This window comes from Agelaius phoeniceus, chromosome 12 (genome assembly GCF_051311805.1).
Source record: "Agelaius phoeniceus isolate bAgePho1 chromosome 12, bAgePho1.hap1, whole genome shotgun sequence".
Lineage (NCBI taxonomy): Eukaryota > Metazoa > Chordata > Aves > Passeriformes > Icteridae > Agelaius > Agelaius phoeniceus.
In genome coordinates, this window is record NC_135276.1 from 4,284,045 (window position 1) to 4,571,746 (window position 287,702).

Below are 287,702 nucleotides of genomic sequence, written 5' to 3' on the forward strand. Positions count from 1 at the left end.
CTCGGTTAAAGGCAAGGCATTAGCTGGGAAAAGTGGTGATGATTTTGCCCATGTTTGGTCTTAGTTTCCACATAAACTGCAATGTCTTGTTTCCACTGTGATTTCACAGCAGAACAGGCAAAGCATATTAGTTATTTTATAGTAAATGGGATTTCAGTGAAGATAATGCTGCAATTAATGCATGCAGTTAATACCTCCAAGGGGCAGAAGCAGCAATGGAGCACTGCACCTGCAGCAATCAGATCGTGCTTATCAAAGTCCTGACACTGAGTTTCTGTACCATTTTCAGATCATTTTATTGTTCCTCAGTAAATTTCTTGGTAAGAAAGTCTTCTACTCCATCTAGTAAATTTGTAACAGTCTCAAAGCAGAGTTACATCACTGCTGCTACTGTGCCTCTTGCCCTATTTTTGCAATTTGTAACCATTTTTTTCCTCCCCACAAATACTATTTGGAGAAAGAGTGGAAAAAATAATCGACCTATAATCATGTTTCCTCACTCCTCACCTAGTACTTGCTTACAGTAGGCAGATATTTGCTCATTAAGAACTGCAATCTTCAGAAATAAAGGATGATACTAACTCAACTAAATCACTGCACTGGAATTTATTGACATAAAAGCTGTCAAGATAACTGACAAAATCTTCCTGATCAGAATCTAAGTTTAATATTCAAAGCCAACAACAATAGGAACAGAAATGTGTAGCCATCTGTCAGGTTCAGAATTCAAAAACCTACCTTGAGAAGCAGCAGGAGTTGATGCATACTTCTCCCTTCATACAGTAGAATTCTAATGTGCTTTTGCTGGTAAGCCTGGGGGTCTCTCTGGGACAAAAGATGTTTTGTGACCTGCTAGCACCCTATAGCCAAAAAGTCTGTAAAATCAGAGCTAAGAAACATTGTCTCTCCAGAGAGCAGCCAGATTCCTGTCTAGGCTATGGAATGATACATAATCCCAGCAGGAAATGAATTCCCAAACTGGGATTATTTCCTTGTGGCCAAAGACACTGATGTCATTTGATGGGGTTTCTTATATTCACATATAAGAAATGGGGTTTCTTATATTCACATATTTATATTGATGGGGTTTCTTATATTCACCTATTTTTTCATATGATGGAGCAGGAGAAGAAGGAGAGGATTAAGAGAACGAGTGGACTCATACAAACATATGAGAAATATATACATATATATCATATATACGTGTCTGTGGGAAGGGTGATCAGATTCTGGTCCCAGTTCTCATCCCTCTTACCTTTACTATTGTGGGACAAAACACGGGACAACAAGGTCTGCCACGACGTGCCTGTTTCAGCATGGTCATTGTCTACATCACCTGGTGGCTTTATCTGTGAAAATGCACAAAGCCACTTAGCACCTAGTTCTGCAAAGAACCAGGAGGTGATGAGTTCTTCTGGAAAGAACTAGGAGAGATGATGCAGAGATAAGAACCAATTCTTTCAGATTCAACACTTCATGCAGAACCCTTTTGTCAATTGTCAGGGCAATTTAGAGGACACAGAAACCAATGGAGAGAATGGTTTCATTTTACTATGAATAGTAAGGCAGCACAAAAGTAAAATGATACATTTAATAAAAGAATAAGCTTGCAAGTCAGCTTTAACAACAAGCAAAAATAAGCAAGTAATGCTCCTAATCATTACTATACAGGAAAGAGAACAGTGATTGAGAAAGATACATCACCAAATGCCTAAACACCATCATCCAGAGTCTGCAATTGCAATTGCTGGAGAACTCTTCCTGTCAATTGGAAAATCCTACATGGTGCATCCACCCTTAGGTGCGGCTTCCAAATTCGCCCTGAAAGGGAGTCCGGATTTATCACCCAAATCAGCCAGTCCTTTGACCTGTGTATATTTTTAGCACAGAAACACCTGGCTCTGATGGCACACTGGGCCAGAGCCCAGGCCTCGGCTGGGTGGGTTTTCCCTGAAATATCATACAAACAAACCTCTATTAATATCAGTTGGGAAAGTTTCTTAAAATTTTACATTTCTTGCAGATAACTACAGAAGATTATGGGCAAGTTTCCAAAGCAGCCCTTTTGGTGTTCAACAGCTTGCATAAGTGTGTCAGTCATCTATTTGTAGGTAAGTAATACTGATGGTGTTGGTCACACAGTACCCAGGACTGTAAATCAGCCCTGGCTTAGGCCTGCTGCTCAGGCCTCAGCACATACTGATATTCTTTAGATGCAAATTCTTAAGCATTTGATGATTGCTTAAGAGATAGTGCATGTCCAGTGCACCAGGTCACAGAATTGACTCCCTTTAAATATTAAATGTCAAGCAAATGTCTGTATCTATACAACATAATGCATGTTCTGAATGCATTAATCTGCATTTCTAGCCTATATTTCTCAATCTTTACAATGCGGCAACCCAGCCTTCTGACTCAGGCAGTAATCATGAGGAAGTTTGTGGTATGAACCCAACTCTATTTAGGAATCCTAACAGCAATCAAAAAGCTACTGGAGACAAGATGATGAGAAGAGCAGGGACATGGGGTTTTTTTGAGCATAAATCAGGTTTTGGAATGTTCTAAGCTGCAATTTACATTCCAGAGTCAGAGAGCACTCCTACTCAGTCATTACACAGCTGAGCACTTCTGAGACCATACAGTCAATATGTGCCTTTTGCAAAAAACCATGTTCACTATATGCACACAAAACCTACAGTGACTTAGTGAAGAAACACTCCATCAGTCCCAAAGCAGTGCTGATGAAATACCCTTTATTCGAGCCAGGGGAAGGCACAGTCTGGTCGGGCAGTTGTGAGGGTGCTGGGTGACATACCCCAGACACTAACAACAGGGAGGAATCCTGCTAGCTTGGACTCCTGCTTTTACTGTACAAACTTACTAGATGTGCTGGCTTTGCTTTATTCAAAGAATCCACCCGCGACAAAGAAAGGCTGCATTTTATGACCAGCAAATATTAGAGTATCTTTAGTGTGGTATCGTAGAAATCTCTGCAAATTTGTGTTTTACACATAACCATGATAATCATCATTGTTAACTGAGCCTTTGGCCTGACTACAGGCTCTTTATTGGTGTAATAGCTTTATTTGATTTATTAAATTAAAATTTATTATTTATTTATTAATTATTATTTATACATTTATTAAATTAAATTAAATTTTTTGGCGTAATAGTAGCCTTTCAATGGGATCAGTTTTCAATAAAGCCAGTGACAGCAGCAAAGATGGTTACATTAATGTGATGCTCCTCGCTGCGGGCGGCACCTCCGGGGCTGGGAGCGCCCCTCCCGGGGGAACGAGCCGCTCTGAGGGGCGGCCACCCCCGGGGCTGGGAGCGCCCCTCTCGGGGGAACGAGCCGCTCTGAGGGGCATGGGGCTGGGAGCGCCCCTCTCCGAGGAACGAGCCGCTCTGAGGGGCAGCCACCCCTGGGGCTGGGAGCGCCCCTCTCGGGGGAACGAGCCGCTCTGAGGGGCAGCCACCCCTGGGGCTGGGAGCGCCCCTCTAGAGGGAACGAGCCGCTCTGAGGGGCGGCCACCCCCGGGGCTGGGAGCGCCCCTCTAGAGGGAACGAGCCGCTCTGAGGGGCGGCCACCCCTGGGGCTGGGAGCGCCCCTCTCGGGGGAACGAGCCGCTCTGAGGGGCAGCCACCCGCGGGGACCCTCGCCTCCCCGAGGCGGTGGCCGGGGAAAGCTGGTGGCGGCCCCAGGGTGCCGAGAGCGGCCGCTCCGGGTGGCCACCCCCAGGGGCTGTGGCCAGGCTCGGCGACGCGGGAGGCTCCAGGAGGCGAGCCGTGCCTTCGAGGCGGCCAGCCGGACTCCGGCACGCTCCAGCGGAGAACGGCCGGAGGGCCGAGGAGTAGCGAGCCGAGCCGCCACCCTCAGCGGGGCTCCGCTCTCAGTCAGCCACAGCCACCCCCGTCTCCGCACGAGGAGCACCTCAGCCCCCGACCGGAAACCTCTTCTACGGGAAGAGACCCGGGGGGTCGCTGCAAGGAGCTCCACTGGGACACTGGGCGGCGGAGGAGCAGCGCCGTGGGGCGGGGCAGCTCCTCCCCGCCACCACCGGAGGTGGGGCCGGGCGGTGCCGTGGGGCAGCGCTGGCATTTCCGCAGAGCCGTGGTTTCGTGTAGGAGTGCTCGTCTCGTAGCAGCGGCTGGCGGACGGACGGACGGACAGACGGACGGCTGGTCGGCCCGCCCGAAGATGACAGACGCCCTGCTGTCCCGCCAGGCGGCGGAGCCGGCGGGGGACGGCTACTTTCGGAAGGTGGGAGGCTCGCTGGCCAGTCCGGGGTGGGTGGGTTGCGTGCACAGCGGGCTGTGTGCCCGGGGCAGCGCCTCCCGAGGGCGGCTCGGCGCTCCTGGGGTCCCCTGTCCGTGGCTCAGGGTTTGCTTTCTCCCGGGCAGCGCTGTGGGCTCCGTCCTGTGGCTGCCCACGGGCGCGGGGAGCAGCCTGGGGCAAGCGGGACGGGGACCTGGCTCTGAGGGAGCGCGGCCGCTCGGACCCCGGCGGCCCTCCCCTGCTTCTGAGCTGGGCGTCTCCCTGAAGGACAGAGCCCTCGTAGCTTCCCAAAATGAGTCAAATTGCACTTGTCCGCCGTCTTCTTGCTGTCTTTATTTATTTATTTTTCCTCCCGGTCTCTTCCCCGGTCTCGCTGCATCTCCTCGCGCGCTTTCTAGTAAATTGCCGTATGTACCTGTAAGAAAGTTTACTGGAGTAAGGTAACGAAGTTAACAGATTCATTAGGAAGTTCTTAATGAACATCTGCCCTAATTACTCTTCAGACTGACTGGGCGGCTTATGCCATAACCTGCACCTGAGTTCTTTCTGCACAACAGTAATTAGAGTTAAGTATTGCCTGTAATGCAGCCCTGTGGTGTTCTGTGAACTTCACTGGAGGTAAAGGGCAGGCAGTAAGTGCCGTTTTCAGAGAGGTTTGGTTCGCCCTTCCCTCGCTGTTTTTAAGTTCTCAGCACCTGTAAATCCCGTCCATAGGTACATAGGGGTTTTGGTGTAGATTCCGGATCCAGGACCATGAACTGTCCGTCTATGGAGGGGGTAAAAAAAAGCTGCAGGTATCAGGTTGTTGCTGCTCGGCTTTGCGCAGAAATAGCCCCATTGCGGACTTAGCAACCACCTGGATTACCTGACAGGGAGGCACATAGGCTTGGCTTTGTTGCCGTCCTTACAGGCTGTTAGATTTTTTTTTGCCACAGTATTTGTCAAATTCGTGAGCCTTCAGGAACGTAAACAACATTGCCCTTTACCCGAGGAACTGTTTCTAGCTGAAAAGAGCCAAGCTTTACCTGTGCCAACCATGCTGCAAGGAATCACTACCACCTTGAAAATAACTAGAGAGACTGAAACAAAACTTGGACTACACCATGTCTGGCTTCCTCATTTGAGTAATCCTACTGTAATATTTGGCGAGTAAATCACTTTTTTCTTAGTAGTCTTTAGCACTCTTTCCCAGTCATACTTCCCAAGTCTTGAGCAGTCTTTCCCAATGTGGCCAAGTTGTAATTACTTCGTTTTCATAGCTATGTTTTCTACACTGTAGGAATCTCATAGGCTGCCTTGAGGCATGTTAGTGAAAATGTTGATTTCATGAACTAAGTTACTGATAAGGACTTACTGAAGTTTAGTAGCCAAGTTGTGCCTCAGGTCATAAGAGTAGTAGATCTTCTACACTCAGACTTGCTAAAAGAGTTTGTTTTCAATCAAGTTGTTTTATGTTGCAGTTATGGTAACTGAAACAGTATTAGAGCAGTGTAAAGCCTATTGGACAGGAATGAAGTTTTTCTCATATATGAAAATAAGATCAATTTAATACCTAATCAGGAGCATCTCTCCTATTACTTACTGCTTTAAGACATAAGTAATGTAAAAGTGAGAATCTGATAAAATCTAAATGAGCCACATGCTGCAGTGAAGCATTCTTGCCTCTGTTCCCTCAGATCTTGGAAAGGTTCAGCCAGCTCATAAGTGTCTTTAGTAAAGTTATGAACTTCAGATTAAGCTAGATGCTCAAAGCCTTTAGTCCCTAAAGGTAAGAAGGAAAATGGTATACCTTGTTATATGTTAGTTGAACGGTCTCAAAAGTCAGAGCTTTAATTCTGATTTAGCAGTTCTAGGTGCAGGGGGAGGAAAAACAAAACACAAAAAAATGGACCAAAACAATCCCTCTCTGGGACCTTTAACAGGTACAAGCTGGGAACCCGAGGAGATTCTTTAGATGTGGCATCTACAGGTCCCTGTGAACGGCATACTTGGTGATTTCATGTGACTCAGATTAGGGACAGAGCTTTTGTTGGGTGTCCATGGGTCTTCCCCCTTCCCCTCTGAGTTATCTCGGTATTGTTTTCTCCTTCCTTCCTAAATCCCACTATTTGTTTTCCTCAAAAGATCTGAGGGTTGATTTACCACGTTTGTTGGTGCAGAATGACATCACTTTCCAAGGATAGTCCTTGTGTTTTTAGGTCAAAAGGTACTTGCTTAATTGACTTTTTTTATTTTGTAAGCTGTGTAGCAAGGTGAAGACACTTGCTTTGCATCAGTCCTGCTCAAACGTGGCTTCCAAGCACTACTTACACAGTGAGGTTGTCTCCCATACTTTCTAAGACTATTGTGCACAATGAAATTTTATAATTGAGAAAAATTGGGCAATTCATGCCGTATCCAGTTGTTTTAGACTCTTGATTTCTTTTGATGAATGGATTACTATGGGAAGTGTGCTCAAAGTCTCTCTTGTCTTTTATGTATTATGCTTTTTGAAATTTTAAATACAGCATACCAGAAAGCAGCCCTCACTATCCCCAAGATGCAGTATGTTAAATAACTTAATTACTTAATTTTTGTTTAGTGCCTTTTTTTTATTTTTAATGTAGGGAGGGGCCCCCATAAAACTGTGACTGGGGACAGAGATGCACAGTTGTGTTTTCTGCTTTGTCTTCTGTGGCCACACTAAAAAGTGACTCTGCCATGAGTCTGAGCTGTGATAGGTGCCAGGAACTGAAGTCCACTTGCACCCTTGCTCAGATTTACCCTCCCCATTCCCTTCCAGTGATGTCAGAGCTGCTCCATATGGCCCTTTTCCCTTACCCTGTCTTTTTCCACTATCTCATATATTCCTGTAGCAAAGATTTATCATTTATATGTGCAAAATCAAATTTTTCCTTAAACCTGTAAGATGCTTTGAGCTGGTTCAATGCTGGTGTTTCTTGTTTTTTAATTACCTAATTTTAAGGAAATGACCTGTGCAGCCACACAGGGTACCTGTAACTCTATCACTGTTGCTCTTATATTGCCCTTCCCAAACAACCCTCTTGAGCTCTTTGATGAGCTGCAACCAAACTCGTGAGAAGAATTTTACTTCTAAAAGCAAAACAGACAACAACAAAAAAATGTCCTTTGTGGTGTCCTGAAGAGGACATGGCAAAAGGGAAGAAGCACCTTATTTTCCATCAAAAAGAAGATAGAGCTTCTGCCTGGAACTTTAATTTCTGGGATGATAATGTAGCAGGAACTGGTTTTGCTACTGTTGTGTTTATCTTGGCTCGTTTCAGTGTACATTGCCAGGGCACACTGTACCTGTTCTCCGAGGTGGTGTGAGAGCTCTTGGGCCATGAGCCTCGTATCTTGACCTACTCTGTGTGGAGTTTCACATTCCTTCACTGTTACTGACAGCAATCTGGGAATCAGCCATGCATGTCCCACACATCCATCCAAATTCTGCCCCCAGTCTTCCTTGTCTATGAAAATAATGACAAAACTAATGAGAAGAGCAAAGAACCATTTGTTTCAGAAGCATTAAGACAGGAAGCATTTTTCAACAGATCAACAGTAATTACAGAAGGTCATGTGTACTTTGCTTACATTAGATGCTTCTCCCAACCATGGTTCTATTATACACCTGCCATGTGGCTTGTTTACCCTCTCAAATGTCTTCCTGGGTTTTTTTTAGTTATCTTTGAATTCTTATGAGATAATCAGCCTTCTTTTTCAAGCTGTTTCCACTTTTAATTTTTTTTTTTTTTTACAGTACTCCACATAACTTTTTACAGTACACCACTCCAGTAAGCTTTTGCAAAGTAAATATCCCTGAGACACATCAACATAGAGAGCTCAGGATATTTATGATAGAGTGCTCATCCAGTCATGGGATCCAGTGCTTGTGTGATGACCTGTTAGCAGGGCTATGCCTGCCTTATTTCTGTTTGTTTGTTTGTTTGGGAGTGGTTTTTGTTTATCCTGTTTGGTTTTTTGGCGGGTAGGAGTAGAGCAGGGAAGAGATACCTAGCAAGTTCTTTCTACTCTGTTTCTCCCACCTTGACTCACTGCTTTGTAACACCTTACACTGGCCATATGTGGAAAGTTCTCTGAGCAGTCAGAAAGTTGCAGTAAATGGTAAGTAGAAGCCACAGTTAATTTTCCAAGGTTAACATTTCTGCAGCTCTCTAGCTTTGGCTGGCTCTGCATGAACCATCCCAGCTGCAGTTTGGCTGCTGTGGATAGCAGTGCTCCACTGTGCTACACAGAGAACAGCTAGCTTAATAAATCTTTAGATTCTGATCACTTGAACAAAGGTGCATAATTTTTTCTCTTTCTAAGCTTTGCTTTCATCTGTGAGGCTAGATACCTATCACATAGACCCAGCTGATTCAGAATGAATGACTGGATATTAGTGCCCTGTGTCAGGGAAGAAGGCTACAAGCAGAAGCAGGCAGCTCCAGAAGTGAAGCACCAGACTGAAAATGATGATAAGGTATGGTAACTAGCTCATGAATCAGCACTTCCTAATTAACTCCGTGTCCTTCCCCTCTTTTTGAGCTTTTTTCTGCAGGGCTTCCCCCCACCTGTTGTTAATGTATCAGTTTACCAGCCTGCCACACCTGTCCTTCCACTGGGGTGTAGCTCACGGGGTTCTTTTAAAGTCATTAGTAGCCAGGCAACCATCAACGTTAGCATTGACACAGGAATATTTATTTGGCTATTTGTTCTCTTTCCACTTGTCTGGCAGGACAGAAACAACTTAGCAATGATTCATAACCCTTGACATCCAAAGTCCACTCATTATATACAAATTCATAAAACCTAAAACAGAAAGTAGGCCTTCATGTGAAACTAAGAATCACCTGAAACTTGATTAGTCAAGAGACAGACATCTCTGATGAAATATGAATGTTAAATTTTGCTTAGTGAGGGCTGTGACAAGATGCAGTTCATGTAGGAAATACATATTTAGGGTCCAATACAATAATTACTTCTTTAACTTTATATTAATCTTTGGGCCAGGCACTTAGAACTATAAAATACTTCATCCATAGCACAAGGAGACCAGGCTCTGGAAGACCAGATCTTCCCAATCTCTTTAATAAAAGCAAAAAACAACACACTCAGATGAAACTTGTGCTTCTGAAAGATCTGCAGTGTACAACTAAACTTTCAAAACTGAACTAGTGGTAATATTCAAAAAGAACCATTAATTATAGTACTGCAAGAAGGTAAGGAAATGGCAATTTAGCAGGACTTGTAGAAATACTGGTGTGAATATGCTGTTTGCTGTGATTGCTGCCAGAACCAGAGCAGTTGTGTGCACAAGTTCCACCCACATTTGTGATTTAAACATGCATGTTTAGGTACCTGGAGGATATGGCCAGTGGTGTACACTGCTGGCCTGGACAAGCAGCACTGGCTGGAATGGACTGTTTTCCTTTCAGCAAGGAGCCACACCCAGTTTCAACTCTGTGTCACCTTCAGACAGTGTGGCTCATCTTAAAAGTTCAAACCACTACTTTGTAAAGCATATTTATGTTAATTTCGAATACTTACTGCCATTACTCATTGTTTGGCAAACAGTCATGGTTTTTGCATTCATCATGACTGGACTTCAGATGTGAAGCATGTAGAAATGCTGTTTGGGAAAGGGATCTTCTGCACGGAGCAAGACAAAACTAAGCACTTACTTGGACCTGTTTGCTAAATAACTTTTTAGTATACAGAATTTGTGCTTTACACAAGGGGGTATCTTTCCCAGACTGTATTTCTTGAGGGTTTTTTTCAGATATTGGTTATTTGCACTGTTCTCTATGCAGACTTCTACCTTTGTGAGATGAAGCTCTTTTTTGACTGAGAGCTAGGGTAACTGAGAGGCATTTTAAAAACTTTTATTCTAGTTTTAGTCTCATGTGAAGGGTGAGACAGTACAGATGTTACAATTCACACCATCACAATCAGAAGTTAACTATTTCATAATTACAATACATTATAAGCATTTCTTGGCTTATTAATTACTTCTCATGGGTCTTACTATAATGCATTTTTCATGGTTCTATTTCTCTGAAGTATCTAGTCTTATTTGTAAGGTTTTCTTTTGACACTTGTTTCTAGCTCCATTTCTTTCTCAGCCATGTCTGTCCTATTCTGTGGCATTTCTAAGTCAGCATTTCTTAGCTCAAAGTCTGCATACAGATGCAGACTATGTGAGCTTTCTGTCTAGCTTGGAGAATTCTCTATAAATCCATTTCCCACACTACCTATCAGTTTTATGGCAGCTTGATTACAATTAAGAGTTTGAGCCTGCAAATGAACACAAACCAGCTGAATGTCTTCATCCCCTGTGCAGGAGATATAAAGAGCTACATTTTCCAAAAAGTGAAATGTTAATTCCTCCTTCTTGGAGCCATATCCTGAAAACTAGACTCCTCTATCCATAAGAAGCCTCTGATCAAACCTGTCACACTGGAGGTTATCCAGATACCTTGGTCTGCCAGTGCCTTGTCCTGTTCGGCCTAGGGTTGGTTTTCCTTCCTGTGGAGAATTGTGCCTGAGGACCTGAAATGGAGAGAAACATCTCTTAGGCTTTTTCTCTTTGCAGAGAGTTTCAGATCACTGCAGTTTTGTACTCATTGTTCAGTGGGAGCTTGATCAAAAGTTCATTAAAATGAAGAGATCACATCTACAAGCTCCATGGGCTTGGGAATCAGACAGTTGATCTTGCTGAAAAATTTCTGAAGTGAAGCTGTAAAGTATTTGAATGATGTCATCAAACCTGTTTGGCACACAGAAAGGGCCAGGGAGTTCTGGGAGGAAGCTGCAGCTTTACAGAAAAAAATGAAAGGCAAGGATACATTTTAAAAGGATGATTGACCAAAGTGGTCAAGAAACAAGTTGGAAGGAAATACCTGTGCACAAATATGGGGATAACAGGTCTGAGATGAGAATTAAATACTTGAATGCAAGAGGAAATAATTGGTGAGGTTCAAATGAAAAATGGCATGGATAGAATGGAAGGAGATAAAGCTTTGAATAGCAGTAGCAGAAAAGACCATAGAACACAAAATGAAGGAAAAGCAAAGTGGGGAAGAATGGCTACATCCCAGGAAAAGAACCAGACTAAGAGCAGACAGCAGCTTGTGGCTACAAGACCATGTTATACACCAAAGTGTGCATTGCTTGTGTCTTTGTGTATAATTGTGTGCAAAGGAGCAGAAAGTATTTGGTAGTTAAAGGGCTGGTTCTAATGTGAGGTGAATGAGTGAGTTTGCTGCATGTGTGCAGTCCCTCCAGTAAAAAGTTCATCTTCTATGGGTGTTGTGGTTTGACACTGGCCAAACACCCAGACCCATGGAAGTCCCAATTGCTCATCCTCTCTTGTTCTTAGCTGGGGAGGGAGAGGGAGGGAAAAAACAAAAGATAACTAAGGGCTCATGAGTTGAGATGAGGACTGGGAGAAAACACTCTAAGGGCAAAACAGCTTCAAATTTAAAGGTACAAAGTAAATTTATTATTAACAGAGCCAGAGGAGGATAATGACAAGTAAGATAAGCCTTTAAAACACCTATTTTCCTTGCAGCCCTTCCCTGATTCCCACCAACAGTGTAGGGAGACAGGGTGTGAGGCTTTTGGTCAGTTCACACGAGATCTCCTGCTGTTCACTCAGGGACAGGAGTCTTTTTTCTGCTGTGCTATGGGGTCCAGCCCACAGGCAAACAGGCTTCCCAAAACTGTTGTGCTGTGGGTTGCTCATCCACAGGGTGCAGCTCTCTAAAGACAGGCTGGCTGCTCCAGCTTGGGAGCAAGGGCTCTCTATCCCTGGCAGCAGGGCCCTCTCTGTTCTGGTCCCCCACTGGATCACAGCTGTCTGTGGCACCCACAGGCTCCAGTGGATCTCTGCATGCCCTGTGCACTTCATGCATTGCAGGAGGACACTTGGTTTCACCATACTCCTCACCACAGCTGGCAGAGGAATCTCTGCTCTGACACTTCAAACACCTCCTCCCCTCTTTCTTTCCCGCTGACCTTGGTGATCCCATGTTGTTTTCCCTCATTTCCTCCTCTTCTCTGACTAGAAGAAAAACTGCAGGTGTCATTGGCAACAAATTCCACCAATTCAAAGGTTCCTGCAGGATCCCGCTGTTGTTATCTTATTGCAGGGGTTCCATACTGTTGTCTCCTTATCACAAAGGTTCCACACCTTCTTGGTGTTTCTCATGGGCATCTCCTCACAGCACTGACTCTTTCCTCCTCACAAAGCAGCCACTGACTCCAGTTCCCTTCTCACCCACCCACCCCACTCTTTTATAGCATCTTCATCTCATTGCTTACAGCTGGGGCCTGTTAAAGTCAGGCCTGTTCCTAATCTCTGATAATTGGCCCAGCTGCAACTCCTTAGGGGTAAGATGACTTTCTACACTATCTTTATTTTCTCATATTCTATCCCCCTACATCCCACCGTGCTGAGAGGTTGATTTTGTTTGGGTTCCCTGTCAGAATTGCTCACCACGTTTCCCCTGCCAGCCAGGCGGCCACGCTGGCACTGCACAGGCAGTGGGGGATGCTCTGGCATTGGCATTATTTAACCCTCTCCTCAAATGGGGTGCCAGGAGGGGGGGGCAGCACTGCCCCTGCCCTCCCTCCCAGCTGTGGCACAGCTGGCCAGGGTGGCCAGCAGGCAGGGCACGACTTGAGCTGCGCTGAGGTGGTGGCCACAGCACCTCGCCATCCCTGGGAAAAATCACCTGTGCACTGTTTGGGTTTTCTCCTTAAATGTGGCATCCCAGAGGCAGTGCCAGCCTCTCTAACTGAGCCAGCAGTGTGTCCATCTGGCAGACACAGTGGAAACTTCTAGAAGCTTCTCACAGAAGCCACTGCTGTGGCCCTCCCCACTGCTAAACAACTGGGCTGTGACACACGTGTGGAGCTTTCTGTGAGAGCTTCCTCAGTGAAGGGAGCTCATGCTGTGAGTGGTGTTTCAATGCAGAAACATTGCAGTAATTCAGTGTGGTGTGGTTTTTGAAGTTACATGGCAAATGGTGCTTCTGAAGATGTTTGCACACAAGCTTCCTGGCATTTTGCCTGTTTATTATGAGCTTTTCAAACTGGATATGTAGAATTGATATTATTGGGTCATGTGCCTTCTCATTTGAAGCTAGAGTAATCTGGTTTCATCAGCTCATTTCTGTTGTCAAGTCCATTTGCTTTCACTTGATGACAAAAACAAGAACTGAACTTCATGATCAGAATTTCATGTTCTATTTAAATACTCACTTTTGTTTTGTTGGTGTGTCATTGCTTGACCACTCATAATTAGAGCTTGTTCATAGATTTTTAAATGCTCTTATAAGAAAAACAATTTTTTCTAGTCAAAACTAAGAGGGAGAGGTCCAAAATAGTGCATAATTTAGTGGCTGGAGTAGTTAAAAGAAGACTCAGAGAAGTCTGAGCCTCCTTCTTGTGTAGCACACAATACAGCAGGACTTTGATAAGCTTTGTAATGATACCCAGTGAGGCCACTCAGAAGGACATTCTTCATTTAAGGGTAAGCCTAAAACCAGTGATTTTATTTGCTTCAGAATTATTAGTTAAGGCTGCAGGGATGTGCTGGCAGACTCTTGAGTATTAAGATTCAAAGGCATTTGATACTTTAAAAAAAAAGGGGTGGTAGAGGCAAAGAATAAATTGTGGCAGAGAAATTTCTAACATATTTTAAAAATGTGTTAAAATTGTGTTTCATTTAAACAAAAAAGGACAAACATGCAGTCCTATTCATCTGTAGCAGTTTTAGCTCAGAATACAGTGGCTCAGCCCTGCTCAAACACAGGTTGCAGCAGTTTGAGTCTGGTACTTGGGTAAGGTATGCACACACACAGGAACATTCTTGTGAATTCTGGATTTCACACTTTAAGAGCCTAATTTGATAAGAGTCTGACAGTATAATCATTTTGCCCTGTTAAGCTCTATTTTGGTAAGTTTGAGATGTGAAGAGAGGAGCCTGGGGAAGGAGGGGGAGGAATTGTACTGAAGGTCTGAGCCACCAGAAGGAAAGATCAGAGAATCTAAAAGTGAGAGCAGATTTTTGAGCCCAAACTTTGAGCACCACAGTCTATTTTGGACAGAGCTGTATTTCAAGGCTGCTTATATCCCAGTACAGAACTCTGATATTTTACAAGGGTTAAGCAGAAGCTTTGATGGGGGTTGCTGTCTTGCCAGATACTGTTTTCCTAAGATCCTAGAAACTTTAGAACATTCTGTCAAATTTGGTTGCATTTGCAAAATGTCTTGAAAATATTTTTAGTGGAGAAGAGAACTTGTGAACTCACATGTGAACTTAAGGTTTAAAACAGATATTTTCTGTTTGAATTTTGATGTTAAAATGTACTGTGTTCATGGTCTCTTTTGGTTTTAATGACCAAGTTTGAGACAAGAAATACTGTTAATGTCAGGTCGTCATTGCTGTCAAGGTAGCTAATTTGTATTCATACAGAACCTATGCCTTTAACATTGAATTTAAATGAACCTTTAAAGCTCATTTAAATTCAGTGTTAGTTCCTCTGAAGTTTCTTCCAACAGCCACAATAAATTTGTTTTCTTAATTCTAGGGATGTAATCCTCTTGCTGAGACTGGACGAAGCAAACTGCAAAATCAAAGAGCTCTTCTAAACCAACAGATCTTGAGAGCAGTGAGAATGAGAGCTGGTGCTGAAAATCTTTTAAGGTATGTCTCATGGTTTCTTAGTTTTCTTGCCCAAGCCACAATTGTTTAATTTTCTTTTCATTTTGTAAAGTCTCTTAGCTCTTGTATTTTCTCCTGTTTTCCCCAAACATGCTGCATCTCTTACTGTAGAATGATTTGTGAATCTCCCTGAATTCCTTTCAAGCTATAGCTCTACAGAGTCATTATTTGCATTCAAGTGCTCTTTCATACTATGCTGGAGTAAAATGTTAGATTTTCTTAGGTTGCTCTCTTTGTTCTGCTTTACTGCTAGTGATAATGGCCAGTGAACCTTGCTGAATATTGTAATGAGTCCCTTTTGCTTTCAAATCAAATAAAGGTATTGCCACTGTGCTGCTGGCTTTTTCCAAGATCCTTTAGTTCTGTGCTGCAAAGTAGGAAGGACCATCCATTGCCATTTTTTCCTCCCTGTAATGATGTACAGGAGTGGCAGGGTAGCACACATCTAATTTGAGCTGGGTTACCACCAGCTGCCTCCAAATTCTCCTGCAGTTTGAGGTAACTTCATCTATTGCATTTTGTTAGGATGTGTTTCCATATGTGCTGTCCCCATAGGAGCAGCCTTATGTTGACCCTGTGATTATCTCTTTGATAAACAGCCTGTAGATTTCTAATCTCACACAGAAGAACTGAAAATTATCCCAATTGCCTTCTGCAGTGGTTTCCTGTAGTGTCTGTTTCTCTGGTCTTCAAAACCAAAATCTAGTAAATATACTTAAGTCAGAAGGCTTGGATAAATGAAATCTTCAACTTGTCATTAATCAATGGCTTGCCTGTTGTCTGTTACCTGCTTTACTTGCAAGAGATATGACAGGTTGAAAACTGAGGTAATTCTAGCCTCTGTGACTGACTTAAGTGTGCTTTTTTCCTGGTAATTAACTTAAGGAGTGAGACTTAGAATTTTACTGCTTTTTGTGTGGTTAGCAAAATTATTATACCTGCTTTTGAAACAGAATACTTCATTCAGTTAATGTTTCTGTTTGTGAATTCAGGAGTGTTTTGGAAGGGCTAAAGAGATGAGTAATATCTAGTGTGGAAACTGGTAACATTTAACCTACATATCCTAAAGTTTGCTTTCTGCTGCCACTATTAACTGCTGAAATACTGAAGTTGCTATTTACAGGAGTGGGAACTCAATCTACTTAAGAGTAGAGGAACAGATTTATTTTTAAGATTTTAGAAATCTAAAATGCATTGACACCTTTTGAACTATTAAAACTTGCTGGTTCTTTGAAAGAAGCAATTTTATAAGTAACCTGACCACCAGACAGTTCACATGATGAGTTGTATCTACAGTCTCCTAAGGAAAAAACACAAACAAGCTTTATGTTTGCAGATTCTATTTGAATTTCATCAAGTTCTAAAAGAAACAACCCAATTGCTGTCCACAGGAAGCCTCCTGGAGTAGAATTTGAGAAAAAACTGGAAATGCAGGTTTCTTTACTTTCAGCTGAAAGTAAGCACTAGGCTTGAAGCACATGATCCACACAGTGCCAAGACTTTTGTTCTTAGAGTTTCTAAAAGTTACCTTCTCCTTTTTATTGGCTTCTGCTCTGGAAATTAAAATTAAATTCAGTGTAGAGCTATGTGAATCTTGACAATACCACATTGCCCCTGTAGCTGTTTTTCACTGGTTTTTACTCCAAAGTATGTCTATACAGTGTAAAAAACATGAAAAGGCCATCAAATTCAATTGACATGGATGTTCACAGCCCTAGAGCAAATAGAGAAATCAATTTGGATGGAATTTTGGGGTTTCTGAAAAAGATATTAGAATCTCTCCTGTGGAGGATGGTAAGCTAGACCAAGCATGGAGCCTTAATGCATCATAATTCAAGTGCTTGTGGCATCAAAACTTGCCCATTATCTGTGGGTGCTGCCTTTATCAAGGAAGATCCACCCCACAATATGTTTGTCTCCAGTTTGGTTTATCAAGGCAACAGATGTGAACATTGCTTAATTCAAGCAATCCAAAGTATTCTCTAAAGTACAGCATAGGAAAATCACATAACTCATTTTTAATATGAAAAACAACTTAGAATTTTAGTCTTGGAATAATTAGTTCTTCGTCAAGGTGCTCCATAAAACTGGAGAACTGCTCCAAGTGGAGCCTAGATTTATGAGATGGTTGTTCATAAAGATTTATGAAGGAGAATTTTGTCTTGAAATAAAGGTAAATGCAAAATGCTGCAAATTTAAGTTTATTCTTGTCTTCAGATTCAGCCTCTAACATAAGGGTACAGTATCTTAAACATGGATACCTTTTACCTTAACCTCATACCTGTGGATTTATAGAGACAGGTGATTTAAGTATCTTGAAAAGAGCAATATTCTAATGAAATTGTCAGTGTGGAGACTTAGATTAGAGATTGTGATATAAATACACAAATAAGTAATCACAAATCAATGCTCAGGGTGTGTTAAATGCTAACATCCATTGTGCTTGCAGTTCAAAGTGTTGTCATTTAAATACATAAATGGTAAAGGAAACAAGCAAATAAAATCATATTTGCATCCAACAAAATCAAATTATAGAGAAAATTGCCTTGTATTAAAAAGATCTGGTTGAAAGATATTTCTTTCTGTAATAACTTTTGAGGGAAAGTTATTTTCTTTTGTTCATAAGGTCAGAAGTCTCAACAGAGCTTTATTCAGTTTATAAGGTGGGAAAGTCTTGTTGAAGAATGTCTCCTGACTCTCCCACCTCCACCCACCTAGTTCTACATAGGAAAAAATAAAGTCACATAATCTGAAAATAGGACAGTGATTCTGATTAAGATGCTTTAGTTTTTTTGATTAATGTATCTGAAAATAAATGAAAGAATCTGAAACTCTTAATGATACATGGAAAATCTGGATTATAGGACATCTTCTGTGGCTGCATGCTATTATCTGAAACTATCCCAGGCACTCTCTTGACAGAAAAATCTAATAAATTCTGAAACATGAGATCTTGTATCATCTCTTAAGGAGATAAAAAGAAATCTTAAAAATGCTGAGAATGCTTGCATTGGAGGTTGAAGGGGGTCAAGCAAGCTTGTAGAAAACCTTTTCCTGAGCAATAAAAAATTGCTGTGTCTCTGCAGAGCAACCACCAACAACAAAGTACGAGAGCAAGTCCTGCTGGAACTGAGTTTTGTCAATTCAGACCTGCAGATCTTAAAGGAGGAATTGGAAGGACTTAATATCTCAGTAGAAGTTTATCAAAATGCAGAGTAAGTATAAAGCTACCTTATTCAATTATTAACAGATCTTCTGTTTACCCTTGAAAACAGAATTGTTTCTAGGGGAGTGTGAATGTTGGACACTAATCATGTGAAAGAGCAGAGAGCCTGATAGGAGGAGAACATACTTGGTGGTGGATTTGTTGACCAAGGGTTAGTCTGCATATTTGTCCTTCTCTTGGGAAATGTGTGTGCCACTGCTCCTTGGATGTGAAGTTGCTTTGAGGAGAGGAGCATTGTGAGCATTAAAAGCTCTTGGGGCTCTACTGTGAGCAGTTTGCCCTTAGCAGAATTCCCATTGGAGTGGGAGTTTGGCTCAGTGCATTCTGGAGTAACAAACTTGGCCATACAGTAATATCTCTTCTCAAATGTGGTGCATTCAGCAGTGCCCTGGAGCTGGAGGACAGAAACACAGTGCTGATCTGATGTTTAAAGCAGCTTAGGTAGTCTTGGATGTGTCATCTTCAGTGACAGAAAAACATAAATTTCTTGGCTAAAGCAGAGGAATTTTTAGTAGATGAAGCTGGATTTTTTCCAAGATACTTTTCTCCACTTTGAAGAGCACACAAAGTTTTAAATTGCAATGGATTCCTGAAAGCTAAAACTTCAAAGTTAAGGAGTATTCATTGCCTGCATACTGAAATGATTTCTGAATCACTTATATGTCTTGTTCCTCCTAAAACTAAATATTTACTGTTTGATCAACAGCAGCTCAAGGTACAAATACACATACTTCATGTGATGGGGGTATAATTTTGGGTCCCTCTTAGCACTGTTCTCATTAGGTGTTAAACTCCCAGGTGGATTACAAGGAATTCTTAATGTAAAAGGATATAGGGAGGTAACTTCCAACTGAATGCTGACTTGATGCAAAATATCTATGTTGTAGTTTTCTCAAACAGCAACTTGTGCTAAACTTCTTACCCTCCAACTCCCATGGCAAACTTTGACAACTATTTGATGTAAAAATACTTTGGGTTTTTTTGGTTGGTTTTTCTTTGGGTTTTTTTTTTTGAGATTTGGGTTTCTTGTTCAAGATTTTCCTGGTCTTCATAGATGCATGTGAGCACAGAGAGCAGTTACAGCTGTGTAAACGAGAGCAAAGCTCCACAAGAACTATTTCTTTTTCTAGCTAAAGAATATTAAAAAATATTAGGATTCTCACTGAAGGATGAGCAGTAGGCAGGCAGAAGCCTTGAGGCTGGACAGCAGTATGCTTGTTATTCTCTCCTGATCCTACTTTCCCAGTCTATTTTGAATGGTGTTTTGCCTTTCTTAAGCTCTAAATGCTTTTCATGTTTCATCAGCTCAGATATTCCCTGTGAGTGCTGTCCAGCCTTTAACAGTGAGTAGCTATTAATAGTTCTGCCTATTGTGCATGCAGTTGTTAACATAAGGACACACCCATGGTTCACTGGGCTACCCTGCATTGTGTTATAACAATGCAAGGTTGGCCCTCCCAGGGCTTGCACACATTTCAGCTTGATTGAGAAGGGTGATGCTATTTCTTCTCAGTTCTGGAAATCCAGGATCACCTCCCTAACTGTTCAGTCCTCTCATGATTGGCTCCAGGGGTGTGGCACCTTAGCTGTGGAAAAAAGTTCAATTCACTTTCTTTGAATGACCAATGCTGATGCCTACAGGGCATGTGGATGGCACTAGAATGGATTAAATCACTAAGTTAGGATTTCCTTTCCATGTGTCTCACTTCCTTTTGAGGAAAAACTCTTGATATAATCTGTGGGAAAAGTGTTGAGGTTTCTTCTAAAAGCCTCATCAGAAATCAGATCATTTGCACCCCTTGAAATGGTGTTTTGGCTCTGCATCCTGGAAGTCCTTTCCAAGCTAGCAGAGCCACTTTCTGCATCATGCAGGACTCTTGCTCTGCTTAGGAAGCTGCATTTCTACTGCCACTCTCTCAAGATGGAATTTTCACCAATAAGAAAGTTGGTTTTGCTGACAAGACCATAAATGAACGTGGGATTTTGTAGTTGGTAATGGAATGCTCGAAACAATGGTTAGACAGGCAAAAAGCTGTTTGAAAAGTGAAAATATTAGATGAACTTTTTAATTGCTTGATAATAATCTGTTCAATCTACACAACCAAATACGTATCTGGAAGCTATTCTGACCTTTTTTCAAGTCAGCTCTCATCCTTATTGCCCTGTGATATTCTAGAGGTTAACACCTAGCATTGTCTAGAAATGAAGCAGTTCTTGGACTTGCTGCTCCTAGCCCTTTCTCTGTGACAGCTGGTGCACTTTGGCCCTGCCACATAAATGCCCACTACATACAAAACCATTGGTAACATATAAAATACAGATTATTAGAACTGCTGATGCTTACCATGGCTCTTACTGTGGCACATCTCCTTGCTGCTGTGGAGCTAAATTGCAGTAAGGCAGCCTTTGAGAGTCTCCTTTCCTTTGCCTGGAGGAAAAATAGGCTTAAATAATAGGAAAAAAACAAAGTGCAGGCAAGTAGCTTTCTTCAGTCCCTTCTTGAGAAGTAGAGGCCATTAGGCAGGTTTGCTTCTGCAGAGAGGAGCTGCATACTTTTCTCTTTACTCCATCAATGTATGAACTTTCTGTCATCAAATAAAACAAAAGTACTTATAACAGAAGCAGAAAAAAAAGTTGTGAATCTTTTTGCTTTTTTTCCATAGAGAGACTTTCAGTATTCCCTTGGTACCTCTTGGCCTGAAGGAAACTAAGGAGGTAGACTTTACACTCCCCCTCAAGGTAAGTTTTACATACAGTTTCAGAATGAATAGTTAACAGTAATAACTTCCATTTCAGATTTGTTTAAAGAAACAGAAGTAATTTAGGTACAAATTATTTTTTGTTGTGCCCTAAGATCAAGATCACGCTATGTTAAAAATTAACTACCACTGATTTGCATCATTGCTCCTACCTAATTAGGACAAGAGGTCCAAAAATGTTATAAGAAATTCCATTTTGAAGACAGAGCTAAACCAAAGAATAAAAATTCCTTCCATGGTTTTGTTTCTAATAATAGTATTGATTACTGCTGTAAGTGTGAGAGGAAGTAGTAATGAAGGTTTTACTCAGCATAATGTAGTGATGCACCAGCTTACACTAAGATAGCTCACTTGTGAACAGTGTTGCAGCATTGTTTGTTGTCTGATGTACTTTGCTGACTGTTTGAACCATCCTCTGTATTTTCTGTACTTCTGTGTATTGTGCAATACAGATTTTAATCTCACAGTAAACCATCCTGTATCACTGTAGCATTTGTGTCTATTTTTACTTCTGTGGGTTAAATTCCATGGTCAGATCATGCTACTGCTCCATGTCATTGCAGCTTTGTTATTTTTTAAGTGGAATTGCCCTAGTGGAGCTCACAAAAAGTTGGCAGTCTCTTTCTGTTAACAAGTTTTTATGGTCACTTGATCCCCTTGTCATTTTAGATAGCAGAGTTTGTTTGTCCCTTTCAAAACCACTAAGTGTTGTTGCTTTAAAACCAATTGGAGCTTATGTAGCAGATATTTGGTTCCTTTACACCACAGTGAAATTGGTCTGATACCAAATCCTAATCCTGCTGTTTTACTGAAGTCTCATTGTTACATGTTTGCTGAAAGGAAGTAGACACTGTTCAAATCACAACTGAATCAATTTCCTACTGTTTGGAAGTGCAGAAAAAATAGTTTAGGCTAATTTTAGATATTCCAGTTTTTTATCTTTTTTTTTTTCTCTTTTTAGGACTTTATTCTGGAACATTATAGCCAAGACAGTTCAGAGTATGAAGATGAAATAGCAGATCTCATGGATCTGAGACAAGTAAGTTCAAGTATGGTATACTAGGAAGTCTTTTAACAGTGGTAAATAATATTTGTATAGAATCAAAATGCAACATTTTACTTATAGCTTACTGTACAACAGTTCACTTCATTTCTGAGACAAGGTGCATGAATGTCCATTGTCCAAGAGCTTTACAGTCTGAGTAAAGAAAAAAGTGAAGAAACAGATGCAGTTATGCAAAATGATTGAGCTATTGATGTAAGTTTATAAATTTTGTTAATCCAAGATTATTTTTTTATTTCAAAGTATTTTAAATTTAGCAGGGAGAGTGTTAAAGTGGATTAACCTGGCAAAATACTGTAGTAGAATGGTGGGTATTTTTGACTATTGTTTGTTTCCTGTGCTATGCTAGAAACATAAGCCTTCTCTAGCTTTCATAAAATACCTACAATCTTTATTTAATTAACTTTGAGACTTGCCAAACAGATTCTGTTTGCTTTTTTAAAGGTTGTGTGCTACTTGTGTGCAGCTGAAAAACTTTTGGCATGAACCCATATGGCTTGAAGCTTCCTGTTCTCAGATTCCACACATTTCTATGATATGCAGAGGTCCAAAGGAAGCAGAGCTTTATCCTTGGGGTTTCAGTATTCACCCTGGAGCTCAATTTTATTCTGTTGTCTTTCAAGGCCTGCCGCACTCCTAGCAGAGATGAAGCTGGCATTGAGATGTTGATAAGCTATTTTCTGCAACTTGGTTATGTAGAAAACAGATTTTTCCCACCCACCAGGCACATTGGAGTTTTATTTACATGGTAAGTGTGTAGTTCATGTTTCTCTTCAGTCTTTTTTTCCCCCAGAACATTGGTTAATCATTAACTGTCTTTAATCTGAAGTATGTCAGTCTGTATCACCTCTTGAATCCCTGCAGTGTGTGCTGTCAATTTTTTTCTTTTATTTTCTTTTTTTTTAAGTTAGGACTAAACCTGCATACAGTACACTTTTTGCATGCTTAGAGTGAAACCATTGGCTAGGTTATGATTTGGGCTACAGGTTTGCACAAGGGAGAAAGAGAGGAAATAATCTTCATTTTGGATAGCTACAGATGATTCTGAATTCTGAACCTAGGTGTACAAAATGAGGACAAAGAATGGGGTTACACCTTAATTCCTCTCCTTCAATTTGTTAAGAAGACCACTAGGGCCAGAAAAGAGAAAAGAACAACATATTTTTTTATAAGGGAGTATTCACTATATCTGTGAGCAAAATTTGACTCTGAATTCAAATTTTTTATGATGAAAAAAGATGACTACCATGTGGCCAAGAGAAACTGTTAAATTTCTAGTGAGACCTGCAAATAGAAACTTTAAACACAAGCAGTAGAGGATCTGACCATGCCAGTTGATCTTTGGCAGCACCTGTAGGAGAGGGTAGCAGCACATATGGACACTGCTCAGTCTGCTCTCCACCTCTGTGATGTTTTTTGGGCATTTCTGAGTTAAATGCAATGAGCTTATGGAGGCACTGCTGTAAAACCTGCTCAAACAAAGCTGTTCCCTGCCTTGGTTAATTATGTGGATTGTCCTTGTAGAACATAATGGTGTTTCTGTTCCCCTTCATTTTCACTGTAGCAGAACAGTTAATAATTCCACTGCTCATTCAGAAATACAGAATTCAAGTGCTTGTTTTTTTCCAATGGACTCTGCTTATCTTAACACTTCTAATATTTGTTTCCCAAGGTATGATTCCTTCACAGGTGTCCCAGTGTGTCAGCAAAATCTGCTGCTTGAAAAAGCCAGTGTTTTATTCAACATTGGGGCTCTCTACACCCAGATTGGAACAAGGTGCAATCGTCAGACCCAGGCTGGACTTGAAAATGCTGTTGATGCTTTTCAGAAAGCTGCAGGTACACATCTTAAAATAATGGAAAGGTCTTCATGCAAATGTCCCCAGTCTCATTCTGATGTCATACAGATTTCTGTGTTTCCTGCTGGCCTGATTACACTGAAAAGGAGGAATAGGGACAATCAGGAAGCCCAGTGAAGAGCTCAGATGAAGCTTTAAAACCTGGAAGTGCAGTCTGAACATGCAGATAAGATAGTGAGTGCAGTGGTTAATGATTCCTGAGCTGCAGTTCAGAGGTCAGAGTTACTGCAGCAGCATTAACTGCTTCATTCCTTGTTTCACTGACACTCTTACCTCAGTGGTAAGATCTGTACAAGAGACAATTGACAGCTTTGATAAAAACCCTTAAGCCTAGTTATCCATATGAGGGTCTTAAAAATGAATCTTACTTTTTCCTCTGGTGAAAGTTGCAATTCATTGGAAGTTGATTACCTGTTTTCCATAGATTCCAAAGGCAATCAGGTTCAAAATAATCAATCTGTCCCAAGCCAGGAGAATAGAAATTCCAGTAAAGGGAATCCTTTCCCTTGAACTAACATATTACAGAGTCTTTTGTTTTCTTTAGGGGCCTTTAAATAAATTTTCTGATTTGCTTTGTAAGTATCATCTGTGCTACACATAATATTTAAAGACATGTGCTATGTAATTAATAAGTTCTGTAGGATTTATTTCTGCACTGATATCTGTGACTATTGGTTTGCACTGTATGCCTTAGTTTGCACTTAGCCTTATCAACTAAAAGCTGTGGAGCACAGAGTTGAATTTTCATAAATCCCCTCCTTTGAATACACAGCTATCAAAAAAAAATATTATTTATTCGTGCATATTTAAAATAAATAAATAAATAAATTATTTTTCAACTTTTGTGTTTCATCTAAAAGAAATTTCAACACTTGGGAAATTTCTCCATTTTACTGCTGCTCCTTCATTTTGTAAATAATAAAAAAAATCACTGCTTTTCACTTCAACATATTTGCAGAACAGAATTAATGCAAAACTGGAAAGGTGTTATTTGCTACCACAGTTACCTTTGCAGGGCCCCAAAGCAGCATGCTCAGAGGCATTTATTTCATTGTACCTGTGCATGGTGCTGTGACACTTCATTGGCAGGGCATGATACAGAGTCTGTATTAACTGTTTCCCAGTGCTGAATGGAAGATGTTGCACAGAATTTATCCTCAGCATCAGCAGAATTATGTTGAGAATAAAAAATATCATGTTTTTTCCTCCTATACTTTCAGTTCCTTTCAGTAGGGCACTCCATCAGTACTTGGGATATGCCTGGTAAATTTGGGATTAATTTTCTTAGTGCAAAAAGGTAGAGATGGCCACGTTTTAAATTTGTTTAATGGCATATTAAAAATTCAGATATGAGTGTAAGATGGAAAATCAAAAATCACAGATACTGTTTAGTGGGAAAATACAGCACAACATAGCCAGAACTGAGTGTGGTGGCAGGAACTAAGATTTCAGAAAGTGGAATGTTTAAAAGGCAGAGGCCACACTGTTACACCTCTGCAGGTCTGTCAGCTTTAGCAAGCCAGGAGAACTCACTAAACCAGTTTGATGAGATGCCTGCTGAGGGTTCTGCTTCCATCCATGAAACTGTTACTCACTGTTGCACTACAGTTAGTGTTTGTTTCAGATTTGATAAGTGATAGAAATTACTGATGTTTTGGTGGAACCAAATGTCTAGAGAATAATCTTATTTTTACCCTATTAAATATATTTATATATCTATAAATGAAAATTCTAAGTTACAGGCACAGATTGGAGCTTTCATTGGGACACACAAGTCCAATTAGCAGCATCTGAAAAGAAGATTAATATTTCATTAATATGTTTATGTCATTTCCTTCTATCCTGAGGTTCTACTACTGTCATCTCCTTAGAGCTGTGCAGATTTTTCTCTTTTTTGTCCCCTGTATAAGCCACAGCCTGCCACTCCCATGTATAAATCACATTCAGTTCAGCACAGTCTTATGGTCAATCACAAGAACTTTTCCAAGCAAATCTGAAGGCAGTGCCCTCAAAATTTGCAGTTTCTGTAGCTGCTCAGAAGTGTAATTTTGACAGCTGTTCTTGGGAATGGTTGATGGCAATGCAAAGCAAAGCCTGTAGGTCAGTCTCAACTTCTTATGTGCCAAGAATTCCTTCAGATTGCTGTAGTGCAGTACTAGAAAATATCCTTTAAATCCTAAGTTTTGTGGTACATATTAGAATTCAGTTCCCTTGTTTATCTTTGCTATGCTGACAAAACCATTTTGTAATTGCAGGAGTTCTAAGCTACTTAAAGGAGACCTTTACTCACACCCCAAGTTATGACATGAGCCCAGCTATGCTGAATGTTCTGGTAAAAATGATGCTTGCACAAGCTCAGGAGTGTGTTTTTGAGCAGATTGGCCTTTCTGGAATACGTAATGAGTTTTTCACACTAGTAAAAATGACACAGGAAGTTGCCAAGGTAAAATATGGGACTTGAAATCTAGTCTTTAAAATCAGTGTTTACAGTGCTGTGTTATTGCCTACAGCTTTTAGTAATATTAACTATTATTATTTAATATGATATCATATATATACTGTTATTATTGTGTTTATTATTATTATTATTATTATTATTTTTAGTCTACTGTTATATATAATATATATTATATAATAATATATAATATATTATATATATTATATAGTATATACACACTGTTATATATTATATATTATATATTATATTATATAGTATAATGTTGTATATAATATTAATATTTATTAAATTTATATGTTAACAACCATTACTGGAAACCAAGAATAACATAGGGCAGCTCACAAACTACAGTTAAAAGCATAACCTTTCAGAAGTTTAAAATGTGAACAAAATTTAAATATTATTCTAGAGTTGTTACAATTTATTTAATTCATCATTCATGGAGATTTACAGAAATAGGCAGTGACCTTGCTGAAGGTTTTTAACAAGCTGTTTATGTTGGTCTTTCAAACAGTACAGATTTTATCCACAGAACTACATACAAAAGGTCACAGGGTGTTTGTTTGTGTGGTTCCCTGTTAAGTATTGAACACAACCTTGTTTGCCAGCTGCTGAAGGGCATGCAAACCTAAAAATCGTTTGGATTTCTCCAGAAGAATAGCTGAATTGCTGAATTGTAAGTGAGGGAGGGACCCTGACAAACAAAGTCAGATTGGTACCTGCAGAGCTGTCTTGGGCCTTGGCAGAAAATGGTGAGATGGGCTTGTCCCAGGAGGTGGTGTTAGAACTTACTGAGGTATGCACTAAAAATGTGTGCCATGAGGATATTCCTGTGCTTTTATTTCAGAGTAGCAGATACAAAAGGGGTTCCATCCAAGAAAAAAGGCAAAGCCTTTCATCCCAACCCTACAAAGCCTCTGGGATTTATCTGTAGGATTGATCAGCTGCAGGGGAAAGATTTTTGATTCTTTTGATCCATTAAAGCAGCATTCACTGCTTGAAAAACTATTTTATTTCCTCTGTATAAAGGATTATATCCCAGTTTTAACTAGCCCACACAAACTTAAGGCTATGTTTGACTCCACAGTTTGAAAGTGTAGCACAAACCTACTGTTTCAATATGCTTCACTCTTTTTTTCAACTGAATTAATGAGATATATTTGTAAATTAGGACCTGTTTATTATATGGTGTTTTTATTTAACTATGAAGCCATGTAGTATGACTGACTTAGTCCATCTGTTCTTGTACAAAATTGATTTACCTTTCTTGTGAGGAAAAAAATCAGAGAAAACATTTCAAATTTTCCTCCAAACTTAATTCCAACCCATCCTAACCATATTTTCCCCTTCTTTGATGTGACTGTATATTAAATTATCTTAAGCCTGAATATGATACCTCTTGACTTCCTAATGCCTCATATTATTAAGTTCTAATACTTTAATTCTTTGCTTTATTTTAGGTGGGAGAGGTTTATATGCTGGTTAACACTGCAATGAATCAGGAACCAGTGAAAGAGAATATTCCCTATTCCTGGTCTAAGCTGGCACAAATAAAGTCAGACCATTACAAAGCTCTGGCACATTACTTCACTGCCACCATTCTGTGTGACCATGAATGTAAGAATCATACTTCTTTATATCTTCATATAAATAAAAACAATAAACACACCAACAGTTATAATTTGGTCTGTGAATAAGTCTTGGAGCCAAGAACTTTGGTGCTTTAATATTAATTTATGTTAAATTGTGGTCATTTTCCCCACTCAAATATGAGGCCATGCTCTTTTTGTCTTTTGAGAAAAATGTGAACATTCAGTAAACTAACTTTGACAGAAACAAAGGAGAAGTTATATATCCATTATATGCTACTAAATAGTTCAGATTTTATCAATATGTTTTGGCATGTAAGTATTACTTGCATATAGTAGATTATAAAAACCTGAAATTCTTATTTATATATTTATATGTCGCTATAGGACACAAAAGAACACACGCTCACACCGTTCTCAAGGTGAAAGAGAAAAAAGGGTCATTTATTTTCTGACTCTAACATTTATAGTTTTCCAAAAGTGACAGTGGATTAGAGGGTGACAGTGGCACCTCTCCAGTGCCACTGGTTAAACCAACAGTCCATCAACTCTCTCTTCCTCCATAAAGGAATGTAAAACAATGAGTTATTTACAGAAAGTGTGTGAGAAAATTCACTACAAGAATGTCAATATCAGAAGGCTTAGAAAATCTTAAAAACCCAGGGTGACATTTATATACTCGTCTAGAAGTATTTTACTGCATTGGGAGAGAATGTAGTAATAATTCTCAATAATAATTCACAACAATACACCTAAAGGAAGAGGAGACCAAGAGAAGTGTATGATTAATGTTTTTTATCCATGATTACAGTGCAGCCTGGTGATGATGAAGACCAGCAGGAGAAAGCCTTGTCCCAGCTGTATGACCACATGCCTGAAGGGCTGATGGTTCTTGCTGTTTTGAAGGACAAAGTCCAGAGAAAACAATTGGGTAAGTGCCACTTGCACACAGCTCTTGGCTACAATTTGAGAATGCCCTGGTGTTCCTTGGCTGTGGATGACCAGCAGTGGTTTTTAACCCTTGCAGGGAAAGCACATTTACGCAAAGCCATTGTTCACCACGAAGAAGCTCTCAGAGTCTGCGGGCTCTGCAAAAAGCTTCGCAACATTGAGGTTCTCCAGGAGGTTCTGACAGCTGCACATAAACGTTCCCTTCTCAAGTATGCTCAGCAGGAGACAGAAGATGATTTCCTCAGTCTCATTCAGGCTCCAGATATAGTGCGTAAGTGTGCAGAGCCAGACATAAAGGATATCTAAACATGGGCAAATATGCTTGCATGGGGAGAGGCCTCTCATTTAAATATATCAATATATATATAAATTAAAGGCCTATTCCCTTGAATAGTATAATATATTAATTATATATATATATATGTATGTGTTCCATACAGAACAGAAATAATGTAGAATATATACTGCACGTTTGTAAAGTTCCTGTCGTAGTTGAGATGAACACAATCCAAAGCAACACTCCATTTTCAGAAGGCCTCAAACCTGTTTTTATTCTAGCATGCATGCTTTTTATACATTCTTACAAACTCATAACTTTACACTTTACTCATTGGTCAGGAGAGACCAACAAAGTGCTCATTGGAATAGGCAGTTGCAGGTTTCTCTTATTTATCCTTCTTTCTTTCTTGATTTCTGTGTCAATGACCTTGGTAGGAAATTCTTTCAAGGGTAAACATGGATCCTCTTATCACACTTCTCTCTGGCTCACAGAAGTCCCTGTAATATCTCTTCCACAAGTTCTGATGCCTTACATGTTTCCTCAGTCACAGATCAATATATTTTGATCAGTATATGATTTTGTTAGAACTGTTTTACAGCATTTCTGTCTCTAGCCACGTTGTTTTTTGGGGTAGATCACAATGGTGGTTAGTTGGAATCCAGCTTTTTTGGTGACTCTCTTGTGAGCTAGAAAAAATGAGGAAACTTGAAAAGTTGAAATTACTTGGGGGAAAACTACAGTAACTGTTTCTTGAGCCCAGCTCTTGTACTAGACTGGGTTGTTACCTCAATTTGACTATTTGTTTTTTTCTACTTTAGTCCAGCTCATACAACTCTTTCTTCTTTGGATGCAGTAGGAAACTATGAGTGCTGGTTTTATAAACTTCTCAAAGAAAAATAAATTAAAGATGGGAATGCCTAATTTTGTTCAGATGGATTTTTAAAAGTTTTTCATATTGATACTGTGAGCTCTGAAGATATTTTTAAGGCAGTTCTGATATCTAACAAACTTCCACAAAGATTAATTTTCCCACAGCCCAGTAAGAACTTAGGACAAATTCCTATTTAGCTTGCAATGCAATAAAAACAAATTTTGATGTCTTTTAACTAATACTTACAAGAAAATTAATTTTGTTTTCTTTTTATTTCAGCTAAAACAGAACATAAAATAGAAACAATTGCTCCTCAGTTTTCCAAGGTGAAAGTGAAAGATTTCTTTCACAAGCTGGTATGTAACTACTGATGCTGACCAACCTCTGCCATTTGGATAGCAACTATAAATTCACTCTAACCTGAGGGAACAGACATAAGTATTTTAGCCTGAAAAAATGATCCTGTAGTAATTGAGTTTTTTTCAGAAGCTGTTGGAGAAATCACTCCTAGCTTTAGAGGTATAAGTCAACTTGAGAAGCAAAGAATAGAAGTGCCATTTCTGTGTGCCTTGCACATCATTGGGTCTTGAAAACCTTCTAAAAGTCCCATGAAGCCTCAACAGATAATTGCACACAACTTAAGGGGAGGGAGAGATACCTAGCATGTGGGACAGGCATGCAGAATGTGTCACTTGCATGTGACACAGCCAGTCTTTGAGGTGCCTCTGTGTGTGTCAGTGAGCAAAAGGAACTGGGAATATGGTTAGGATCAGAATATGCAATGTTTCATGAGTCAGTTTATCTCCTCTGAAGTGGAGTAGTACAGGACCTTACAGCCTATGCAGCCAGAAGATTCTGCACACCTTAACAGAGATCCTGAACAACTTGGCAGTTGCCTTTATCCCACTGTGTTTGAAGCACCAACTGAACAGCCAAGGAATCCCTTTGCATTTCCAGGGAATTAGCTGGGGGCTAACCTGAGTAAAACCTACAATACCTGAGTTTACAGCATTATGACTTACAAAGCCAGAAATGCTGCCTTCCAAGTGAAGTGAAGCACAGTGTCCCTGCTGTTGTGCTCCCTGCAGGGCCCACTGACAGTGTTCTCAGCCAAGCAGAGATGGACAGCCCCACGGACCATTTCCCTTCACCATGAAGCAGGAGAGCTTGGATTCAGTCTGAAAGGAGGTTCACCTGTACAGGTTTATTGTCTTGATCCAGTCTGTCCTGCAGCAGTAAGTATATTGGTGTGAGATGAACAACTTCTCTGCAGATTAGCATGAAAATGTACCTTTAGCTAGTTCATCCTCATGGATTTATTGAGTCCTTTACATTAGGATAGGAAATTCTTATAATCTGAATGCATTTTAAGTGCTATATATGTTGCAGATTGTTAAAGTACCCATATCCCCAACATCACATGAAACTAGAGTTGATTTCTTTCTCTGTTCATTCTTAAAGTTCAAAAATAATAAAATAATAAAAGCAAATGTTACTTCCTGTCTTATTCAGGAAGTTAGAAGGGATAAATACTTTAAAAGGTAGCAACAAGAACAAGGATCAGGAAGGGAATGCAGGGTGTAGTGTTTGCCTAAGGAAAGAAGGACAAGAATATTTTATTGGCTTGTAATGTTGTTCTTTCAGGGAAAATCCAAAGGGATAAAGCAGCATGCAGTGAAAAGCAGTTTACTTATAGAAAAGGCAGAAGTAACCACAGACATACAAATAAAAATAATGAGGGAAAAGTACACACTGCAGAAAATGACAACAGCATAGCAAAACCCAGGGTTCATTTACTGAAGGAGAAAAGTGAAAAGAACATAAAACCAGCCAACATTTGAGTATAGCAGAATCACATCAATGGTAACTCCAGAGGTAGTTTGTGTACTTGAGAAAGTTGCACATGTGTGGCTAGAGAATGGGTTTGTAGCACCTGAGAGTGAACTGCCTTTGGGGCAGATACTCTGATTACAAAAACATTTTACATGTCTGTAATTCTGGATAATAACCTGTGCCCAATTTTTTGACAGTCAGCAGGCCTAAAAGAAGGTGACTACATTGTATCAGTTGGTGGTGTGGATTGCAAGTGGCTTGGTGTCAGTGAAGTGCTGGAAAAATTGCAAAGTGTGGGAAAGCAGCCCGTGGAGATGGAGGTTATCAGTTGCCAGGATACAGCAGCATCTTTGGTATGGAAAGAGGCAAATTTGGCAGATTTGATGTGCTGGAGTTGTGTCACTTGTCCCTTCCTGGTTACTGCTTACTTTCCTGTAGTCAGATATCCCACTCAGCCTGGCAATATACAAAGCCTTCAGATGTGTGTTCAGTTTTAAACCATCTGTTTCAAGCATTGTGAGCTAGCAAGCTAAAGCAGCCTGTCTGCATAAGAATGGTTGGGTGGGGGGATTTTTTGTAGTGCAGCTCCTTAGATTAATTGCATGAAAAATTTCATGACCTAGTTTATTTCCCCTAACTTGTTCCAGAGGATGAAGGCATTACCCTCATCAGCAGTGGAAAAACCACAATGGAACAATAATGGAATGAAATAGAACATCCAAGACCACATGTTTATTTTCTATGCACTGTCATTCTAAATGATCTGTGACTTATGTATTAGATAATGGATTATTGTAGGTATTTTTCTTATTTTGGTGAACTTCTAACTGTCCAGTCAGTTACAAAGCTACTATAGAAGCTTCAGACCAAGGGAAAGTCATCACAAGATGAAAAAGTATTAAGCTCTAAATAACTTATTAGTTGTGTGAAAGAAGCTGTAGTTCAGCTAAATCCACTGCTTCATGCCTCTAACATTCCCTGGCAAGATTAGACACTCAAGTAATGTTGCCTGAGAAGCTATTAAGGTGCCCCTGCTGCTGTTAGGTTTTCTTGTTTGGTTAAAATTGGTTTTCCTTGTTGAAAATAAGGAATTATGCATCTGCCATTCCAAGTTGCAACTCAAAGGCTGGAATATAATCAAATATTTTTATATAATCAATATAATTTGCTCCAGGGCAAAGCTAAGAGGAGACAGAGAAGGTTGTCCCTTTCAGGTATCCCAGGAGAATGTCACACAGGAGCTGCTGTAGTTGTGATCAGTATAGAACCTGTCCAAAGACAGCAAAATTCCTTCACATGTGTGCAGGAATTACACACTTGAGCTTTGTAGGGAGGCTAGTGTGTATATTAAATAGTTCTGCCAGAAGCCAGTAAATGCTAACAACCCAAGAAAAGATTCACAAGTTCCTTTATGTGTTGCAGAGTGTACCTTGGAGTCTACATGTGCAAAATGCCAGGGTGACAGCACTCTGAAGGGCCTTGGGCTCAGTTAGCAATGGCATCAGCACAGAAAGCTTGCTGCAGTCTGCCCTTCTCAGTTCTCACTGTTTGCACAGTAGCCTTTTGTTATTCTCAAAATTCTGACCCATTTTGGATGACTGATTCTTACCATGCTTCTCTTTTTCCCACAGCATAGCAAGAGTGCAACTTACTCCATGGGAATGCAGAAGACATACTCCTTAATCTGTTTAGCCATGGATGAGGATAAAATTGATCAGACCAAGAAAGCCCCACTGAAACTCCCTTTTCTAAGCTGGGGAACTAAAAACAGACAGAAAGCTGCAAGTACACTCTGCCTTCCTTCAGCTGTGGCTGGAAGTTCTCAGATGAAAAAGAAACTTTCTCCCTTCACACTCTTCAATACAGAAAGTTCATTGTACTGAATCTTTCAGAAGCATCTGTTAACGTGACTTTTGTTTAAAATGTAAAAATATTGATCAATTTTATCTTCACATACGTATGTGTAAACTCAGACAAATCCTGGTGACTTCATTTGCTGTACATTGAGCCACTTGTGGTCAGAAGCTGGCAGAAACTAAAACTGAAGTATTTGAAGGTTAGAATGAAGTCCTTTGGGAGGTATGCAATAACAAGATGTAGATTCTAGAATTGCTGACATGAGGACTGGACTCCTTTGGGAGTTCCAAATACAGTTACGACTGATTTTTCATAAAAATAGTCATAACTATGCTAGATGGGAGTTATTTATTACAAACTTGATGCTGAATGCAAAATAATAGGGGACAAATTCAAGAATGATTTTGCTCTTAAAGTTTAGCATCAATAATAAACACTACTTTAACACTATTTTAACACTGCTTTGAAGAATTATCTTAAAAAAGCACAGGAGAGAAGGAATGTGATTATTCAGAGAAACAAGTCTTGTGCCAAGGAGCAGTGTCATAGAGTTGGGTTTATATGCAGAGGTGCTTCCTCACAGTCCTAGGTGTAGCCTACTGAACAGGTCATTTAGTTCTGGAAGAGAATGACAAAGCTGAAAATTTAAAAGGTCTTTTGAACTCCAAAAGGCTTTTACTCTCTTCTTTTTCTGATTTAGGTAACATTATAAATGCCTGTTGATTCAGTTGTTAAAAACAGGCTTTATTCCAAATGTTATTTAACCTACTTACCTTAAGACTTGTATCTCATTTGTCTTGATAAGATGGATAGCTGTGAAACAAATCTCAAAATGGACATATTATAATATATTGATGCTCTAAAATATGATAAAAGAAGTACTTGTGCTAAGTGGCAGGATATTTATTTACTATCACATCAAGCAAAAAAAATCTTCTGCCCTTGGAAAAATTAATGAGCAAGCTGTATCTAGAGTAAGGAGGGGGACAAAAAATAACTATTATTTCCTTAAATTAATTGAAAATTGCTAACACTGTAGTGTTAGTTAACTTTGCCATCTACAGAGTAGATAGATATTTAAAATTTACACAAAAATCTGCATCTTGCTGTAAACTTTAAAGTTGTCATTTATTTTTAATTTCTTATGTAGTAGGTGTAAATATCTTGATGACCCTTATTTAAGAATAAAAATCAGATGCTGCCATTTACTAGTAGCTTTTCAATTCTGCTGCAGCTTGGATGATAAAACATAATTTACAAGTTTTTGCTGTTTACTGTTGCCATACCTCTTGTGTGTTTCTCTAATGTTGCTTACAGAGATCTAAGAAAGTTTTAAGAAAAGTTTCTGTCTTGTGCAATATCAACCAAGAGTTTAAAACCAACTTCCTTACCAAGAGTGTAACCATATTTCTAGGTTCCCTGTAAAGGTTACATAAAAAAATAAGTTGTAAATTCCTTGTTTTTTGCCTATCCTCAGCAATTACTCTTCAGGTGTGTTGGTAGTAGTGCTTGCTTTAGACACACAAGCAGCAGGCAGACCCTGATCTGCACAGCCCTGCCTCCCACTCTTCCATACAGATGAGATTGCTGAAACTGCTGTCCAAGTACCCAAACCTTTAGCAAAGTCACAGCAATCATCCTTGCAGCTCTTCATTTCTCCTAAAGCACTGTCATAGTCTTGCTGAAATCCTTTCCCTCTTGAATAATTGTCTTTCTCATCCCATCATCACACTCACTTGTCCTTGAGGAAAGCTTGGCTTTGAAAATTTCAAACAAACCCCTCAATTCAAGTATAAATGTGGACCTCTCAGGTGCCAGACAAATACTCTTGGTGGTCTATCAGCTATCTGAAAACTCATTCTACACTGAGTGGTAGCCAGCAGCTACCTCAGCTAGCAGTGAAAGGAGTGTGTGCCTTGCTCAGGCCACAGGAATTCTTGTCCCAAGTGTCTACCCACAAGGATGTATAGGCTGCTGTAAAGCCTTAAAAAGAAGGGTTACCAGTGGATTAGTAGCACAGCCTGTAACTCCATTAATATTAATTATTACTCCTTCAGCTGAACTGTATTTAATGCACTGAGCAGATGGCCATTTGCCATAGGGAAAAGGTGTTTGTCTTGGAACATAACAGCCACATGCCTTTAGATGTGAAATCCAGCCTGAACAGCAAAGTGACAAAACCTTAGAGGAATAAAATCTGAGCAAACCCATGGAAAAAAGAAGCTTTAAGTACTCTCTAGTTGCCTGGAAAAAAAGTATCTTTTCCTGGACTTTAGGAAATTCTGATGTTTATTATTCACTAAATGAAATAATTATGTCTAAGTTACAGAATCCATACAAATAGCAGGTTCACCTGATCTCCATGCTAACCATGTATGTATAAGAGTGGGCTTTCAGAGGTGCCAAGGCTCCCACAGCAGGGAGTGGAAAATCCTCCTCAGCTGCCTTCCTGCTGTGGTCCAAACTCCCAAGTGCTATGAGGGATGCTTTTCTCACACCTCCTCAAGGGAAAAGGCAACTTTACCCTTAGAAAAGAGGATAAGAATAGAACTTAAAATAAAATGCAAGATGTAAACCAATATGCTTTACAAATAGATTTTCAAAATAGTAGTACTGGAAGAGTAGTATGAATTAGGAATTTTGTTCAAAGCTTCCCATATTATTTTCTTTGAAGTGTATATAATACTATGATTGATAGTATAATTAACATATTAGAAGTTATAACTTATCAAAATATTTTGCAATTTATTATTAGTATGCCAACCTATATTCAGAAGGACAACATGAATTAACCAGTATTTTGGACATCAGACACATAGGAATAAATTTGTTAATGCCCCATGAACTGGAGGGATGACCACAGAAATAAGTTAGTGTGAGGTCAAACCTGTATTCAAGTAGGACTTTCCAAAGGAGTTCCAAAATGTTATGAATCCAAGATGTTACTATAAAGCAATATATGCTAACTTTTAAAAGACATGCAACATATTTCCAGTTACTGAGAAGTTAATATGCCCATATTCATATGGTGGTTTTCTTCTGGAAGACCAAAGTAAGCAAACATAGTGCTCTTCCATTTCTTACCACTGATGCTGAAAAAGCTTTCTTGGTTTTTATTTGTTCCAGATAGATACAAAATACAAATTTCTTTTCAAGGCAATTTGCACAGCTTAATCTATATGAACAGAGCAGATGTAAAAAAGAAGCATCAGAGTCCAGTTGCTGCTAGCTAGCCATGATTACAGAAATCCGCATAACATGTGATTATTAAAATGAAAATGTTGGGATTTTTCTTCTGAATTGCAAGTTTTGTTTGCAAACCACCACCGCACGTGCACGTCAGGAGTGTAAAAAAGTATAAATCTGTTGTGCTGCTGTCGGTCCAACCGCTGGCTCCAGCTGCGGGGTGCCGGCGTTGCAGAGGCGGTGGATGCTCCCGAAGCGCTGCAGCAGGAGCAGAGCTTTGGTTCTCCCGACGCCGGGGATGCGCTGCAGCGCCTGCAGCACCGCGGGCTCTGCCGGCCGGGCGCGCTGCCTGCCCGCGAACGGGTTGGAGCCACGATCCCGGCTCTGCTCCCGCACCTGCGGCCAGAGAGAGCTGTCAGCGACACCCAGCGCTCCTGCACCGCCCGCGGGCAGCGCTTGCTCGGCTTCATCGCTCAGCATGCCCTGCAATCGCCAGGAAATGGTAAAGACAGGCTCCCGCCTTAGGGGTGCTCCCTTGCGGGATGCGGTGCCACAAAACCTTACCAGGAAACCTGTCACGGACATGCTTCAGGAAAAATCCTGGCCTTAGGGCTTTTTCTCCTGAGAAGCTGAGAGGCCTCAGAAATGAAAGGTAACCAATGGTTATCTGCTGCTGTGGAATGCAACAGGTGCATCTGGGATTGGTCTCATGTGGTTGTTTTTAATTAATGGCCAATCACAGTCAGCTGGCTCAGACTCTCTGGTCAGTCACAAGATTTTATTATCATTCCATTCCTTGCTAGCCTTCTGATGAAATCCTTTCTTCTATTCTAGTTTTAATATAACATTTTCTTTCAATATATAATAAAATAATAAATCAGCCTTATGAAACATGAAGTCAAGATTCTCATCTCTTCTCTCATCCTGGGACCCCTGTGAACACCACCACAGAAACCAACAAGCCCTTAATAGCAACAACAAATGAAAACAATTGTTTTTGTCACCTTTTGGATGCAGTCAGAGAAAGGGTAACAAGAAACAATTTTAAAACAGTTTCTCCAGCCTTAGAGAAAGCCAAGTCTCAAGTTGATTTTGACAGTGACATTTTCCTAATGCTACCTAGTGGCACCTCATACAAGATTACATTTAAAAAATCCAGGATCATATTCTTCAATCTCTTTTCTTTGTTCCCAAATGAGCCTTCTTTCCACTGAACTCTACTACTGTACCACTGGTGCAGAAGATTTATTCCTTACATTCAAATGATGTTGTGCTCCTATGTATTCTCTATTCCTTACATTCAAATGATGTGCTCCTTTAAGATCCTGTGTATTTTCTCTGAAATGATCATTGGGGAGATCTACCTGCTTTGCTATACATCTCATATTTTAATATAACTCAGAAACTTACCTGCTTTGCCATACATCTCATATTTTAATATAACTCAGAAACTTACCTGCTTTGCCATACATCTCATATTTTAATATAACACAGAAACTTACCTGCTTTGCCATACATCTCATATTTTAATATAACACAGAAACTTACTAGTTGAATAATAAGCTGAGAAGCTTCTCCTTGATTTGCCACAGGAAGCAACACCATGCCAAGTTCAAGTACCACAAGTTTTTGTACTCCTAGGAAGTACTGATCACTGATTGGGGTTTTCTCTACAATTACAATTCCCCTCAGACTGCTGGCCTGTATTGAAAGGAAAAAGATATTAGGAAAAACCTTGTTAATGACAAGTTAATGCAATGTAGCAGAGAGAAATTCTTTCAAGTATGAGCTGCCTAATAGCAAATCAGAGGAAGAATCTAAGTTGCAGCAACAGGACAGAGATTTAATACAGCTGCAGAATTTTTCTGTTCCCATGTGAAAATTATCCCAAAAGGTCATCTCCAATGGAATTAAAAAAAAAAAAAACAAAAACCACAAGTAGAATGTTTTCAGAAGCATGGAATAAACAATTATCAAGTGAAAACTTTTCTCTTTATATAGCACTTACATTTCTAAACTTAACCAATCTTCGTTTGAATTCATCCCCTGCAACCATATCTGCTTCAGAAATAAGTAAAATGCAAGTTCTGTTTGGAAGATGAAAGTCCACCAGTCCCAAGGCATCTTCAAAGATGAGTCTAACTTTCCCTTAGGGTGAGATTGTTAGAAGAAAAAATACAGTAGTTAAAAATATACTAACAATTATTTCACAGCACACCCTTCCTAAAGTGTCAAATATTCTAGGGACTTGATAATGAACTTTATAGAAAACCTTTTTTCCCTTTAAGTAAATCTATTACAAGCAGTCCAAACTATCTTTAGTAATGCAAATTAATAGCAGTTCCAATCTACAGATTTAGAAGTACTAAAGCTGCCCAGTAAACTCTGGACTTTAATAAAAATACCACATGCTTTTCTGGAGGGAGCATCATAATTTAGTTTGTTGTGCCAGCAAGACAGTAGCATTGTAAATTCAAGGGAGCTCAGTGGAGATGCAAATCTGCAAAGCCCCACAAGAGCAGATCCTGCTGCTTCCCTGCAGTGCTCTGAAAACTGAGCTGATCACACATGACAAACAACCGGGATCTTTCAGCCTGCTAACATAGCCTGTACCACAAATACGGGACCAGTCAGGCACAGAGTACAGCACATTCCAGCTGTTCTCAACTTTACTGGGCAATAGAGGGGAATGTTTTCCCTGACTTGCTTTTCCTCTTCCAGTTTGTGCTTACCTTGTAGCCTTTGGGCCAGCTCTGAGCCTCTCCACTTCTCATTTCCAATCACATGCCCTAAAGGGACAACTATAGATCCTGCTGTCAGAGGAGAGTTTGCTTTTGCTGTCATCAGCCCTCCTTTAAAATCCTCCTTCAGTAGCAGTTACACCCTAGAAAGAAACGTGGAAAAACAGCAACACAATTTACAAACCTGTAGCAAGCTTATAAATTTTAATCATAAACTCAGGATGCAATATTCTGGAAGAGACACTACCTCCTTCCTCAAGCTTCCTTACAGCTAAGGTGAAAATCGGCCAGCAGCTCTGTTCACTTAATACATGCTGTTAACTTGCAAATTCCACTTTCAACTTTACCGCTCAGCCTGAATTAAAACACACAGACGGTGAAAAAAACCACATTGCCTTTTCCATACCTTCACTCAACTTGCTGGGAGGAAATCTTCCTGAATTACAAAGCCGACTCCAGAGGTCCCTCCATCCCTCAGCTGGTGGAAGCCTCCAGACCAATTATTAACACGTGGGAGAGATCATGTCCAGGTTTGCCAGTTTTACGCGGTGTTCTGACTTTAACGAGCCTTGGAGGCTAAGGCATGATCTAAAGGACAAGCACCACAGGCAGGCTGGTACCACACCGACACACATGCCACGGCGGAGATCGCAGGGGCGCCGCCCGGCCCGGAGCAGCCGCCCGGCCCGGAGGAGCCGCCCGCAGCAGCCAAGGGCCCGCCGGGCAGCGGTACCGGGAAGCGGCAGCGGGAGCTCCACAGGCCGCGGGCGGAGGAGGAGCGCAGGGCGGGCCGCACCCGGAGCTGTTGCTACGGCCGAGCGAGGGTGAGTAAAGCCCGTGCTGACTGGAGGAGCTGGGGCCCGCAGCAAATCCGCCGTGGCTTTGTTTCCAGGCGGGTCGCGAAGGCGAAGCGTCCGACGCGGCGGGGAGGCGGCCGTGAGGCGGTGGTTGGAGCCGTCCCGTCCTGATGGCGTTCCTGTTCAGGAGAGGCCGCAGGGGCCCCTTCGTGAGTATCGCTGTGCCCGGCATGGGGCTCCTTTACCGTGAGCAGGGACAGCAGCAGGACAGGGGGTCTGTGCGCGGCTGGGGCGAGGGGTGGTTTCTGCTGCTGATGCCGGTGATCGCTGACCAGTTTAAAATGAAAATCGGGGAGAAAAATGAAGCCCAAACCAAGACAAAATGGTGTCTGGGGGCTGATGCGTTCCTTTCCCTCAGTCCCGGGCCTGCCTGGCTTTTCAGGAACGCCGAGCTTCCTTTTCCCTTTCCCTTTCCCCTTCCCCTCCCCTCTGGCCGGGCTGGCAGCGCAGCTCGCTCGCTCCCCGCTCTCCCCGAAGCGCCGTTCGGTAAAGTGAGCTGATAAAAGTTCTGATGGACGGCCCAAAGCAGCCACAGGCTGTGCGGGTGTCAGCAGTTGTGCGGGTGTTCTCTTCCAACACACTTGAACTAAATGAATTTTTGTTTATTGCTACAGTGAAAGTATTGATCTTCTGTTGTTGTCATCCTTTTCCTGTGGGATGACTTTTACTTCAGATGTGTTTTAGTAGGGTCAGTCACAGTCGTTTACAGTCAACAGCCTGTAGTAGACGAATGGTGCATGCCAGACAGACGTGCAGAATTAGTGTGTTTGCATGACCGAGTGAAAAGGCAGCCTTTTAATGCACCATTTAATTATTCGATGTGGCTTCATGTAAAACCAGACATATTTCCCAGTCTGCATCTTCATTCTCCTGTTGCAGAAGTGAATTAAAGAATAACTGGGGGGGAAAAGATCTGTAGCAGAAATAGCAGGAACTTAGCCTGTTTCACTCCATAGAAAAGTAACATCTGCCCAAAGGTGATGGACTCTATTATGGCATAGTATTCTCTGATGCCTAGAGACAGAACAAGAGGTAATGAGCACAAACTCAAGCGCAGACAATTCACCTTAAACATAATAATAAAATACTGTGAGGTGGCTCAGCACTGGTCCAGGCTGGAGATACACAAGACACGACTGGACAGGACACCAAGCAGCCCTCACCCAGCTTTGAGCAGGAGCTCAATTGAGCTGGACAGTGGCCAGAGCTCCCTTCCAACCTCAGTCAGGTTCCTGGTTGAGGAATACAATGCAGTTTCCTTCACAGTACTTTTGTAGGAACTCTGGTCCCAGTTTTTCTGAGCTGGGATTTATTATTATACCATAAAAAAAAAAAAATGTACTTGCTGATGAAAAAAAAAATATTGGTTTTTGGTTTTTATATAATTAAGCTTGAACCTTTGACTGCAAGACTTAGTGGTAGGGTTTTTTTTTCATCTCACACTGCTGTGACTGAGGATTAACAAACTCTAGAAGAAAGGGACTCATATTGTTACACTGAAGCAGCATTCAGATATTTTGAAAAACTGGACTAGAAAATAACTTTTTTCTTGTATACCCGTAGGAAAAAGATGAGTAAGTTAAAATTCTTGTTTTCCAAACTGTGATATAGTGGATAGGAAATGTACATTCATGGATCTCATGTAAATTACATTTCTGACCTTCAAGAGCAGCTGTTGATAAATGTTAAATGAACTTGCCAGCTTTAGGTGGTGTTCTGACTTTAAGGGGAATGAAATGCCATTTCAAGTCTTCTGTTTACATTAATTGCATGTAATTGTTCTTCCTTTTTATATTATTTTGCATTGTTAATTTCTGTGCACATTCAGTTCTGTGTTTTTTCTCATTGTAATCCTTAAAATCATTGTCAACTAATTTTATTTTACATCATTTAGAAACACATAGCTCATGGCCTGGTCCCTGCTGCTACCATAGCTCCTAAACCTGCAGTTCCCCGCACCCCTCCCCCTCGTAGTCCAAACCCTTCTCCAGAAAGGCCCAGGTATGTGTTGCTTTTTGGGTTTTTTTTTTAAATTTTTCTCTTTTTTAAAAATATTTTTTGTTGTTTCATCAGGTATTGTAGCATACTAGAAAAATCTGATTAGAATTGCATGTCTTTACAGTGTTTTCAAAACTTTTCATAAAAATAATATATTTTTAAGGGGGGGGAGTTTCTCACTCTGAAGTTTTTTTCCCCCACTCCTAAGCATGGTAAATATTCAGTAACTGTTGTGAACTGCTGTGAGTCAATTAAAGACAAATGGACTATTTAAAGTTAGTGGAATTTTTAATTTGGCTGCTACAGTAGAGTGTAGGACTGCAGCAGCACGAGTGCTGTGAGTCAGGAGATGTTAGCTCATTAGAAAAACATAAATTAAACCTTGCTACCATACCAGGGACTTAAAAAACTGGCATGTAACACCACTCTGGATTGGAAAAATGCAAATTATTTTTCTTTTAAGTTGTAGTTTCTTACAATTTTTATTCTGTGTTTTTTCTACTTTCTGGTAGTTTTCCATGGCCTTTCTAGTGTCTGTAACATTCCTACTTAATTCTAATTTATTTCTTCTTCCTTTTTGGCCTCAAGTTCTTGTCATTCATTTTACAGTTCTCAGCTTTTCACTGCTTTAATCTTAGTTACTACTTATTTTTCCTTTTCATCATACCCTTCTCTGTACTCCACAGCATCACACAAATAGGCACTTCTGTTTGCTTGTCCTGGTTTGCAGTGTGCCAACATTTATTAACAACTTCAGAGTCATCAGTAAAAGGTTTAGAGTAGGGAATAATGGAGACAAAATAGCAGGACATGGAAGACCTTTTCAACACAACACAAGGTAGTATTGTTATGGCTGAGGTGAATGCTAAATACTGGAAATTATTGATGTGAATTTTGGGAAAGTAACTCGGTATATTCCATGATTTTCATGCATGGGATTTGGGAAAACCGGTAGATATTGTGCCTTACTCTTGGATAGCTGCATTGTTTTGTGCTTTACTTTGGGAGGTATAGTTTATAGTTTATAACCAATCCCACAGCATTCACTGGTATTTATGCTTGTTAACTGTGGACATTTGGCTTTGATTAAACAGAGAAGCATTACTGTTTTGTGCTTTACTTTGGGAGGTGTAGTTTATAGTTTATAACCAATCCCACAGCATTCACTGGTATTTATGCTTGTTAACTGTGGACATTTGGCTTTGATTAAACAGAGAAGCATTACTGTTTTGTGCTTTACTTTGGGAGGTTAGAGTTTATAACCAATCCCACAGCATTCACTGGTATTTATGTTTGTTAACTGTGACCATTTTGCTTTGATTAAACAGAGAAGCATTACTGTTTTATGCTTTACTTTGGGAGGTGTAGTTTATAGGTTATAACCAATCCCACAGCATTCACTGGTATTTATGCTTGTTAACTGTGAACGTTTTGCTTTGATTAAACAGTGAAGACATTTTGCAAAGGAAAAGTTATAAAACATGGAGCCCAGAGCAAGCAGCAGTGTTGCTTCATTGCTTTATTCTGTTTCCTCCCAGGTCTGCTCTAGCAGCAGCAATCCTTGCAACGACACTAACGGGGCGCACTGTTGCTATTCCTCAGCCTCGGCAGAGATCCCTTTCTGAAGGTGATTCCACCTACTTGGAACAAGAATGTTTGGAGCCATATGCAACAGTCACAGAGCTTGGAATAGGGTAGTGTATGCTTTCTGGTTTGATACCTGAAATTGTGATGATAAATACCTTGGAATCTCTCAGTGATCAATTTTACCAAAGAGTGACAGCAAACTCCTGATGTTACAGCTACTTACATTTTTCTTACCATACCATAAATTCAGTCTGAAGTGTCTAACAATCCTTATTCTGTTTCTTGTAAAGTGGTGTCACAAATACAATCTTCAGAGAGGCAGATTTTGATTGTACAACAATCATAACTAAAATCACATACTGTTTCTGTCAAATGATGATCAATTTTACAGAATGTGGTAAACTGAGGAATCACTTGAATTACATGTAAGGTATTTTCTTTGTGCTAAAATGATTATTTCATACTGTCTTTTTGGTAGAATTAGGAACCTTCTATCTCTAATCTGGAATTTTAAGATAGAGAGGAAAAGGTAGTACCACTGTTAATTATCTATTTTAGAGTTTGTTTGTTGGTTGGTTTTTGTTTTTTTTTTTTGTTTGTTTTGTTTGGGTTTTTTTGTTTTGTTTGTTGGTTGGTTTCTTTGGTTTCTTTTTGTTTCTTTCCTTGTTGTTTGGGTTGTTTTTTTTTGGTTGGTTGGTTGTTTTGTTGTTGTTTTTTTTTAATTATTGTTATTTTTGCTTTGGCACTGTGACTGAGCTTGCCAGCTTAGCCTCTTTTGCTGCTCTGCTCTTGGGAAGCCCAGAGCCAGTGTGTGCCCACCAGGAGCTCTGCACAGCCCAAGCCAGGCACCAGCCAGTGCCAGTGAGCAGTCCTGGGGAGTTTCTCAGTTGTGTTTGGGAGCTGGGGCTGCTGCCCAGCACCCTCCACAGTGCCCTGGCTGCTGCTCCGGGGTTTTCCCTACACTGGAGCTGTTTTGCCCCTCCCTTCCAGGAGGTGAAAAGTTCAGCTACAGCTGCAGAGTCTCTGCTGCCTCTTGCTTGCTGTCCTGGGGGAGCTCGCCCTGCTGTTCGGGCTTGCTGCTCTCAGGTGTCCTGCTGCAGCCCCTTTCGCTATCCAGAGGGGCACCAGGACCAGGTGCCACTCTGAGTTTGTAATGGAGGCACCTTCTCCATCCCTGTGTGCCAGCTGTGCCCGCCATTGTCTGTGTGAGAGAGAGACACAGCCAGTGCCTTCTCCATCGCTGTGTGCCGGCTGTGCCCACCATTGTGTGAGAGAGAGACACAGCCAGTGCCTTCTCCATCCCTGTGTGCCAGCTGTGCCCGCCATTGTGTGAGAGAGACACAGCCAGTGCCTTCTCCATCCCTGTGTGCCTGCCATTGTCTGTGTGACAGGGCCAGTGCCTTCTCCATCCCTGTGTGCCAGCTGTGCCCGCCATTCTGTGACACAGCCAATGCCTTCTCCACCCCTGTCTGCCAGCTGTGCCCACCATTGTGTGAGAGAGAGACACAGCCAGCCCCTTCTCCATCCCTGTGTATCAGCTGTGCCCGCCATTGTGTGACACAGCCAATGCCTTCTCCATCCCTGTGTGCCGGCTGTGCCCGCCATTGTCTGTGTGAGAGAGAGACACAGCCAGTGCCTTTTCCGTCCCTGTGTGCCAGCTGTGCCTGCCATTGTGTGAGAGAGACACAGCCAGTGCCTTCTCCATCCCTGTATGCCGGCTGTGCCCACCATTGTCTGTGTGACGTGGCCAGTGCCTTCTCCATCCGTGTGCCTGTGCCCACCACTGTGTGTGTGACACAGCCAGTGCCTTCTCCATTCCTGTGTGCCGGCTGTGCCCACCATTGTGCCGGCTGTGCCCGCCATTGTGTCACACATCCAGCCCCTTCTCCATCGCTGTGTGCCGGCTGTGCCCACCATTGTGCCGGCTGTGCCCGCCATTGTGTGACACAGCCAGCCCCTTCTCCATCACTGTGTTCCGGCTGTGCCCGCCATTGTGTGACACATCCAGCCCCTTCTCCATCGCTGTGTGCCGGCTGTGCCCGCCATTGTGCCGGCTGTGCCTGCCATTGTGTGACACAGCCAGCCCCTTCTCCATCACTGTGTTCCGGCTGTGCCCGCCATTGTGTGACACATCCAGCCCCTTCTCCATCGCTGTGTGCTGGCTGTGCCTGCCATTGTGCCGGCTGTGCCCGCCATTGTGTGACAAAGCCAGCCTCTTCTCCATCGCTGTTTGCCGGCTGTGCCCGCCAGTGTCCGGGTCAGAGGCACTAATGGCCAGACTCGCGCCACAGCGCCCCCTGCAGCCTCGGAAGAATCATTGCACCCGCGCGGCCGGCCGGGAGCCAGCAGCACCCCTGCTGGCTGCAGTTGTAACTGCACCGAGGGGGCACTGCTGGCAGCCAAGGCTGACATGGTGCTTCTGGGGGGGCTAGGGCTCCACAATTTCAATATTTACCATTTATTTCTTTTTTTTTCTGGTTCTTTGCTTTGCAGGCACCCTTATTTTTTTTTGTTAGTAACCAGTTTTTTTTCACTTTCACCCCTTGGTATCCATTTCTCTCATTGGCAGAAGAAAAAGGAATTATTGAAGCTCTTTCTCTTTAGAGGAAATTATCATTCCAGGGTGTTTTCTCCTGAAATTTGTCTTGAAAGCAAGACAACTACATACCTTGTTTCAGCTTTTGTTCTTTGTTCAGCTAACAAGGAATGAAAGGAAGCTTAGATGTCTCTGTGTCTCTTTGGAGCTGTGTACATTGTAAGACCGATGGTTCTACTTTACTAGAGTTGGGTTATTTTGAAGAGAAGGCAGTGCTGAAACAGGCATTAAATTGCTTTTTGCAGATCTAACTGGAACCTTGATGGTTGTGACAGATCTCCTCTACAGTCCCTGGAAATAACAGGCAATTATGGTGAAGATGAGGACATGGACACATATCTTTCAGATGCTGATAAAGAGGCAGAGTCCAGCTGCCAGAGTAATGAGAAAAGGGAAGGAAGCTTTAGCACCAATGCTATTTATGCTGTTCCCTGCAAACCTAAAACGGTAAGATTTTAAAATGCATTAGTTCCTTTACCATGTTTTAATATATGAATGCATGTTAATATTTCAGATGCTTTGTATTCTCTTCTTACTCTTCAGACATATATTCAATATTTATTTCACATCCTAATTTTTGTGATTCATTTACTCTCACATGAATTAGGTAGGGTTGTTGGTTGTCACAGAGTCTCTCTCTGGTTAGTAGGAGCACACTGGTATTGTATATAATTATCATGCATAATTACATTGTATATAATAATTATGCATAGTCTTGTAAAATGTCCAATAATTTATATTGAGCTTATACTTACATAGTAGATGATTTGTTAAAAGCACTAGTAAATTTACTATTAAATGGTGAAAGCTTAGTTAATGGTTCAGTATTGTGCTAATGAGGACAGACTTATATAGAAATGGGAGGATTCAGAATCTAACAAAATAAATAATCTTTTCTTGAAGACAAGGGAATTTTTGTATGTTATAATATTTGATTGTCTTAATCAGCAATGAACTTAATACTCCTAAGGCACATTTAAGGTTAAATAAAAAATGAGACAAAAATTTAACAAACAGGAAGAAGTACCTGAGTAAGAAAAAGGCAAATAAAGATCTCTTAAAAAATGCCTCTTCAAAAAACCCAGCACCAGTAAAGTATGACCATCAGTCTTAGAATATACTCCACAATTCCCAAAATGTGGAAGAATCCATAAAATACCCCAAGGTGCAGAGACAGTTGCTGGTAAGAGGAGGGAAGGGTGTCACTGTCACATTTTCTGAAAAATCCCTTTGCCAGGATTTCTTCTCCTGGGAAGCTGAGAAGCCTCAGTGAAAAATAAAAAACATAATTATCTAATTTGCTTCTCCTGTGTTTTGCTGCTTTAGAATGCAGTTTAGACATTATTTACCAACTGGTCATTGTTTGATTGGTTTCATGTGAATTGTTTTGACTTAATGACCAATCACAGTCCAGCTGTGTCAGAGCTCTGGAGAGAGTCATGAGCTTTTCATTGGTGTCTTGTTAAGCCTTTTGTCTGTATCCTTTCTCTATTTAGTATAATTTTAGTATAGTATTCTTTAATATAATATAGTATCATAAAATAATAAATTAGCCTTCTAAAAACATAGAGTCAAATTCATCATTTCCTCCCTATGACAAGAAAGTACCACAGAAGGGGAAGAAAAAAAAAGGGGAGGGGAGTGAGCAGAATATGTGGAACAGTGGTGTGTGATCAGTGGGCAAACCAGCAAAGATAATGTTAATTGTGGTTCATTGATGGTTCATTCATCCCTCACAGAGGGATACAGTAGATAAATGGTTGATAATCAAGATCACATACCCCACAGCAAACAAGGATACAGAGGATAATTTCATGGACTCTTGTAACCAAGGAAGGTGACAGAGAGTACTTGAACTAATCACTTCATACTTGCTAACCTCCTGCTGATCATTGTAAGGTTTGGATTTTATTTGCATAGAGCCCTAAACTACAGCAACACAAAAAAAAAACCACAAAAACCCCCCAAGAAAACAAGAGAAGAAACAAATTTTGTAATTTACTATCTTAAAATATTAGTGAACAATTCTGAATGTGAGTGGGATGTTACTAATATATATACTACTAATACACTAAATGTGTCCTGCAGGTATCAAGGTGCATGGGCTGTTTTAACAGTGACCTCATGATTTAGAGAGGTTTGTCTTCTTTTTACATAGGAAGAGTTTCCACCATCTCCTGTTCCTAATGCTGACAAGAAGGAGGTTTCTTCCCATGAAACTCAGTGTCAGGTGGTGGTGGATAAGTCAAGTGTACAAATAGAAGGTAAGTAAACTTACTTTAAGTCAAAATGCCTTGCCTTTTACTACCATTGGGGAAAAAAAAAAATACTATATTATAATATTATACTCCTTTTTTAAAAGGGCAGTTAAAGAAATGCTACTGAATACTTACCAGTTTCTAATACAGGAAACTAAAAACCTGCATAAAGAGGAAAGATTGGTTTATACTCACTGTGGAATGAACTGACAGCCACTGTAAAATGAGGAGGTGGGGAGGAAGATTTTGTGAACTCTTGCCTTGTAAAGTGCAGTCATTCTCTACTATGTTTTTGTTGATTTTTTGTGCCAGAAGCAGTCAGGTTTGTAATCTGGAACTTTTTAGAGTGTCACTGTGTTAAAAAAAAAAAAAGAAAAAAAATAGAATCTGTAGAAACTAGCAATGTTAAAAAAAAAGCTAGAGATACAGGAAAACATTTTTAATCAGTTATTTTACTTGTCTGAAAAACAGTAGTCAAAACTTCTTGAGTTTTCAAACAATCAAATGGCATGATAGTAGTGTTGTTTATACCTTTTACAAAAGTTGCATCATTATTGGTGTCAGGATGTTTCTTCAAAATAGAGAAATAAACATGATAATCAATGTCAGAATATCAACCTAAGCACTGAATTGTTAAGATTGACAAATAGTTTTTTTCAGTATGTAATTTCATTAGATTAGGGACATTTCTGTTGTTACTGGATCTGTCCTTAGGCTATATTCTTATAACAATAGAATATTTTGGAGAAAAATTATAACAATAGAGCAAGACCAGTCTACTGGTATAGTAGTTTTCTTGTCTGTTAGCATAATTATCTTGTCTGTTATTTTTAAATCAGGAAAAGGGAAATAAGAATTAGTTTTGGAACTGAAAAATGCAGTTTCTACAGAGGATAGTTGTAACAATGATGAATGAAAAACACAGATTCCCCATAGCAGCTGCAAAGGAAGATTATTTCTTGCAAAAAACTTTTTTATGCTGCATTTAGAGAGTAAACTCTTCCCTGTTTCCATTCCCATGGAACAGAAAAAACATGCAGTGGCTGCCTGCCCCTGCAGGTGCTGCTGTTCTCATGTTCCTTTACCCCATCCCTTTTTGATCACCTTTTTAAGGCTTCTGCAGGTTCTGCTGTTCACATTTCCTTTACCCCATCCCCTTTTTGATCACCTTTTTAAGGCTTCTGCAGGTGCTGCTGTTCTCATGTTCCTTTTCCCCATCCCCTTTTTGATCTCAGTGTCCATGTGCCCTGACCAGTCAGAACCCCAAACATGAGCTGAGCACACCCTGCTTGTTTGGCTTGTTTTCTGTTTACACAACTTGGTTTTTAGGTTCTCTAACTTGGTTTTTGCTATCCCTTTAGCTGAGGCTTTCCCAGAGTGCTTTCCCATGAGCTGAAGTGACAGAAATGAACAGAAGTGTGTCCTGTCAGGCCCTTATTCCATAAGATTTTTTTGGATCTCCCACAGATGGTAGCACTCTGTAGCTAGTGGATAGGAAAGAGGAAACACAACTGTCTCTGAATTTTATTTGTGTTGGATCCAACATGAATAAAATTCAAAGACACAATTTCATTATTTCAGTGGCCTCTGTTTATTTCTCTTTTATAGAGAACAATATTGAGAAAGAATGGTTGCTTTGATAAAACCATTTGGGAAGAGAAGGCATTAAACTGAAAATGTAGGATATATAAACTGTTTCCAGTCCCTCTTGTCCATAGTAACTGCTGCAGGCCTTGCAGGCTGTCAGAATTGCACTTGTTTGGTTCAGAGATGCAGTAGGATTCCAGTCCAGTAACATCAGTGACAATATTTCATTTGTTCTTCAGTTAAATTCTACACTTATCACAGAAGCCAACTTCATTTCTTCCATACTTGCACCTATCCAGTGTGAGGTAAAGTGGGGTCTCACCTCAGTGTCCTGCTCTACTATGAAACAGTGGAAAATTAATTCTCTAATCTGGGGTTTGGGAAGGACTTTCTTACGTTTATTTGCATTAATTATATGTGTGCATACATATCCCTATGAACCCTTAGAGCTTATGGACTTAAAATAATTTTTGTTCTAATTGACTGAAAGATCTGTTTTTCTTTAACAGAAGACCAAAATCTGGGCTTGAATTTAAAGGTAAGACTTTTATAAAGGCTGATTTATGATGCATTTTGGAAAATAGCCTGTCATAAAAAGCTGATAGGTTTGCAGTCACTTAAAAGAAAACTAATATATTGCCACTGTGGAATCTTTTTCTTTTGGAATACAAGAATGGCTAATCCTTCATTTTGAAAAAATGCTACTGTATAGGTAAATGGGCCACAGAAAAGTTGTTGTTTGTTTTTTTTTTAATAGTATATTGTCTGTTACTCCTCATGTGAAGGAAAGAAACTTGGAATGAGAGCCAACATGCTATACCAAGAGATAGCTCATACTGTTAATTTTCAATATCTGAGCCTGACTTTACTGCATTTTTGTATGGTTTTCTATTTGAGCTGATCTGACTGCTTTCATAAGCTTGAAAAAGAATACTCAAAATTTAGTTTCTCAGATCAACTTGCCAGTAGATTGTTTATGAAAATGGTCAGTTCTTCCATTGTTATCAGAACTTTTTTACAAGTTCTTAACCACATATCTTTTCCTTTGAAATTGTTCATTAGTTGTGTCTCATTAGTCATTGGTGTCACTCAGTGTCACCAATGTTAAATTAATGACAGCATATCCTTAAAAAATTTCACTGCTGTTCCATAGAAACATGGAGAAAGTCTCTACATCACCTTCACCTCAAGTAAATACATTAGCATAAATGACACTGTCATTCTTTCCCTTTTGAAAATGTACAAATATTTTCAATTTTTTTTCCAGCAAAGCAAGAACAAAGTTCTTCAACTCTGAAAAACACTTTACATTTTAATTTATTTGCTGATACCCAGTTAGGGACTGACATAATTGACTACTCTAAAGTCTTACTCTGTACAAACTAACAAGTGGGAAGAATACCCTTCCTGTTTCATCAGGAACCTTTGGGTTTGTGACTTTTATGTCAACTGTAAAAAAATTGCTTTGAGAACTGTACATTTCTGACTACTAAAGATAATAGTGAGTTGCAGGTGTCCACAAGTGACTGATGGCAGTGATAATTGATAAAATGATGTCTAGATGAGTAGATGATCAGTTGTGTATTATCAGCAGTGAATCCAACATTCAATTTTGTTGATATAAAAGAAACTCCTTCAAACATTTTATTTAAGTTCTTCAGCAGTGATGCTGTTAAAGCAGATTATCTCATTTTTTATTTCTTTGCTAGGAGGAAAAATTAGTAGCTGTAAATCTGATACAGGACAAACCTCCACCATCCCCAGGTACTTTGGATTTTTCAATCACTTTGCTAGATGTTTTCACTTTATTAATATGCATGTTTATGTGAAAATCAGTTTTACTGATGCAACAACATATCCAGAGTTTTGCAGATCATCTAAAAGTTTACTTTTCTAAGAATTGGTCAGTAACTTTTATTCACTAACGCTGAACTGTTCAGTGGGAAGGAATGTAAAGCTTTCATTGTATGGGTGATTAAAATGTGCAGGAATCCAGAATACTGACCAGTCCCTGCAGGGCACAAACTTTGATTATTGCAGTGGGCATTTCACTTTCACCTCTGCAGTCACTGACACTTGGAAGAGAGAGAGATCTGCTGACACTTTTACATTGAAAGAAGGAATGGTTTTAGTGTCTGAGAGAAAAGATGGGAACTGGCAGCCACTTCACAGCTCTCTTTCCAAATCCACTGGTTTTTGTTCTTCCTGCTCTTATCTTGAGCCATGAGCTGATTTAAATCTTATAAAGGATCACTCATGTATAATGTTAATATTAGAAAAAATAGATTTTAATTTGCTGAAACTCCTATTCCAGTCTGGATACTGATTTAGATCTTAAAGTATCACACAATATAATGTTAATTTTAGAAAAAATGGATTTTAATTTGCTGAAGCTCCTATTCCAGTCTGGATACTGATTTAGATCTTAAAGTATCACACAATATAATGTTAATTTTAGAAAAAATGGATTTTAATTTGCTGAAACTCCTATTCCAGTCTGGCCAGTATTTAAATACCTCGCTCTGTGGCATTCCAGATGTGTCTGTTCGGGCAAGGCAAGTATGGGAAAATATAAGCAAGGAAAAATTCAGAGAACTAAAACAAGAAAATTGGTCTCTGAGCAAGGCATACCAAGCTGTGGTCCAGCAATTTGAGGGAACAAAACAGCTCATGAAAGAACAGGAATTAAAGCTGAAGATACTAGAAGAAGAAAACAAAAGACTAAAAGAAGCTGCAGAGAACTCACATAGAGAAGGTGGGAGAAACATATAAGCTATTCTGTACTTATCTTGTTTCACTATTTCTAATTTCTTACAACCTTTTCCTCTAGCAGTAGGTTTCAAGTCATTGATTTAGGCAAGTATGCATGGAGAAGTAGTTTCCAAACAGTATTTTCTGCATTTGTAGAAATTTTATCAAGGAATAAGTACATGATAAGAAAAAAAATTACTTGTTGTTTGAAATATAATGAATTTTTGTTAGTAGTTTTTCATGGGATTTTTCCATTTTTCTTTGAGAGAAGTTCTTGGTTATTATTCTAGCTTATTTAACTGTTTTTCATTACAATTAACAAATTGTTGTGAACATTTCTTGAATTTTAATGGCACTTTCTTGTTGGATATTTGTTTTAATAGGGGAGCTAACAGAATTACTTTCTCTCAGACAACAAGCACAAGAGCTGGTAGATGAAAATGATGCTTTGAAAAGAGTGGTCCATCGTTTAAATGTAGAATTAAGTCGCTATCAAACTAAATTCAGGTCATTGTCCCAAGAAGAGGTGAGAATCTTGGTTATCAAGGCAGTTTCTACTGAAATGTCCCATTGTCTGTTATTTAATCTTTTGAGTTTTTTGACTGTTTCTAAACCAGATTTGTCATAAAGTCTACAAATTGCTCTTTTTCTGAAATTTAAAATAATTCAAAATAAGCCTTTATCATTAAGTCTAATATTAAGAATTCAGTATTATTTTGTATCAGTAAGATCCTGAACTTCCAGTTTTATTGGGTGTGTGTTAACATATGCAACACATGTAATGAAAACATAATCTTGTTTGGGGTGATAATTGTGACTGCAGTGGACAGCAACTGGTGCTTAAAAATCATAATGTCAATATCTTTTTAAATATCTGTTCTAGAAGGCAAAGCTGAAAAGCTTACCCATGGAAGGGCCACAACCACCATGGCTGGTAAGTCAAATAATATTTGCACTTAACTGTTCATTCCTCTCTAAGTAAAGAAGGAGAATTTCTTTACTGGAATCAAAGAATTCAGATATTACTTTGCTGAACTATCACATACTAATAGAATATTATAAACATTTCTTTTGATGTATGGCAGAACTTTGTAATGAATGTGTGCAGTTCCAGCTGAATGTACAGTAAGTTACAAACTGCACATAGTCACCAACTTTGAACTATTGAAAAGTATTGTTATACTGAGAATCATAAATGCCATCTTCACTTAGAATTGGCTAGCATGTAGTTTGCTTCAAGGTCTATTTCTTAATTGGTAATCTTAATTGTTAGTCTTAATTGGTAATCTTTTGCTGTTACTTTTTTTGTGATTATACTAAAAGAAAACAGAATATTTCTGATTGTAGTAATGGCCATGGATCCAGTAGTAGCCTATGAATTTCTGACAAGGAGAAGGAAATAGTCTGTGAAAGGGAATGCATTTGTAATATGTAAAAACATTTCTCCTTGAAATACTCAACAGATCTTCTATTTTCCTTCCTCACTGTTACTGAGAACTGTACAGAATGGGAAAGTTCTCCTGCTTTCTCTTTTTAGCCAAAATAGCCAATAATCACATATGAATGTATTTAGTCTTAAAGATGCAGATTTGAGAGTGTAAAAGTTCCCTTCCCACTTACTAATGAATAATAATTTTTTTTAGCAGTAGCATTCACTATAGTGTTTGAGTCTTGTTTTGTGTTCACTTGCATCCATATTCTGCTGTGTTATATAGAGTGATAAGTTAAAGCTGCTTTTTAGAAGAAAGATGCAAGTAAAGCATGAGGTCTTTTCCTTTCCAAAGCTTGCTCCTGCCACAGCAGGGTGAGGTGTTTCTGCAGCATCATTCTGCATGTGATGCTCTGTGTGCTTGCATAAGTTCTGCAAGTCATATATGAAACCCCTTTAACAGCTTTCAAAATTAATAATCTAGAGCCAAAGTAAAAAATACAGGTGACATGATAGCTTGTAATTAATATACATGTATTTATTTTTTCTTTTAAGTTGGATATGAAGTATTTGTCACCTCTTCTGTTGGCGTATGAAGATCGAATAAGAGAAAAGGAAGATTTTATTCTTGAACATGAGGCAAGTTGCCATTTAGAAAAAAATATCCACTAAAGCAGAAATAAATGACTGAATTTTTAAAAGGGATTTACCTGTGATGTTCTCTGCCTAAAATTTAAAGCTAGTTTGTTTTACTTTTCCATGCATGGTATTGTGCTGTCTCATCCTACTTGGTTTGCTTGTTTTTGTCAGCCTGTTCACTTTTAGGAGCATGCACTACACTGACATAGATAAGATGTGCTCTAAAAATGGAGCAAACCATTAACTAGTCAGTGGTAGAAAGAATTTAGTCCTAAATTCATAGTGGGAACTCAGTGCTCTTGCAGCTGCTTGTGGGTTTTGTGGTAGAAGAATACTTACTTCTAGGTATTAAAAGATTGGGTACTCTTTTTGCTTTTTAGAAATATTTTTTGTCACTGAATCTTTGAAAAAAATAGCTATTTGTTTCAGAGTACAGCTTTCCTAGGTTTTGAAAGTAAATGTATTTCCTTCCAAAAATTGAGCCATGGAATAAGCAGAAAACAGCAGGGGTTTTTTATATTACTGTAAATTCACTGTGTTGTCTTACCATGTTCAAATCCATGTCACTCCTACTGAAAATGGATAGTATCAGCCAGTAATTTCCAGAATTCAGCTTTTTAAACCTATCTTCTGAGGGTCTGCAACTTGCAAAAATGTGGCACAATATCAGTATTACTGTTAATCAAATATTACTAGATTAATGAAACAATTTAGAAATCAATATGCACACCTGAATTAGAGATGAGTGAGTAGTGAGATAATATTCTATTATGACAAGAACTAGAAGTTATCTAAACATGTGTACTTAAAAATTTTTTCTTGATGTAAAAATTAAAGAAAATAATTTCTTTAAATTATTTCTAAAAAAATAAAATATAAAGAACTTTATATGAAATCCTTTGTCTTCCAGGAGGATATGAAGAATTTTAAAGCACGAGTTGAAGAGTTGGTGAAGGAGAATGAAGATTTGCATGGGCAATTAAATAACTTCATTACTCCTACAGAATGGCAAGTTATATTCCTAGAAATTAATTTCAAAATTTAAAATTATTTTGCTTATTTAATGCAAACTTTTAAAATTAAGGAAATGAAAGGATCTTAAAATTACAGATCTTAAGGAAATTTTTTTTGTCTGTAAGCACTGTTTTTCTGAAGAATTAATAGCATTATGAGTGTCATGCTGGAACAATGCTGATCTGTAGTGCCTAGAAGAATTTTGGAGTAAAGATTAAAAATGAATGTGGAGTTTTGCACTGGAAGCCCATGTAATTCTGTCCTAGATATTGCAGGTTACATACTTTACAGTGTGCCAATGACATCAGTTTTTCACTAATACAAAAGAGCATTGGAATGTGGCATTAGAAGAATTTGATATTTTTGAGAAGTGAGATAATGCAAATGAAATTAAGTGAGACAGTGCATAATGAAGTTAAGTAGTTGTTGGAGGTTGGGATTTTTCCTTTTTTATTAATTTTTTGTCTCCCATTTGTTGCCCAAGAGATGGGAATGACTGATACTTAAAAGATGTGGCTGGGAGGAGGAGGAGGAGGAGGAAGAGTGCAGCTGACTGCAGTCTCTTAGCTGTGGGGCTTTCCCTTGGGAAGTGCAGAGATCCCTGGAGATTTTGGCTGGGATTCAGCTCCTCAGTCTCTTGGGATTGGGATGGGAGTGCCCAGGGGTGCTTTTGGTGCCAGACCTGCTGCCCAGAGCATTTGCTGCCACTGCAGAGTTTTCATCCTGCCCTGAGTGCACTGTGGGTGAGCTTCTGCTCACAAGGAGCTTGGAACAGGTTGGGAGCAGCATCCACTATGAGTAAACATAAAAGTTCTTCCTGCACCCATGGCACAGGTAGTGGTTGCATGCAGGGGCTCAGATGACAGCATGAGGAGGATTTTGGAAGAGCCAGCATGCAGCATAATCTTACATCTTTCTGCAGACCCACCCAGTGGCAGATACCTACTTTCAATGAGACAGAAATGCAGGTGTTAGTATCTGCATAGGTTTGGTTTCCTCAGGTCCTACCATTGCTTTCAATAAAGAGGTTCAAATATGATTTTGTAAGTTTACCCTGTTGACAATCAATCAGTGTTTGTTCTTTGGACATAACATCTGAGTTCTATTTTATTTATATTTATCATTGCAGGCAGCTGCTGCAAACTCAGGCCAAGCTGGTCTTGGAAGAAAATGCAGTGTTGATGGAGCAACTCAAAATTCAACAAGCTAAAGCAAAAGATAGTCACAGACAGCATGTTCAGGAAGGTAAAAGTGCTTGAGTTGCTATTCATCTGAACTGTACTAAAGATGATACTGCAGGTTTTGATTTTTGTAGGGTTTTTGTTTGTTTTCTGTTGTCATTTTTTGTTTTGGCGAGCTTGGCAGTGTTTTGGTTTTGGTTGGCTGGGGGTTTTTTTGCAACTTTAAAAAGCATCCTTGAATGTAGGTAATGTTAATAGGAGATCAAGCTCTGGATGTCAACTGATACTTTAAAAATGTCATTATCACCTATTGACACTATAAAAAATACTCCATTTTGACTTCTTCTGAAAAAGTGAGAACTGTTAAACAGCAACACAGTCATTTGTATAATTGAAGAGCACTTCAAACTGAATCAGAATTTTTCATAGTAAAATGACATTTCAGTGAGCTTATAGCCTTGAAAAGAAGTACTCTTGAAGTTTCTGCACTATTCCAAAACAAGTTGCTTGAGACAGCAAAAAGACAAGTCCAAGCTGTTAAAACACAAACTGACAAATGGTCTGTTACATAATGTTGTAAACAGCTAGGAATGAATGTAGTAATGGTTTTGTTGAAGTTTCACCCAGTGCTTGAATTAGTTCTGCTCTACACAATTGACTTTTTTCCCCTCCTTCCAAAAGCTTCCAAGTTGACCAAACAAATAGTAATCTTAGAAGGTAAGAACAAGAGTCAAGAGGAAGAAATAACAGAGTACCAGAAGCAGCTAGAAGCTTTGTGTTCTACATGTGAAGAGCTGAAAGCCAAAGTGGACAGCAGAATAACAGCAGAGGAGCACTTGGCAGTGGTGAATGATTTAAAAAGGTATGGGTTTATAAATGGTGCACATAGGGAGAAACATTGGTGCAAGGCATGCACATGACACACAGCACTCTGCAGGGAGGAAACTTGTGCTGGTAATCCAGGAAGGTAACCACCAAAGCACAAAGAAAGGGAAAGAAGTGTTTAGAAAATACTTAGTTTATACAGACATTTAAAATTGCAAAATCCCAGTTCTAGAAACATGGGTAGAAGTGTTTTTACCATAGAGTACCTACTGCTAATTGCACCATTTTAAATAGTAGAAGAGGAGGCATTAAAAATACCATTTTTGTGAAATCTATTTGCTTCTATCACTACTATATAAAAAACATTTTCATGCCTGTGTTCCCATCTTTGGAACATGTCTAAAGAATCCTGAAATTCTGAGCCAAAACTTCTAAGTTTCTTTAATTGTTACAATATGGAAATTACATGAAACATCACAACTCAAAAGTGCTGCTGTGCAGGATAATCTGCAGAGTAATGTTTCTGTGAAGATATTCCATAGATTTGAATGCTCTCAAGCCTTTGCATAGTGCTGGTTACTGTTTCAGTGCCATCCTGAGAAGTCCTCACACCTTGTATTTTGGTGTTGATAGTAATTTATTTGAAAAAAAAAAAAAGAAACACAAAGGGATTACATCTGGACAGCATATTTTTATAATTGAAATGAAGTGCAGTCAGAAGGAATTACTTGAATAATTTGACATGAGATTGTAACACCTCTCTGTTGTCACCAGAGAACACTGAGCATTCTCAGTGGATCTTACTTCATAACTTCAACATGGGTATCTTCCTGCAACTTAGCATTTGAGTGATGCAGATCTGTACATGATACCTGTTCTACACTGTTGGGTTTTGCAGCTGTTTACAGCAGGAGCAGGAGAAAAAGCTCTCTGAGGTGGAAGCTGTAATGGGAAAGATAGCATCACTGCAAACTGAAAACAAGAAACTGCTCTTGGAGAAAAACAACTTCATGGCTGACAAGAAGATCCTGGAAACTGAGATGCAGTTGACTCAAAAGACAAACAGGTCTTATCACAGTCTCATTTTCTTGTACAGAAATACTTTCATTTCTAAAAACAGAAATATCTGTAAAAATATTGTCTGACTTCCCATAATGTGTATTTTCTACCTACTGCAAAAAAAAACCTGTTACCTAAGCATGTTTGTCATGTCTAGAGGCCTGGTTGTCAAGTTTTACCAACCTTTCATGCTCACTTTTCTGTGTCTGTGTGCAAATTAAGAATATATCTTTAATTTAGTAATTAGTAGCTAGCTATAGCAATTAATCATTAGGTGTACTTATCTGACAATAAGATGAGTTGACATACCCTATTTGCAGTTAGATAAGGATAAGACTTACACTATTTGAAGATCTTCTTATGCACCTGGTAGCTTAGAGAGGAGTTCACAGTATTTTAAAAAGACAGTATTATTGTTCTATATCTTCAGAAATATGAGCTTGTAGCCATTGCACAAACTGTTCTTTTGAACCACTGTTATTGTTGTAATTCAGATAACATATTGTAAAGAAAAAGCAGCCCCAGAAATTTTAACATGGTACTATTGGCACTGCAAATATTCTGAGCCAGTGCATTTTTAGCACTGTGTATGAGACTTGTACATGTTGATTTGCACATGTGTGATACAATTTTTTTAAGGCCATTACTAATTCCCAAACCAAAGATTTTCCCTTTTCTTTTACAGACGATTGAAGAAGAAAATTGGTGTTTTGCAACTGCAGCTGGAGGAAGCAATGGAAAAAGAAGTTGCAGCCCATCACTATCTAGCAAACCTTATTGGGCTGGTGGAGAAGACAGCTAAGGAACGTGATCATCTTGTATTTTTGGTAATTACCTTTAAGTAATTCATGTGATTTAATTGATATTTCACACAGTTATCATGCTACTGGCACAAGTTATTAATAATCTGAATTTTCAAAGAATACAGCTGTAATTCCAGTTCAAGGATTTAGCTCTATTTAAGTAGACTTTAGAAAATAGGATAGGAGCAGTGAAAGATTTTTTTTTCTAGAGGAGCAATTAAAAGCATCTACCCTTATTTCTGGAGGTAATATAATTAAACCTCAAATCACATGAGCATTAGGGTCTGAAATGGCACTTGCCAAGTTTAAAAGATTTTCTTAACCTAGTTTTAGAAATTGATGTTGAGCTACATGTATTAAAAATAGCACACAAGCATAACATTTTAATATTTGTTTTGAGTCTTAAGGGTGGACTGTTACCCTTGGAGTGAGCTGTATGGACTGTCTGCTGTGGGTGCATATCCATATTACTGCTCCTTGTTGGTTAGCAGTCATTTGGACAGGCTGATGGAGAGTTTTGGAACAGCTTCTGCTTAGTGGAACTGCCTGGCATGGAGGTTTCTGGGCTTTTTGTAAACCCATTTTGTTTCTTTTTCAGGATACTGGGCACAATTTCAATTTTTTATATTCATAGTTTTGTCTTCAAATTGAATCTGAAATAATTTCACAAAACTTTGTAAAAATAAAGCTTCTTTTACTTGTTCAGGTAGTAGACAAAGGTTGTCATTAGCATTGGATAAAAAGATAATTTTTGGATTATCAATTGGATAAATTGGATAAATTAACAGCAGTTAATTCCTAATTCTAGGAGAGGAATTATGGTGACACAGCTCTAATCTTTTTCCCCACTACAAACTGAACTTCAGGATTGTGAAACTCGGCACAATAAATATATCCTAGAAACTGGGGGAACTGAGTTCTTAGATCTCAATCTCTGGGATATCTGCCTTTAAATATTAATCATACCATATTAAAAATATCCTTGCCTGAACCCCTGCCAAATTCAAGGGCTTGTTTGAGAACAGACTGCTAGATGTGACCTAAAGGATGAGTCTTATGCATAAAAATGGGATCCCTACTAATGCATGCTTAGATTTGTAGGAAAACCCACAGAATTGGTTGGGTTTACAGTTTGTTTCATTTCAGAATAATACTGCTTCATAATATTCACAGTCAGTTGACAGATTATTATTGAACTGTTCTGAGAATAATTTCCAGGACTCTTTATCCATGTTGGTTCTTCAGACAGAGTTCAAAATGGAATTGCTGTGTCTCCCTCATGTATGCATTTTGTCTGCCCTGACAAACAAACACAGTGGTTACATGTAGCTTTGTTTACTGCATGGTTGCAGGCCAGATGTTTGGAAAATGAGAATCAGGGTGTTCTCAAGAAAATTATAGAAGGCAGCCTGCGCTTAGGAAGACTGGAAGAAAAAGTTAAGGTAAGCAGTGTTTCTAAGCTAAATAGCTATTTTGAAATGTTTGGGGTTTTTTAATGAGAAAAGTAGTTTTATGAAAGACTTATGTATGGATTATCTTTAAAAGTTTTGAAAAAACAAAATAAATCATCATTGTAATTTTCACTAGTGCCTTCTTCCACTGTATTTGTGCATTGCATGTCTGCCAGATATTGTTTACAGCATTACTTGGAGAATTATGACTAGTTGTAATAATATTTAGAGATTATTTGTATTTCATTTTTTGCTCCATATTGTAACCCAAGTGTTCTGTCTTCTACTTCTTTGAGGCTGTACCACTCCTTCAACTTGAAATCCATTAACATTTTCATTCTTCCAAATCTAATTGTATCTCAGGTGTACACTTATCATCAAGTACTTTCTTGTGACCATAGCGTAGAAGGCTGAGAAACTCAGAGGATTTCAAACATCCAGCCTAGTTAGGGAATACATTATAAGTTCTCTTTACAACCCTCTAAACAAAAAGCACAGTATGTAATTGCAGTATAACAGTGAATAAGTTTGAAACATTCGGTGCTACCATGATTATTTTTACTGTAATTTTAAGAAAGGAGAAAGATACCTGGTATATTGGTTTCTGTATCTAGGAAGTAATGTATATATTACTTTCAAAAGCTGTTTTGTATTAAGTCAGGTTTGTTCAGTTTATCCTGAGGCAGAGTCTCCATATTCTACTTTGCCAGTCAAGACCTCCACTGCTATTCCTGCATCAAATGACACAAATGTGCACCACCACTGTGTCAATGGAGACCATCTCCACCTGCACTTTCATTGTAAGGATTGACACAGCTTAGAAATTAACCACAAAGAAAATAAATGAAATTGTAAGTGTAAAGAGAGAGCAATAAGCTGAAAAATAGCTTGGATTTGTAAGGAACCCTTCATAAAATACCTGAATGCATGAAACACTACTGTGAAAGATTTACCTAATTATATTAAGACAGCCATAAAATATTTTTAGCTTTTTTCACCATCATTTATGTCTAGCTCCCCTACTAAGATAGTGGCTTGTATTCTTGTTAAATGTGGATCTTCTGCAATGTAATAGATCTGTGACTACTGTAAGGGATAGAGAAGAGGTTGGCATAAAATTAAGAACATTTACATGTAGTGAATTTAAAGTGCAAAACCAATACTGGCAAAAGGACAGGCAAGGACATACTTCATTGGATGCAGGGGGAAATATATTGACTTAAGGAGAAGGTAGAGATACTTCATGCCATATTTTTCTCAGTTTTCAGCAGTAGGACAGATTGCTCTCAGGACAGCTGGCCTCCTGAGCTGGGAGAAGGGAGAAGGGAGCCCCCCTGCAGGACAGCCCCCTGTAACCCAGGAGGAAGCAGCCAGGGCTGTGCTAAACCATTTAGATACTTACAAGTCTATGGTCCCAGAGGGGATCCATCCCAGGGGGATGAGGGAGCTGGCATAAATGAGCTCCCCAGGCTGCTCTCCATCATTTATTATCACTCCTGGCTCAGCAGGGAGGTCCCAGAGCACTGGAGGGTGCCAGTGTGAGCCCATCCCCAGGAAGGGCTGGAAGGAGGAGCTGGGGAACTCCAGGCCTGTCAGCCTGACCTGGGTGCCCGGCAAGGTTATGGAACAGATCACCTTGAGTGCCATCACAGGGCACCCACAGGATGGCCCAGGGATCAGAGCCAGCCAGCGTGGGCTTAGGAGGGGCAGCACCTGCCTGGCCAACTTGATCTCCTTCTGTGACCAGCTGACCCACCTGTGGATGTGGGATGTGCTGTTCACAGGGGTCTCAGGACAAGGGAAGAGACAAGAGTGTTGACTCTGTTTCAGAAGGCTGGTTTATTTTTTTATGATATATTATATTAAAGAAAATGATATATTAAAACTATACTAAAAGAATAGAAGAAAGGATTTCATCAGAAGGCTAGCAAGGAATGGAAAAGAATGGAATGAGAATAAAATCTTGTGACTGACCAGAGAGTGAGACAGCTGGACTGTGATTGGCCATTAATTAGAAACAACCACATGAGACCAATCCCAGACCCACCTGTTGCATTCCACAGCAACAGATAACCATTGGTTACATTTTGTCCTTGAGGCCTCTCAGCTTCTCAGGAGAAAAAATCCTAAGAAAAAAGATTTTTCATAAAAGATGTCTGTGACAGTGGGGAAGGCTGTGGATGTGTCTGCCTGGACTTCAGCAAGGCCTTTGGCACTGTCTCCCAGAGCTCACTCCTGGAAAAGCTGCAGCCCAGGACTGGGACAGTGTCAGCACCCAGGACACCCCTCTGGCTGTCCTGAGCAGCCCAGACCCTGCCAGGGGGCTCAGAGACCCTGGCACAGAGCCCAAAATGCCCCTGTGGGTTTGATTGTGACCTGTGGAGCAAATTACCAACCTTGGATGAAGATCAGCAAGCCATGACAAATTAAGTAGAATGATAGTGAATTTATCACAAACTGAAATAGTAGATTCTGGGGTTTTTAGAATGGGGATTCAGGGGGGCAAGATGGAGGAATCTGGGTGTGTCCAGCCTTTCTCCTTCTTCTTCTTCTTGGCCTCCATCTTCTGCTGTGCTGGTGGCACTCACAGATTGGTTTAGAGTAGAAGCTCACTGTCTAACACAGGTGCTGGGTATTGGGAAGGAATTGTGAACATTGTACAGGTAGTTTTTAGTATAAAGACAGAACCCTGCCCTGGGGGCAGGCAGAGTGCCTGGAACTGTCCTGCTGGATGGACCTGGCAGGGCAGGAGAAAGAATTTTATAGATAAGGAACAATGAACAACCTTGAGACTGAGAAATGAAGAGCCCTGACTGCTTCTTCAAGCGCTGGGGCTGGGAAAAGAGACTTTCCAACTTTTCTTGGGGTCACAGTGAGCAGCCAGAGATCCCAACAGGACAGGAGCACTCTCTGTGCTGAGCTCAGAAGTGGCTGGATGGCCCAGAGAGTGGTGGGGATGGTGCTGCATCCAGCTGGGGCCAGGCACCAGGGGTGTCCCTCAGGCTCTGTGCTGGGGCACTGATCACTCCTGTTCAGTATCTTCCATGATGATCTGAATGAGGGGATTGAGTCCACCATCAGTAAATTTGCAGATGACACCAAGCTGGGAGCATGTTTTGGTCTGCTGGAGGGTAGGAGGGCGCTGCAGAGGGACCTGGACAGGCTGGATAGATGGGCCAAGTCCAACAAGGCGAGGTTTAACCAAGTCCAAGTGCCCAGTCCTGCATTTTGGCCACAAAACCCCCTACAGGGTGGGGACAGGGTGGCTGGGCAGTGCCCAGGCACAAAGGGACCTGGGGGTTTTGGTCAGCAGCAAGTGACCATGAGCCAGCAGAGTGCCCTGGGGGCCAAGCAGGCCAATGGCTCCTGGCCTGGCTCAGGAATGGTGTGGCCAGCAGGGGCAGGGAGATCATCCTTCCCCTGCACTGGCACTGGTGGGGTCACACCTCGAGTGCTGTGTCCAGTCTGGCCCCAGTTTGGGAAGGATGTTGGGATGTTTGAGTGCCCCCAGAGGAGGCAACAGGGCTGGAGAGGGGCTGGGAACACAAACCCTGTGAGGAAGCCCTGAGGGAGCTGGGGGTGCTCAGCCTGGAGAAAAGGAGGCTCAGGGGTGACACTGTCACTGCACAGCTCCTGAAAGGGGCCTGTGCTCAGCTGGGGGTCAGTCTTTCCTCCCAGGCATTTAGTGACAGGACAGGAGGACACAGCCTTAGGCTGTGCCAGGGGAAGTTTAGGGTGGACATCAGGAAATATTCTTCACAGAAATGGTGATTGGGCATTGGAATGGCTGCCCAGGGAGGAGGTGGAGTCTCTGTCCCTGGAGCTGTTCAGGGTGGCTGGATGTGGTGCTCAGTGCCATGGTTTAGTTGATGAGGAGGTCATGGGTTGGACTTGATGATCACAAAGGTCTTTTCCAACCTAATTCATTCTGTGATTCTGTGAACTGAGAGATACTGACTCAGTGCCATGGTCAGCATTACCTGAGCTAGTACTTTGCCTGGGGTCAGCATGATAACCTGAGCTAGTACTTTGCCTGGGGTTTCTCTTTGTAGTTCATAATTGTAATTACCAAGCAGTTTGATGATCCGTGGCAAGAATTTGAGGAAACCAATTTTTCTGGTATTAAAACTATTTCTTTACAGTCAGAATTCTGCAGTGTCTTCTCTTTTAATATGAGCTTGGACATCATGTTTGTCTCATCAGGGAGTCCTTCAACTTCATGCAAAAGGGACAGCTAACACAGCAAAATCTGTCTTTTTATGAAGTATTTTAGTCAAACATCTAGTACAAATTCTGTGAAAACAATCCAGGGTTTTGGACTTAAAACTGTGAATAGTAAATCTCTGATAACAGAATTTGCACTCCAGTTCATCATTACACACCTTTTCCTTTCCTTTATACTGCAAATGTAATTAATCTTTAAATTATGCACACACTGTTGAAAAAAAGAATTTAGATTACAACAAGTTCATTCATTCTGAATCTCTATTTGATAATAATTTTGTTAGTCATGAGGTTTTAGTAAAAACAGAAACAACCTTTGTATTGAAGACATCTACCATCTCCTGCTGTAACTGCCCTCATTTTCATGCAAGTTTGCTAATTTGGCCTTAATTTTTTTCCTGTCCTCTTGCTCCCTATTACATTTAGAGTACAAAATTGTGATTGTTGAAGAGAAAGCAATAAAGATTTGTTCCTAGCACTTCCTGATCACTGAGGAGCTGTGTATTTCAGAACTGCATGTACTCATTGCAGAACTTGCTGTTTTGTATAAGCAGTTGCTCATGCCAGCACATTTGAAGGAGACAATGTTCCTGTCACCAGTGTTCCTTTGCCATGTTCCTATCAACATTAATCTGGACTTAGGGAAAGGTGCTTGGTGTCTGAAATCAGGATACCATGGGTTGATGTAAGCCTTGCTGCATACATGGCCTTTCTATTCAGAGTATTCATTCTGCTTTGTTAGACACTAGATTTTTCCAGTATGAGACCCTTGAAAATTCATGGAACATTGCTGGTTTTTTAAATGCAGCCACTTAAGAAACTGCTTCCATTGTTTTGTCAGACCTAAAGATGGATTATTTTTTCCCCAAATATTTTAATTATCAGGGCAGGAATTCACCCCTATTTTTGTCCCAAGTTACCAGTCAGGAAACACAAGGGCCCAGGTAGTACAGCATATAATATTGCAACACCTGTTTTCCCTTCATTCCCTTCATTCATATGTTCAAAGTCTTTCACACTTTGTGATGTTAGCTGATGTATAGAAAGAATCTCTAAATTATTCTGGTATATATCACTATTTTGTATAGTTGGCATAGAAAACAGAAAGTATAACCAAAATTGAAAGGAAATGCATTCATCTTATTGGTAAAGGAACCACTGGATTCTGTTTCACACTCATAAGTTGATCTGTATGCACAGGAGAGAGAAATGTACCCAAATTTGTGCTGGCTTTTGTCTGAAGCTGTTTCAGTTTTCTCACACTTCTCCACTCAGCTGTGAACTCAGGAGATGACCTGCACACACTGCCACTCACACAAAAGTGCTGCCAAAAATCAGGGAGATATTAACATCCCCAGGAAGGCTGGTTATGTGTCTCAGGCATTCTGAGCCTGCTGAATAGAACCTATCTTTCCATGACTGCAACAAAACCATCTATTTCCAAGATCTCTGTGACAAACCCAGGAGCCAAGGGCCTCCTAGGAGAGCCAGAATGACAGCATAATGTATACCCTGACCCAAAAATATCATGTATGCAGAGTTCCTCTTCATCATCTGCAGTCTGTTTTACTGTCTCTTTACCACCTAGGAGTGAGTTATATCCTCCTCAGCACCAGCACTTGCATCCATGATCATTCCTCATCCTGCTTGCTATGTACAGGGGCTGCCATGACCATCTCTAGAGGAAAATACTATGACTTCCAGCTATGTGTTACCATCCTCTGCCTGAAAATTCATCTCCACCAGTCTGTTTGCTGCTACCTGCTTCACTTCAGAGAACAGTAATGGGTTATCTTGAACAATTCAAAGGTGTGAGGGATCTGTAAGAGCCAGCAGTGCCTGTGTCAGTATGCCCAGAACCATCCCAACCTGCCCAGGCTGCATTTTACAGACTTATCATCGATCAGAACAGAGTATCACTCACACCTAGTCTCATGACTATAATCATAAGAAGGTGCACTTTTCCTGCTGATTTTGCAACCATTCTGCACACAGGACTCAGCTGCAGTTGGCAAAGGCAGAGCAGGAGGAGCTGTGGGCTGGGGAGGAGCAGAGTGCAGCTTAAAACACAGACCTCAGCTTAAAGCACACAACACCCAGTACTGGATGGTCAGTGAGCACATGATGGAAAGAAGGGTTTCACCAGTGCTACAATTCACCAGCCTTCCTTCCCCCTGATAAAGTAGAAATTTGCTCTTGTTCTTTGAAATTATTACATTAATCTAATCTATAGAGGGCATTTCAGTCACACCTGGCTGGACCTGGTACGTGCTGGGGCTTTTACTGACAGAGGGGAAGGTTCAGCTGTTTCCCTAAACTCTGCACATCCTCTAGGCTGGCTCTGAGCAAGCTTCTGTTCAGAAAGAACTTGTTTACTTGTAGCCTTCCATAACTCTGCATTTGTAATTACTATTTGTAATAATATTATTTGTAATAATAATTACTCTGCATTTTGAAGGCTTCTCTGGGAATCTAAAAAGTTGAGTGAAGTTACTGGTTAACTTGCAGGCTTCTTTTTCTTCTATTAGAAGTGTCAGGGAAAAGTTAGGATAAAAACCCTATGTAAGTCAACCTTAAAGATTGAATTACTAATACCTGTTGTTACACTATTACCTCTAGAAAATTAAACTTCACAATGACACATTTTGCAAGTGCTAAAAAGGAAACAGTTTGTGGGAAGGATTATATAGCCTTATATACAGCATGTCTAAAAATGCCTTTTTTTAATTCCTCCAAAAGGCAAACACAGATCTTTCTCCCCTAATTCAGATGAAGATAAAACATTAGTGATTAGCACCTGAAATAAAACTTTATATTAGCAAGACATAAATAGCAGTATTTTCAAAGCTTCACTAAATTAGTTTACAGTTTTATTAAAGGAGGTGTTTCCATCCCAAAACTCTGTTCTGTAGCCTGTAGGAAACACCACAGTCTGCAGAGAAAAAGAACAGTTTTAACATTCTATTTGTAATCATGAGAAAATTAGTTAATATTGGATTTTGGTATTGTCAAGAGCAGCAGCATCTAGAAATGTGTAACAATACACAAACCAGTTTTCTTGTGTGCTTATGCAATTCAATGGGGATGTTATTTCAGAAAGCAAAGTTACTAATTTCCTACTTTTGAGATGAGACCAGTCATTAGTTATCATTTAGTTATTATAGCCATTGATCAAAAAATCCCTTGTGCTTCACTGAACAAGAGGACTCTTACATGAAGCAGCAAGCAAAGGTATCCTTTTCTTCCTCTTAGTATTAAGATTGAACAACTAACAAAACAGAAACACTTTTTCATGGTATGTACTGACAAGTATGACTGGTAAGCAACCTGTGCTGTAAAGTGTAGCTTTGTACCTTGGAAAACAAACCTTTTGTTGCAGATAATAAAACAAACATACAGCATGGTATTCTTTGTACACAGTAGTTTTATATGCAGAACAAAATTAAGTGTAATACCTTCAAATTAACAAATAGGTTAAAAAAATCCCATAATGCAACCTACCTGGCATAATTGAGCAAGGCAGCATTGATGTACAGATTCAACTGAAAATCAGTATCTCTAAGCCTTTCATTGTTGCTAATGACTTGTCCTTATTGCTCCTATAATCCCACTTTTTTCTATTAACTTTAACCATTACAGATATATAAAAAGAAAGCAGCTGGGAAGCTTGGAGATATCAACCTCAAGATGAGTGAGCAGGAGAAGGAATTTGAAAGGAAAACTGCTCAGTATGAGCAAGAAAAGAAGCACCTGCAGCGTCTGCTGCAAGACAAACAGGAAACCCTCAGGGAGGTGCTGGAGCAAAACAGGTGAGGGGGACACAGGCAGGTGAAGGGACAAGGGAAAGTGTGGTGGTGTTTGAGGATCCCCAGGGAAGAGATGAGAATCTTGACTCCATCTTTCAGAAGGATTATATTATATTATATTATATTATATTATATTATATTATATTATATTATATTATATTATATTATATTATATTATATTATATTATATTATATTATATTATATTATATTATATTATATTATATTATATTATATTATATTATATTATACTATACTGTATTATACTACATTATACTATATATTTTATTATAGTATACTATATAATATTTTATTATATTACACTATATAATATTTTATTATATTATAGTACATTATATTTTATTTTATTACATTATGAGAACGATATACTAAAACTATACTAAAGAATAGAGAAAGGATTTCATCAGAAGGCTAGAAAAGAATGAATAATAAAATCCTGTGACTGCTCACAGCCTCGACACAGCTGGCTGTCATTGGCCATTAATTAAAAACAATTCACATGCAACCAATCAAAGAAGTATCTGTTGGTAAAGCATCTCCAGACCACATTCCTCAGCCATCAGATAGTTACTGTTTCCATTTCGTTTCTGAGGCTTCTCAGGAGAAAAATCCTAGTGAAAGGATTTTCATCAAACATGTCAGTGACAGGAAAGCACCTGCACACAGCCCCCAGCACTTGCTGTCCAGCAGAGCTGGAAACAAACCATCTCCTGTGGTTTGAAAATGAGAATGCTGAAACCCTGCTCATGATTGCCAGCTCTCCAAAGAAAGGTCTTTGGAAGGAGGAATTGATTCTGTATGGCTGCTGCTGTTTTTGAAACTTCTTAAGAAGGATATCAGTCTGAGAAGGATATCAATCTGTGTGAATCTTTGATCATTTGAAAGGATTCTGTAAATGAAAATACATGTTGATTTATTTTAATAGCACTTTCTGCTAAAGGCTGAACACTTTCCCATTCATACCTCTCAGTTTTCAGAATAGTAGGAAATGAAAGGAAATTGAGTACACCAAAGATCTGTTTTCTTTTGATTCTGTCTTACTGATCTGTTAACAAGTGACCTGGATTGGCTATGTGCAAAATAAAGAGAAGAAAATGTAAGAGATTTGTAGAAGATTATGACTGCAGTGTTAAGATATCCTTTAATACAGAGTACTGTAAAGGTATTTTTCCCTCTGATAGTGGAAAGCTTCATAGCACATTTACATTATCAGCATAAAAGAAAAACAGTTTCAGTTTACAACTGAAGAAAAGTAATAAGCAGTCATTTCTCAAGTCATCACTGCCACTGGGAAATAATAGATTTAAATGGATTTTAACAGACAATAGAAAAACAGGGCTTGGTATCATCTACCTTATATCAGTGCAGTCCCTGTCAGTTACTTTATACAGTGCAATTAAACAGGTGTAAGTAGCAGAGTTGTACAGTGAACATTCTATTCATCTCTGAAATTTGCATTAAAAACCAGATTGAACTGATTCACATTTCTCTGAAAATACTTGCTTAGGATTTTAAACTAATTAAATGGCTTTCATATCTCTGGGCTCATGTTACAATTTTTTACTGTAGAGAACACCAATTATATAAAGAGGGGCTTTTTCCAAAGTAGGATAGAGCATAATTTGAAATCCCACAATATGGATAATTCAAAATTCACCCTTCTAGCCCCAAAGTAGGCAAATTGGATGATGCAACACAGATGTATAAAATAATTAATTACACTTTCCATACAGTATTCTAAATCACTTTTACCTTTTCAGTCCAAATTAATTCCTTTTTTCTTCAGTAAACACACACAATTAATACTTGCAGCTTCCTTTTAAGAAACAAGATCTGCACCTGGAACTACATCACTGTAGTCCATTTAACTGGATGGTGATGAAGAAAAGTGGTTTATGGAAACAAACCCAAGATGAACCCCATCAAGATATGTCTTTCATTTCTTCATAGTCTCCAACATTACTGAATGGTGTAATGAGTGACTGCTTTTTTCTGGTGGTAGTTAAATCTTAAAAATAATTATAAGAATATAATATAATGAACACAAGTCTAAAAGTAAAAAAGAATTTTTACTGTCATCTTCCAAGTAGTATTTTAGTTAACCTCATGATTTCCTATTTTCCTTTGATTACTATATCAAAATGTAAATTAAAAAAAATATTACTGAGAAGTCAGCTGAATTCTACAAGAATTATTATTTCTATAAGAAATAATAAGTTTTTATGCTTATGAAACAAAATCAATAAAACCAACTAACACCATGGCTGATACAATCCATATGAACTAATTTCTTCATATTCCATTATTCTTCTCAAGTACTGCAATATAAAGTAGTTTCCCAAGGTAATCCAAATGTGTATCTACTCTTTTATGCCTACCAGCCAGAAATTAAACATGTATTTTGGCCTGCTTTTTCTATTTCTGATTTTACAAGGTTTATTATTTTCTTTCTCCCTTCACACAGTCACAGGAGTAAGGAAAGGAAAATTTTTTTGTAGTTCAGATGCTGCTCATCATCTGTAGTTTAGCAACTACTAAGGAGGTACCCTCCTCCTTAGTGCTAGGAGGGTACCAAACATTTGTATTTATTGTGACTAGCTGTGTTTACAGGGTAGATGTTTAGTCCAGAATACTTTCTAGCTGATAATGTTTCTGTGCAAAATGCCTACAATAGACATTAAGATAAGTGCATACAATCAATATTTATTCTCTAATTTCAATGTTAGGTAATGAAAATCAGAGTAGCATGCTACATTTTAAGCAGAAAAGCCAGTTTACTTTAAAATCTAGCTGAAAGTATGATGAATCACTGTAAGCAGGTGAAGACAGAAAACTATTTAATATCATTTATTTAGCTCATGCATTTAGTTTAATAATATGGAGTCAGGAAACTGAGGCAAGTCTGACTTAGCTACCACCATGAAATTGTTTATCATAAAAGCATACTGTACCTGTTGTTGCTGGTAAGTTCTCTTGAAAAGCCAAGTGAAATCCCACTGCAGATCCCTGTGCTGTCAGTGAGAGCTGCACAGGCATGAGCAGAGCCTGAGCAGGAGCACAGCACAGCTGGGGTGGCAGCTCAGTGCCCAGCCCCTGTGTGCCCACAGGCAGAGCAGCTCCAGTGCTGGGCAGGATGGAACAGGAAAGCCTCCTAAATATGATTGCCTGGCAAGAGATTTTGAGAATATGGAAAGTATAAATGAGATTGAAATAAAGCAAGCTTTGAGATCCCTCAGTTACTGAACAACTGAAAAACAATGGCATGGCCACTGAAGGTGATCCCCTTTTGATGGAACAACACCCTCTGCTTGCAGACAGCTCCAAGGGTCAGAGCAGACCCTACAGTTTGGCAGAAGGGGCCCAAAGAGGAGTTTTTAGGGTTTAAAATGTAACACAGTGTGGTAATGTAATGATTCTTATAGGCTGTATGGAAATGCTATAGGGTTTGTATCTTGTACTAGATTGGTTAGTGAGAATCAGAATATTCAGCACAGAAGAAGATTTATTGTATTGTAACAGGAACCTCGCTCTCTTATCCTCTTTTACCCTTTACCTCTTTTACTCTCTCATCCTCTTTACTCTCCTCTTGTCTTCTCTCTCTTTCCCACCCTCTTTATTCTCTGTGTTTGGCAGCTCCCAGCAGGGCCCTGCACCCAGGCCCTTTGCAATAAACCCCAGGTTCCAGACCTGGCTCCAGAGATCTCTGCTCTCCTTCCATCCCCACTGTCCTCCCCCCATCACTCCTACACTGCAGTCACAGCATGCTCACAAGTAGACAAAGAAATGTATTCATGTGCTGCTCCTCTCCTTCTGTTCTTAACAAGTGTACTCCAAACTAGCATGGGCTTTCATCAAATACAACAGAGATGACTTGCCTTGGAAATTTTCTCCCCTCCTGCATTCTTTAAGCTCATAACAAAAATCAGAAGTTCCACTACTTACCCATTGCATCCAAGGGATGAGAATTTTTCTACTTGGTTTTCAGAAGAAACACATATAGATATAGTTGTACTTTTGATAAATAAAAGCTTTTAAAGATAAGCAGATTTCCCTTCCTGGAAGCTGCTCTTTAGAACCTTATCAGTAATTACAGCCTTTGTTAGACAAGATTGCAAATTCCCAGCATCCTTTAATGAGAAAGCAATAGCATTTTGTTTTTCAGCCAGCTGATAATGAAATCTTTATTAGTCACTGAGTAACCTTAAGAGATATCAATATCACAACCTTTCCTTAAATAAGAGGCTTGAGATATAAACAAAGTTCATGATATGATCCTAGGGTGAAAAACAAGTTCCTAGATATTTCCTGTCTTATTTGACAGGTCATTGACCTTTATGAGTTTTCTAGGTCAGAGTTTATTTCATAAAACGGACTTTGCAGAGAAACAGTACCACAAGGTGGTCCCAGCAGCTGTGCTTTGGCTGCAGAATGTAAGTTTGAAAAGTGCATTCAACTGTCCTTGGAAGAGGGTGAACAGCAAAAAAGCTTTGCAGTTGTGCATAGGCAAGGGGGAGGAGCTGTCTTATCTCTGAGGTGACATATGAAATTATAACCATAATAAAAACCTTGGTGATAAGGAATGTATAAATAAACTGTTACAGGATAGATGCCAATGAATTCCTGAGCCAGCTCAAATAAGATTCTGAGGTTTAAAGCTGGATGAATTTAGTTCAATGAGGGCATGTCTTTTTTAAAGAAGAATCTTTCAGAACCTACATCTAGTAATTTTTTCATCCTCATAAATATGAGTGGAGCACTGGAATTTTGCTTACTCTCAGCAAGTTGTAAAATCCTACATTTTGGCTAGGTTAGGTGTTGAATTAAAATTTTATTTTTACTTATTTAATTAAGACTAGCCTACATTATTAAGAAATGAATTTCATGCCTTTTGTCTAAAGGCATCTGGAAACAGCACATGTATCTAAACGGAGCACATATCTAATTTTAAATGCCAAGTGGCAAAGACTTGTGTTTCAAAAGGCAAACCAGCTGTGGAGGCAAGGAAATTTTGGTGTTGAGAAGGATGTGCAGAGCATCAGCAGCTGTAGTAACCAAGCTGCTCTGTAATCCAAATTCCTTGAGGGAAGGGAGGTTGTGACTAGCAAGAAGACACCCTCTGCCCAACCAATTCTGCTGAATGCATTTTTAAATTTCAATCAGGTCAAAATTTTCAAACAAAATCCCCTTGTGTAACTACACTTGAGATGCTACTGCTTCTTCTCAGATGCTGAGCTGGGAAGCAGCTGAGCTGTGAAGCTGTTCCAGACTGCAAGTTGTGTAGGTGTGCTCTGTCTGCTCATTCCAAAGCCAGGTAGCACTCTCTGCCTCTGCATCTCTCAGCTCTGCTTAAAAATTAGTCCTCCAAGAGTAATTCAGAGTCACAGAACCACTGGGTTGGAAGAGACCTTCAAGATCAGGAGTCCAACCCAGCTCCAGCACCTCAACCCTGGCACCCAGTGCCACATCCAGGCTTTGTTAAACACACCCAGGCATGGGGACTCCACCACCTCCCTGGGCAGAACATTCCAGAGCTTTATCACCCTGTCTGTAAAAAACTTTTTCCTTATATCCAACCTGTATTGTCCTTGACACAGCTTGAGCCTGTGTCTTCTGGTTCTGTATTAAAGTATGTGTGCTCATTTCCATGCATCAGCTGTGCTTTTCACATCAACTGATGTTCATTTCCAGATTATTTTGTATTTTGACATCCACCAGGAATCAAAGGCAACCCAAGCTCTTGGGCTTTGGCTGCTTTCTAAGTTGACAGCACTTTTGTTGGGCTCCCACAAAGATGCATGAGCTGAGCACAGAGTCTGACACTGATGAGAGCCCTGGGGCTCAGAGGGGTGGCACAGTGCTCTGGGCAGTGACAAGGGGCACTGCTGTGTGGGGAGCAGAGCTGTGCTCACCAGGGAGCCTCAGTCAGTGCAGGAGGGATGGTCACAATATTTGGGTCTCACATGCACTGCTCTGTGTGCAGACTTCACTCAGCTTCTTACACAATGGGTGCTTTTCTGGTCATATCCTATTTAGCATTACATTTAATGAGCTTTTTCAAAAGCAAAAATGGAATGAATTTCAATCAGGCAATTTCAAGCATCTAAATACAGGCTATTTCTAATTTGCTTATCCACATACTGTACTTCTGTACTGCTGAAACATTGTTAAACTTAGCATTTCTCTTCATTTTCTTCCTAGGAAAACAGAAGGGGAACTTGAAATCATGTGGGAATCCACAGCCAAAGAAAACAAGAGAATGAGAGAACTCTTACAGAAATCCCTGAGGAAGAACACGTGGAGTGCTGTCACAGCTCATGACCCACACTCTCAGAAGGACCTGGTTTATGGACATGATTTTAGCTATTGTGATGTGAAAACTTCATCCCCTACTGAAAATGAAATTCAGCAAGAATGTCAGTGATAAGAATCTTATCTCATCCAAGAAAGAAAACTTAGTGCCTGAAATTGTCTTTGCAGCAGCACAAGGTGTAATGGAATGTTTGCTGTCTTCAATATTAGTGTATTTTTAAGGTCATGAAAATGACAACAGCATATTCTCTACTTGTATTGTGAATAATGTAAATCTAGCCTAAAATATTACTTTGCTATTTGAAGAAAAGGCTCTTCATTTTTAAGACAAAATGTTTTGCAACTTCAAGTTAACATGTGAAGACAAGTAACTGGTTATCAGGATAAGCAGCTGGTGTTCAGCACAGACACACAATGCCACAAACCAAGTGAGCAGCAGGACAGTGCTGGTTAAAATTAAAGTGACAAGTTTCAGTGAATTCTCCCTAAAATGCCAGATGGAGTATGATCCAAGCTGAAAAGAAAGTGTGGCTTGTACTTTCTCTCCTGAGGAAGCATCTTGGCTTTCTAAGATGCAAGGATGTCCTTACACTAGATGGTGTGCCAAAAATCTTCTTGTCTCAAGGACAGAGGGAAATCTGACTGCAGAGCAGACAAGACTGAACCATCCTCATGACAGCTGCTGGTGCCTGAATGCACAAGTGCCCAGTGTGTAGATTTACAGGATCTGGGATTTACAGGTGCTGGGAAGCTCCTGCCATGGGTTTGCCAAGGGGACAAGCTGCAGCACAGGATGCAGCTCTCCTGCAGATTGTTTTGTTCATCCTGCTTCAGACTCAGTGGCTTCAAAAGCCACCCAGAGTATTTTCTGAAGCAGTGCTTATTGTATATCCTTTGGATTATTGACCTATCCTTTGGATTATTGACCTGTATTTGTATTAGGTTTCAGATTTGTTGATTTTTCACAATATTGCACATCAACTTTGTAGTAGTAAGTATTACTGTGATATGACTTTATTTTGGATTTACATATAACTTGCTGGATCAGCTTTTTGGTTTTGCTTCATTTTCATTACAAAACACAAATAGTACCAGAAAGCTGTAACAAACAGGTAACTATCATAGTTGTGTAGTATTAGAAGTAAGAATTTCATTATTTCTAATACTGCATGACATATTTCATTATTTAATTAATTCTAATTATTTCATTATTGGCTTTGATCAAAGTTAACAAAAAGAGCAGAAAACCAAGTTAAAATACCAAAAGAAATGCATAATGTTTGTGTCTAGAAAGGTTTCTGCAGCATTTTCCTTCAGGCTGGGGAGGAATGGCTTTATTCAGGAGAGGGTGGGGACAGCACTTCTGTCACACCACGGGGCTCAGGGACAGGCAGATGTGCAGCTTTCAAAGGCAGGTCCTGCAGTACAGTGCAAAGCTAAAAAATCTGCAGACTGTCAGGGCACTGGCACAACCTCAGTGCACTCAGATTACATTTCCCTGATTTTGGGAAGCCACCAAAGCAGCTGAGTAATATATATGCAAGCAGGATTCTAGGATGTACTTTAATTCCTTCCCTTTAACAGGAATAACACAAATGCAACAGCCCTATCGGTTCATCAAGATACAACATGTCAGAGTCTTTAGGACAGTGATTAACAGAACTGTTCTCAACAGCACACTATCTTTTGGTCTCTGCCCAGAGACTTAGCAGGAGCTACACCTTTGAATCCTTTCACTCTCCTCGCTTTTTCACCTTGATTATTCCAAGACTCCATGCCTCAACATAACAACCAGAAACTCTTCTTAAGCACAGTCTGGAATAACTTCATTAATATGTGAAATTGTCATGGGGGTGGTCTATCACTAAACCAGTCCTGTCCCCTATGTTCCTTGAATTTGAAAAAAACCCTAATTTGAAATGTCAGGTCTGAAATCCCTCTGCAGGTAAGTCAGACAGGCATCCACACTCCTCTGGTTTCCACACAAGCTCCAATCTGCAGGTGTGCAGACTCTGGAGGAACAGGGAACATGGCCATACCCTCAGCTTTTCACCTTTTTAAAGGCAGCTTTGGAAAATGAAGCCTTTCATGCCATATTTTTTAATACAACCATCTCTTAATATGCAAATATAATCTCAGAACTGATTTAATATTTACAATACTATCCTCACCTGGTTTTAATTGCCCTACTGAGTATGTTTTAAGAGCCTGTAAAAATTGTATTGGTAATTCCTTAGAAACAGAAGCAAGATTTCCAAAACTCTCAATGTTAGCCTGTTTTCCACTGAAGTGACCTGGGAATGTCTTAGAACTGTGCTTTTGCCACAGCTGCTGCCCATTTTCACAGCTCTGGTTTTAGAGTAGGTTTAATGCATGGTTCAAAGGGCAGCACCCTGACATTGACACTCCTAAGGCCTTGTTCAGAATTGCTACACTTACTTTGCCGTTTGCATATCATTAAAATACGACTTTTAAATGAACTAACATTGTTAAACTTTAAATGAACTAACATTTAATCAGATCCCTGGGTGATTCTCCATCCTCAGTTTTCACAGGAAGAAAACTGAGTAAAAGTTATGTCTCATGGATGAAAAAGTCCTGTGGCTCAGGAACACCTTTTTGGCATAACAAAAATCCTGTTACAGGCTTTTTTAAATACATATGAACCCACTTGACATACTTGCAGAGTAAGATACTGGAATTGTTTCAGATCAGCAAAAGTAAACCCATTTGCAAATGTGCCAAGTGTTGTGCAAATAGAATTATGATTAGACAGGTGCTTCCCTCCAGTTCCTTCCAAGTTGATTCTCTCTTTTATTAACAGCTGAAAGAAATTTGACTGTTTTAGTCTGGTACAGTAACTCTACCCATGCCAGTTTATCCTTTTTCTGTTACCCACCTGACAACAGAAACTTGCTATTTTCCCCTGAAAACGCTGACAGAGCATCCTGACTGTTACATTGCTCCTGCCTTCCAGTACAGAACCTTCCAGATCTTCCAGTTGGTAAATTGAAGCCATGAAGTGCTTTCAGCTTCCTTTCACAAGACAACATAAAAACATTCTTCCATTCCTACCAAGAAAAGGAGAAAATTCAGGATGTGTGGAACTGTAGTCACAGTCAAGTTTCATTGGTGAATTTACAGAGCACATCCTGTCCATCATAACTGAACATAGTTTTGCCATATTTTGGAATAAATAAAGTGATTATATATTCAAAAAGCAATCATTGCTATCACCTTTTAGAACCAAAACCAAAGGAGAATTCGGAGTGAAAGGAATGAGGAACTTTACAAACAAATTGTGGATCTGCTGGTAAATAGAGCTAGATACTGAGAGATAACAGAAACAATGGGAAGGATTCCACTGACTGATGAATGGAATGAGAGAGATTTATCTTTACAAACTGTAGGTCTGCTGATAAATAAAACTGGATACTGAGAGATGAAAGGAACAACGGGAAGAACCGTAAATTCCATGAGGAATCTCACTAATTCACACAAGGAAAAGAGAAAGGTGGGGGGTGATACCTTAGAAGGGAGTCTTAGTGTCAGGTGTTTGGGGAAGTCTGCACCTCCCAAGTACCTCAGCCAATGGGGAAAGAGGGAAATGTGGCCAGGAAATTGGGATAAAAGGGAGGCTCTGTCCTCCTAAAATCTGAGAGACCCCAGGGGAATTCCCCATGGCCTCTCCCTTTTTTGGAAGAAAGTAAAAGGACTCCTCTGCCTCTTTTTGGCCATAAACCTCTGGTGTTTGTGGATTAATTTTCCTGCTGGGAGTAAATCTCGGTAGTTCCAATGCATTTGCCAGCTACAGCTGAAACAGTGGCGTTACTTTTTACTCCACAGTGAGAACAGAGCACCTCTCCCTCTGTTTGGGGTGTGACACTCAGCAGTACATGAAGGTAAGTCTGTACCAGCGTTATGTGACCTGACAGAGCTCTGATGTGTACTTAGCTTAATTCCCACTTTCTAGAAAAATTCCCCTGACCATTATAAGTCATTTAAACCCAGGTCCTTTTCCTTCTCTCCCCTTTCCTTTCCTTTCCTTTCCTTTCCTTTCCTTTCCTTTCCTTTCCTTTCCTTTCCTTTCCTTTCCTTTCCTTTCCTTTCCTTTCCTTTCCTTTCCTTTCCTTTCCTTTCCTTTCCTTTCCTTTCCTTTCCTTTCCTTTCCTTTCCTTTCCTTTCCTTTCCTTTCCTTTCCTTTCCTTTCCTTTCCTTTCCTTTCCTTTCCTTTCCTTTCCTTTCCTTTCCTTTCCTTTCCTTTCCTTTCCTCCCCTCCCCTTTCCTCCCCTCCCCTTTCCTCCCCTTTCTTTCCCCTTTCCTTTCCCCTTTCCTTTCCCCTTCTCTTTTCCCCTTCTCTTTTCCCCTTCTCTTTTCCCCTTCTCTTTTCCCCTTCTCTTTTCCCCTTCTCTTTTCCCCTTCTCTTTTCCCCTTCTCTTTTCCCCTTCTCTTTTCCCCTTCTCTTTTCCCCTTCTCTTTTCCCCTTCTCTTTTCCTTTCCTTTTTTTCCCAGAAAGATGCTGTTTTTCAGCCCAGGAGATTGACTTTCACCAGTTCAGACAAAAGAACCCTAAAGACATTTTCACCATGAAAAATTCCTGCCACTATCCTGGCACATGGCATCAGGAGTTCTGAGAGCTTTTCCCTTGGGACTAAAGTCCCTCCTTGGGCAGGCATGGAAGGAGAATTTAGGAGAATTCTGAGCACAGATCCTTCTCTGCAAATCTAGTGCAAATAAAAACTCCATGGTGCCAATCAGCTTGGATCTAGAAAAGCAGAAGCACTTTGAAAGCTTCTTTATGTTTAAAAATGTGCTTTCTCAAGGAGTGAGCTCTCTAGATTTTTTTAGTCCTGAGTTATTTTCTTCTGTACTAAACTTATTCAACATACCCATATAAGCACATATTCAGATATGAAATACAGAAAGAAATATATTTTAGCTATTAGGATTGTTTTATACCCGAAATACTTGGTTTCAGTAAATACAAAATTAAAATGAGACTTCAAAAGTAGCACAGAACACCATAACCTCAGTGAGTGCTTCAGTACTCGGTGTTTCTTTCCTCAGCCAGAGATGGGCACAGGGCAGATTTGTCTTCCATAACCTGTTAATGGTAACCCCTCCTCGGTGCAAGGCCAGTGGAATGCAGCCTGAGTTTTGGACTCAAAAAGGAGATCAAAGTCAGGCTTTGTTTTTAAAATTAAAAAAACACAGTCTCCTTCAGAGCTGGATGTTTATCAGAAAAATCATTGATCCTGATCAGAGTTTGAAGCACTTTTAACAACTAGTGTGACTAGTGTCACATACTAAAGCTGATTTTCTCCAGAGGCCATCAAAATTCCTTTAGAACATCCTTGGGAAGAGATTTCTTGATTTTTTGGTGACTTTTTGGATAGAATTTACTCAGCATTTACAAGTTTATTGAGAATCTCTAAATAACTGCTTAAAAAATACAAAATAAATCTCTCATTGGACTAAAGACTGCACTATTCAGGCAGGTCTAGTACAAAACCTTTAGGAGACCTGAATGTCTTTTCAAAAGCCTTATTTGTCACAGAAGAAAAACCAATTCCACTGGAACCAAGAGCTAAGTAGGGAAAAATACAGATATTTAAACCCCAAATATTCTGCTAAGAGCTGTAGTCTATTAGGTAGTTAAGAACTACAGTCACCTAATATTTCCTGCTGCCCTCCACAAGATGCAAAGTTCTTGCAAACCAGTAGCATGACCCAGCATCACCACAGCTATTAAATCATATCATTTCTTTATATTCCACTTGCAGCACACCTGCAGTTATTTAGAAAAATAAAGTTATTTAGGAAAATAAAGTTATTTAAAGAATGACAGTACTGAGATCAAATCTTAGAACACATCTGACCTTTAATATGGTCAGATAAATGCAGGGAAACACAGTGCTCCTCTCATTAAAATTCAATAACCTGGAAGCAGGAAGGGTGGAATGGAAAGTATTCACCCTGAGATACTGCTAAGCTACAATTAAAAACTGCAAGTTAGGATGATCCTTATCATTTCCTTTAGCATTGATCAAAGCAGAACATGCATTACTGCAAGCAATAAATTCCAACCCTAACAAACATTAACCTTCATTTTTAGTAAGTAAGGATAATAAAAGGTGTATTTATATACTGTACCCTTGCTATTTCCCGAATTAAAGTTGAAAATTTCTTTTTACGATTTAATTGGTAAATAGCACTTTGAAAAGGTTCAAACTACAGTGGTTAAATGGGATCAGCCCTCAAAGTGTTTGCCTCAAAATGCCTTGGAATTTGAACTCATTCATGTCTTCATCTATTTGTGTGCCTATGTGAGAGGGAAGGATTCTTTTCCCACGGCTGTAAAATGTCATTTCTCTTGTCTATGAAGAAAATAACATTAGAATCCTTGAAATCAATGTTTATTTTTTTCCTTTGGTAGCTGCGTAAAAGCAGGATTGCTGGTAAAATGAAAATCTTTTAATAGGTTTACAGCATCCCAGGGAGAGCAATCCCTAAAACAAAACCAGACAATAAATGAAGATACTTTTATATTTTTATAAAGAAGCACAGACTAGTGGAGGTCAAATCACTGCAGACTTAAGACACCTTTTAAACAGGTGGGAGCTCTGCAGACAGACACTGCAGGTGGACTAAAGAAACCATTTGCTCAGGCAAAAACTCAAACTACATCTTTTCAATGCTGCTTTTATGGGATCTGAAGAAACAAAATGGAAAACAGATCTGAAGGAGAAAGAAAAGGCAACTGACACATGCATCTGCACAAATTAATCAAAGATTGCACTAAATCTAAGAAAAATTCCTCAGCAAAACTTGACTGAACATTAAAGATTACATTCCCCATTGTCTTTTCATCAAAATTAAAGGGTTTTTGGGGTTTTTGTTGGTCTGTAAATTCAGGGTAGAGGTGATGTGAAAGATGTGCCTGCTTCATTTCAAGGGACATTGTTAGCCCCATAATATGACCTCCCCTTCTTTTGTTTTCTTTTCACATCAGCCATTTCAATAGTCTATGTGGCATTTCAGGAATAACACAGGTATGAAAAGATTATAAACCTTCATTTCAAAATTATCAGAATAGGGAACATGGAGGTGCATTACATAATATCTGATCCCAAATGAAACTGGGAAATGTGAAATTGTGAAATTGAAGGATATGAAAACATTGGTTAATTTAATAATATATCACAATTACCATGAAAAATATTTAAAAAGTCCTTCTAAAACTTTCAGAAAAAGGAATAAATTGTTCATATTTGCCTTTCATATGGTTGTAGCATGACTATAATTTTAACATGTTTTATTCTCTTTATCTGTAGGCAAAGAAAAAAACTCCCAAGTTGTGTCTGGCCATTCTTACTGTGCTAATTTTTCAAGAAGTTATTTAAGATGGAAGAGCTTCTCTTGTGTCTTAACCCCATTTCTGTGAGAATTAAACAACAAAAACAAAGAGAGGAAAAAGCCAATGACGAAGAAGGTACAGTTTTGGTTTTGTTTTCTGTACCAACATTACTCTGAAACCTCAGCCTTGGAGAAAAACATTCCCAGTGCAGTCTGGCCCAGAAAAAATGGCAAATATAAACTAACAATAATATTAAAACCCAATAATACCAATATTAAAAACCAATAATACTAAAAACAATAAAAATAAAACCCAGAAAAAATGGCAAATATAAACTAACAAATATTTCACATGCTCTGAAGAGTCCATTTTTAGTCACAGATTTACATCATCATTGCAGAGGGAATTCCTGGTGATCAGTCCTGCATGCTTAAGGAGTTTGTTAAAACGGGAGGAAGACAATTGTCAAAACGTGCTTAGGGTGGGTTTGTTGATACTCGGACCCAACAATTTGGTCCTAATTCCCAGCCCTGAAGTGCACGTTTATGAGCCATTATCTCAACAAGGCAACAAATGTTAAATGTTAACATCAGGAGCCAGTGCCCGAGCATGTTTTAGCTTTTCCCAGTGGGTATTTATTGACAAACTCATTTACAGGGGGTGCTCACTGACTGGAGTGTCACACAGCAAAGGAATTGTACAACTGCACTGCTAAAAACAATCAAGTGATTAACATGATTAAAGGTCTTTTTGCAGGTGTTTTAGGGATGACTAGCTCAAATGAAAGCAGTTACCTTACTGCAGAATTCGGGATAATAATACTTTTTTTTTTTCCTGGATATATAACCGCATAGAAACAGAATGACATTTTTGACTGAAGCAAGATCTTTAAATATTTACAAAAATGGAAAATACTTGTAGCTGCAAGCAAAGGGAACACCAGCTGCCCACTCAGCTGCCTCAAGTTAATGAGAAACAAAGGAAATATTTTTGCTTGTGCTTCTGTACCTTCTCAGGATACAAACATCAATTATTTTAACAGGCTTCAAATAACATCTGAGCATATGGTTTTAATGCACACCCATAATGTGACAATTACTTCAAGGTTATCTTGCCGAAGCATTTCTAAATTAGCAACTACTTGCTGTAAAGATCATCAGAACAGACTCTCCACATTATGGTTCACTCTCACTATGTGATACACTGCTTAGCACTGGACAAACATTCCCACAAATGGAACAAAGCTGGATTTTCTTGGTTTTAAAGATAAACGAACTGGACTATCAGTTTACCTGTGGTTCCTAACTCAAAACTTCTTGGCAGAGAATGGGTTTAATGATTACCTTTTATAACCTCTGTACTTAGGCTGCTGCTCCTTCTTCATATTCTGGTTTCAGACATGGACACGCCTTGCTTCTAACAGGAGAAACACACTTGGCAAGGATTCCTGCACCTGATTAACTGCAAACAAATTGAAATAAATAAGGTAAGTGAAAGCAAGAATTGCTAAAGGTAATGATTGAAGCAGTCTAAATACAGGACTTTAAAAGAGAGATGTTGGGCACAAAGCTGCAGTGAAGTTCAGCCACCCAAGCCCTGCATTCTTCATGTGTGCAGCTTTCCTTCATAGGTTCAATCTTAAAAGTTAGATTCATTATGATTATCTTAAAAAAATCTATAATTCAGAAGATAAATTTGATGTCTTTGTAGCCTAAATGTCTCTGAAGACCAACAATACTGAGATAGGTGTTCTGTCAATTTAAAATGCTGCAGTTTTTGTAGACAGTTACAAATTAATTTACAAAAAAACCCCAACTTATATTTCCTAAACAAGATGCCTTCCAGAGTTACCATCTGTATGAAAGCAGAAGGATCTTCAGCATTCAAAGTGAAGTAAATACAGTTGTAGAGTCTTAGGAGAAAAGAGATTTTTGACTGGATCTCCTTTAGAGACTCAGGACCTAACCCGATCAATTTCCTTCACTGTCTCAGATTGTATTTTAGACCAGTACTAGGGGAAACAAGCAAAATCCTCACTGAAAAAAACCCGTAAGTCTAAATTTAAATTTGAAAACAAACTCTTTACATTCCAGTTCTAAAAAGGACAAAACATTGAGTGGAAGACATTCACCCTGAATCAACAGAGAGAAGATTGGTGACTCTTTCTGAGGCAAAGAGCTGCTAAACAGATAATTCTGGGAGCTGCTAAACAGATAATTCTGGGAGCCCACACTCTGTTTAGCAGATGCTTCCATCTCCAAGGAACTGAGGCAAAGTCTGATTGAATGAAGAATGGAAAGAAGGTCTCCTAGATAAGAAGAAAACCAGTTTTTGGGAGGAAGATAAAATCTGTCTGGACCTTTGGAGTAGTTCAAAGGAAGGACTGGCTATAAAAGCTGGATCGTTGCAGTGAGGACATCCTGCAAACTGAATGTGAGAAGGCACAGACATCCCCTGCCAGGTGGGTGAAAGGAAAATCCACAGCCAGGCAGAGAGCAGGTGAAGCTGACATCCCTTCTCCTCTCCGAGCAGGTAGTTCCATGGAAATCCTTTTCCTGGCAGTGACTGTGTGCATGTGTTTGTTTTCTGGCGATATTTACCTGCACTAATCTGTACCCACGTGCATCAGCTAAAGTCAAGCAATATTCACATGCTAGAGTAAGATTTTGTTGTTATTTCCTTAGAAAATTCAAGAAGGAAAAAACAAATGGGTGGAGAAAGCTTGAAGAGAAGAAAAGGAGAGGACAAAGGAAGAGAGGACAGAGAATCCATTGAGAGTCATGAGCCCCAAACGATGAACCTACAGAAGCAGGCAAAGCTTTTTCTTTTCCCCTTGGGTCTGTGTGTCAGGGGCTGGCAGAGGGAGGCACACGGGGATAATCTGGGCATGTGCATCACAAAAACACCACAATGTGTCCCAATTTAGCAAAAATATCCCAAGACCTCAGCTATGTGGTTGGCTTGCACTTTCAGAAGCAGCCAGTTACTGAAGTTAAATAGCTCTGGTATAAACAGACTAAAGCCCCGAGAATATGTCATTGAAGTTATCAGATATAAAAATAATTCAAAGACTTGCTCTAAGTTGATCAACTGAGGCATTTCATAAACGTTTTTTTCTGCATGTAATTTTCAGAAGTCATAGTGGGTTGTCCAGCTCATTGTTTCTGAAAGTTTGTTATTGTTCATAGCCAGAAAATAGGCACTGGTACTTGAAGACAAGTGGAAATCTCTCTCCTCCAGAAAATTACAGATGGTTTAGAAAACAGTTGTGTCACTTCCTCTCAGGAGGGAGTGGCATTTCTCTTAATTTAAGTAGCCTGGAGAAAGATTATTTATGTGGTTTGAGTTTGGTGCCAAGACTGGAAAAATGCTGATGTTATTAGAGAAGCCATAGTTATCAGAAAAATACCAAGCAGCCCATGCCTCAGTTTCAGTGGTTTCATGCAATATTGTAGGTCACTCTGGATCTGGGAGAACAGGATCTTATCACCCAGTGGTATCAACACCATTCCTGGGTTCAAATATTTAAAGCAAGGACAGGAAAACAGCTGCTCAACAACAACAGCAACAAAAAAGGATTCCATCCATGAATTTCTGAATCTTAGAAAATTCAGAATTCATCAAGTGCTGGCAAAAGAATGTCATGGCTTAATCAGAGAGGCAAGGGCAGGTTCACCCATTCAAGGTTATATGTGAGACTCACATAATCCAAAAGACAGTTTAATAAAGGAAATAGGCAGGCAAAACACAAACAGATGTACTTTTGAAAACAGCAGGAGTACACCAGAGGGCACATACAGATCCTGATAAGAAGAGTGAAACTTTTCAAAATTGTTTAATATATTTCCTTATAGAACTTGCATATTGAAAGCCAATAAAAATCAGTCAGTAATGACAATTACTGTAGTTCTATGATATTGAGAAGAAATTGGTGAATTACTAGAAGTTGCTTACAAAACCATCTCATTTTACTTCAAGGTGGGCCTCATTAGTGGAATCTGTATGATTGTTGGTACCATTATTGGCTCAGGTATCTTCGTTTCTCCAAAATCCGTTCTTGCCAATGTGGAAGCTGTGGGTCCTTGTTTAACCATCTGGGCAGCCTGTGGAATTCTGGCAACATTAGGTAAAAACTCAACATAGAATCTGAATCTTTGCCTTAAATCCTGATATCTGCTGTTTCTGCATACTCTCATTTCACAAATTAGGTTATAGCACCTAGACCAAAATTAACTAAATCCTGCTCTATATATGCAGTACTCAACCACAAATTAAAAATGGGGTGTTTATAGAAAACAAATTAAGCTTCAAAATTGTAAATCATACTCTATTTTGAAAGGAAGTTTTAGTTTTTCCTGCTTCACCCACTGACTGTAATAAAGAAACAGTCTTCTACTTAAATAGCTGCCAATGTGTGAAATTTACGGGTAGTGAGTGAGCCAGGTACTTTCTGCTGGCTTTCTACTTCTGTAATTATAATTCTATTATCTGAAAATTTAGCTCTAAGCACCTCCAAATATTTCAAGAAGTAAAACAAAGAAATTTTTGAGCATTGTATGGGGGGGGCAGCATAGAAGAAAAACCTTAATTCAAGATGCCACATACAGCAATAGAACAGGAAGTATCTCTGTACTTTAATGCTGAGCTTAGCAGACATTTTAGTTCAAAATGGTGCAGAAAGTCTGTTTTATCAAGCTTCCAATAGATATGTCAGCCAGTGCAGTTCTCACTTAAGTGCTTAAGTATTCATTTCTTAAACAAAAATCAAATGAAATCAAAATGTTTGTTTGTTGTGGTGAAGTCTTACAAATCAATGGTAATAATTTTTGGACTGCATCTGAATAACTTCAGGGTATTTCTTTCAATTGCTCACAAGTAATTAAAATTTTATTTTGCATATACAGTGAAATATTCAGAAACACGAAGAGAGTAATGGTCCACTGTACAGATCAACTCCCTTCACTTTTCTACCTATTAAAAAGTGATCATCTGTTCAAGCAGTGCCAGGTTCAAAAGTGCATGAACTAAACCTGCTTTTTTTGTTCAATTCAGGTGCACTTTGTTTTGCTGAGCTTGGTACAATGATCACAAAGTCTGGGGGAGAATACCCTTACCTCATGGAGGCATTTGGGCCAATTCCAGCCTTTCTGTTTTCTTGGACAAGCTTGCTGGTCACAAAACCCAGCTCCTTTGCAATCATCTGCCTCAGCTTTGCAGAATATGCATCAGCTCCCTTTTATCCGGGCTGTGATCCACCCCAGGCTGTCATCAAGTGTCTGGCAGCAGCTGCTATTGGTAAGAAGCACAATTTTAAATAGCCCAGATCCAAAATTGCATCGTGACCTGTGTCTGGCCCCATCCACAAGTGCATTTTCCTTATGTTCCTCTTCTCAGAGACACCAGAAATCTTTAAGGCACAGTCCAGTGAGTCCTTCTCACAATAATTAATTAAACAGCATAAAAAGGATGGATTTAAATTTTTTTTAAGGTTTTTAGGTTTTTCCCTAGTTTGAGGGTTTTTTTATTCTTCCTTAAGATAGATACATCTGTATAATGAATGCCTATATCTAGCAGAAAAGGAAGAAAAAATAACTGTGAAAATAGTATTTCTTTATTTATCAGAATGCTGTGCAATTTCAAAATGTTTTTATTAAAGGTACTATAAAAGTCTAATTCATAAATCTATTTTTCCTCACTATTATAATAAGTTATCCAAACACACTAAGTAAAAACTGTATATAATATAAACAAAAAGTGTGATAGAAAAGCAGAACAATAAATAAAGGGAGAGGCAACTTTTCTTTAAATTCTGACAAACAGCGCAAAAATTTATAATTTGATTTCTTTTAGTGGTAATTACAATTGTGAATTCATTGAGTGTGAAGCTGGGAAGTTACCTCCAGAATTTTCTCACAGCTGCTAAAATGATCATTGTCACAATCATTATTGTAAGTGGAATTGTTCTCCTTGCACAAGGTAATAAAATATATGTTATTTGAAAAAAATTATTTTAGCTTTTGCTATGATGATTAAAAATTCCCCACTGAGAGAAGTGACACAGAAATAAGGGACAGCCCTGAATCTCTTCATTCTGGGTTTTAGTTCTAAATCTCTTGGAAATAATGGCATTTTATTTCACAGAAGGGGGATGGGTGCAAAATGCACCCTTCTACAGATCAGTTAATACAAACTACAAATCTACAGATCTACAAATACAAACTACAGATCAATTAATACAAAAGGGTACTAATTAATTTTATAAGTGAAAAGTTAATACAAACTACAAATCTACAAATACAAACTACAGATCAATTAATACAAAAGGGTATTCATTAATTTTGTAAGTGTAAAAATACAAATTACAGATCTACAAACTACAGATCTAGAAATACAAACTACAGATCAATTAATACAAAAGGGTACTAATTAATTTTATAAGTGAAAAGTTAATACAAACTACAAATCTACAAATACAAACTACAGATCAATTAATACAAAAGGGTATTCATTAATTTTGTAAGTGTAAAAATACAAATTACAGATCTACAAACTACAGATCTAGAAATACAAACTACACATCAATTAATACAAAAGGGTCTTCCTTAATTTTATAAGTGAAAAGTTTGGGACCTATATTGGAATGTTTTTTCATCTGGTGGGGGGATTACAAGAGTTAAATTCAACACTGATCAGTAATCTTCCTCTTATTTGCAGGAAAAACAGATAACTTTAAAGATTCTTTCAAGGGCAGTAAAATTTCTGTTAGCTCTATCAGTCTGGCATTTTATAATGGACTCTGGGCATATGATGGATGGTAAGAAATCTTTATTAACCTTCACAGTTACAGTTTAACAGCCTTTAACTGGGTTCCTCTCTCCCTGTAGAGCCCTCTGAAGACATTAACAACTGACTTCTTATTAAGAATGTCTGGGTGAATTCTGGAAAATAGAACACTAGTTTGGGTGAAAAAACCCCAGAACTCCACCCTCTTTTAGTGTCTGTTTGTCAGGGAAAGAGAATATCTTAGCTCCCCAAAGGACTATTCCTGCTGTGGTGCTGAAGGTGCTCAGATCCTGCAGCAATGAGGGGAATTTAACACATTTAATTCCATTGTGTTAGACAAAACAGCTTTCCCTGCAGGCTGTCCCAACAAACTCCATTCCTTGTGAAATATAGTATTTAGTTGTGTTTGATTAGTCCAGGAGAACATAAAAAGGAACTTTGTGTCAGAAATTATAAAGTTCAACTTGCAGGTTTTTTCTCAGGAAATGTCAGTTGGCACAGAGCTCTGTTGGCACAAATCCATTGTTATTCTTAAATGTACAAACTGCAAAAGTCTGTATATAGGTCAGTACTTTAGAGCAAATAAGGATATAATCTTGATCTACCACACAGCAATTCCCATTTGAAAGCTTTTGAAACTGAATTGATTTTAAAAAGATTATTTTTTTAGGTTCTGTTTCCAAGCTTGAGTGCCTCAACTCGGGCATGGGTCTGCTAATTCAGGCATTCATATGGACTTTTTAAGAGGGTAAAGAAGCTGATCCCTAAATAATTATTTGTGTATGTAACCACCAGGCACTAACATTTGAAAATTTGCCTTTGAACTGTAAATACTAACTCTTCAGATTTTCAGAGTGGATGAATATAAAAACCTTGTTTCAATTAGGTTGAATATAAAAACCTTGTTTCAATTGGTCCACACACTCAAACAGAAATGGGTATTTGGACATTATAATTCAGATAGGTATAATCCTTGAAAAGGTTTTCCTGCCTGTTTTCCAAAGGCAGGATGATTTACAGAACCACTCTGAAACAGCAGCAGATTTGCTTTTCTCTTTGCCCCCAGCACTTGTGCTTTTCTTTGACAAGACTCAGATACTGCAAAACTTGAAGTTGAAAGGCAAATTTGGAAATCCAAGATGTCTGCCAAAGTTTTGTTTGATTATTCTGGGATATTTTAACCAAGATTTAGTGTCAGAGGTACTAGAGATAATGCAGATAGAGATGGTGAATCAAGAGGCTGACTTTTGGATAAGAAGCTCACATTGGTTTTGTCCTGCAGTTTTCCCACTTAAAAAATTGATTTTACATTTTTTTTCCTTTTTAAAACTGAAAAGATTAAAACCAATAACAGAAGAAACAACCTCACCTCCTAGGTGAGTATTTAAACCCCTGACTGCTGAAATACTCTATGAATGTTTTTCCTTCCAGGAATCAACTCAATTACATCACAGAGGAACTTAAAAATCCTTACAGGTAAAACTGTGGAGGAAAGCAGTGTTTTTACTGGCAAGAAATCAAACCCTATGTATTTTTCTATAAGCAAGCATATATTTTGGTTTGTTTTTTAAAAGCACTAATATTCTATCATTCAAGGTTTGAGCACTAACAGACAAAGCTAATGAGCTAATTATTATTACAGGCTTTGTATCTTTGCAAAATTGTTTACAATCCTGATTTCCATAGCTCTACAGTTAAAAAAAACCCAAAAAGTAAATAGGAAAAGTAAGAATCCAGAGTTTACTATGACAACTGTAGCAGTGATCCAGCAATGCTGATGGGGTTTTACTTTTCCATTCTTTAGAAATCTGCCACTGTCTATAATTATTGGAATCCCCCTGGTCACAGTTTGTTACGTTCTGATAAATGTTTCCTATTTCACTGTGATGACTTCAACAGAGCTCTTGCAGTCCCAGGCTGTTGCTGTGGTAAGTTATTTAATTTTGTACTAAGACATCTGCATTGAAGTCATGTGAGCCATTAAATTCCATTAATTTTTTGTAAGATAAAATTAATTTCAGTCCAAGCTGTTAGTGCCACCTTTCCCCCCATTATTTACTATCATTCCTTAATCTAAAATTTCAGTAATGCCAAATTGACAGAGTAGTTGTGTCATCTCCAAATGGGAATAAAAGAGAACAAAGTCTTCTGCAAACATTTTGTAAACATGGCAGGTCAGAGGGAGACTGCTTTCCTTTGGCATCAAAGAGATGGAAAGGGAAATAACACCTGACAGCTGCTTTGGCATTTTCAGCGTTCCCAGTATTTCTGAGAAAGCAGCACATGCCAAAGGACAGTAGGTCTGAGTTTGTTATGGAGATAACAGCAAATTGTCCATCAGTCACTTCCACCTTATTCTTTTGGGGCTTTTTTCCTTAACAAATTTGAAAGATAGGATTTTTACATTTTTGCAAGACGCTCTTACAGGTAAAAGTAGAAATTACAGAAGTTTCTGAAGCCATAAAAAATACATCTGCCCCTTCAGTACCACTCAGTCAATTTTCTATGTCTCTGAAACAACTGAGGCCCTGCAACAATTTTCCTAATGCTGGATTTTGGGGAAAACAAACAGTATGTGACAAGCATTTAAATATATACATATATATTAAAAAATACATATATTTATATTCTATATTTTATATTTATATATATATATATATTTATTATATATATTTATTATATATATTTATTATATATATATATATAATTTGTACATATAATATATATTTTTATTTATATTATATATTTTAAAAGTCTATATTCCATATATATAAATTCTATTTTATATATAGATATAAAATAAAACAATAAAACAATATCATAATAATATAGAAATATTATTTAATAATATAATAGTAATTAATAAAACAAAATAATTAAAATATGTATTTTATATATATATATATATATATATATATATATATAAATAGTCTAGCCCAGTGAAGAAGAACAGTAATGCTGAAATGCTTAAAAAATTTTAAAGAATAAAAATAAAAACAAAATAAATTTTAAAAAAATTAAAAGAAAAGCTTTTAAATTTAGCTCTTCTGTGCATTTCAGGAGCTTGTCTGCACCAAAAGGTACAGCAAAGAATGTATGAAGTTAAATCTTGTATAAAAACCAGTCCCCTTCAATCCACCTTTACACCCACACTCTGAACAGTCACAGCAAGCAGCACTGAAGTGATCAATCAATGAATTTACAGAACCTCAGCCCTGGCTCTGAGCAGAGGCAGCAGAGCCCAGGAGTGCCCTGTGCAGGGAGCTCTCCACAGCTGTCAGCAGCCTCTGAGCGCCCACTCCTGCACCAAGGAACATCTCTGATGGCAGACTCGTGCAAAACCAAAGCTCTTTATGCTTGACTTACTTAAAAAAACCAAAAACATAAAAAAAACGAACTAAAAACTGAACCTACCTGTCAAAAACATTGAAATTCAAATTGATTTGGACAAGGCACCTATCTGAGATCTACAGCAAGAACTAACAAACCATGCCACAGGTGAAAACTCAAATGTGGTGAAAGACCAGGGGATTTTGTCCTTGTTTGTCCCCATCTGAGGCTGTCATTGCTGATGTTCCTCCTCCTAGAGAGGCTGGAAGCAGCTTTTTGTGTGCAGCTTTTTGTGTGCAGCTTTTTGTGCACAGCTTTTTGTGTGCACAGCTTTTTGTGTGCAGCTTTTTGTGCGCAGCTTTTTGTGCGCAGCTTTTTGTGCGCAGCTTTTTGTGCGCAGCTTTTTGTGCACAGCTTTTTGTGCACAGCTTTTTGTGTGCAGCTTTTTGTGTGCACAGAGCTCTGCAGCAATTCCATCTTCCTCCTCCTGTCTTTGCAGACACATCCCAAAGCAGGGGTCTTGACAGAATTGAATTTCTGTGCAGTTTTTACATCTGCCTTCCAATGTCTCCTACAGATGTTGCATCTTAAACATCATGACAAGAACACTCCACTCCATTTTATAGTGGCCAGTGAATGAATCCAAGTCTTTATTTGGCAGAGCATTCTTTAATAACTACACAAAATACACAACATGGTTTTGTTGGGTAACACAGCTCAGATACCCATTTACTTTACTTAAAAAGAGACTCTAACATTACTGAATATACTAAATGGCAATTAAAATGATAAAAGTGATTAATTTTAATCCCATTTCCCAGACATTTGGAGATAGAGTCCTTTATCCAGCCTCTTGGATAGTTCCTCTCTTTGTGGTATTTTCCACCCTTGGATCTGCCAATGGCACCTGTTTCACTGCAGGCAGGTAAGTCCCCATTCTAAATATCTTCATGGAAGGTTTTGAAGGATGGAAAAATTTGTATCAATGTAACTACAGACATAAGAACATTGTTCTGCTACACATTACACAAAATGTATTTTGAAATTGCCTGTAAATCTAGCTATATTGTTTAATTTTCAAGAGGAAACAGTGGCTAGGTTTGAAAAATTAGAAAACATGGTCTCTTCTTAATTCAATGAAGGTATAGCACTATAGCACAAAAGGGTTTTTTTATCTCTCATAAATGTTAAAGCTGAGAATTGAACAGTTAAAAGTTACCAGTACAAACATCACTACACCAGCAAGGGTAGCTGACAAGCTATTCCTTTCTATCAGTTGTTCAGCACTTCCATTTACTATTTAAAATATTTTAGGATTTCAAAAGCATCTGAACACAATGTGGTTTTAAAGACCATTTTTGACAAAAGCTTGCCAATATACCTTTTTGCTATGAAACACATGAAAAAGGAAATATGTAATTAAAAGAAACACAGTTGGTAACATTTCCCAAACTAATTTTCAATAATGATTCTGAAATTAGTTTCAAGTGCACTATTTTAATACTGTTCAGAATTTGTTTTAGCTCACTGCTTTATATATATATTTTATTATATATATATATATTTAATATATTTATATTATATAAAATAATATATTATATATATTATAATTATATATTTTATATATATATATATTTTTTTTTTTTTTTTAAATACTGGTTATTTAACTTCCCTTATTTTGAACTGCTACAACCTTTAAATCCCAATGCCTATCAAAGAAAATGCTGATGGAATTGGCTGGATGCCCACTTTAGTGACACTCTCAGAGTCCAGGAGCCACACTAACGTCCCTGCCTTGTTCTTGTTTTCTCAGACTTGTGTACGTGGCAGGCCGAGAGGGGCACGTGCTGAAGATTCTGTCTTACATCAGTGTCAAGCACTTAACACCAGCACCTGCCATCATATTTTATGTAAGGATATATTTAAATACAGAAAAATAATCATCACCTCTCAGCAAAAATTCTCCAGTAATTCATACCTTCACAGCTTCTTACCAGCAGTTTTGATACTTATCATTAACTATCTAGACAAGAAAATTGCTAAATGCATTTTGGAAAAAGGACTACAAAAAACCCCCAGCTTCTCTAATTTGAATATATTTGTTCCAGAACTGGACTTTAAAAATCAAAATGGTGAAGAATCGATTACATGAGAACAAAAACTTAAATGAATGTTTAATATTAGAGACACCTTTCACAGGATGCTTGCAAGCAAGCTATCATTACTCTGTTTCCTCCATGTAGAAGATTTAATTCACAGTAAAAAAGTCCAGTTAATAAATACATTTAAGAATAAATCTAGAACATCTTGTTATTTTTATTTTACCCATTTATCTTCAAGGCAAAACAAGATATATTCAATCCTGTCAGGAAAATTAATCCACAAACACCTGAGGTTTATGTAAAAGGAGGCAGAGGAGTCTCGTAACTTTATTTGAATAGAGGGAGAGGCCATGGGGCATTCCCCTGGGGTCTCTCCAATTATTGGAGGACACAGCCTCCCTTTAATCCCAATTTCCAGCCACATTTCCCTCTCTTTTCCCATTGGCTGAGGTCCTTGGGAGGTGCAGACTTCCCACATCACCTCATACAGACCTCATTTCTAATGTGTGACCCCTGCTTTATCTTTCTCCTCATGTCTCTGTTCTTCTTCTCTAAATCCAGAGATGTAGCACAGTCTTGAGTGAGTAACAGTCTGTGTGTGTGTCAATTAGTGGAATTCCTATGGAATTTATGGTTCTGCCCATTGCTTCTTTCACCTCTCCCTATCTGGCCTTATCTACCCTCCTGCCCACAGTTTGTTTGTAAAGACACCTCCTCCTCAGTAGTACTAAAAACCTAAAAATATATTTTGTATCTTCAAGATAGCTAGTCAACAATAAAACAGATTAATGCATAAAAATGATAAGCATTTTGACTTAAAATCTTTTAAAAGATTGCACACAAAAATAACCACATGTTGGCAGGAAGCAGTCACAATCTTTAAAGGGGCTGCAATGCACTTAAACCCAAATATTTAAGCAAAAGCATTCACAGTTCATACTCTGGAACATCACACATGCAGCTGTATTGAAACAGAAGTAAATTCAGCCTTCTTCTATTATTGACTACTCTAATTTTTGTTTTCATTTCTAGGGGGCCATTGCTATTATTTATATTATTCCTGGTGACATTGATTCCCTCATCAATTACTTTAGTTTTGCAGTCTGGATATTTTATGGTTTAACTGTACTTGCACTGATTGTTATGAGGTTTACAAGGAAGGAACTCAAGAGACCGATCAGGGTAAGTTCTGGGTGGCTTTTCCTCCATTCCATAGATGCTGTAGCAGGAATTCACACTCAGTATCTGGATGTTTAAGCAGCCCCCTTGGACACTATCGTTGTTTTTTACTCCCCTTACCTGAAATCCAACCCTTTAACAGCAGATCTGCACCAGCACTCATAAGCTCAAAGCTCATAAGGGCTGGGAAAAGATTAGAGACTGCTGATTTTCACTTGCACAGACCACAGGGCAAAAGCCAGATTTTCAGAGATGGGTAATTGCAGTCAGCACACTGCCACTGAAAGAATATCCAAAGTAAGACCCCAGGCCATTGCATGTAAGTCAGTTCCACATTTAATAAAATGCAAACCTGGACACTGCAATTTGAAATAAGAGATCTTAGTGGATAATTTGGCAGAAGTGTTTTCCCTGCCCATAGTTCTGCTACTCCTTCAGTTGCCCCATGTGATTCCAGAAAAAGTAAAAAAATGCAATATTGCAAATAAGGCAATAAAAATATTCTTTCCTACAGGCAAATTCTGTAAAAACAGCCAAAGAATGAGGAAGTGATTTTATTCTTTGTATCTTGCAGGTACCCATCATCATTCCTGTCATAGTGACACTGGTGTCAGTTGTGCTGGTATTGGCACCCATCATCAGTGCACCTGAACTGCCCTATTTGTACTGTACTTTATTTATACTTAGTGGACTTATAGTTTATGCACTTTTTGTTCATTTAAAATTCAGCTGGGCACAAAAAATATCAAGTAAGTAAACCCAACACTTGCTAAACTTGAGGTTAATTAGTATAATAAAGTTCACTATCTGGTCAATCCCTTCTAAAGTGTAAAAAATACCATTTGCTTTTGTAAAATTTTAGAAGTTTAATAGTAATGGAAATAGTAAAAATTAGGACAATAAGAGACAAAAAAAAGCAAAGAATTCTGGACATCTGGGTGCTCTGCACTCTGCCAAAAGGCAGACCTTGCTAACAAAGAATTACCTCTTCAAAGCAATAGTCTGTTGATATTCATAGATCTCACACATGATTCAAACATTCCTTTCAAACCAGGGCGTTTCTGCTTCATTTCAGCTTCCTCCCCTCATCTTGTAAATCAACCCCCTTGGTTCCTCCAAGTCTGAATCCTTATAAGGAGGCAATAATTTGTCTCTTGGGATCTCTGGGTCTGTTGCTGTTATCTCTAGCCAGAGAGGATAATGTGAAGAATTTATTGATTGTCTTTTCCATTCTTTGTGCTAGTTAGAAAAAGTATCTTACATCACATAGTTTCTATTTTAATATTATGCTATAGCCTAAAACCTGTATTTACCACACTACTTAAAAGAGATTAATACAGCATAATTTTCTAACATAACACATAGAGTATTCATTTTAATATTTGTGAAGAGCCAATCATATAATATGCATTTTTCACATAAAGCATGTGAGCAGAACGTGGAGGGAAGGAATTTCCCTAGCATGCAGTGGGCTTTACTCCTTCCTGTTGAAAAGAAATAACACCTGACTTGAGGAAAAATTGAGCTTAATTCACAAAAAACCACACAGCACTATAGTAGCACAAGGAAACAGAACTAATTCATCTGTAAAGTTAGTTTTTCAGTTATCTGTAATTCAAAACATTGCTTTAGCCATTAACTGAAGTTTACCAGACATTCTTATGCCACCAAACACTGGGCTTTTACCTCTGATTATTCATTTTACTATCTTTGCTAAAGAAAATGTTAACAGCATTAAGGTAAAAAAATAATCCCAGGGCTGAGTACAGTGAAAGCTGCAAGAACTCAGAGTGATCATTTATGAGCTGATTGCATAATCCCTGGAGAAATCTGATATTATCTCAGGTGAAACAGGATACACGGGTATTTCTAGGAGGGTAATTGGAATTAGCTGCATACAACAGCATCAGTTGCATTCTTCAGACATTAAAAAACCCATCACCTGTCTCCCTTGTCCCTAGGATGATTAATTATCATGTAATAATTTTAATTAGATAATTTGGAAGCATTATACTCCAATGGAAGTCTGGAAATGAGGAATGCTGTAGTTTGGATCTTAAGGCTGTTTATTCCCCACCCTTTATTTTTCATTTTGAAATAGGAATTCAGATAAAAAAAAAAAAAAACAACTACACAGAGGGATAGTTTTCTCACTTAGAGTTTGAATTGAAAGTTCTCTTATAAAGCCTCTAACAATAAATCTTTTCCTCAGAGCCCATGACTATGCACCTGCAGATGCTTTTGGAAGTTGTTCCAGAAGAGGACGTTACTGAATGAAGTCTTTTATACCCACCAGGTTGTTTTTAAGTGCTGTACTGGTTGAAATATATTCAATTTAGTTTGGCACACATATATACTTGCTAAATTGTTATGCTGGTACTGGTGTATTAGTTTTGCAACACTTCAGTACTTCAAAGCATCAAATGTAGATAACTAAAAGATTTCCAAGCCAGACTACAGTGTCCAGCAAAGTCTGGTTTCATTGTTTGTTAATAAATCATGGTGTCTTGTTTTCTGAATTACAATTTTTAGCAAAGGTGTGTTTTAATGTCTTTACAAGCAATTCCAGGGGTGTTAATGTGATAGATGAGCAATGTGATGATTGACTCTCACCATTAACAGACAAACATCATGTTTATAGGCTAAGAAAAGTTTTATAGGTTTGTAGTTCTGTTGTACCCCCTCACGTGGCTACCAAGGGACATCTGGGAGGGCTGCTGGTCACTGTGGTGACATCTGAGCTCCAGTCAGCATTTGGGAAGAGATCTCCTCCACTGGACAGTGAAGAAGGGGTCCATGGACAGAACTTTGGGAGGGGTTTAAGGGTTAAAAGGCCAAATCTCCATTGTGTGGGTGAGCACAGGGTGGGGAAATCCTCTGCTCCTGGTGCTGTAACTTTTTTCTCTATTCAGTGTTCTGTTGTATTTTTGATAAGGTTTAATAAACCTTTTTAAATTATGAAAATTGAGTAACCATTTCTCACATTAACATCTCTGAAATGGGTCAATGTCTCTGCCAACTTCAAGCCCCAGGTTTGTTACAGAGCCCAGCCAGTTTGACTCCTGAAACAGCACAAGGCTGAGTGTCTGCAATTTGGGGGGAAACGCCAGGTTCTAGGGGATATGGGGTAGGTGGTTTGGGAAGGCTGTACCTCACTGGTACCTCAGCCAATGGGGGAAGGAAGAAGGCAGCATGTGGCTGGGAATTTGGGAGAAAAGGAGGCTGCACCTGTGGGAACCCAGGAAATTCCTCTGGCTGCCCTGGAGGACTCGAGCCCCTGCCCAGGGGCTCAGAGACCCTGGCACAGAGCCCCAGACCCCTGTGCCTTCGATTGAGCCCTTGGAAAAAACAATTACCAACCTTAGATGAAGAATTACAAGCCACAACAGTTTAAGTAGAATGATAGTGAACTTATCACAGGGTGAAAAATAGATTTTTGGGGTTTTTAGAATGGGGATTCAGGGGGCAAGATGGAGGGATCTGGGCATGTCCAGCCTTTCTCCTTCTTGGCCTCCATCTTCTGCTGTGCTGGTGGCACTCACAGATTGGTTTAGAGTAGAAGCTCACTGTCTAACACAGGTGCTGGGTATTGGGAAGGAATTGTAACCATTGTACAGGTAGTTTTTAGTATAAAGACATAACCCTGCCCTGGGGGCAGGCAGAGTGCCTGGAACTGTCCTGCTGGATGGGCCTGGCAGGGCAGGAGAAAGAATTTTATAGATAAGGAACAATAAACAACCTTGAGACCGAGAAATGAAGAGCCCTGACTGCTTCATCGAATGCCAGGCTGGGAAAAGAGACTTTCTGACATATCTTGGGGTCACTGTGAGCAGCCAGAGGCCTGAGAGCACCCTCTGAAACCCTGAGGGAGAGAGAAACCCCCACAGGCTCTCTCTCCCCACAGGTCCCCAGGGGACCTGCTCCCATTATCCCAATACAGGTGCAGGACTCCTCTGTCTCCTTTATTGTGACAAACAACTGCTCACATTGAAAACTTAAAAAGGTTTATTAAACCTTTACAAAAATACAACAAAGGACTAGGGAAGGAAAAAGCTGCAGTGCTGGGAACTGCCCTCATGGACACCACATAGCCGGTTCATCTTCAAGATGGATGCTCAGTCTTTTATAGCCCAGGGGTTGCATCAGCCAGGCCTGGCCCCTCCCAAGTCTGTCACTCAGCTCTTCTGTGCCATTTATTGGTGCAAACTGCTTTCTTGTCACTGCATTGGAGCTCAGGAGTTGCCATGCCCACCCCCTGGGCACCAATCTGCAAATGTGTCCCTTGCATGGGGCAGCTGGGAATGGAAGAACTTTTTACTGGGGCAGGGCATTTTCCACACTTGGCTTGCATTAACTTGCATGCCCACACTGCTCTTGTCTCATTGTCAGGCCTTGCATTGCCAGGCTTTATCTCCTTTGCATTTCCTTGCCATTCCTGACTACCCATATCCTTTGCCTTCCTGACTCATCCATGTCCTTTGTACCCCTTGCATTGCCCTGCTCCCCCGTTGCCCAGCTTGAATTCCCTGCCCATTTTTACTGCTCTTCCCTTGCCTGTAGTTCTCCTCCCCTCGGACTCTCACTGCCTTGCTGGCCTCTCCCCTGCCTTGCCTGGCACAGCCATCACTTGCTGTGCCCTGACCTTGCTCCCCTCCCTTGCCTTGCTCAGCCCTCTCCACCTTGAATTCCAAATCCCTTTTTTTCCCTGCATTTCTTGGCCTTGCCTTACCCTGTTCCTCCCAGGACTCTGAACCTCTCCAGGTACCCCCAGTGTTTCAGAAGCTCATGTGGGGCTGTCCAGGGGAGGTTTGTCCTGGCAGCTTGGAGTGCTCTGGAAGCCTGGTGGGAAATGTGTGTTAGGAGTTTTGGAGAGTCCTTTAAGGGTTTGTGAGAGCAGAACAGGGAATAGACAAAGCAGCTCCAATAGGTTGAAGACTGGCTGCTGATATTTACAGAAGACTTGACCACCAGTGAACCTGTTATTGTGGCAATAATGAGTAGTGATAATTGTGCCTTTTTATCTCCCAAGGCCATTTGCAAGTGTGGAACAGGCAACTTCCAGGGATGATGCAACTCCTTAACACCACAAGGTCCTTACTGACTATGGGAGCTGTTGTTTTCAAGCATTTTCAATTTTTCCTCCATCTAATTTTGCAAAATGGAGGCAGATCAGAGATTGGTGAGGGCTCAGATGCTGAAATCCTGTGTTTGGACAGGGGGAGTGAGCTCCTCACAGGCATGATGGGCATCTAAACCTCAGGAACATCAATCTACCAGCACTATCCATGTCCAGAATCATGAATCATAAACTCAAGGGATGGTTTGGGTTGAAAAGGATCTTAACACTCATCCAGTCCCACCCCAGCCATGGCAGGGACACCTTCCACTGTCCCAGGCTGCTCCAGCCCCAGTGTCCAGCCTGGCCTTGGGCACTGCCAGGGATGCAGGGGCAGCCCCAGCTGCTCTGGGCACCCTGTGCCAGGGCCTGCCCACCCTGCCAGGGAACAATTCCTTCCTAAAACTTCATCCAAATCAACTCCCTGTCAGTGTGACTCCATTTCCCCTTGTCCTGTCCCTCCATCCCTTGTAAATAGTGTCTCTCTCTCTTTCCTGTCAGCTCCTTCAGGCATTGGAAGAAAAGAAGGATTACCAGCTCTATTCTTTCACTGAGTTACTAAATTTGATAAAGAATTTTGATTAGAGAGCATTTCTTAAAAAAAAAGAAAAAGAAAATCTAAATATAGACCGCCCCCATTTTTTAATGTAATGTGTGTTTGTGTGGATTAAAAAAAAAAATTGTTCTGCTTTTGACGCAATTGAAAAGCTTCAAAATGTAGCAGCATACAGGAATAAACTCTCAGAAATATATTTTTAAATGTGACAGGTATTAAATACATAGTCCAGATTCTTTGGAGAAACACCTATTTGCCATCAGTTTGCCATACTGGGACAGGTTTAGCATCACTTAATATTAGGATTTTTATTCAAGTGCTTCAGTTCATACAGACCTGTGAGAAATATGAATGTTCAAAATATTTCAGCTTGGAGCCTTCATGGACTTACAGAACTTGGATAGAGGGAAAGAAGAGAAATGTTATTCACAGCATTTAATGTAACAGAAATTCTACTGTATCAATGACCAGCTGAAAAAATGAAATGTTTTAAATAAGGTCAGCAAGGTTTGATTTCAAATTTATGCTTTATATTTTATAATCCTATTATATTTCTGTAAACAAGAGGATGGCAAAGCAACCAACTTCTGTCCCAGCTCTGCTCTGAGCTAAATTAAATTTCCAAATAAGCACCAGATGCAAAGAGCACAGTTTCCTAAAGGCCTGAACTTCCAGGAACTCATTCTGCTATTGCCATCTTGTGGATGACCTGCAGCATGATGCTGCTCATTTGGCATCTCTCCCATCCTGCTTTGGTGAGGAATTTTTCCTGATATTCCACATTGCCATGGCAATCCATTACCTGAAAATTACAAAGTTCTTTATCTCAAAATAATTGAATTTATTAATTTCAATTAGTCCATTAAAGAAAATTAAACTTGTCTCCATAAATTGTCAGTTACTTTGTCCAAGTAAGATATTGAGCAGTGGTAGTATGTGAACTGAACTTTAAAAAATATCAGCTGTGCCATAAAAATGGTTTTAATTACCTTTGTATGGTTCCCTTTTTGTTGGAGGATTGCATTGTGCTAGAGAAGAATGGGCCATTGCTTAAGGCACAAGGCTTATGTGAATCACAAGAGTATTCAAAGTCACAAAGCCTGGAAGATAAAAGTTTTAAATATTAATGTATGACAGATGGTGCAAAACTCAGAGATCCTGGTGCTCAATGGGAGGAGCTATATTGTATATATATATATATATATATAAACTTTGCAGCAAAATTGTGGACTTGGCACCTCCCCACCATGGGGAAAAGAACTGTGTGTGCACTGTTTGGATTTTCTCCTTAAATGTGGCATCCCAAGGCATTGCCAGCCTCTCTAACCAGCCAGCAGCGTGTCCACCTTCAGAGCCATCAGGGATTGGCTCTCCTGGACACTCTGGAAGCTTCCAGCAGCTTCTCAGAGCAGCCACTTCTGTGGCCCCCTCCACTGCCAAAAACGAGGCTGTGCCAAACCAGCCCAAAGCCTGAGAGTTTTGTACCACAGCAGAATTCTGAAGGATGTTGTGTACTTTGTCCAGGTGGACCCCATTGGTACAAAATTAAAGGGGATATTAAAAGAGAGCAGCTTTTATAAATGGTAAAGCCATGACCTGAGCAGAAATAAGCCACTAAAAAGATTCAAAAGACAAAAGATTTGACTTTAGATAAAGCTCAAGGAGTAATGTAGAAAAGACATAAAGACAAGACATAACATAGAAAAGACATAAGAAAATAGAAAAGAAGTAAGAAAGACAGCCCTTTTTCAGGCATCATACTATGTATTTTGTCAGCCATTTTCTGAGTAGAGGAAAAGACTCTGTCATTAAAAATAAATTACAAAAGTAGTTTTTTCCATATGGTTTTCCCTACCCAGTAATATCTGAATTTCCCACTGTGAGTACATGATTAGTCAGGGCCTATTTACACAAACTCTGTGAGCTTGCAGAACACTGTTCAGGGAAAGGAGGGCTGAGAGAAAATCCTTTTAAATCAACACACATTGTGGAGTTCCTCAACACTGCTGTCAGAATTAGAGTACTCAGAATTTTGCTAAGTGGAAGAAGCCTCCCAAAAGTTCTTCTGCACTTGGACAGAGGAGCAAACCTGACAGCATCACTTCTAAATGATGGTCATATAAAGGTCCATGTTATTTAGAATACTCTGTGCCTCTGTCCCAGTCAAATTTTATACCTCACACCCATGGATTTGAAAGATTCCTGATGGAGAGAAAAACAGATCTGAGGGTGGGAGCTGAGAGTTCTAAGCTTCACACAGTGAAGATCCTGGAGCTCAAGGTTTAGGAATACAGGTGGGAACCACACTGGAACCTGCCAGCTTCAGTGGTCAATTCATGGCCATCTCCAGGGTCACCACATTTTGTCACCTGGTGCCAAGAAACATCTCCCTTGGGGCCTGGGGCTCTTGCTAGCCCACTGACAATTATAATTGTAATTATAATTATAATATATGTTATAATTATAGTTATAATTAATGTTCACAAAGCTTCACTTGCTCTCCAGACCTGCTGTTACCTCTCCCTGACTCAGTGCAACATGCCTAGACACAAGTTAGGGAGTGTAAAACAGTTCTGGGAGAGAAGATTTTTCTTTTCTAAACTGGTACCATGGGTTAAAACAAATATTTAAATTTTGTCTGAAAATATTTGGTATTCATCACATAAAGATATTTAGAGGCTTCTGAGGTAACACAGGCAAGCTGTCTGGTGCTTAGAACTGACATGAATGTTCAAGTTCACAATATTTTGCATGATGTATTTTATTCATGTCAAAAATCATCTTCTGAAAATAAATTATTAAAGGAGGAGGTTGTAGACACTTTCAAAGTTGTTTTGCACCTCCATCTGCAAGAAGCTGTTACAGTTCATTAGGATTATGGTTTGCTAGGAGAAAGGAACACAGATCCATCCCTGGCAGTGCCCCAGGCCAGGCTGGGCCCTGGGGCTGGAGCAGCCTGGGACAGTGGGAGGTGGCCCTGCCATGGCTGGGGTGGCACTGGGTGGGATTTAAGGTCCCTTCCAACCCAAACCATTTTGGGATTCTGGGATCTTTCTTTGCAACAGATCTTGAAATATGACAAGCAACGTTTTGGTGCTTTTTTGTAATCTATATTTTTAATTTCACTCTGGTTAACCTGAGCCCTGTGCTGTTTCCCTCCCTTTGGGGTGATGGCTTTTCTGCCTGAGGCCCCATTGTCCAGGTAAACCTGTGCAGGGAGTGGGCAGAAACCCCTGACAAACCTTTTGGACTTACTGCAACTGCTTAATGCCCAGGGAGGGACACAGAAAAAATGCTTATGCACACAGATGTACAATTTATATTGTCCAGCTCACCATTCCATAATTAAGACGTAAAAAATATAAAAACATATTTATTTTCTTTAATGTATTTCTCTGGCTGTATGATTCATTGCCCAGACATTAATTACTTGTTTGAATCCTATTTTCCACTCCCTGTCTCCTCAGCCCCAGTATCTCTAGCACACTATTTTTGTATTTCTTTAGGGATTTAGATCCTATCAAGTGATAGCCACGTGCATTTAACAGGAACACCAATGATTTCAGCTGCAGGACTCTTTGCATAAATGAACTGCAAACTGAGTTTTAGAACCCTGAACAAGATGTCTGAAGTAATTTTGAATAGCTCCCACTTCCATTGCTTAGAAGATCTGAGGAGCTGTTTATTTTCTGAGGGCATTTTGAAGTTCTGATACTTCAGGAAATCAGAATACAAACAGTTTCCATATAAACCCTGAATTTCATTAGAGATTATTAGAAAAATTGAAAGGCCTTGCAATAGAGAAGTAATTGACCTGTTCTATTCAAATGAAGAACACTTCTGTACAGTTTAATAAAAAGCATCTGTCATAAAGATTATGTCCTACACATTGGGGGAATTCTGTCACCACAGACAACGCAGATTAATTGTAATAAACAGAAATTGCCACTAAAGCTCTCAGCTTATGCCATCTAATATTGGGTGAATAAATTTCATTTGCTAATATTATGAAACAGTAAGAGTATAATAAATCAAGCACCTAGGTCCTTTGAGAATTTTTGCATAATTTACCAAAACAAATTGATTTTAGCAGTAAAGCTACTAATTTACATGGGGAAGAATGGTTTTCCTAGCGTGATGAATTTAATTTCTATTTCCCTGTTTGCATGAATTCACTCAAGCAATTCATCACTGCTAGAATTAAACGACAGCCATGTTTTAGTTGGGCAGGCACATAACCTACACCTGGATGACAATGAAGTGTCTTTCAAAGGTAGCATGTGAAATTTAGTGAAAATCATTGGAAAGGCCACGCTACCTGTCAAAAATAAAACAATAAGATGCTGCACAGAAATAGAAAGTATTTGGAGAATTTTATCCATAGATTGGTTGTCAACTTTTCATTTCTGAGGTCTAATCTTTCTGATAATTGATAAGCTTTTGTTCTACAATGGGGTATTTTTAATAAGGAATAAAGGTGTACAAGAGAGTTTGTAAAATGAGTAGGTTTAAATTAGGACAGAATGAACTTTCTCTTCTGATTTTTGAAATGAGTCATCCATCCAAACACTTACAACATGCACAACATGGGAATAAGTTATATTTTGCAGTCAGTTCAAGTTGGTTCATCTTGGGACTGAGAAGTGAAATAATACAACTGGCAACCCAAGTGTGGAAGGAATGAATTTGCAGCTTTATGTCCACAGTCCAGCACAAAATAATCCAGTGGCTGCTGGAAACCCAGAGTGGGTGAGTTTGTAGGTATGGAAAGCAGAGCAAGGCTGTGTTTCCATGCCTGCTCTATTTGAACAGTGCAGCTCCCAGGCAGGAGGCTCCTGTTGGTCAGGACTGAGTCAGATTTGTGCAAGGATTCCATCCTTCCAACAGGGCAGGGCAGGGCAGGGCAGGGCAAAAACTGCCCAGAGTTGTTCCTTGCTCAGTCAAGAAAGCCTTGAAATACTGACATGCCTTATTTTTCAGATATCAAAGCAAACTGCAAGCTGCAGGAATCCAGGACAGAAAGCACAGTAGCTAAAATTGGCCCTTTCCCCCATCACAGGCAGCATCAGATCCAGTGCTCAGCAACAAACACAGGCAGAGGAAACTAAACAGTAAAGGATGTTCCCCTTTCTGCCTGGTGAGCTGAAGGCAGCTGGTTATATTTTAAGGCATAGTAGTAGAGATTGGATTGTGCCTGTAGATATTTCAGGAATAACATAATACAAAAGGAAAAGATCCAGATTCTTACAGGAATGGACACAGTGATCAGACTGGCTACTTTCCAGCTTTTCCCCTCCCTCCATCCTTAGGATGAGAAGCAGAACCCTTCATTGTCATGATCCAGATGTGGTTTATCAGGCCTCTGACCTCTCTATTTATTATTATATTATTTTTATATATATCATAATATAATAACATGATGCCCATGTTCAATTACAATGATGCAAAGCTTGTTCACTAGGTAATGACACAATGTGTTTGAAAAGCTGTCACTTACTATATTTAGCACACATACAATATGGAAATTAATTTCACAGAAAGTAACTTGCTCCTCTGAAGGAGAAGGGCACTGCAGGTATTTATAGATTATTTGATTAGTTCCTTTCAGCAGCATCAAATAGGATGATGCTGGAGCAGTCTGTATTTACTTAATACTGAACCTATAAAGAACCCATCATTTACATATTCTCCTCAAAAGCACCAGCTGCACATTCTTAAATAAAGTCATAAATGGCACTGACAAGACTTCATCCTTTAAATGAAAAAAAAGACACTCTGTGGTACAGACTGTGCCTGTACTTCACTCTCCAGACTTTATATGCTCAAAACTCTATAAATGTTCTCAACTGGAATAAGAAGAAGGCAAGTTGAAACTTCACTTGAAAATGAAATTGTTTGCTTGTGGAGTCTATGTACATTCAACAACATTTTCTTTCCATATGTTATGGATAATTATTCCAAATATAAGAGTTAATATGTAAAAGAAAACATTAAAGACAGAGTAATTTTTACCTCCAACCATCACTTCTCCTTCACCCTTGCAAGATTCACACCTGTGCACTGCAGGCATTGCTTGTAATTTAATGCTTAATGGGAAATTGTCCTTTGTGTAAGTTTTAGTAGTGCCAACAGCAAGCTGGAGGGGTTCCCTTCTTTTTTTGAGTGTGTCCCTGTTTCCCATGTAACTGGATGGGAATTCTTTCTGGGGTCAGCATTTTGTTCTTTGCTTGTGGCAACAGAGTCCTGGAGCTCCTGGATGCTTTTATAGCACACAAAAAATGATTCTTATTTAGACACATTGTGAAGTCTGCTGAGAATATTCGTCATATTTCTCAAACAACTCATTCCAACTCCTTTCCTTCTTTATATTTTTATTTCCTTGGTTTTTCTGATAACCAGTTAGAGATGTTACTGTGTCACTGTCAGATTTTCCCCCTCCCCTTTTCTTTTTCCTTTTTTATTTTTTCTTTTTCTTTTTATTTTATTTTTATTTTTTCTTTTCATTCTAACTTGTAAGATTATGTCCTGCTTGCTCTATGGAACCTTCCAACATACAGAATGTTTCTGCTACACTTCCATGGCTATTTCAAATATCCCAAGCCCTTCTACAAAAGGAGGCAGTAATGTCCTGAACACAGTGTAATGCTTCCATTGTACATTAGACTAGTTCCTGTATTTTCTTAATAAAAATATAAAAATAAAAAAGAGAGGTAGAGGGAAGGGACAGGAGCAAGGATGGAGAAATGATTTTGTTAAGGAAGCTCAACAAAACCTCAAGAGCTTTCTAGAATGAATCCTTTTAAACCCAGCCTTTTATGTCCTTGATAATGCAGGGTGCATCTTCCCTTTAATAATTCCTCCCATGAGGTGATTTGCAATTACATCATCTGTGCCATGGAGCCCTATAGCAAGCAAAACACCCCAAAACAGAAGTTCTTTATCAAGAAATTGAGCTTTCCTTTGACTAGAAAAGCAAGTCTGTAGCCATCAGTCTAACACATCAAGTCTTGCAAAGACTCAGCAGAACAGGGCCACAAAACTCTAAACTTTCTGTACAGTGTCTTGTTTGACAGCTCCATGGACTTAGAAAGCTTTGGGGATGTGGGTTGTATTTTTTAAATTTAATTTTAAATGTTCACTGCAGAAGAAAGGTGGACCTGTGAGAATAAATAATTTCCTGCACAGCAGTTCCTACCCCATCATGGTATATCAAGCACACATTGCCAATAAAGACTGCTTGAATCATACACAAAAACGTTGGAAAATGCTCAAGACTGAAGTAAAATTTTCTAAATCACGAACTGTTAACACTCATGCTCTCTGCTACACGTTGAATGCCTGCTAAATGGGTGCTTTATTGCCACAGCTTTCATCACCAGCTCCTGCAGTAATCCTTCTGTTCAATGATCCTGATTTAAACATCGTTACAGTTAACAACTCCTGATATTTGACTTTCAGCGTTTTGGCATTCAGAAATCCTTAAATGAAACAGTTCCATCTTCTAAGTGACAATAATAGTTCTCATTATACCAACCTGCAGGATTTCCATTCTGCTACATTTTGATATATTATAGCACTGCTTGTCTATGATCATTAGCATTGTATTAAAAATATACTTAATCTTTGTCATAAAGCTCATCAAATATTGATTTTTTTGTTTGGAAATAGAACTTTCTTCTTGGGAATGACTCTTCCTCTACCCATGCTGAACATGGGCTCGAGTTTAGCTTCAATCCAAGGATCTGACTGAATTGTGGTGCTATTGCAAGTGTGTACAACAATGCATTAAAACTGCAAGTTGGTAGACTAATTCATTGATATTACTCATTAATCTCTGTATTATTAGATAAAAAATAATTAAAACAGAAAAGACTTGGGTAAAGTGGTGGTCTTGAAGCCTGTCAAAGCATCTACAATTTTCCATTTTCATGATTTTATAGTGAAAAGGGGAGGAGAGGAAAAATTCAAAACAATTTTCTACTCAGTTACCAGGAAAGGAGACCACATGCTGTTTTCTGTGTAATTGCAGCATCTGTTTGTCTGTCCAGCAGTTCAGCTGAATTTGACAAATGGGCAATGGTCTCACAGAAAATAATCTACCATGAATGCTGTGAAAACATGGAGCTACACTGTTCCCAACAGATACTGTTCCATTTGTTCTTTTCTACCTCTTGCTGATTAATAGATAGGGAATAGAAATGAATAAGAGTACTAAGAAACAGCTGGAGAGGAAAATAAAGAGCAGAATTCTGAAGATGAAAATTAACAAGGGGATGGAAGAAGCAGAGAGAAAGAATCAACAGCTTTTTCTTTTAATGGGTGACTATTTGCATCACAGAATCACTAGTTTGGAAGAGACCTTCAAGATCATCAGGTCTATCAAACCATGGTGAGGAAATTTTCCAAGCACAGCCATAGGATAAATGATAACAGAAGTACAGAATGTCTTTGACACAAATTCTTCCTTTTTGTAGAAAAACCAAAAAGAGTGCCCAGGCCTTGGCAGGGGCTGCCCAGGGAGCTTGGCAGTGCCCATCCCTGCAGGTGTCCCAGCAAGGGCTGGAGGTGGCACTCAGGGCTCTGGGCTGGGGACAAGGTGGGCATCGGGCACAGCTGGGGCTCCATGGGCTGGGAGGGATTTTCCAGCCCCAGTGATCCTGGGATTCTGTGATAGCAGAGACTTCAGTGACCATGAGAAACTGATAAGGCCTTGGGAATTCCATGGACCGAATTCCATGGACTGAATCCCATGGACTGAGTTCCATGGACTGAGTTCCATGCCCAGCTGCTATAGAGTAGGAAGGGCTCTCTAGGTGTGCATGTTTTGGGTTTCTCTAACACATCCAATCTGTGGGCCCCTGCACTGGGGCTGTCCCAGACCCTTGTGGTCTGTCCCAATTCTCATGGATCTCATTTATTTGCTTAAAAGGATCTTGGCAAAGCTTTTGTGCTGGCAGTTAAGCTCTAGAAGAGCCTCAAAGTGAGGAATATCATTAAATCCTTCTAGCTTCAAGTTTCTGGAGAGCTCTGTTCCCACTCCCTGTAACTCAGTGTAGCCAAGACTTCATTTAGAAGTTTTACAGACCTCGTGTGTGCCTCCAATTGGTCAGTAGCTTTTTTGCCAATTACTCTGTTGGTTAGAGAAAGGTATTTACTTGTCTATCAAATCTCTTTATTCTTAAATTGTTGACCTATTTTCTTCACTGATTCTCATGGGATAGATCTAATGTTTATGCAGGTGTGGTTGTTATGTTAACAAACCATTCACACCAGGATTATATTCACATGGGAACTTGCAAAGTGCTAGCTGCACTTAGAAGAAGTGACAGGCCAGCCATGGATCTAACAGAGCAGGCCTGATTTTATGAGGCCTTTCTTTAATAATTTTTCTCCTTGACTGCAACACAGTGAATCAAAATGTTGGGAAAATTAATCCACAAACACCAGAGGTTTATGTTCAAAAAGGAGACAGAGGAGTCCTTTTTCTTTATTTGAATAGAGGGAGAGGCCATGGGGCATTCCCCTGGGGTCTCTCCAGTTTCTGGAGAACGCAGCCTCCCTTTTTATCCCAATTCCCAGCCACATTTCCCTTCTCTCTTTCCCCCTTGGCTGAGGTACTTGAGAGGTTCAGACTTCCTGATACACCTATACCTAAGATTTCCCTCTAAGGTAGAACCCTCCCTTTTAATTTTTAATTCTTACAGAATTTAGGGGTTTTCCCTCCCTATTGTTTCTTTCATCTTTCAATGTCTAATTTCATTTATCAGCAAACCTAAAGTTAATTTGTAAAAGCAAATATCATTTTCCACTCATCAATCAGTGGAATCCTTCCCATTGTTTCTTCTATCTCCCAGTGCTGGTTTTATCTCCCAGCAGACCCACAGCTTCTTTGTAAAGACAAATCCACTATTCCTTTCAAAATCAATTACCATGATAGCACAATCTGGCAAGTATGTGATCACAGCTAGAAATCCCCATTCCTTGGCACAACTGGCATGTGTGCAGTGAGTTGGGAGCCAGAGAGCTGCAAAAATGGGTGCTGGTGGGGATGCTCCTCTTGATAACCTCAGCAGCAAAGTGGCACAAGTTGGAGCAGTGATTTTCACTTTAGAACACCTTTGCCTTTGGGAGTGCACCTCACAGAGGCTGCTCCTCTGGAGTTGGAAATCCCATTCTGGATGGGAAAGCATCCAGAAGGTCGAGGAAGAGCATCAGGCCGAGCCCTGCAGGGCTCCCTTGCATCTGGCAAGGAGCAAGTGCTGAAAGGCTCCTGCCCCCCTCCTCCTGTGTCACTTGAGCTCCTTGCATGCCCCAGCAGCTTCCTGGTGCCTCTGGCTGCAGATCCAGCTGAGATCCACTCGTGTCCAGAGATAAAATCCTCACGTAGCTCCACAGGGGCTTTGTTGCTTTGTCCCTGTGAGTTCTGCAGTGCCAAAGTCTGTAAACCTGCAGGTTTCTGGCCAAAGCTGCTCATATTACATTAGACCTGCTTCTATTTTATACTGCACTGACAATATGTAGATACTGTATTAGCAGTCAGTTTAGTCATAATGAGCCACATAATCAGTGCCATACATCTCACACCTGACCAAGAGTGTTCTCTCTGAGCCTGCCACAATCCCCAGTGTTATCTGGGCCAAAGTACACCAAGGTGACGTGGTTGCTATCAGACTGTCATCCATGACCATCCTAAGGGCGTCCCTGGCTTCATGATGGGGGTTTAGAGCATTAGCTCTCCAATTCCAGTGGCAAGGGACATGGTGGGACTTCAAGCAGTGGTTAAGGGTGGCTCTAAAAGCTCCAGGTGCTTCCCACAGGTGGAAAGGATCCAGTTCTCTGTCCTGAAAAGCTTCATCTGGGAGAAGAGGAAGACTTTGCAGGATCTCATGGAGTTTGCACCATGCCTGGGCAGAGCCCAGCCTTCACAGATCTCTTCCCATAAGTCATTCCTTTCCCTGCCTTATTGGTAAACAAGGTGTGCCAATGCCAATCCTCGAGGTTCTTATGGCTCAGTAGGTTCTTCAAAGAGCTTCCCAGTTTCCCTTGGTCTTCTCAAGGTTTGTCTTCTGAAGAATATTTGGATGATTCAGTTTCTTTATCCTCAGCTGAAACCTCAAGGTTGGCAGTATCACTGGAGAAGAAACCACATCATTCCCATCATACAGGTACAGAAATTGCCTTTTTTTTTTAAATAGTATTTTTTTCCTCTTAACCTCTGTATTCCAGAAGAGGAGAGAAATGCCTTGTGGAATCATACACCAATAAAAAATGAGGGCTATCATGAATAAGGCCATTTGGAGATCACAAAGTTCACCAGTTCAGTTGCCCTTCTTGCCATTTACACAGCAAATGAAGAAGAGTTTGCTGGTGCTTGGTCCTTCACTGACTCTGGATATTCTGCTCACTTTCTAGGTATAAACACTTGAATGCAAATATTTCTCCCAGTTACAAAAGAGAACACACCACGAGCTCTCCAAATTCAGCAAGTGGCCCAGAAATCTTGTAATCTGATTATGGCAGTACCTATCTGAGAGCTCCAAGTATGGAGGATGGGCTGGCCACAAGCAAAGGCAACTTTGGGAGGGAGCACAGCTGCTACTCCTCCAGTTTCCCAAGTGGGAATAACCCTCCCACCTCTTCCACCAGAGCCAGAATGCTGCTGGGGGAGCCCTCAGCTGAAGGGGCCCTGGGGAGATGTTGGACACTAGCCTGTTGTTCAGCTCTGACAATCAGTGACTCCATCACCACAGATGGTGACAGATGATTCATCCTTTTCCTTTTCTTCTTCCTCTGGGTTTTTTTCTTCTTCTTGCACTATTTCCTCCTCTTCTGAAGGAAAAAATTATCCATAAATAGAAGACATGACCCATTGCCAATCCCATTGAAGCTGAGAGGTCCCACTTCCCCAACACTGGCCTGTCCCAGAATAATGGATGCTGCTGCTCCTCTCTGAATCCTCATGTTCATTCTCTCTCACAGGGGATCATGTCACCCCCTGCAATGCCACACACATCCAACCCTGCCAAAAGCCCTGCCAGCCTCTCTCACACCTTTCCCAAGCTTTTCTGCCTGGCCATCATCTTTACAGGCCTACAACAATGTGCTGGCAAGATCCTGGGAAAAGGATCCTGGGAAAAAGCCTAAATGGGCTCAACTGCTCAAAACTCAGGAAGCAACCACGGAGGCCAAAGTGTTGGTCTGGCAGCCCTGCAAGTTCCAGGCTTGAGGAGATGGGTGTGAGCTGCCTGATGTGTGATGGCAGGGGAGAACCAGGGGATCTTCCTGGGAGCCAACAGACAGTGCTCACCTTTCAGCATCCTGGGGCGGTACTTGGTAACCCCAGGGAAGGTCCCCTTTCCCTTCAGGATGATTTCTGCTGGTTCCAGGTGAGCCACATGGACCTGGAAAGTCTTGTGGAAGACTCCCAGCTTTCCTGGCAGATAATAGACTTTGAACACTTGCTTCAGGCCAGGTGGAAGGAAACCCTGCAGGGACAGGAGAGGAGGAAGGGACTGCATCAAAGCTTTGATGGGGGATGGCTCAGGGGACAGACAGGCTGAGAAGACAGGTTCTCATCCAGAAGAAACCATCAGACCACATCACTTTCCACCTTCCTTGTGCCCAAAAGCTCACACCTCCAACCCTGGGGTGCAGTGTGTGCTCCTGAGCTCTCGCAGGGCTGGGGCGTTTTCCCCCCACTTTTTTCCCTCTTTTCCCCCTTTTTTCCTTTAATTCTCTCCTGGGCTGCCTGGCACAGGGCAGAGCCAATGTCTTGTGCTACTCACTGCATTGGGCACGACCACAGGCTCTCCAGGCAGAGGCTCTGCTGCAGTGCCAGTGGTGGAGCTTGGCACCACGTAGGTGAATTCCATAACCCCGGTGTTCTGCAGGGTCACCTGTGCTTTGAGGACTTTGTTAAACACCTGGAGAGAGGACAGAGGAGGGAGAAGTTACAGACACAGGCCTGATGCTGGCAACCTCCTTCCTCTTTCATGGCATTGACAGCACACAGCCACAATGCAACCACACAACTACAGAGAGATGGTAAAACCATGTAAAGGCCAGCAATAAATGAACCAGGGGACCAGGTCCTCTGCTCTCTGAGGGGTCACCAACAGCCAGGAGAAACAGAGGATGTGCCACACTGAGATGTGTGAGACGAAGCCAAAAGCTTATGAAGTTAAAGAATGGAAGCTGTTGGTTCTGCATGTTGCTGTTTGTGGTTTGGATTTGTTCAGGTTGGTTTGTTGGGTGTTGCTGTGAGCTGGCAGAGGGACAGGGTTGAAGACCTGACCAAAAGGAAGGAGGATGAGAGGGGAGGGGACAGAAAGGTTGGCATCAGAGAGAATGGAAGTTCCTGAGTACCCCTCCGAGGGGAAAGGGGCCAGGGACTGTCCCAAAGGGGATACAAAGATTGCCTTTTTGTTGGAGGGTGTGTTTGCTCCTCTCTGGGGCAGGGAGACACACGTCCAGCTCAGCTGAATGGTTACTAATGAACAGTTTTTTGCTTTGACAACTTTGTCCCCATTGAATCGTATCTAAAACTCAGTGCATTTCTGAGAGGCATTCCAGAAGAAAAGGCACCTGCATGCAAATATTGGCAAGAAACAGACAGGTGACAAGAGAGGCACACAGGACAACACAGGCAGTGCCAGGAACTGGAAGTATCTGTGGACGTTAAAGTGAAAAGAAGTAAAGTGGGGATTATTCTGGGACATTGTTTTCAGCTACTGAAGTGACTGAAAGCCCAACTTCCTCCCTGGATGATTTTGTGGATCAAGCAAGAGCATTTGACAAGAGCATCCCTTGGAGCTCAAGCTTTAGGAGCAGATCAGTGGAGGGATATCTCAGGGACAGGCCCCTCTGGACATCTTCACTGGGAGCCTTGTGCTGCCAGGAGGCAGTGCCAGGTGCCTTGGAGAGGAGGGTGTCCTGTCCCTCAGCCAGGGGAAGGGAGGGGAGGGTGGGGATGGCCATTTCAAACCAGCTGGGCTGCTGGACGTGTCTCTCAAAGGTTGCATCCCAAGGCCCAGAGCCAGCAGAGGAGCTGAGAGGGGCAGAGAGCCTGGGATGGAGGTGGCCATGATGCCAGACAAGGAGCTGTGGCAGGAGCAGCCCGCGGTACCTGCAGCCCCCAGTCGATCTCCTCCACGTCCAGTTGGTAGCTGGGGCACGAGGCCTCCCCGGCCAGCACCACCTCGTAGGTGGGGCCTCCCTGCACGTGGCACAGCGCCCTGACACTGGCCACGATGTTGGCGTGCCCAAAGAAGGTGAAGGTGACCTGCTCGCTCTCGCCTGGCTGCAGCTCACCCCACAGGGGCCGGACATCAAACACCTGGAGGGAGAGGAGGGGACATCGAGATGCTGAGAGTGGAGATGGATGCAGAAGAGCAGCTGTGTCCTGAAATAGAGTCACAGCTGGAGGGGCCTATTCCCCAAACACAGCCAGAATCATCCTAATCTTATCCTGTGTCCGTGCCACTGACCAGTGGAGGGACCATGGGGAAAATCTTCTCCCATAATCACTTTTCCATGAGTATACACTACGTTAAAGTCAACTGGAATGTCTCCTGGCAGCAAGAAATTCTCTCTGCTGCAGAACTTGTCTTTAGAAACACTTCTCACTGTCTTCAGAAAAACAGGAGACTTGGAGGTGGGAGCCCTTGGAGCTGGGGGAAGGCTCATCTGACTTCTGAGGCCTTTTTCCCTCTCTCTCACTCACATGCTGTTCCTTCAAGCTGCTACAGCCAGAGTTCCTACAAAAATGTCCTGAAAACCACCTGATGAGGTAAATGGGAGCAATGCCCTCCACAGGTGCTGCACAGGCAGCATCCTGGGGCAGCCCTACAAAACATCCCACATGGGCTCTCCAGTGACCGCTCGCTTCAGCAGAGCTTTGAGATGGACTGGGAGGGATGTGAGGCCCCTCTGTGAGCAGTGCTGAGGGCCACCAGTGGCACTGGGGCTACAGAACCACTTCCCACACTGGAAACATGGACGTGAGACAAATTCCCACTTACCTCCTGCATTCCCAACTTGGGGTGCTCCATCTCTGAGAACCAACTCAGTCCCCTCATCCTCACCGGCCTCTGAGACGCCCCAGGAGTGGATGCCAGCCCCTGTTAAAAAGCACCACGGGCTGCAGTGAGCTGGCTGCTCTGAGCAAGATCACTCTGCTGCAGGCTGCACCTCCTCACCCACCAGGAGCAGCTGAAAAGGGGCCTGGGCACAAATCAAGGGTGAAAATGTCCAGGCCATCAGTTGAGTGTGGGTCCAAGCCCACCCACAGATGAGACCTGGGCTCCATCTGCACCTCCTACATCAAACTTGCCTGGGAACTGGGTGCCCCCAGCACTCAGGCAGGGAGGGTTGGAACTACATAATCTCTGAAAGTCCCTTCCAAGCCAAACCATTCCAGGATTCCAGGATGGCCACTTGGATTTCCCTGGTTTACGTGTGTGCATACATGGCAACAACCAGGAAATAAAGATGATTTTGTGCTTCTATTTGAAACCATTCAGCCACACTGTTCATATAGGGCTTTGTTTCTCCTGATTCAGAAAAACTGTGCAGTGTAGAAACAACTGGTATTTGTGTGTGAGCAGATACAACCCTTCTCCTTAAACCTAATGCCAACACTGGGCTTTTGAGAAACTCTTCTGCTTCCTTACATCTTTTTTTTAAACTGCATAATAGTAAGTGACTTTTTACTGCCCCATAATAAGTGACTTTGCAAAGTCTTGCTTTATAAAAGACACCTCTGGAGCTGTCACTGCAATACCAGCTTCTGGGTGAAGGCAGAGATGTGAGTGCTCTAGCTGGGTTTGGAAGGGGCTCCGTGGAGATCAGGAATCCTCTTCATGGATTGACACACATGGGAAGCTGGAAGCCTTCTCATCATGATGCAGATAAAGACCTCATTTTACATTGTAAAGAAAATAAGCCAAAAAATCCCAAACTCAGCACAGGTCTGTAGGATCTGAACGAGCTTCACTGAGCAAAACTTTCCGATTTGTACCTCCCAGACACCCCATGTCCAACTGCCACTTTCAGGGCACAGGACAGAAGGACAGCAAAAAGGGAGGTTGGCACGAGTATGATTTTTTGGTGGCAAGTTGGGGAGGCAAAGCAAGTGGTAGGTGCACAAGAAAATCCACCTCTGTTTCCAGGGAATGCTCTGCATCTGCTGGCTCCTGGTCAGAGTCCTCCTGAGCAGAATCCTCCTGAGAAGAGTCCTCTTGAGCAGGATCCTCCTGGGCAGGATCTTCCTGGGCAGGATCCTCCTCATCAGAATCCTCCAGGGCAGGATCCTCCAGGGCAGGATCCTGCGTTGTTTCCGGGGTTTCAGCCAGCTCTTCCACACTTTCAGTCCTGGAGTATCTCCATGGAAACACTCCCTTCTTCTTTGGTGACTGTGGCTTGAATTGAGGTGGTGAAGGCATGAACCTGGAAAATAACATAACTGTGATGGTGAACCTGCAGTGGGAGAGAGAGGTGCCTGCAAGAGCAGCTCCTCACTGCACTGCAGCCCCTGGCTGGGTGCCGGGGTGCTGAGCTCAGTAACAGCCACTCCAGAACCAGGCTGGAGCAGCTCCATGCTGGGAGCAGCACGGGGATGATGATGCTCATACCTTATGGTGTGCACCTTTCTGTCTGTCAGGAATGACCAGTGGTAGTTGACAGGTAGTGGGCTGCAGTTGGTCATCCCCATATGCAACACTTGTTCAGTGTCATTTATGATGCAGCCAAAGTCCACGGCCTTGGTCGGGAGGTGGAGATTTGGGAAGTAGACTTCCCCCCGAACACGGACCTTCTCCACATGAGGATGCTCCATGAAGCTCACCTTGAGAACCTTCTTTACCACCCAGCTGATCTTACTTTTCTTATAAGCTGGGTTAAACCGGATGTAGAGATGAAGTTCCTTCCCCACATCCACTCTCAAAGGCTGCAAGGAGATGAGCAGTAATTAATCACCTGTGGGATGATGTCCCAAGGTCTGGCAGCATGAAACAGTAAATGCTCCAAGTGACCCCAGCACGGGCTTCTCAGTTCATGGTTCATCTCTCTCCAGCAGGGCTCTGGCTGCAGGCACCACAGTCCAGTCCAGGATCCCTCAGGCTCCCGTTTCTGTGCTCAGCCCCAGTACAAGGGGGTGGCTGCTGGAGAGCTGGCATGGCTTTCCAGGAGACACCTTCCCTGCATGGCTTGCCTCCATCTGCTTTCCTGCTCCCCTCTCCTCATGTTTTAGAGCCAGCATGGATGTTACCAATTCAGATAAGATTTTGATTCCTTCAGCAGCTCTGCTGATTCAGCTCAGGCCAATCCACTGCTGACACTACAGTATAAACTTCTCAACTTGAGGACCTCCCAACAGAAGTGCACCACCACATCCCTCCTCCTCAAACCCCACTGAAGAAGCCCACAGAGGCTCACCTTGGCATTTGCAGGGAGGGGCTTCTGGTTCTCATTGCAGACCAGGAAGGGCTGCTCCAAGTGCAGCACAATGCTGAATGGCAGGGAGCTGGTGTTTTTTAATGTCAACAGCTGGTACTGCAGTGTCAGGGCATCACTGGGTTTCTACCGAAACAGGAGACAAGGGCAAACGACCTCAAGTGCCATAGACCTCCTTCCCCTTCCAATGCATGTCACATTTTTCAGCCCCAGAAGTGCATCTATTTCTATTTACTTCCAGCCAGTTTAAGAGTTACACCTTTAAATGCCAGGATGCAATCTGGTGACTTTACCTTTTCCACACGGAAAGCGATGGCTCTGGGGGACATTTGCACTCCAGGGCAAATGAAGTTGCAGATGACATCCACTTGCAGGATCTGTTTCTTTGTTATCTCTTTCCCCACCACAGCGTGACACAGCAGCCGCTCCTTCACCTCCTGCACACAAGAGTCCCTTGTCTCCCAGTGTGTGCTGGCAGGCCCAACACCCCACACTGCCTTGCCACCCACCCATGGGCCCCATTCCTGTCACTTGTTATTAGGGACTGTAGTTAGTCTCTGCTCTCCTCAGTAGCTCTCTTTTCTTTCTGTGCTGCCACCTATTTACTCTAACTATCTGTGCCCAGGGGTCCTGGAGCCAGGGAATGCATACCAGACTTAGCTGGCAGCTTCTCTGCAGAGTTTCATTGCCCTGGAAAGAAAGGTCCAGGTAGGAGAACACTCCCAGACTCTGCTAAAATCTCCCCCTCTGAGTTGCTCTCCAGGGGTGCTGCAAAACCTGGCTGCCCCTGGGACACCAGGGCTGGCTGAGACACTGGGGCAAGCAGTGATAGAAAAGTTGACCAAAGTCCAATTGTCAATTCTGATGATCCCTGGGAACAGTTTCCTGCCTGGACGGACATTGCACTGATCATTAGAGCTGGCACACTGTGTTTTCCCCTCCAGGACTCATAGCTAGAGCAGCCCTGTGCCCAAGTTTGTCTTCAGAGGAAAAGCAATGCTGCTCCCAGACACTCCTGCCATTCCCAGGGCTTTTCTTTTACTCCCTGGGTAAAGGGCTTTTCCCTCAGAAAAAGCACTTGACAGTAGTTTAATTTGCTTCCTGCCTGGGCTTCTAGTCTAAGTTCAACTTCTTTTCTCTGCTCTTCCTTTCTCCCTCAGCACATGACACAGGTAAGCCCTGTTTGGCCAAAGGAGCAGTACTTCCTTCAGCCTGTATTTTGGGATCAGCAAGTTGGGTTTATGGTAGTTAGGGAAACACAAAAGAGCCGTAGCAACTGCTGGTGGCCAGCAAGGAAAGCAACTGGCCTTGAAACAGCTTCTTGAAGTCACTTGCTCCTTTTGCCAGGCCACTGTCAAGGGGCTGCAGAAGAAGCTGCAGGGGGGGATCTGGTGGGGAAGGCTCAGCCCTGGGCAGGGGCCTCACCTGGACAGTGCTGGAGCAGCCTTCCAGCACCATGTCCACAGTCTGGCCCGGCCTCAGGTCCACCTGCACTGGCCGCACCTTGAACACGGGGCTGCCAGGCCTGGGGATGGGGGCAGCCCCTCGGCCCTTGGTGGCAGCGGGGGCAGGGGCCCGGGAGCCGCGGCGGAAGGTGCGGAACCCTTCTGTGCTCCAGTACAGCCGCTGCGTGCGGCGGCCTCTGTTGGTCAGCTGGAAGTGGTAAAAGCAGGGACTGAAGCTACAAGAGAAGAGAGATGGAAAATGTCATGGCAGCTGTTATCTCCCTGGCATCACTCAGCTTCAGCTTCACCCTGATGGCATTCCCTGACTGCAATAAAACCTCCACCCAAAAGGCTGCCCAGGCTCAAAGCTTCAGCCCTGCCAGGTCTTCCAGCTTTTCCATTTCTGTGGCTTTTCAGGATATCTAGCAACTCTTGGATGACATATTTCTAAATGAATTCCTGTGGCTTCATGGAAACAGAGCTAGGACCTTGAGTACTGAAGAAGATCTAGCCTGAAGGGCTATGGAAAAATTGTTCCTTGCTGAACACACAGGAGATGTGGAAGTTTCTAGAGTCTCCTACCTGAAGCAGGACTTCAAGTCGAGCTTTGGAACGAGAGGTTTGTCTGTGACAACTGTGGTGCCAATGCCCACAGCCTGGAGAGAGATGATGGTCACAGGGTTGTTCTGAATGAACACCTTCACCTTCTCCTGGAATTTCACTGTGTCATTCAGGTTTGCTATGACAGCCACAGACACCTCAGAATTAGGGGGGACCACTCCTTTGCTGGGCTCAACCCTCCAGCAGGAACGTTTCCCAGCCTGTAGGACAAGACAAACACAAAGTTAGATGGAAGCCATGGACCCCGCTCTGCTGTGAGGTGCAGGAAACAGGAAGGCTAAAGAGATGAGTATAAAAACCATAAAGGTTTAATTTCCCTAAATGTAAGCTATGGTGTCCAGCACAGCAACTCCCCAAGAGCTTATACAACCTGTATTTTACCTTCCTTTAACACACTCAGGTCATTAGCCCTGTTTTGCTCAACCCAAGGGATGCTCCTCCTCAGGAGAAGGTAATTCCCCCTGCTGGCTCTCTTTGGAGTGCTTGCCAAGGGAAGCTGTTCACTCCCTGCTGGCTTCCTGGCAGCAGAGCTGCGTGTGCACAAAGGCTCACAGCCAGAGGAAGGCAGGACTGCTCAAATCCCAGCCCAGCAGCCGCACAGCTGGAGGACACTGCTGAGAGCCTGCAGAATAACTCTGCAAAGCCAGCTGAGCAAAATCCCAAATCTCCTTTCCCAAGGGGCCATCAGTGCTTCTCAACACCCCCTAAAGGACTGAAGCCCTCACTCCCCACCAATCATCAGCTGTAGAGAGGTGCCCCAGTGCCCTCTGCCTAAAGAAAAGTCACCTCCAAATGCTTATAGCAGAGCAGGAAAGCAGGAAGCAGAAAGAAAACTGGACAACATGTGCTCTGTGGGCATGGCCCACTCTTCCCAAGAACTCTTGTCATCTGCTTTCTCATGGACTTCACAGACTGGCCAAGAGAGCTGGAGGCTGCCCAAAGGAGGGAGGAAAGGCCTTGCACCAGCACAGCTGTGCAGACACTGCTCTGCAGGTCTGGCCCTGGCAGGAGCACATGAAACCCAACCTTTACACACCATGAGCACCCAGCCAAGGTGCATTGCTCCCTGCAGAGGCTGAAAGCAGAACTCCATTGTGGAGTCAGGGAAAGCTGCCCTGCCAATCCTCCACTTTTGGATAACGTTTATCTCCCAAACAGCTGGAAAAGCAGCAAGAGGAAAATTCACACCCCTCCTCCAGGCCCAAGAGGCTGAGCCTGGACTCTCACACAACACCTGATGATTTATCCACAAACACAAACAAGTCCACAGTGTCAGGGCTGGCTTTAACCAGATCCAGAAGTTGAACCCACCCAATATACAGAAGATCAAATGTCTTTTCAAAGCTTTTTTCAAGCCTTTCACAGATGCCCCTCCAGCAGGGAGCACATCCCACTCAGACCCAAGCCACGTACCCTTCCTGGCTGCTCCTCCTGCCAGAGGAGCAGCTGCAGCTCCAGCCCTGTGGCCTGTCCCCCTCTGTAACCTCCAGGCATGCAACAACCTTCCTCTGCAGGTGATCTCCAGAGCCATTCTGCAATGCTACAGAGACCACAGGCTCTGGGGCTGCACAACCCTCACAGCTGCATTTGCTTGCAACAGCACTACTGGTCTGACCCACAGGAGTTGTGAAACTTGCCTCCCCATGAGCAGCTTGAGAGCAGATCTCACACCCTGGTTTCTGCCATTAACACAAGTTTGGCACAAAGCAAATGCAGATGGAATGGAGTCCATGGGGAAATCCATGCCCTCTTAGGAGCAAAGGGCCACAGGTTTCTCTTGTTCTGAAAGCTCCAAAAACATGACTTGCACAGTTAAGTATCTTCCACAAAATAGAGAGAACTTGAAAACATGATCCAGACTCATTTCTGCTCCAGCCTCTCTGCAAACTATTTCACAGAGGCGTGCCTGAGATCCTGGCTCCTCTTGCTTGCACTTGGATGGAATATCTTGCTTCCACTCACACAGAACAATACAGAAATGTTGCATCCAAAAAACAAGTCAAGGGCTGCTAGTAACCAGCACTTTTCCCTAGAAAACAGCCCCACAGACACTTACCATCTCCACCTGGAAGGTTGCAGGAATCTCACACTGATTGGCAAGGTGGAGAGTTTTGGAACGATCTTCTAGGACTGGGATAGAGCCGAAGTTTATCTCCCTGGGATGGACATAGACAACGGGGCCCTGGCAAACGCACTCCAGACGGATCTCCTGTTCCAGGAAGAAGGTAGGAAAGGTCAAAAAAAAGACACAACAAAGGCAGTTTTAAAAGCACAGCCAGCTCTAAGAGCATTCCTAGACTGGGGATAATGATGGCCCTTTGAAGCTGTCGGTGGTGCAGACTGAAACAGAAGGCCTGGAGTAAGTGTGGGGTCTGCAGTGATCCCACCTGAAAGCCACAAGCTCCCATTATCAGAGGACAAAGCCCTGCTGTTTGCCATGCTTGCTTCTTCACACCTCTTCCACATGGCTCTTGTCTTTACCTGCTGCCTGCTTCATTCACTGCTCCACCTTGGCCCAAAGCACCCTCCCACCTTTCACTGCTGCACAGCCATCCTTGAACACCGAGTTCTTTACAATTCAAAAAGCTACACTGGTGAAAGCAGCATGAGTCAGAAGCAAGGCAGGCTCTTCAGAGTCAAGATGAGGCAAGTTAGCTGCCTTCAATTTGTGCTTATGTGTAATCTTCATATATAGGAGTAAGGGGCATTAATTAGCAATTGCATCATTCAAGCAATATTTCTTCCTTAAAAAAAAGGCTGAACTGACTTAATAGTCTGAAACTCAAAAGGATTGTTCTTGCAGAGCTGGCACAGATGGTGGGAGAAGGAACATGGATCCCTTTGCTAAACTACCTGCTCACACCAGTGGAAACCAGGACAATTTATTCAATCTTGTTGGATTTCACTGGTCCTAAATACCCCAACTCTTACACAGGACTTGAATGCATAAAACTCACAACACCAATAAGATTCACTGGAGGGCTTGGAGTATGACTTAACCACAGAAGAAACCAGCCTCTAATATGTAAAACCTTTTGCAATGTCTGACTTGAGGGAATGGCATTGACAACTGCCAGAATTACCTTAGTCAGAAGGAGCAGCATCCAGAAATGCACATCCCTTCGGGACATACATGACTGTGCAAAGAAGAGCCAGAAACTATGTACCAGGGCTGGTACCTCAAGAATAAGGAATAAAGCCCTGCATGATGAGGGATCTTTTATTCCTCTGGGAGAAGGCAGGCCCAGAGGGCTGCAGCCTGGCTGATGCTGCTGCCCAAGGCTCCCTGGAGGAAGCTGCAGGGAGGAGCTGTGCCTCACCAGCTGGCTTCACTTCTAGGTGACAGTGGGACAGAAGCAGCAGAGGCAGGGCAGAGCCCTTTGGAGAGGAGCAGAATAGCACCTGGAGGATGCCTGACCTGGCTTCAGTTAGGGTGTGACAATGGGACAGATCCTCACTGAGGAAAAGGCTTATAAAAACACACAAACCCTTCATCTACAGGATTCTTAAAAGGGACAAGAACAGCCCTGCTCAGCAGTGTCACGGGCAGTGTGACACACAGGAAGGAGAATAAGAGCAGACAGCAGCTTTGTCCTCAGTGTTACTGCTACACACACCCCCCACATCCTGCAGCACTGCTGCCTTTGGTGGGGTGCTCATGGCACAAACCAGACTATGGAGGGATGAGGAGCACCGTGCCTGGCAGGCTGGGCCTGTATTTTGTAGCCACTCTTGCTGTTATGACATATGCCTCTTTAGGAGCTCTTTTAGAATCTTCTTTACAATCCTTGGAATCTTCTTCAGAATCTTCAGAGTCCTCTTTTAGGAGGCTTTAGTTCAGGAATTGCTTGCCTTATCCATTTCCAAACTTGGTGGAAAAAACAAGCAAAGCCTGTGCTGCAGATGCAAGTTGTGTGGATATTCATATGGTTTTGGCTGGGCTTTTGTTGAGGAGATATGCTGGGTATTTCTCAGACCTGAGGGACCTGGCTTTCAGAGAAGCCTCCGTCCAGCTCTGCACAAAACATTCCTTCAGTGTTTGCCTTAGCAAATGGTGCTGTAGCAGGATTCAGGGATGTCCCTGTGTGATGCTGAACAGTTGTAATGAAGCAGCACTTGTGTTCATCTGATAACACGGCAGAGAATGAGACCCAGGGACTGATCTGGGTTTCAGCCTGGGGGTGTTATCCCATCTCCCAGATTTGTAACTCTATGCTGGGTCAGGCACTGAGATTGCCACCTGTGAGACTCCCACTCTTCCTCTTTCCTAGGCATGAGCTGCTGCTTGTGCCCCCAGTCCCTTCTGTCCTTGTCCACCAGCCATAAATCACAAGTTCCTGGAAGAATCCCTGTGCAGTTTCCACCCCACTGGGATGAGCTGCTCAAGGCACACGTGTCCCCTTGCTCTCACCAGTGGGGATTCGCTCCCAAACACGGCCAGCTTAGCAGTGATCTTGCACTGTCCCAGCAACTGGGCCTCGAGTTCAATTGGGATCTCCACCGAGCTGTGAGCCTCGATAATGCCAGAGGGTGTAGGGCTGAAGTACCACAGAGCAGCCTCCTTCTTGTGTTCCTGGCAGGGACAGAATCAAAGGCATCTTCAGGACTGAGGAAACTTTAAACTCCTTAACCTCTACCACAAGAGCAACTCCCACATGCTTTTAAAAATTCTCAGGAGGAAGCAGGCAAAAAACAAGATGCAAGGTGTAGGTGCTGAGCATCACCAGGGGGTCCAAAAGTTGCTGCATCAGAAACACCCACCTGGGTGCTGACAGCCTCCTTGCATCAGATTTTCACTACCCTCTAAGCTCTCCCACTTGAAAGCAAGTCAAGGACTAGACTCTAAACATCTTCCTCAAGATGTTAAACTGCTTCCTAAAGTTTGTATTTAGGTTCTTGTTCTCAGAAAACCTTTAGCTTTGAATAGAAACCAGCAAGGTCTTATCCAAACCCATTTATTCCCCTAATAAGCCCCTCAGTAACATTTGAGGGGAGGAGATGGATGCAAGGCCAAACCTGAGTGAGAACACAGTAGGAGGCAGGAAAGTCGCTGTCATTCACCAGGGTCACCTTCTCATCATAACGGACCTTCAAGCAGCAGTGCCCCAGTTCCAGGACAGGGTTGAGCACTTGCAATGAAGGAACGATGCACCTGGGCAAAGAGATGACCCCAGGGCAATTAGAGACACTGGGAGCATGGAGAACTTTTGTCCTCCAGGAGCATGCAATGGAGCAGAAGATATTTGCAAATCTAACAGAGTAGAGTAGTAGAGTAGTCCTACAGCAGTCCAGAGCTGTCTTAGCAGTTTTTCCCCTTCTCTGCCCAAGGACACTTGCAAGGACTCCTGTAACAGTCCCAGTGGTCCATGAGCTCTGGGGGAGCCTTTCCAGTGAGGACCAGTGCCCACTGCAGCAGTGGCTCTCAATTGTCAGCGTCCGGCCGGCTCCAGCACTGCCAGCAGCACGGGGGGCCCTTCTCCCGAGAGCTGCCTTCGGGACAGCGCCTGAGGCAGTGCCCGGCTTGCGGCTGCAGGCACACCTTGGGCAGGACAAAGTCTGGTAAAGGCCGCAACCAGCGGAAAGAAGAGGGCGGACTCCAACTGTGGCGTAATCCGGGCTTTAATGAAACCCGGAGGGACCGACAGGAGAAGACGGGGGGAGGGGGGGGGGACAGCAATTTTTAAGGGGTAGGGAGAACAAGGGAGGTGCCGGGCATTGGGCCAATGGGGGTGCAGTGGGGAGTGGGGTCCAAGGGATTGACACGTGGGCAGCACCAACGGGAAACATTCTGGGGAGGGGCCCCGGCTCCTCAGCCAACCATCGAACTCCCCTGCTGGAACATTCTAGCAGTAAGGGTGGGCAGTGAGAGTGATTGGCGGGGCACCGGGGAGGGGTCAGAAGACAAGATCCAAGGGTTTCCAGGGAAACCAGGGCGGAGTTTAGGGGATACATTGTTGGCTGGGGTGGAGCCAGGGAGACAGACAGCTCCAAAGGCGGGAAGGGAGAACTGGGGCAGAACCATTTTCAGACAGAAGGGGATTGGAACAAACCAACCTAATAACTTAACAAAACACACTGCAACAGCCCACCAAGGCTCAAGGAACACAAGACTCCAGTGTATCAGTGAAAATGACTCCCTTTTCTCCTCCAGCACTGTTGTCCTGCCTAAAAACTGAATCATCTCTTCCAGCAGTGGAGGGCACAAGGCCCACAGTGCAGGTGATCAACTTCTCCCAGTTCTTAGAGCTCCCTCAATTCTTTCCCCCATGGGTCTCTACACTGAGTGTCCCCATTTGTGCTTGCTTTACAGAACAGCAGCCCAGGCACTGCCTGGATGGCTCTGCCTGGGAGAGGGTACAGCACCAGGAACTGCATCCCTCTTGGCATTAAACTGACACCCACAGCAGCACAGCAGGATGGAATTCTGCTGCAGCAAGAACAACTTTGGGTCTCAACTCTGAGATCATGACTCAAAAGAGCCAGAGGGAAGCAGTGAAAGCTGAGCTGACCTGCCACATCAAGGACTACAGTCCTCTTTGTAAGATCTTTTGCTCTCCCCACTCCTGCCTGGAGCCTCTTCCCCACTGCACATGCAGTGCTGAAGTGAACCAGACCCCAGCTCTCAGCAGGCTGCTCACTGTGTTCCAAACCACTGCTGCAGGGTGGTCACAAGCAGCACAAGTTCACCACTTGCAGGAAGGACAGGCAAGCCTTTGGAAATTTGTTCCAGCTCAAGCACCAAACCCTAGGCCAACAGTTAATAATGTTATTCCTGCTCCCTTTAGAAAAAGGCCTGGGGCCATGGCTGGCTGTGAGCAGGGGGGTATCTCACTATGGGCTGCTTTCCTGGCACTGTTCTCATGTCTAGATGGGCAGATCCAGCTCATGAAGCAACACTTCTCCTTTGGAGCTGCAGCCAGGCAGTGTGCTGGTGCTGGATGCACGAGCAAAGACAAGCAGGTGCAGGAAAGGTGTTGGTACCTGGCTGTGAGGGGCAGTGCAAACGCCTTCTTGCCGACATCTTCCGCGTCCAGCACCAGCTCCACCTTGTACTCCCCAACAGTGTTGGGACACAGGGTGACCTGGCAGAAAAGAAAAGAAGTGCAACAAATATTTGCTAACTCCCAAAATCTCATCACCCATGTGTGCTGGAACTCTTGCTCCATGGTAGACAAAGGGAGGATTTTGCTTTAATTTTCCTGCTGGTCCATAAGTAGAGCAACAGGCTTTGAGAGTAAAAAAAGCCCTCTGGCAATATCAGATTTGCTAAAGGGGCTAATTTTTCACTTGACTACAATGACAAAAATGCAGAAGAAGTCTGTTGTCTTGAATGGAACGAGTCCAGCCTTACAGCAGGAAGCTGAGGGCAGTGTGGCCCAGCACATGCTGGGCAGTTCATGGCTGCAGAGTATTTTCTGTCCCCACTGAAGATTCCTGCAGTGACTACAACTCATCTGCTGCCCAGGAGATGAGAAACAAGACCAGGAAGGAAAGAAAACTGCTTCCTCCAATGATATCTCTCTCTTTAACAGCAACTTTCTGTTTTCATCCTTCCTCTGCCCACTTTCAATCAAAGAAATCGCTCTCAAAACCACAAGAATGGCTTCAGGACTTGACCATATGGTATTGATCTCAGTGTAGGATTTTGGAAACAAACCAGTGCTCCTTGAGGAACATCCCGGGTAAGCCAGCTAGCAGAGGCCTCCCAGCAGTGCAGATCTCTCACTCCCAGGATGCTCAAAGCTGGCACCAGAGCTAAAGCCCTCCCACACTGCAGTGAAGCTTCAGCCCCAGCAGCTGGGCTCTTCCCATACCTTGATATCCTGGGATCCCAGGGCACGGACGGTCCCGCTGCAGGGACTTATGGTAAATTCCCTTGGCTTCCTCACAACTTGAGCTGGCCTCCTCCAAGCCTGGCTGCTGGGTTTGACTATCTGAGTAGAGCTGTCAATACTGGGCAGTCCCACGCCATCCCCAGGAACGTAGAGGAAGAAGCCCATGGGTGTTAGGGAGGTGTTAAACAGGCAACACTTCAAGGTGCGAGGAAAACCTAAGAAAATGACACAAATACCCATTTAGGCATCAATATCTCATGACTGCTGGTGTGAATATCCTGCTGGTAGGATAAAACTGGGCTTGGATTTTACTGCTTTGTGATCTGAACTACAGCTCATTGCAGTGGATCTATGGCTTGGCTGGCCAGCTATGTGTGGAGCAGACATCTCCCAGCCTGCTCACCAAGAGTCATTTAAACCCAGATGGGGAGGAAAAACCAACTGCAGGCACAGCCCAGGGCTTCTCCATGCCCGTCAACAGTGACTGCAGCAGGGAGGCAAGAGAGGCACAAAAAGGATGTCACAATCTCAAATGCCACTGAGGGAAGCACATGCAGACAACATTCAGCAGCACAGTTAAAAGAAACAAAGATAAAACAGCTGCCCCCAGCTGAAGAAACCTTAGGAATGAAATCAGATTAAGCAGGATGAATCTGCTATTACAGAACCATATTCCTGCCTGGTGCCTTTCTTTATTGTGCCACTAACTAAAAGGGAAACCAGAAGTGGCCAAACAGTGATGCTGACTTTTTATTCCTTTGGTCCTGTTTGATCTCATGATGGCAAAAGGGTACCTGAGGCACCAGCAGCCCTGGAATGAACACCCTGAAGAGGCTGTGGTGGAGGAACACGAGTGATGAATGCTCTTATGTTCAAGTGCTCCATTTCAGCACCACACCAAGCTCTGACACTGTGGTGCCAGCCCAGGGCACACTCACCAAAGGCAACGTCACCGAAGTGCAGGGCAGGCACATCAAAATGGAAAGTGGGTCCCATCACAGAGCCCCTGCAGGGACAAAGGCAGGGAGGCAGTGCCTCTGTTAAAGGGAATCACAAAGGGTTTGGGTGTCCTTAGGCAGAGGATGGACAAAGGCAGGGAGGCAGTGCCTCTGTTAAAGGGAATCACAAAGGGTTTGGGTGTCCTTAGGCAGAGGATGGACCATGGCAGGGAGGCAGTGCCTCTGTTAAAGGGTTTGGGTGTCTGTAGGGAGAGGGTGGATAAAAGCTGCTGTCAGAGCCACCCTGGGTTTCAAATCACCCCAGCACCCTGTGCTCAGCACAGCACCCATGTGGGCAGGAGGCAGCCAAAGCAAAATGCTCAGCAGCTGACAGATGCCCAAGTCCTTGGCACAGTTCCTGCTGCACAGTTCCTGACTCCCACATCAGCCCTTTGCTGGCTGTGCAAAGGAGGCACCAGAGCACTCTGTGCACAGGAGCTGGGAGCTCAGCTTGTCCCCCACAGCATGGCCATGAGAGGGGAGCTGAGGCTGCTGCTGCCCATCTGGCATGGATTATTAATGGAAGTTTTTAAAAACACTGCTGCTGCTGCAGAATCCTCCAGGCTGGCCCATCTGCAAAGCCCTGGGGGCCTTGCTGGGTGTTCAGGTGGGACATCCCAGAGCAGCTGCTGCCCAGAGCTGCTCCATCCCACTGCCTGCAACAGCCTAAGCAGGAGACATCCCTGCAGGGAGTAGCCACTCCTGCTCCTGGGTACCCACACAGGGCAGCAGGCACCCCCAGACTAAAGTGATGCTAGAGCCAAGATTAAGACGTCAGGCAACACCTTTTTTCTCTGTTCCACCACAAAATGAGGCAGATGGAAGATGATTACCCAGAGACAGCTACAGATGTGCCCAGCAAGCTCCCAAAGCCCTCCTCACCTGACAGTGAAGGTCACAGGCTTAGGGGATTCGGTCACATGGAAGTGGAATTCTTCCTCAAACTCCCCCCGGATGGTGGGACAGAAGGAGACCCGGATGACCTGGAGCTTCTCTGGTGCCACGATGCCCTCCTGGGGCAGGAAGGTGAAGCAGGAGCCCATGGCTGTGGTTGGAGGGATGAGCTTGAAGGGAGCCTCAATAGGCCCATTGTTGATCAGGTATGCCTGCAGCAGCAGAAAAGCAAAGTGGAACTACATGAGGAATGTTCCTTTCTTACAGAAGTCTGAGTCACTTTCAAATTAAACTATTAACTGCTGTAAAAGACAGAGGATGCCCTGTGCTGCTGCATGGCAGAAGCAAAAAAATACAACTTTGAAATACAGCTTTGTATAGCTTTGGGTTTTTCATGCAAAGCAGTGATAACTTCACATAACCAGAGTCACTCTGGGGTTTTCCCACTGGCAGAGACAGTCCACTTTGACCTGCAGCCCAGAGGGGCTGCTCAGCATCACCCAGTTCATTCACAGCTGGCCCTAAGAGCAGCACTGGGCATCACAGCATTACCAGTGTCATCACCACAGTGATTTCAAATGTGCCCAACCCCACCATGGGCAGGGCATGTTCAGCTTCCATTGCAGCCTAACCTGTTTACAGCAGGAGTGGGAGAAACCAGGAGCAAAGATGTAGAAAGTTCCTTTGCTTCTTTCCCAGAAACACTTGGCTCTTTCTAGAGCCAGAGGTACATCATGGCTGAAGTGTGGTGAGGGACTGGTCAGCAAGGGAAAGCACTGCCAAGGGCTTTGAGCAGCGCTGAGCCAGGAGGGTGGATGGTTTTCCTTTGACTCCCATGAATATGTAGGAGGGACATGACTGAAAACTGTTTGCAGTGGACTTGAAATCAAATGCAGCCAGTTTGTTCCAGCTGCTTTTGGACAGCCTGAACACAAAGGTGATTTGTGTCTGGGACTGGAACAAAAGCCTCTGAACGTGCAGCTTTTGGACCCAGTGTTGGTTTCATGTGTCAAGCAGTTTTGCAGGAAGCCTCCCAGCTGATCTCCAAAGAAGACTGCCCAAAAGCAGGGACTGGGGTCTCATGAACAACAGACCCCATCCAAAAGATCCAGATTCCAAGAAATCCCCCAAATTTAACTAGTATCCCAACTACCCAAGTTGCCAGGAATTCCACAGGTCCACAAGGCTCACTGCTACCCTAGGAGCCACCAGGACCCACCCCAACCCTGCTGCTTACCTCATATCTGTGGGTTACTCTGACAGAAACCTCCCTGATGTTCATTTCCTCAAAGTGGAAATGGACCTGGGGCCCAAGGCCTTCCCCTGTGAGGAGCAGGGGCAGCCTGTTCTCACGGCCTGGGGAGAGATTTCTATTTCAGTACAGTAATTCCTTCTGCTATCCTGCATTTGCCAGGCTGCCTTAGTGCTAGTCCCTGACTCTGTGCTGCATGGGACCGGCTCCTGATGTCCCAGGAGCAGATATGGACCCTTCTCTTCCCTCAGGAGATGCAGTACATCCATAGAGACCATCCTTTCTTCTATCCCTATGTTGAGCATGGAACTTTAGGAAATGCCAGAAATTTTGTTTTTCCTCCTTCTGGGTGCACCTCCCTTGGGTGTTTTTCCCAAGGGAGGAGGAGCAGACTAAATACAGGCAGCATTCAGAACAGCTGAGAGGGGAAAAAATCAAAATAGAGGAGATGCCCTGGAAGCTGCAGGGACAGTGGGCATGTGCCAGCACTGCCCTGCCGAGCACAGACCCTCCCCAGCAATGGCACAGGGGCCCAGTGATCTGGGGGAGTGTTTGCAGCTGGCCTTCGTTGCAGTGAGAGGGGCAGGGGAAGGAGCCGTACCCGAGATGTCGCAGTAAACTGTTCGCTCGTACACCTGGGCTGCCTGGGGCGTGAAGAACACGCTGATTTCAGCAGAGCAGTTCGGCCTGATCTCACCCTCCTAAAGCAGAAGGAGACACCCAAACATTCATCTTCAGACATCACATTTCTTGTTTTCAACCACAGTCCTGTAAGCTGTTATTTAGAGCATCAGTGACAAGCAAGGAGTGAGTAACACTCATAAGAACACTGACAACAGAGTTTGGAAGCTTTAGTCAGGCTCCTGCTGCCTGCCAGGAGCCCACAGGGCAGAAATGCTTTTTGCAACCAGCTCTCTGACCTCACCAGAATCCCCATGACTTCTCTCTTGGCACACAAAGCCAGCTGAGGCAGGGATCAGTCAAGTGACCCTACTCAGGGATGAGGAGAAGAGGAAGAAGAGAAGCAGGAAGGCAGGCTCTCAGCCATCATTTACCTTCGGCTGAAGGGAGAAAATGCCGTCTAACAGCATGAGATCCCCTCTGATCTTTGCTATCTCACTCTGGAAGGTGTGGTTGAGAAGAGCAAGGAGTTCTTGGCAAGTGATGTCCACTTCACGCTCCTTCAGAAAACCATACAACTTCTGCCTTTGCTGCTGATATATCCTGTGATACTGCCTGCAGGCATAGGAAAGACAAACCCAGCAGGTTGTTTAATGAGCCTTGTCTTTGCAGAGAGAAGTGGAAGTGCAGGAGCAGCTCCCCAGCAAAGGGCTGACCCTGAGCCATGGGGTCCCAAATGGATCAGAGGATCACTTGTTCACTCCACACTTGCAAGCTCAGGAGAGCTTTCCAAAGCCAGCAGCACTCAAGAGAACCTTCTGGCTCAAAGCCTCTGCCCCAGCTGAGGGAGAATCCAGCAGCCACCTCAGGCAGCTTTTCCTGACACACAAGTGCTTGGGGGAGGCAGGTAGCGATGGGCTGGTTTACTTACCCAAAGCCATTCAAAAGCACCAGTAGCTCCTGAAGCCATATGTTAGTTCTACCCTTGGGCAAGGCATGGCACTGAAATGGATCTTTCCAACCTACCTCAGCCTCAGCTGATCCTCCTGTTCCTGAGTAGCAACAGCCTTCCACTGGAAGCGGGCTGTGATATCACTGTGGTTGTGGATGAGCACAGTTGCGCTGTTTGACATGCTGATGTACGTCTTCTCCAGGGTCACAGTGTTCCTGTCCAGCCCGATTGGGGCCTCCACAGCTCTTCCATGAAGGCTTGTGTGGGTGTCTTCACCTGGAACAAAGCAAAGGGCAGTCTTTGCTCACTCACTGGCTGATGGAAGCACAAGGAACAGAGCAAACCACAGGCAGCAGAAGAAAGTGTCACAGCTTTTAGCTGAACGAGCAGTTCCATGGCTCAGTCCATGTATCACAAGCTGAGAGCTGCATGTGCACAGCATGACAATGTCCTGACAACCTGCCAGCATTTCACCCTCTAGACCAAACCCCTACCAAAGGCTCCCTCATTTCCAGAGCTTTCAAAGCTTCATTATTCCCAGCCAGCTCCTGGGATTCATCTGGGCTCAGACTTCAAGCTCACTGTTCCTGTTGCAGGTGAGCTTTTCCCAGGTGAGATGCAAACAACAAATACCTGACATGCTCTCTAGAAATGGCATTTACATGGAGCTCTACAAGGATCAAGATGACAAACTACACGACTACAAACCAGATGACTAGAAAATGAACCTCCTGAAAACTATCATCATCTCCCTCTTGAAAGCCACGGCCACAGCAGCCTTTCTGCTTAGAACAGGCTCTGCTCTGAGGGATGCACAGAGTGCCCTGCGCAGTGCCCAGCACTCACCTGTGTCGTAGTGCACAACAAGGGACCCGGAATGGTCACCAGTCTTCAGTGGCTGAAATTCCACTGCCACCTGCACAGCGTCACCAACATCCAGAGCTCCCGTGGTCGGAATGACAGAGAAAGGGCTGCAACACAGAGATGGTAGGACTCTTGGTGGAGATTTGGGGATGTTAACCCTTTTGCAGTCCAGTTCTGCTCACTTGTGCAAGCAAAGAGCAAACCAACCACAGTCAGCAGAAGACAGAAGAGACAGGGTCAGAACCAGCTGCTGACTCTAGTGTGAGGAGATCCAGCCCTCACAAGATCCTGTGGGATGAAATGACCTCATCTCCCCCATACTCTGTATCCAGCTCTCTGCAATGAGGCTCAAGGGTCCTTTGCATCTTGCTTACCTTCATCAGGCATCAGCTCCCCTTACTGACAGAGCTGACCAGTGAGCAAAGCTGGCAATTTTATGACCAAGTCTCTCAAAGCACCATTCACCTGCACTTTTGGTAAATGCTGTGTGCAAGGAGGCTGCAATCTGTTTCAAGTCCCATGGTACCATTATCTGCTACAGCCAAACATTCTTTTGTCCACTGGTGCCTTAACTGCCATTATTAAATGATTTTATTTTGGCAGAATCAATCTCATTAAAAATTGCCTCCCACACCAAGGAAGACAGAAAAATTATGGCTAATTGAATTGCCTCATGTGTCCACTAACACTTATTGCAGGAAGAAACCCAAATATCATCTAATCTTAACATACATTACTTTTAAGTGATGGTGTAACACCTGGCATCAAACAGCATTAACTATTCTAATAAATTCAGTCTGTTAGGTTACAGCAGCTCCATCTCTGTGCTGAAAAATTCTGTCCAGAGTCAGCAGCTCACAAGCTCCATCTTTCCCTCTGTCACTGCACCCCAGCTCTATTTCATCTGCTTCAATATTTAATTCCTGAAGTTCAGAAACTCTTTAAATCCCTATCAAGCAGGATCCAACATGCTCTGTAGCACTCAATAGAACTGCTGGCAAGCACGTTGTAAAAGGATACCAGACTTTATTGGGTATTTATTTTGGTGGTGACAAAACAAGATCTGGAAATCCCAGAGGAAAACCGTGCATGGATTTACAAGTTCCTGCCTACATATTTGCACTGTCAAATACGCAGCAGCCTGTTTGAGCAGCATCTGAGGAGCCTGGACTGGAGCTGCCAATAGCTTTGGCAGGCTTTGGTGGAAGCTCCTCTCGGACCCTCACGTTTCACAGCAGAAAAGTCAATTTGCCTTTTGACCTCTGTTTTGCCAGGGAAAAAAAAAATCAAAGCCACTCAGTTGCCTGAGGTTAGACAGCAGGTCTGTGCTGCATTCCTGAGCTCAGCTCCTACACCAAGACCTCTGGAATCACATAACTTTCAACACACCACCAGACAAGTGAACTGGTTTCCTTGCAGATATGGTGTCAAAAATGCATTACCCTCTCCAACCAACAGCAGAAACAGTGATTGTCTTCTGAGACTGACAGGAACAGCACAGGCTGTCCACAGCACAGCTCACATGAGGCATCTGATGCAGGGACCACTGGAGAGCCACGTGCCTGGGGCCTCCCAGAGAATGGGTCTGTTTGGCTGGCAGTGGTGAGTAAGCATTTCAGAAGCTGCTTGTGCTCAGCAAGCCAGCTACCAACATGTTCCAGCACCCTCCAGGAAATCTGGGACAGAGAAAGCTCAAAGGCTGCATCCTGCTAAGGACACTGAAAGCAAGAGCAGATGCCATCCATCCTGCTCACTTCCAGCCAGGGCTGCAGGGCAGCAGCTCTGATGCTCTGGTTCCTTTGCTGCTCTTTCCCAACTCTGCTCTCACCCAAAGGTGATATCCTTTGCACAGGGACAGATGAGCTGCCTCACCTCTGGGTGCTCAGCTGGTAATAAGCTCTCCGGTTACCAACATTGTGAACCAGCAGAGTCTTCTGGATGCTGTGCTTGACCGGACACTCGGAGAAGTCCAGCTGGTCAGGAAAGTCCAGGATGGCTCGGGGACCAATGGCCCGGATTGGCACAATGAACTCTTCCCTTTCAGTGGTGCAGGTGAGCTCATAGGAATAATCCTGTGGGAAAAGAAACTGTCTCAGCACAGAGCCTTTATCCCCATCTTAAGCACAGGCAAAGAGTATCTCCCAGTTCTAGATCCTCTGATACCAGAACAGGTCCTCAAAACCCAGGCCAGATGTCCTGAATCCAGCCTTGCAGGTCCACTTTCCACTGCAGACACCAACCTCTTGGGCCCTCCAGACTCACCTTTTTCTGCCCAGGGGTGAAGAGGATGCGGACAGTCATGTAGAGGCCCGGTGGCACCTTGCGGCACGCGTCATTGGGGCCCACCAGCTGGAAATAAGGTGAGATCTTCATGGTGACCTTCACCAAGTGAGGAACCTGCAGGAGAGACATGGAATGATGGTTTTTCCACTTGTGGAGACAAGTGGACATGCCCTGGTGCCATCCTTAACCACTCTTCTGTGCTCTCCTCTTCCAGCACAGCGTTAAACCTCCACGTCCCGGCACTCACCTTGTCCCTGTTCCTCAGAATCAGCGGCACTTCACAGACCTCATTGGGGCTGTAGTTCTGGAACACCACCTCTGGTGGGCAAGGCTGAATTGAGCTCTGCTCTGGGTCAGCTGCTGAGAACTGCAAGGAGAGGCCAGAGAGAGCAGAGACAGGTTCAGCTGCTGGGAGGAAGATTCTGCTCCGATCCCCAGTGAAGTAGAGACTCTGGGTGAGCACATCTGCCCAGCCCACACTGCGCAAACAGTGGCTCTCCCACCTCTGCCCTGGGCTGATGAAAAGCTCCTGGAGCAGGCTGAGCAGGCTCAAGCCAAGCTGCTCTTTTGGCATCCTCCTCAATTCTCACATCAAACAGCAAGGGCAGGGAAAGGCTACCTTGTGATGGGAGGTCCCAGGCTTGTCTTGAGGCTGGACAGCCTGAGGCAGCCTCAGCTTCTTAGCTCTGGCCAGCCTCTGCTTGGTGCTCAGAGACATCTCCTTCTGGAACGCAGAGGGAGTCAGCTGAAAGGCAAAAATCCAGCAAGAGTCTCAGAAATGCCCTTGCTCATGAAGGCTTTTCTTCTTCACTTATTACTGATGAATAATTTGTGATCACAGCCATTAGGACAGTTCTGGAAACCCTGGAAGTTGCCTGCTGAAATACTTAGCACCAATAAATTAATAATACAGAGTGCAATACACATACTCCAGCCACATGGCTCTGTCCCATGAGTCTCTCTGTGGTTTGATGGGACATGTTTGGGGATTTCTGCTCTTTGGGCATTTGTTTCCTCTTACATTTCACTGGATTGAGGCAGTGACCTTTCCAGAGAGTGGGGAGGAGCTCTCAGAACTGCCTGAACTCCACCCCTGCACAACACTCAAAACTCACAGGCAGGAGATAGCACTGCTGGCTGAGTCCAAGGGAAGCAAGGAAGACAAGCTGTACCAAGAGTGAGGTGCACAGGAATGTGTCCAAGTTTTAGCTCTCTCTGTTACTTAGCATTGATTTTCTCTGTCTGGGCTGACAGAGCCCTCGAGAGAAGAAAACAGAGGGATGTCCTTGGCAGAGCCTCAGCAGTGGGGCATCTTCAGTCAAGTGAGCTGCAGACAGCAAGGGACCTTTGTGGCCCTGGCTCCAGTGCTGCCTGCAGGGCTGCATCTGTGCCCACCCAAAGCAGCTGTTAGGAGAAAATGCAGACAGGCTCTGTGTCTAGGGGGCTGCAAGAGATTTCCCCCTTGGAGGCGGACAGACCCCAAAGCCCAGGAAAATTTTGCCTGTCTGAGCAAAAAAGTCCTAAACGGGCTGAGTTATGGGAGAAATCTCAGCATATAATAGCAGTTAACACAGACAGTTTTTCCCTGCCACTTTTGTTATTTTGTTGGGCTGGGAGCAGCCGGAGGGTCCGGCTCCCTACAGAACCACTTCTTCCCTGTCTGTCTACGCTGCTGTCGCCGCTTCCCCGCTCGCCACGGCAACCCAGTGCTCCGCTGTTCCGCCGAGGGAGCAGCCGCCGTGCCCCGACCGGGACAAACCGCGGCTGCTGAGCCCGGCCCGGCCGCAGTCCGCGGGACCCCGCTGCCGGCCCATGGAGCCCGGCCCGGTGCCGGCCGATCCAGCTCCGGCCCCGCTGCCGGCCCATGGAGCCCGGCCCGGTGCCGGCCGATGGAGCCCGGCCCCGCTGCCGGCCCATGGAGCCCGGCCCGGTGCCGGCCGATGGAGCCCGGCCCCGCTGCCGGCCCATGGAGCCCGGCCCCGCTGCCGGCCCATGGAGCCCGACCCCGCTGCCGGCCGATCCAGCCCGGCCCCGCTGCCGGCCCATGGAGCCCGGCCCCGCTGCCGGCCCATGGAGCCCTTCCCGCTGCGGCGGGCACGCACGCTGGTGCGGTTGGCAGCACTTGCTCCATCTGCTGAGCAGGAGCCGACACAGCGCCTCAGGGCTCTAGCGGTGACGCTCTGTCCCTGTTCTGTGTTACTCCCTCTGTTTCTCATTTTCTCTCTTTTCTGTCCCCCCTCTGGTCGGGACCATGCCATTTCTTTATCAACAAACAGTTTTCAGATACACTACTTGCTGGGTTTGTGCCTTATTTTCCTCTGAGAAATCTATCAAAAAGAATTCTCCTCTGCTCCCCTTCCAGCAGGACAGGACAGTGACCCACGCACCTGTGCCTCCCGCCGGTGTCTGCCTCTGACAGCAGAGCCACCCACCAGCCAAGGCTGTGGGGGAGTCTGTCAGGAGAGCACTTGTTTGACCTTCTCTGGCCCCAGCAGAAATTGCTTACAGCCCTGTCTCTCTCATGGCTGGGTTTGGGGTTTTCCCCTCTGACTTTTTTCCCCCTTCCCCACCTCCCCCCCTTTTTTCCCCTTTAACACTCTCCTGAGCCACCTGACACAGGGCTGGGCTCAGTCACTTGTGCTACTTAGAGTGGTGGGGTTGACCAGAAACACACCAGGCAGACACTTGTCTGCAGGGCTAGGCTTTAGCACCCACTTGAATTCAATCTTGCCACCGTTCACCAGGGTGACATCGCTGTGATGAATTTCATTAAATATCTGGAGAGAAGGCACAGGAGAGGGAAGTTACAGACCCAGGCCTGCTGCTGGGAATCTCCTTCCTCCCTCCTGGGCTTGAAAGCAGACACATCATGGGAGCAGGGACCAGGGAGGAGATAGGGGCACTTGGGAACCTGGGGAACCCCCAGGCACAGGGCACCTGCACAGCACCAGGGAGCTCTGGCAGCACACAGAGCTGTGGTAACAACCATGTGAGGGCCAGCAATAAATGAACCAGGGCACACAGGCCCTCTGCCCTCTGAGGGGTCACCCACAGCCAGGAGAAACAGAGACAGCACTGAGGCATTCCAGGAGAAAAGGCACCTGCATGCAAGTATTGGCAAGCAACATAGATGCAACAAGGGAGTCACCCAGGGCAACACAGACAGGGCCAGCAGCTGGAAATATCTGTGGGCTTTTGACTGGAAAAGAGTGAAGTGGGGATTATTCTGGGACAGTCTCTCCAACGGTAGTGACTGGAAGCCCAACTTCTTCCCTTGATTATTGTGTGGATTAAGCAAGAGCTTTAGACAAGAGCATCTCCTTGGAGGTCAGGCTTTAGGTGTGGATCAGCAGAGAGATGTCTCAGGGACACACCCCTCAGAGCACCCCCACTGGGACCCTGCCTGCCCCAGGAGGCAGTGTTAGGTACCCTGAAAAAGAGGCATTCCCAGCATTGTGGAGAGGGTTGGAGATGGCCATTTTAGAGCAGCTTGGATGCCAGATGTGTCCCTCAAAGGTTGGGCTTCCAAGCCCCAGAGCCAACAAAGGGGCTGGGAAGGGAAGGGAGCCCTGGAGCGAGGTGGGCAGGAACCTGCTGGCCGTGGTGCCAAGGCAAGGAGCTGTGCCAGGGATGTGTGTGGTACCTGTAAGCCACAGTTGATCTCCTGGGGCCTCACGAGGTAGCTGAAATGTGAGATCTCCCCGGTCACCAGCACCTCGTAGGTGGGGCCTCCCTCCACGTGGCACAGCGCCGTGACATCGGAGATGGTGTTGAGGTGGCCAGAGAAGGTGAAGGAGACCTGCTGGCTCTCACCTGGCTGCAGCACACCTGACATTGGCAGGATACTGAAAGCCTGGATGGAAGACAGGAGAGATTGAGCTGTTGAGCATGGCAATGGATGCAGAAGAGCATCTTGGAGCAAAGTGCAGCTGTACCTGGAGGGGCCTATTCCCCAAACACTGCCAGAATCACCCTCATCTCATCCTGCATCCATGCCACTGACCAGTGCAGGGACCATGGGGAAAATCTTCTCCCACACTCACAGATCAATGCATTAATTAGTACATTACGTGAAAGTGAACTGGGATGTCTCCTGGCAGTAGAAATTCTCTCTGATGCACAACTTGCCTTTAAAAAGCATTTCTTACTGCTTTTAGAAAAGGAGGAGGCTCAGAGTGAGAGCTCTCGGAGCTGAGCGAAGGACTCCAGCCCAGCTCATCTGACTCCTGAGGCTCTTCCCCTCTCTCTGATTTAAATGCTGCTTTCTCAAGGTGCTACAGCAAAAGCTCCTGCAAAAGTTTCCTATGGACCACCTGAGGAGTTCCAGGGGGAGCAGTGCCCTCCATAGGTGCTGCAAAGTGTCCTTGGGCAGCCCTACAACGTGTCCTGCATGGCCTCTCCAACTACCAGTTGCTTCAGCAGCACTTTGTGATGGGCCTGCAGGGATGGGAGGCCCCTCTGTGGCCAATGCTGAGGCCCACCAGTGGCACTGGCAGCTCCAGCCCTGCTTGCCACACTGACAATGTGCAAGTGAGACAGATTCCCTCCTACCTTCTCTGCTTCGAGGGAAGTCTGCGGTTCGTCCACGGAGCTGCTGATTCCCTCAAACCCTACTTGGAGGCGGGGGAATTCAGGAAGTTGATCTGATTGCACCTGAAAAAGAAGCCATTTTCTATGCTGGGAGGAAGAGACAGCCACTTTGCAAAGTCTCTGTTTGTAAGACAGCTCCAGGGCCAGCAGTGCAATAGCAGCTCTGGGTGAAAGCAGAGCCCTGCAAACAGGGAGTCTGGCTGCCTTGGGAAGAGGCTCCATGGAGATCAGGACTCATCCCAGCTTGCTCTGGGAAGGAAGCTGGAGGCCTTACCATGATGATGCAGATAAAAGCCTCATCTTTCATTGTGAAGGCAAAAAATCCCACACTCAACACAGGTCTGTAGGACCTGAGTGAGCTTCTCCAAGGAAAACTCTCCTATTTCTCCCTCCCACACAGCCCATGTCCAGCCACTGGCCCTGCTGCCCAGCCCACAGGACAGCAGGGCAGCAAAAAGGGAGGTCAGCACGAGCATGACTTGGTGGTGGCAGGCTGGGGAGGCAACACAAGCAGTAGATGTACAAGAAAATCTACCTTGTCTCTTAAAGACTGGGTAGAATCATCCACTTCTTTCAGCATTCTGGCTGCCGGCTCCTGTCTCATCTTGAAGTGTCTCCATCGAGATGCTGGGGACTTCAAACTGGTATTCTTCCCTTTTGGTGGTTGGGGTTTGAATTTAGGTGGGCAAAGCTCATCTCTGGAAAATAAGATAACTATTGTGAAAAATGCCAATCACTTGTTTTCAAAATTTTAAAAGTTTAATAGTAATAAAATGGTTATAAAAATAGTAATACAATTAGAGTAAAAATAATTTGGACAATTTGAATTAGGACAACAAATGGGACAACAAATACAAAGAGTTATGGACGTCTGGGTACCTTTTTCTGGGCAGCACGAGCCCAAAAAAGGACCCCCACTAACAAAGGATTAACCCTTAAGAACAATAGCCCGTTGCATATTCATACACTTCATACATGATGCATAAATTCCATTCAAACACAGGATTCTGTCTGGTCTTCATCTACTTCTTCCTTCTAATCCTAACAGTGCCTTCGAGGCGGGAAGAAGTTCATTTCTTCTGATAAGAGAGCAATAAATTCTTTTCTCTGAAAGATTTAGCTGTCCTGTGGCTGCTATCTGGTTCGAGTGCCTCATTCCTTTCTAAAAAAAACCCCACTGACATAGTTCTTATTGTAACTACAAAAGTTACCTTTTAATTACAAGAGTACAAGGACTAGGAGCCCTTCATCAAGGTGGACATGGTCTCAGGTCACAGAGGTCTGAGAAAGCAGCTTTCACCCCAGCTTTCCTTCCCAGGGGAAACCACTGTGGGGGCTGTGCAGCACCAAAGTGGTGGAAAACCTATTCCCTGAGCATCCAGCCTGAGCACGGCTGCTCAGTGCCATTTGTCAGATGCCAGGCAAACAGCTTTGCTCTTGGCCAAGTACAAACAGGACACAGCAAGAAGAGCTTCAAGGGGAGGGCAAAGGTGCACATACCTAAACCTGGTCACCTCGCTGTCGGAACGGAATGACCAGCGGTACTGGACGGGCAGTGGGCTGCAGTTGGTCATCTCCAGGGAACGCACTTCTTCCGTGTCAGGCCTGATGAAGCCAAACTCCACAGAGCTGGGCTCCATTTTGAGATTTGGGAAGTGAACTTCTCCCTCAAGGCTGATACGCTCCACAAAAGGATGGCCCCTGACCATGTCTATCTTCAGAACCTTCTGTTTTCTCCAGCTCTTAAAATCCAGTTCATAAGCTGGGTCAAACGCGACATAGAGATGAAGTTCCTTCCCCACATCCACTCTCAAAGGCTGCAAGGAGATGAGCAGTAATTAATCACCTGTGGGATGATGTCCCAAGGTCTGACAGCATGAAACAGTAAATGCTCCAAGTGACCCCAGCACGGGCTTCTCAGTTCATGGTTCATCTCTCTCCAGCAGGGCTCTGGCTGCAGGCACCACAGTCCAGTCCAGGATCCCTCAGGCTCCCGTTTCTGTGCTCAGCCCCAGTACAAGGGGGTGGCTGCTGGAGAGCTGGCATGGCTTTCCAGGAGACACCTTCCCTGCATGGCTTGCCCAGACCCAGCTGCCTGCTCCCTTCTCCCTGTGCCTTAAAGCCAGGATGGATCTTCTCAATTCAGATAAGATTTTGATTCCTTCAGCAGCTCTGCTGATGCAGCTCAGGCCAACCCACTGCTGATGCTACAGAATAAACTTCTTGACTCAAGGAGCTCCCAACAGAAAGGCACCACCACATCCCTCCTCTTCAGACCCCACTGGAGGAGGCCAGGGCTGCTCACCTGGCCACCTGGGAGGGGCTGCAGCTTCTTATCACAGACCAGGAATGGCTGCTCCAAGTCCAGCATGAGGTCCAGTGGCAGCAGGCAGGTGTTTTTTAAAGACAAAGGCTGGTACTGCAGTGTCAGGACATCGCTGGGGCTCTATGGAAACAGGAGACAAGGAAAAACAGCCTCAACTAGAAACAGACCTCCTTCTGCTTCTGCTGCAGCTCACATTTTTCAGCCTCACGAGTGCATACATTTCTATTTACTCTTTCTATTTGTTTCTACCCTTCCAGGAGGTATTTCTTGACAGCAGATGCTTTTCATGTTTAGAAACCACAGCATCCTCTGGAGGACAGGGAAAACTCCCAAGTACAGATGAGGGAATAGGCCCCTGAGAGGAGGTGGCTGCTTGAACAAGATCTAAAGCAGAAAGTGAATCCAGGCCATTTGTCTCCAGTTTTGTCTCTCTATTGGGCAGAACAGCACTAGAGGATCTTCACTCACATACAGTCATTTCTCACAACCTTCCTGGCTCTAGCAGCCTCAAAAAGCACTTTGTCTGCACCACGGGTCCTGCAGCCCCTGCTACAGGGACAAGGTGTCTGTGGTCTCAAAGCTCTGATCAGCCTGGGCTCTTCCTTCCTGTCTGAGCATTGTGCTGGGCTTCCTGCATGGTTTAGAGAACCCAGAGACTTTGGGAAACGACTTCTGCATGTACTGATACCAAACAGGTGCTGTGCTATAGTATGCAATAAATCAGTTTGGGTGTGTGGCATCGAGCAGAACCCAGGCAGAATCAGGGAGAGCTGAAAAGCTTCTCAATTACATCTGAACTGCCTGTTCCAGGGGGGATTCTGTACTTCACTGGAAGCCTGGGAACCAGAGGAGAGGCCTGAAACTACAGAAACCAAATCATTAACCATCTTCTCTTTTTCAGACAACTTGCAGGAGGCAGAAAGATGATGCTGGAGTTGGGATCCAGAGACTAAAGGGCACCTGCTCTGCCTCAGTGTTATCATCACTGCAGTTGCAGGATGCCTGGGGGTCCTTTGAAGCAGAGGAGGCTTAGGGAAATGCACAGAGCTGATCCATATAGCTGTACCATCAAGCATCCATGCCAACAGCACAGAAGGCAGAGAGGCACAGGAGATGTTGGGTTTTTCCTTGTCAGCCTGAGGAATTCGCAGGAATCTCCAGTTTTCCCAGCTTCCCTGCAGCATCAGTGTACAGACATCACCGTGCCTTGGAGGGTCCTCAAAAGCCTCCCTTTACAGTGAGCACAGAAACTGGCATTTCTCTGGGGTGGCCACCATCTCCTTGGCACTGCAGCTGGAACTGCACTTTTACTTTGGGGAAGTCAAATACCTGTCTCATCTCTAAAAGCATCTTCACTCACTTTACAAAGTGCCTCAGGAAGGGTAAAGAGGGGCTTTAACACAAGCACACACCCCCCTCAGCCATGCTGTTAAAATGCCAGCATGCAATCCAGACTTACCTTCTCCACATAGAAAGAGAATTGTCTGGCTGATACTTCTATAGAGGGGTGAATGAACTCACAGGTAATGATTGTTTCTATTATCCTCTCCATCTTGGGGGATGTCCCAATGATGGCTTCACAGAACACATAATCCTGCACCTCCTGCAAGCAAGAGTCACTTGTCACCAGTGCGTAGTGGCAGGGCACCCTGCAAATGCCCTGCATTGGCTCTGCACCCACCACGGGCCCTATTCCTGCCACAGTTACAGTCCCTGCCCCCTTTTCTTCCTGTGCTCAATTGTCTGTAACACTGCACCCCAAAAGCACAAAAGGCACTTGTGAGAAACCCCCTCCCTTGACATGGCTTTTGTTTTACTCCGTGCTCACCCCAGATAAACCACTCGGCACTTGTTTAGTTCACTTTCTTTTTGGACTCCTAGTCTAAGTGTAACTTATTTCTCTGCCCTTCTTTGCTGACTCAGCATGCAACACTGCTTGCCCCAAAAGAGCAATATTTCCATCCACCCCTGCTTTGGGATCAGCACTGGGTTTTGGTAGCTGTGGAATCACAATAAAGTCTCAGCTGGTCTGATGGTGGCCAGCAAGGAAAGCAACTGGTGCTGCCACAGAAACGAGTAGCCTTAAATCAGTTTTGTGAAGGCCCCTGCTCATTTCCCCAGGCAAATGTCAAGGGCCTGTGGAACAAGCCCAGAGGAGGGGATCTCACCTGTGGGATGTGGGAGAAGCCTTGCAGCACCATGTCCTCAGACTGGCCTGGCTGCAGGTCCATTGACAGTGGCTCCAGCCCAAATACGGGGCTGGCATATTTGGGGTGCTGGGAATCATCCTTGGCCCTGGGGCTACAGAGGGTTGAGACACTCTGGCCCCCCTCCTCAGGTGGGCTGTAGCATTCCACACTCCAGAAGAGCTGATGGTAACGGCGGCCCTTGTTTGTTACTTTGAACTGATGGATACAGGGCACGAGGCTGGAATAGAAGGCAGGATGGAAAAGAGTATGAGAGTAGCTATTTCCCTGGTCATCAGATTGCTCCCAGTGAGCAACTTGAGGTGTTAATTGCTTAGAGACTGTCTTCATTTCCAGCTCTTAATGTGGACCAGAAGTGGTGTCTGATAAGGTGCCCTTTTGATGTCATTATTGCAAAGAGAAATATGTTTATAATGGTAATGTAACATTTTCCAGGTGAGGCTAACAGGACGTGGTGTTTTCCCCCAAAATGTTTGTTCTGGGGTGATTCATACTGTTGCTGCATTTTGTATTAATCTGTGCCCAAAGCTGAAACTGAATCTTTGAGATGCTGCCCTTGGGGACCTTGTGTGTGGGGGTAGGATTGCAGGCATTCCTAAAAGCCGGCTCAGAGGCAGTTTCTGGATGATCCCAGCAAGCTGGTAAAAATCATCTGCCTGCTCCACGAGAGGAAACCAGGGGAGCAGAACCTCTCTCATTCGTATCAGCCTTGGCTCTGCACTGGTAGCCATTTGTAGAAATTTCATTTTGCAATTAGAAACTGTTTGGAAGTGAACTTTGCAAACTCTGCTGGCAACTCTGCCTCTGGAACTGCTCTGTGGGCTCCTGCCTTCCTGGTGGGGGTTGTCACCCTCCTGTCTCTTTGTTCCCAGGGCCCCTGCTTGCCTGGGAGGTGCCATTGGGAAAGGGCAAGGGCAAGAGAAAGGATCTTCCCTTGGTGCCTCAGCCACATGGAGGGACTGCCTCATCTGGGCACCATTTCAGGAACCTTTAGTTCTGGGGCAGCCTGTGAGATCATTACTCCATCAAGTGAGGACATCAATGTATTAGAACTACAGACAGTTTGTGGCAATTTAGCAACTGGTTTCCCTTTCAGTGGCTTTTGAGGGTGTCTAACAACTCTCAAGTGCCCATCACATGTTTGTAAAGGAATCTCTGCCTTTAGGGAAGGAGTCAGGGCTTTGAACACTGAAGAAGATCTTGCCTGAAGGACTACAGAAAAACTGCTCCTTGTTGAGACAGGAGGAGAGGTGGGAGTGGAGAGATCTCCTACCTGAATTGGTATCCCAAGTTGAGCTCTGGGGCAAATGGTTTGTCTATGACAATTGTGGTGCCAATGCCAAAAGCCTGGAGAAAGACACTGCTCCAAAGGCTGTTCCCAATGAACAGCTGGACAGTGTCATCAAAACCCACAGTGTCATCCAGGGTTGCTGTGACAGTCACAGGAACCTCACCCCTAGCAGGGATCACTCCATCACTGGGTTCAATAACAAAGCAGTTGGATTTGGAAGCCTGTAAGACAAGCATAATATGCATTTAGGATGGAAACCACACACCCTGGTGTCTTGTGGGATATAAGAAAAGGAAAGACTAAAGAGGGGAGGATAAAAATCCTGAAGGCTTAATCTCCCTAAAGTTAAGCTACAGTACTGGGCAACAGCAGAGCTCATACAACCTGTATTTTCCCCTCCTTTAAGGGACTCACCCAATTAACCCCGTTTTGCCCAACCCAAGGGATGCTTATCCTCAGGAGAGTGTTCCTTCCCCAGTCTTTCTCTGCACTGTGGGCCAAGGAAAGCTGCTTTCTCTCTCCTGGCCTCTCACGAAGGCTCAAGGCCAGAGGAAGGCAGGACTGCTCAAATCCCACTGCAGAAACCCCATGGCTGGAGGACACTGCTGAGAGCCTGAAGAATGTCTCTGCAAAACCAGGTAAGCAAAACCCCAACACCAAACTATTCTTTCCCAAGGGGCCATCAGTGCTTCTCAACACCCCCTAAAGGACTGAAGCCCTCACTCTCCACCAATCATCAGCTGTAGAGAGGTGCCCCAGTGCCCTCTGCCTAAAGAAAAGTCACCTCCAAATGCTTATAGCAGAGCAGGAAAGCAGGAAGCAGAAAGAAAACTGGACAACATGTGCTCTGTGGGCATGGCCCACTCTTCCCAAGAACTCTTGTCATCTGCTTTCTCATGGACTTCACAGACTGGCCAAGAGAGCTGGAGGCTGCCCAAAGGAGGGAGGAAAGGCCTTGCACCAGCACAGCTGTGCAGACACAGCTCTGCAGGTCTGGCCCTGGCAGGAGCACATGAAACCCAACCTTTACACACCATGAGCACCCAGCCAAGGGGCATTGCTCCCTGCAGAGGCTGAAAGCAGAACTCCATTGTGGAGTCAGGGAAAGCTGCCCTGGAAAAAACCCTCGCTTTAGAATAACATTTATCTCCCAAACAGCTGGAAAAGCAGCAAGAGGAAAAGTCACACCCCCTCCTCCTTGGCCCAGGAGGCTGTGGCTGGACTCTCCCACATGGCCTGATGCTTTATCCACCGACAGACAAGTCCATGGTATCAGGTTTTAACCAGCTCCACAAGTTCAACACAGCCAGCATGAAGTAGAAGAAACCTCAAGCCCCTCACAGATCTCCCCCTCCAGCAGACATCCCAGCCAGCCCCAGGCCCAGCCTACAAGCCCTTCCTGGCTGCACCAGCCCTGCTCCCCCTGCCAGGGGAGCAGCCCCAGCTCCTTCTGCCCTATGCAGCCCCCACATATTAAACAGCCTTTCTCTGCAGCTGCTCCCCAAAGATGCTCTTCAATAGCACAGAGATCACAGGCTGGGGGGTGCACAACCCCCACCCTTGTCTTTGTGTGCACTGCCCAGCTGGCTTGACCCCCAGGAGGTGTGAAAATTGCCTCCCCACCAGCAGTCTGAGGACACACCTCACACCCTGCTCTCTACTATTAACAGCAGTTTGGCACAAAGCAAATGTAGATGGGACAGGGAAACCACAGTGAAATCCATGCTCTGGGGAGCAAAGGACCACAGGTTTCTCTTGATCGCGGAGCTCCAAAATGTGACACACACAGCTAAAGACAAAAGATAAAATTAAGGGAGAACTTGTCAACACAATCCAGATTAATTGCTGCTCCAACATCTCTGCACCTGACCTCACTGAGGGGTGCCCCAGCTAAAACCACTCCAGAGCCAGGTTCCTCTTGCCTCGCTCAGAGGGAATATTGGAGTATCTTGCCTCCTCTCACACAGGGCAATATGGAAATCTTGCTTTTAAAAGCCAAGTCATGGCTGCTACTGACCAGTCCATTTCCCTGGAAAACAGCCCCACAGATACTTACCATTTCTATGCTGAAGTCTACAGGGACAAGACATTCACTGAAGAGGGTAAAGCTTTGTGAAGCAGGCTGTAGAGCTGGGATGCTGCCAAACTCTAACACATTTGGACTTGGGTAGATTTCTGTCAGCCATCCAGAGCTCTGTAATTCTACTCCCTGTTCCAGGAAGCAGGCAAGAAAGATTAAAAACCACTCAAAACAAACCACAACAGGGAAACCTAAAAAAGCTTAAACAGCTCAACCCTGCTCAATTATTGCTTTAGGGACAGCTACCACACTCCAGCTGAAATGCTGGGCTTTTGGGAAAAAAGGAAAAGAAAATTACATGTTCACCTCATAATTTAAAAGGATTAAGGTAAGAGAACCTTTCAAACTACACATTATTGGCCCAAAGGTAAAAGCTTTGCAAGAAATCTCTAGTTAAGACCAGGCTGACAGTTAAACAACTGGTTATTCTGGCAGGGAGAAACCCTCCTTTTTAAGGTAAGCAGCCTGATAGTTGAAAGCAACTGTTTTGTCAAACTTCAAGCTCCCTGGCACAGCCTGCATTGCCTGTCCTTCCTGTTCACTGATTTACATGCAGTGCCACAATGGCCCAGGTTCAGATGTTTGGTGCCATCCAGGGAATTTGGCATCATCATTTCCTTATGTTTTAATCTAAGTTTAAATCCTTACAACCACTCTTCAAATGCCAGCTTTCCTTTCTTTTACACAAAGCTCAAGGTTCCCAGAAGTCTTCTGACATCTTTTGTGCTCAGAGAGATGACAAGACATTTGAAAACAGGTGTTTCCAAAGTTAACAGCATTTTAAAGCTTAATTAACTAAAACTCCCCTCAATTCCAGCTTAGATGAACTACCTTCTGCGTCAGACACTGAGATCCCCACCTATGAGGCATGGGCTGCTTGTGCCACCCATCCCTGCTGTCCTTCTCCCCAGCAGCCTGTGCCTGTTTTCCCTGGAAGAATCCCTGTCCCTGTGCACCCTGCCAGGAGCAGTTGCACACAGGCTCACATCTCCCCTTGCACTCACCCGTGGGTTTCTCTCATCCCCGAACACGCCGACGAGAGCCTTGGTGAGATGCTCGCCCAGCGTCTGCACTTCGATGATAACTGGGATCTCTGCAGTGCCGTAAGGCTGCACAATCCCACAGGGCTTGGGGCTGGAGTAGAGCACGGGAGAGTCGTCCTTGCGTTGCTGGAAGGGACAGAATGAAATGCAACTTCAGAGGGACCTCTGAAGAAACTTTAGACTCCTTAACATCCACTGCAACAGCAACTTACACACACGTTTAAAACTCCCCAGCACAAAGGTAAAGGCACAAACAAGCTGCAAGAATTGTAGGCTTAGCACTCCCAGGGGATCCTGCAAGGAGGCTGCCAGCACAGGCACTGGTGTCTGTGGATGCAGCAGCTTTTCACAACCCTCTAAAACCTCCCACAAGAAAACACCCTGAAGACAAGACTAGAACATAAACTGTTTCCTCAGGAGGTTAAACTGCATCCTAAAGTTTACATTCAGGTAGGATCCTTTTCTCAGCAGATCTTTAAGACTGAATAGAAACCAGCAAGGTCTTATCCAAACCCTTTTTTCCACTAATAGTCTCCCCAATAATATTTGACAGGAGGAGGTGGACGTGATGCCAAACCTGGGGAATAAGCCCATAGCAGCCAGGAAGGTTGCTGAGGTTCCTGATGACGAGCTTCCTCTCGTACGGCACTTTCAGGTGGCACTCGTGGTACAGAAGGATTTGGGGGTACACATGCAGCTCTGGAACAAGACATCTGGGCAAAGAGATGACCCCAAGGGAGTCAGAGATACTGAGAGAATGGAGAACATTTACCCCCAAAGATTGTGAAATGGAGCAGAACACGTTGGTCACTGTCAAATGGGCATTGAACAGCCCTACAGGGATAAATTGCCTTCTACCTCTTCCCACTCCAACATGTCTTATCAAGGAGGGGCAAACCCTGAGAGGCAGCACCCAGAGGCTGCCAAGTACCCCAGGCAGAGCACTTTGTGCCACAGCTGCCTCAGCCCCTCCTTTACCCTAGAAGGCTTGACAGGACTCCTGGAACAGTCCCAGTGACCCACGAGCTCTGGGGGAGCCATCCCAACAAGGATCAGGGCTCACTAAGGCTCAAGGAACACACAACCCTAGTGTCTCATAAAAATGACTCCCTTCTCTCCCATGGTGCTGTGGCCCTGCCTGAGAACTCAGCTGCTGGCCCCAGCCTTGGAGGGCACGAGACAGCAGCTGCCCCACAGAGTGGCTGATCAGCCACCCCCTCCCAGGCCCTGCAGCTCCCTGGCTCCTTCACTGCACAGCTCCAGGCCCTGCCTGGCCCCAGCTCCATTTGCTTGACAAAATGGCAGCCCAGGCACTGCCTGCATGGCTCTGCCTGCGACAGGGAACAGCCCCAGGGAGCTGCATCCCTCTGGCATCACACTGACACCCACAGCAGCACAGCAGGGTGGAATTCTGCTGCAGCAAGAACAACTTTTGGTTTAAGTCTGAGAACATTAAAGCTCAAAATGGGAAACACGGGGAAGGAGAAAAACTGGAGCTGACCTGCCACATCAAGGCTGCTTTCCCCTCATAAGACCTTGCCCTCCCCACTCTTGCTGGGAGCCACTTTCCCCTGTCATGTGCCCTCATGGACAGAACCAGACCCTGACTCTCAGCAGGCTGCCTGGTGTGTCCCAAACCAATGCAGGGTGGTCACAACCAGCACAACTCCATCTCTTGCAGGAAGAAGGAGAGGAGGCCCTCGGGAAATTTGTTCCACCTCAAGCACCAAAACCCAGGCCAATCAATGATACCATTCCTGGTCCCTTTAGAAAAGGGCCCAGGACCGTGCTGGGCTGTGAGCAGGGGCTTTTCACCACAGGCTGCTGTCCAAGCACTGCTGTTCTCATGTCCAGCTGGCACAACATGAGGCCATTCAGCAGCTCTTCTCCTTGGCAGCTGCAGCCAGCAAAGCCTGTGCAAGGCAGTCCCTGGGGGAGGCCAGGAAGGGCTGGTACCTGGCCTTGATGACCACTGATGCCACTTCCTTAGCAATACCCTCCAGGTCCACCAGCAATCTCCGTTCGAATCTCATCACGGTGTTGGAACACAGGGTCACCTGGTAGAAAAAAGAACAGTAAATTCTTCCTTACAAAAGCTCATTACCCACATGTGACATCCTCCAGTTCTTGAGGAAGGATTTGGCTTTAATTCTTCTGCTGGTCCATGTGTAGAGCACAGTCTCAGAGTAACAAAAGCCTTCTGGCAATACAAGATTTGTTGAACACACCTTGCTATCACAGCATAGGTCAGCTTCATTAAAACATTAGACTAAAGCTCTACACACCACTGTATTCAAATTAAGGGGCCAATTTCTCATCTGACTACAATGACATAAATGCAGAGGAAATCTGACTTGAACACAATGAGTTCAGCTTTACAGCAGGAGGCTGAGGGCAAAGTGTGGCCCAGCAGGTGCTGGGCAGTTCATGGCTGCCATGGTACCCAGAGCCTGGGCTGGCTCTTAGAACTCCGGCACCACGCCAGGAGTGGGGAACTGCCCCAGGGTGGGCATTTACCAGAGGCAGAGCCCTCAGAGCCACTTGCTGTACAGCGCAAGAGACAAGCCACCACAGGGACCAGGCAGAGGAGAAAGGAGGAGGCTCTCTGTCTTGAAGTTCCACAAGGAAGGGTTTATTCCAAATAAAGGAATCAGAGGCACAAGAGCCCTGGACACTCCTGTGCAAAGGCTTTTGTAAAAATACAAATCAGGGGGTGGATACAAACAGCAAATCAATAGGGAATCCTCAGGGGAGGAGTGAGGGGATTACATCAAGTGTCTGGGACCACTGGGGGTAGGAGGGTAAAGAGGATGGGTCACATGGCCAATGGGGTCTCCAAGAATAGGGGAATTCCAAAGGGGTATTGCAATCAGGGATTGGCCCGAGGTTAAAGTGGCAAAGAAGGTTTGGGAACAAAAGGGGCTGGGTTGCCTAGACAGGCAGGGAAAAGAGCTGGAACAAGGGGCAGGGAATGGCATGAGGGACAGCATTGAGGGAGGGTAAAACACAGGGGTGAGCCAACTCAGAGAGAACATGGGTGTACAACAGAACAAGGAATCGATAAAATCAATTTGAACCGCAACACATGGCTGCAGAGGTTTTTGTCTCCACTGGAGATCCCTGCAGTGAACACAAATTTTTCTGCTCCTCAGGAGAGGGAAAATGAGACCAAGAAGAAAAGCTAACTGCTTTATACAATGACATCTCTCTGACAGCCACCTTCTGCCTTCATCCTTGCTCTGCCCACTTGCAATCAAAGAAATCGCTCTCAAAAACACAAGAATGGCTTCAGGACTTGACCATATGGTATTGATCTCAGTGTAGGATTTTGGAAACAAACCAGTGCTCCTTGAGGAACATCCCGGGTAAGCCAGCTAGCAGAGGCCTCCCAGCAGTGCAGATCTCTCACTCCCAGGATGCTCAAAGCTGGCACCAGAGCTAAAGCCCTCCCACACTGCAGTGAAGCTTCAGCCCTGGTGCTGAAGCATCTACGGCTGGATCCTTCCCATACCTCAATGTCCTGGTGTCCCTGGGGGAGGATGGTTCCTTGGCTGGGATTCATTGTGAACTCCCTTGGCTCCACACAGAAATGAATTCCCTCCTTCCAGGATGGGTCACCTTCTTTGCGTATTTGATCAAAGCTGCTCACAGCCGGCTGCGTGCCATCGTCCGACATGCGGAGCTTGAATGTCACGGGCACCATGGAGCAGTTGGTGAGGCGACATCTCTGGGTATAGGGAAAGCCTAGGAAAGAACACAAATATCCATTCAGGCACCCATTATGGCATGATCCTGGTGGGAATATCCTGCCAGGATAAAAGTGAGATTGGAGTTTAGCTCTTTATTTTCTGAACTACAGCTCACCGAGAAGCTGCATGAGGAATTAATCGTCACTGAGTTCCCTTTGACACTGATTCCAGACTGCAGCCTTGAAAATGCCCACTCCTAGCCCTGCTGAACACTGCAAGCTTCTCTCTTTGGGATGGGGAGGAGCTCCCTCCCCTGCCCCAAACCATCACCAGTTATCTCTCAGTGATGAGTGTGCACCCAGACCCAGCATTTACTCTGAGAATTCAAGCTGTCAAATTCCCTGGTAAGTCTGCCAACATTCCCACTGTTTTCACGATACATAAACAGTGAGTTGTCATTGAGAAGAAGCTACAGCAAAAGAAAGTGAGGATGGAATCAGGAACTAGAATGTGATGCACCTTAATGCAGTTTCTCTCTGCAGGATCCTTAAAGCATCTCTTGGTTTGGGCCAAACAGACTGAGCACATGACAGCTCAGAGTCCACTCAACTGGGGGCAAACCCCAGCCTTGGCTTGAGATTAGCATTTAGGAACCATGTCCCACCTCACCCAACAAACAGGGACATCACAGCCATGCTGCTCACTGTGATTGTGCCTGCAAGGGGATCCCCACTTTGGCTCTGAGATTTGCTTTCCATCCTGCAAAGCCAGAGATACCGCCACACATGGTGGGGATCTGTCTTTTAAAGCAGGACAGAGACACTAGAAAATACTGCCTTTCTATTCCTTGGTTCTATTTGATCTCACAATGGCAAAATGCCCCCTGAGGCAGCAGCAGCAGCAGCAGCCCTGCAGTTCACAGCCTGAAGAGGCTGCTGGGGCAGACCAGGAGTGAGGGATGCTTTTCTGTTGGAAGGCACAGATCCCTGACGCTGTGTCCCAGCCCAGGCAACACTCACCAAAGGAGATGTCCCCGAAGTCGAGCTCAGGGAGGTCGAAGTGTAAATTCGGTCCAGTGACGCTGCCCCTGGAGGCCGAGGACAGAGCAGGAAAGGGCTCGGTTAAAGGCATTGCAAAGGTCCGGCTGTCGTGGCTCGGGGCACAAAACCTGGGCTCAGGGCACCCTGGGTTTCCAACCAACACAGCACCGTGTGCTCAGCACAGGGCCCTGTGCACAGGAGGCAGCTCAAGCCAAGTGGCCAGCAGCCAACAGCCACTGATGGGCAGGCAGGAGAAGCCCCTGGGATGCTGGGGGTCCCATGAAGGACCCTGAACACACACCCAGACATGGCTCCGTGTCTCAGTTTCCCCAGCTGCAATGGGATGGACATCAAGGTGTCCCCACAAACTTCTGTAACCAGCCTTTCCAGCCACAGGTTCCCTGCTTTGCTCCTTCTTAGCTGGAACTGCTGTTCCCATGGAGGAGCTTTCTCAGGAGAGTTTGACCCACACAATCATTACAGACACAGTTCTGAGACATGAATCCAGGGGAGCCCCAAACATCCTCTGAAAAGAGCAGCAACAGTTCTACCCAGGGGACGGGTGAATCCTAGAGGAAAGGACTGGTGAAATGTTCCCTCTTGATTTCCAAACTAAAAAAGCAGCACTTTTCCTCCAAAAACAAAGCCAGCATAATTGTTTCTCCACTATGGGCAGACCTACTCACCACTTTTCTTTTGCCAAATAATAACTTCCTTGTTCCTTTTTATCCATCTCCCTTATCTTATTGGTACAATCAAGTGCAGATTGCTTTCATTTCTTTACTGCCTTGAGCCAGTGCCCCCCAACAGCAGGAGCCCAGCTCCAAAGCTGCAGAGCAGCCAGCATCAGCTCTCCTGCTTCCACTCCATTATCCCAGCAGCACATGGCTCAGGCTGGCAGGGACAAGGCCTCACACTGCTGTGGTGCTGAGGACTGAGCTCTGCCTCCCCTGTGATCAGCCCTTCTCCCTTTGGCTGGGCCAGGATTGTCTCCTGCCATGGCACCAGCCCATGGGATGGTGCCCCAGTCCTTGGCACAGTTCCTGCTGCACAGTTCCCTGACTCCCACATCAGCCCTTTGCTGGCTGTGCAAAGGAGGCACCAGAGCACTCTGTGCACAGGAGCTGGGAGCACAGCTTGTCCCCCACAGCATGGCCATGAGAGGGGAGCTGAGGCTGCTGCTGCCCATCTGGCATGGATTATTAATGAAAGTTTTTAAAAACACTGCTGCTGGGGCAGAATCCCCCAGGCTGGCCCATTTGCAAAGCCCTGGGGGCCTTGCTGGGTGTTCAGGTGGGACATCCCAGAGCAGCTGCTGCCCAGAGCTGCTCCATCCCACTGCCTGCCATGGCCCAAGGCAGAGGGAGATCCCTGCAGGGAGGAGTCATTGCAGCTCCTGGGTACCACACAGGGCAGGAGGCATCCTGACACTAAGGCAATGCCAGGATCACAGCAGAGATTAAGACCTCAGGCATCACCTTTTTTCTCTGCTCAACCCCAAAATGAGGTAGGTGGGGGATGTCCCAGAGACAGCTACAGATGTGCCCACCAAGCTCCCAGAGTCCTTACCTGATGGTCAGGATCACAGGTGTAGGAGATCCAGCCACACTGAACTGGAATTTTTTCTCAAAGCTCCCCAGCACGGTGGTATGGAAGGAGATCTGAACAGTCTGGGTCCCACCTGGTGCAATCATGCCCCGCTCGGGCTCAGCCGTGAGGCAGAAGTCCACATTTGTGGTTGAAGGGATATAGGTGAAGGGAGCATCAAGAGCTCCTTTGTTGATCAGTTTCACCTGCAGAAGCAAGAAAGCAAAATGGAAATACAGGTGGAACCTTCCCTACTTGTGAGTTATTGTCTAATGATGCAATGAACACCCAGCAAAGGCAGAAGATGCTTTGTGCTGCTGAATGGCAGAAGTCAAAAGATACAACAGGACAAGTTCTGCCTTTGGGTTTTCATGCAGAGCAGTGGCAACTCCACAGACCTGCAGTCACCCTGGGCTTATCCCATGGACACAGAGCAGTGCACCTCTGCTCAGCATCACCAAGCTCATGGGGAGCTGGCCCTGAGAGCCCTGAGTGGGGTGATTGCAGCTGTGGAGTGAATCACCCCAGAGCTGCTGCTGCCCCAGTGAGCACAGCTCCAACAGCACCATCTACTCATTCACCTTTCCCATACCATGGAAACAATTCATTGAGAATGAGGCATCAGCATCAAAATGTACAGACAGCACCATCTTTTGGTAAGAAAACTCAGCGTGTCTTTCCCTTCCCCAGCCGCGCTTTTGAAAGTGTCTGGCATGATGTAGTGCCTCATTTTCTACCTCTTTCAGTTGCTCCCTCATGAATTTTTTGCAAACTTGACACTATTGGGGGGGAGGCAAATAGGTAGAAAAATCCTTTGCTTTATTCCCAGGAACACTTTTCTCCTTCCAGAGCCAGAGATGCACCAAGGCTGAAGTGTGGTGAGGGACTGGTCAGCAAGGGAGAGAACTCCCAAGCCCTTTGCAATGGCCAGCACTGAGCCAGGAGGCTGGATGGATTTCCTGTGACTTCAGCAATAAGCAGGGACACTTGACTGGAAGCTGTTTGCAGTGGGCTGAAGCTCAAAGGCAGCCAGTTTGTTGCAGCTGCTTCTGCAGAGCCCAGTCCAAAGGTGCCTTGTGTCTGGCACTGCCACAAAAGCCTCTGAACATGCAGCTTTTTGACTCAGTGTTGGTTTCATGTGGCAAGGGCTTGTTTTGCAGGAAGCCTCCCAGCTGATCCCTAAGGAAGGCTGCCCAAAAGCAGGGACTGGGGCTTCAGGAACAACAGACACACGTTTCTGACCCCCCAGGTTTGAGCAGTACATCAAATATTCCCTGCTCACAGCTGCCCAGGTTGGCAGCAATTCCACAGCTCCACCAGGCTTGCTGCTGCCTCAGGAGCCATCAGGATCCATCCCAAGCCCTGCTGCTCACCTTAGAGACATAGGGGGTGTAGGCAAAAATCTTCCCAAGGTTCAGTGTAGGAGAGCTGAGTTCAACCAGGGGTCCTTGGCCTTTCCCTCTGAGGCACAGGGGCAGCCTGCTCTCACGGCCTGGGGAGAGATGTCCATTGCAGTACAATCATTCCCTCTGTCACACTGGATTTTCCAGGCTGCCTCAGTGCTAGTCCCTGACTCTGAGCTGGATGTACTCATGCTTGGAGCTACCTGGTCTAGGGGGAGGTGTCCCTGCCCATGGCAGGGGCCTTGGCACTAGATGATTTTTAAGGTCCACCCCACCCTCATCATACTGTGATTCTGTGGTTTCCTTCCCATGCACCTAGAGGAGCTTTGAAATCCATTCAGTGCAGGCACAAAGCTCATGATGAGTTTGGCAATTACCAAACTACCTGGGCCAGGAGCACAGGCCTTTGTTGCCCAAGTGCTCCCCTTCTGACACTCAGCACTGTGTTCTGTTTCCACAGAGTGAGAGCTGCAAGGGGACAACTCCCACACAGGCAGAGAAGCAGCTGCTGGCCAAGGGTGCTCCTTCTACAAACACCCTGTGCTCAGTGGGGCTCAGCCACCTCTGCTCTGCTGCTGTCTGGGCACTGGGAGGTGATCCAGGGCCAGGGAGCACATTTCTAACTCAGCTCCTTCCACCTGATGATGGATCCATGGCAAATGGACCCATCCTGGAGGCCAGGGGCCTGCAGGGGCTTAGTGCTTGTTCACTAAAGCTGTTCTGCTCTGGAGCTCTCTGGCCTTTGAGGAAATGCTGGCAAAGCCGTGGCATGAAAACCTCTCCCTGCACTGCCTGGGCTGTTCTGGGATCAGTAAGGCAGACCCAGCATTCTGAGCCCTGGCCTTGCACAGGAGACTTCCTGGAGGCTGCAGGGCCAGGGGGGATGTGCCAGCACTGCCCTGCTGACCAGGGACTCTTCCCAGCACTTCCATGGGAGCCCAGTGGGCTCAGGCTTGCACCATGGCTTCACTGAGGGGGACAGGAGCAGGGCAAAGGAGCTGCACCTGAGACATGGCAGTAAGCCACACTTTGATACTCCAGTGCTGCCAGGGGTTTGAAGGTCACCGTGATTTCAGCCGAACAATTTGGCCTAATTTCTCCCTCCTACAACAGAAAGAGACAGCAAAGCATTGCTCTTCAAACTCCACATTTCTTGTTTCCAGCCACAGGCCTGTAAGCCTTGATTGAGCATCAATGATGAGTGAACAACACAAGCAGCCAAGGAAAGCCTCCAAACCCAGCTCAACACAGCGCTGGAAGCTCTCAATGCTCAGCTGATCAGCTGCCACTCTCCACAATATTCCTGCTGCTCTGACACAAGCTCTTGGTCCCATCATGCTGCTGTCAGCTCCATGGGATGTAAGTGCCACTGTGCACTGGTGGCTCTTGGCCTTAGATGGGCCATAGGAGTAACCAAGAAGAGAACATGATCCCCTTCCTTGAACTACAGATATTAGTTAAGCTGTTTTGAAAGAAAGCAGAGGTTGGGATTATTCTGGGCTTTACTGCAAGATGAGAAGGGATTTTGCTCCGTGCAGACACCAGCATTCATCATCTCTCCCAATGCCAGTACTCAGAATCAGGGCTCTGGCTGATGGGAGCACGTGGCAGTTTGCTTGCATCACCAGAAAAGGAAAAGGTTTTCTGTCCCTGTGTGCAGGAGAACTCCAAAGGCCCATTTCAGCCTTGCACCCTTGTGTCCAGGCTCACACAAGGATGACACTGGAAGGGACACTCAGCAATAGTGCAAGGCATGGTTACAGGAGGGGATTGGCATTTCTGTCATTAACCTTGGGCTGAATTTGGCCTCCTTTTGCCAGGGAACCATTGCAAGCTTCAGGTCAGTGTGTGAGCTGGCAGTGCTCCAACAGCCTCTGCTGAGCCCCACGTGTGGGGGGAGCCCCTGCCTACAGGAACTGCTCCCTGTGACACTGCAAGGACACGCACACAGGGCCTTGAGCTCCAGCCTGGCAGCAGAGCTGGGCTGTGTCAGGCTCCCAGCCCTGCCTTGAGCCTGCAGGGCACAAATGCTTTGAGCAGGGAGCTCTGCAGCCGCTCCAGAAACTCCACATCCTCCCTGCCAGCACATGGGGCCAGCTGAGGATCTGCCCAGTGACTGCAGCCAGGGGAAGGGTGCTTGGGAGGAGGAAGAGGAAGAGGAAGAAAATGAGGTTCTCGGGTGTCACTTACCAATGGCTCAATGAAAAAAATGTCACTGGAGAAGAGCAGGGGGTCATCTTGCACCTTTGCCTTCTTCTCCTGGACCCTGCTTCTCAGGAGGGCAGTGTGATCTTCAGAAAAGCCCTGCACCTTCTCTACTTCTTTCTCCTCCGTGAATTTTTCCAGCCTCGCCTCACTCGGTGGGTGCAGCAAAGGACGCTGCCTGCAGCCCCAGGGAGAGACAAGGCCAGCTGATCATTTAATAAGCCACAGATTTGCAGAGAGAAGTGGGAGTGCAGGAGAGCAAAGCACTTGGGGAGGAGCAGCAGCAGCTCCCCAGCAAAGGCTGAGCCAAGCCACGAGGGTCCCACATGGATCAGAGGATAACTTGTTGTTCACTGGCACAGCAGGGAGTTTCACCCCACACTTGCAAGCTCAGGAGAGGTTTCCAAAGCCAACATCCCTCCAGAGAAACCTCCTGGCTCAAAGCCTCTGCCAAAACTGAGGGAGAATCCACCGACCACCTCAGCTGGCTTTTCCTCCCACTGAGCTGCTTGGGGGATGCAGGTAAAGGTCACAGAGCACCCACTGCAGCACTTCCCTGGGAAGGGGAGATGTTGCCAGGTCATAGGAAGAAGATTAGAGAGACAAGAGCCCAATTAGAACCTGAGGAAATCAGTCATTGCAACCAACCTTTCCTTCCCAAAATGCCATTCCTGGTTGGAGTATAAATGGAACTGGAATGCTGAGTGCTGAGCTCCTGAAGCCCAGGGACACACACCCCAGTGCCAGGCATGGGTTACTTGGCCTAAACCATTCAAAAGCACCAACACCCCCCTGAGGCCATAGGTTAGTTTCAGTCTTGGGCCATATATCTCACTGAAATGCATCTTCCAAACCAACCTCCTCTTCTCTTTATTCTCTTCTTCCTCAGAAGGCAAAGCCTTCCACTGGAAGTGGGCTGTGATGTTACTCCTGTTATCGATGAACACGGTTGTCTGGTATGCCATGGTGATGAAGGTCTTGCCAGCCTCGATGGAATTTGTGCTCAACGCAACATCAACATCTACAGCTTCTCCATGGAGCTTTGTGTGGATACTCTCTTCACCTGGAACAAAGCAAAGGGGAGTCTTTGCTCAGCTCACTGGCTGATGGAAGCACAAGGAACAGAACAAATCCCAGGGCACAAAAGAAGGTGTCACAGTTTTTATCTGAATGAGCAGTTCTGTGGATCAGTCCATTTGTCACATCCTGACAGCTCTGTGTGTAGAGTGGTGAGGATGTCCTGGGCAGCTCCTTAAACCCCTTAGTTCTGAGTGTGTTTGTAGAGCTTTGGCCCCAAGGTGACAGGATGGACAGTGGGATTGGTCAGTGTGCTCTGGTGACCCACTCAGATCACTGGGATTTCTGCATCCAAGTCCTTCAGGTGACAGGGCTGAGGAGCCCTGTTCAGCCCTGCCTGGCCCAGGGTCTCCCCGGGCATCCCAGGAGACTCCTGTCTCTCCTGATCCCTTGGATCCCTTGGATCCCTTGTTGCTGACCAGCAAATATGCCTGGGGGCAGGTGGGCAGCAAAAGGAGGCCCAGAGGAACAAGTGAAGTGACAGCGCTCAGCAGGAGGGGACACAGGTGAGGAAACACAACCAGCCTGGCTCTGCAATATGACAAACCACTCTCAAATGAACACCATGAAAATCATCATCATCTCCCTGTCCAAACCCACAGCCACATCAGTCTTGAAATATTTTCTATTGTTCTGATCTCAAAAACCAAGCTGGCGCATTGCACATTAAATAAAAAAGGGACAATAGAAAGATTAATAAGTACAGAGCAGCTTCTACATTAAGACTGAATGGGATTCCTCAGTCTAGAAATCAAATGGGAGATAGATGTGAGAGGTTTGTAACAACATGAACAGCCTGGGAAATGGGCACAGGGAAAAATTGGTCTTGATTTGTCACCAAACAGGAACTTGAGGGCCTGAAAATGTTATTAGACAGAAACTACATATATGTGTAAGGGCCACATAGAAAAAGGATGTGTGAGAAGCCAGTGGAGAAGCAGCATATGGGACAGAGGTGTGCAAGAAATCCATTGCATTGGAGAGAGTCTGATGGAGACCTCACATCCAGCATGGCCCAGGAATCAAATAAAACTTCACCCAGGCATAGCCACATGGTAGTGGAGAATCAGGGATCCTCCTTCCTCCACTCAGCAACTCCCAGCAAAACAGGAGTCAAAAATCTTCACCCTTTAGACGGGATCCACTTTCTCAAGCCCCTGAACACCAAGGAGTTTTCAGTTTTCTTTGGGGTAAAGCTGAACAGGGAGGTACCTCTAGAGGGAATGCAGGGGGAGGGACAACAGGGAGCCATGTGGAGAACTGTCCTGTGCCCTGCAGGGCCCAGCACTCACCTGTGTTGCAGCTCAGGAGGCTGCAATGGTCACCGTTGGTCAGCGGGTGAAATGTCACTGTCACCTGCATGGTGTCCCCAGCACCCAGAGTTCCTGCAGTCGGCACCACGGAGAAAGGACTGCAACACAAAGAGAGGGATCAGGGCTGGGGGGACACCTGGCCAGGAGATTCCTGCTGCACTGCAGCTCCCTGCAGCTCCCTTGGGCAAGCAGGGAGCAAACCAAGCACAGGCAGCAGAGGACAGAACAGACAGGCTCAGAAACAGCCACTGAGCCACTGCTGAGGAGATCCAGCCCTCACAAGATCCTGGGGGTAAAATGACCTCAGCTCCCCCATACTCTGCATCCAGCTCTCTGCAATGAGGCTCAAGGGTCCCACTGCCAGCAATCCCATCAGAGAATGGTTTGTGAAGAGCACAGAGAGGGTTCAGAGCTATCTGCATGCAGAACTTGACACTGACTGCCTCAGGAATTTCTCTTTTCCTGCTGCCTATAAGCCTCATCTCAGGAGATGCAGATGTTAGGGCACTACCCGTCCTGGGATATTACAGCCTAGGAATCAGACAGGGAGAAGGAACTTTTCCTTGAAGACCAAGGAATAGTTACAGTTGAATTTGCAGTGTGATTCTTTGGTTTCTTCTGCCTTGAAAATATCCTGATTTAGCCTAAAAAGGGCACATTTTATCAACATTTCAATGAAAGCTGCTCTAAGAAAAGGAGCAGTCAAAACTCTGAAAGAGTGCAAATGCAGATTAGAGCAATAGAGTGACATGGAAACCCAAAAGGAGGGTGCTGTTTACAGTCTGAAGGAGCCCATGCCAGCTAAATGAAGCACCATGAGCAGGAGCACATCAAGGAAGCAGAACAGGAGGTTTCTGTGTGTTTACCAGCAATGCAGTCTGGGACTGTGGCTTGTCATCCAGGCTGGTAACTGTTGCTTGGCCCAGCAGAGAAACTCTGTGCGAGGTGTTGGAAATGTTAATGCAAATGTGTTGGTGCACTTTGGATTTAACAGGAGCCATCAGGATTGGTCACCAGGTAAAGAGCTCTTGCCTGACAAGCACAAGACTCTGTGCTTTGATGCTCAGGGACAGCTCAGGGGAAATGTGCTTTGTGCTCTTCTCCAGCCCCACTGAGGAAACAAAAGTTCCTGGCCTGGGTGCTTTGCTGCTGGTCAATCTGTCATTTAAAAGTCTGTTCTGGGGAGTTTGGTGATGATTACATCACACACAGAAATAAAGAGAACATCTGGCAAGCTGAGCTTGATTGATGTCACTTGCTTCAGGTTCAGCTCATTCAGGACCTCTTGCTGCAATGATGGGCTGAGCTGTTCCCATTCCCACTGGTGAGACCATCACTGGCTGATGGAGAAGCCTTGGGCCAGCAATGGTTATGTGCTGGACCTGAGACTTTGGAGGGAGGGGAGGAAAGACAAGGCCTCAGCAGCCCCAGAGCCAGATCAGTGCACGTGCTCCTGCATCTGCCCCGGGGCTGATGCCAGCACTGCTGCAGGTCCCTGCTGGGGCTCGGGGGGATCAGTGCCTGCTGGGGGCAAGGCACAGGATTTTCTTCTTATTCTTTTGCCAGAAATTCCACCAGAACAGAGAAGCTGCCATTTAAGGGAATCCCTGGCCAGCTTCAGCACTACCTTCCATTCCATTCCATTCCATTCCATTCCATTCCATTCCATTCCATTCCATTCCCTTCCCACTGCTGCCCCATGTTACATGTTCCTGCCCTCAGATGGCAGGATGGGAATAACACTCCTCGGGGTGACTTCAGGGGTGACTTCTTTCTCTCTTGCCTGAGAAAGAAGGTATCTTCCTCTTTTCAAATTATCAGAAGAAGAGGATCCAGCCAAGTCCAGGACTCAGTTTCCGGACTGAAAAACTCAGTGCAAATCAGCCCCTGCATCTCCTACATCCCTGGGCTGTACCCACTAGACTCCTCTGTTCCTGCTGTAGCAGTCATCTCTCTACTCCTCTGCATTTCAGCCAACATCACTAAGCTGTTCCCTGAGCCCACAGATAGAAGAGCTGTGAAGGAGACATCCCTGACACTGTAATAACCAAATGAAAACCACTGCCAGGAGATGGGGCAGGCAGGCTAAATTTTGGCCTTTTATCTGTTAATTGTGAGCTGTTCCTTAAGACAGTTCTCATCCTGTTAGAGCTGCCCTTTCAATGAATCACCATTGCACCCAACAGGCAGAAAAGAGAAGCTATGGAGGGGGTTTTAATAGGTTGTTTTCTTCTGCTTTTTAACTAGGTCCATTTGTTTGTTTGTTTTCTTGTATGGCATCTAAAGACAGGTCCAGATCTCCCAATGGCACCTTGCAATCCCCAGACACTGGTCTTGCTTTGAGCAGTGTGTCTGCTCAGATGATTTCCAGCAGAAATTATTCTGTACTTTTATCTTCTAAATCAGCCCAAGTGCTTTTCACATATTCCCTAAATATCTCCTATTTCCTATACACCTGTGCATATACCTATGGGCATGTGGTACATTGAGAGGCATTAGAGGAGCTCGACCTTCATGAAAGCTCCCAGTGAAGAGTTCATGATCTTTTGGAAAACATTTAACACAAACCAAAAAGAAAAAACAGCAGAAACACAGGAACTTCAGAGTATTCAAAAAGAAATCTCAATGAAAGGGGGCACAGCCTTATTCAGAGATTTAAATCATCTGTTTGAAATCTTAAACTGGCTTTCAAAGGTTCATCATGGAACAGAAAAGGCAGCTGATGCTCTGAGGTGACAAGGGAAATCAGAGCAGCTTTAGTAACAGGAACTGCACCAGCTGCCCACAGCACAGCTCATGTTGGGCATCTGATGCAGGGACCACTGGAGAGCCACGTGCCTGGGGCCTCCCAGAGAATGGGTCTGTTTGGCTGGCAGTGGTGAGTAAGCATTTCAGAAGCTGCTTGTGCTCAGCAAGCCAGCTACCAACGTGTTCCAGCACCCTCCAGGAAATCTGGGACAGAGAAAGCTCAAAGGCTGCATCCTGCTAAGAACACCGAAAGCAAGAGCAGATGCCATCCATCCTGCTCACTTCCAGCCAGGGCTGCAGGGCAGCAGCTCTGATGCTCTGGTTCCTTTGCTGCTCTTTCCCAACTCTGCTCTCACCCAAAGGTGATATCCTTTGCACAGGGACAGATGAGCTGCCTCACCTCTGGGTGCTCAGCTGGTAATGAGCTGTCCGGTTACCGACATTGCGAACCAGCAGAGTCTTCTGGGTGCTGTGCTTGACCGGACACTCGGAGAAGTCCACCTGGGCAGGGAAGTCCAGGATGGCTCGGGGACCAATGGCCCGGATTGGCACAACGATCTTCTCCTTTGCCGTGATACAGGTGAGCTCATGGGAATAATCCTGCAGGAAAAGAAACTGGCTCAGCACAGGGCATTTAGTGCCATCCCTGTGGCAGAAGAAAAACCATTTCCTGTAACTCATCCATGGCATCAATTTACCGGGCATCAATTTACCTATTCCACCCTAAAATGAACACTGAGTTTTTCTAATATGTCACATTTTAAAGGCACCAGTGCCCTTTGCAAAAGCTATCCCAGTGGCATTAAGCTCTTGTGTCACTTGGGTCATACGGAGAACTGCCCTAGGCCACCATAATTTTCACTCACAAATTTTAATGATATTAAATAATTCCTAAGCTCCTTCTAAGGAACATGGAGCTAGGGAACACAGCACATTCCTCTTTAGGTTTCTATATTCCCACTGTCTGAGAATAGGACAAAGTGTTAAACTGACTCTAAGCAGCAAGAGGAAGATGAGAAAACAGCTGCACCCAAAGAGATCCTGCACCTCTGGCCTGGTGCAGAAACATCAGTTGGCTCAGAACTCCCCTCTAACTTTGCCTCTCCAACCAAGTCAGGAGAAGAACAGTGCTAAGAGGTTGCAGGATGCTGTTGGAAAGGGCCTCTCTTTGTTTGCCTGCAAGGCTTCCTCCCTTCCATGCCATGTCCTAAACCCTTCTGTATGAACAAGTCTCCAGATGCCAGCAGTGAGATCAGACTTGCCAGGGCCTCAGCACTGCTGTTCAAACCTCCATGCAGAAGCACCTTTGGCACGGAATGGGTGCCAGCTGACAGAGCAAGCACAGTGACAGGCATGAAGACAGAGCCCCAGCAGTGCCACTGCCACAGGCTCTGGGCCCACAGCTCTGCCTGCAGCTTGTACCTGCCCTACACGAGCTCCTTCAGGCAGGTGTCCAAGTCCCCTGCAGCTCAGCAACCTCCTGCTGACCAAGGGCACCCAGAGCCCAGTGTGCCTGTGCCAGGCTGGGCTCACGGGCACAGCACATCCTCTGCCCTGCCCCTGCAGCTGTGCCATGGTCACCTGTGCTCTGGGACAGCACAGCTGCAAGGCTGCAGAACAGAGGGGGTGAAAAAGCACCGTCTTTGCTCCAGCCCAGGGGCAGGCAGGGAAGCTGTTGGCAGTCAGGAAGGAGGAAAGCTCTCTGACCTCTTTGTCCCTCGAGTGTTTTCCATAATAATGAAACCCCTTCCACTGGACCTAGAGATGGCTGAACAACTGTCAACATCTCTTTGTCATTTTCATCCTGTTCCCTGTGCATCTTCCCTTGGGAATGCTCAGGGATGTGCAGGGAGGGGAAGCAGAGCCTGTCAGGCCTGGCTGCAGTGCCTGCCAGCAGTGCCAAGGTGTGACTGGCTGCTGCAGGCTGCCTGCCCAGGGCCTGGAGCCCAGCTCACAGCATGCAATGGGCTGGAGCAGAGTGCAGGGAAAACAATGGCTGTGGAGATCATTGTGTGCTTTGGCTCCTCCAGCCTCACCTTGTTCTCGTCGGGGCTGAAGCGGATGCGCACAGGGGCAGAGGCGCCTGGTGGCACGATGTGGTACACATCACTGGGGCAGGCCAGCTGGAAGTAAGGTGAGCTCTCCATGCAGACCTTCACCATCCGAGCAATCTGCAGCAAAGACATCAAATGATGATTTTGCCACTTGTGGAAACAGGACCAGAGGAGACCTGTCCGTGCCCTGCTGACATCCCTCCCTGGCCCCTTTTCCAAAGCACTTTCAGCTGTGCAGGCACAGGCACATCATTCACAAGGCTGAGCTTGAATCCCTCCTGTCTGGCTCCAGCATTGTGGCCAGGGCCAGTAGGGCAGTGCCTGGTGGGAAGGAAGGGCCGAGCAGGTCAGCACCAGCAGGATGGAGACAGAGCACCTGAACCAAGTCATCTGCATATTCAACAAGGCCAAAAAACCTGCTGGCTTCTGCCTGCACACAGCCATGAAGTTGTCATGTTCCAGGGGCGAATGTGCTACCTGAAAGCAAAGCATCAAATTGTCCTGGGGGAAGGAAAAAATTCCCTTCTAGCAGATGAGGTTTGGGTAGGGACGTTGTGGAGATAGAGTCATGCAGGCAGAGCAGCAAGAGAGGAGACCAAACCACTGTGGCCTTCCTGGGAATAAAAGTAAACCTGAAAAGCAAAAGAAGGAACACAGCAAGACAATCCCTAAAACAAGGAGATGGCAAAGAGAATTTAAACGGGCAGTAAAGCAGCAAGGAGGAATCATAAAACCATGAGAGCATTCAGCTTGCCAAAAGTGATGGAAACACAGACAGGCTGTGCCTATTGACTCTGGGCTTCAAAGGCATTTTCTGCCTGGAGAAACATGACCAGCACTGAGTGACAGTGTGGTTCCAGTATGCAAAGCCAATCTTGGCTCTCCAGGGCTTCTTGCTGCCTGTGCAGGCAAGCTGGGCTGCTGGGCATTCCTGCCTGCAGCCAGCAGGCCAGGTGCTGCCCTCTGGGATTCACAGACACAGCACACATGCATTTTCTAGCACACAGATATCATCAACCCCTGAGCACCAAAATGCTCTCAGAAAGTCTAAACCAGATGATTTGGACTCCCTCCTGTCTCTTCCCACCAGCCCACTCTTGGCACAAGGCTCATTTGAGAAATGTTTCCCTGACTGAAATTCCAATGGTCTCTGTTTTCCTCTTTACACTGGAACACAACTGGTGACATTTTTCAACTTTTTCCCTCTCAACTCTCTTGGGAAACTGCAAAACAATCACAAGTGAAGGTGAAAACCTCCAGGAGAGTTGGATGTGCTGTGGTTCTCCAAAGGGAAAGCAGAGCACCGTGTTGCTTTTGGAAAAGCTGAGCAGAGCTGAATGAAACTTAGCAGGAGCCTGAAGTGGCACCTAAAGGCCTCCCACTGCTTCTGCTCCATCACTCTGATTGCAGGGCTCTTTCAGAACACATTTCCTGCAGTGCCAATGCCATTAATGAGAAGTGATTCCAGCATAAAGTGGAGAAGACTCAGCCCCTGAGCTGACTGTGAGCTGCACAAAGGGAGCCAAACAGTCTGACAGAGGCAGAGATTCCTACCAGGAGCCAAGATTAACCAAGGAAACCCAGGATGTGGTATAGCTCAAGGCAAAGCATGAGAGCAGGTAAGAACTGTACAGGCTCAACATTCCTACCAATCCAGAGCTTTCAAGAGCAGGGAACTCCTTTGGCATAGATACCATTAATGCATGGCCAAAATTAGGAGACAGTTCCCAGCACAGGAAGATTTCCACAACTTGCAGAACAAAGGTGCTGAGACATTTTCTTCTGGATGTGCTGCAGCAGATAACTTGCTTTGCTGTACACTGGGGGAATGACAGCACTCTCCTCTTCCAGCACAGTGTTAAAGCTCCAGGTGCCAGCACTTACCTTGTCCTTATTCATGATAGACAGCACCATTTCAGAGACCTCACGAGCAGCGATGTTCTGAAATACCAGCTCTCGTGGGGAAACCTCAAACACGCTCCGTTTCGGGGGAGCTGGTGACAGCTGGAGAGGCGAGAGAGCAGGGAGAGGTTCAGCTGCTGGGAGGAAAGTTCATGAAGGATCCCTTACACTGATCCCCAGTGAAGCACAGACTCTGGGTGAGCATGTGTGCCCAGGACACACTGGGCAAACTCTGGCTCACCCACCTCTGCTCTGAGCTGATCAAGAACTGCTTGATCAGCTTAGAGCAGGCTCAAGCCAAGTTGCTCTTTTTATTTCTCCAGCTTTCCTTCTCCAGAATGCCAGGCAGCACGTTCCTTAAGCACAGCCCTGTGCCCACTGGAGCACTGACTGAGCACTCATGGAGTAAGTAAGACCCACAAATTTACATCAGATTCAATTTTGGGATGTCCTTTACTCTGAGACAGGGAAACTGAGGCCCACACAACTGCAAATACCTGTTTTGAACTAGAACTTAAGCATCAGTAAGAAGAGAACAGTACTAGAGGAGGTGTGAGAGATGAGGTGATATTTGGCTGAAGCCAAAAGGTTTTTAAGTGAAAGAATGGAATTTGTTGGTACTATGTGTTGTTTGTAGTTTGGATTTGTTCAGGTTGGTGTGTTGGGTGTTGCTGTGAGTTGGCAGCACCAACTGGCTGAAGACCTGACCAAAAAGAAGGAGGATGAGAGGAGAGGGGACAGAAAAGTTGGTGGTCAGAGAGAATGGAAGTTCTTGAGTACCCCTCCGGGGGAAAGGGGCCAGGGACTGTCCCAGCTGGGTACAAAGGGGATACAAAGATTGCTTTTTTCTTGGAGGGTGTGTTTGCTCCTTTTCGGGGGCAGGGAGACACACGCCTCTGTGTGTGGTTGCTAATAAACAGTTTTCTTTTGCTTTGATGATTTTGTCCCCTTTCATTGCATTTAAAAGTTACTGCCTTTCTAACAGAGGTAAAGGCAAAAATAAAGTCAGGAAGTCAGGTAAAGGCAAAAATGAAGTCAGGAAAAAGACAAGTGAATGAGGATATAAGACAAGTGAATGACAATGCTGAATGAGGATAAGGTTCAATTATTTTCTCAGCGACTTGGGTAAGAGTAGAGTTGGTATCTCCTTTTTCCATTAGCTTTAAATGGGTGCTTTCTTGTAATTATTGCCATCTTATTTAATACCATTGTAGAGGCATGTCTGGAAAGACACAACAACAGCAAATGCTTCTGGACCAGAGACATTGCTTTAAGAAGGCTCTGCCCTGCTTTGTCTGCCTTCTCCAGTCACACTGTTGTTACACCAGAGACACAAGCAGGTCTTGTGTGTGACTCCATGAGGAGACACAGTCTGCTGAAGGGAGTGGCTGCAGCACACTGTGCCTTAGTTGTGCCTTTCCCTGAGGTGTTCCCAAGGCCCCTCTCCAGGGCAATCCTTAACCTGGATTGTGTTCCGTGTCGCTTGCTGCCAATTTCCTGCTCAACAGCCCACCTCGGTCACCTACCCCTTTGGACTGTGCTTTCTACTGAGCCAGTCCTGCCAGAAAAGCAGCTTTAAACACAACTCTAAGTAGGCACTGATCCAGATAAAGCACATCCATTCCCTTCTGCCCAGGGCCAGTCCCCTGTACATCTGGCAGCCTGCAAAATCTAACACCCCGTCAGGGTCCCAACACATTGTTCCAGCCCAAAGCAGTAATGCAATTTGTTTTGCTAAATCTGAAGTAATTCCTGCAGGTCCTCGGCCTCAAAGGCCAACGCTGCCACTGTGGAGGAAATGCTGTGACCCCAAGCATTTGATGGTGACCACACCAAAGCAAGAGGTGGCTCCTTCAGCAGGAGAATGGCAAATGGCAATTTTGTGCCTTTGCGTCCTCAGCCTTCCCCCCCTGGTTTTAGCAATGGCAGCTACACTCCAGCACAGCCCAGCAGCTTCAGCAGAGGTCATTTGTGTTGGCTTAGTGCAGATCAGGACTCCCAGTCCACCACTCCCAGCAGTTTGCAATGACAACAGGACCTGGACACTGAGGTCTTTTGCTGGAGGCAAGCCTGTCACAAGCACTCACCCTCTTCAAACTTCATGTTAAACAGAAAGGAAAAGAGCGGGAAAAGGCTACCTTTTGACGAGTCTCACTCATGTCGACACATGGGCCAATTCTGGGCAGAAAACTCCTCCCAGTGCTGGCCTCCTGCTTTGAGTTGACAAATTTCTCCCTCTGGAACTTAGAGGGAAGCAGCTGAAAGGCAAAAAAAAAAAAAAACAAACCAAAAAACAAACAAAAAAAACCAACCAAACCAAAAAAAAACAAAAACAGCAAGAATGTCAGAGATGTGCTTGCTCAGAAAGGCTTTCCTTGAACAAGTGGCACTGATGAATAATTTGTGATCACAGCCACTAGGACAGTTCTGGAAACCCTGGAAGTTGCCTGCTGAAATACTTAGCACCAATAAATTAATAATACAGAGTGCAATACACATACTCCAGCCACATGGCTCTGTCCCATGAGTCTCTCTGTGGTTTGATGGGACATGTTTGGGGATTTCTGCTCTTTGGGCATTTGTTTCCTCTTACATTTCACTGGATTGAGGCAGTGACCTTTCCAGAGAGTGGGGAGGAGCTCTCAGAACTGCCTGAACTCCACCCCTGCACAACACTCAAAACTCACAGGCAGGAGATAGCACTGCTGGCTGAGTCCAAGGGAAGCAAGGAAGACAAGCTGTACCAAGAGTGAGGTGCACAGGAATGTGTCCAAGTTTTAGCTCTCTCTGTTACTTAGCATTGGTTTTCTCTGTCTGGGCTGACAGAGCCCTCGAGAGAAGAAAACAGAGGGATGTCCTTGGCAGAGCCTCAGCAGTGGGGCATCTTCAGTCAAGTGAGCTGCAGACAGCAAGGGACCTTTGTGGCCCTGGCTCCAGTGCTGCCTGCAGGGCTGCATCTGTGCCCACCCAGGAGCTGGGAGAGAACAGCTGCTTTGGAAGCTCTTCCAGCTGGGACCAGCCGTGGCTCTCAAGGCTTGGGGCAGAGTTTGAGCTTTCCCCCTCACATGCCCAGGTGCCCAAGGGCAGCTTGGTCAGAGCAGCACAGGTGAGTGCCCAGCCTGACAGAAGGAATTGCTGTGGCAAAGGGGAAGGAAAGAAGCCCATGCTGAGGGCTTCAGCTGTACATTGGTTTCACTTGGCTCTGCTGGCACAGCCAGGCAAGGCGCTGGGCTGTCCCTGACACATCCCACAGTGTTCCCTACTGCACCAGGACAGCCCCAGCAACAGGAGCATGGCACAGAGGGCTGGGGAGGGGCTCTGCAGCTTCAGAGCACTGCTGGACAACAGGGGCAGGGAGAGCAGGGACACCAGGGCAGTTTCCAGCCTTAACACAGCCCCAGGGGCTACTCACATTATTAGGCTTAAGTCCTTCCCTATGCAAAAGTCGAGGTGTTGGTGTCCTTCCTGGGAATCCAGATGCCATTGTGAAGTGATGATGTCACAGATGAGTGACAGTGCCTCAACAGAACTGGAAGGAGCAACAATGGAACTCTGAAAATCCAGAACCCAGTTCATGGCAGACTCAAGGGATATACTGGTGCTAAAGATTTTCTATGATTTGAAAGTAGCTATGTGCTTGTTTGGCATAAGCAGCTAGTATTGTTAGGCCTCTAGTTGGACTTTATTTGAACTACATGGTTACCTTGTGCAAGTCAAAGATGGATCATACTGAAACCTGGAGCTAAAATGCTCAACATTAGAAATACTTAGAACAATCAAAGCTGTAGCTTAAATATTACTTAAAAACAGCTTGAGTGGACCTCCTTTTCTTTAGGCTAAACAACCCCTGCTCTCTCAGCTGCTCCTCACAGGACTTGAGAGAGACTGGAGTGTTATGGCTTATGGCTTAAATATTGCTATAAAGGACTTTTTGCCCATTGTGACAAAATTGAATAAAGAAGCTGAGACCCCCCAAGCCCACCCTTCCCTGAAAATGCCTCCTGACTGGAACTTGGCACTGTGAGTTAAGCTGCCTAAGGGAACTTGAGACAAGATAAAGCTGACACTATTGTCCCATTAGCTCAGGTCTGGGGAGAAGTGAACAAGGCTGAGGGAGAAAAATACATCCCCACTAAAGCCAGACCCAGCAGCTGTGCTGAAAATCAGCTCTGTCTGCCTTCAGGCTGGGGAAGTCATAGCCACAGACTCGTCTGCTGAGGCCAGGTTTGCACTCAAACCTCCCATCAACAGAGGGGGGAGGAGGAAATTCTGGGCGTGTGGCACAACCTCTGCTAAGGGGCAGTGGACACCCATCCTCCCTCAGACAAACTGGCTCAGCTCTAAAAGCCCCCAGCCCCAGAAGGCCACATCCAGGGGACCTTCCCATGAGGGGCAGCTGAGGGGGTGTCATAACCCATCAAAGACCTCCAAAGTGCCCCCAGAGCCATTCCTGAGGCCTTGCACCAGACAACTGCAGGGCATGCAAAGTTACACAACAGATCTGAAAAGCCACAACCCAATTCAGGGCAGACTCAAAGGATATCCTAGTGCTAAAGATTTTATATTATTTGAGAGTAGCAAGAGACAGAGCCAAACTTGCCCCACCCCAGGGAGCTACCTGGGCAGTGCCACCTTGCCCAAATCTGCATTAATCCATTGGAGTCTTCCATTTTGTGAGGCCTCACCACAGAGAAGACCAGAAGAGGATTGAATGGGATGGGATCCATGGAATGGTGATATTTTCTACTAAATCTGTCTCTGTCGCTCTCTTTCTTCCCTCCTTCCCAGCTCCCTCCCTCCCCTCCTCCTTTTGCTATTTCTTTCTCCCTCTCACTTCCTCACATTTACTGTTCCATAAAATCCAAACTATTGACTTTGGCACATGGTCATGTTTTGCACCTTAATTGAGGGCCATCTCCTTAATAATTTTAATAACCAGATCATAACAACCCCCTGAAACTTGAACAGAACTCATTCACCTATAAGTAGTTTAAATAAATACTATAGGAAAAAAAGGATAGACTAGTATATTTAGGAAATGTTACATTTCCTCAGTGAGAAAAAAGCACCATCAGCAGACCATATATGGTTCATCCCCTCAGCTGTACATGCTACCAAACTGAAGACTGGCATTATCCCATCCTGTATTTCCCTCTGGCATTCTCTTTCAGAGCAGAGATGTGACAAAACCAGAAAGTACAACCTGAGTCAATCTTTACCTTCAAACGAAATTCAGGACTCTCTGGCAGAAACCAATGTTCTGCAAGTTTAGGAATCCCTCGCAGTTTTGCGAGTTCTCGCTCACAGAAAGCACCGTTCTGCGAACAACTCCCCGGCAATGGCCGAGTGCCGCCGCCCGAAGGCACCGAGTGCGAATGAGCAGCAGCGCCGGCTGCGGGCGCTGAGGCCACGGCGCCGTCACAGACGCTGAGGGCCCGGGCGCGGTTACCGGGCAACCGCGGCACCGAGCCTGGGGCCGGCCCGGCCCGGGCCGCGCTGCTTTGCAGAGGACATTGGCACTTTTGCTGCTGACTTGACTTTAGTGCTTTCTGAAGGGTCTTTCTGTATTTATGAAAGTTTAAAATGTGGTGATAAAGGCACCTACGGCACTGCTCTTTGTATAGCACTAGGATGCTATCCTGGCTGGAGCCCCAGCAGGGGCTGAGGGAGCTGGGCAGGGGCTGAGCCTGGAGCAAAGGAGGCTCAGGGGGGCCCTTGTGGCTCTGCACAACTCCCTGCCAGGAGGGGACAGCCGGGGGGTCGGGCTGTGCTCCCAGGGACAGGGACAGGAGCAGAGGGAACGGCCTCAGGCTGGGCTCAGGCTGGGCACCAGCAGGAATTTCCCCATGGAAAGGCTGCTCAGGCCTTGGCAGGGGCTGCCCAGGGAGCTTGGCAGTGCCCATCCCTGCAGGTGTCCCAGCAAGGGCTGGAGGTGGCACTCAGGGCTCTGGGCTGGGGACAAGGTGGGCATCGGGCACAGCTGGGGCTCCATGGGCTGGGAGGGATTTTCCAGCCCCAGTGATCCTGGGATTCTGTGCTATACAACTTGGACAAAAAGGTTTCCCACCTCTGACGGGTTTCATAATGAGAAAGGAAATTTTTCAGAGTACCTGGACCTTCATAGTCATGAAAAATGATCCTTGTGCTAAAATTTTGCTCTGCCTTTAGCAAATAGAAAAAAGCTTATTACGGAACTGCTTTCCCTAAAAACAGGGTAGGAAAAAATTAACATCTGAAAACAGTTAAATATACATATTTGTCCTTCATTGAGGAGCAAATAACAGACTGCTTAGCTTTAAACATATGGCCTTGAGTTCTCCTGACTTTGTGGGAATGAAAGCCTTTAATCAGATTCACATGGATGGAAGTATCTGAGTATAGAAATGAATACAAGATCAATGTTAGCAATGAAGTCACACTTCCTGGAGTGTCTCATGCATTTGTTGACCAAAGAAGAGATTAATTGTTTCACTTGTAGAAATTTCACTGGTGCCTGAATTTCTGAAAGGTAAATATTTAAGCAAGAAAAAAAACCATGGGCAATAAAAATCGGATACTTGTAAAGCCATTGGTAAAAGCCTCATCAATATTCAGGTGAAAATAAGAGTACTTTCCTAAAAAGCAAAAAAAAACCCCTCGTACATCACTCACAGTTTGACAAGAAAAAGCAGTTCTTACTTCAGAAATTTTCCCAATCTGAAATGAAAATGTTTCAAAAAAAAGAAAGAAAATTAGAAAATGGAGCAAGAAACCCTTATGGATTGGTTGTATTAGGAAAATGCTGATAGGCAATACATCATGTTTGACCCTGATAACCTCTGATCAAAATTTAAATGGCTCTCTGTATAAATCATTATATTGTAATTATTTTCTCAAAAGACTCATGATTATTTAAAAAGTACAGGATTCATCACTAAGTGATATTCCCAGAATGAAAATACTATTATCAGAATAATAATAATCTTCCTAGAAATATCAGTACAATAGAGAGTTTGTACCAAATCAAAATAATTTAAAAATTAATACAACTGGTGCTGAAATTTTTACGTGCACAGCATGGAAGAACACTGAGCTACGTAAATGGCTACATCTAAGAATTTTTGTAAGAAAAGTATCTGATTGGTACTCTTCACTTTAATATTATCAAGACCATCTTGATAACTCTTTTTTTGGACTGTGCTGGTTTTAGCTACAATGCAAAGAACAGAAATTTGACAAATCTATTTTAAAGGGTCAGGAGTGCCAGGACAAGGGGGAATGCCTTCAAATTGACAGAAGGCAGGTTCAGATCAGATATTGGGCAGGAATTGTTCCCTGGCAGGGTGGGCAGGCCCTGGCACAGGGTGCCCAGAGCAGCTGGGGCTGCCCCTGCATCCCTGGCAGTGCCCAAGGCCAGGCTGGACACTGGAGCAGCCTGGGACAGTGGAAGGTGTCCCTGCCATGGCAGGGGTGGCACTGGGTGGGTTTTTTCCAACCCAAACTCCTCTCCCCTCTCCCCTCCCCTCCTCTCCCCTCCAAGTATTTTAATTCTTATCATTCTACAAAGCACAAGACCAGCACAATTACAACAGTTTAATGTACAGCAGACCTGGAATAAAGTCTGCTTCAGGAATTTCTTATGATTCACCTAGTTGGGATTTAGAGTGCTTAATCCCATTTCTACTACCCTGATAGTCCTATCACAGCTATGCTTTCCATTTTCTTTGCTTCCCAGGAATGCAAAGCATTCTCAGTAGCTGTTTTATAGAAACTCTTGCTGCTCCACTGTCTCTCAACAAGTATTTTTGACAAAACCCTATTGTGTACAAGAAAAGCATTTACCTCCAGATGATCAAACCCAGGGGAAGACATGAGGTAATCTCTCCAGAATATTTGCCTTCCTCTGTTCAGTCTTTCTGTGAGGTGTTATTTTTCATAATATTCTTATGTCCAGGCTATGGGAATTTGTACTTTGGCTCATTTCTGAAAACAGAAGCTGCCTGAGGGCTTGAGGGAGCCTGAGCCATGCTAAGGTGAATAACCATTTGACCTCTGATTTATGCTGTGAATAACAGGAACATTTTTCCAGGTAATCCATTAGTCTTATTTTCATATTATGCTTCCAGAAATCTTTGCAATAGCTTTTATAAAGATGAACATTATGCAGCCTCTGTTGAGAAAATAATAGGAGGTTTGCACACCATGGCCAGTGGAAACAGCATCAACCCACATATCAGCTCAGCAATGTTTTTACTGAAATTGTCTGCAGCTGGGTGATTGGAGTGCAATTTATTTTCACAAGCCATCACTTCAGGCACTTTCAGATGGCTTTTTATGCACATTAGTGACATTGCCCTGCGTTAATTGCAGGTGTTATATTTATTTCTTTTATTTCTGTGCTGCTGTTCACAGGTTGGAGGGCACAGCACAAGATCACACCCTGGATAAGGCTGGGAGGGACCTCTGGAGATTCTCTAATCCTCCCTCCTGCCCAGACCAGGGTCAGGCAGAGCAGGTTGCTCACAGCTGCCTTCAACTCAGGTTTTTGGTGTCTCCAAGGCTGGAGAACTCAAAATCCCTTTGGACAACCTGTTCCAGGTTTGGCTGTCTTCACAGTGAAAGGGTTTTTTCTTATGTTTAAATGGAATTTCCTGCATTTCAGACTGCTGTGATTACCTCCTCTCCCTTCACTCCATACCACTGAGAAGGGTTTGGCTCCATCTTCCTTCCTACCCCTGGCAGGCATTTACACATTCCTGCAATGTTCACAATGGTCATCAGCAAAGGATAAACTGGAAGGAAAAAAATAACTGGAAAATTTCAGTTGTTTTAGCCTCTTCCTGCTTCACTGATTTCTTTTACTTCTTATGGAACAATTTTACATAGCAGTACTGCCTGCAGACCTGAAACAGGCTGGAGTCTCCTCTGGGCTGGAGGAGAATAACAACTGCTCCTCTCCTATTCTGAGGAATAAACAGAATTGTAGCACAGACTGAATTAAGCTCTGAGAATAAAGGCAGAGTTCCACTCCTTATGCCTTTATGGCAATGAGAAGTTCCTATGCTCCTTCTCACCAGGGTGACAGAATATACAAATAAGAAGAGCCTCAATTTCCCCTCTGCACAAGGAGGACTTTGACAACAAAATAACACCTTCTTCCATGAATTTTCAAATTTTCTATCAGAATAATATATTTAAATTCAATTTATAAATGAGTTAAAATAGCAAAAAGGCAAAGAAAGGTTTGGTACCAGGAAATAAGGAATAGAGAAGGAACTTCAGGTATTTTAGCAGCTTGCTCACTGTCCTCCACCCCCACAGTGTGGTGAGGGAGAAAATAGGAAGAACTAGAGTGGGAAGACTTGTGGGTCAAAATAAAGACAAGGAAATCACTTATCAAGTACTGCTGAGAGGAAACCAAACTCTCACCCTGAAGCTTCTCTTTTCCAGGCTGAGCAATGCCAGCTGTGCCAGCCTTTGCTCCCAGCAGAGCTGCTCCATCCCTCTGCTCATCCTGGAGCCTCCTCTGGGCTCTCTGAGCAGCTCCAAATCTTATGCAAGGACAGGAAGGATCTTGGTGGATAAAACCAGGAATATTCATTCACCTCTTGTTACAGGGGCCAAGCCTGGCCAAGCTGTGTGATTTACAGAACCCTGAGCTACTTAACAGAATGATTTTCCTTTACTCCCCTGCCAAGTCTCTGCCTGTACTACCTACTTCAGTTGTTTTGCACAAGTGCAGCAGCTCAGGGTCGTTAGAGGAAGCAGGGCAAGACCAGTAATGACCTCACAGCTGGATTGTACAGGCTGCAAGGAGAGCAGAGAGTTTGTATCTGAAACCCTGAACATTTCACATAATGACTTAAAGTTCTAGTGCAAGTCTGCATTTTGAAAGACTGAAAAAAAATCCCTGCTTTGGCACATGACACTAAAACTTTGAATTTCAGCATTTCTTCAAAGGCATTCACACATACAACAGGAGATAATTCTGTGCATATTTAGTGAGCATTTATAGCAAGAGTCATCACTTCTGTTCTCTGCATCATCACAATATCCATTACAATGAATTTTAGTCTAGACAGTTTTTTTTCCTCATGATTAAAAATGTTTATTCATAAAATAATTTAGTTTCACATTTGGGAACTTTGTATAATTCATTTGCATTAAATAACAGTTTTAGTGGCTTTAAAAAGAAACTACTTATTTTCTGTATACACATCTCTTATAAAAGGACTTGAATATTAAGGTAGCTATCATTTATAGCTGCTACCACCTTGGATTTCAGTGCAATTTATCAGGCTTTGTGAAAGCATTTCTGAAATACCTTGATTAAATAAACATTCCATTGCTAGATTAATCAGAGCTTTCATAATATTTCCACAGAATATTTATTTGAATTAGGTTTTAACTAAGGTACCTTCATGAACAAGGACTGCAATAGGCATTTAATAAAGCCACCAAATACTTGACTGCTTTTTCTCTGTGCTTAGACATCATTGCAGCTGCTGCTGACTAGATTAGAAATGGTGTTAAGGAAGATTCAGATTAATGAAACAACATGTAAAGTCATGGGAGAATATATAAATAGACAAACCACACAGTTATCACATAACCTGCCCATTAACACAGATTTATTGTGTCTTTACACAACTGAGTGCAAGTGTGCTTTACTCTGAAGGCTTGGACCAAAGATTCTTGACTTCAACAGAAAACTCCTGTGACTTCAAAGAGCTTTGCAGCAGAGTTTTTATCAACTGTGAAACAAACCTCTCTTACAAAAAGATGTTCAGCATCAGACCTTCTAATTTAAACTCCAACTATTATCCTTCAAAACTGGGTTTATGCTAAAGCAGATCTGATAATTAACTCAATTTGACATCTGACTCTTTCCAGAGTTCTAATGGTCTCTGCCTGTTCAGAACAAGGCTTGAGTGCAGAGATCCAGACACAACCCTTCAACACTGCTGGCAGCTAGGGACACCAGGAATGGAGTCACAGCCAATGGGAAGGAACACACCCTGTTGGAAGAAATAAACATCCTCCAGAATAAGCGTACTTTGGAAAAATTTAAATATACACTGACAAAGGAAAACTCCTGGTTTGAAGCAGTCTATAGCTTAATTCTTTGTGCCAATTTCCATCTAAGAAAGCTTCTCACCCCAATTAAGGTTCTTTTTTAGACCCGAGACAATGGTTTTGTTAATCCGTAGCAACAGGACATGTTTATTATGGGACTAAATCACACAGACTCCATTTTCTTCAAAAAGCCCATTCTTTATTCACGTAACTCCTTTTTATACAACTTTACAGACCTCGTGTGTGACTCCAATTGGTAGGAACTTTCTTGCCAATTACTTTATTGGTTCCTAACAAGCTGTTATCTTGTATTAATTGGTCACTCAAACCCCCGTGGTGTAATGCAGGGAAAGTTGTGAGAGATAGGCTTCATTTTTTTATCTAGTGGTGTAAAAAGAGCTGATACAGGTGCTGGTTGTTTTTCACCCAGGAATAGATTGTTGTGTTAACCAACTGCTCCCACCAGGATTGCTTTCACATGGGAACCTGCAAAGGGCTAGCTTGCCTTAGAAAGAAGTGACAGCTAGCCAGAGCAGGCCTGATCTTATGGGGCCTTTCCTTATCATTTTTCTACTTTACTGCAACAGTTCATAGCCCTGTTTAAACCAGAATACCACTCAGATTTGTCATGTGTCCTCTGCTGTCTCAGTGATCCAGGGCAATATGAAATGTGGCTTGCAAATAAATTCTGACAGCCAGTGCTGTACCAGTGATTCTGACCATCAGCCCCACATTTCCCCCAAGCTCTGAGGTACAGCCAGCACTGGGAACCCATTTTTACTGACCCAAAGCCTTTTCTCACTCCATCTAACTCTTACACATGTTCACATCACAGAACTCTGCAGTTCTCATTTATTCAAGTGCTTCTTTTCTTAGGAAAAAATGCCCTGCATGCCATGTAATTGCACTGCTCAGTGTGGCTGAGGAACTGGATTTGGGCTATGAATAGGATACAGTCATCCTGAGTATTTTCCCAGTTAATGATCTGTGCTAAAACAAACCTGCAACTTCATCCATTAGCACTGTTTTCTACAGAAGAAGGGAAATGCAATCAAAACAGAAAAGGAAAAAATGAGTTTTGGCTGCAGGGCATCATTGTTTTTGCTTGGAATCAAAATCAGGAAACACTCAACATTCTAGGACTGTAAATCACCTTAAATGCTAAGCAACATCATAGACTTGGGTGTCAATCTTGCTTCATATGTTGATTCCAAAGGCCTTATTTCAGCAGTTCACCTTTGAGTGCCTTAGGTGAAGTGTTCTCAAGGTGAAAGCATTTACCTTTGACCAGATGGAAATACTCACCCATTGCTGTCAGATTTCTCTCATCTTCAACACCACTGTGAGAAGATGGAAAGAGACTGTTCTCCATTCAAACTCTCCTATCCACTTCCCTTTGGCTTTCTTATTTAACTTTGAGGGAGAAAATTGCTTAGCTCATTTTTTAGTAATTAATTTTTAGTAATTAATTATATACAAGTATTGCCTTTTTCTCCTCCTCTCCCCCGCTCAAAAAGAAATTAGTGCTGGAAATTACTGTGTGCTGTATTTTTTCCAGTGTACTCACTGTAAATCTTAAATTCATTGTTCCCTTCTCCAAGCAGTGGCAAATTGTGACATTTCTCTATTACTTCCCATCACTTTTAGCTACAGATGAACATCTCAGGAGCTTGAAACTGATGGTGAAAGGATCACATCGACAGCCAACCTCTTCCTCTTCCTCACCACAGCCAAGGACAAAGCTCAGGGACCAAAAGAAGCAGAAATCTTCCCTCAGTGGAGGTCTGGCAGCTTCAGACTTTCAAGAAGCTCCAAGTCTGCTTGCCTGGAGTTGCTTCAGAGCCCAGGAATTGTCAGGTGTGCAGGAGAAATGAATGTGCAGGATTTCAGGAACTGCTCTGCAGTGGGCAGTGTGAAGGGCTGGCAAATGCTTTTACAAAGGCATTTTGTATTGAGGCTACAGTTTCTCTCTGACATATTAATCCACACACCAGCAAGTGAGAAATGAGACCTCAATTCCAGCTTGGATCATCTGGCCTGAGCTTCCACATGGATAAGAAGTGCTGTGATAGTTCTCTATAGCAGCTTAATTTCAAAATCACTGAAGCCTGAAAGCCTCAAATGAGTTTTCCCTTTCTGAAACAGAAAATAAAACTTCAAGATCCAACTGTTGAAAAGCTTCCCTTAATCTCCTGGGAATCACAGTGCAGTTTTATACAGTAATAACAGCCATCATCCCCATAAATCTTAATTAGAATAAAGCCTTAGCCATATAATATGGAATATGTTTTATGCACAACCTTTCTTACTGTTAATCTTAAAAAAAACGATATTAAAAAATTATTCCATACAGAGTAGTAAATGTCTTAAAGCACATACCTTACATACATTACATTGATAGTAAATATTGAATTTGAGGGGTGGAGGACAAAAATTTGAAGCAGCCCTCCCCTTGATGATTTCAAAGACAAATCATACAAGTCATAAGTAGAAACTGGAAGGTTCCAACACTATCCAACAGCAAAAAAAGTGATTGGCAAGGTCAGACTGCTTCTAGAAACAGCATTTAAACACTGCCTTTACTGAAACTTGAAGAAATTGCTACGACAAGGGACAACAGAGTATTTAGAAATCAAAAAACACTTAAGTAGAAAAAAGCTTTCCTCACGGGGAGCATGAAAACAAAATTGATTCTGCAATTGACCTGAGATATTTAAATTGACAGAATTAAACCTAGTGTGTCCTCAGGAAAATCATGTAGTATAGTTTTCCAATATTAGTGTATTGTCCAATTATCCTTCTAAAGATGCATAAATCACCATTTTACCTAAATGCTTTCAAAAAATCCGGTTATCAAAGCCCCATTTATTTTAATTGCTCAACTATCCTCATTCCAACTGGTTGTTTAGGAAAGAGTGTAATAAAAAATAATAAATAGTTGAAACATTCGCTCTCAACAATTTACATTGAGGTGTGGTTTTATTGTCACAGCTCTTGATGGATTTCTTTTCCACATTTCAGAGTCAAATCAAAATCCAAATAATATTAGCACATCCTGCAGCAAGGGATTTCAGTGCTTAACAAAGTAAATGTTAAATTTTATTATATTTTAAATTAATTTATGGTACCGATGAGGAATGTTCAGGTCTGTCCCCTGAGTCTTTCTGCATTCAGTCAGTACTTGAAAAAAGAAAATTAATACCTTTTTTTTTTTTTTTAATTAAGGTTACCCTACTTTGCATGTGTTTAAAACTCTGTTACTGCTGTGCACGAGTAGGTTCAAGAGTAGACAAAATACAACATTCTTGACTTTAACAAAGGACAACACCTGAACAAGGTGAAAGGGCTGATTTTCAGACAGATTTATGCTTTGGCCTTTAGTTTTGAGCAATTGCTCTGTTATGCCCTGACTTGCCTGAAGATGGTACTGGCATCCCACAGACCTTCCTGCAGCTCCAAAGCAGCACAGCCCAACTGCAGCACCTCATCTTGCCATCCTCAGAGCAGAGCTGAAACCAGCTCAGGCAGCTGCTCTGAATATTTTAATCCTGTTTCTTCTCTAATTTACAGTAATTTAAATCTAAAATAATAAGTTCTTCATGGTGCATTATTGTGCAAATAGCATTTAATGAACCTATTTTTCTGCAGCTCTAAGTTAGCTTTCCAGAGTGAGCATTGCTACAGGTGGGAAAATAATGGGTGTTTCAGTTCTAGATCCAAACCTTCAAAAAATGAGGAGTGGCTTGGGGGATTTCTAACAGAACTTGAGGATGGAAAAGGAGAGAGAAGATGGTGAGGGGAAAACCATCCCTGCCTTGGGGCAACCTGCAATGCATGATTTACCACAAAATAAACTATTTAATGCAAAAAGACTGCACAAAACCGCTGAAAAATGCTGTTTTGAGGAAGAAATTAAGACATACTTAAATTGAAAGGGTTATTTTTTTCTCACTGTATTTCACTTTGAGACAGATGATGAAACACTAACAACTTGCTTATTTCTGGAGAGGTTTACTAATTTTTTAATAAAAAACCAAAATACTTCTTATTTAGGAGCAGGAAAACTGAGAGGAGTGATGAAGACCACTGGAAATATATATATAATATATATATATATATATGATGCAAGTTATATATAAGTTATGGATAAAAGACATAACTTAGAGTCAGCTGATGTCACTGAGCTTAAATGGCTTTGAATTTGCATTTTTTGACTTTCATATTTTCAGTCTTTATATGACCTTGATAATTTTAACCTTTATTTCTTTATATAATTGATATGCCAACAAAATATGAGCTTGTTTTAAAGCAAAAGAAATCCACAAAAAGAAAAAAAAAACCCTGAATGTCTTAATCTTCTAATAATGAAATGTAAAGGATTTTTGTTTAAACTAAAAGAAAGAAAAAAATTTGTATGTGCCAGGCAGCATCCTGGAGTCTAAAGGGAAATCTCTTTTTAATGCTGCTTGGAGACAAATGATACAAGGCCTTGAGTGACAGACTGTGTTCACCTTGTGCTGAAAACTGGGAGTGTGAGGCAATGTTTTAAAGTATTCAAATGAGTGAGCAGATTTGTTTGAATCAAGATGATTTTTATGCTGTGAAATGACTCAGTTTTGGTATCAAAGATGATTCTTTTCGTACATGATGCTGAATAGAAAAACAAAACAAACCAACAATCCAACGTATCAGGGGATGGGGCAGAGAAGGCAAAATTTTTCCACATTTTAGAAGTTTATATTCTGGTGACAATGAAAATTCACCTTGGAAAGAACAACTGGATTAGAACAGAGGGCAGACTTGACTAACCTAATCCAAAACACCTAGGGAAAAAACCCCCAAAAAACTGAAGCTGATTCTATGGATTCCTGTCTTCACTGACTTTAGAGAATTCACTGGACTCTGAACAGCTCATTTGCATATAATGGCCAGGTTTTTCTAATAAAAAGCCAAAAATACACCATAAATTTTCACAAGTATTCATAGACATATGGAACATTTCCTTTCAAAGACTGGACCCAGGGAATGGCTGCCAGTGCCAGAGGGCAGGGCTGGTGGGATCTTGGCAATGAGGAATTGTTCCCTGGCAGGGTGGGCAGGCCCTGGCACAGGGTGCCCAGAGCAGCTGGGGCTGCCCCTGCATCCCTGGCAGTGCCCAAGGCCAGGCTGGACACTGGGGCTGGAGCACCTGGGACAGTGGGAGGTGTCCCTGCCATGGCTGGGGTGGCTCTGGATGGATTTTTAGGTCCCTTTCAACCCAACCCAGTCTGGGATTCCATGACTGTCTGGAGTCCTGAGAGAGCAGTTGTAGAGTCTAAATGTGGATCTTCCAAACTAGGAGTGAAGCATAACCTGTAAGCCTTTAAGGGCTGATGTTTGAGTACCATCACCCATAAACACATATAAAACCTTCCACTTCTGAGGAAACCCCACAGACCCAAAATGAAACCCATAAAATTAATTGGGCTCCCCAAGAAACTTGGAGGAAGGGTCAAAATTCTATTATTTCTGCCAGGTCAGTAGTGAGACACACCATCACAAAAACCAGCCAGAAAACAGACCTTGACCTTTCCCCTCATCCAGCTCTCTGCATCAACTTCCACTTCAGCTCTGTTTTCATAAAGATTAAACAAAAGAACTGGATGGCAACTGCATCTGCTGCCTAACTTGGGGCCAACACAAGTGTGAGATTACCCTTTAGCTACTGAATAATCCTTCCCTATATCATACCAAAGATCTGAAGGATTTCATGCTTCTGTGGTGATAAACTTCTGGAGTTTTGTCCATATTCTTTATTTTCCAGTTCTTCAGCGTTGCTGAAGGAAGCAAATATTTTCTATTTGAAGGAAGGACAATGCCAAAATGGCAACATAATGGTTTCACTTGTAGTTATATAAGTTTGGAGTACCCAAGTGGGGTCCTGAATATTAAAGGTTTTTTGAAAAAAATTTTTTGAGCAATTATTAATTGCCCTGATTTAATGATCTTCCTAATGATCTTTTATGTCCTATTGGAAAAATCATTTTACCACAAGGATCTTCCATCTTTCCTTCATTTTATGTGATCTGAAATCTGTTCTTCAGCAGAGAACACATTATCTCTCTCACTTGCCTATTTCCTTCTTATTTGTGAACTTATGTCTTTTGATGATATTTTTATTTGCTTGCATCTCCTTTGAAATTTGAGTTCTTGGTCACTGAGATTGTTGTGATGTAGCTTCAGCTCAGCTTCACTTCATATTTTTCTGAAAGGCAGGTAACAGTGTGAACCACAAAGATTATTTGCTGTTCTTTGCAGCATGTGCCCAAAAAGTTTTCTCAAAATACTTCATTGTTTAAAAGGTGATTTGAGAGCTTTTGTTATTGCTGCATGCATTTCCCTTAATAGGGATTTCATCTTTCCAGACCATGTGTGCTTTAAATGGATTCATTCAGGAAGCATTTCTCTGAGTTATTGATGGCTCTAAATTAACACTGTAATAAATTAGAAATAGCTCTGACCTCCTGTGCTTCTGTGATTTGTCTGGAGGCTCTCCACAGGGGACAGCAGAGAAAGGAGAGCTCTACAAGCATGCGCATCCCATCCCATCCCATCCCATCCCATCCCATCCCATCCCATCCCATCCCATCCCATCCCATCCCTATTGTAAATGCAGGTCCACCTGCATTACAAAGGCAGGGATGATGCATCTGACTCCATGTTCTCAGAAGGCTAATTTATTACTTTATTGTACTATATTATATTGAAGTATACTAAAAAAATACTAAAGAATACAGAGAGGATACTTACAGAATGCTAAAAAGATAATAATGAAAACTCCTGACTCTTTCCAGAGTCCCAACACAGCTTGGCCCTGATTGGCCAAAGAGTGAAAACAACTCCCAGCAGAATGCAATGGAACAATCACCTGTGGGTGAACAATCTCCAAACACATTCCACATGAGCACAACACAGGAGAAGCAAATGAGATAAGAATTGCTTTCCTTTTTTCTGAGGCCTCTCTTCCTGCCTTTCAGCTTCCCAGGACAAAAACCCTGGGTGAAGGAATTTTTTCAGAGAATGTGAATGCCACCTTTCCCTTCCCTTCCCAACATTTCATTTGTTGGATTCCTTCTGGCACAGGGGCCATTGGGAGTCGCTCCCTCCACAGCTGTTACACACAACCACACCACTACATAGCTGTCCTCTTTAGGATTTTGGTGCCAGGAAGAAATCATGACTTTGCAGGGAAAAAGCCCAATGCAATGCTCAGGTGAATGGATGCAGCAGGACATTTACACTTAATACAATTAATTACATTGCAAAGTCAGAGCACTGACTGAGGCTGAGAGCCAGAACAAGGAGATTCTGAGACCTGCTGTCAAGGAACTGCCAGAGAAGAACACAGATAATTGACATAATTCCTGCTTTCTGACTACAGAAAATGGCATAATGCTCTTATTAAGCTCAGACTTTTACCTATTCCTTATTTCTTCAGTGAAAGAAGGTGATAAATTCCTTCTTCAGTAAATCAGGTGAGTCCATGTGCTCTGAGCAAGGCACAGCAGACTTGTGCAGGACCCTCAAGGTTGGAAAATCCCTCCCAGCCCATGGAGCCCCAGCTGTGCCCGATGCCCACCTTGTGCCCAGCCCAGAGCCCTGAGTGCCACCTCCAGCCCTTGCTGGGACACCTGCAGGGATGGATGGGCACTGCCAAGCTCCCTGGGCAGCCCCTGCCAAGGCCTGAGCACCTTTTCAGAGAAAAAAGAAAGTATAAAGCCTCTCACTACAAAGAATGTACATCTTCCCAGCTCTCAAATTTCTCAAATCTATCTTGTCTTGACTGATTTCAGTCCTATGCCCTAACATTCATTTCCATACCCTGCAATTCCATAGGTGCTCAGTAATTCCCAGTTTCTAACTTCATTATGGGCATCTCATGGCATTGAAAGGTTTTGTGTGCACATTTCTTGCTGTGCTGGAAGTGCAGCACAATTTGCACCTGCTTGACTGAGCAAAGAAGTCTACTCTCTGTTCTCCTACCTGGAAACCAGAGCCAACCACTTGGACGTGCAAGATGAATCTAAATGAAAGTTTTGGAGTTTCATATCTCTCTAGAAATCCATCCTAAAAATTCTTTTGCTCATGGAAGCCTGACTGTAAATGGCTTCCACTTCTTATGGCTTTAATTCCTGATTTCAGCCAAGTCAACAGGAGCATTTCTCAGTGATTTTTATTTTAACTGTGTGTAAATTCTAATGGCTGGTTAATTGGCAGCCAGGTTTGTATTTCAGTTCTTATTGACATACTGAAAATATCCAAGACTGCAGGATTCCTTTCCATGGGTTTTTAAGGCAATGTAGTTCATTTACATGGTTTAAGTAAAATTCTAAAAATTCTGCAATTACCAAAAATTGTTTAAAAGAAAGCTATAGCCCACATTTCCTTCACCTTATTACTAAAAATAACAGTAATGTTTTCACTTACAGCAGTGCAGAATTTTTGTAGCTTTAATTTTTAAGCTCATTCAGCTCTCACTCTTTACCTTTGTATGTGTTGCATAGTAATATTATTATTCTTGGCTCTGCTTATAGCTTCATGAAAACTATACAACCTCCTTTAGTATTCTTTAGTCCTTAACAAGCAAGACTGGGAATTGAGGAGTAATCACTAATGCTTATCTGCCTTTCCTATTTAAAAACAATAATGATGTTCACTCATCCTGAACAAGGACTTTAATTAATCATTGTAGTAATGCAGACTGAAGTCCCAGTGTTACTATCACTGACACAAAACAGTAATATTAAGTCCTGCTTAAATGCTTTTATTCTGCAAAATAAATCTTTGCATCAAGAACCCAAAAATTTAGTAAAATTAAAATATAGCCCCATTATTCTAGTTCTTACAAAATTTTCAAGCAGGTGTATTATTTCTAGGCAGGCATTGCTTTTGTCCTGTGAGAGCTGACAATTACACTGTTTACAGGATATGTTTTCTGGCAGTGAATAAATAAATACATTTTCATATATTTTCTGTCTATATATTTTCCCTTACATATATAATTAAATCTTATATTAAGAGACAAATTTCTCCTTCTATAAGTACTTTCACTCAATTTTGCAAGATATATCTAAATTCCACAAGGTGTAGCTTAACCTCCAGGTTTGTTTCTTTGGGTTTAAGATTACCCTGTTGCAATGGGCATGGGAAGAACCCAACTTTGTGCATCACCTGCCAGACTGGCACCCTGATTGACTGAAATACATCTTCACCTTCTCTTTAGACATGGCTACTATTAGCTAATAGCCTAATTAGATTAAAAGCTACCCAGTGCATCTTTTCCATGTGAATAATTCAAATGCAATAACTAATTAAACTCTTAAGGGAAGCACACAGCTATTTATGCTGCTGCCTTGGAGCTCCCATCACAGCGGCCTCACACACACACATCTCCCTGTTCATCACATTCCAGAACATTCCCCAGGCTGAGGATGCTGCTCAAGGAAGTGCTGTGCAGCTGAATTCTCTGGAGAGCAGGAACCAGTCGTGCAGGGACTTCCCAAACTCCAGTTTCTAAGGAAGACAGGGAAAACCAAAAGGAAATGCATTTCTGCAGCAGCCTGAAATGCAAAGGGCCACATTTCATATGCACCCTGCCCTGTACAGTGCCATCCTCTGAAGGCAATGAATTACAGAGTGTAACTGGGGTGTTTGGACATCTCTTTAGCTGGATTGTAATGTATTTATTTTTACAGGATGTAAAAATAAATACATTACACATGTATTTATTTTTACGGGATTTTTACACTTTGTTTTGCCCTCAAGCCTTGCCACAGCTGCTCAAGGAAAACTTTCCATCCTAGATTTTCCACAATTCTGGTCCTGCCAATAGAAGAGTGAGTCAGCAATGCACAGAGATGACAGTGTTAAAATGAAAATGAGAAATAAAAGAAAAATGAAATGAAATGAAATAATGAAATGAAATGAAATGAAATGAAATGAAATGAAATGAAATGAAATGAGAAGAAAAAAGAGGAGAGGAGAGGAGAGGAGAGGAGAGGAGAGGAGAGGAGAGGAGAGGAGAGGAGAGGAGAGGAGAGGAGAGGAGAGGAGAGGAGAGGAGAGGAGAGGAGAGGAGAGGAAAAGGAAAGGAAAGGAGAAAGGAAAGGAAAGGAAAGGAAAGGAAAGGAAAGGAAAGGAAAGGAAAGGAAAGGAAAGGAAAGGAAAGGAAAGGAAAGGAAAGGAAAGGAAAGGAAAGGAAAGGAAAGGAAAGGAAAGGAAAGGAAAAAGAAAAGAGAAAAGAAAAGAAAAAGAAAAGAGAAAAGAAAAGAAAAAGAAAAGAGAAAAGAAAAGAAAAAGAAGAAATGAGAAGAGAGAAAAGAAAAGAAAAGAAAAGAAAAGAAAAGAAAAGAAAAGAAAAGAAAAGAAAAGAAAAGAAAAGAAAAGAAAAGAAAAGAAAAGAAAAGAAAAGAAAAAAGAAAAGAAAAAAGAAAAAGAGAAAAGTTCTTCTGTTTCCATTGGGTGACACAGCATTCCAGAGGCAGGGACTGTGCTTTGCATTCCAGGCAGTTGTGGACAAATCTCCTGACCTCTGAGCTTTCACTACCAAACTAGCAAAGGTGGATGCTGACTTTTCCCCACCTAGATCTTCAGGTCACAAACACAGGTATCAATCAGTGCCTGTTAGTCACCTTGGTAATGTAGAAATCAAAGCACTAAGTATTTGTCTAGCTGGGTAGAAACCTGGTATCAAGCTCTCAGCATGAAAATTGAATCTGATTTTTAATGAGGAGATTTGGATAGGTGGTCTGGTTTTGAACTTAAAAACACTGAGAAACACTTTCCAAGTGTATTTTTGTCCTTTTAATTAGAGCCTTTTCTCATTTTTCCAATCCCTTTCAACAAGCCTCTAATATTTTTTCAGCCTTGCTTTTGAGGGGCAGGCACAAAGTGAGGCAGATATACTGAACAAGGGGATATCAAAGGCTGAATTTCCCCTGTTGCTTTAACCACATGAAAGCTCTCCAAATGTATTCCCTTGCTCCTCTTAGTGGTTTGTATAATGAGATCAGTGGAAGTGAACACTAGCATCTCCCTGTTCCATTTGCAGCTGCTGGGAGCTGAAGGATAGCTGTGCTATGGTAATGATTCTATTTGAAAAGGGAATATTTGCTACTGCATTCTTTCTTACAGGGTGAGGGTTTTTTTTTTTAATTTTTTTTTTTAATTTTAATGTTCTGACTGTGTTCTCAGTTTTGGGGAGGAATGGGAGGAAACAGAAGAACACTAGAAAGGAATGATCCCTGCCTCGAAAATTTAAAATCTGATGAGAAAGAACGAGGGCAGCACTAACTGGTGGTGTCAGAGGACAGAGAAAAATTTATGATAGGGTAAGGAGGAAGGAAAGTCTGTGGTTGCTTATCAAATCAACTTTATCTGGAGCTCTGATGTCCAAAATAACTTGTGCCGGTCTTCAGAACTGGAACCAGTAAGAATCAGAGAATCCCTGTCTGGTTTGGGTTGAAATGCACCTAAAGCTCATCCCATTCCACCCCCATTCACACTGTCCCAGGTTGCTCCAAACCCTGTCCAACCTGGCCTTGGAGACTTGCAGGGATCCAGGGGCAAGTCCTGTCCTTGTCTCAAATCCTTGTCTCAAATATTCCTGCCATGCTCAATGCCCTCCCTGCAGCCTGCTGTATAAAGCATCTCTTCACATGATAACCTCCCATACATGTAAAATGATGGAACTGTTTCAGATATGTTTCACAGCTGAAGCCATGCTAGCAATAAAACAGTGCAGAAAAAAGCTCCCAAACCTGACAGAAAATTGGATTTCTTTGTTGGATGCTGCACACATCCTGCTGTGGTGCCACTCTGGGCTATAGAAGCTGCTGCTTATTCACAAGTATGAAATGCTTATGGCAAGAATGCACCAGCACTCCCAGACAAGATGCAAAGATTTCCTCACAAGAGCTGTTTTATGATATATGGATTTTCATGGAAAAGACAAAATACACGCTTTGATAAGTTCTGGCTGAGAAGCAATACAATTATCTTTTATTTTTGTACAGATATTCTTCTCCAGACAAAGTAGCCAGGAGGTGTGTCCTTTTAACATACCATTTTCTCTAACAATACCCAGTTTTGAGAAGTTTACTCCCACTCCTGGGAAGTGCAGTTGTTAGCATTTCTTCAGGGATCAGGATGGCCTAATCCTAGTTCTGAAGGAAAGCATCATTAGAGCTCTTTGAATGATTTATTTTCTGATTCAGGTACTGAACCAGGCAATAAAAACTGAGAAAAACTATGCAGATCAAATGAAAACTAAAACTTGCTACTTTTTCTCCATCAATTCTAGAACTTCAGAAGTTTAATTGATTTTGCTTTGCAACTTGAAATGACCCCATTTTGTTTCAGGGATCTCTTTGAAAAGCAAAGGAAAACAAAGAGGTAAAATTCTTAAATTGTGGGTGGATGAAATTCTGGTTGTATTTTATTGTTGGCCCAAAAGTTAGTCTAAGGCAGAGTTAGAGAGGAGATTGAATCTAAATCATCATCTTTAGGGAACTGTCAGCCTGGTTGAATTTGTCTCTGCTTTACCAATTAATTATTTTTTTCTCTGAACACAGTTTTGCTGAAGTCTGCATGTAGTTGGCACTGACTGAATTCAGAGAGAAAAATATCCAGAATAAAACTACAAAAGGTCTCGTAGGAAATCTGTAAAGAAGATTTGCACTGACCAGGCAAATGCAAGAACAGGTAGCAGTCACTAACAGCTGAGCTTTGCCATCCAAACACATACAAATGTCAAATAATCAAGAGATCTATCTCATTTGGGAGCCTCAGTGAGTTTACTTTTCAAAACCTGACTGCCATCATCTCACAACCTACTGAGAGTGATGCAGGAATTCCACCTTGTGGCATTCCATGACCAGGAAAAGCCTCAGAAATCTCTCTTAGCAGCATTTTACTCTTTCAGGTCTGAGAATTCAGACATTTAGGAATATTGTTAATTCTTCTCTCTAATTACAGCATGAGCTAAGTGACATCTGAGTGCTTAACATACGAGAACAGGCCATGGGCAAAGAGCTGGGAATGGGGAATTTGAGGAAATAAATGTTTTGGGGTGCTTGTGTTCATTAAACCAGGATCAAGCAAACAGACATTAGGAAATGCATTCACCTCTCACCTTCCATGGGATCAGAGACAGTTTGGGTTGGAGGGATCATCCCATCCCACCCCAGCCATGGCAGGGACCCCTTCCACTGTCCCAGGCTGCTCCAGCCCCAGTGTCCAGCCTGGCCTTGGGCACTGCCAGGGATGCAGGGGCAGCCCCAGCTGCTCTGGGCACCCTGTGCCAGGGCCTGCCCACCCTCACAGGGAACAATTCCTCATTGCCAATGTGAGAAATGGTCACTCACTTTTCATAATTTTGAAAGGTTTATTAAACCTGATCAAAAATACAACAGAACACTGAATGGAGAAAAAGGTTCTGGCTCTGGGACCAGAGGATTTCCCCACCCTGTGCTCACCCACACAATGGAGATTTGGCCTTTTAACCCTTTAACCCCTCCCAAAGCTCTGTCCATGGACCCCTTCTTCACTGTCCAGTGGAGGAGATCTCTTCCCAAATCCTGGCTGGAGCTCAGATGTCACCACAGTGACCAGCAGCCCTCCCAGATGTCCCTTGGTAGCCACGTGAGGGGGTACAACAGAACTACAAACCTATAAAACTTTTCTTAGCCTATAAACATGGTGTTTGTCTGTTAATTGTGAGAGTCAATCATCACATTGCTCATCTATCACACCAAGATCCCAGCCAGCCCTGCCCTCTGGCACTGGCAGCCATTCCCTGGCTCCTGTCCCTCCAGCCCTTGGCCATTGTCTCTCTCCATCTTTCCTGCAGCTCCTTCAGGCCCTGCAAGGCCACCCTGAGCTCAGCCCAAGCTTCTCCTGTGCAGGTGAGCAATGCCAGCTGTGCCAGCCTTTCCTCCCAGCAGAGCTGCTCCATCCCTCTGCCCATCCTGGAGCCTCCTCTGGGCTCTCTGAGCAGCTCCAGGTCCCTCCTGTGCTGGCCCAGGGCTGGGACAGAACTTTGGTCACAAAAACTCCCAAATTTAGGCAAGGTGATGATGTGAGTTTTTTCTAGTGTTTGTTGATTAGCTGTTGGCACCTGTGAATGTGCCAGCACTTGTTAGCTCATTTGAATGTAGAATAGAAAAAAACCCTTTTCCCTTGTTTTTGGTAAATGTTTGATGCAGTATGTCATTTAACATAGTCACAATCAAAAAAATTGGATCAAACACCAAAATAGTTGCTTTGTTTGCCCATCAGAGAACAATGCCTGTTGTCAGCATTTGAATTATTATAGAGCCATTTGACAGGTGTACAAAAAAGACTGTGCATTTTTGACTTGCCTTGTATTGCATCAGCAAATAGAATTACTTAATAGGACTACTATTGTGTTATATTGTACATTTCTATTTCAGTTACAGCCTTTGTACATTGCCTCTCTTTGTACTTTACACATGTAACTACATTATTAAAATGAAAAATAAAACATTGAAATGCAAGCTGCTTCATTAAAAAATATTTCTGTGGTATATTTCAAAAATATTTTGAAACTTGAACAATTATAGTAAAAGAAAAGTCTGCATGGTAAAATTTATTTTTAATTGTTGCAAAGAATCCAAGCCTCATAGATTGGTTTGACTTGGAGGGGACCTTAAAGCTCATCTTGTTCCATCCCCTGTCACAGGCAGGGACCCTTTCCACTGTCCCAGGGTGCTCCAGACCCTGTCCAACCTGTCCTTGGACACTGCCAGGATCCAGGGGCAGCCACAGCTTTTATAAACACTAAACCTTTTATTTATGCTATGCACTTAAAAAGGATTGATCAATCAGATTTGTCATTTGAAAGATCATTATTTCTATTGGTGAGGCCCAAAAGAAATCAGAGCAAAAATAGGATGTTGCTCATGGGGAGTAGTGAAAACTGAGCCTGCTTGACAGTGAATGGGCACAGGTTGGGGATGTTCCTCTCAGGATGTCTGATCAGAGCTGTGTATTTTAGCTGAAAGCTGATAATAGCTACCATTTGAATTTTTGGCAAATAATTTGTTGCAGCTGTAGTTGTTCACACCCACCATTAACAGCCAGGGCATATATGGAAAAAATTCCTGTCCTTTGTAGGGTATTTCATAGCTCTTCTGCTATAAAACTTACTACTCTGGGCTATGAAAAATGTCCCAAAGTATTTCCAAAGTATTTCCAACCCTTCAAGAAAACAAAAGTCCAATGTACCTATTGGAATTCTTCACAGTGGTTAGAAGCAACCATCACTTCTGTTTACAGCATAGGACTATAAATTATATTGAAATATCATTCAGTTTGAGTCATTCTCCAACAGTGCAAAGAGATGGATGGTCTCCAGGGTAAGGTTGTCACAAAAAGGAAAATCAAACCAGCCAAATAATACAATAGGTCTGTGTATCAAGCCAGCTCAACCAAGCACTGATAAGAACTGTGGCAGGCTTTGAGGAGCTGGCTGACAAATTTCATTTGTCTGAGTTCAGATCCTGCCCCAGTGTCATGTGTCATATCCTCCCACCATCCCTTTGGTGATCTACCAGCACCCCTCCAGGTGCTGTCAGGGGATTAGAAGGAGTCTGCCAGTTAAAATGCTCAAATGGATAATTCAAGAGTACAAGTAAAGAGCCCATTTCATTTATTTTTGTGTTTTTAATGCACCACAGAACTGACACATCTTTTGCATTTGGCTGTGTGATTACACATATTAAACTTTAGGACACAAATGTGTAGTGCAGTGTTGAAATGGAAAATTTGACATAAAGAGTAAAGAGAATGGAAAATGAAGATGATTAGGCCCTTTGACAATATCAAGAGTTATCTTTAAATCTGTGACTACTGATGCAACATCTGGAGCCATGTATCAGATATTACCAGTGTCCCTACAATGTGAACACCAAGGCCTGTCCACCTGCACAAAACAGGGCTTGCCCTGTGTTTGCTGCAGTGTTTCCTCAGGGATTTTAACTTTTACTTTTTGCATTCACTTCACCAAGGTAACAGAGTCACAAAATCACTGGGGCTGGAAAATCCCTCCCAGCCCATGGAGTCCCAGCTGTGCCCGATGCCCACCTTGTCCCCAGCCCAGAGCCCTGAGTGCCACCTCCAGCCCTTGCTGGGACACCTGCAGGGATGGGCACTGCCAAGCTCCCTGGGCAGCCCCTGCCAAGGCCTGAGCAGCCTTTCCATGGGGAAATTCCTGCTGGTGCCCAGCCTGAGCGCAGCCTGAGGCCGTTCCCTCTGCTCCTGTCCCTGTCCCTGGGAGCACAGCCCGACCCCCCGGCTGTCCCCTCCTGGCAGGGAGTTGTGCAGAGCCACAAGGGCCCCCCTGAGCCTCCTTTGCTCCAGGCTCAGCCCCTGCCCAGCTCCCTCAGGCCCTGCTGGGGCTCCAGCCCCTTCCCCAGCTCCGTTCCCTGCCCTGGACACGCTCCAGCCCCTGCAGGGCTCTGGTGGCCATGACAGGCCCAGCAGTGGCCACAGCTCATAAAGAGTTAAATTTTACAGTCCTGTCTCATGCACATTCCTGAGTTAGTTCTGAATGAGTTCTGAGAAATAATTCAGATTACTAAAGTGCATATCCAGAGACACTTTGGTGCATAAATACCCAGCTGCTGATTCACCCACCCTGCATCTGCTGTGCCCACTCTGGATGTCCTGCTCCCACTGCTGCAGCAGCAGGTACCTGTGCTCAGGGATGGGAGCTGCACCACACCGTGCACAAACACAGCTCAAACAGCTGTGCTCAGCTTTGGGAAGCAGCTCTGGTGAGTTTAAACACTTCAAACAACCCTAGATATACATTTCCCACTGCTGCAGCTCAGCAGGAGCAGGGGCTGGAGCACCATGAGCAGCAGCTGTCTGCACAAACACACAAACACTCCCAAAATCCACTGCTCACCACTCCATGTCCTTCCAGGGATGAGAACAGTGTGAACAAATCCTCCTCTCAGGAACCTCAGGGCTTCAGGTTTTGAGCTTCCAGCTCCAGCAGCCACAAATTCCCATCTCATTTTACACAGATCTCTCCCCCACATTTGCCTATACAAAAGATATGTAAAACAATAAAAAACCCAATTAAAAATAAATAATCAAAATAGCACATTTTCTGAGTAAAATTTAGCATCACACCTTTGATGTGAAATCTGTTATAATTTGAAAGCCTAATCTAAAGCTGGCAACTGTTTCAGAAAGCATTCTTCATGAGTATACTGGATAAGCATAAGTTTTAATTGCAAATTCTTTGCTTACAGGAGATACCTTTGGACATTATCAACACCCTGAACAGGAATGGAAAAGGATAAACTACAGTTTAAAACTTAATGGCACTTTTATTTATTGAAGGTTTTGCATAGCATTTGTGGTCTGGTTCCACGGGTTCCTGCAATCAAAGGAATAAAATTTAAGTCCAACATTATTCATAAAAAAATATTTACATATACATCTCTCAGCAAATGTCACTTTATACCTGTTGAAATGACAGGAATATTCATTCCCATAGCAGTTCTAAGCTCTTTCATAGACAGATCTCCTGCAGGAGGTGGACAAAGGGCAAACATCCAAAAATTCCTGAGGTGCCAAGTGCACCTGAGCTGTGCATCACAACAGAGACACAGCAGCCTAACTGTGGAAGAAAAAAGAATTCTACAATTCCAGTTCACATCCACTCAAGACATACATCTACATTTTCATTTTTATTAAAGCTTCTACTTTTTCCTTTTTATTCCTTTTAAAATCTTCACCTTTCTATTTGGGAGCAAAAATAATAGTGTATGTGAATGAAAATGTCTGGAAGGAAAGAAAACAGTAACTGCAGCTGCCTTTAATCAGCAGCACTCAGGAATAAAAGAGCTGCCAGGAAGCTGTTTCAGTGCACTGGAGTTCCCAGTCCAGCATGATGCCAGTTTGCCTCTGGCAGTGCTGTTTGGACACACTGGTAATGTCTGCAACTTGTTAGCAAGGGTTGTATTAAATCATCTTGTCACCAATTCCAGCTTTTATCAAGTTAACTTCAACAAATCCACCACTTAAAATAGAAAATATATTTTTTTCCATCGAGTAAGTCCAGATACGACATTTTTGAAATCTCATTTTCCTGTCTATATTTAGCACCAGACTTGTGTTGTGGAAGTCAGAAGAAAAGATAAGCACTTTTTTTTTTAATTAAAAAAAACCTATAAAACAGGAAAATGAAATGATTTTCCACTTCTAAACTTTTCAAGCACTTTCAAATAATGTTGATCTTACCCAAAATGAGAAAGAAAATCTGGTGGGTGGGTGGTAGAAGGTTTAACATCAAAAGGAAGCTCTCTGCAAGAAACAACATTTGAAAAGAATTTACACTTGGTACTGTCAGTCATATTTTTAATACTTTAGGGTTGCAAAATCAAATAAAATAAATCAATTAAGTTTAATACAAAGGATGTGTATGAAGGATGACACAAAACCCCCACGTGGCAGCAGTAGATGGATTGATGACACAGCTGTCAGGGTGACTCTAACCTGGAAAAACTGGAATTACCACAGAGGAGGGGCCCTTGGGAAGTTGACTTCCCAAGGCAGCACAAACCAGCACAAGCTCCTGAATGAACACATATCCACGTGTCCTACAGTTTGTGAACTCTGGGACAAGAGCAAACCACAATATTTGCTTTTATCTAAGCCCTTTTATTACCCAAAAGTGCAGTAAAAATGCCCAGAAGTGTTTCAGCAGTTTCTAATTAAAATATTTGAGAACTATCCTGACATAAGCCTCTGCCTTCCCTTCATTAAAATAAACATCATTTCAGTAATCACAGTAGATTAAATCATGTGTCTAAGATGGTTTTTTCACTCCTAAATTTAAATTTAAGCTGCTAACAAATAACCTGATAAGGAACTAAAACTGACAATTTTTTTTTTCCAACCATTGTTCACTTCCTTAAACTAAATTATGCGATTATTGGCCAGTTTGGCAGAAATTGATTGTGGTTCATCTCTCAGGGATATCAGTCTCTTGGGCAGAACAACCCCAAAGTGGGAAGGGATGAGTGGATGCACTCATATTCCAGCAAAATTTATGGAGAGAGGGAGCTGCTGAACTCAAGGTATTTGGGTCAAGCTTGAGCTTCTTAAACTTTCAGAAAACTGGGAAAGTTTCTGTAGCTCTCAGAGGACTGGGCCTTCCTGTGTTCTTCTGGGTGAATAAACGACACAATTGTTTTGAATGAGCTATTTTGAGTCACTTGAATTAGCAGGAGCTCCCCAAGGGAATTTTCCTACTCGTGGTGAATTCAGCTGGGAGTGCTCTGTAAGCACAGTTTTAAAAGAGGAGATTGTGAGGACAGGATTTAGCCTGAGAATGATTAATCCCAGTGTTGTATGCCTGTGACTTGGGAGGGAGGCAGCAAATGTTCCTGTACTGAAGTGTTTGAAAAAAACCTGCAAAATGCTTCTCCAGTAATTGTGTTCCTCTTCCATGAGGAGCATTTGTTAAAGCTTTACAATTCAGAATGGGATTTTGCACTCTCCTGAATGATCAGCTTTGCCAGCCAGACTCCTCTAATCAGAACCTTAATTCTGAAGAAAACTCACCTCCACTGGCCACCAAATACCCAACTAAACCTGTTGGTGTTTGAATTCTTCCTCTTTGCTTTCAAAAATAAAGAAGTATCTCCTTGGATGAATACAAGGGCACTGCAAAAACTAAGATTAGTATTCATGTGACACTAAGAAGTCACCAACCTGCCCTGGATAAGAGATGTCTAGAATATGATCCTTCTTCTTTTTAATCAACAAAATATTTTTATTCATGGAAAAAGATGAAAAGATTGAATGTTTTGCTTGGATTGTGAAATTTGAAGGAATGACAAGTCTCTTAATACCAGCCTATGAAATACCAGATTGCATCTAGAAAGGTTTGAAGAGTTTATTAATCTACAACAAAGGACAGAGGAAAAACTCAGAAGCACTCAGTATATTTTGTAACAAAAAAAATCATTACTAATGCAACATACAGCTGCTCAAAACAGCAAATAGGATTTTCCCTGTGAACTTCCATTGGTGTTGGGGCAGTCTGCAGTTCCTTTGATCACAAAAAAAAGTTGAACAACATTAAAAGAAGTAATATCATAATATCTTATGCTAAATTCAACATTTTAACTTGCTAAGCACTATTTATTCTATCTGGTTAATTTTGAGGAGTTTGGAGCTAGAAATGCCTTTTCTCCTGCCCTCTGCCAATACATTGAAAAATTTTGAAAACAGTCCTGAGAGTTTTTATTAACAAAGGAATGTCAAAAGCATGTCAGGAAAATCTCCTAGGAAAGTTTAGTAAATGTTTCTCCATTTTTAATAATATATATTGATTATTTAACAGCACAGCTTCCAGATGCTGAAATGGCAAAAACATTGTTGGCAGCAAATCAGCACAGTTGGAACTGTCTACACTCAGTATAAGAAATTAAAGTTAAGTGCAGTAATCTTGGGAATTATTTTACTTCTCTAAGTAAAATGCCTTAGCCTACATTATTTTACTTTAAATTATTTCATGGTCACCAAATTCACTTTGTGCTGATGCTGTGCTTCAGCCAAGGATTGTTTCTAAACAAATCTGAAGTTCAAAAAACTATTTAAAAAGTCAAGCTAGGTGGAATCTGGGCTCTTCCCAGGGAACAAGAGGCAGGACAAAAGGAAACAGGCTCAGGCTATGCCAGGGGAAGTTCAGGTTGGACATGAAGAATTTCTCCATGGGAAAGGTTGTTATTGAAATGCTTCTCATCAATATTTGTTCCAAAAAGAAAGGGGTGGAAGGAAAAATTGTGACATGGTGTTGGCTCTTGGTTTGTATTTATTGATTTAAAAATCCATTTAACCTTAAGTTGTTCAGTGCCTCATTATGCCCAAGTAACATGACCTAACCAGTGCTGAGCAGATTGTGAGCAGGAGCCTGATTGATTTCAAATCCCAGTCATTTAACTCCAAGCCAGAAGGAGCACTGGACTGCAAAGCAGAGAAAGGCTCCAATCACAAGTGTTGATATGAATCTGGCCACGTGGGGAGAGCCAGCCAAGGGCACAAGAAGAAAAAAGAACAACAAAGTGAACAGAGGTGTGAGCAGACAGGAGCTGTTCATTATGGTTATACAGTAGTTGAAACAAAGCATGTTTCAACAAAAGTCAAAGTGTCTTTAAAATAAAACAAGGTGTGGAAACTGAATTTAAAGCTCTAATGTGCATCTTCATCTGTTCTGTGAGTTTTAGAGACTCCTCAAAGTGTTTGCAGTCTGCCCAAAGGCTGAAAAAGTTCTTGAATCTGACATTTTGAAAAGGTAAATCTTCTGCAAAATAGATTGGAACAAGCCTCCACATAAACAACCTGAATACCTTTCAAGTGAAAGTCATACCTCTAATCTCTTCTCAGCATTCACAGGAACTGCCTGTTACTCTGCAAATAATTTTATCCAATGGTCAGGCAAGTGGAAGCAATTATCCTTTCAGTCTTAGGTACAGCACACATGCATGTATATTCATTTTCTGATGAGGTGAGAATGGACTTTAACCTGAAAAGAAGATCACTGAGAAAGTCTCTAGGCTCATTTTAATTAATCCTGAAAATATAATGGGAAGAACAAAATAGCAAAGGGAAGAGTAATATAACAACAATGAGAAACTCATAATATTCAAAATAATTCCTGTAATATTCTTTTACCATAGATATATAGCACAGACTGGAAATGAGGAATACTTCAGCACATAAAAACTCCACAGAATAGCATCTCCACAGAGAGACAAGAAGTAATCATTCACAAACAAATGCTAAAAGTTATTAGGCATCAGACTGAAGCAGACAGATATACAGGGTGAGGATTTCCAGCATGGATCATGGTAAAGCAGGCTGGGGAAACTCACAATTGACACCTCTGGACATAACTTCAGAATTACACATAATAATGCCAATTAATAATGCTAATAATGATGCACTCAGCTTGCACATAAAAGAGACCTGCAAACCCTACATCTGACTGAAAACAACCCTGGCAAAGCCCAGCTGAGTAGTTTCATACAATTTTTTGCTAATCTGCTGTGATGAGAACCTGTGTCTTACCCAGTAAAACAGATTAATACAATGTTTTCTGATTTTGAGAGACTTTCATTACATCTGCTTCCTTTTGATCTTTTTTTAGAGCCTAACACTAATGATGAGAATTTGATTTCCTGTGTTTATAATAAAGCTGGCATTAGCTATATGTTCTTAATTAAAGCTTTAAGATGTATTAGACAAGGACATGACTAGATTTAAAAGTACTAAAGTATTCTTTGAAAAAGTTTTCAGCATTTTGCACTTTGGTTCCAGTGCATGATCACAGAGATTTCACAGACAATGGAGCCAGAGCTGAAGACATCACAAATAGGAGCAGCATTCCCAAAGCCCACAGAGGAGTAGGAAGAATGGATCATTTCTCAAAAACTGAGGTGCAGCAGAGAATGAAGTTCAGTTTTAAAATCTCCTGCCCCCAGTCCACATGGGTTTTCACCCCTTCATCTGATCTCTGTGTTCAGCAGCAGGACTGGGCACTGGGGTGTTGACAATTCCATTTACTGAATTAAAAGTGCCATTATTTCACCTTTCCATCTCAAGTCAGCTGATTCATGAATAGAACAAAAGCATCAGGCCTTAGTTGATACTGGAAACTGAGGTAATTATTCATTTGTCTGTTATTATTAACTAAAGCTGTGAAAGCTGTATAATAAAGGATTTAAAAGATGCAAATTAACCTTGATATCCACTCCTTCACTTGTCTGAATTTATTTGCAGACAACACAGAGCTGAGGGGGCAGTGGGACCTGGCCAAGCTCCAGAAGTGGGAATTCCCTGGGAATCTGCTGAGGTCTGACAAGGCCAAGTGCTGGGGCTGCAGCTGGGCCAGGGGAATTAGTAATAAATAAAGTAATAAATTAAAAGACTAATTTATTACTTTATTATACTATATTATATTAAAGAATACTATACTATACTAAAGACTACAGAAAGGATCCTTACAGAATGCTAAAAAGACAATAATGAAAACTCCTGACTCTTTCCAGAGTCCTGACACAGCTTGGCCCTGATTGCCCAAAGAGTGAAAACAACTCCCAGCAGAATGCAATGGAACAATCACCTGTGGGTAAACAATCTCCAAACACATTCCACATGAGCACAACACAGGAGAAGCAAATGAGATAAGATTGGTTTCCTTTTCTCTGAGGCCTCTCAGCTTCCCCGGAGAAAAACCCTGGGTGAAGGGATTTTTTCAGAGAAGGTGAATGCCACAGCTGCAGGAAAGGTGGAGAGAGACAATTGCCAAGGGCTGGAGGGACAGGACCAGGGAATGGCTGCCAGTGCCAGAGGGCAGGGCTGGCTGGGATCTTGGCAATGAGGAATTGTTCCCTGGCAGGGTGGGCAGGCCCTGGGTTGTGTCACATTGCAACAGAGTCCATCATGTCCAGGGAGAGTGCAGCTGCTGGGGCTGGGCATGGGAACAAAATGAGTCTTCATTTTATAAAGCTCAAGAATCCATTTATCACCTCTGAGGATGAGGAGAGGGATGAAGACAAAAGACTGGGTAAAAGCAGGGTCGTGGGGCTTTTATTGGGTATCACAGGGTGGAGTTTAGGGTTTGGGTCAAGGGAGGAGTTATTAGCAACGCAAGGAGGGTAAAATCAAATTTGTGCCTCTTTGGAATGGGAGCACTGCACAGCCCTGGCACAGGGTGCCCAGAGCAGCTGGGGCTGCCCCTGCATCCCTGGCAGTGCCCAAGGCCAGGCTGGACACTGGGGCTGGAGCAGCCTGGGACAGTGGAAGGTGTCCCTGCCATGGCAGGGGTGGGATGGGATGAGCTTCAAGGTCTCTTCCAGCACAAGCCACTTTATGATTCTAAGATTTCCTTTTTGAAATTATTTTCGTTTATCATGTACTTGCCTTGATCCGTGGTTAAGCTGCCAATAAAAATTGACATTTGGTGGAGAAAAGGAAACAAGTCCTCTAGGTAAATTAACAAGTTGTTATATCACTTCTTGCATCTTGAATTACTTTTTAATCCTCTCTCCTAAGCTGGCAGAAAATGCTTTAACAGCTCATTAGCTCAGTGTTCTGAGGACTAAACTGCCTTCCTATCCCTTAAATTTGTCAGCACCTTCTGCATCAGAAGACAATAAAAAGGAGGCCATAAATATATCACATAAATGAAAGTTTATATCTGAGAAGAGTAGCTATGATTATTAAACTTATGATTATCAAGCAAAATTCAGGAAATCCTCTCCCTTTGCCTGGCTGCATTCTATTTGTCTCTGGAATAACTTGTGTGACTCCCACGTTCATTATTTGCACTTTGTTACCGTGAGCAGCATTAATGGATCCTCCAGGGAAATGTGATAAATAGCATAACACACACCACTCTAAAATAAATGTTGGTGAACACAACATACTGTTTTAAGCTACTAGCAACCAAAATATAATTACTTTGTTTTTTGCAACTCCTAAGAAGAGCCCCCTTGGTTGCTATTACACACAATTAGGTATTTATGGGTAATTTGGGATTTATGAGCTTTAGTGCATGGAATCAGCACCCTCCATATGCTTCTTCCATATCTCTAAATTACTGTAGGTTGCTATGGTATTTTTTTCCTTTTACATCATCACATTTTGCACCAGAGTCCAGATTTCTCCCAGTGAAGCAAGGCAGCTGGTTATCCCTCTTCAGTTTTGGTGGGCAAGGGATATGGATTTGCTTCACTTTCCGAGCTGTGCTCAGACACAAAACACAGGAAGCCACTCAAGAGGTAAATGTGAAATATGACTTTTGAATATTGCTATACCAGCTCCTTTTTTCCCACGTTTTCAATCATGCCAATTGCTTTAAATACCTCTTCATGGAATAAATTAGGGAGAAATGATTTTGTAGAAGTAATGAGGTCACCAAAAGGGTTGAAAAAACTGTGATCCCCTACTCTTGGGTCGAGTGAAATTGATGAGATGATATACACAAAGCAGATTTTTAATACTATGTAAATCACCCATAAATATGACAGATAAACAGGGGGTTTGGGTTTTCCAATTTTCAGGCAAGAGGTTTCAAATGAATTTAATTTTGTAAGAGGTGTCCAAAGGGAAGATTGCCTTCACTTGAAATATGTGTTATGAACTGGAACCCACCTTGATTTCCAGACAAATACAAATCCTTGTTCTGATCATTTTACTGTCTTTTAAAGATAGTAAAACTTCATTTGTTCTTAATAACTGTGTCTGCAGAGTTCCACTGCCTCTGACAGAGCCATCCCAACTTTCCACCAGCACAAATGAGAGGACAAGGCAGCTCAGGGATTTTTACCACATCTTGAAGGTCTTAAACAGTCAACTGCAAACTGGCTCCACCCAGTAACCCCACAGTCAGGAGGGAAACAGGTAATTTTCATTTTATTTAGACATGGGAGCAGTCACACTTGCTGCTCTGTTTTTATGAGGATTTCATGTCTGTGCTCAGATGGGCTATTTCTCTTTCATGACACAGATATCAAGAATAATTATTTCATGAAGACCTAAAAGACAGGAATATCCTAAAATAAGGCAATGCTTTCCAGAAAATGTATTTATTGATTCAAGCACGAAATTTATCTTCTTTTAAATCTGTGCCAAAACCTAGAACCAAACACAGAATTTGATTTGTAATAAAGAGTAACATACACATCCAGCTGCAAAGAAGTTCTGTCTCAGCCTGTCCTTGGAAATACACTCACAATTTTAAAAAAATTAATTGTTTTATACAAGGACAATGAGAAATTAAGCCTGCATGGTATCTGAAGACTTCTGATTTCAAATGTCTGGATTTAACTTAATGAATCTTTTTCATTTTCAAGCCCTTTGCATCTTTGTGTTTTCATTATTTTTGGTCTCTTTGATGCCAGAAAACTGAATTTTCAGAGTAAATTATCTGTTAGTCTTCTACATACAACAGCTATGTGAGATCTGAACTGCAAGAATAGTTATGCAGAACTTATAAATAATGCTAGACTACAGAGTTCAGAGTATAATGCTATTAAAATATAGTTTTTTGGGTTTATGGCAATCTAGAATTGTGTTCTTAGTGATTACTTGAGGGTAAAATCAATTTGCATTAGAAATGCCTATTTGTAATTGAATACTTTGCATTAAGAAGGTCTGAATTAAAGCTACCAAAGTCCTGATTTCATTTTTCCATGTGCTTGGTGACCTTCTCTGGGATTGAATGTGGACATATCATGGCAGAAGGTGAACATCTCTATCAAGGTTGTAAACTCTGACTTTTCCCCTTGGGTTTCTATCTGAGGGGAACTGACAGACTGGAAAAGCCATGGGGCACAAAATTAATTCTACAACCACTTGAAACCTGCAAAATTTATACTCTGGGACTGGATAAGAAAACAGAAAAAGTTGCCTTTTATTTTATTTTAAATCAAGGTCCTTTGGCAATGCAAGTTGCAGTGATATGTAAAGATCTGATCCTTCTCAGCCCTAAATCTATACTGCACTTAATTAAACAATTAAACAGCACTAAGTTCATTTACAGTAATATTCTCCTACCCAGTTGTACTGCACCAAAATCCCACATTTTAATGTGAAGTTGCAATCTCAGGGCTCACCTTCCCAGACAGAATCCTTGCTTCCTGAAGTGCTAAGGAATTGTAAATAATGCAAAAACTCAAAGCATTTGGGAACAGCAGGAAAAGTTCAGCTTAGCTTGGGTTTGCAAGCTGCTGGATGTAATGAAAAAGACTTGAGCAGTCCCACTTGGTAAACCCTGCCTGCACAGAAAGATTGGTTTTGTCAATGGGATTAATTAGAGACTTGGAGTTGTAAATAGGAACTTGTTAATACCTAAAACACAGCACAATAAAAAAATAGGTAAGGAAAAATAATGCAACATTGTTTCCTTGAAAGAACATATGTAAACACTGATTTAGTAAACTGTTTCATATTTTTATTTCTTCTTTCTTTGCAGGAGTAACAATCAAAACACCGTCTACAGCAGCCAGGCACAGAGGTATGGGGAGAAGGAAGCTTTAAGTTCAGGATGGCCCCTCCCTGTGAGACCTATCCATTTCACCTTCTCTGCAAGAGGAAAAAGTGATTTCTAAATGCATCAATAATCTCAGTCCCCTATTTTGGTCCTTTGTTACCCCAGAATCCCTTATCTCCAGGGCAGGCTGTGATATGATCTGTCTCACTGCAGGACAGAAAAGAAGAGGCCTGTCAGGATGACATGCATTTAAAGCAGGAGCTCACTTTAAATAAAAGACTTTCCAACAATTGAAAGTATTTTCTCCTTTTGGTCTGTTGTTTGATATTGCTTTACTTGACAATACATTTGGATGGAGGGCAAAAAGCAGGAAAAAGCCTTTCAAATGCCCATGCTCAGGCTGAGTCATATGGAACAGAGCTGAGCCCCCTGTGCTTGGGATTCTGCCCAACCACTACCACATTCCAGTTAAAATCCACATTTATTTGGCTTTATGTATAAGCCAGTATAATAGAATTGAGTTCAACAATAAACACAAACTCTACTTCCATGGTACAAAATATTTACAGTAATAAACTGAATACTGATGCAACCCCTTGTAATCCCTCAGGTTTCAGCACATGTTAAAGATTAAGTACTGAGCAACATATTTATCCCACTATGAAATACTTATCTTCTCCCCTCCTTTAAAGGATAAATAATCTATTTTCCCTGCAGCAAAAATATTTTGCTTTGAAAATACTTGTTTTCCTTAATGTGATTTTAATACTTAATTAAAAATTATGGGCTTCTTCGATTAGAATACATGTTAGAACTAAAATAAAGTAAGAACATAAGTAAAAAAAAAAAATAAAAGTAGAAATAAAAATTAGTCTCACCCAAAAAAAAGGAATTTTAGTTGCAATATTAACTGGAGCCAAATTATATGGTATTTCAAGGACACTACTGAGTTAACTCAGATATAACCCAATGGCAGAATTTTGTTGTAGATGTCATACAAAAGTAATTAGAGTTTGAGATTTCTAAAAACATTCAGTCTTGGTTTAGCTCTGGCTTAATGCTCAAGAATTTAATGATAAACCATTCATAAGCTTTAGTGGAATCAGAATTAAGTTTCCACCACATTTACCAGGTATAATTATTTGTTCTCCCTCCCCAAAATCCTATCCTCCTACAAATCTGTTCTCATCAGAGACAAATATTTTGGGCACTATATTTGTAATATTAGAACATCAAAATTCAGGTATTCATAGCAATATGAACTTTAGCACAAGCCAAGGTGTTGGGCAGGTAAATTTGTGCCCAGACCATTGCAGAAAATAATGCAGTACATGAAGTAATTTTCAATAATTTGTCATGTTGTAAATTGTGAGAAGTTCACATGAAATCCTCTTCACCTTTGGCCTTTCTCTTAAAATGCTTTCCATACACTGAGTTTCCAGCACCGTTCAATTCCTGACACACACACAGAGTCCATTGATATATTTGAATCACTCAAGATAGGAAACATAAATTGCAGGTGGAATTTTAGCAACTCTAGGAAAATATGATCGATAATTATAGGAAAACAAGAGGAGTTGATATAATTGAGGCCACAGCAGAGTGAGAAGCAGGTGTCATTCTATTGTTTTTTGTCTTTCATTTTAAGTATTTGGAGCTTTGGTTTTTTTAAATTTCTCTGACAACACAGCTATAATTATTACAAACTTGCAGTAACTAATTATGTCTTCTGATGCTGAGGAAATGACTTCTGGACACCTGTAACACACAGCTCTGCTTCTCTGATAACAGAAATGATCTGCAGTGTTCTGTTGTTAATCATCTCACTCATTTAAAAGTAAAAAGATTGATATTTTCTAAATCTCATCTTTTCAAGATTAAACCTTTCTAAAGTGGTTTGAGAGCAAATTATGGAGTCAACTTTACTTTTAATTCTCTTTAGAAAGTAAATTTACATTTGCTATAAAAGTAAATCTTGTATTTGACCAGTATTCCTCCATGGGGTATTTAATGGTCCTGTAAAGATTTACTTGACCTTTATTGCTCAGAGGTGGTTGGCTGGTGAAAAAACCTAGAAATAACAAAGCCTGGAACACCAAAGACTCAGCACACAGCTCTTCATGGGGAAGCTGCCATTAAATGGAGACATGCCCACAAGCCAGGATGCACATGTGTGAGCTACCTGACTGCTGCCTGGCTGGGTGGGAGCAGTGTGCTGGGCACAGCCCAGCCTTGCAGATGTGCAGGAGGCACATGAGCACTTCTGGGAAGGTAAATCCAGCTCCTCCTGCCAAATGATGTTCAGCATTGGAAACCCAGTAGGTGTTACAGAAGTGAACTGTGAAAGACCCTGTTGGCATGAGATGGTACAGGGAGATGAACATGATGCCACAGGTTTAGCTTTTCTATTTTTCACATTCTGTGCTGCTTTAGTGTGTGGGTCTGGGTTCACATCAGGGGATGGTGAGCTCTGTGCACAGAGCAGGGAGACAAAACAATTCCTGCTCCAGCTGGGCACCAAGGACAAATGATCCAAATCTCAGCCCCAAGAGCACAAACCCCGTGGGCTGGAGAGAGAAAAACAAGGATGGGACTGCAGGGGCTAAAGCTGGAATGGGACAATGAACTGCAAGATGCAAATGGAGCAGAACTGATCCAAAGGGAGAGACCCCATGACCAGTTGTGCTTTTTGGGACCATTTTGGTTCATCTTGGGTGCAGCCCTGGCTGGGCTCTGGTGCTGCCCAAGGTGCATCCATTGAGGAGATCCTTTTAATAAATCCCTGCTTTATTCTGGAACTCTCCCCAGCCTCTGTTCTAGGGCAGCCTGCACAAGGCATCAAACAGAGCAGTGGGGTGTAGGGAATGGTTTAGGACTGGCACTGGGAACTCATAGGAATGTGCCTCCTGTTGACAGAGGGACAAAACCATCCTTTGTCCCCTCAAAAAAAGGGAAGAAGCCCAGAAGTTTCTCTCCTCAATTTGGTGGAAAAGACACCTCATAGGACCTTGGGGACTTCATCTCAAACTTAAGAATGGCCAATTGAACCAGAGCCAAAAAGCTCTGCTGGGGCAATTTACTAGAAAAAGAAGAGAACAAAAAAATCAATCACTTTTGTGAGGTGTTTTACTAGGGGCAGGAGGGCCTCTTGCACCTGCCTCAGTTTTTCTCTGTAAAGAGTTTTGTTATTTTGCCTTTTAATAAACCCTTTTTGTTTCCAGCACTGCAGCAGAAGCCATCCTGCTGATTTTATGCCTCCAAAGGTAGCTGAGCTATCTTGGGTGAGAAATAGACCTCCAAGAGCTTGTGAAACCCAGCTGGAAGAGGCTCCTATTTCTGGAACTCACCAGTGCCTTGAACTCCCCACTCACTTGAGCAGCTCCCATGTGAGTGCCTTGCCCTGAGTGACCCTGTGTCACACAAAGGTGGCACACTGTTGGCACAGTGCTGCAGTACCAGAAACACAATAAAGCCTCTATCTTCACCTCCCTTCATACTGAGCTCAACAATCTAAAGTTTGTTTAAAGTTTTTTTTTTTTTTTTTATTTTACAGCATGATCATCTCAAAGACCAGAAGCATTGATATCCCAGAGATGTGTGATGCTGCTCAGTGTGATTCATTCTACACTCTCAGATGAAAAAAAACTTTATGGGTTAATGGTATTAATTCAGTTTATGGCTTCCAGAATGCTGCTGCTTTATAGTCTGTTTATGTCTTCTGAGAAAATACATAAGTAGTACAGTTAAAAAAAGTTAATCTCAATAGAGTCTTCTCCAAATGCATTCCTTTGGTGCCTGTGATTTACTCTGCAATCTGCTTCTCCTCGAGGGCACTGCTACTTCTTTGTTTAGTTTTGTTATGTGCTACACCATTATTTTACAGAACATTAAATATCACCAAGAAAATATTAGGCCAGTGTAAATATAGTCTTTGAAATGTGTCTTGTTATTCCTAATAGGGCACCTTGTGAATTTTCACCTGGGCTACACATCTATTTCACTTCAGCAGATGTTGCTGATACTCCTAAGGGTATTCTAACTTTCATAGCTTTATTTTCTCTCTGAGTAACCAGATGCCAGACCACAGAAACCCCAAATCCTGCTGAAATGTATATCTACTCCAGTGATCAGAATACAAATTAGATATCTAATCTACCCCAGCAGGGCATAATTACAAATTGAAGACTGCAGGCAAAGCCCTAGCTAGTGCTTACTTTGCATTTCTCCCAAATATACAACACATTTAAAGAAGAATGATTCTGAAGTCTGTTGTCATATATATTACAACAGTTCTGTTATCATCATATGTTGTCTTATATATCAAGAGTTCTTTTATAAGTATAGAGTTCTGCTATCATTATGGTGCAAGGATTCCATAGTACCTGTTTCATACCTCCTCGATGTTTCTTGCAGGCAGCTCCTCTAAGCACTGACTGTTCTTGGTCCTTGCAGTAACAATCTGACTCCTCCTCCTATCAATCCACTCTTTTATGCCACTAGTTCTTATTGTCTACAGGTGTTGCCTATTATCATCTGGCCTGCCCCTAATCTTTAGTAATAGGGTCCAGCTGCAACTCATTGGGGGCTAAGATTACATTCTACATTTCCCATACTGTGTCCCCTTACAGAGTCTACACTCTGCTTGGCTCTGTCAAGGAATTGCTGAGTGACTTTTTCTTTATTTTCACTACCTGGCCAATGGCTTTAATGGAGAGCTAGAACAAGTCTAGCAAACACAACTGGGGTGATCAGAAGCACACAAGAGGTTCACTATGATGGGAAATTAAATAGGTTACACAACTTCCCTTCCTAAAGAAAAGCCTGGGAAATGAATATATGTAGAGGAATAGAATATAAGTAAATAAAGGTAGTATAGAAAGTAATCTTACCCCCTAAAGAGTTGCAGCTGGGTTAATTATTAAAGATTAGGAGCAGGCCTGATTTTAACAGGCCACACCTGTAGCCAATAAGAAGAGTGTTATAAAAGAGTGGAGTGGTTGCTTGTGGGGGAACTGGAGTCAGTTGGCTGCTGTGAGGATAAGGAAGAGTCAGTGTCTAGAGGAGATGCCTGTGAGAAACATCAAGGAGGTATGGAACTCTAGCAATATGGAACCCTTGCAATGTAATGACAATAGAGCTCTTGCACTGTAATGACAATGAATATAAAGGAGATCTGAAATTTGCTAGGCATGCAAAGAGTAAATGGATGTGTGTTCTTCCTCAAAACACAGTAGTCTGGGTTTATTCAGGGCAACCATCAGCTTTAAACCAAAGAACTCATGCAGCCAATGTGTGTGCTACGTGAAGGTGTGGAGATAAAAGGCTGTACAGCTTTGAAGAGGGATTACAGAAGCTCAGGGGACAGAGATTTAGTATTAACTATCAAACACTGATGTCTGTGTGCAAAATCTTGTACAAGACATCCTCACTTTCTGGAAGCTGGGAAAACAAGACCCTAGCTATGATGTGTTCCTTTCCTAAACCTTCAGTCCTCCCTTCTCTTGGAATGAGATGTCAGAATAAGCTAAATGTGGCCTTGTGTGGCCAGAACATAATCAGCAAAACATTTATCACACAATCACAGCATGGGTTGGGCTGAGAGGGACCTTAAATCCTATCCAGTCCCATTCCCTACCATGGGCAGAGCCACCTTCCACTGTCCCAGGGTGCTCCAGCCTGGCCTTGGGCACTGCCAGGGATGGGACATTCAAAACTTCTGTGGACAGCCTGATCACATCAGCTCATGAAATTTCGCATTTTCATGAAGCAGGGGACCTTCTGATACTAGTTTAAAAAAAAACAAAACTACAGAAATGTAAGAGAAGGAAAGACTGGGATAAAAAATTAAATAAATATTTGGACTGGTTTATTTCTTCTTTGTTCAAAATTAGTAAGTATAATGCTTGATCAAGTTCACTTTTGATCTGGATAAGCACAGATGATCTTACTTTTTTAGAGGAAAAGGTACTCTGTACCTGGGGATGTCAACAGAAGGCAAAAGATATGCTTAAATAATGCAGGGATTTTGCCACAAAGTCTGCAGCCACAGATTTCCACCTGGGGAATGACCAAACACTGTGTGAAATCACTGCATCACAGCCAATTCCTGCAGTCAAGAGAGTAACAACGTGCTTGACTGAGTTTCAAACTGAAATCACACAAAATTAGAGGTAAAAAGGGAAAATTACATAAAACAGAGCAATTACTCACTTGTGTCAAAGTTAGGCAATATTTTATGAAGTATCATTGAATGGAAATGATTTTTTCCAGTTGTTTTAGTATTTTCTGATTTGTTTGAGATTCTACAGGTGTGATTTTACATGCGATTTTATTTTAAAAAAATAAAATAGTGCCTGGAAAAAATCTCATCCATTGTGAACAACTGCAAGTATAAATGAAAAGGTTTGTACTTTTTTGTGTAATCTGGTTTTTAAAATATGTCTTGGTCATATTTAATTAAATTAAATGCTCAAACATCTGTATTATAGTGTCAGAGTTATTCCAACTTCTCCTGAAGAGTTGAAGGTTTATAATACCTTTCAATCAGTTTGGGAAAGAAAAATACCTTTTAGCTGGTGGTGATATTGAGCTGGAATTTGAGCATTTTGTTTATCAGTAAAATTATCCAATCTAAAAGAAAATATAAAGGATAGATAATATATTCTGTCAAGTTGTGGGTTGGGGAATAAGTTAAAAACCAAAATACCAGCCAGGACAAAGACCATAGAGAGCCCCTGACCTATATATTAGCACTCTTAAATGATAAAACACTACAAATGCTAATATTTCATTAAATAGAAGCAGTAATTCCCATGGTGTTAGCACCTTAAAAGCAGAATCATAGGGAACAAAGAAACACACCAGGGGATGGAAAAATCCAACCGAACTTGAATTTAACTTGTCCAGAATCTAAATTGCCCAGAAATTTAGTACTACTTGAATGATAGTACTCTTAGCGATATCCTGAATAGATTTGTGTCTTTAGCATGTCACAATGTCCAAAATCAGTATCATTACAGCAAAGAGACTGGCAGTTAAAGGGATTTTAACAGTATCATGGAGAAAATTCTAGTATTGAAAATAGATTATCACCAAAACCTCCACTCAAAAAATTAGGCAGGTCTCTGGGAGATCTTTGCCTTTATACAAAATAATCTTTCATTCATTTTGTTAATAAAAATGAAGAAAACATCTTCAAATCCATTGAAACTTTCATTAACAGGATACTACTAACAACATAGTATCAGTAAGAAGTCTGAGTTTCTTCTAAGATGTTCTACATCTAAAATAATTTTATTTTTAGTTCCAGTAGAACTCTAGAAGAGTTTGAACTGATCTGTTTTTCACACCCAGCTCAGGTTTTAGTTACTACATTTAAACCCAAGACACCTGAACAAGTTTAAAATTTGACTTCTAGTGCTAAAACCAAAGCATACAAAAGTGCTCCTGTGCACCCAACATGGTGGTGGGGGGAAAGAAGAACTCTTCAGCTTTAAAGAATAGTTCAAGCATTCTCTTGAGCAGTCTGAAGGGAAAGCTTTCCATAAAAAGATTAAAGAGCAAGAAAGACATTGGAGGAAGATCTTTTGTCCAGTTGGACATGACAGATGATATACCATGTGCCAGTAAAATAAATAATTTCTAGCAGGGGGAATACACTGAACAGCTGAGCAACAGAGATGTAACTTATCCTGTCAGATCCTGGGAGTAAGACAAGGAATTAAGAGTCCTGAAATAGTAAAGGGAACAGACAGAAGCAGTTAAGGATTCCACTGTGTGACGCCACTGTCAGACCCTCTGAAGACAAATGTGCCATCTCAGATGAAAGTATTATTGTTATGAATTTAATTGCCTAATAAAGGCTACAGAGATGGCAATGGATAAATTATTTAGCTGTTCTGCATTTTAACAGCTTCAGTTTTCTTATGATATCTTCATCTTAATCAATGCAGAAGCCAGGATTTACAGCTGCCCTCCCACCCAAAGGCAGCTCTATAGGAGGGGCTTTGTTACACTGGGCAGAGACTCCAGGCTGTCCCTGAGCTCAGGAGGACAACTGTGTGTCTCACGTGGCTTTAGACCTGCTTTTTACTGGAACTCAGCATCACACTGGCCTTCAAAACCAAACAAGTGCTTGGACACCTTTTGGTGCAGGTCTGTTGGTATTTTGTTGGCTCACATCTATTGTAAATGCACGGTGAGCCCTGAGGCAGGGAGAACCATGCATCTGACTCCATCTTATCAGAAGGCTGATTTATCATTTTATTCTACTATATTATATTAAAGAATACAGAAAGGATGCTTACTGAATGCTAAAAAGACAATAATGAAAACTCCTGACTCTTTCCAGAGTCCTGACACAACTCCCAGCAGAATGCAATGGAATAATCACCTGTGGGTAAACAATCTCCAAGCACATTCCACATGAGCACAACACAGGAGAAGCAAATGAGATCAGAATTGGTTTCCTTTTCTCTGAGGTTTCTCAGCTTCTCAGGAGAAAAGCCCTGGGTGAAGGAATCATGTTCAGGGAATGTGAATGCCACACAGTTCAGCCTCTGCCACTCCCTCCAATGAGATTAAATGTGTAGTGTGAGTTTGGATGTGCTCATCCTTAGCACAAACATTCTTGTTATTAAATATTTCAGGTAAGACTTGGATTTTTAGGTATTCAGATTCTTTTTAATCAGAAAATATGCAGGGAAACTTTTATTCATTTTAGTTTAATAGCTCACTAGATTTTTAAAAATTTCTTTTAAGCTTTCCTTCAACTTCCCTTCTCCCCTCAAAGCTACTTTTTCTGAGTATGTCATGCCACATTTCTCTTCTGAACAAAAATTACAATTTCTACTTTTCCCATTCTTACCATAGCAAATACAATTACTTTTAATAAAATATATTCTTATCCTTGATATCTGATCTATCCTCAAAACAATTATAATATTCATTTAGAACATTTCTGACCTTTGAAATTAGATGTATAAAACAAATTTTATTTACTGGCTTTCTTTAGCTGTAAATACCATATAAACAATATTTTCTCAGTGCAAAACATTTTAAAAAATGCACAAATGCCCTTTTAACTGTAACTTTTAAAGTCACACCCAGGAATGTAAATGGCATAGAGCAGCAGTTTGGGGTGTAGATTTTGACATCCAGTGAATACAAGTTTAAGAGCATGCAGGAGCTAGTCCAGACACTTGTCCCAAAGACAGGTAGAAAATTAATCACCAGCAATTAAATCTATAAATGACAGTTTAGTGAAGAGAACAATTAATAATACACATCCTTTTGTGGTTATTCAGGTCCTGACCCAGCTAGTTTTGCTGTAGAATCAGGAAAAATTTGCTTACTCTGTGCTGATTGTTGCTGACACCAATTTTTCCAGTTTTAATTGTTGGATTACTCCTTCTTCTTGCACCAAATGCTTTCAGCTCTCAGAGCTGAGCCCAGCCTTGGCCCAGGCAGGCAGGGTACCATGACCAACCCAGGCAGCCCAGCCAGATCTGCTCCATGTGCACATCACTCTCTGTTCCATTTGCAACTAAAACGTTCCCCAAATGTTTCTTTTTGTGCAGCCCAGCAGCACCATATGTGTTTTGGGACAGTGATAATGACAAACAACTGCAAAAATCCCCAAACAGTCATGTTTTATTTCATTACAGCTGTGGAACCAAAATGAGGAGTTTGAGCTTCATTATCACTGGGTGAGGGGTGAGTGGAAATGATTGGGTACCACCTCAGGCTTGACAGGATTCTAACTCCTAACTTGACAGGATTCTAACTCCTAACTCGACAGGATTCTAACTCCTAACTAAGCAAACCAACTGCAGTTTGAAATATAAGCACACTGCTGTCTGGAATGTTCCAGCCTCCACAATGAGCACTTGCACACTTGGATGCTTTTTCCCAATGTAAAAAAGGAACACGTTTGAAGCAAAGATCTCATCCTCATGAAATGGCTTTGACCCTACCAGCAATACTAAATGGATTTACTTTCCCAAATATTCATCTCTTGAGGATTTAGTTTCCTTTCAGGCATCTTCCCTTATAGATGCCTCAGAGGTGACAAAGTCCCACTGTATTCTTGGCCAGAAAATGATCTGTTAGATGGCTTGACAGTGCATTTGAAAACCTTCTGTCATCAGCAATTCCCTGCTGGAATTGGAGGTGAAATACTTCATGTCAAGAGTAGTGTCACTCAGCAATTGTTCACACGAGACTTGTGTTATAACCTCTTTATGTTGTAAAGGGAAAACTGGATATTCTATTAACAGCCAGGAGAGGAGCTGATCAAAAGCCTTCTTAGGTTACCAGAATCACCTATATCTGATTTTTTCTGCTGCTTCAAGGACATATTCACATAGAAGATGGAATCCAAAATCTGTACAGCGAGGAAAAGTTTAATTAATTATTTCTCCCTCCTGTGCAGCCTAATGCAGGCAGGAAGCTTGAACCTCAGGTTGCTGTAGTACAGAGAGTCCCTCTAAAAGCACTACTTTGGTATTTCTCAGATCTACTCCTGAATTTTTGTAATAAACTTGCACCTCAGCCCTTCAGCTGAGGCCAGGGGTGGTTAATTATGCAGTGCACAGCTGCCCTGCTGACCAGGAGCTGTTTTCAGTCTGTATCCACCCCACATGCTAAGTTTGTGATGAAGAGCTGCTTTTTGTGAATGGCAACCATGACTTCAGTGGAAATTTGGGTTAAATATGTGATTCTGTGAACTGTAAGGTGAATATGAAGATGGAAAAATAAAGACAGACTTAGAAAATGAAATTAATAGATTCACAGAGTATCCTGAGATTGAAGGGACCCACAAGGATCATTGAGGTCCAACTCCTGGCCCTGCACAGGGCTGCCCCAAGAATCACATTTATATTACCAGAAAATGACAGAATGGCACAAAACTGAAAAGAGAATTAACTTGTGCCACAAAAGATCCCATGGAAATACATATTTATATTTCCTTTAGAGATTCTGTAACTAGAAGTGCATGTTTAGAGATTCAGTATCTAGAAGTGCATGTTTAGGGATTCACACCTGTATTTTAAATATCTCTGACATTGTGGAACTGTAGTTACATAAACTGTAAGTTACTGTTCTGCAAAGATCAGTTTTCCTAAGTTGGTCTCGTCCATACATCAATTCCTTAATAATAGCATTTTTTTTATATCTAGTAGAGGCATTTATGGCAGATGTTTAATGCAAAATTACTGCAAAATTACCACAAGTCTTCATTGCCAACTGTTAGGAAGCAGATAACAAATTTGACATGCTTGTTAAAAATAGGACACTTCAGGAAATCAGGAGCATCTCTTTCTTTCTTTTAGGAAAATTTATTATGTGGCCTTATGTATTCATTTCCCCAAATGATTTTTTTTCCTTTACTGCTTCCTTCTCATGGTTCCCTAAGCAAACAATTATGGCTTTTTCAAAGCAATTTCTTTCTTTTGTTTTCTAAACCCTCTGCAATTTGAAAATGCATAAGGAAAGTGCTGGGAGCAGGCAGGCCACCATAAATTCCCTGCTGCTGTTTTTTGTGAGTCCATCACCAGCACAGATCCTGTCATTGATCTGCATGTGTGGAGCTCCACTGAAATCAATGGAGACTGCTGCAGGAAAAAAGGAATCAAAGGCAGGAACTGGCTGCTAATGAACAGCCCTGAGGTCTGTCACAGCTCCCATTAGCAAAACCAACTCTGCAGAGAGCTCCCCACTGCCAGGCAGGATTACTGTGGGAATATGGGCATGGCAGCCCTTGCCACCAGCAAAAATTCTGCTTTTTTCCCCCAGTTCTCCTCCCAGAGATGAAACATAGGTTTGTTATTTTGCTCTCCTTTCCCAAACATACTCTAAGATTCCCATGGCACCTCCTGGCTGAGATGAGGGAGGAACATCCTTGGAATGGCCATTAGATGTGGAAGAGAATTGTCAGGAACAGGAAGGAACATCCAGGCAATCTCTTCCTGAGCAGACCACAGTGGAAAACCAACTCTGAACTGCACTTTCATTTTCACCTGGGATAGTGGAAGGTGGTGTCCCTGTCCATGGCAGGGGCTGGAACAAGATGAGATCCTTCCAATCCAAACCTTTCTATGATTCTACAATTTACATTATAATTTACATTATGATTTACATCCCACTAGTTCTGACCTGTCACAATTCTTAGGGGAAGCCTAAACTGTAACTGAAAGTTAATTCAGCATTTTAGAAACTCCTGCTTGATTTCTGCAATTCCATTACATGAATTAAAGGCACAGGTAGCCAAAAGGAAATTTTCCATATTCCCAGGCAGGGAGAATAAGCCCATTAATTTTGTTACCACTTCATTTTACTCCACAAACTACCTTGCCCATAATTAATTTTAAAATAACTTAAACAATATATAATAATCTAACTGATCTCTAGTGATCTAAAGGATCATGAAAAAAAGCTTTATTCGTTGCCTAACCCTGTGTGACTGATATGAAGTCTGCCAGTGCCGCTGATAAAACCAGACACAGAAAATAGATTTAAACAGCTCTAAAGCTATCATTTGTTCTTCTTAATATATTAAAAATGCTTCAACAATAAGAATTCTACATATATTCAGAATCTACAAAAAGTAGCTTACAAATTTTGAACAGATTCTTTATTTTAAAGTATTTAAATTTAAAAAATGGTTTTTAAGCATAAAACCACACTCTTGACTATGTCATATTAGACAACAACACTGTGAAATATGAGAAGGCATCATGAAATTAGATGGTATCAGTGATTCCTAGTGGAAAACAGTAAATTCTCCTTGAACGAAGATAACCTGGATTTACAGCAGAACAACAAAAAACCATCAGATATTTGGAGAGACATCCAGGAGTAGCACTTATAATACAATGATACTACAAAAGCATGGTCACTTGCTAATCCCACATGATATGTTCAGAGAATGTGAAATATTATTCATGCATTTTCACAGTGTTCGTATTTTTACAGAGCCCTTGAATAAAACATTGGCAAAACTGAAGGCAACTGAAATTTACCACTGACTTGGAAAAAAATGGGAATCCATTCTATGTCTAAAACCCACAACATCAAAATATTTCTGTGTTTCTACTTGCATGTTTATTTTTAATTACCCTTACTGAACGTTTCTGCACAGAAGAAATGCTGCAATAATCTCTTCAATAATGATGAACTTTTCCAAGGCCATTAGAGAATCCAGAGTGGCTGAAGTGGCACTGACCTTCCATCTGCTTCCAAAAGGGCACACCCACTCTGGAGCTGCCACCCCATTCACCATGCCAGAAGCTGCATGGCATGAAGGGCCACTTGTGTAAATAATAGATAATATTGGGGATTTCAGTGTGATAATGGTTCTTCTGAAGCATATTGTTCAAATGAATTAAATATTCAGAATAATTAGACACTCTAAATTGGAATTTTGATTCTTAGCAGCTTCCTACACTAAGTTTGTAATTCTTTGGGTTTGACATGTGCAAGGTTAAATAAAAAAATTTAAAAGCACATATAAAATATAAATATTTCCTAGAAATACAGTGTTATGCAGGTGACAGTTTCAGCTTTGCTCTCTATTTTCATACTCTGTGTAAGTTGGAGAAATGGATAGTTGGCATCAAGTGACAGAAAAAGTCTTAAGGAAATCTGTATACCCTTTGTGCAATGAAGCATGAAATAATTGCACTGAAAATAGAGTCTCTGATCCTGCAGACCTTCCATTTCCCCAGCACAACTTCCAAATAATTTGCTTTCACATGAGTGAAAACCAGAGGAGTTTGGAAATGAAAGTTCACCCAGCCAGTCTGGGAAGTGGATTTCATGAGAACTGCTCACCACACAGATTATCCAGATTAATTTCTGTTTTTATAGTGAAAATAGAAAATTGGCTTTGATCAAATACCATAATTTGATAATCTGCATAAAAATGCTTCAGGTATAAAATGTGTCTGGAAGTATCTGTGATCATGGGATATCAACATCCTTTAATCCAAAGGCAATTTATCTGGCAGGTGTAAAGAAACTTTGTCTCCATCAAGGTGATTCCTGCTGTCAGTTAGTTTTGGTTGTGGATCTGGGCTGTGTGACTGCTCCAGGAATTTCCAATGGACATTGCCATGTAAAACTGGATTCCCTAAACTACAATTGCTGAAGATAAATATCTCATCTTACCTCTCCTATATTATTAATTCCACACAGAGGCAAAAGCATCTGAAGGGGGGGGTAAGAGAGTGTCAGAGGGATAAAAAACTAAACAAGTTCTTTGCCTCTCCTCAGTGGTGCAGGCAGATGGTTGTCACACTGCCTTCAGAATTCCAAAGAATTCCCAGTTATAAGCAGGAATATGGGGGGTTTTTTAAAGTCTTGTCTTTCTCCTCACATAGCATGGTTAATTTAAAGTTAATTTAAATTATATCATCTGTTGTAGTGGAAGAACAAGAAGGAAAATCCCAGGTACAGACCAGCAATGAGCCGTGAATTCATTCACACAGGAGAGAAGTCAAACCCTGCTTGTTCCTCACCTGGTGCTGCCACTGCCTGGAAGAGCAGGTATGGGGGAACCAGTTGTGGGTTTCTCTGGTCTGGATTGAAGGCACTTGAGGTAGTTCATGTTCAGACTCAGGTGTTCATTATTTCTTATCAGTAAAACAGTCTCACTGCTGTGAGTTTGGCAGCTTTTCATTAGCAGGCACAAAATGGCCAACAATCTCTTGTTCCAAGGGCTTTTAAGACTAAACTATCCATTTAAGAGCTGACACCTGGATTATTTTCCCTTTTAACCCAATAACTGATCCCACAGAGCCCACAATGGGGACTTTTCTGCCCAATTACAAAATGCCACCCAAACCCATGAAGGAGGAGGAAGAAGCAGCATGAAGAAGAAACCCAGGACAGCACCCTGTGCCCTCCATCTTGCTTCCATCCACAGCATACTAAAAATCCCAAAACCTCAATTTCTCACCAAATGATTCACCTACACGACTCTCTACAATCTATTTCACACTTTTGTGGATTCCAGTCTATCCTGAAGCCTGGGAAACTTTCTCCATGAGTGAGGGTCAGAGTCAGTGCTGCCCTGGGGGTCAGGGCACCCCAGAGCAGACACAGAAATATTCCCAGTGCCCTGGGTTTGCACAAACAGGCACAGGGACTCTACTTCATGGAATAACAGTTAAATACACCTTTGCTGATCCTGCCAAAGAGCAAGTGCACTCAGCAAGAGCTGAGTTAGAAGTTCTAAATGGCAATAACATTGTTCCCAGGGAGCAAACACATCATCATCCTCTAGCTGTGCTGCCTCTCGCTTTCTTTCCAAGCTTTGCTTTCTGTCAGGCTGATGTGAGTACAGCTACACTGCAGCAAGAGCAGTCACTTAGCAACTTCATTGTGCCCACTTGGGAGAGGAGTGTTTCCAGGGAAAAGTTGCTTATTGATCCAAAAGAGCTCCCAGTGACTCTGCTGTGCACGCAGATAAGGGCGAGCTTGGCAGGGGGATTTATACAGATGATTGATAGATATGCCTGGAATGGATGTGAACGTGTCACTTAAACCCTCCAAAAATAGAGTCATTAAAAATGAAAACCAAACATTTTTGACACTTCTTCAGCATTTAAATAAGTTGATAAGAGATGAAGTACTCAAGGGACAGGAAATTTTGAGGAATGGCACATTTCTCATCATAGAATTGGGGGGGGGGGGGGGGGTGGTTAGAAGGGACCTTAAATCCCACCCAGTGCCACCCCAGCCATGGCAGGGACACCTTCCACTGTCCCAGGCTGCTCCAGCCCCAGTGTCCAGCCTGGCCTTGGGCACTGCCAGGGATGCAGGGGCAGCCCCAGCTGCTCTGGGCACCCTGTGCCAGGGCCTGCCCACCCTGTCAGGGAACAATTCCTCATTGCCAAGATCCCAGCCAGCCCTGCCCTCTGGCACTGGCAGCCATTCCCTGGCTCCTGTCCCTCCACTGTCTGATGAAAAATCCCTCTCTGGCTTCCTTGCAGACCCTGGAAGGGGCTGTGGGGTTTCCACACAACTTCTCCTCTCCAGGCTGAGCATCCCCCACTCTCTCAGCCTTTCCTCCCACAGGAGAGGGGCTCCAGTGCCCTCAGAAACTTCATGGCCTCCTCTGGGCTCTCTGAGCAGCTCCAGGTCCCTCCTGTGCTGGCCCAGGCTGGGGCAGAGGGGCAGAATATTCAATCTCAATGTGCTGCTCACGCTGCCTTTAATGCCCCCATTTCAATTCTTCCTGAGCATCAAGATCCAGCAACAGGACAAGAGCCATGGGCAGGGCCTGAGCCCAGCCCAGTCTGTCCCTGTCTGTCTGTCCCTGTGTCCCCCTGTCTGTCCCTGTGTGCAGAGGGCAGAGAAGGGCCCAGGCTCTGCTCCGGGCCCAGCCATGGCCCCAGAGCCACAGGCAGGGCCTGAGCCCAGCCCAGTCTGTCCCTGTGTCCCCCTGTCTGTCCCTGTGTCCCCCAGTCTGTCCCTGAGCCCAGCCCAGTCTGTCCCTGTCTGTCTGTCCCTGTGTCCCCCAGTCTGTCCCTGTCTGTCTGTCCCTGTGTCCCCCAGTCTGTCCCTGTGTGCAGAGGGGCAGAGCAGGCCCAGGCTCTGCTCCAGGCCCAGCCATGGCCCCAGAGCCACAGGCAGGGCCTGAGCCCAGCCCAGTCTGTCCCTGTGTCCCCCTGTCTGTCCCTGTGTCCCCCAGTCTGTCCCTGAGCCCAGCCCAGTCTGTCCCTGTCTGTCTGTCCCTGTGTCCCCAGTCTGTCCCTGTCTGTCTGTCCCTGTGTCCCCCTGTCTGTCCCTGTGTCCCCCTGTCTGTCCCTGTGTGCAGGGAGGGGCAGAGCAGGCCCAGGCTCTGCTCCAGGCCCAGCCATGGCCCCAGAGCCACGGGCAGGGCTGAGCCCAGGAGCTGCCCCTGCCCATGGCCAGAGCTCCTGCCCTGGGCAGTGCCAGCCCTGAGCAGGTGGTGCACAGAGGCTGTGCAGGCTCCTCCCTGGGGACATTGCAGAGCCACACGGACACACTGCTGTGCCCTGGGCTCTGGGATGGCCCTGCTGGAGCAGGGAGGTGCCACCAGAGCAGCCCCTCCAGCCTCACCCATCCTGGGGTTCTTGAGATGTGTCTTATCTACCTAGAGGGCAGAACGACATGCAGAGGATAAACTCTAAAATAAAGTTGAGAAAACTCAATTTTTCCATGCTCTGTAAGCAGCTGCTGCTGGGGAAGCTGAACAAGGCAGTGTGATCCACTGCCAACCTTCTGGTATAAAGCTGTGGTGGAATTGCAGTCATGGAAGGGCTTTAGGTGAATCAGGATCTCAGGGCAAGAAGATTCATGTGGGAAAAGCCAAACAGAGCTATGGCCATGCTGTGCTCACTTGGCTTTCCTCACTGTCTCTATGGAATACAAGAACCCCCTTTGCCTCTGCACATGTACAATTTTCTACATTCACCTCTACACGGGTATTTTATGACATAAAATCATATAAAATTATGTATTATATAAAATAAATAAAGAGCAAAGCACCATGACTGAAATCTGACAAACAGAAGTGACTGCTTTAATAGCACCATGCTTTTGCACCCTGTGGTATTTCTATTTGCATATTGATGAAGTTGAAGGTCAGATGCCACTAATTACAACCTGTTCACTCTGTCCAACATCCCACCACCAAATACTCAGGAGTGGACCTCCTAAGGCCATTATGCAAATGATACTTAAGTACAGAAATAAATTCAAAATAGTGGCATCAAAAGCAGCATATTAGCAGGAGGTAAATTAATAAATATATTCAAGAAATTGAAATTAAAAATTATTATGCAACATGAGATTAATCATTACTGGATGATATGTAAAAAATAATGATTTTTTTCTCCCTGGTGTAACAGAATAAAACATCCAGTATCTTGGCAGGATGTATTACCCAACATTGCAGCATGGGTCTGATAGAGAATATGTTGAAACAAAGAGTAAAGAACTATCTTGATATGTAGAAAAGTGAAGAACTGATTTCAAATTATTTGAAAATTTATTGAATTGATGTAAAAAACCTCTAAGAATCCACCCAAAAGAAATCCCCCAAAAACCCAAAAATCCCACAACATCCCACAGTATAGCAGCTTGGTACTGGAGACAATAAATAATATGATTTCTACAAATAATTGCTAATATAAATGATAAGTAAATTGTTGTTTACCACTAAAAATTAGGTAACTTTCAGATTAACTCCATGCCATAAAAAAAAGGTGATTATTATTTCTTTGGTGTACAATGTGAAAATAAATTGACCCTTTTTTCTACCATCCCTTTTTCTATAGAGAATGAGAGTGTAAACAACTGCACAGCTTGCAGAGAAGATCCCATATGAAAAACATCCCTGGGAACAAGCACTGAATTCAGACAATCCAGCATTTCCAGCACTTGCTGAGAAGGAGAAAGGAGGGAACACACTTTTTGTCTCCTGTGGGGGAGCAATGATAAATATAAGGCTGCAAAGACAAAGCTGTGTGTGAAGGAAGCCCTGGAGTCATGGGTGAGGTTTCCATTTCACTGTGGGGAATGTGATGGAGGTGCAAGGAAAGGCACAGGTCAGCATCTGTAGGATGAAGAACGGATTTATCCTGTGGCAAAACCCAGAAGGAATTTTAGTGATGTGCAGGATGGGGTTAGGGAAGGGTGCAGGGTGTCTGTGCTGCTGGATTCAATCACACAGGAAGGGAAAAATGAGTTACAACTGAGAACTGGCAAAAACCAGAGAAGCAGAACAGAGACTGGGATATCAGGGAGGAGAAAACAGTGGAACTGCAAAGTGGTGATTGGGTAAAACACTCAGGGAAGAGCCCGAAGGCAGCTGAGGGAAAAAATAGATTGCCAGGAGAAAAACGAGTGTGAAGTTAGAGAGCAATGCAAAGAGTCAGGCCACAAAGTAAAAGGATTGATCTGCAACAGATCAATCTGGCCTTAGTCCTTTGCCCCAGTGTAAAACATAAAGGAGAGCAAACCAAAAGGAAAAAATAGATAAAGGATAGTTCCCCCCACAAAACAACTGTCAGTCAAACCAGCAGAAATACCCACTCTGTTTTCATAAATTAAAGCCCAATTGTGCAAGAGCTATACCTGCTATGAAAACTTTAGGCTTTAAAAATTTTATCTCCTGTTCCACTGTCTTTCATAAGAAAGTTTTATTCATTCTCTTGCACCAAGGCTTTCTTCTTTGGTTGCTTGTAAATAAATGTTCAATAAATGTTCAAAATAAACCTTTAAAATGATAAAAGTTGTCAGCAGAACAGAAGCCAAGTGCCATGACAAGAGACCTATGGACTGAAGGGTGGGAGGGGGAATATCACCACAGCTGGAATTCACAATATATCAAACTATTTTTAACATTTGTGTTAAAGCAAGGGGAAAGGCAAATGCTACAGGAAAAGCCTGGGACAATACAAAAATGCTCTCAGCATCTTGATACATGTCAAGAAAGATCACCAGCACTTCTTGGGGATAAATTTCTCCCAGAGTAGAAATCTGTCACAGCAGTTTCCAAAATCAGGAAGGGCACACAGTGCTGTGTAAATCTTTGTTTCTAAAGGTAGGAAACAAAGCAGATTATTTTAGAGTATCCTGCAGAGGATGGTGGAATCACTATCTCTGGATCCTGAATTCTGTAATATTTACCCTAGCAGTCTTACACCTATTTCTCAAAAATACTTTATGAGTAAGGAAAAAAAAAACCCAAACCCCCACTCTAAGATTTCACCTTAGTCTATGAACTCAACAATTTAGCCAATAATGTCTTTGTCCATTTCCTGCTTGGTACTTCAGTCTTACACCTATTTTATCAGTTCCTTTGGATAGAGGACTCAGCAAAGTCCTGAGGAACCAACTACAATTTGTATTCTCCTTCCCTATTATGTTTGCCTTTCTGTGGTATGTAAACCCCTATAAGTTAATGAAATTATTCTTGCTTTGTTTTTGTCTTTCAGTTTATTCAGTGCAAGACAACTAGACAGGCACACTTAATGTAATTCCTTTTATAATAATCAAGGGAAAAAGTGAAAATTTATTTCCACATGTTTTGTTTTCATAAGTTTGTTGTATCAAGCCTAGTTAAATAGCTGTTATTTTGTTTTCAGACTACCAGAATAAAGTAGAAAAAGTGTTTAATTAACAAATATGATCAAAATTTTAGGACTGATAATTTGGAGGCTTTAAAATAATGAGCAAAAATAAAAGCACAAAGTCATAAAAGATAAGACTTAGCAGTATAGTATTAATAAAATAGACTTTTCTGGTTTTCATCTAATTCCACCTGGTTTCAATCTTAAGAGGTTTCACTGCAGCAATACATTAGATTGAATATCATGGTACAAAAATCTGTCAGAGGAAAGATTTCCCCTCTTGGTGTAAGAGAACTGAATAATCAAGCACTTCTACTATTAGACCTGCAATAATAATTTCAACATTTGTGCTTCTGTTGAGCAAGGACTCATTTCCAAAACCTTTAGCAGTTAATTTTACCTGCACCAGCCCTTTCCAGCCCATTGCTTTGGTTTACCCAAGGCAGTGATGTTTGAGCTGCTCCCCTGCAGCACACACACGTTTGCCTGTGCTGAGATGAACAACCATCAAATGTGAACAGGGTTTGTCTTCCCTGGCAGAACAGATTAATGTTAGCAAAAGTCACCTTTGCTACAGAAGGTTTATGAGTCTCTCAAACCTCTCATGTGGACTTCAGAATGATCTGAATGCCTGTGGCTGCTTTCCCCACAGTTTTGCATGATTTTCCCACAATCATAAGGCTGCTTCTACTCCAAAACCCTCAGGAAGGAAAATTTTGCCAATATTTGTAGGTATTCCTGTGGCATATTAGAAATAATCACAAGTAATTACCTAAGGATTTTGTTTTAAAAACTTCTGGACATGAGAGTGGCTGAACATACCCAAAACATCTCTAATTAATATGTTAAGAGACAAATAAATCCTTTGATGACATCCCAGTCCCTGAAAGGAGCCTGCAAGAGAAATGGAGTGGGACTATTTACAAGGAACTGCAGGGACAGGACCCAGGGAATGGCTCCCAGTGCCAGAGGGCAGGGCTGGATGGGATCTTGGGAATTGTTCCCTGGGTGTGGTATTCACATTCTCTGAACAGAGAGAAACATAATTCTCTCTCCCAGGATTTTCCTGGGAAGGCAATGAGAAAGCTCAGAGAAGAAGAAAAACAACCCTTATCTCTACTTGCTGCATCTGTTGTTTGGCATATGTGAAATGTTTTATGGAGATTGTTTACCCAAAAGGGATTTGTTAATTAGATGGTGATGGTGTTTGGATTGATTGGCCAATTAGGTCAAAGCTGTGTCATGACTGTCTGTAAGGGGCACGGGATTTTCTTTAGTATAATATTAGTGTAGTATACTATAACATAGTATAGCTTAATAAAGATTTGTTCAGCCTTCTGAAATCATGGACTCAAGGCTTTTTATTCCCCAGCTGGGGTCACCTGATCCAATACCTGTGAGGGTGGGCAGGCCCTGGCACAGGTGCCCAGAGCAGCTGGGGCTGCCCCTGCATCCCTGGCAGTGCCCAAGGCCAGGCTGGACATTGGAGCAGCCTGGGACAGTGGAAGGTGTCCCTGCCATGGCTGGGGTGGCACTGGATGGGATTTGAGGCTTCTTTCCCCCAAACCATTCTGGGATTCCATGAAAGCACATCATGTCCCTCCCAGCTGGAGAACCAAGGCAGACCTGAGTGTATTTGTGTATTTGGAACTCCAAATATACTGTCCTTGCCCAAACCTGATGAGCACAGAGCTATTCAAGAGTTGCATTTCCAAACCTGTGACCTGCTTTGTATCTGATTTCCTTTTTTTCTGCCAGCCAAGTACCTGCACTTTACCATGTTCACCCTTTCTAAATCAATCAATCAATCAATCAACCAACCAACAAATGCCCCTGCCTTGCTGGTGCCCCAGTGGATCTCACCCACCCAGACACTTCAGGAGTTCCTCATTAACTCCCTCAAAACCCAGCAGGTTTTAGTACAATTTTTTTCCTGCTTGTTTAACAACTCATTCCCACTGTACACAAAGTAGAAAAATAAAACTGTTTAGTAGGAAAGAGGAAGTAGCTGGAATCTTGAACTGTGAGTGTGCTGGTGTTAGAGCACAAAGTTGCTGTGCTGAGCCCTAATGAATACCCAAGGCAATAAATAACTTAATCTATAACAAGAAAGCACTAGAATATTCACTTTACAGAACTGATCCACTGACATGCAATTCATTAATTGTCTCCATTTGCTCTTTTCAGACCCTGTAATTTTCTGCAGATGGAATGTCACAGTAAGGCTCACAGGAAAGGCAAAGTTACACCTGAGAGCTGGTTATGCCAGCTGACAACAAAACCACAGAGCCACTGAGGCTGCAAAGCACCTCCAGCATTAGAATCCAGCCTTTGAGGCAGCAGCACTTTGTTCAGCAGCCCTGAGTGCCTCATCCAGCTGTTCCTGGGACACCTGCAGGGATGGGCACCCCAAAGCTCCCTGGGCACCCCCTGCCCAGGCCTGAGCCCCCTTTGCACTGTTAGTGTTAAGAGCACACAGACAGAAACACAATCTCTCTTTTTCTCAGTGTCTCTGGCAACTCACACTATTATTTCAAACCACAGTTGAAGTAATTCAGAATAAATTTCTATGCATCAGCTGGAAGCAGCCTAAGCAGAGTGATTTCAGCAAGCTTAGTAAGGACTTTTATTTGGTGGTAATAACAGAAATGTAGGCCTTGGAGGCTTAGCACTGAAAGAAGGTAGAAAGTGTTTTCTGGTGTATAACAGGATCATTTAAAGCAACATTGTGATGGCCTCAGTGAGTAACACTTTGCAAAGGTCTCATGGTGTAAAAATATCAAAGATACTGATTATATGAAAAGCACTAAAGGACCAAGCTCACTTGAGAAACATACAAAGAATACTACAACTACCTGTCACTGAAACAGCTCTGTTACTATTTTCCTGTGCCTTTGAAACTGAAATTATTTCCATAACATTTAAGATTGCCACTTTTATAACAGGGGTAACAAGAAGCACACAGGCATTACAACATTATCCAACAATGCCAGCTGCAAATTAGCAATACAAGCTCCAAGAAAGCTAAAAAGGAACCCTTTCTTTTAACTTGGAAGTAAAAAGTTCATTTGACTTTCCACTTTCTGATTGAAGACACTCTGTTCTCAAGTGGATACAAGGTACAAAATTATTGTAAAAGGTGATGTTAGGTGCTAAACATAAGCAGGTGCACTGGAAGAGAGGCAAGACTGGGGGATTTTTTATTTTTAAGTTTGCTAGATAACTTTATTTTTTTCTTTTTTTTTGTTTTTGAATGATGTAATTACATGTCTTTAGTATGAATGTACAAGTCACTCAGTCCAGTTGTTAACCAGAACCCCCTCAGCTGTTACAGAGCTCAGAGTAAGCTGCAGATCCCATTATAAAGAAGCTTCCTTGTATTAAATGGTCACACTGAGATGGGAGATACCAGGTTACCTCACTATCAAAATCAGCACTTGCTTAACCAGGACAATCAGCTGGAGTAGTTAGGTAATACTCTTCATTAAATCTGTTTTGTAGCTTGTGATATTGCTGATATTAGTGGTACTCACAGTCCTTAGAGACTGTATTTCTGTTTTCATCCAAAATGTCAAAGACCACACAAAAAATCCTGCTGTTCAAAACCTTAAACTCTGCCATCCCCATTCATGACCAGGATTATACTCATCTTTTTTAGATCTTAACTGATAAAAGAGAAAATATTCACTTGTTTTTCACTCAAATGAGCAACTTAAGAGCAAGGGAACAGATGACAATATTTCCTAACCTAGTTTGGCTTAATTATAATGGAGTACAATAGATCATAGAATCACAGAATGTGCTGGATTGGAAGAGACCTCAAAGCTCATCTCATTCCAATCCCTGCCTTGTGCAGGGCCACCTTCCACTGCCCCAAGTTGCTGCTCAAATTCTGTTAAATATTATGAAATTTTATCTCATCAATCAGATAATGAAATTTCTTGCAGCATAAGGTCCTAATCAGGTTTTTATTCCAATATTTAAATCATTGTCCTTTGCATTTGAAGTAGAGCAGACAAATACCAGGAGTTCCACATCAACTTGCTTCTGACTAATTGCTGAGGCTGATTATGTTGCTTTAAACCTAAATAACTCCACTGACAGGAGTTCACAGAGGCTCCACACTTCCAACAGGCACTGACGACAAGGTGAGCACAGGGTTCTCAATATCCTGAGGATCCATTGCTGAAACAGACATTCTTCTCATTTTGAAAGTTATAAGTTCAAGAAAAAAGTAACATTTCTTGTTTCCTCAGCAAGAGAACCCTCAGTGCTGATATACTGAGAGCCACAACACAGTGAACACAGATTCTTGGGTTTCAATTAATGTGAAGAAATTAGATAGCCCCATCATCTGAATAGAAGATATATGAAATATTGTTTATGTGAGTGAACACTCCAAGTTTTGTTTAAGCCCAGAAGGTGGGCACCCTTCCTGTGCTCCAAAGGTGAAATGCTTCTGTGTTGTAATAAGCCTTTTAGAACCAAAAAGAAAATGTATTTGAAATAAAAAACCCCCAACTTTATATTGCATGCTACTGTATAGGGGAATAAGGGGAAATCCAATCTCAAGACAATTTTCTGAAAGCAGAAAGAAAACAATGGAATTGCTAAGAAAGCAATCAGACACTTTTTTTTATACTCCCTGTCTTGATTTTTAATAGCAATAGCTCTGTCTCTCAAGATGCAATTTGATACTGAATATAATTTATTTTTTCCTGAGTTCAAAGAACTTAAATTGTTTCTTATGGAATGTAAAACAAAACAAAAAATAAACCCAAACAAACAAAAAAAGAAAAACATCATTTACTTTTAAGATATGCAAGGAAGAATAAAAGCACATGTATTGAAATTGTAAAATCTATTTTCTCTTTTCTCCACACACAAAATGGATGGTGATAATATGTCTCTGGAATCTGCACCCATAATTATTCACATTGTGTTTTAGCAATCTCTGGTCTACTGGAAATCATAGAAATACTGGGTTTTGGTTTGGTTTTGCATCTTTCTTGGAAGATAACTATTAATCATGGAGCCATGGAATAACCTGAGCTGGAAGGGACACAGAAGGATCATCCAAGGCCTGCCCCTGTCCCTGCACTGGTGCAAACCACCAGTGGCTGACATTTCTGGAGAAGAATATTCAATTTGCAAACTACAGAAGCCTGAATTCTATTTGCATCAATAACCTTGAGAAAACAATGACCCACAATCATTAATTCAAAATTTTAGTTTCCAAATTTTAGTTTCTAGAGAATCATTAAAAATACTGTTGCATTTTCCTTTCATTCCCACAAAAGACATTTAGTCTTTTGAGTCTTTATTGCTTTTGTAATAGTACACATTATTAACTGAAACACTAAACAAGCTGGAAGTAGTGTTAGGTGTTTATTGCTGAGAGCCATTTTCATTAGGAGACTGAAAGTAATGAACCTTCTCACTTTAGGCAGATGACACACAGAGAAATGTAATAATTAACCCCCACCACATTTTAAAATTGTGTTTAAAGTGAACAAAATTTTCCTTACTGACACTCTGGTTCATCTGAATAGATTATTAATTGCTAAATATGCATTGCTCTAGTCAAAAAAATATTGCATGATGGATTTTTTCAAAACATATTAATTATAAAACCGAAGTTTTAAATGCTTCATGATCTTGTGTGATGTCTCTGCATGAGGCCATCAGATTCCCATGTTTTGCTGTCTGCTCACTGGTGATACTTAACAAGACATTTCTTCCCTGGAATCTAAAGACTTCCAACCATTTCCTCTCTTTTGTCCCATCAGTCCCTCCCAGTCCATTTTTCATGGACTGAAAACCAGAAATGCAGATGTTTTAGCTGTGCTGCAAGTTCTATAGACACCTACATGCATGGAAAGATGAATTTTGGGGTGATTTGAGGTGGGTATTGTGGTGGATTATGCACAATACAGACTGCAGGTTGTCATTTGCTTTCACACACAGGAGCAGTGGCCCTGCTGTGCTCCCAAAAACCATGTCAGGAGGAAGAGAGCTCCACCCCTGACTTAGTAAAGTTCTAACAACAAATTCATACGAAAACATGAGCAGCCACAGTTATTAAATTAGCATGTGTGAGGAGTACAACAGCTCTCCTAAGTAACAGAGTCACTGCACTTAATGACTATCAATTAAAGAAATGGAGCCAAAAGCACAAACAGGTATTTGCTCTCTGGGTGATGGACACACAGGGTGCACACCCTGATGAGACCCAGCCCTTTGTGCCACACGGGGAATTTTAACAGGGTTGGCAAAGATGCAGTCCAAGTGCCAAATGACTTCCGAGGCAAACACGAGCAGCACTTAACTTCTGATCTCCAGGTAATTAAATTTATTAGGAATGCAGGCTTGAAGCCTTCTGAAGCCCCTGCAGCCCAGTGAAGACCTTGCAATCAGTGCAAATGAGGCATCCTCATGCCTTCAGATGTCAGGGTCACTGCTACCTTCTGCATTTGTTCTTTCTGGATATTATTTTATAAATAATCCATGCAAGTCTAATCCTGCTCAGACTCTGCCAAACAAAAGTATCTGACATTGTTTGCTTTCTAGAAATGTGATTACTGCTTTCTGTCAGAAGCTCTGTGGAAATCTGTTTTTCCTGGTTAATGAAGTGCTGTGCTGAACACAGAGTGCAGGGGAGCACGAGTGGAAATTATGCAGACAGTGTGACTAGAGGAAAATGAGGAGGTGCAAAGCAAGCCTAGAGTGCATGTGTGGAAAAGTGCTGACACACCTATCACTGATGATGTAAGAAATTAATCACCAGCCTCTGCTATCACATGCTAAGGTTCACAAAGCTGGGATCTGCTCATTTCCATGCTCATTATCATGGTCCCTGTCCATTCAGCTGGGGAGCCAGTGGGGTCTTATGGCTGGAAGAGAAGGAGAAGTCTTACAGCATGAACAGTTGTGGGATTTGATCAAACACCAGGTGTTTGATTTACTCTCCAGAAGAAAATTTCTGTAAGGTTTTTCCCTCCACTGTCCCAGGTGCTCCCAGCCCCAGTGTCCAGCCTGGCCTTGGGCACTGCCAGGGATGCAGGGCAGCCCCAGCTGCTCTGGGCACCCTGTGCCAGGGCTGTGCAGTGCTCCCATTCCAAAGAGGCAGAAATTTGATTTTACCCTCCTTGCATTGCTAATAACTCCTCCCTTGACCCAAACCCTAAACTCCACCCCTGTGATACCCAATAAAAGCCCCATGACCCTGCTTTTACCCAGTCTTTTGTCTTCATCCCTCTCCTCATCCTCAGAGGTGATAAATGGATTCTTGAGCTTTATAAAATGAAGACTCATTTTGTTCCCATGCCCAGCCCCAGCAGCTGCACTCTCCCTGGACATGATGGACTCTGTTGCAATGTGACACAACCCAGGGCCTGCCCACCCTGCCAGGGAACAATTCCTCATTGCCAAGATCCCACCCAGCCCTGCCCTCTGGCACATGGCAGCCATTCTCTGGTCCTGTCTCTTCAGGCTACTGTAAATAGTTTCTCTCAAACAACCTAGAGGAGGCTAAAAAACTGCAACTCTTACCCAGTTGTCAGTGGACAAGAACCTGATCCTTGAACTCTGGAATTCAGCAGCTTGATACAAACCACACTGCTCAATATTACACGGCATTTTCCAATCAGCACCATCTTAGTAGAGAACATAAATGTGGCAGCTGTAGGTTTCTTATAGTTATTTACAGATGCCTGAAGGTTCCAAGATCTGGCATTCAACCCTTTCATAGTTTACAATCTATCAGAGCTATTGCCTCAATACTGTCAATGGTAAATTTTGACTTAATCTTCACATTTACTAAGAAAAAAAAAGAAAAAAAACCACAGAGAAGATATAAACTGTTTTATTTCTAATGTGGTTTTATAGCTCCAGTTTGTACTATTCAGTGCCTGACATTTTGCAAGTCATATGGTGTGTTTCCTCAGGGAAAGTAAATCAGCTGCTCTCCTGGAGTGCAGGCTTCCTAATACACAAAAAAAGTGCTTTGTTTCAGAGCAAAAGTGCTGTACAGTTGTTATGGCAACTGGATTTTAAAAGGAAGTGCATAGTTTTGAGGGGCATCTGCTTGATTCCCAAACAAATTCTTCACCCCAGATGCCCTGGGAGGAATGATTTTTAAATCAGTATCCGGCAAAATGCACAATGACTTCCAGCTGAGCAGCTTGGCACAGCTCCCATGGCTCCATGGAAAGGGTGATCCCTGTGTTTTAGACCCATGGAAAGGGTGATCCCTGTGTTCCAGCTCCATGGAAAGGGTGATCTCTGTGTTTCAGCTCATGGACGATGATCCCTCTGTTCCAGCTCCATGGAAAGGGTGATCTCTGTGTTTCAGCTCATGGACAGGTTATCTCTGTGTTCCATCTCCATAGAAAGGGTGATCTCTGTGTTTTAGCCCCATGGAAAGGTGAACCCTGTGTTTCAGGTCCATAGAAAGGGTGATCTCTGTGTTTCAGCTCCATAGAAGGGGTGATCCCTGTGTTCCATCTCCATGGACAGGGTGATCCCTGTGTACCAGCTCCATGGAAATGATAATCCTTGTGTTTCAGCTCCATGGAAGGGGTGATCCCTAGGGTGCTTCAGCTCCATGGCAAGGATAATTCCTGTGTGTCAGCTCTGTGGAAAAGGTGATCTCTGTGTTCCATCTCCATGGAAGGAGTGATCCCTGTGTTTCAGCTCCATGGAAATGATAATCCCTGTGTTTTAGACCCATGGAAAAGGTGATCCCTGTGTTTCAGCTCCATGGAAAGGACAATCCCTGTATTTCAACTCCATGGAAAGGGTGATCCCTGGGGTGTTTCAGCTCCGTGGAAAGGTGATCTCTGTGTTACAGCTCTGTGGAAGGGTGATCCCTGGGGTGTTTCATCTCCCTGGAAAGGGATGATCTCTGTGTATGGAAAAGGTGATCCCTGTGTTTCAGCTCCATGGAAAGGACAATCCCTGTGTTTCAGCTCCATGCAAAGGGTGATCCCTGGGGTGTTTCAGCTGGAGGAGCTGCTGCCTGGGCACCTCCAGAGCTCTCTCCTGTGGCTCAGCCTGCAGGGGCATTGCCAGGGCAGCTGAGGCAGAGGGTGCACGAGATCAACATTTACCAGCACTCAGCAGAAACAGGATATCCTCCCTTCCTGGACAGACACACAAAACTGACTTCCACTGCAGGGTAAAGTCCTTTAAACATAAGGAAAAAGCATAAATAGAAATCCATCTGGCATTTGTGTGTGTGAGATGGGCTGGGAATGGTCATGCTGATGGTTGCTGTCACTGTGCTGTCAGAACCTGCCAGAGAAGTTTCCATATGGAGTTGTGAACTAGGAACTCAAAGTTCTTTCATATTTTTAAGAAAGGCTGTAATACTTGAGTCATCCATAATTGACAACATTGACTTACAGCTGTCTTCACTGTGTGGAGTTTTATGAAATTTAAACGCTCTACAGATGAAGTTTTGGGGATGTTTTTCAGATAATATGCAGCACTGGCATTTACAACAACATTTATGCATAGAGATAAAATTACAAATGTAAAATACCCATATTAGTGACAACTTGTGCCTGGACTAATGGCTTTGTAAAGGAAAACAGGTCATGCAAGGACTCAGAACTACAGCTAAAGAGCCCAGATTCCCAAACTTCCAAGGGATACACAGATGTACAAAGCAGTTCTTTCAAAGGGACATTTACCATCAAGCACAGGCTGGAGAAAAATATAACAGGCAAAGTAACTGAACATGCCAAGAATCACATCTTATTTTAAATTCAAAATAATTAACTAACTTTTGAAAGCTATGAGTGAACAAGATCAAAAAATACAAATCCTCCTGTATCTTATTAAAACACAAATGGCTTGAGAGAAGTAAAATACTCTATAACAACAATCAGGAGCAGAAAAACTAAATTTGGAATCAACTATAGCAAGGAGTTGAAAATAGAAGGCCTTGGATGATGGATTACCTTGTAGCTGCTGAAGCTACACTTCCTTCTCACCTGGTACTGCAAGTGCAGGACTTGATTTGCACAAAACTCTTAAAGTCCTACCAAATGTACCAGGACTATAGCAAAGCCCTGGTAAGATCACAGAGATTCAACAGGTATGAATAGACCCAGACAAAGGCACCACTTCTGTGGCTGCTCCATTCCCTTTTCACTTCTTTTCAAGGCTGACTTTGTGATTTCAAGGCTGCTGTGAAGGATGGGCACCAGAGTCAGCTGTTTATGCACATAAACCATGGGTATCCCTCAAAATCTATAAAATCTAGGTTGGCCATAAATACTGCCAGCTCTCTGCACCTTCACTGGATGCAGCCAGATTTATAGGAGGAGGAGGAATTGTTCCTTCACAGATGCATCTTAACGTGAAAGTCCATTTCATTTACATGACCCTGGAGCCTTGTCCAGACAAGCTCACTTGAGCTTTGCCCAGATGGTGCCCATTTGCTCAGGCATCATTTATTACAATTCCCTGGGGCTGGGGCAGGCAGCCAGCTGGCACAGGCTGCAGACTTGTGCTGGGGAGATTGCACATCTTCATCACTGCATGGCAAACACAGCAACCACAGTGCTAAACCTGCCAATGCTTGCATCATTCTGCTGCTGCTTAACCTGCCATGTTTGAGCTTGGTTTGTGCTCAAAAATTTTATATATATATAAAATTAAAAATATATTATATATGTAATATAAAAATAATATATAATACAAAATATATGTCATATCATATATAAATATACATTATATAAAATATAAATATATATTAAACATAATATATAAATACATAATACAATATATAAATATTTATTCTGCAATTTTTGCCCTCTTGCCCATAAATGTGCCTAAGGATACATGGAACTGCCAAGCTGCAATCCTTTTCCTCCTTTTTCTCCAAGGATGTTGGGAAATGTTTCCTCGTGTTGGCTTTTTCCTTACACCTGTTTAGGAACTTTGGCTTTCTCTTTCCTTTTCCCTATCATGATATTTGCTCAACATGTGGATTCCTGCACCCAGTGAGTTTCAGAGCAGTACACATGTTCAGGATCTCAAGCAGTCCCTGTTTCCACAAACTGCAAATTGATTTTCCTTCTCTCAAGTTTTTTTCCTGAGTAGTCTTGACCCCACCTGTCCCACAAGTGAAGCTTCTTGATAAGAGCAAGGGCTTGATGGGCTTCTAATCTAATCTTTACTGATAATTCCTTTAGTACCAGTGGAGTTGGTTGGTTGGTTTGGGTTTGTTTTTTTTTCTTTTCCCTTCTTTCTGGAGTTTCTGCTGCTGGGAAAAGTCTGTCTTGATGGATTTATTTCTTGTGGGGAAGTTGGTTTCTAAGTATTGCATCATACTAATATATATGTTATATATGTGCTAGAACCTTCCTGTTGCTTTTAGTTAATAATTAATTGCTTTTTTTGGGGGTTTTTTTTGTTCTTTTTTTAACCTGTGTTTGCCTGTTGTGACTTTTCCTAAATTTTTCCTGATGGATTTCTAGGTTATAGGACGTGGGCCCTCAATACTGGGTCTGTGGTCCTGGTGACTGTGCAAAACACAAAAGCAGTCCTTGGAAAATCTATTCAAGGGGAATTTTTGAACAGAAAAATTGAACCCATGAAGTGGTTGTTAAGAAAAAAACACGAAGTTGTTTTTTAAAAATGCTACACACGAAAAGCCCCTTGTTCATGGTTTATAATAGTATTATAATTCTGAGTTGTTGTCAGTTATATGTAACTGGGGAAAGGTAATTGGATTTGTTACTTTAGTTCAACAAATTGCACATGGATTGATAATTAGTTTGTGACCTCAGATAATAAATTCAATACATTAGCAGTTCTCTCATGAGCATTATTTTTTGAAGGTTAGGGCTGCAGAATGTACATTTTTTAACGATTGTTTGCCAAACACTTCAAGTAAATAATGAATTACCACAGACTGAATATAACTTTGACTCCTAACCATTCATTCCTTTCCTTGAGAGGTTATGAAGCATTCATTAACATTTTTATTGCTATAGAATTAATGTAAAGGCAAAGTTTATTATAAGTACAGTTCAGTTATAGTTTCAGGATGGGGAACAGTTTTAGGCACTCCTTTTATCTGTGCCTGCTGATGTCTTATTTGTGAGGGGGTGGATGTGCTTCCTGTTTTTGGCAGTATTTTTATGTGTGAATATGTTTCAGTAAAGCTAAAACAAACACACAGTTCTCCTGAAAATTTGTTTTCCTTGAGCACTTGAGCTTTTGGTTTTTTTTTTTAGCTTAATAATTTCATTTTTTTATTGCTCCATTCCTGGGGTTTTACTTCTGGTAGCGGTGTAAAATGCTTTTGTAACGTCAATGGAAGGGTTTCATATTCCTGATGACACAGTAACAGCCCCAGAGGAGCCATTACCATCACATTGCAGGCTCTGGAGCTGTTTCAGTGTCAATGAAGTGTCTCTCAGACTTCCATCCGTGTGCTAACAGCCCCAGAGGAGTCATTTCGTGTCACTTGGAGAGCCTGAGCACTTATGATGTCAATGGAAGTGCAATTTTCATGCCTGGCTACGTGCTGGTGGAAAAACTCCCCAGCTGTAATGAAATATGGGCTTTACCTGTGAGGAGTTATTATGGCTGCTCTGTATTAGGTCTGAACATGTGATAAATGAGTAGTGACATGGTTGACTCTCACAATTAAAGGGCAAATATTATGTATATGCTGAGAGAAGGTGTCCATGGCAGAACTTTGGGAGAGGCTGAAGGGTTAAAAGGTGGCACCTCCATTGTGGGGGTGAGCACATGGTAGGAAAAATCCTCTGCTCCCATTGCTGTAATATTTTCTCTATTCAGTCTTCTGTTGTATTTTTGCTAAAGTTTTAAGAAACTTTTAAAATTTTTGGAAGTGAGTAGCATTTCTACAAACATGAGCCTTTAAAGAAGAGGAATCTGCAGCCTCTGAGGTTTGTGTTTGGGCAGTTGGAAAGGTGAAATTACTCAGGAATTTGCACCTTTTCCTGCATGTAGTGCCAACACTCTGGAAATCTCTTCTGTGGATGCAGTGGAGCAGTGACCACTGTTGTTGCTGCACTGCACAAATGGGGAAAGCTGCAGCCCTGACACAAAGGATCTTGGAAACACCAAAAAGTTACTCATACAGTAAAATATTTGTAGGTTGTTTTGTACAATGAAAGACAGGTGGATAATTCAAGTTTTTTGGGATTTAACAAGGAAACATAAAATCCTTTAATGAGATTTTTAAATACTATTATTTTTTATTCAAGTGCACTTTTTATTCCCTGCACTAATCTGCATGGAAACTTAGAAGCTGTACCTGTTGACTACATGTTTTTTTCTTTCTATTTCACTTTTTGAAAATCTCACCATCTTAATCAATGGTTCTAATGAGCCTTACAGGTACTACTGAAAAACATATCCCAGCATCACAGGCTTAAAACATTTTTTTTCAGTGTTTCAAATCCAACACTTTGTTCATGCACTCCAAAGTTAATTGCTTTTTATGCCCTATTAAAGAGAGTGAGATGTCCTTTATGTAGAGAGCAATATAAATTTTTCACTATTTTTGCATTAATACATGGTAATGGAGTAAGGTATCAATGATTTAAGGGAATATGGGTTGGTTACTGGTACAATCCCACAGTTCCTTCAGTTCACTAAAGTAACCTGCCTAAGGTAGTTTTAGGTGTTAGTAATTAAAAGCACATTTCATTTGGCTTTTTTTTTAGCCCTAGTTCCTTAATTTGCAAGTAAACCCAAGCCATGGATTGTGTTTTTCACTGAACCAGTAATTCTGGATTGTGAAGGAAGGCAAGCTGTGTGCTTCCATGTGTGTTCACACAGGGTAATGCACAACTGGGTGTGTCATTTAAAAATACACTTAATGACATATATTCTAAAGTAATGGTATGACCTTTAGTGGTGAAGTTTTGTTTGCATTCAGTACATCACATTTTTTCCTTAACAAACTTTGTATGCCATGCAAACACAGCTTCAGAAGGAACAGCATTTCATGTTTGGTTACTAAGAATTGTGGCACTTGCTGGTCAGTACTTGAAAAATTTGCAGCATTTCTTTACCTTAATTTGTTTTCCTCTTAAAATTCAGTTTTGTAGGAATGTCTACATTAAAATGGCATTTTTCCTCAGTGTTGGAAGGAGTGATGGTGCTGTTTTATTTCTTCAGGTTGTCCCTCATCATTATTCCTCTGTACCTGCACTAATTGATCAGGGGTATTAGGCTTTCCAAATTGTTAGTCTAACACCAGGTGGATTTACACATTTTCTCATTCTCTTTGCACATCAGGCTTCAGTTTTTTTGCAGGAAAAATAGGCAAAATACTGCTCCTTCCTCCTGCTCTCAGAAACGCTGAGGTGGGAATATCCAAAGTGCCCAGCATTGTTCTGACTCTGGGCTGTCCCCTAGATCCTGTTCACAGTTTGCATAAATTCTTGCTTCATGGGAGTTTTGTTTTTATTTCTACAAATTTGTGTATTTTGCTGGAATATTTGTGAGACAACAATTAAAGTTTGACAGTGCATAAACCACAGTGATGTTGCAGTCTAGAGATGGAGACAGTTAGACATCTATATTTTAAATATATATATATTTTTAAAAATATACATTAAAAAGACATGAAACAAATTCTTGGGTAGGTAGAGACTAAATTACTGTGTTTCCTCACACTTGAACACAAGAACACATTTACAAACTGTGAGAAGCTCCAAGACCTGCTTCTGGTGAGCATAACCTTAGATACAGTGACAACAGCATGCTCTCATTTGATGTGTCTATATATATATATATATATATATATATATATGTATAAATATAAAAATAAACATACCATATTTTGTATGTAGTATGGCTTCAAATAATTTACTGTCTAAAGAAATATCCCTTAATGTTTTTACTCATGTTCCACTTTATTTCAGGGGCTGTGGCTTATAAACCACAGGTGGTCAGAGGTGGTTTGCAGGGGAATTAATTCTACTTCTGGCATTTAAATTTTATTAAGTACTACAGAATTGTTTGGTTTTAATTTAGATTCATGCTTTGAATGACCAAAAAATCCCTTGACTGGCTAACATATTATCTAAATAGTAAACACTAATGCAATACAATACTGGTTTTTGAGAACATTTGGCTGTTTGATTCCTTCTGATGCTCTCATCTTGATGGAGGGACTCAGCTCAGTGTTTTTCTTTACATTGCAGTACCTTAGTGCCATTTATTTACTGTAATAATTTATTTATTTACTGTAAGAGTTCTACTTTAGTTTTTGGTGCTTCCTTTTTATGGGAAGAAACAGAAGTACAAACAAAACTTTCCTTTTTTTCAGCCACTTTGTCATTTATTTCTGTTATTGCTGCAGAGACTCTCACAGCTGAAAACATGCAAAGTAAAAGTTAAAATAATTGTTAATACACATAAAGGATGTTGGTTTTTTTCACACCTTGTGCAATCCCATTTAGTGTTTTCTAGATTTTGATGTAACTTTTGGATACTTAAGCTGTGAACTCCCATATCTTAACCATATTGCCCTTGCATGCCCTTTCTATTTTGTGTTGTATTTATATTTTCTAATAGCAGACTCAGCTGTGCAGTTTTCTCAAACTTGGGAGCATGTTATATGAAATATGAAAAGTGAGACTTACATGGAATGAGTTTAACCCCCTAAGAGGAGTAGGAGTCACATAAGGAAAATTAAAAAAAAAGGTGAAGTTCTTCTCACCATCTTCTAAATCAAATGTTTGGAAGGCTTTTGGTTATACTTTGCTGAGGATGAAGTCCCTTGTCCCAGCAGATCTGGACCCTCATGCTGCTGGTCCCTGGTGCTTCATCAGGCATGGCAGCAATTGCTGGCTGCCACCAGGCTCAGAGGGGAAAGAGCCACTCTTCTCTCAAGTGTCATAAGGGAAGAAAGAGGCTGGAAGTGAGTTTAATCCGGCACTACAAGTGCCTGAAAATTAACAGAACACTTCTTCAAAGGGATGGAACTGAGGAAAACAGTTTCCAAGTAAGTAATAGCAAGATAAATGCTTTGATTTTGCTTTTTCTAATGACCTCGCTGTGCTAGCAGTGAGAGACCAAACACAACCTCTGACCTGAGTGTTTTCCTGGTTTCATTAGATGCTAGCACTGTCTGGCAGTTTGTCTCAGATGTGCACAGGGCCGTGGTGACTCCAGACTGCCTCCTCCTTTCACTGAGCATAGGCACACGTGTGGCAGCTGGAGCACTGGGTCTGGGCTCTTCCTTTGCTCTGCTGTTTTGACACTTGTCTACCAATTAGTGAGATTCTGCATCCAGAGCTTTACAGGCTTCTCTCTTCATCTTGAGCACTTCTGTGCCTTGAACAAAATAGCTTCAAGTTCTTTCTGAGGACTTCTATCTATGTTTTATTTTTGCTTCTGAGATGTTTTTTGAAATCTCTCCTGGTTTATTGCTGACATATTTCACTGTTGCTATTTACTGATAGCCCCAGGGGCAGCAAGTACAGGTGTTAAACATTGGTTTAGTGCTGATTACAATCCTAGCAAGTGGCTGCTGTAGCTGCTTGTTTGGGCTGAGTTTTGCTCTGGAACTCTTTGATATAAAAATAAAAATGTGCTGCAGTTCTTTTAAAAAGAAATAGACCTTAGTTTGTATATTTTTGAATTTTATGAGGACCTTCAGACCACTCTTATTAGACAGCCAGCATAAATCTTAGAGAGAATAGGGCCTGCTAGATGCAGAGGTGAGCACTGAGGATATTATTCCCCAAAAGTTTTTGAGCATGTTAAATGAAAGTGTTGCAGGAATGTAATCCAAGTAACAATAAAACAAATGGGAGTTGTCCACTTAAGTTCTCTTCTTCCATACCCCCACTTTTGAGTTTGCTTCTAAGGACTGCTGTGTAGGACTTTGCCCTGTAGAATATCAGTACTTTCCTTGGATACTTGGGGGTGGAAAAATCTGCATTGTCTCTGAACCAGACATGAAACAATTGTCCAATGTGCTGTCCCATTGAGATCCCGCTGCTCATCCCTCACTGCAGCTATTTTGGTACTTTCACTGTCCTTATTCTCTGCTCTCTGTGGCTGCTTCCATCTCTCTCCTCCCTTGTCAAAACCAACTTGCTGCAATGGGAATTCTTTATTGGATCACCGATGGACCTGAAGTCCCCCAGTGTCTCACCTGTGTGTCCCTGGGGCAGGGACAGAGGGAATGGGGACTATGGTTAGTTCATCACCTCTCTGCTGTTCCTTCTTCCTCATGAAGAGGAGATCTTTCCCTGCCCCAGCAGCAGACAGTGCTCCATGAACCCCTCCAGAGTGAGGCCTTCCTGAGGCCTGCAGGACCCTTCTCCATGGAGTGTGCTCCTCGGGAACAGGCTGCTCCAGCATGGCTCACCCAGGGTCACAGCTCCTGCCAGCAAACCTGCCCTTGTGTGGGCTTCTCTCTGCACAGTCTGCAGGTGCTGCCAGGAGCTGCTCCAGTGTGGGGTTCCTGGGGTCAGAGCCTGCTCCAGGCACCCCCTGCTCCTGTGTGGGGCCTGCAGGGGGATCTGTGATCCATGCTGGAGCCCAGGGCTGCAGGGGGATCTCTGCTCCATGCTGTTCCCCAGGGCTGCAGGGGGATGATCTCTGGTCCCTGCTGTTCCCCAGGGCTGCAGGGGGATGATCTCTGCTCCATGCTGTTCCCCAGGGCTGCAGGGGATGATCTGTGATCCCTGCTGTTCCCCAGGGCTGCAGGGGATGATCTCTGGTCCATGCTGTTCCCCAGGGCTGCAGGGGATGATCTCTGGTCCCTGCTGTTCCCCAGGGCTGCAGGGGGGGCTCAGCTGCCTCTCCCTGGGCTGCACCCCGGGTTCGGGGGAGCCTCAGCTCCAGCCCCTGGAGCAGCTCCTGCCCTGGGGGGCTCCAGAGCTGTTCCTCTCACTTGTTCTCCTTGCTCTCTCCTGGCTGCAGTTCTACAGGGTTTTCCCCCTTCATGGCACCAGAGGTGCTGTTGCTGATGGGCCCAGCCTTGTGTGTTCTGGAGCCACCTGGGACTGGCTCTGCCAGACCTGGGGGAAGCTTCTGGCACCTTCTCACAGAAGAAGCCCCCCAGCTACCAAAGCCTTCCCACACAAACCCAAAATAATGCTGTTAGACTGTCAGGGTGCAAACTCTTAAGGTTAGGGATTACTCATTTCAGGGAGGTGCAATTTTGAGTGCTCTTTGCCTCAACTATTTATTCCTTGCTTTTACAGTAATTCTAACAGTGATATTTTAATTTGTCAAGAGCCGCACAGAAATGCTGTGTGCTTGCACATGTAAGGATTGTTGCATTTTGTGATTCCCCATTTAGTGGCTTCTATTAGGGGACTGCAGAAGCCTGGCCAGTAATTACATTTGTGCTTAAAGGCAATGATAAAGGCAGATATGGCAGACACACAGCTGCAGAGTGACCTTGGAGAGGGCTGCCAAAGGTCCTGTGCTGTGGCACTGACCTTGTGATAAACACAGTCACTCTCCTGTGGAAATTAAACAAGTTTAATAAAGGACAATAGGAGACAAGGACTACAGAGCAAAGGTTATTACAACCAGATGTATCTTGGCACTCAGGCAAGAGCACACTATTGTATTTGTGGGGTTCCCAGATGAAGGAAGGAATGATGAATCTGACTTCATGTTCTCAGAAGGTTAATTTATTATTTTATGATACTATATTACATTAAAGAATACTATACTATACTAAAGAATACAGAAAGGATGCTTACACAATGCTAAAAAGATAATAAAGAAAACTCATGACTCTCTCCAGAGTCCCAACACAGCTTGGCCCTGATTGGCCAAAGAGTGAAAACAACTCCCAGCAGAATGCAATGGAACAATCACCTGTGGGTAAACAATCTCCAAACACATTCCACATGAGCACAGCACAGGAGAAGCAAATGAGATCAGAATTGGTTTCCTTTTCTCTGAGGCTTCTCAGCTTCCCAGGAGAAAAATCCTGGGCAAAGGGATTTTTCAGAAAATGTGAATGCCACAGCACCCTGTTATCTTCGGGGATACCCCTTAAATACCTTTTTCCCTTACATCAGCCTATTGTGTATTCATAGACCCTTATGTATAATAAACTTTTCCCCAAAGTAGTTTACACGTTCTAAGAATTGTTTAGCCTGGCTCCTCCTTGGGTCTGCGTTTTTAGAGCATGCAGATTCCTTGGTTGTGGTTTTATTCCTTTGTTATCCCCTCCAGTTCTGGGCCTTGGTGCACCCTGCCTTCAAAGGGTGAGTGCTGATGGTTGGCAGATGTGTCCAGGTGTGCTCATCCTGTGTGTGTTGGGTGTTATCTCATCCCAGCAGGCATTTAACACAAACATACTCATATCAGCTATTTCACTACAATGTCTAAGCTTAATTAACAGCAGAAATAAAAACGATATCTTTGTAACAAAGTTACTTTAACACCACAGCTGTAGAATCCATTGTAATATTTGCTAAAAGCCAATATTATAGTATGCATCTCTAACAGATTACCTGTGATGGCCCTGCCTGGGCCCTGAGATAATCAGGCTTTGGAGGAGCAGTGTGCAGGGGGCACCTGATGGCTGTCAGCTTCCCATGCACTCATTACCATGCTCTGTGTGCTGGCCTGTGTGAGAACAGGCAAGATCCACCTTGAGGCACATCAGCCTGTCTGGCTGGGGGTATTGGAGACCTTGACAGACTAAAGCAGTGTATTAAGAGCTTTCACTCTGATGATCCTCTTAAAAATGAGACTTCAGAATATCTAGTGCATAGCATGATTCATCTAAGACATCAAATAACATATGTTCTTAGCCTTTGATGGCAGTCCTAGTGTTATGCTTCAGCTGAAAAGTAATATTAGTCATAAGTTTTTAAAATGCCAAATTTCTCTGCAGTATTTTTGCATGTACATCTTGTGAAGAGGTTGATTTCTGTAATCAGTCATTGAAGCAGTGAAGCGCTGCTGGAGTTAAGTAATTTTTAGGATAAAATATAAAAACACCACCCAAATTATAAGCTTGTTTAATATACTGAAAAGTAATTGAATTAAATAATCCTTTATAATGTTTTTTGTGTCTGAGGTCTGTTATACTGCAGGTCCTGTCCTTTGACAGCAAAACATTTACTTGTCCTTAGCACCATCTTGTGAATCCCTGGCAGAGTAAATCCTTCCCAGGACAGCATGAGCTTGGGAATATTTTTATAAGAGGTAAAGCTGACTTCTCAGAATCTCAAACTTCATTTTTCCCTGTCCTCAAGTACAGAATATTCTAAACTGGAAGGGACCCACTAGGATCATCCAGTCCCACTCCTGGCCCTGCACAGACATCCCAACAATCCCACCCTGTGCATCCCTGAGAGCATTGTCCAAATTCCCTGCCTAGAAAACCCATTAGGATACCATGTTTGTGTTTTTAATGCAAAGTTAGCATAAGATTGATGCTGTTCCCAGAAGATATCTAAGTACCTGATCTCCTTCCATAATGCCCTCTTCCCAAATAATCTCACTGTCTGGTAATTGACTGCTCTGCATTTGGCAGCTCAGAGGTAATGTGTGATTTTTGTCAAGCTTATGTAACAGAAATGCCTTCAGTCTGATAGTTACACACTATTTGTCAGAGAAGAGCTTGAATAAATCACCACATGTTTTGTGAAGGCATTTTCTCCTCACTTAAAACATAAACACACTGAAAATCTCTTGATTCAAAGGTGCTTTACCTATTGCACTTGTCCTTCAGACAATGCCAGTTGTAAAACACAATTGCAATTCAAGAAATTCATTCACTCTAAGTAGTGTTGATCTTGTAATTTCTGATTTTAGGCAGAGTTATGAAGAATGAAATGCTAAAGACTGTAATTATTTCATAAAATAACAGGGAGGCAAATGCTGCAGGACTTGAGCCAAAGAGAAAAAAAGAAAACCAATACTTTGGCTGTAACATTTTACACAAATTTTTACTTACGGTTATTAACATTTTATTTATCAGTTCACTATTGTAGTTCTCTGCTGACAACAACAAAGATATCAACCTTTATCCCATGTCTTTTATTAGAAGACCCTAATTCATGGGTGGTTTGAGAGAGAAATATTTAGATTAAAGGCATGGAGTAGATTTTAAGTTTCTCAGGAAAAAAAAGTGGCTTGTATTAAAAATTAAGTTAGAGGCACTAAAAGCTTGTGACAGGCACTCATAATTGAACTTTGTTCTGTATAAAATGTGGGTTTAGATCTATTTGTTTAAATTAGGACTTTGTTGGTATAATTTGAATGACCAAATTTGATGCAGGCCAGTATCAGTTACAAATCTGATTTGTTGTTTGCATTTGTTGTCTCAGTGGAGATCCTATATACCAGATTTTTGTAGTCCTGTGAAATCTAGATCTGACAGATTTGCTCTCAAATTACCTGATGTATTTCATGCATCCTGGAGGAATACATTTAAAAAGACATCCACGCTGTGCTTTCTGTCCCTGCAGTAATAATGAGCTGAGTATTTAGCTTTGAAGAGTTCTTTGTTTTATTTTCACCACCAATTTTCTCTCTGTGGAAAAAACACAGGTTTAATATTATGCTCTGAAGGAACCCTGGGCTTGAAAAAGGCTGTTGAAGGTTATGTTGTCCTTTATATCTGCATCAAAATACCTGAAGGGGACACACCCTCCCTGAATATTGTAAAGAAATGTGCTGGGTTTAAAGCATCTGCTTGAGTGCTAAATGAATATTTGTCTTGCCAGTTGTATGGGTTTGGAGACCCTGAAAGGCAACTGAGGCAAAGATTCTATGATAATGGTTGGCAAATATTTTTAATGTACATATGGATGTTCCAAAAAGTAACAGCTGCAGCAGATTGGGGCTTGGAAGCATTTCATAACTTATGATAAAAGAAACTCATCTCAAAAATAAACCACCATGGCCTGCAGGTGTCTGTAGCTGTGTTGTCTGGCTTGAGCCAACAATATCCTGTAAACAGGAATTTTGTTGCTTCTGGCTCTCATCCTTAGCTTTGCACTCATAACAGTGGTAGAGGAATGTTTGAGTATAAATATTTGTAAGTTTGGTAATTAATCATGTGATAAGTGAAGACAAGGGAAGCAAAACTGATTCTGTTGGCTTGAATTAATTATGATTTCACCTAAAGGAGAATTTCCACCAGCTGTTTAATGCTATATAGCTCATGCCTGTGAAATTGGCCATTTATTACCTTTAAACATGAGTAGAAAAAGTCATAAAACATAGCTGGCAATTAACATAATTTTCATATCTCAGCATTTAGTGATATGCCAAGATAGTGTGCGTGCTGCACTTAGATAAAATTCAGTAAATCATACTAGGTTATAGCAATATTCTTTGTAAAACTTGCCTCTTCATTAGAAATATCTGATTATCATGTATTACTTTTCATGCATGCTTGGGGGTTTTATTTGACAAATCTTATGGGGAAACAAAATTTAGTTCAATGCTCAGCTCCTGTGAGTTCTGACTTGAGGTCATGGTGCTTCAGCTGGTGGTTGAGTAAATTCAGATTTTATTTCTGACATGAGTTTGTTTGCTGTGATGGAATATATTAAAGACAGTGCAGCATTAATATTTTTTATCATTTAATAATGTGCTCTTAGCTGTAGTAAGAAGCAAAAATAGGAGATTCTTACTACTGGCACTCACATGTGTGCAAAAAGTGCTCAGGTGCACATTGGCTTCATTTTGAACCATGAGTTGGAGCCCTTTGAGCAAATCTGGAAATTTATAGCCCAGCCTAGTCCTGTTAGGGTTGAGATATTAACAAAAAAGGGAAGTCAATTGTCCATATTTTTACTAAATATATTTGACCTATAATGCTGGAAATAAAGGTTACACTATTAAATCATTCATTTCTGCATTCTTATAGTATTTGCTTTGTTTTTCCTTAAAAGGAATAAATCCAGATTCTTACAACACCTGGAATATTTATAGCAATTAGTTCTGGACAGGTTGCACTGCTGTCATTCTAAGTTGCAAAGTCCAAACACAAAAAATTTGGACTAGAAATGAGTTAGTCAATGAGTAAGTAGTTTATGTTACTCACTTGAATTGGAAACCTATCAAACCAGATAGGTGTGGCAGTTTTGATGCTGTTTGATTAAAAGAGAGGTTTCTATAAGTGCTGAATCTTTTAAGCATGAATGTTAAACAATTGATGTAAGTATTGTTCAGTAAGATTGCTTTCTTTGAATAGAATATACAGAAATATATAGGAATTGTTGATAAAACAATGCAGAATAAAATACACATTTACTTGTGAAATGGGTGTTCTTATGAAATAAATGGACCAATAATACTAAGGCTACTTGTGTGGAAAAAAGGTGATTTATCTTTCAAATTATCTTGCAAACATAAAGGTTGCTATCAACATCATTCTGTTGAATCATTTGACAATTTTTGCTTTCAACTCTAATAATATTGAAAAGCATTTACAGGACCTACCTTAGTGGATTTCCAACATCATAAATAAGAACTATGTATATTAGTTGGCTCAAGTTGCTTTATTATTGGCATAGATTTTGACACCAAAGACAATGAACTGTGCCAAACCCAGTGCATCATGACCATACAGTGATCAGTAACTGCTCAAATACAGACTTTGGAAAAAACTTCAGTAACAGAGAAATACTGTTCACTATGGAAATGTCAGTGTTTCCAGTGAAGCTGCTGTAATTTTCTAGGATGGGAAAGCTAATTGGTAGTTTAAGATGTGTTATATTGATAGTGGTAAAACATTTCACACAAACAAATTGATAATCACAGAGTCCCAGGAGGTTTGGCTTGCAGGGGCCCTTTAAACCCACCCAGTGCCACCCCAGCCATGGCAGGGACACCTTCCACTGTCCCAGGCTGCTCCAGCCCCAGTGTCCAGCCTGGCCTTGGGCACTGCCAGGGATCCAGGGCAGCCCCAGCTGCTCTGGGCACCCTGTGCCAGGGCTGTGCAATGCTCCCATTCCAAAATGGCAGAAATTTGATTTTACCCTCCTTGTGTTGCTAATAACTCCTCCCTTGACCCAAACCCTAAACTCCACCCTGTGATACCCAATAAAAGCCCCACGACCCTGCTTTTACTCAGTCTTTTGTCTTCATCCCTCTCCTCATCCCCAGAGGTAATAAATGGATTCTCAAGCTTTATAAAATGAAGACTCATTTTGTTCCCATGCCCAGCCCCAGCAGCTGCACTCTCCCTGGACATGATGGACTCTGTTGCAATGTGACACAACCCAGGGCCTGCCCACCCTGCCAGGGAACAATTCCTCATTGCCAAGATCCCACCCAGCCCTGCCCTCTGCCACTGGCAGCCATTCCCTGGCTCCTGTTCCTCCAGCCCTTGGCAATTGTCTCTCTCCATCTCTCCTGCAGCTCCTTCAGGCCCTGCAAGGCCACCCTGAGCTCAGCCAAAGCTTCTCCTGTGCAGGTGAGCAATGCCAGCTGTGCCAGCCTTTCCTCCCAGCAGAGCTGCTCCATCCCTCTGCTCATCCTCATCATGTGTGGTGTAGCAATATATGAAATATTCCTCCACTTTTTGATGACTGCATCACTCAAGAAGGGAATTCTAAGGAACACCTTCGTTGTGCCCCTGTCCATGTAGGTGCACAAACCTGTGCATCTCTTCAGCAGTGGAGTACACAAGCCTTGAAATCCATTTGAATCTTTGGGGTTGCCCTTTTCCCCTACCTGATCAAGAAAGTTTGATTGCTTAAGTACAGAATAAAGGACAAGAAAAGTATGTATTATGGAAAAGTACTTTAAATAGCTTGTTAGAAGGAAAAAAGATGTCTTTGTGAAATTCCCCTCCATTTTTCAGCAATTACTTATTGTAGCTTTTGTCTGTGTAATGTATATTTTTAAGGGTTTTTTTTAAATTTAAGTGTTCAGTAAGGTATTTAATATTGGCTGTCTGCACTGATCAGGGGTTTGCTTTTGGCTGGCAAAGAATTCATGTGCTCAGATAATGTTCTTTGTTATCTTGAACAGTCTGATTATGTTGTTTTATGTCACTGCATGCAGTAAACCTGAGACTGGCTGCTGAGCTGTGGATGTGAGGGCTACAGCTCACACTGTAAAGAGCAAATGTCTTTAAATCACAAATATGAAATGCAGAAAAAAAACAGGAGTTTAAACTAGTCAGGAGTGCATCAGCAATTTAACAGCTTTTGTGTAAACAAGTGTTTGCAGCTGGCCAGGAATTGAGATAAATGGTAAAGCAAGTGTGCTTGAAAGCTTTCCTCTGACAATCCCTAGACAAAGGCAGCCTTTGTGACCTCTTCATGTCTTGTTTTCACAGCAAACCCAGGGAGACACAGAAATGGGCTTGCAGTGCAGGGCTGGAATGCCTGGGAGTGTTTCCCTCTGAATGCTGCTGTTCAGTGATTTATTGTTTGAAATGTCTCCCTGCACGTGGGACCAAGGCAGACTCAGAGCAGCAAAGGAATCACTTATCATGTGTGATAACAACATATCTCAACACTTGTGTTCTCATCACTTTTCTGCTCTTTTTAAATAGAGGAATTTAGGGACTGTGCAGTTCTTCTCCAGTTCAAAGCAGATTAGCAGAACTGGAGTCAGTGGAACTGTTTTCAGCTCCCACATGTCTGTCCCAGAGTTGGAAATATGCCATAATTTTAGGTAGAACTTGAGTATAAAACATGAATCTGCATGCCTGAGTAGCAAAGATGCTTAAGCAAAGTCTGTCTGTTGTTGATACCATAACTCTGGATATGTAATAACAGTTTAGTAGCAGAAGAAATGGGTAAAGACACAGCCCCTGTGGATTTCTGATTTTATTCCACATTAGTTTTTCATTTCTTGAGGTAATTGGAGTAGCTCTTTGTGCCAGTGTGGTTCTATACCAAAATACTTTCCTGGCCTACAGACTGAAAGATGGAACAGTTTCCATTTTGCAATATTAAAGTTACAACATTTTAAAAGAAAAAGTTTTATCTATAACTGTGAAGAATTCAGTTTGGGAGACAGCTTTCGATGTTTCTGTCTCTGGTTGCTTTTTACATTCAAGTTCCAATATTAATCCATGCAATTATTTGATTTGTGAGCTGTCAGCTGATAATATTTGCAGCCAGTAGAAATTTGCTTTGTTTTGTACAAGTCAGAGTTGCTCCAGGTTAGCTGAGAATGTTGGCCTGCAAAACTTTTAGCTCCTGTCTTGAAGCCTTGAGAATTTCTACCCTAGAGGAGATAAGCTTCTACAGGAAGACACCCAAGAGATGCTAGAGCTTTAAAATAGTGGTTTACAAAAGATACTAAATGAATGTATACTTTTGGATTTAATTTTTCTGATTAATATACTGGTTTGTAAATCACCACAGCTTTTTACATAGATGCTTTCAAATGCAAATTAGTGTAAGCAAGTGGGAGAATCCGTACAGAGAACACTAAAAAATGGCAGTTATGCACTGTGTAGGATCTCCTGTGAGAAAGAGCTGCTGGGAGGAGGATAATCCTCCCAAGGAAATCCCTAATGAGCCATATTTTGTCCAGCTAGATGTTACCTCTCTCTGTGGATATCCATATATGAAATGATTTTCACTACTGTTCCTAGGATGTATAATGCAAGAACCTGACGTGTGTAAAATCCTTCTCTAATGCTCTGAGGTGGTAATTTCTAGTTCTATTTGATGTTTGGGTAAGATGCTTGCTCTATCAAATATGGTGATTAGTCTCTCTTGAATATAAGAGAGGGATTTCTGGCAGCAGAATTGTGTTTGACTGTAAAGCCTTGGAGGCTGGGAAGAAATCCATCATACAAAAAATGTCTCTATATAGTTGCTCATCTACCAGATTCTAAAAAGAACCTCGAAGCTGTCAAGAAGTACAATATGATAAAAGCAGGAATGATGAAAAGGAAATGGCACCTTGCAGCTGACCGTATAAAAGCATAAATTCCTCCTGGGATTTCTGCATATAAAAGATAGGTTTCACTACTTTTCTAAGAACACTGGATCACATTAACTTATTCAAATAGGAGGTCAGATCACAGTGTTTAGTTTTAAAGCTGTCCCACACAGCCCTTGATAAGAAAAAATTGACAAATCACACTTTTGAATAAACTCATTTTAATCCTTTTCTTCCTTTTGAAGTAATAAAAAATATCCCTGTCATGCAGTTGCCATTGCATTTAATAGCTGTCATTTAGTGAAATGGAAAAATGATATCAGAACATAATGCCTTCAAATATGGCTAATAGCATTTTACATGAGGAAAAATACTTTTATTTTACATGAATATGGCTGTTAGTCTATGATTATTATTGAGAATTTTACTGCTTTGCCTATTGCAGCAGAGTGATAAGAACAGCTATAATTCCTGTCATCTGTGTATAAAGACAGAGATTACTTTTCCTTAAGTTCTATATAATTTTAAGAGCTTGACAAATTCTTGGCCAATTATCACTTTATATCATTTTTATTTGGTACAGTAAGCAAAATATCCCAAACTGTATTTTAAAACAATGCAGTGATTTTTTTGTGTTTGGGTCTTCTGTGTTAAATGTGCTTTTATCTCAGAGCACATCACTCTTGTTGAGATTTATGGCAGTGCCCTTGTACAACCAGGTATTAATGAATTTTAAATTACAGTGGGTTACATATGGAATTACAGATGACAACCAAACCAAACCAAAGAGTTCTTGGTAATTAAAGTCACTGATGCTTCTAATGAACCTGGGTGCACTGGACATAACCTGCACAGATCCTCTGAGCTGCAAACCAGTGCTGGTCCAGAGATGGCCACACCAAGTGAATAAAGGTCCACCTGTAGCCTGGGCTGACATCTGAGAGAACCCCAGACAGACCTAACTGGGATCCACTCCCAAGGAAAATCAAAAACGTTGCAGAGCCATGCAAAAGGCATCTTTGGAAGGCTAACCATGCTGAGGTGCTCACTCTAGGCACTACTTTCTCTGGAGTTTTCATGGGTATTTCACTAATGGGGCAACTAAAAATTTTACCTTCTTTGTGCCAGACATGACTGTACTCCAAAGTGGGGAATTGGACTCTGATTTGTAGTTAAGATGAAGCAGATCAATTCTTAATTATTGGAGAGTTCTCTCTCCCCTTGAATAATCTGAAGCTCAGTTATTGGGAGTGGTTTCAGGAGCACATGGAATTCTAAGTCATGGCAGGGTTTGGCTGGGAATTGAGCATGGGATTGCTCCAGTCCACAGCTGATTTTTCTTGGAGTATATGCCTGAAACCTCCAGGTTTTATTTTGTAAGTGGTAGTTAAAAATAAAAACAGCAGAAAGAAGTAAGGAATGTCTTAAAGCATGAAGGAAATACTAATAATACTTCTGAGCAATGCTTAAAGGTGTTTGCTTACAATGGAGGACTTTAGTCCTCTGCAGTGTTTATTCCATGAACCTCAATCAGCTTGTTGTTGCTCTCTGATGTGTCCATGTTGTTGCTTGTGTGGTGCCATAAAATCATTATTATGGATAATTGATAGTTTAATGCAGGTGAAATTGGCTGTTCCCATGAATTGCTGGAGATGCTGATTGCTGGAGATGCTGATTTCTAGAATATTTCTGATGCAATTTCTGTTCATTGCAAAAAAGGGGGCAACTCCCTCATGTTCTTTTGGGTTTGTAAAGTCTTACTTGGAGAAAAAGGTTGAATGGAATGTTCACTATGGAACAATGCTAGCCAGAGATAATGAACAGTAACTATTGAGATCTCTGGTCAGGGTGTGCTGTTATTCAGTATTTTTCAAAAAATGAATTTAAATTGTCTTCTGTATTTCTCATTCATCCACTGCCTCCAGCAATATTGTTTTGCATTTAGTTGGTAAGATAAGATGCCAAAGGTTTTTAGATAAATAGGTAGCCTTTACTTTAAATAATGCTCTAAATCTGAGATGATAACTTGTCTATTAAAATATCAGTGACATCACATTTAGTTAATAGGTAGGAAAGTTTAAAGATGATTGGAGTGTGCATAAACTTTCCTATCTGTTAATTAATTTTTTCACGATGTCACAAATGTCAAATATGAAACCTTAAGCTACAGTGCTGCTTTCTAATGCAATATGTTCCCCTTGTGACTGCAAGTATGGGATAAAAGGATTTGCTTTTCATCATAGGCCAAATTAAATTTTAATTGCTTGTGAAAATACAAATGTCAAAAGCAAATCTTCAACCTTAGATTATGATCCTTTGTCACAGATGTTATGTCCCCATTTAAAAGTAAAATAAGTGTTTTCTTCATTTGAAGTATGTTTTCCACAGAATGTCCTAAAGTTTTCTTTCAAAACACTGGGCTGTGAGATGTATGTGATGTGTGTTGTTGATAGCAGAGGATAATCTCAATTTGTTTGTGGTATCAGCAACTGTTATCCTTAATATGTCAGGTTTTTGATGTCCTATCAATATGCCAGGACATCAAATGGAGCATGAGGTATAGCTGCTGAAATGACACAGTGTGCACAGAGCCCCCAAGCACCAGGAGGCAAAGGAGAATATATATATCTTATATCTTGTCTTACCAAATATAAATTAATGAAACTTGAGTCCTTACTGAGGAATTAAGGAATGGACCCAAAGTTTTTTTGCTTAATTATAATTGTTACTTATTCCCTGTTATTGCAAGCTGTCTTAATCAGAAATGCTGGTTCCAAACCACAGGTTCTGAGAGGGTGATCTGCTTGAGCTGTCAGTGTGTGCTGGGACCCCAAACCCTGCCCTGGGCTGACACCAGCCCCCTCTGCCCCTCAGTGATTTCCCACCTGCAGAGCTGCCCCAGCCTGGGCCAGCACAGGAGGGACCTGGAGCTGCTCAGAGAGCCCAGAGGAGGCACCAGGATGAGCAGAGGGATGGAGCAGCTCTGCTGGGAGGAAAGGCTGGCACAGCTGGCATTGCTCACCTGCACAGGAGAAGCTTGGGCTGAGCTCAGGGTGGCCTTGCAGGGCCTGAAGGAGCTGCAGGAAAGATGGAGAGAGACAATGGCCAAGGGCTGGAGGGACAGGAGCCAGGGAATGGCTGCCAGTGCCAGAGGGCAGGGCTGGCTGGGATCTTGGCAATGAGGAATTGTTCCCTGGCAGGGTGGGCAGGCCCTGGCACAGGTGCCCAGAGCAGCTGGGGCTGCCCCTGCATCCCTGGCAGTGCCCAAGGCCAGGCTGGACACTGGGGCTGGAGCAGCCTGGGACAGTGGAAGGTGTCCCTGCCATGGCAGGGGTGGCACTGGATGAGCTTCAAAGGCCTCCCAACCCAAACCATTTTGTAATTCTCCATAAAATACAACTCAGTCACTCTTTCATACCAGAAACTGCTGGTTCCTTATGATTCCACCAAGAATGTCACCAAGATGTCATATTTAAAATGCTGTTTCCTGCAAGTAAAGCAGTTAAGAACAAGAGAGATTAACTTAGACCCTTTCAGGTACTGGGAATTCCTGATCCAGCACTGAACAAGGCTTTGCTCAGGGCACAGCCTTCTGTGCAGATTCTGACCATGAAGGAGACCTGCTTTTTCCCTCTTCAGAGATTGGATGTGGGTTTTGTTGACAGGAAAGAACTCATTTATCATTTGTTCTTTCACACAACAATCATGGTCACATAACTATTTGCTGAAATCTGATAAAGGCAAAAGCTACAAGTTGTGTTATTGCTGGAACAGTGAGAGCAGTGTACAGAGACTCCTCTATTAATGCTGACCTTTGCTGTGCACTGCTCCGTGGACTGGGATCACTACAGCAGCTATGACTTTTGTGAATTGAAGTAAATAGGGAATATTATTTTTAAGTCTTTGGAAAAACAGACATGAACATAATGATTTCGTTTCATTCAATTATCATTCAAATATGGCATGTAATTGTAAAATGTAGGGAACTATGAAAGTGGAAATTTATAATGATGCAGTCTTAATTTTATTAATTTAATCCATAAAGCAGATATTACACTGAGACAGACATCAAATTAAAACTCTCAGACTCTAATTAGCTTTAGAAGTCTCTTATGTCTAATTTATATGGCTGTCATAATTAATTTAAATACTGACTTCAACCTGATCATGATGTAGAAAACTCCATTCAGTGGCAGCCATTAAAGAAATATTAAGTGTGATCTTGTTTTTTAACCTTGCTTTAATTTACTATACTATGTCCAGTTGGCTTACATGAGTTGGACCATATTAAAGTCCTTTATAGAAGAAAGAGATCTTGGAAAGTGGATCACACCACAGACTATAAGGATTGCTTGGCCAGTCATGCAGAAGGAATGTATTGAAGTAGAGAATAAAATGTCCTTTGCATGACACCATGAAGTCATCATTTTTGAACTTGTGAAGATACATTTGTGCTCTTTTGCTTAAAGGGATGCAGGAGCAGGATTTCTGTGTCTGTGGACCAGATTCAGTTTTTGATCCAAGGATCACAGAAACTTGTGTGGAATTATCAGCTGTTGTATAGTGCTTAAAGCTCTCTTGATGTGCAGAGTTCTCATTCTGTGCATGCCCTAAATGCAGCAGCTTTTGAGCAGTTCAGTGCCCATCATGCAAAAATTTAATCCAAATTCTAGAATCCATTAATTATTCCACCTAACCTCCCAGTACAGCCCAGTTCAATAGGTATTCTCTGGCTAAGCCCTGTTGATGAGGCATAAGAAAAAAATATTTATGGGTTCTTTGTATTAATGGCTTGTGGAGGAATAAGTTGCAGCAGCCAACTGTTAAGTTTTCCAGTTAGGTAATTCTATAATGCAATAGGTAGATTAATCTCCCAGAAAATTGGAAGTGGGTGTTTTGTTTATTATTTAGCATTTGGACAATGCTCCCAGGGATGCCCAGGATGGGGTTGTTGGGTGTCTGTGCAGGGACAGGAGCTGGATCTAAGATCCCTGGGGCTCCCTTCCAATTTGGGCTATTTGGTGAAGTCAGGGTGAGAAGGCAGTTGGGGCTAAGTGCCCAGGGTTAGTGCTGCATTCAGGGGACAGCAGGGTGGGCAGAGCCTGTTTGAGTAACCTAACTGTGAGCTCTGAGCACAGGAGCCTGGCTGTGCTTGGACACCTGTCTGAGTGGCTCCAGCTTGGCTTTGTGTTGGCTTCTTGCTGTCTCTTGCCTTTGTATATGTTCCTGGGGGTGTGTGCCATCAAGAGCAGTCCTTTTCTCCATGGAATTTTATTGAAATAAACATATAGGAATATGTTCCTTAAAAGTTTTATGTAGATAGATATAGAATTCAGTTGTACCTAAATCTAGTCAGAGACTTGAGGCTTTGAAATTTGCACATACAACCTGATTAATCCAGCCCTTAAAGAGTCCTGTTAGGCTGCTTTAAATTCTGCCCTCAAGTGATGTGAAGCTGCATCAGATATCTCCAGCTACTTGCAAATGGAAAAGTTAGGAAAGAATAATTGGTGAATTATTGCTTTGTTGCTTGCTAGATTCTCTATAAGTAGTTGTGTTGAATTCTCTAGCAGTTTCAGAATGTCTTTCCTTTGTTTATATAATCTTTAAAATACTATTAAGGTGAAGTTGAGGCAAGTGTTTGGAAATTTAGGTTTATATTTAGATTAGGATACTTATCTGCATCCTGGTTTCTTTTTTCTGATCCACCAGAAAGCAAGAATTAAATCTGTCTGGTCTGACCTTATTACAATCTTTCTATAATGTATGAATCTTTAAAAACTGGAAAAATCCTTTTAATCCTGTGCTTAAATGAAAAAAAACCTCTCATTTTGAGAGAGGCTGTATAACAGTGGATTAGGTAATTGTGTGAAAACGAGTTTAGAAAAGCCAAGGCAACATAAAGACAGTCATATAAGACTAATTATCACTTCTTTGGCGTATGATAGCTGTCACATTTTTCCACTGAAAATATGGATACTAAGCATCAGAATAAAAGGGAAGGGAAAAACAACTGCAGAAGCATGTAAAAGCTGTATTCTTCCTTGCTAGATGCAATAAAGAGCTGGCACATGAGGAGCCATTCATCGTGGAAATGAATGGAGTAATTTGTTAAATGTGAAAAAAAAGATGTGAAAAGAAGTTTAACTGTCTTCATTTAAGTTTATATGGGCTTTTTCAACTTCCCATGTTTTCACTGAAATTGCTTCCCTTCAGACTGAGGGGGGGAAAAACCCACCACATTTATTTTTAGATCTATGGCAGCTGACTTGGTTTTTGATGGAATAGTTAATTTGGATCAATTTATGGTGACACAGCATCTGACTTGAGTTGAAAGAGGGAGGTGATTTTGTTGGTGCCTGGCAATTCAGGTAACATGACAAAAACATTGTCCCTAATAGCTGGTGTGAATAAAAGTTGACTCCTTTAAACTTTCTATCCAGTTTATAGTCTTGACTGTTACTTATAGTTGACTGTTTTTTTTCAAAAATTGGCAAATATGGACAAATTTCTTCCCAGTATGAAATGGGATATTTTTTCTTACCCACATTATCTTGAATGCAGTAAGAAAACACCTCGAGAGAAGGAATAGTTAAGGGGACTTGCACTTAATGATTTTTATTTATTTTTAAGGAGATATCAGTGACCAAGTTCATACTGTTGTGAGAAACATTTAAAAATTAAGACTTTTTTCTCTGTGGAGGATGCCTTTTGGCCAAGCCAGTGTGACATGTTTCCCTCTCACCTGTAGCTGTCTTTTAGAAAGGGCAAAGAAAAGCTTAAAATATCTTGTCATATAAAGAGCCATGTTGCTTCCCTTACCTCTCTGATTTAAAATTCATGCTTCTTCATGGCAGTCTTAAAATGCTTTTCAAGGCTGGTTCAAATCATATTCTTCCTACACCTTTTAATCTATTATTGCCACTCAGCTTATCACTCTACCAAGCTGAGCTCGCTCTCCAAGTCTCAGAACTCATTCCAAATGTCAAGAACCTTTCCCTAGAACAAGTCTGTTATGCTTAGAACACAATAAAAACACTGCCATCCTCTAATTTTTCCAAGAGTTCCACAAAGAAATTCAAAATGTTTACTGGGGAAATGATCTATGACCTATAATGAGTCTGGTATTTCTCCTTTGGTTATCCAGGGGAAGCATGGAAAGCTTGCATCAGGAGGAAATGCCTAACACCAGGAAAAAATTCTACAGGAATTCAGGGTATGATTATTTTTACAGAATACTAGGGGCACAAATTCTAATTTCAGAAACTGATATTTGTCAAATATTGTAGATCCAGGTGAGGAGCTCATTCAAGCTGGTGGAGGACTCATAGAACCAGTGAGGTTGGAAAATCCCTCCCAGCCCATGGAGCCCCAGCTGTGCCCGATGCCCACCTTGTCCCCAGCCCAGAGCCCTGAGTGCCACCTCCAGCCCTTCCTGGGACACCTGCAGGGATGGGCACTGCCAAGCTCCCTGGGCAGCCCCTGCCAAGGCCTGAGCAGCCTTTCCATGGGGAAATTCCTGCTGGTGCCCAGCCTGAGCGCAGCCTGAGGCCGTTCCCTCTGCTCCTGTCCCTGTCCCTGGGAGCACAGCCCGACCCCCCGGCTGTCCCCTCCTGGCAGGGAGTTGTGCAGAGCCACAAGGGCCCCCCTGAGCCTCCTTTGCTCCAGGCTCAGCCCCTGCCCAGCTCCCTCAGGCCCTGCTGGGGCTCCAGCCCCTTCCCCAGCTCCGTTCCCTGCCCTGGACACGCTCCAGCCCCTGCAGGGCTCTGGTGGCCATGACAGGCCCAGCAGTGGCCGCAGGCCTCGAGGTCCCTCAGCGGGGCCAGCCCAGGGGCCGGGCCCTGCCCTGGGCCTGCTGCCACCCCAGGGCTGGCACAGCCCAGGTGCCACTGGCCTCTGGCACTGCTGCCTTTGTGCCCAGCCCTGTCCCCAGCACCCCCAGGGCCTTTGCCACCAGCAGCTTTCCAGCCCCTCTTTGCCAGCCCAGCTCCATGGGGTTGGGGTGAGCCCAGGGCAGGACCTGGCACTTGGCCCTGCTGTCCCTCAGCCCATGGATCCAGCCTGGCCAGATCCCTCTGCAGAGCCTTCCTGCCCTCCAGCAGATCCACACTCCCACTCAACCTGATGTTATCTGCAAACTGTCTGAGGATGCCCCCAGTTCCCTCATCCAGATCATCCATAAAGACCCTGAACAGGACTGGTCCAGTAGTGGTCCCTGGAAAACCTCATTGGGTGCCAGGAGGATGTGGAACCACCCCACCATCACTGGTGTAATTATAATGGAACTTCCCCAGCATATGAGCGGTAAGACTCAGGTTGCTGCAGCACAGCAGGCAGTGAGGTTCAGAAAGTGCACAGGGAATGCATTTTTTCCACCATAAGAGCAGAAGTGCATATGTTTCTTTGTAGTTGCTGGAAACATGAGGGATGATCTGAGTAACTTAGCAGTGGGAGGGATAAAAGAAACAAACTATGACTGTTGCAGTTAGCAGAGGAGTGGAATTTGAAATGCTGATGGTAAATAAATGAATCATTAGGAAGTAATGAACCTTGTTAATTTATTCCTACAACATGATTTCATAATTTTTGATGTTTTAGTCCTAAAACACACAGAAACCTGCAGCTCATTATTTTATCAGTGACATGACCTCTCAAGACTATTGGTATTTCAGAGCTGGGTACCACTTCAATCACACAGGGAAATGCTGTAGGTAGCACATATAAAATTCCTTTGGTGTGCCCCTGTGACTCTGGAGTGCAGTGGAACTGGCAGCCTGCATTGTTACACTTGTCATGATGTACATGAAAAGTGTTCTGTGCAGGATCATGGGGGGGTCATGGCATTTGCAACCAAAAAAAGCAACTGGAGAGAAAAATGAAACCCCACATGTAAAAGCTCTTAGAGGAAAGGAGTTTTGCAAGTCTCCATGAAGCCATTATAACTGAAGTCTAAAGTTAGCATTAAAGATAATAATGTAAATGCAAGTCTCTAGTGCTTATTCAGAGAATTTAAAAAGGATGTATTATATCTCTAGCTATAGCCAGCTGTTGCCATGCATAGTCCAGGCACACTTTTCAATTTAGGGGTTTTTAAATTGTTTTTTTAATTTAAAGAGATGTGAATACTGAAATGTTTAGCCTGTCTTTTCATAACTCTTATGAATAAGGTAAAATAAGGGCAGAGAAACACCTTACAGAGAAAACTCGTGGGAAAAAGGATGGACTTCAGTGGTTGGGCTAAACCTGCCTCACCATGGCTCCTTTTAGACACAGGTCAGAGTGAAAAATTGAAAGACTATTCTTTCTGTGTTAGTGGTTTGATAACCTGCCTAAAGAGCAGTGATATTTAGCACAGAACTTCATATAGGATCACATAGAAGCTGTGGCTGCCCCTGGATTCCCAGAAGTCTCCAAGGCCAGGCTGGACAGGGCTTGGAGACCATGGGATGGTGTAGGGGGATAGAATATGAGAAAATAAAGATCGTGTAGAAAGTAATCTTACCCCTAAGGAGTTGCAGCTGGGCCAATTATCAAAGATTAGGAGCAGGCCTGACTTTAACAAGCCCCAGCTGTAAGCAATGAGCAGAAGATGCTATAAAAGGGTGGGGTGGGTGGGTGAGATGGGAACTGGAGTCAGGTGGGTTCTTTGTGGAGAAGAAAGAGTCAGTGCTGTGCGGAGATGCCCATGAGAAACACCAAGAAGGTATGGAACTTTTGTGATAAGGAGACAACAGGGTGGTGGGAAGGTGTCTCTGCCCATGGCAGGGGTGGCACTGGATGAGCTTTAAGGTCCCTTCCAACCCAATCCGTTCTGTGATTCTGGGTATTTCCTTCACTTCTGTTCAAGGAGATGCTTTAAAGCTGCTGTAAAAGGCACACACTTTTCTTCAGCCAAATTTGTCTACCTGTAGCACTTCAGAAAACCTCTGAGTGTTGTGAATCCATTAGAGGAGTGCTAAGGAATAGGAAATAATTTCACATTGCCTCAGGTTGAAACATCTGGTTCAAGTGCAAATTGCATTTGTGTTGTCTTACAGCTCCCGGGAGCAGCACATGGGGGAGGGGAAAGTCTGGCACACTTTTCCTAAAATTAATTTCCATTTTGAGTTTTTACAGAGCAGTTCTGAGTTCACAGCTCCTCTCCACACTCCAGTGCACAGCCTGGAAGGTTTTGTTTGCAAAGCTTTGTTTGCAGCTGCCTTTGGCAGTGAGTGTGACCTTGGTGCTGCTCCCCTTGTGTCCTTGGCAGGATCTGGAGATGTTTGGCTTGTGGAGTTCTCTGCTGTCCCTCACTGAGCTCCTTCCTTGTCAGTTCACTGACAGGACATGAGTGCTTTGCTAAATTGATCAGAAACCTGCGTGAATGTTGTAGATTCAAAAAGTTCCTTCTTAAAAAAAAAAAAAAACAAACCCAGAAAACAAAAAAACCCAAATAAAATATTTTTGAGAATACAATGAATTTGAGAACAATGATTCAAATAGTGTTTCTTGTCTACCTCCTACACTGCAGTAATACCTAATTTCTGCTCTGCACTCTTTCTAAGAGTTCTAAGTTGTAAAAAAGTCAAAACAATTAAATTTCTTGTTCCTTTTTCTTCATTACCTAAAGAGACTATGACTATTTATTAAAAAAACCCACAAATCTATTTTTAACTAACAACTTTGTTGACTTGGGTTTAGGCCAGTGTTGGGCATTTCTTTTTAAGAGGGAATTTAGAAATTAAGAACAAAATCGTGCTTAGAGGCACATCTTGCAGGTTAATACTTAATATTTCCAGCTTAATTTTAAAATGGCATCGTCTGGTTAAAGTGCAGGGATTCAAAATTTAATTTTTTAAACATTTTTTTGTTGTAACTTGATATTCCTCAGTGGTGTTTTGGTTGTTTTATTAAACAAACAAATTTTTCACTAGACCTTGATCAAAATATGAAGGCACAGGGAATCAAACACCCCTAATAAAGACCTAAATCTGTATTCATATAAATAAGTCTGCATGAATTTAGGAACTAGAACAACCAGGATCAAGAAGTGTTTTCTCTTACAAAAATTTCAGTTTCTTATGGATGCTGTAAAGGCTTCCCCAAGCCATAACCTATTACTATTAAATATCTTCCCCTAGCATTGTTTGCCATGGGTTTTAGTGCTAGCTCATGTAACTTTTCACCCAGTCTATAGCATCTGTATTTGGTTTATATATATATATCTATATATGTACATATCTATCTATATCTATGTATATATCTTTGTTGGTGCTCTTTTGCCTGGTGTGAATACCATCAGGCTTCTCTTGTCAGGGACTGTTATTTAGGGACAATTGCAATCTAATTCTTTTCATCCACGTAATATTTGCACCAAAAAAAATCTAGGATAAAGCAATAACACAGATACCCAAAATAGGCTTATTCTCTGTGTGTATCCTGTATTTAAAACCCCAACAGCACAACACAGGGAACTCCAGGTGTGCCTTGTCTTTTGACTTGTTGCTTTCAGGCCAAAATTAGATTGTCTTTGAATATTACTGGCAAATGATTATTATTGTGAATTATCTCCTTATGCTTACCAGACTTAGAGAATCAAAAGAGAGATAATTTAGTGTTTAAGAATATAGTGCTCAATTCTCCTTGGAATGCTTCAGAAATTAAAGAAACTAAGAATTAATGTAAGAATCAAGTAGAGATAGAAAGGAGTGGTTAAGAATGCAAAAGTAGCTAAAAATTATCTTAAATATACTCTGCTCTACCCTGCATGAGGTTTTTTTGGGTGTGTGTTTTCAACTTTTTAAAAATTACTTTTGGGTTTTGTTTTCCTTGTTTTTTAAGTTGTGGGTTTTTAAAATCTTGCTGTCTTGCTTTTGCACATCTCTGTCTGGACTCTAAAGTGTTCATGCTGATGCTTCAATAACTGCTGGCTCTCACTGATTTGAATTCTGTGCCCCTCTGGTTTTATTTTAATGAATAGCCCATGGGCTGTGTGCAAGCCATGTACTCCCAAACAAAACCACTCTTGCCATCTGGGAGGTGTTTTTCTTCTATTGTAGAAACAGGTTCAGTAGGACTATAAATTTGTTTTCTGCCTGCAGAATTCTTTTTGGCTTCAAGTGGGAACATGGCCTTGTAGTTTAAGTAAGAATTAAATCAGTAGATGGTGCTATGATCTTAGTTTTAGCTTGTTAGTACAAGTCTGGAGAGGCTTGCTGCATGATTTCTTTGCACCTTTGAAAAGGAGACTTATAAATATGTAATCAACATGATGCTATAATTATTTTACATGTTTGACATTTCAAATACTTTAATATGGTCTTTACTCAGAAGGCAATGCTATATTTAGGTTTGATTCTTGATGAGAATCTACTGGACAAGCAACTGGTGTGATTGTGAAGAAAATGCAGGTTTGATTGTGCCCACTGTGGCTTTTTCCAGGCTGTGCATTGGGTTTGCTGTGCTTCCACCCAGCCCATCTCCCAGAGTGTGAGAGAGAAGGAAATCTCTGTTTCCTGAGGCTGCTTCTCTCCTGGAACCCAGGAGATCTCTGCATGCTCAGTTCCTCTCTTTCTCCTCTCCTTTTCTCAGAGGGGAAAGGGAAGAAGGGGTTTTTGGAGGTTTGCTGAGGTGTTTGTGCTCCTCAGAGAAGAAGAGCAGCAAATGCAGCCTGTTGCTCAGGGAGGGTTTTGTACCCCCTTACTGTATGGTGTGCATGATCTGACCTTAAACCCCATATATTTAAATATGTGATGCTGGAAGCAGTGGCAGTGATGAGGATTCAGTCACCAACTGCAAATGGATTGAGAATTTAGGAAAGCCAGTGGCAAGCAGAGGCTGCATCTGGTGAGGAGCCAGACTTTGCTAACAGACTAATCCTGAGTATCTGCAGCCTGTGTAGCATGAGAGCTGTAAAATAGCACAGGTACCATCAAGGAATGGGACATGTAAACTGAAAACCAAATATGCCTGGAGTCTCTGTATTTCTAAAACTGAAAGCATCCCCTCACTATTTCAGAGACTGTCATGGGAGATCCTGAGCAGGTGCTGTGGATGTGAATCTTTGTGCAGGGCTGGAAACCCACAGGACAAACTGGGCACTTTATGCTGAGGTCAGGAACATTTCTAGCAAGAGTTTCTGTCAAATTCCAGTGTAACCTCTTTGGGTCAATATCTCTCCTCACCAAATTCCAGTGTAACCTCTTTGGATCAATATCTCTCCTCACCTTGTAACTTTGCATGGACCCTGCAGTGCTCCAGCCCCTCTGCAGGCACAAAGCAAGCAAAGACCACAATTCCTGTTCTGCAGGTGGTAGAGCTGTGGGAGGGTGTGGGGTTTCCACAAGGCTACAGTTTCATAGATGGGCTCCTGCATTGGTGGCATTAGAGATGGAAAGAATTGACGCCCACCTTGTTTTGCATTTCTTAGTCTGTTTCTTTGTCTTTACAGACTTGGTTCTTTCAGGGAGGGTGGCAGTGATAATTTCTGTAAGCCTCTTTCAAATAAGACTCAGAGTATGGGAACTTTCACATTAATAGCAAACATTAAGTTAAGTTTCACGTGTCCTGGTCAATGACACATAATTGTGTAAGTTATTTATGCTAGTATAGTAAGAGTGCTTGCAAAGCAATTTTTATGGAAGAATTACTGTAATTTAGTATGTCTTGTTCTAGAACGATCCAAACTTTGTGTTTTTCTCAAAAATAAGCAAACAAACAAAACAGCAACAACAAAAAACCCCACCAAAATTAAAACAAAACAGAAAACAAAAACCAACAAAAAAACCCCACAAACCAAGAAAAGCATTAAATGCTGTTAGTTCTGGAATGCCATGTTTCTTAATGTAAGTTTTGGGTAAAGAATCAGATAAACAAATATTTCCTGGTGTGCAGAGCACATGTGGAATATGGTGTCCTGGGGTCCCAGACACAGGAATTGCTTGAACAAGTCCAGAGGAGGCTCTGGGATGGGCAGAGGGATGGAGCAGCTCTGCTGGGAGGAAAGGCTGGCACAGCTGGCATTGCCCACCTGCACAGGAGAAGCTTGGGCTGAGCTCAGGGTGGCCTTGCAGGGCCTGAAGGAGCTGCAGGAAAGATGGAGAGAGACAATGGCCAAGGGCTGGAGGGACAGGAGCCAGGGAATGGCTGCCAGTGCCAGAGGGCAGGGCTGGCTGGGATCTTGGCAATGAGGAATTGTTCCCTGGCAGGGTGGGCAGGCCCTGGCACAGGTGCCCAGAGCAGCTGGGGCTGCCCCTGCATCCCTGGCAGTGCCCAAGGCCAGGCTGGACACTGGGGCTGGAGCAGCCTGGGACAGTGGGACCATGGCAGGGGGTGGAATGAAAACCATTCCAACCTGAACTATTCTGTGATTCTACATCAAAACTATTTTCAGTTCTCTTTGAAGAACAAGTAGGAATGTGGAGCAGTTCAAAGGAAAAGATCAGTGTGTTCCCTCAGCACAGTGGCTGTGTGCTTGAGCAGGGAATGCAGTTTAGAGACCCTTATTTGTGACAGCACTACTGTGACAGTAGCTGCAAGGACACTGAGCAGTTCCTTGTACCTTTGATTATTAAAACATTGCATTTTTATGCTGAGATGTGAATAGCTGTGAATGCAGAACCGTTTTATGTGTGGGGGAGCCTTAATACAGCTCCTAAATGGGCTCTGAAGATCTTATCAAGTGTATGTGGAGTCTCCTCTGTACCACTTAATTGCTGCAAGGACTTGGGAGGGCCACAAAGCCAGCACACATTATAAAGTACAAGATTATTTTCCCTCAGAAGATCTTCACTTGTGGAAGGATCCTGAAGGGAACATGTGACTTACGCTAATTTTTGCTAAAGAAACAGAGGCTGTAGATACAACACAAATGTTATACAAATGCTAACCTGCAAAGGCTAACAGTATGAAATTTGTATTTTGTTTTATTTTATGTTGCTGATAGTTTTTTTTTATGAGAGTTCCAGATTGCTCCCATGCAAAGATACATTGCAATAACACACAAGTACATTGTATTGTTAGGAAGTGGCTCATTATAACCTCATCTTATCATATAAACCACCATCTCAGGGATGCATTAAAGCACTTAGAATGTGCCTTATGGGCCTGCACAAGAAACAGATTAATGCTTGTGAAATCATATTTTAATTTTTAAATATTCTTTCAAGATGAAAGGAATCCTCTTAGTGCCATGGGTAAGCAATATTTTAAATCTGTGTGATTGTAATGTGGTTATTAATTTAATGTATTATTCTCATACAAAAACACATATTACCCTGAGTCTGGTTTAAAGTGACAATATTGCAGTCACTGAGCATTCCTTTTCTGAGCAAATACAGCAACACAGTCAATTAAAGCCAGGCAATTAGTTTGGTTTACTTTTATGCAGCAACATGCATCCTGATGCACTGGAAAGTGCTTAATTGTTCTTAATACAGTTGTATTTCATATGACATGGCCAAATGTAATAAACTTTATACACTGGGGGGAAAAAAGAAAGATAAGGATGAAACCTTTGAGATCATGTGATGTAACTACACAATATACCTCTCCACTCTGTGAAAACAAAAGGAGACTCCTGAAATACATTATCCTAGTTAAAAATGGAATTAAAAATTTAAATAAGAAGTAGGTGCTTTTAAATTCTTCTTTTTATCACCAGAATTATCACTTTTGAATTAGAATAGAGAGCATCAGGCACTAAAGCCCAAAATTCAGTGTTTCTTCTGAGCATTCTAGGCTGCTGCACATAGACAATGAATGCCTCCATTTATTCCAAAGAATAAAGGATAGGAAAAAAAATCAAAACAACAACAAAAAAAGAAACCAAACCAAAAATTAAAAAAAAACCAAGAAACCCAACCTTGCAGGAATTTGTAAATGGTTTGCAAATGGTTCAGAGGAAAAAACAGCTGAACTAGAATTTGTAAGAGTTGCAGCTGTTGCCAGGTAAGCAGCCTTTTGCAAGTTATCCATGGAAGGATATGGCCTCAGTTGTCTAGAGCTGTAGGAAAGAATATAATTATAGATAAGATAATATTAAATGCAGAATTAATCTTGCCAGTTAATCCCAGGAATGTAAGAATCTGAGTTCCTTGATTGTATGTTGTTGATCCTGATCAGGATCTTGCTGATCCTGGTTTGTCCTTCTGCTGAACTTCAGGCAAGGAATTGCAGCTGAAGTGAACAATCAATTTTGTAAAGGTGCTACTGAAATTGAAATAGATGTAAGTGATACTTAAACATAATAAAAATTCTCTGTTCCTTCTTCATATTGTCAGATGGCACTCATGAGGGAAATGTTTATTGTACAAACAGCAACTTGTTTACCAATATTTTATAGTTGAACCACTTCTGTTAGGAAAGAGCAAAAATAAATACTTCTGGTATTCTGAGGAAGCTCTTTAGTCACAAATTTCTGCTGAATAAAAGGGAGGTTTTATTTTTTCCTTTTTTTTTCTCTGAAAGGCTACAAAAATCTACCTTTTGACTTAGACTTTAAATCTTCATCTTCAAAGAATGATTTAAATAGCATTACTATCAGTAAAGATAGTCAGGTTTTTGTGTGTGCCCTCCCCAAACCTCCCTCTCCCTTTCCATTGTCTCTGATGGACAATGGGAATTGTCCTGGGATAGAGGTGGGACTTGGAGGAGGAACTCTCTGGGTGCTTCATCGTTTTTAGCTCCCTCTACTTCTCTTGCTAACAATTTCATGCAAGGTGCCAGATTTCTGTAAGAATCCAAAGAAAGGAATGATTGGCATCCCACATCTCTAAAAATTAAGGGAATATTAATGGATCAGTGTAAAGGGTGAGGAATTAAGATCATTAGAATAAGCAGAGCCTGAATTCCACATTTTGTCATTCACACAATTAAAGAACAGCAAGGTAACACTCTTAACAAAAATATTTTCTTGTCCTTGCATATATTTTTCAGACTTAATTTCATTATAGGAGGAGCTTTAGGTATGGAAGTATGAGCTGAAAGGAAGGACAGAATCCATTCCCTGTTCCTTTTGTTTTGAAAAATTTTAAGCTTGTTATTTAAGTGATCACTGAATTCCTTTAGAAGTATGACAAACTTCAGCAATTTCCATCTATTTTCCTAAATTACTGTGTCACTTAGAGCTCTTCACATTACTTGTTAAACACACAAAAAACCCCCTCCTCTTATAGATTCAGTCTATCATGGGCTAAAGGCATAACCAGAGTAATTACACATTACAGGATTGTAAGAATATTCACATATAGCACATAACTTACAACAGCATCACTTCTTAGTGCCTGTGGGTGTTCAAAACTGAGTAAAATTTCTGCTCTGAAATAGCTGAGGATTCAGATATTTGATCTACATTATAGCAGAAAAACATTCATTTCCAAGTCATATAAAGGAAACACAAAAGATATATGAAATTTTTTTAATACATTATTTTAAAAATTTCATTATTATCTTAGCACACTCTATCTCTATTCAGTTCAAAGCATTAGAAAAGTAAAATCTCTACCTCATATCTGTCACTTGTCATTTAAGAAATATTTTTTTCCTTCTGTGTAAACTAAGAGTAAATAAATAAGGCCTGGCTATTGTATAGCAGATATTTCAGCTGCTCCCGGTGCACAATGAGCAGAAGTTGATTGTCATTACCCCTTTTACAGAAGAAAAATCTTAATCTAAGAATCTGTTTGAACATCAGAAGACACATTTATCTCCACAGCCTGGTTCTCCAGGAGCTGAGGGAGCTGAGCTTTGTTGCTGATTACTTTGAGCATTCAGGGAAGCTCTCAGTACCTTCTTGATTAGGCTTCCCCATTGGTGAAAAACAGAAGGTTTATTGTCAGGAAATTTCCACATCTTTTGTCACAACCATGAGAATGGAACTCTAAGAAATGTGTGAAATTTTGGAGAAATACATATAAATTGCTGGTATTATGCCAACACTTAATCACTTTTTACAAAGTCATGAGACCATGAGGAAATTGGGTGTAAAAGCCACTGGAGTGGTTTTGGTGCCAGTGCCCAAACCCTGTTAAGAGCTGTTCAGTGCACAACAGACTGACACGCCAAACTCTGGGCACTCTCAGCATTCCTGGCCTCAGTTTGTCAGCCAGGGTGAGTCCTGAGGAATCACCTGAAGCTGAATATCCCCCAAACATTTCTGAGGGACAGAGACAGCATTTCTAGTGTGGATTGTCACAGGCAGTAAGATTGGGCTGAGGGGAAGAGCTGCCTATGATGGCAGTCACAGTTTCCAAAGGCTGAAGCCCTGCCTTCAAGCTGATGTGCAAAATGAGGGAAGCGTTTTGCTTTTATTGCATTTGTAATTTTTCTACATTTTTCTTGATTAAAAGCCTTATTCTGCCAGTGCTTAATCAGTCGCACCTTTTTAGCATTCTGTGACGATGCTTCTGAGGATTTTTAAAAGTTCTGAAAGTCTTAATTTAGGCAGTGGATATGCTCAGATACATGGATCTGTGCCGAGGATTGAGGGAAATCATTGTAGGAGTACCAGAAAGTGCAGGGGGATCACCAACAGTCTCTGTTCATTTGTGTCACTCATCAAAAGACACCAGAGGACTGTGTAGGAATCTCCTTCAGCTCCACTATCCATCCCTCAGGTGGAGTTTTCAGTAATGCACCTCCTCAGAAATCAGTTCAGTAATTATTTCTGTACATTGATTTAATTTCTCTATCAGCACACCATCGTTCTTGCAGGGAGCCCAACTGGCTTCCATTGCAAAATAGCAGATGAATAAGAATAGGTCAATGCTTGTCCATTCCATGTGATGAATATTTTGTTGAAGTCAGTTTATAATAGGGCAGAACAGAATTTCTCTCATTTAGTGTATGGATTATGGTAAATAATTCACTTATTTGCCACTAAGGTGTCCAGAGTATAAACAAGATTAGAAGTAGAAAGAAAAAGCTTGGTAGTATGTCAGATCAGCTAAACAACCATACTCTTGAATTATTGATATGGTTTATGTAAAGATAGAACCTGGAAAATGGAAAAGGAAATGCTATTATTTATTTATTCTATTGAAGAGTAGCACATGTAAGTGGAAATACAAGTGGGGTCAGAATTGTTAGTTGTATCATCTTTTGTGTTTTAAAAGAATTAAAATTAAACTGACAAATCAAATTTATTGAATGTACTTAAAATTTATAAGGAATATTCTCAGTTAAAAATAATAGTTAATAAGGAGTATTCTCAGTTAAAAAATAATAGTTAATAAGGAATATTCTCAGTTAAAAATAATAGTTAATAAGAAATATTCTCAGTTAAAAATTCTGATGAAGTTTCTGTAAATATCTCAATTACACTGATGGGGTCTTGAGGCATTGTATTGGTTTTCTTTGTATGCTGCTCTAAACCAGAAAATGCAGCTGCCATGCTGTCTGAACATTTTCTAAACATGTATATTTTCATATAATGTATTAGTGTATATTGTATTTTTCTATCTCTCTAAAATACTGACATTGTTGTGGAGAGTGGCTTTTAGTGGTTAAAGAATCTTGATGTGAATTTCTGCTGTGCTGAGGATCCAGAGCTGGGCACAGGGCAGGATCCCCCCCATACCTGCTGCCAAGATTCTGCTGTCCCCATGTCCCCAGGGCACTCTGCTGGCTCAGGGGCAGCTCTGTGTGTCCCCAGGGCACTCTGCTGGCTCAGGGACAGCTCTGTGTGTCCCCAGGGCACTCTGCTGGCTCAGGGACAGCTCTGTGTGTCCCCAGGGCACTCTGCTGGCTCAGGGACAGCTCTGTGTCCCCCAGCACCCCCAGGTCCTTCCCCCAGAGCTGCTCCAGCAGGTCCCCCCAGCCTGGGCTGGTGCTGGGCTTGTTCCTGCCCAGGAGCAGGACCTGCATTTGCCTTGGTTGAACTTGTGATGTTTTTTTCCCTGCCCATCTCCCCAGGCTGTTGAGGTCTCTAAAGGGCTGCACAGCCCTTGGAGATGGTCACTTGTCCCAGATTTGTGTCACCAGTGAATTTGCTGAGGAGATGTTGAGGTGTTAGTGGGTCTAGGGTCTGCAAAGAGACACGAGCAGGTGTGGGTTGCTACAAGGTTGTTTATTGCATGAATACATCATGCAATAGTATGAAAGGCAGAGTTCAAGGTGTTAAAGTCCATGCAAAAGCTTTCTGGCATAGAGTCCCAGGCAAGAGCAGCAGCTGCAAGGCTGCTTCTGGTGTGGAGTCCCAGGTTCTGTGCAGGAACAGCAACAGCTCTTCCCTGGCCTAGAGCCCCATGTCCTGATCCACAGGGATGAGTCTGATGTTCTGAGCAGCAGCAGGCACCACAGTCTTCCTCCTCCTCCTCTTCCCTTTTCTTCTTGTGGTTGATGCTGTGGTGGTCAATGATGATGAAGATAATCCTTGCACCCCACTATGGGGACTTTTATTTATAAACCATTCAACAAGCTAAAAATACGATTCTAAAACATTCTTTTTAGACCAATCTGAACTTGATTCTAATGTGCAAAGGTAGTACAAAAGTAGTGTCAGTTCTTACCTAAAAAGCGATGCATACAATATTATCTATTTATGTGAATGTACTCTCTGTTTTCTTACTTAAAATTTACATGACTGGTTTATCTGTCTATGTGAGTAGTTCTATCTATTTCTGCATGTAGTTTTATCTGTTTTACATGAATAAATCTATCTATTCTAGTGGCAAGGTTCTGCTATGAATTTGTTATGTCTAGGACCAAGTTACTGAACTTTAAGCTAGGCCTTAGGGCCTTTGCTGGCTAATACAGTTTCTTAAGGCACTAAAAATGTATCTCTACTTACTTAAAACTTAAGACTTAAACTTACTTAAAACTTAAGACTTAAACTTCTTCATATCTGTGTGGCTTAATATATCTTAATTTCTCTAAAGGCTCTAATTGAACCCCTGTATTTCTTTCTTTCTCTGAAGGATTCAGAGAGGCTTCATCCTACCATTGATGAATAAGTTAAACAATGCTGGGACCATTATTGAACTTTGGGGGACACCATTAGTGACAGGTCTTGGAGCAGACCCTCTGAGATCTGCTGTTCAATACCATTGCTAAGGCTGCAGATGAAGTTTTTTCTGTGTGTGTGTGTATATATATATTTATATATATTTTTACCCTTAAATAATGAAGGTGGGAGAGGAAGAACTTCAGGAGACAGGTGATATTGTACAGCAAGACTTAAGTTTCCAGTGTGATCATTCTTCTGAATAAACATTTGATATATTCTGTGGTTCATTCACTTCTAGATGTGACTGGACTGCCTGTGTGTTTCTGAGCCTAATAAGAGGTTGATGAAAAGATATTTTCACCAGCTTCCCCTCAGGCTGGAGTACTTTATGCCTTTTAGTGCAGAGGTCCTGTATTTGACCCTTATGTCTGCTGACCTGCTTGTGTCTCATTATCTTCAGGAGTTTGTAAGGGTAGGTGTTTCACTTGTTGAGTGGTAGGAAGGAGTCAGGCATACAAATAATCTAAATCAGGAGAGCTGTGCCCAGTGGAAATGAGGATATTTGTGTCAGTATGTGTGGATGTGCCAGCCTGGTCAGAGAGCCAGAAGATGGGATTTGTTTGCTCAGAGTGGACTTGTGAGACTTTTTAGGGAGTTGTAGAGAAACGATGATAACTTGTTAGCATAAACAACCTGCAGGTGGTGTTTTCCTACTCTGTTTTTCTGTTCTTCTCAAGGACTATTTGTGAGAAAGATGTTTTCTCAATTAGCCAGTCAAGTAGAATGCATTGAACCTATCTATAAAAGAAGAGAATTTTCCTATTTAAACTGCTGTTGTGCAAACCAGCCTTCTGGTGAATCTGTGTCATTTCTTGCTCAAAGGTGACAAATCTGTTACGGGGTTATACCATGTGATGTGTGTGTTTATTACCATATTTTAAAGAGAATTCTTCAGCTGCTGTTCTAGGCTGTGGGCAATAAATCAATAACACAATGGCTGATGACACAAAAACTGCCATGGTGTCAACTTCTCTTGAGCTTCAGGGTTGGTTGGATTTAAGAACTTTAGTTTCCTTACATGTTTTCATCTTTGGCTCCTTTTTTAATTAACAAAGTTAACTTTATCCAAGTGCTTAATCTGAGATTTCTTTGGTATTTTCTTCTCCCTTCAACCTATTCCTCACTTCAGCTTGTCCTGTGCAGAGACTATCAGTGATCATGATTTGTTTTCTGTTCCCATTATTTATTTCAAAATGGTACATTAAATGTGCAATTCACATGTGTATACTTTGTATTTTTCCTGTCCTTTTTGTCTTGTTGCTAAAGGGCTCTGTCAGCAGAAATATGACTGATAGAGGAGATAGATCCATTCACTGTTACTAATGGTGTAAATGTTACACTATTTTGTCAACAGAGCTCTATTGTTGAGAGCAATTTCTCTCACTGTGTCAATATAGATGCCATGCTGTGTTGATATTAATGGATCTGCCAGGAAAGGCATTTAATTAATCAGTTCCCAGAGTAAACTCTGTCAACTTTAATTTCCTAGCTAACAGTAATGCTTGGACCAGCATGGTGGGTCAGTCAACAAATGTTGTAGTTAGTTAGATTCATCTTGGAAAAGCCTTGGTTCAGGACCTCAAAATGGTGCTGAGGTCAGCAATTTGTTTCTTTCTTTCTGTGACCGTGTTCCAGCAGTCTGACAGCTCTGCCATTTGTACAAGGAAAGAAAAGAGTGGTCTGCAGTGTTCCAGCAGGCCAGAGCAGCCTCTGCCACTCTCTGGAGGAAAACTAGGAGTACATTCAGCCACCCATAGATCAGGAAGTTTTACTGTTCAGTGTAAAAGGACTGTTAATTGCAAATAAGCTTTGTATTTACTTAATCTGGGGGGTGTGTGTGTGGTAGCTATGTGCCTGTAAAGTATTTGAAATCCTTCTGCTTTTTTCTCAAAATTCTGAATTTACTAAATTTCCATCTTATCTATCAGGACAGCCAGGTTGGTGGAATGGCACAAAGATGATATTCATGTGCACAGTCTTTATCATTCAAAACATCTTATTGTATTGTCAAGTGAGGAAACAACCTCATTATTCAAGCATGTTTTATTTTGGCTGTCAAGTCTCCAGAAAATTAATATTTCTTGAGATAAAACTAATATTTTAAATATTTGTCCTTGACATGTTTTTACCCTGACTCACAATGATATACCTTTTAGTGTAATTTATACAAACACTAACTAGGCTTTTTAAACCCTTAGAATTTTAACATTCTGTCACTATCTGTTATATCTGGTTATTTACTCTTGGATACTGATGAATGGTTTTGCATTTTGTCTTTGTCATAGCTAACAGGACTTTTCTATTTGATTATCAGTTGATTTGGCATGGTAACATCTCAGCTCTGACTAAATTCCTGTGTGATTGGAAAGGGGAAAAAGGGGCTGGAAGCCAATATGTTAATTTTATAATTTAAGATTTTTACTCTTTTTGAAAGCTATTTAATGCTATGGTAAAGCATACATGCTTTGGGCTTGCCTTTATGACTTCTTTTAGAAGTAAACCAATCAGAATACCTGTCCTGTTAGAATTTAGTTGAAAACCAAACCCAAATTAACAAAAAAATCTTCCCTCCCAAAAAAACAAATAAATTTCTTAAGTCTTATTTGTCTATTTTTAATGTCAAAAGCCTTTTCCAGAGAGTGCAAGTGGCCAATTCTCTTACAAGTGCAGCAGTGGACTTGTAAGCTCATGGAACCTGGGGTCATGACTGTTCTACTAAAATCTACTACAAAGTACATTTTGCCCACCAAATGAAGTAATAAATGAAATTCTCTGTCTCTTGGCCTCTATTCCCTCCAACAAGTACATTATTTATTGACAGGAAAACTGAGCTAAATGCATTTTATCTGCAGAATTACGGATGGGCATTGTTAAATTGCAGTGTTTTTCTAGCAAATTGAATTAAAGGGCTCACTATCGTTTGTATTGATGGAAAGTAATAAGAACTTTAATAAAACTGCTTTGTTACCAGAGGAAAGTAAGGTATTTCCTGAAAAATGTGTTTTATTGACAGAAGAGAAATACGATCTTGGAGGAAAGTGCAGGTCAACAGAGTATTGTGCAAACCTTGAAAATTCTCTCTGGTGAAAAATTGCACCTTTGGTTCTACTTCCACTTGTTAAAGGACTGTGCTGGATGTGATGATTTCACCCAACAAAAGGGGTGCCACACTCAGGTGACACTAATAGGTGTCATTCCCTTGAAGCCAGTGGAGCCAAGCTGGCTTAGAGTGGATAAATATTTGTCAAGTTGAGCTTATGAAGATCTAAAGTTGTGTATTTCTACAATAGCATTTTCTTTTTTTGGAAGGTGAAGGGCAATTTAGGAGACAAGGATGAAAATACTACACTGTGTCTGCCTCTGTGTGGTGTTAAGATTTTGTTGTGTAGCTTAGTTTAATTCACCTCTAATTCTGAACGAGGATGGTCTAATTATAACAACTTAAATGTTATTACACTAAAAATAGGGCACTAAAAATATGTTGGATGACTGTTTTCTCATATAATCCATTGTGAAGGGTTAATATTGAATTAATGTTTGCCCACTGTGTCTCAGCAAAGAGAGCACACTTTAGAATGGAATGAAAATCTCCAGCAGAAGTGCTGCACCACTATTACATTTTTCTTCAAATGTGTGTATCTAAGATATACATTCCCAGAACCATAAAAGGTGACTGTCCCAGTGTATTAGGTAGTGATCCAACTCATGTATTAAAATAACAGCACTATTATAGAGTTGAACTAAGGTGGGTCATTTTGGTCTCTTAATCTTTTGATTGCACTTCTTCTCTTGCATCCTCGAAGTCCTTCAGGGACTTCATTGTTCTGCTTTCAGAAACCAGGACAAATGTGTTATAAAAATCTTCAGCTGGAAATACTGTAATGGAAACCCTGTTAATGTACTCTGAAATGGAGATGAAGATAAGGTGATGGAGAGGAGTGTTGATGAATATACTGTTGGGATTGAATGCTTGTGAACTCAATATTTTTTTGCATTTCTGTTTCTAATGAAGTTCAAATTTTCATTTTACAAGCATCCATGCAATTATAGCAGTTAAGCTTGAAGCATTAGAAGAATTGTTCTGGGGAACTGGTGGAAAGATAGTTTTTCCAAGGAACTCTGCAATCTAATCTCATCTGGGCAACCAAGTGGCTTGTTGAGTACAGTTTAGTAGCCCCTTCACCCTGTGCAGAACAGAGTAGACTTCATGTGCAATAAATTTATTGCAGATAAAGGTACTTAAGGGTGGGGACTGAATTACTGGATGTGAGAATTGAAAACAGTTAGAAGTCACTTAAAATGTTTAAGTTTTACAACCACCATTGGACAGTCTTCTCAGTTAGAAAGTAAGTTTTCCTTTGGAAGTAGCAAGAACATCTCCTTAATTTTCAGATATCCCAACAGATTAGATACTGCAGTATGTTCTGTTCTATTAACATTTTTTTATAATACATTTAAGACTTGTTGTTTGGGCATGTGGAAAAAAACAATTGTAACAGGAAATGGGAATCAAAATGAAAATTCCACCAGATACATCCAATGTCTATTGCCTGTTGTGAGCCCATCAGAAACTGTAGCAGTGCCTCTGGGGTAAAGTACTTGAGAATGAGGGGAAAAAATGCTGCAGAAGTGAAGCTGGAGAAAGGAGTGACAACATGTGAGGGGAGCAGCTCTGTGAAGGGCAGGGCTGGAGCTGCTTCAGGTGCTGGAGCTGAGGTTCCCCCGAGCCTGGGGTGCAGAACCAGAGATCCCCCCCAGCCCCTGGGCTCCAGCATGGAGCAGAGATCATCCCCTGCAGCCCTGGGGAACAGCATGGAGCAGAGATCATCCCCCTGCAGCCCTGGGCTCCAGCATGGAGCAGAGATCATCCCCCTGCAGCCCTGGGCTCCAGCATGGAGCAGAGATCATCCCCTGCAGCCCTGGGCTCCAGCATGGAGCAGAGATCATCCCCCTGCAGCCCTGGGGAACAGCAGGGACCAGAGATCATCCCCTGCAGCCCTGGGGAACAGCATGGAGCAGAGATCATCCCCCTGCAGCCCTGGGGAACAGCATGGAGCAGAGATCATCCCCCTGCAGCCCTGGGGAACAGCATGGAGCAGAGATCATCCCCCTACAGCCCCTGGAGGGCCCACGTGGGAGCAGGGGGTGCCTGGAGGAGGCTGTGACCTTGGGATAAGGGCTCAAGTTAGGGAAGTTCATGTAGGATCACCTCCCATGGGAATGACCCCACTGTGGAGCAGAGGAAGAGTGTGAGGAGCACTCCCCATGAGGAGGAAGGAGCAGCAGAGGCAACATAGGCTGAGCTTACCACAGTCCCCATTCTCCATCCCCCTGTGCCACTGCTGGGGAGGAGGCAGAGAACTCATGGGCAAAGCTGATCCCAGGAAAAGGGAAGTGTAGGTGGAAGGTGTTTCAAGATTTAGTTTTATTTCTCATTTTCCTTCAAGCCCCACCTTGAATGCTGAGTTCAGTTTTGGCCCCTTCATGACAGAGAGAGAGATGGAGAGCCCTGCAGGGGCTGGAGTGTGACCAGAGCAGGGAACGGAGCTGGGGAAGGGGCTGGAGCCCCAGCAGGGCCTGAGGGAGCTGGGCAGGGGCTGAGCCTGGAGCAAAGAAGGCTCAGGGGGGCCCTTGTGGCTCTGCACAACTCCCTGCCAGGAGGGGACAGCCGGGGGGTCGGGCTGTGCTCCCAGGGATAAGGCACAAGAGAAGCCTCAAGCTGTGCTGGGGGGGTTTAAAATTGGATATTGGGAGACATTTCTCCATGGAAGGGGTGGTCAAGCATTGGAACAGGCTGCCTAGGCAGGTGATGGAGTCACCATCCCTGGAGGTGTTCAAAAAACTTGTGGATGTGGCACTTAAGGACGTGGTTTAGTGTGGTGAACGTGGTGCTGCTGCTGGTTACCAGTTGGCTTTGGTGATCTTGGAGGTCTTTTCCAACCTCAATGATTTTATGAATCTATGATTCTACTGTGATTTAATTAAATTACTTTTCACCTAGTTGAGTCTATTTTCCTTGTGGCAGTTACTGGGGAGTGATCTCTCCCCATCATTAGTTTGGCTCATGAGGTTTTAGGTATATTTTCTCTCCCCATCCAGCTGAGGAGGGCAGCAACACCTGGCTGGGCACCTGGCATTCAGCCAGAGTCAACCTACCACAAAGAAAGCTCCTAGAAAATTAAAATTTTCTTTTTGTGTTTTCATATAATACTATAATACTGTGGAGTGAGTCATATAATTATTAAGTTATACTGGTTTTGTGAAAAGATTTAAGTCTAGAGAAAGAAGTCAGAGTTGCATTTGGATGCCATATTATGAACCAATTAAATTGGGTGATTAGAAAGTGAGAATAAATTGGTTTGTTAATGTGTCTGTGGAGGGAGTACTTTGCCTGTTGCATATTGCAGTGGACATCCAAACAGCTACCCAAAACCTACAAGCTTTAATTCATAACAGCTTTCCAAATGACTTGCTCAGTGCTGTGTCAAGACCACAGTGGTAATGATGCCTCATGCTGCTCCTAAGCAGTGGTTAAAGGCAGTGTTTAAATGACCATATTGAGTGCTACTGAAAATCAGCATCACGTGGGTGGCAGTTCCAAAAGCTCTCAGTGAACCAAAGCCTTCAGCAGTGCTCACCCTCTGCAGGACCAGCTCGTACCTTCTGCTCAGAATGGGAAATTAGTGTGGCTATAAACCTTTAATCTTCTTTCATTCCTTAGAAATGAAAACACAAAGCCACAACAATTAAAAGTAGAAATGGCTGAAAGCCATGATTATGCAAATCCCCGTAGGTGTCATGTTAAAATTTACCTAAAGACTGCCAGAAGTGGGAAGAGAGAGGATTCCAGGAGGAACCCAGAAAGGATTCCCTTAGCCAGTAGCCATGACTGAGTTGAGACAGGAACCAGCTGTGCTGCTGGAATGGGAAGAGAGCAAGGAAGAGGGGACAGGTGGCAGTGGAGGATGTTGGACAAAGCTTTTTCATAAGAAGGAATGAAGAGAGGGATATCTAGAAGCCTACAGAAGGGCATGTAATGGCAGGAGCAAATGGAGAACAAAAGGAAAAAAAATTGAATAATGCAGAATTAATTTCAAAAATGTAAAAAGGCAAAGGAACAAGGGAATTGTATAAGTACTATGGCTTCAAATATACCTGAATGTAAAGAGGAACATGTAAAGTATTGGTGAATTGAGTTAAAAGTGATTAAAATTAGGACTATAAATGACACTGGACTTGGGTATTGGAGTTTTTGGGGCTTTTTTTTTTTGTTATCTATCTAAAGCTATCCACAACTCAGTTCCTGCTCCATGGAGTAGCCTGGATCAGGATTCCAGTCTATTGGTACACTCTCTGTATCCCTCTATATATACTTAGCCTCTATTCTCCAAATCATCTTTATCACTGAATTTTCTTTCAGCAAGACAGATACAGAATTATGTAAGATACAAATTAAAAGTGCCATTCTCCTGCTTTTTGTGCTGTTTTGCAATTGTGTGAGTGGTGTGTATGAGCAGTGGGAGCAATAATAACATGGAAAGCTAAAATAATGAAGAACCTGAATTCTGAAATTCATCCTTTGCAGAAGGCTCTTGGACCATAGTCCAGGCAAGGAGTCCAATTATTGGAAGGAAAGATCCTTGTGTCACAGAACAAGTTGAGAAATGAGGAGTAGTAAGCAGCAGGTTTGTTTGATAGAAGTGGAGTTGTTAAAGGCCATATTTATCATGCTGTCATTGTCGTGTTTGTTGATATGATAGCATATGGGCCTGTCCTTTCATTTGTTATGGAAAATGATCCTGAGTTCATGACTCTGTATCTGCCTTGCTCCTAGTGTTCCTCTGATTTTTTTAAAGATTTTCTAAGCTTTTGATGTTTACATTTTTGTAGTAAAATTTCTCACACTTTCTGTAAATAACTCATTGTTTTGCGTTCTTTTATAGAAGAGGAGAAATTTGATGGACTGCTAGTTTGTCCAGTGTCATTGGAGAGGTGGCACTGTCACCCTCCAATCCACTGTCACTTTTAGAAAACTATAAATGTTGGAGTCAGAAAATCAAGTTCCCTTTTCCTCACCTTGAGAGCAGCCATGTGCGCTTGTGCTGTTTTGTGTCCTATAGTGACACTCCTAGGTCTGACATTTCAAGCAATGCTCTTGAACATGTGTGGTAGATCCATCTGCCATGGAACTTCCTGCCAGTCTTTCCCTTGTTCAGGTCTAGGTATCATTTTGCCATGGTTTGAGATACTGTGCAAGAACAGCTTTCACAGCTGTTCTCCAGATCCTGAAATGCTGCTAGGACTCCTGGGCTATCATGGAGTACTTGAATATTCTCATATCAGAGTGTTCTGGTTTGAAAGCAAAACCAGTGAGAGACTCCAAGTCAGAAATACAGTTTACTAGGAAAAGGGAAAAGAAAACCAAAAAACATGCATTAATACAAAAGAAGAACCACTGACAGAGTCAGAACACAACCTGACACCCTGTTGGTCAGGGTGCTGGGAGCAGTCCAGTTGGAATGGTGGCTGCAGCCCTCCTGGAGTGGTAGATGTGGGTCTGGTGGAGCACTGATCCTGTAGAAAGGGTGTAGTCTCCCTCTGAAGATCCAGTGGAAAAGACAGCTGTTCCTCTGGGAATCCAGTGGAAAGACTGACTGTTCTGTCCCAAACCCCAGATTATATCCAGGTGGGGATGCTCAGCTCCTCCCCCTGGCTGGATCATCTCACAGTGGGCTGATATCATTCTGTGAGTCATGGGGTGGGTCCATGAAACAGAAATGGCTCCCAGAGGGAGTTATCTCTGAGCCATGCAGAAAGGCACTGATGGGCCTCATCAACAGGAGATAAGGAAAAAACAGTGCCCCTCCTGGTTTCAACAGCTCTTGGGGATAGGAATAGAATACGTCTTAATGTTGTAACTGAGGACACAGAGTTAATAGATATCCCTGCATAAGTGTCTCCTTCATGGTGATAAAATGAATGAAACATTTTTTGAAACATTAAATCTGAAAATTTGAGTGCTTTGCTAGTGTTCTTTTTATTGCAAGGTATCCCATTTTCATCTTCATAAAATTAAATGCTTACATGTACCATATAATTAAATTTAGGTCTAGCAGAGGATTTGATCTGTGAGTTTATTAACTTTTGGCTGCATTACTATTTAATTGCTTTGGAAATTTTATCAGACTAAAATATGTCCAGGATACATTTATCAATGAAAAAAAGTGAAAATGTTGATATAAGAGGAATGGTAAAATTTAAACCCCAGATAATCTCTATGCTTCACAGTAAATTACAGAGGGAGGGAGAACATCTGCCTCCATTTCTTCTATCAAATCCTAACCACTATTTCCAGAATGTCAGAAGTAGAAGAACCATAATTTTATTTTGCTGCCTGAGATTTTTGCAACATAATGCTGAGGGAAGTCCTATTCAAATTTTTTTACATATAACTAGAAACTTGATGTTTCTGACAGGGATAAATTTAATTCAATATAAATATTAAGAGCCAAAAGTCTAAAATTATGCATATTATTAAACATATTCTCTAAATTTATGTTCTGTGTATCACATGGTACCCTGCAATTCTTTCATCATCTTTTTCCTTTGATGTTTTCTAAGCTGCTATGAATGAACTTGGTCTTTTTTTATTTTTAAGTTATTATTTCACTGATCTATTTTGCTTCCACTAAAATTTGTTGTACTCTGGCAAGCATTTTCCTACACAGGTCTGGAATTGCTTTTTAAATGTCCAGTCTGGATGACTGTCCCCTTGGAAATAGTGGGGTTCTTGATCAAAATTTTTCTTGCATCATTCAGTCCTAATAATGGTTGGAAAACTTGGCAAACTTTTCAGGTGTCCAGTAGAGCAAATAACAGCCATGATAATCATATGGAGCAAGTTTTCATAGACAAATAAATAGATATCTAACTTGCCAATTCTCAAGCATATCTCAGAGTGTGTGAACACTTCTGCAAGTGCTCAGGAGACCTCACAAAGTCTCAAACCGCTAAAAACCATTTGAGGCATCCCTGCACATGATGCAGTGTAATACAATGATTTCCAACAAAAATATTTAGTTCTCCTAAGAACACTGACATGAACTCCTTACTGTATTTGCATCTTTCTTTCTTGATATTCTCTTTCAATTTGGGTTGTTTTTCTTTTTTTTTAGTCCTTCTAATGCTGTAAACCTTTCAGCTCTCAACCATCCTGAGGCTGATACCTGCTGAGTGCTCCGGGATGCCTTGGGAGATGATGAGTCTTTAGAAGAAGTGAAAGTTGTTATGATTGTTGTCCTGTTTCTGATGTAGAGCTTATTTTCCCCCATCATAAAGCCACATACAGAACTCTACTGTTAAGATTGACAGACTTTCTATTGTAAACCTCATTTTTAGACTTAAAACATGAGTAAGAATATATTTTTGAGTGCTAATTCACTTTTTGGGGAGTTTTGAATGAGTTAGAGATGGGATCTCTGAGGTTTTTTTGATGATGCAATTTATTTTCTTACCTTCTACACAGGCAGGAAGTGTGAGTTAGGCTCACATCTCCACCACGTGGTTCAGAAGGTCACAGGACCTTTAGTTACAGGACCTTTTAAGGAGTTATTGACCAATAAAACACTGCCACAAGGATATTTATGTTTTTGACCCAATCCTTAAATATTTCATTTTATGGCTCCATGCTACAGGGTAAGCTTTCTTAGCCAATCATGTTCTGACACACAAACCTACAGTGCTGCATTCTAAACTCATTGCTTACCTTTGTAGCTACTTTTCTTTTTTCTAGATCTTAAACTCTAAAACTCTAAACTTTCCTTTGCTTAATGTGTCTCTGCTTTAAACTGTAAATCCACATTCTTGTTTCTGTCACCTAAGTTTGGAAGCCTTTTCCAGGGTCTCAGATCAAATCCTGTGTTTAATTCTAAGCTTTGCTGTACAAAGTTCTGAGAGTTTCTTGCATTTCAGATTCCAACAACACTCCCATATTCTTTATATACTACAAGCAAAACAGCAGAAAATAACAACTATTTGTTTTCAAAGTGGATTTTTCGTCCTACAGCAAATCTTTAGTATGTTATAATTCAGTAGATATATTTGCTTAAGTCTCAAGTAGTTATCTCTTGGGTTGCTGCCAAAGGTTTTTAAAGATAGGAAGGGGCTGTATTTCCAGAAACTGTTTGTTGGGGTTTTTAAAAAAGAACATGAAAAGAAAATATTGGAATATAATTCAGCTGTAACCTAATTCAAAATAATGACATTTGGGAATATGACACTATTTTGGAATATAGAGAGAGTTACAACTATCTCTCTATATATACACTAAAAAAACCTACAGAAATGTGTATAT

General features: G+C 42.4%; 7 protein-coding genes and 1 long non-coding RNA gene across 14 annotated transcripts; 4 read left to right on the forward strand and 4 right to left on the reverse strand.

The window, feature by feature from the left end:
* Positions 1–4,075: 4,075 nt before the first annotated feature.
* Positions 4,076–35,209, forward strand: RHPN2 (rhophilin Rho GTPase binding protein 2). The gene is made up of 15 exons (XM_054640694.2): positions 4,076–4,264; positions 14,878–14,993; positions 18,098–18,226; positions 20,901–20,976; positions 21,958–22,035; positions 22,683–22,807; positions 23,732–23,898; positions 26,174–26,361; positions 27,837–27,993; positions 28,777–28,896; positions 28,993–29,187; positions 30,347–30,423; positions 31,156–31,302; positions 32,098–32,253; positions 33,532–35,209. The coding sequence occupies exons 1-15, from the start codon at positions 4,202–4,204 to the stop codon at positions 33,781–33,783; spliced, it is 2,046 nt and encodes a 681-aa protein (XP_054496669.2). The 5' UTR covers positions 4,076–4,201; the 3' UTR covers positions 33,784–35,209.
* Positions 35,210–36,482: 1,273 nt separating this feature from the next.
* FAAP24 (FA core complex associated protein 24) lies at positions 36,483–40,229 on the reverse strand. Its single transcript, XM_054640823.2, has 5 exons — positions 40,091–40,229; positions 39,676–39,827; positions 38,952–39,091; positions 38,492–38,644; positions 36,483–37,339 (listed from the first exon to the last, which is right to left on the reverse strand). Exons 2-5 carry the CDS (start codon positions 39,785–39,787, stop codon positions 37,097–37,099), a joined length of 648 nt encoding a protein of 215 aa, XP_054496798.2. The 5' UTR covers positions 39,788–39,827; positions 40,091–40,229; the 3' UTR covers positions 36,483–37,096.
* Positions 40,207–77,126, forward strand: CEP89 (centrosomal protein 89). 4 transcript variants are annotated; one of them, XM_077184846.1, is made up of 19 exons: positions 40,515–40,690; positions 42,436–42,542; positions 44,078–44,233; positions 46,968–47,169; positions 48,881–48,986; positions 51,077–51,105; positions 52,277–52,331; positions 53,104–53,322; positions 53,702–53,844; positions 54,202–54,252; positions 55,303–55,386; positions 56,297–56,398; positions 57,534–57,645; positions 58,263–58,443; positions 59,305–59,472; positions 60,151–60,292; positions 61,621–61,710; positions 69,583–69,752; positions 75,967–77,126. In XM_077184846.1, the coding sequence occupies exons 1-19, from the start codon at positions 40,652–40,654 to the stop codon at positions 76,187–76,189; spliced, it is 2,379 nt and encodes a 792-aa protein (XP_077040961.1). In that variant the 5' UTR covers positions 40,515–40,651; the 3' UTR covers positions 76,190–77,126. The 4 variants fall into 4 exon arrangements, with proteins under 4 accessions (XP_077040960.1, XP_077040962.1, XP_077040961.1 ...); XM_077184845.1 differs by lacking the exons at positions 40,515–40,690; positions 42,436–42,542 and adding an exon at positions 40,207–40,508; XM_077184848.1 differs by lacking the exon at positions 42,436–42,542 and having other exon boundaries at positions 40,535–40,690.
* A 6,136-nt stretch (positions 77,127–83,262) lies between these two features.
* SLC7A9 (solute carrier family 7 member 9) lies at positions 83,263–99,792 on the forward strand. The gene is made up of 15 exons (XM_054640913.2): positions 83,263–83,569; positions 84,832–84,920; positions 85,528–85,895; positions 86,119–86,246; positions 87,413–87,560; positions 88,487–88,729; positions 89,285–89,410; positions 90,149–90,248; positions 91,649–91,693; positions 92,022–92,145; positions 94,369–94,472; positions 95,361–95,457; positions 96,682–96,831; positions 97,403–97,577; positions 99,041–99,792. The coding sequence occupies exons 4-15, from the start codon at positions 86,142–86,144 to the stop codon at positions 99,103–99,105; spliced, it is 1,482 nt and encodes a 493-aa protein (XP_054496888.2). The 5' UTR covers positions 83,263–83,569; positions 84,832–84,920; positions 85,528–85,895; positions 86,119–86,141; the 3' UTR covers positions 99,106–99,792.
* A 9,771-nt stretch (positions 99,793–109,563) lies between these two features.
* LOC129125581 (hydrocephalus-inducing protein homolog) lies at positions 109,564–142,304 on the reverse strand. 4 transcript variants are annotated; one of them, XM_077185077.1, is made up of 30 exons: positions 142,268–142,304; positions 141,360–141,569; positions 138,336–138,461; positions 137,964–138,083; positions 137,696–137,830; positions 137,306–137,505; positions 135,416–135,540; positions 134,644–134,845; positions 134,052–134,232; positions 133,598–133,697; positions 132,982–133,100; positions 131,733–131,956; positions 130,791–130,858; positions 129,832–130,067; positions 128,999–129,099; positions 127,034–127,169; positions 126,429–126,590; positions 124,074–124,226; positions 121,979–122,217; positions 121,377–121,632; positions 120,245–120,388; positions 119,934–120,077; positions 119,132–119,445; positions 118,803–118,946; positions 118,658–118,742; positions 117,521–117,619; positions 116,626–116,835; positions 115,286–115,423; positions 114,808–114,985; positions 109,564–114,329 (listed from the first exon to the last, which is right to left on the reverse strand). In XM_077185077.1, the coding sequence occupies exons 2-30, from the start codon at positions 141,549–141,551 to the stop codon at positions 114,217–114,219; spliced, it is 4,644 nt and encodes a 1,547-aa protein (XP_077041192.1). In that variant the 5' UTR covers positions 141,552–141,569; positions 142,268–142,304; the 3' UTR covers positions 109,564–114,216. The 4 variants fall into 4 exon arrangements, with proteins under 4 accessions (XP_077041192.1, XP_077041191.1, XP_077041189.1 ...); XM_077185076.1 differs by having other exon boundaries at positions 110,244–114,326; positions 118,658–118,946; XM_077185074.1 differs by having other exon boundaries at positions 110,244–114,329; positions 118,658–118,946.
* A 1,399-nt stretch (positions 142,305–143,703) lies between these two features.
* Positions 143,704–145,982, reverse strand: LOC143695131 (hydrocephalus-inducing protein homolog). The gene is made up of 3 exons (XM_077185206.1): positions 145,869–145,982; positions 144,612–144,752; positions 143,704–144,123 (listed from the first exon to the last, which is right to left on the reverse strand). The coding sequence occupies exons 1-3, from the start codon at positions 145,980–145,982 to the stop codon at positions 143,704–143,706; spliced, it is 675 nt and encodes a 224-aa protein (XP_077041321.1).
* A 4,470-nt stretch (positions 145,983–150,452) lies between these two features.
* On the reverse strand, positions 150,453–172,430 carry LOC143695132 (hydrocephalus-inducing protein homolog). Its single transcript, XM_077185207.1, has 14 exons — positions 172,410–172,430; positions 170,254–170,373; positions 168,352–168,486; positions 166,716–166,915; positions 163,547–163,665; positions 162,036–162,240; positions 161,163–161,355; positions 157,552–157,682; positions 155,962–156,029; positions 154,765–154,997; positions 153,210–153,310; positions 151,831–151,966; positions 151,215–151,379; positions 150,453–150,479 (listed from the first exon to the last, which is right to left on the reverse strand). The coding sequence occupies exons 1-14, from the start codon at positions 172,428–172,430 to the stop codon at positions 150,453–150,455; spliced, it is 1,854 nt and encodes a 617-aa protein (XP_077041322.1).
* A 33,655-nt stretch (positions 172,431–206,085) lies between these two features.
* LOC143695116 (uncharacterized) lies at positions 206,086–208,512 on the forward strand. Its single transcript, XR_013184054.1, has 3 exons — positions 206,086–206,192; positions 206,662–206,814; positions 208,388–208,512. It is a non-coding gene; the product is annotated as an uncharacterized LOC143695116 (long non-coding RNA).
* The last annotated feature ends 79,190 nt before the right edge of the window (positions 208,513–287,702 follow it).

Excerpts from the sequence above, each read along its gene's own strand:
- RHPN2 (XM_054640694.2), top strand. The coding sequence starts at position 4,202 with ATGACAGACGCCCTGCTGTCCCGCCAGGCGGCGGAGCCGGCGGGGGAC. Across the intron at positions 4,265-14,877 it reads GGGACGGCTACTTTCGGAAG|GGATGTAATCCTCTTGCTGA; the intron begins GTGGGAGGCTCG and ends TCTTAATTCTAG. Across the intron at positions 28,897-28,992 it reads AGTCCAGAGAAAACAATTGG|GGAAAGCACATTTACGCAAA; the intron begins GTAAGTGCCACT and ends TAACCCTTGCAG.
- CEP89 (XM_077184845.1), top strand. The coding sequence starts at position 40,207 with ATGTCCAGGTTTGCCAGTTTTACGCGGTGTTCTGACTTTAACGAGCCT. Across the intron at positions 53,845-54,201 it reads GGTCATTGTCCCAAGAAGAG|AAGGCAAAGCTGAAAAGCTT; the intron begins GTGAGAATCTTG and ends TATCTGTTCTAG. Across the intron at positions 57,646-58,262 it reads CAGACAGCATGTTCAGGAAG|CTTCCAAGTTGACCAAACAA; the intron begins GTAAAAGTGCTT and ends TCCTTCCAAAAG.
- LOC129125581 (XM_077185074.1), bottom strand. The coding sequence starts at position 141,551 with ATGTCAGGTGTGCTGCAGCCAGGTGAGAGCCAGCAGGTCTCCTTCACC. Across the intron at positions 138,084-138,335 it reads CTGGGACCTCCCATCACAAG|TTCTCAGCAGCTGACCCAGA; the intron begins GTAGCCTTTCCC and ends CTCTCCTTGCAG. Across the intron at positions 114,330-114,807 it reads CCGCCCCAGGATGCTGAAAG|AAGAGGAGGAAATAGTGCAA; the intron begins GTGAGCACTGTC and ends TTTTTCCTTCAG.
- FAAP24 (XM_054640823.2), bottom strand. The coding sequence starts at position 39,787 with ATGACAGCAAAAGCAAACTCTCCTCTGACAGCAGGATCTATAGTTGTC. Across the intron at positions 39,092-39,675 it reads GCTGGCCCAAAGGCTACAAG|GGAAAGTTAGACTCATCTTT; the intron begins GTAAGCACAAAC and ends TCTCACCCTAAG. Across the intron at positions 38,645-38,951 it reads GATTGGTTAAGTTTAGAAAT|GCCAGCAGTCTGAGGGGAAT; the intron begins GTAAGTGCTATA and ends CTTTCAATACAG.
- SLC7A9 (XM_054640913.2), top strand. The coding sequence starts at position 86,142 with ATGGGTGGAGAAAGCTTGAAGAGAAGAAAAGGAGAGGACAAAGGAAGA. Across the intron at positions 86,247-87,412 it reads CGATGAACCTACAGAAGCAG|GTGGGCCTCATTAGTGGAAT; the intron begins GCAAAGCTTTTT and ends TTTTACTTCAAG. Across the intron at positions 88,730-89,284 it reads TCTGGCAGCAGCTGCTATTG|TGGTAATTACAATTGTGAAT; the intron begins GTAAGAAGCACA and ends GATTTCTTTTAG.
- LOC143695132 (XM_077185207.1), bottom strand. The coding sequence starts at position 172,430 with ATGAGTGAGACTCGTCAAAAG. Across the intron at positions 166,916-168,351 it reads TCAGCCCCGACGAGAACAAG|GATTATTCCCATGAGCTCAC; the intron begins GTGAGGCTGGAG and ends CTTTTCCTGCAG. Across the intron at positions 156,030-157,551 it reads CCTGTGATCCTGACCATCAG|GGGCAGCGTCACTGGACCGA; the intron begins GTAAGGACTCTG and ends CTCGGCCTCCAG.
- LOC143695131 (XM_077185206.1), bottom strand. The coding sequence starts at position 145,982 with ATGCTTTTAGAGATGAGACAGGTATTTGACTTCCCCAAAGTAAAAGTG. Across the intron at positions 144,753-145,868 it reads TGCCAGTTTCTGTGCTCACT|AGCCCCAGCGATGTCCTGAC; the intron begins GTAAAGGGAGGC and ends CTGTTTCCATAG. Across the intron at positions 144,124-144,611 it reads AGCCCCTCCCAGGTGGCCAG|CCTTTGAGAGTGGATGTGGG; the intron begins GTGAGCAGCCCT and ends ATCTCCTTGCAG.